Below are 244380 nucleotides of genomic sequence, written 5' to 3' on the forward strand. Positions count from 1 at the left end.
ATGCGCTGGCCGCATGGTGGAGGGGATGAACACATGGAACAGGCAGGACAGATTTGAGAATATCATGTGGCCAGCACCAGTGTCAGCTGTATCCAGTCTCAGGTCACCTGTACTAACTAGGCAGCAATCTTACCAGAGGCATATATTTTTAGTGTTACTGGTCACTGACCCCACTGTCAAGGTCTAGGTAGAAAACCAAAATCCATGCCAAGTAGTTGGACCAATTAGGTGCTACGTACACTGAAAGAACAGCTGGGGGAAAAAAATGATAACCCACCCCCATCCCACTATCCCACTTCCACCAGGCACAGAGGTCCACACCTGTAATATCAATGACTCTAGAGGCTGAAGCAGCAGGATTACAAGTTTGAGGCTAGAATCAGCAATTTAGGAAGACCCTCAACAACTTAGTGAGACCCTCTCTTAAAATTAAAAATTAAAAGGACTGGGGATATAGTTCAGTGGTAAATCCCTGGTTCAATCTACAGTACAAAAAAAAAAAAAAAAGAATCAGAGGACAAACAGGCTGAGGACCAGCCCCCTTAATCATTTTCCTATTTACCAGGGACTTCCTAAGTGCCTGCTATGAGCCAAGATTGTGTGAAAAGTCGGGAGCACAGGATGGAACAGCACAGAACTCTTTTTGTAGCAGGATAGAGGTGATTTGGTGCAGCGGGGGGTATCACCATCTCCGGGAAACCCAGTTTCAGGTCACCTGCACAGTTCATCTCAGGGCTATGTCAGGTCCATACCACAGTTTTGTGCAAATTAGAAAAAGCTGGTCCTCCAGGAAGGCAGAGCCTCTCAGATCCCAGCAGCAGATCCAACAAGCTGGATATTCCTGGGCAAGATCCTATTTATATTTCTGCAACCATGTTGGAGAGTCTGGCTTGTCTCTGGCAAGGGACTTTACCTGAGGACCACAGACTCCCAAAGCAGGAGTTCCTAAGTGCACATCATTCATTCATTTAACAATAATTATTGAGCAACTACTGTGCTCCTGGCAGTCTTCTGGATTCTATGGAGACAGCCGTGGGGGAAAAAAATAAATAAAAAAAACCTCTCTGCTTTCAAGTATGGCAAAATGTCAGTTATGGTGGCACACACCTGTAATACCAGCTACTTGATATTACAGCAACTTAGCAAGACTCTGTCTCAAAACTAAAAAGAGCTGGGAGCCCAGCAGCTTTGGAGGCTGAGGCAGGAGGATCAAGAGTTCAAAGTCAGCCTCAGCAACTTAGTGAGGCCCTAAGCAACTCAGTGAGACCCTAAGCAACTCAGTGAGACCCTGTCTCTAAATAAAATATTAAAAAAGGGCTGGGGATGTGGCTCAGTGGTTAAGGCCCTTGGGTTCAATCACCAGCAACTAAATAAATAAATAAATAGGCTGGGTGTAGCTCAGTGGTTAGAGTCCCTAGATTCAATGCCTTGGGCGGGCGGGGGGGGGGGGGAGGTAAAAGCCAGTAACTGTTGAATATAGGCAGATGTTATAGCAGGTGTTCATTGTAGTTATGTTTTTCTGTGTTTGAAATTTTTCATTGAAAACAAAAGTGGGAAGAATAAAACCTTAGTCTTCAGAGACAAACAGTAATGTGTGGAGGCGCCTGCGCCAAGCGCTAACAGAACACAAAACAGGGATGAGCTTTGACAAGTACATGTGGAGATTCCAATTTTAAACAGGGTGCTTGTTCCAGGAACTTCTCGGTGAGGGGGTGACGTTTGAATACAACCCTGAAGGAGAGGAAGGAGCGATCCATGCTGCTCTCTAGAGGAAGAGATGTCCTGGCAGTGGGCAAAGAAGAGGTAAAGACCCTGAGGCCGGAACGTGCCCAGCACTTTCCAGGAACAGTCAAGAAGCAAGTGTGGGGCTGGGGCAGAGACTGGGTGCAAGGAGCAGAGCAAAGTGGCCAAGAGGGCAGGGGAGGGGCTGGGCAGGTCACCCGGGGTCTTGAAGGTCACCGTAAGGGCTTTTCCCCCCATACTGTCGGGTGAGAGCAGAGGAGGGACTATGCAATACAAATGCACTGTCCAGGGCTGGGGGTCCCAGAGCTTCCCACAGACGCTTGAAGCGGTGCAGACCGCACCCCCACCCCCGCCCCCATGAGACTAAGAACCAGCGCGGGTTGGTTTGCCCTTCAAAATTTCCCGCTACCGGGTCTCAGCAGGAAGGGGCGGAAACTGATTGTTTTGCTGCGAGCGTCTCGTTGCCATAGCGACCCCTGCAGCTCCACCACCTGCGGGGACTAAAGTTGCAAGCTGATGGTGAGGCGGCGGGAAGTTGCGAGGGACCGCAGGTGAATGCAGGTGAGCGTAAGTGGACTGGGGCTCCAGCTAACCCCCAGCGGCCTGGGCACCGCCCCCTCCACCTTCTTCTGTGGTCCTCATTATTATTTAGGATCAAAACAGCCTGGACAGGCTTGCAAGCCTTTCTTTTCCTATCAATAGCTATTGTTTTACAACTTGCAACCTTCCCCGGAGTAGACCTAAGTTCCGGAAGTGTGGATGGGAGATGGACTTTATGTGGCACTAATGAAGCAGTAAATAACACCAGTGACATCATAAGAAAGTTATTACTTGTGCTAGGGGCGTAGCTCAGTGGTAGAGGACTTGACTGGCATGTGCAAGGCCCTGGGTTCATCCCAAGCAAAACGAAATGAAAAGGACAGTTATTAGAGTCTGTGGTTTGTTATGTTTCTGAGTAAGCCAAGGAGAAAGTGTCAATATGGGGCTAACATGGCATTAACACTTGTTTTAGTTTTTGCTTATCTTTCATTTTAGCAGAGACCTTGGAACTCAGCCAGCTGTAAGCCACAAAACCTAGCTAAGATTTAAATTGGTTATTTTGGGTACTTTTAAAAAATATTTATTTATGTATCTTTAGTTGTTTTTTTTTTTTTAAATGTGGTGCCAAGGATTGAACTCAGTGCCTCATGCATGCTAGGCAAGCACTCTACCACTGAGCCACCACCCCAGCCCCATTTTGGGTACTTTTATTTTTAGTTCTCTTCACCCTAGAGTACCTGGTTCCAGTTTTCTACTTTTGGTAAGGGTGTGTAAAGTCTACTTGTTTGGATAAAGGTATCAATTTTTAAAGTGAATTAACATAAAGATTATTCATTCGCAGACACACCTGTGATCCTAGTTATTTGGGAGACTGAGGCAGGAGAATCCCAAGTTCAAGGCCAGCCTCAGTAATTTAATGATACCCTCAGCAACTTAGGTCCACCCTGTATCACAATTAAAAAGTAAAAAGGACGGGGGATGTAGCTCAGTACTAAAATACTTTGGAAGTCAATCCCCAGTATAAAAGATAAAATAAGGGGCTGGAGTTGTGGCTCAGTGGTAGAGTGCTTGCCTAGCAGGCTTGAGGCACTGGGTACAATCCCTGGCGCAAGTGCGTGCTCTCTCTCTCTCTCTCTCTCTCTCTCTCTCTCCATATATATATATATATATATATATATATATATATATATATATATATATAACACAAATAAAACAAAGGTATTGTGTCCATCTACAACGTAAAAATATTTTTTAATTTTTTTTTGTAGTTGTAGATGGACAGCATGCCTTTATTTTATTTGTGTATTTATTTATGTGGTGCCGAGGATTGAACCCAGTGCCTCCCACGTCCAAGGTAAGAGCTCTGCCACTGAGCTACGGCCCCAGCCCCCAAAAAAAGTATTTTTAAAAAAAGATAAAATAAAATCCTGGAGGTCCTACTCTGGGGAGACAGTCTTTCAATCCAGAGCAAGAGGCTATGACTTCCCCCTGCCCCACATCTAGTTTAAAAAGAAAAAAATGGGAGAGGGAGGAAAGGAGGAGCGTACCCTCAGAGCCCATTTAACTCTTCTTAGCTAAAAGTATACTTTCCCACAAGGACAAGTGGGAAAAAAGAAAGACACAGTCCTGGTGGTCCCAAGGAGACCCTTTTCTTTGGGGTGGAGGGCATAGTAGTGAGGGATTCCAGCCTCAGGCACGCTCAGAGATGGTGCAATTTAGATTGATGCTGAAGAACATATAAGAATGCTAAAAACTGGCAATGGTGGTGCATGCCTGTGATCCCAGCAATTCAGAAGGCCAAGGCAGAAGGTTTGCAAGTTTGAGGCCAGCCTCAGCAATTTAGCAAGACCCTGACAAAATAAAAGGGCAGAGGGGACTGAGGATGTAGTTCAGCAGTAAAGTGCTCCTGGATTCAATCCCCAGAATGGGGGCGGGGTAGGGGGACTGCAAATGCAGATGGGCAACACCAACATTCAGCCAGCAGCCAAATCTGTTCATACTAGCCAGGCTCCCTCTTCCTATCTGAGGCCCCCCGAGAGCTCCAGCTACCACACAATACAGCAACTGAAGAGTATGTACAAGACCAAGACTATCTAAAGAGGACACGGATACACAGTGCAAAATGTAAACTCAGGGGCCTTTGCTCCGAAAGTATAAGAATTTTGAAATGGTAATAGAAGAACAGTAAACCAAAGATGTAGCTCAGGGCTTGTAAGGAGGACCTGCTATGCAGCTGCACAGGGGGCACATGCCCAGCAGGCTGGCCCCATGGATGGTTGCTGGGACACCATGATCTCTTGGAATCTGCTGTCTCTGAGGCCATTCTAATTGGTCAGTATCTGAGTATGTCAGTACCTGGGAGTGCTTATGTGTAGCCCCGGAAACCATGCAGCTGCTGAGGGAAGACAAGGGTCCCCAGGATTTGGAGAAGGCCATTTTTATCACCCATGAACAAGACAAACGAAGACAGACAGCTGGCCATGAATGTCTGTGTTGGAGATTCTGGGGACACAAGGAATAGAAACACAGGCTCCCAGACCCTGAAGGGAAGACCTACATTCCCCACCACAAAGTCCCTCTGCGACTAAACTAAGCAGAGCTGGGTCCAGTGGAAAAAAACCTAACAAGGCAGTGGGATGGAAGTTAAGGGTCACACATGGAAGGGTGACAGTCCTGGTGTGCCTGGGACTGTCCCATATTTTAGCACCAAAAATCTGAGGTGCCAGGAAACCCTTCAGCCCCACGAAACCTGCTCACTTGGTCACCACCCGCCCTTCCCCCCACAGTCTCTTTAATTGTCAAACTCAGCCCCTGGGATTTGCCACCATCCTGTCAGCTAGATAGATGAGGCAGGACCATGGGGAACCACAGTACAATGCTTGGCCCTGGGGGGCAGGCGGTTCCTGCAAGCTATGCAAAAGCCAGCTGTCTGCCAGATACCCCCTTGCTCCCACCACCTGGCCCTTTCCCCTGGGTTCCTCCAGCCACAGGACCAGGACCTACTCTGATTGATCATTCTAGTCATCAAATATGTGACTGTCATTCCTCCAAGCGGCAGCTTCTCTCTGATGCCATCATAAACCCTGGGTTCCTAATGGTCTCCCTGGATTCCCAAGCAATTGTTCCATCAGATCCCCATGGAGGGGGCCCTAGGGGAAGGCAAGGGAGGGAATAGCTAAGGGTCAGCCCAGCACAAAAGGACCCCCTTCCATAGGCTGCTCATCTGCCCTGGGGACTCAGAATACACATGAATCATCCCACCTGCACTCAGGTGCCTCCCTGGGAAACCCTAGGATCCCAGCCTGTAAACAAGGCACACTAAACCCCTCATGTCCCTGTCCCTTTTCCAGCACCTTCTGGCCCCACAGAAGCAACCAACATGCCAGTCTTCAAATGCCCCCCAAAGTCGGAGCCCCTATGGAAGGGGTGGGACCAGAAGGCCCAGAAGAACGGACTGAGACACCAAGTGTATGCTGTGAATGGTGATCAATACGTGGGCGAGTGGAAGGACAACACAAAACATGGTGAGCGGGGGACCCTCAGGTAGCCAGTGTGAGGTCAGAGCTGTGGTGGGCAGGCAACAGGCACAAGAAAACTGTGCAGAATTCATTAGGGACATAAGAGGTGACCCTAAGGCTCTCCAAGTAGGGTGGTGACCTGGACCAGAAAGGACCTCCCCGTGCTGGGGATCTGGAACCTACTTCAGCCCTGACCTCAGCTGCGTGAGGGTCTTGGGACCAGCAGGGGACAAAGGGGCCTCCAGAAGCCAGCCTGCCGCTGGGGCTCTGGGGATTGAGCGAGGTCCCTGCTCTCTGAGATATGGGTTAAGCTTGGGACTGGTTGGCAAGAGGAAAAGGCAGCCTTTTTATTCAAAAACCTGACCAGGCTTCTTCACTTTTGCCAGTTCTCAATCCTTGCCCTCTACTGCCTTCCTGTCCTGGGGATTAGACCCAGAGCCGCATGCATGCTAGGCGAGAGCTCTACCACTGAGCCACACCCCAAGACCGATTTGTAAAGCTAAGAGATGGCATCCATCAATCTTGTAGCCCAGGACTCATGCAATAGGGGAACTTCTGTCAAATGTGTCTCAGACCCTGGAGGAGAACACCCAGAGTAGAGGAGCCTGGGGCTGTTGGTGAATTCTGGGAATGCAGAATCCAGACCCCTGCTCTTTGGGACACATTTGACTAAGTTGAAGTGAATATGGACAGATTAGTAGCAGTCACAAGAGCGAGTGCTGGGGCTGGGATAGAGCACTCACCTAGCATGCATGAGGCCCTGGGTTCAATCTAGCACTGCAAAAAAAAGAAAGAAAGAAAGATCATGAGGGGCCGGGATTGCAGGATTGGGTATCTCAGAGGTTTCTTAAGACTGCTCACTTCAAAAATACTTACTGAACTGCCCATCCATGCCAGACCCAGTGCTGGGCAACTGACACAATTCCAATCCTCAGGGATCCTCTGGTCTTGCCGAGAACCTGCACAATAAGGTAACATCAAATCTCACAAATGGGCCGGGCGCAGTGGCACATGCCTATAATCCCAGCAGCTCTGGAGGCTGAGACAGGAGGATCTCAAGTTGAAAGCCAGCCTCAGCAACTGCAAGGCACAGAGCAACTCAGTGAGACCCTGTCTCTAAATAAAGTACAAAATAGGACTGGGGATGTGGCTCAGTGGTCAAGTGCCCCTGAGTTCAATCCCCAGTACCAGAAAAAAAAAAAATCTCACAAATGGGGTAACTGGGATTCACAGACAGGAAGTAACTACCCAAGATGGAGCAGCTAAAAGTGGTGGCATCAGGATGAGAAGGGGACCAGAGAGGAGAGCTAAGGGGCCCTGAGAGACAGATAGTCAGGGGTAGCAGTGATATTTGAGTGGGGCCCAAGGATGAGAATGTGTCTCAGACCCTGGAGGGCAGAGCAGCATGCCTTCTAGAAAGTGGAACCAGAGGGGAGGGATGGTCTGAAATATTAAGAGGGTGTGTGGCTGCATCCAGGGACACACTAGAAGTCAGTGTGACTGAAGCACAGTGAAAGAAGGAGAGCAGGATGGTTAGTAGAGCCAACTACATAGGGCTTCAAAGGCCATGGTGAGTTGTGCTTTTTTTAATAATATGGCCAGGGGCTGGGGATGTGGCTTAAGCGGTAGCGCGCTCGCCTGGCATGCATGTGGCCCGGGTTCGATCCTCAGCACCACATACAAAGATGTTATGTCTTCCGAAAACTAAAAAATAATAACTGAAAGGGTTTTTTGTTTCGTTTTGGTTTTGGTTCCAGGGATTGAACCCAGGGGCACTTTACCACTGAGCAACATCCAAGCCCTTTCTTTAAAATTTTGAGACAAGCTCTCACTGAGTTGCTTAGGGCCTTGCTAAATTGTTGAGGCTAGCCTCAAACTTTCAATCCTCCTGCCTCAGCTTCCTGAGTCACAGGGATTATAGGTGTGCACATAGAGCCGGGCTTTGTAATTGAAACTTTATACCCTTTGGCCAACATCTTCCCATTTCCCTCATACCCAGCTCCTGGTAACTATCATTCTACTCTGTTTCTACGAGTTTGACGTTTTTATATTCCACATATAAGTGACATCATGTGATATTTATCTTTCTGTGTCTGGCTTATTTTACTATCGAGATAATGTGCTCCAGCTGGGTGCAGTGGCTCATGCCTATAATCCCAGCAACTTGGGAGGCCATAGCAGGAAATTCTCAAATTCAAAGCCAGACTGGGTAACTTAGTGAGACCCTGTCTCAAAATAAAAGATAAAAAGGGCTAGGATGTGGCTCAGTGGTTAAGCACCCCTGAGTTCAATCCATTACCAAAAAAAAAAAAAAAGCAATAAAAAAGATAAGGTGCTCTAGGTTTTTCCATATTTATCCATGTTGCCCCAAATGGCAGGATTTCCTTTTTTTTTTTTTGATACCTGGGTTTGAACTCAGGGGCACTGGACCACTGAGCCACAGCCACAGCCTTATTTTACATTTTATTTATAGACAGGGTCTCACTGAGTTGCTTAGCGCCTCACTTTTGCTGAGGCTGGCTTTGAATTCACGATCCTCCTGACTCAGCTTCCCAAGCCACTGGGATTACAGGTGTGCACCACCATGCCTAGCTGAATCTCCTTTTCTTTAAGAATGAATAATATTCCTTTCTTTCCCACTTCATATATATACACAGATACATATACACATATATATCCTTCCTTTTTTTTTTTTTTAAGTATTGTGGATTGAACCACCCAGGAACACTGCAGCACTGAACTACATCCCCTGCCCACTTTATATTTTTATTTTTAAAATTTTGATACAGAGTCTTTCTAAGGTGTCCTAAATTGACCTCGAACTTGCAATCCTGCCTCAGCCTCCCAAGTACCTGAGATTATAGGCATGTGCCACCACCATGCCCAGCTCTACATTTTCTTTCTTCATTCACCCATGTATAGATAGTTAGGTTGTCCCATGAGACAATCTCATCTCTATTTTATAGATGAGGCATCTGAGACCTAGACAGGTCCAAAGAGTTACTTCCCTGAGGTCACAAAGCTCATAGGGGCAATGTTGGGTTTGTTCCCAGGCTATCAAAGACCAAGCATGGGGCTGGGGTTGTGGCTCACCAGTAGAGCACTTGCCTAGCATGTGCAAGGCCCTCAGTTCAATTCTAAGCACCACATAAAAATAAATAAATAAAATAAAGGTATTGTGTCCAACTACAACTAAAAAATAAAACATTAAAAAAATATTAAAAAGAACAAGCCATGAATTGGCTTGTATTTTATTCATTCCTTTGTTCAATAAATATTGGTTGTGTATGTCAGACACTGTTCTTTGGCATGATGAACAAAACATATCCACAGTGCATACTCTCGTAGAGCTTGCATCCTCCTGGAAGAGACAGACAACACACAAAAGAAAAGAATTATCTACTGTGTCAGGAGCTGATAAGGGACATGGAAAGAAACAGAGCCGGGTAAGGGTGTGGGAGAGGCTTTGTAATTTGGGTCAGGATGGTCAGGGGAGACCTCATTAAGGAAATAAGGCTTCAGCCAAGCCTTGCTGGAAGTAGGGAATGAGTATCTGGAGAAGAGTGTTCTAGATAAAGGACAAGCAAGTGTAAAGGCCCTGAGGCAGGAACATGGCTGGTATGAAAACCATAGTGATTGGATTGTAATCTGGAAGGTGGGAGTGGTGGTGGGGCTGAATTAGTAGGAGATAGGTCTCCTTGTGTGTTTAGAACTGTTTTCTAGGCATGTTCTAGAAAACCTGGCCACTAATGGTCATGTAGTGTTATTAAGAGGTAAGACTGAGGGGGCTGAGTTGTGGCTCAGTGGTAGAGTGCTTGCCTAGCATGTGTGAGGCACTGGGTTTGATCCTCAGCACCACATAAAAAAATAAATAAAATAAAGGTACTGTGTCCATCTATAACTTAAAAAATATTTTAAAATAAATCAATAAGTAAGATGGGCAGAGTGGCGCACGCCTGTAATCCCAGTGGCTCAGAGGCTGAGACAGTAGGATCGCGAGTTCAAAGCCAGCCTCAGCAACTCAGCGAGGCCCTAAGCAAATCAGTGAGATCCTGTCTCTAAATAAAATACAAAATAAGGCTGGGGATGTGGCTCAGTGGTCAAGTGTCCCTGAGTTCAATCCCTGGTACCAAAAATAAATAAATAAATAAGTAAAATTAGGGTGTTGGGTCCATCTACAACATACACACATATATATGTGTACACACACATACACACACACATATATGTATATATTTAAGAGATGAGGCTGAAACACTGAAGGGGTAGATTTCTCCTTGGGGTTTGCTATATCAGTTGGGCTTTAGGGCAAAAGGCTGTCAGAGAACAGCTCTTTGCAGAAATGGAGCTTTCCTGGGGTTCTCCTGGGCTCTGGCAGTCTAGAGAGGAGGTGCAGGCCCTGTCCTAGGCCTGGAGAATTGCCAGTGTAGGGGTCCCTGAGGCCTGTCCGGGCACACAGCCTCCAGCCCCAGGGTGGCCATGTCTGCAGTGTTGACCCATCTATGTGTCACCAGGGAAGGGAACACAGGTCTGGAAGAAGAATGGAGCCATCTATGAAGGGGACTGGAAGTTTGGGAAGCGAGATGGCTATGGCACCCTCAGCCTTCCTGAAAAAGGAAGTAGAAAGTACCAGAGAGTCTACTCCGGCTGGTGGAAAGAGGATAAGAAATCTGTGAGTGTGGTTCCCAGCATGCCCTGGGTGGAGGTGGGTCTGATACCTGCTGAGTGTGAGAGAGCCAGTGTGTAAGAGTCTGGAGCCCAGGGAGTGTGACCTACATTGGGAAAGACCCCCTGGAGAAGAGTGTTCTAGACAAAGGACACACAAGTGTAAAGGCCCTGAGGCAGGAACATGGCTGGTATGAAAACCATATTGATTGGATTGTAATCTGGAAGGTGGGAGTGGTGGTGTGGCTGGATTAGTAGGAGATAGGTCTCCTTGTGTGTTTAGAACTGTTTTCTAGGCATGTTCTAGAAAACCTGGCCACTAATGGTCATGTAGTTGTTAAGAGATAAGACTGGGGGGGCTGGGTTGTGGCTCAGTGGTAGAGTGCTTGCCTAGCAAGGGTCAAAGCATTTCAGAACAAAACCCAGGAAACAGGAAGCAAGAGGAGCGGGCCCAGGGAGGAGCCCATGAAACCCTGGGGCTCCAAGGAGACCACAGGCCTGTCAGGCCAGGCTGAGGTCTCCTCCACCCTCCTCCTCGTCATTTCCTGCCTTTCTTTTCCCTGGGCATCTCTTCTGAGAATTCCCCTTTTGGGGGATACTGGGCCTGGATAAAAGGGGAGGGTAGGAAACTGGGAACAAAATGTAGAGCCACACCCTTGGCCATGGCACAAGAAAGGAAGAAGGGGATAGAAGCCAGTCAGAAGAGCCATGAACTCCCAAACAGGGACAGGTTCCCTCAAGTTATTTTCACAGACTTGGAGGAATCTTCATTTTAAGCCACATGGAGACAGTATGGCAAGGGAGACTTGGTGGCTGGACACCTGCAGTCCTACTGATTCAGGAAGCTGAGGCAGAAGGATCACAAGTTCGAGGGCAGTCTGGGCAACTTAACAAGATTCTGTCTCAAAAAAAAAAAAAAAAAATTAAAAGGGCCAAGGATGTAACTCAGTGGTAGAGCACCCCTGGGTTCCAACCCCAGCAGTACAGTGGGGTGGGGGAAGGGTGCCCTGGCTGCTGAAGGACGGTAGACGAGGATGGAAGGGGATCTGAAGGGAGGGAGAGGGGATGGTGGGCTGCGTGCAGGGGTAGCAGAGGGACAGAGAGAAGTGGACAGTCTGAGGTCTTTCAAGGTGTGGCCCTCCCTCCGCTTGGATAGAGAGCTGAGCGAGGACAGAGCTCAGGTGGGTGGCTTGGTGCCTGGGAAGGTGATGCGCTTCTCTTGTGGTGGGGGCTCTGTGAACAGAAACATTTTTGTGCTTTCAGGGCTATGGGGTCCAGTTTTTCGGACCCAAGGAGTTTTACGAGGGCGAGTGGTGTAGCAACCAGCGCTGCGGGTGGGGCCGAATGTACTACAGCAACGGAGACATCTATGAGGGCCAGTGGTGGAAGGACAAGCCGGACGGGGAGGGCATGCTGCGCCTGAGTGAGTGCTCCGCCCCTGCCGGGCCCGCCCCAAAGCTGGGCCCGCCCCACCTTCTGACCACGCCCCAACGCTGGCTCCGCCTCACCCCAGCAAGCCACGCCCAATGCCCTGTGGCCACGCCCCTGACGCCCTGATGGCCGCTGGCCGCGCCCCTTAGCGGGATAAGGGCTTAAGGTGCCTGGATCCTTCTCTCTGTTGGATCCTATGCTCTAATAAGGGAGCATAACTATAAGCAGATAAATAACACAATTTTTTATTGCCATAGTAATCATAGCACGGAGTTCATTTAATCCTCACAACAATCCTGTGAATTGGAAGCTCTAATCACAGAAGTTACAGAGAAGCAAAGTCCTTTGCTCAAGGTCATACAGGCTTTTAGTTATGGGTCAAAGGTCCTAAGGAATTCTTAAAAAACAGGAAGGTGTGTTGGGAAATGGCAAAGAACTTGGGTCAGGCAATGCCTCCAAGAGTCGGTGATATTGAACATTCGGAAGGCCAACCTGAGGAAGAGGGAGAGCCAGAGTTGCAGTGAGCTTGAGAAGGGCACGTCAAGCAATAATTAATTTTCACTAATTACTAGTGAAAAACACAGTGGGCCAGGACTTAATCTTCAGTCTTGTCTATGCATAGGAACCAGAACGAGGTTTTTTTGTTTGTTTAAGTATTGGGGTGGAACCCAGGGGCACTCTACTACTGAGCTGCATTCCACTCTTTTTTGTTTTTTATTTTTTGAGACTGGGTCTCGCTAAATTGCACAGGCCAGCCTGGAACTTTCAATCCTTCTGCCTGGGCCTCTGGAGTTACTGGGATTACCCATGTGCACCACCATGCCTGACGATTTGAGCTTTTAAAGGCATAAATTGGATCTCATCTGTTTTAAAATCTATCATAGCTCTCTGTTGCTATGAACTCAAACTGAGTTCAAGTTCCTTTGTGTGGTTTTTGCCCTCACACCCCTCTAGTTTCACCTGCATGCCCCACCATGCCCGGCTCCCATACTGGGACCTTGCGCTAGTCTGGAATGCTTTCCCTTAGATGTTTGCAGTATCTCCCCCTTTGTGAGGTTCTTCTCATTATTCTCAATACCTGCTTCCTTTCTTTCTAGCACTAGGTGTATCAGCTTGGGCAAGTGACTTCACCTCTCTGTGCCTCAGTTTCCTCATCTGTAAAATAGGGATAATAGCAGTATCCATTTCATAGAGTTGTGTAGGGGGAAGATGAGTCAGTCATCAGTCTTTGTAAAGTTCTAAGAACTTTACAAAAAGTCCTTTTTTTTTCTTGGTACTGGGCATTGAACCCAGGAATACTTTACCACTAAGATAAGTCCCCACACCTTTTTATTTTTGTTTATTTATTTGGTGGTGCTGGGGATTGAACCCAGGGCTTTGTGCATGCAAGGCAAGAACTCTACCAACTGAGCTATATTCCCCATGTTGTTTTTTTTTTAAAGAGAGAGAGAGAGATAGAGAGAGAGAGAGAATTTCAATATTTATTTTCAGTTTCCGGAGGACACAACATCTTTGTTTGTATGTGGTGCTGAGGATCGAACCTGGCATGCATGCCAGGCAAGCGCGCTATCGCTTGAGCCACATCCCCAGCCCCACAAGATTCTAATTTCCAGTGAGAGTCAGCCAAGCTGAGGCATCAGGGCCACTGGGAAGGTTAGGTGGGCCATTTTTTCTGTCTTTCTAGTCTTCCCCACACCCCAGCTGTGAGCCTAAACACCCTCTGTGAATAACCTGCTGTGGCCTGCCAGTGTGAGTGTATCCTTAAGTGTATCCTTCCTTCCTTTTTTTTTTTTTTTTTTGAGTGCTGGGAGTTGGGCTGGGGATGTGGCTCAAGCGGTAGCGTGCTCGACTGGCATGCGTGCGGCCCGGGTTCGATCCTCAGCACCACATACAAACAAAGATGTTGTGTCCGCCGAGAACTAAAAAAATAAATAAATAAATAAATAAAGATTCTCTCGCTCTCTCTCTTTCTATATATATATATAAATTGAGTGCTGGGAGTTGATCCCTTGGCCTGACATGCTAGGCAGATGCTTTATCACTGAGCTATATCCTGGTCTTTTGTCTCACTAAATTGCCCAGGCTGACCTTGAACTTGTAGTCCTCTTGCCTTAGCCTCTCAAATAGCTGAAATTACAGGCCTTTGCCACCATGCCCAGCTAAGTGGTTCATTCCCTTGGCCTGGACTCTGGGACAACCTGCCTGGTTTGAGAACTTGTCCTGAGCTTGTACAAGTGCTAGGACCTCAGGTGATTTGCTTGAACTGTGCTTTGATTTCCTTGTCCATAACTTGTAGATAAAAATTAAAATCATTCTAGGGTTATAGCTCAGTGGCAGAGTGCATGCTTAGCATGTACAAGGCCCTGAGTTTGATCCTTACCATCAAAATAAAATAAAATAAAACTTTCTGGGATTATTGTGAAGGTCAAATGAGATGTATGTTTGTAAAATGCCTTAGCGTGGAGGCTGAAACCTATTAGTAAGTGCTGAATTTTTTAAATTTTAAACTTGGGATTGAATTCAGCTGCCCTATACTACTCAGCTACAGCCCGGTTCTTTTTATTCTTGTTTTGACACAGGGTCTCACTAAGTAGCTGAGGGTCTTGCTGAATTGCTGAGGCTAGCCTTGAACTTAAAATCCTCCTGCCTTAGGCAGAAGTGTACGGGAGGGTTGAACCCAGGGTGCTTAACCACTGAGCCACATCCCCAGCCCCTTTTAAATATTTTATTTAGAGACAGGATCTCACTGAGTAGTTTAGAGCCTTGCTAAGTTGCTGAGGTCAGCTTTGAACTTGTGATCCTTCTGCCTCAGCCTCCTGAGTGGCTGGGATTACAGGATGCACAACCACGCCGGGCTCAGGCTGGTTTGATATTCCCAGCATCCTCACCTCCCTATCATTTCCCCAGAGAATGGGAACCGCTATGAGGGTTTCTGGGAGAGAGGCATGAAGAATGGACAAGGGCGTTTCTTCTACCTGGACCATGGTCAGCTGTTTGAAGGTTTCTGGGTGGACGATGTGGCCAAGTGTGGCACCATGATCGACTTTGGCCGTGATGAAGTCCCTGAGCCAACTCGGTTCCCTATTCCTGAGGTGAGTCGCTTCCCAGGGACCTGCAGCCACACCCAGAGAGAAAGAAAGGAGCCCCTGACCCCGCTCAGCCAGGGAACTGATGAGGTTCTGTTTTCAGGCAGGGAGGGCATCCCCAGCAAGGCGACTCCCATGCTCCCCAAACCAAACCCTGGCTGCTTCCCTCCAGGTCAAACTTCTAGACCCTGATGGTGTGCTGAAGGAAGCCTTGGCCATGTTCCAGAAGACAGAAAAAGAAGGAGATTGATGCCAGGTGAGGAGGTGGCCACACTTGACACCTTTGAAGAGGTTGAGGCAGCTCCAGGGACCAGAAGGATGCACAGGTCTTTTAGGGTCTCCAAAGGGCTGCGGGGCAAGACCAGAGAAGGCAGGTTTCCTGCCTCCTGTGGTCCAGGTGGTCCTTTTTGGTTCCTCCCCTTCAAAACCCATGTCCCTGGAGACCAGTGCATTCCAGTCCTGCCTGAATCTTCCCTCTTGCATGCTGGGCTTTGCTGGGGTGGGCACTGGGCTGGAGTTAGGTGGTTCCCTCACTCCTAAATGCCCTTGAGGTGAGGAGAGTGGGTCCCAAGCCTCCATTTGCACATCTGTGTGATGGGGCCTTGTCCAGGGGTAGCTCCTCCTGGAGTGGGTGTAAGTGAGGCTTGAGGAAAGGGCATTATGTTTTTCAAATGCCAGCTCCATGTCTCCCCCACCCCTGCAGAGAGAGTGTCAAGGCTCAGGAGAAACTCAAGCCATGTCACCCAACTGCTCAGACTGGTGCGGCTCCTGCTGGAGGAGCAAGCAGCGACTCTGGGCATGCCCTTGGCACCCTCAGAGGGCACTCCTCCCAGCATTAGGTCATTCTTTGCTGATAGGGGGGACCAGCTGACTTTTGGGACTTTCATTCAGTCTTTCATCCTATGACCTCATCTTTGAGTGCATGAGAATAAAGAACCTGGTGGCCTTAGCCCAGGGTCTGTGGTATGAGGAAGGGGTGGGAAAGCTCAGAAAGATGTCAGACGGAGGAGGGCAAGACTGCCTCATCGTTGCATGAATTTCTGGGTAGAGAAAATCACAGGATTCCTGGTCTCTGACCTCTCAGACAGTCCAGAGAGGAGGATGAACCTGCATTCTACCACACTGGCCACCAAGATTTGGTATTAAAGCCTGACCCACCTTCTCAATGTCACACAGAAGCTCTCAATCTTGGAATCCATGGAAACGTTAAAAGCTATGGACAGCCTGGTGCAGTGGCACACACCTATAATACAGCAACTTGGGAGGCTGAGGCAGGAGGATCTCAAGTTTGAGGCCAGCCTCAGCAACTTAACAAGACCCTCAAAAAAAAAAAAAGGACTGGGAGTGTAGCTCAGTGGTGAAGCACCCTGGGTTCCCTTCCCAGTACCTAAATAAATTACCTAATAAATAAAAGCTGTGGGTGCCCAGGTCCCATTGCCAGGGAGTCCCATCTAGGATGAGGCCTAGGCATTCAAAGAGTTCCCCAAGGGTTTCTGATGTGGAGCTGAAGACAAGAACCCCTGATCTTCTGGCCATGGATCCCTAAGCTAGTGGCCTTAGTTTTGCTCTATCTGTAAAATCAAATTTAGAAACTTCACAGGAGTGTTTGGAGGCCTTGATGCAATAGCATGTATTGAGGTTAACTGTGGACCATGTGCCCAGGAAGAGTTCTGCAGAATTCTAAGGTAGGCAGCATTCCTGAGCGATAAGAGGGAATCTTGCTTAATGCACCCTAGAGCTAGCCTGCCTGGGCGTGAATTGTGTCTTCTTGGGAGTATCACCCAAACTCTGTTTTCTGGGCTTCCTCACCTGTAACCTGGGTCAGAACAAGACTTAGCTGCCAGGGTTACTGTGGTTCGTTACTACAAGGATGGAACCAAGCAGTGGTTTTAAGATCAGGTGAGATTTTTTTTTATCCCCAGCACCTCAGACATTTGATAATGTCTGGAGACATTTCGAGCTGTCATGATTAGTGAAGCATGCTACTGGGGTCTGGCGGGTAGAGACTAGGGATGCTGCTCAATACGCTACAATGTAAGAATGCTACCGGAGAGCTGTTCATCCCAGGTCAACAGTGTCGAGGTGGAGAAGCACTGAAATCCAGTGATGCTTGTAAAGCCCTCAGGATGTGCTAGGTATATAGTAAAAAGCTCAGTAAAGATGCTCCCTGCCCCCTGCATCCTAAGTGGCTTGACCCAGGGTGTGGTTCTGTCTGTAATAGACATCAGAATCAAGGCTGGCCATCACAGGATATAGAATCAACTACCAGATACAGAGTGTTTATCCTATGCCCAGGCCTGTGTCAACAACTTCCTGTGCCTACTCTCCAAGTGACTTTACCCAGACTTGTGAGTTGTCCTGCTATTATTAATTCCATTTTAGAGGAGGAAACTGAGGGAGGTTCATATGTCATCAAGCTAGTACTGTGCCTAAACTTTAATCTATCTGCTTTCAAGGCATGGGAGAGTATGTATAGAAGGTTACCATTTTGTTTTAGAAAAAGCTGGAGGAGGGAAGGTGTGTTTATGTATAAAATAGTGCTAGGCAGGAGCCAAAACTGGCAATAATGGTCATCTCTGGGGAGAACAGAGGATCTGGGAACAGGGGTGAGAGCAACTTTTCACTGTTATATTTGGAACCCTGTGAATGTATTATCTGCTGTTTTCAAAATATAAATAAAATTGTAACTAAAGGACTGTGATCTTATTAATTTACTTGGATGCTGGGGATGGAACCCAGGGCCTCACAGATGCTAAGCAGGTGCTCTACCACTGAGCTACACCCAGCTCCAGACTGCTCTTAACTATGAATCTTGCCCAAGTTGCCTGGGTGTGAGACACCTGGGGTGCTTATTAGAAATAGTTCCAGAGACACACCCAAACCAACTTGAATCAGAATCTCCTGGGGGTGGGGACTTGGAAATCTGCATCCTGCAAGCTAGTCCAGGGATTCTTGAGTCCAGGCAAGTTTAGGAAAGCGAATCTAAGACTATAGGATCACAGCAGAAATGACTACCGCCAAATCCTGGGTCTCTGCAGAAGTAGTGAAGTAGAGATCTTAGGGTGCAGGGTGAATGTGAAGTCATAGGAGGGAGATGAGTATTAGGCTTACCAATGCCCCACCCAACTTTTATTTCAGCCAGAGCACCCCCCCGCCTTTTTTTCTTGGTATCAGGGTTAAAAGGAGGGACACTTAACTACTAAGCCACATCCCCAGCCTTTAAAAAAAAATTTTTTTTTAACACTTATTTTTTTGTTTTGTTTTGTTTTAGGTGGACACAATATCTTTATTTTACATTTATGTGGTCCTGGGGATTGAACCCAGTGCCTCATGCATGCTAGGCAAGCACTCTACCACTGAGCCACAACCCCAGCCCCCCTTTTTAAAATTTTGAGACAGGGTCTCACTAAGTTGCTTAGGGCCTTGCTAAATTACTGAGGCTGCCCTTGAATTTGTGATCCTCCTGCCTCAGCCTCTGGAGCCGCCACTGGGATTATAGGGATGCACCATCATGCCTGACTAGCCAAGCACTTTCTAAAACCACTTTACATACTGAGTTTCTGAAATCTCAAACTCAGGGCCTATTGGGGCCAGGCAAGTAACAAGTGAACCTGGCCTGGTGTGGGACAAGAGGGAGAGGTGGAGGGGCTGGGGTTGTGGCTCAGTTTAAGAGTATTTGCCTCAGTGGTAGAGTGTGTGAGGCACTGGGTTCGATTCTCAGCACCACATAAAAATAAATAAATAAAATAACGCTATGTGTCTATCTACAACTAAAATATTAAAAAAAAGAAAGAATGAAATAAAAAGAGGTGGAGACTGTGATAAAAATAGGCCCTGGAGAGAGAGGGTGGTGGCAACTCAGCTCCTGCTGCTTCTCTGCAAGGTAAGCCCAGTGCTCCTGCATCTTCCCATTCTTCAAGCAAAACCAGAATAAGCCCAGGTAGGACTTTTGCGCAGACCCAGTTTCTGAGCAAGACTTTTCCTAGTCTGAACCTGCCTGGTGTCTGGTAAGGATGCTCAGGATTAAATGAGTTGATGGATATATCAGTGAATGGTGAACTAACATTTTTGCTTGTTTGTTTTAAAAGGGTCCTGACACCATCTCACTTATACACTATTTCTGCCAAAACACACACCCTGATTGTAATTTAAAAAATAATGAGAAAATATTAGAGAAACCAAACTGATAAGGACATTCTACATAAAACCACAGGCTTGGACTCTGAAAATGTTAATATTACAGAAGACAAGAAAGGCTGAGAACCTGTTCCAAACTAAAGGAGGTTAAGACAGGATGATTCATTGCTATGCATGGTTCAGGATTGGAAAAAGCATCATCAGAAAGGGCATTCATTCCTGGGATAAGTGGGAAACCGAACATGAATGTTAAACAACTAAAGGATATGACATGGGGTTGGGGGATTTATGCAGTCCAGCCTCATTTGTGGTCTCAGTATTTGTGAACTTGCCTACCTGCTGAGGTCTAACAAGAAGAAAAATACTGCCTAACACTGCCTTGTTCTAGTTTCTGCTTCTACCGAAAACAAGCGTCTTTTTATTCTTCTTCTTCTTCGCAGTATTAGGGATGTAACCCAGGTACGCTACCAGGGTACATCCCCAGCTCTTTTTCCATTTCATTTTGAGACAGGGTCTTGCTAAGTCACCCAGGCTGGCCTGGAACTTGAGATCCTCTTCCCTCAGTCTCTTAAGTAGCTGGGATTACAAGTGTATACCACTGTGTCCAGCGTCACAGTTTAATATTTAGTGTTACATTTTGATCCTGCTATTTAAAATGGTCCCCAGTGGGCTGAGGATATAGTAGTTCAGTGGTAGAGGAGTGAGGCTAAGGCCCTGGTTCAATCCCCAGCACAAAAAGAAAAGATTCCCAAATACAGTATTAGAAATCTGTCTAGCATTCCTAAACACAAGGTGATAATGTCTCTTACAGAGACAACATGTGTGTTAAATAAGCTTTGTTTAGGCATGACTTAATGCTGCTGTTGGCTGTAAGTTCAGTGGTAATGAATCAACAATAAAAATATGTCTTTAAATAGAATTATACCTAAAACAAGGTAATGTTTTCATTAAATGACAAAAATATCATACCAGAGGCTGGCAGGCAACCAACCCTGGATTTTCCCTAGGAGCAATGGCTCAGTACTGCTCACCTGAAGTTCATGGTGATTTATAGAATGCAACTACCTCAAATAAAAAGAAATGACTATACATATTTTAGTTACTATTTATACAGGTTTTCTGCAGGTTCCAAAGAGTTCTAGGGGAAAAAAAAAAAAAAAAAAAAGTAGAGGCTGGGCGCCTGTAATCCCAGCGGCTCAGGAGTTGGAGGCAGGAGGATTGTGAGTTCAAAGCCAGCCTCAGCAATTTAGTGAGGTGCTAAGCAACTCAGTGAGATCCTGTCTCTAAATAAAATATAAAAAAGGACTGGGGATGTGGCTCAGTAATTGAGTGCCCCTAGTTCAATCCCCAGTACCTCCTCAAAATAAATAAATAAAGAGATAGATAGATAGACCCTAGGTTCCATCCCCAGTACCACACATACGTATAGACACAGACACAAAAAACTTAAAAACTTACTTTATATTTTTCTCTGGTGCTAGGGATCAAACCCTGGGTCTCACAAATGCTAGGTAAGCACTCTGCCATTGAGCTACGTTCCAACCCCTCCAAAATATTTTAAAAACTGTTTAGAGGCTTGCCTGACTTCGGAACCAGGACACAACAAATACAGACACAAGGAAGAGGTGTCCCTTATGAGTATATTTATGTGCTAACACACATGCACACATTTGACACTCAATGGGGAGGGAGGATGAGACGGAGAGGACAGGAAGCATCCGGCTGGCACTGGCACAGTGATGGAATAGGGACAAAGAGAGCATCTGTCCCCACTCTGGCCTCCACTGCCTCTTACCAGGAGGTGGCCCCGGAGCTGGAAGAACAGGAAGTGCTTGCTCTCTTAGAGGAAAGTCTCAAAGTGCAGTAATTTCTTGTTTAAAAAGCCCCTTCCCTCTACTCTGTGCCCTGACCAAGCCCGGCCTCCTGCAGGCTGTCCTCAAAGCTGGGGCAGGACAAGGTCATGGGGAAGGGCATAAGGCCAAAGCTCTGAAGGGCCCAGCAGGAGGGCTTAGGCATAGTGGCTGCCAGGCGTCAGGGGGTGGTCCCCTCTGTGGTCCAGCTGGTCCTGTAAGCGGGCAAACTCAGCCAGCTCGTTGAGCTCCTGGAACTGTCGGTCCGTCTTATGGCTGACCAGGGAGCGGTAGAAATGGACAGCAAAGACGATAAAGACCAGGCCAAAGGGGACCATGATAGTGGTAGAGGCGATAGCTGCTGCCTGACCCGGGGTGATGCCACTGCTTACGTTGGTGGCCACACCGCTGGGTGAGGGCTTGCTGGTGGGGCGCGGCTGGCCTGGCTGTTTCTTGAGGGGCAAGAACTTGACCCAGCAGAGCAGCACCACCTCAGCCAGGAACAGCAGCGTGCCAATGACAGTGGAGAAGGCCCAGGCTAGCTCGATGTGGCGATGCATGCGCTCGTGGGGTGACTCCTTGACGGAATTGAGGTTGTGCACGTTGCTCACGGCCTCAATGTTGGGCAGGATGCAGGTGCTGATCATGAGTGCGAACAGGTGCACGGCCACCAGCACTGTGGTGCAAGCACTGAAGGCAATGAGCAGCCCTGGCGGGTAGTCGTGGTCAGCATCCAGCTGCACCTCCACCATGGCCACCTGGGGGAGAGAGACAGCAGGGTGAGTGGCAGGACTGAATGAACCACACGCACATCTGGCCTCCCCAAAGCCAGGCATGGTGGTGAACACTTGTCGTCCCAGGTACCCGGACACTGAGGCGGAGAGCCATCTGAAAACAGCCTGGGCAGCTCAGTGAGACCCAATCAAACAAAAAAAAAAAGAAAAGAAAAAGGAAGAAAGAAAAAAAATCAATTAAAAATAAAAATAAGTTGGGCTGGGGTTGTAGCTTAGCAGTAGAGGCACTCGCCTTGCACGTGCGAGACCCTGGGTTTGATCCTCAGCACCACATACAAATAAATAAATAAAATAAAGGTATTGTGTCCAACCCCAACTAAAAAAAATAAAAATAAGTAATCCTGCCTCTCCTCTCATCAGGCTATGGGACCCTGGGCCAGTCACTTGCCTCTCTGAGCTTGTTTCCATATGTATATAATGGGGATAATGAAGCCTACCCACTTGGTTTTGAGGTAGCAGAAAGAGGGGCTGGAGACATAGCTCAGTTGGTAGAGTGCTGGCCTCGCATGCATAAGGTCCTGGGTTCAATCTTCAGCACCACAAATAAGTAGCAAAAAGAACTGGTGAAGAAAGCAAGCCTGGAGCTCATCAGCTGTGTGTCCCTTGGCAAGTCACTTAACCTGTCAGAGCCTCAACTTTATTACCTATAAATAGGGCTATCATATTAATGCAAAGAATTACTTTAACAATTAAGTGAGAGTACCTGGTACATGATAAACACCTCTCAAATGACATTACCAACCAATCACCATGAATGGACAAAATGGTTAAGTTTTAGATTGTGCATATTTTACCATGATCAAAAAAAATATATAGGGGCTGGTGCTAGGGCTCAGTGGTAGAATGCTTGCCTAGCATGGTCGAGGCTGTGGGTTCAATCCCCAGCATACCACCAAAAAAAAAAAGAGAGGTAACCATCACCATCTCTGTTGGCATCAACTCTCACATCAAGCAAGGCTTCTCCTTTACACCCTGCTCTTGGGACAAGGAACAGGTTGGGGGATGGAGAGGTGAAGGCCCTCCCTCCTCAGGCCCCTTCTGAGAACACAGTGCACAGACCAACAAGGAACCAAGAGGTTCCCAGAAGAGAGACACTCAACCCTGGTGTCCCAAGGCCTTCTCCTGCCCAGCTCCAGGGCAATGCACTGGTTGCCCTCCAGTTCTTGGAGACCTGTGGATCTGGGGTCACCAAGGGCATGCTCCAGGCCTGCTACTTGCTCTTCTCACCTGGGCTTTGCCAATCACCCCTATGTGAAGGAGCCAGTTCATCAGATCTGGGCCAGAGGCAGCGGGCAGCAGGCAGGCTGCCAGGGTCTGCCTGCTCAGCGGGAAGGACGGGAGCAGCAGGCACCAGTGACAATAACATCAGAGGAAGCGTCTTTTTTTCGTGGTACTGGGGATTTAATCCAGGGGTGCTCTACTAATGAACCATGCCCCCAACCCCTTTTGTAATATTTGAGAGGGTCTGGCTACATTGTTGAAAGTCTCACCAAGTTGTGGAGGCTGGCTTTGAACTTGCAATTCTTCTACCTCAGCTTCCAGAGTGGCTGGGATGACAGCAGCGCACCACCAGGCCCAGTTAAAGACAGGGCTCTTTACAAAGCGACTGTGTGTGTCGCAGGCTCAAAGAGGGGGTGTATGATGCTGAAGCATACCCCAAAAATATATAGGCCCAATTCTGCCCCTCACTCTGGACCTTACCTGCCCCATGTGAGGTAGCCAGGTCGCCCAACCCTGGCACAAGGAGAATGTGTACCTTGTACCATTAGCCTCACAGTGGCCTGCCCCACACACTGAGTTCCGTGCACCTCTAGGTAGCGGGGTGGGCTCCTTCCTCCTCACCAGTCTCCTCTGTCAGGCTGCCTGGCTTTGAACCCTGATTCCTCTCCCTTAATTAGGCTGTGTGACTCTGGCAGTTTCCTTCAACTTTCTATGCCTTAGTTTCCACTTCTGTGAAATGGGAATAATAGCACAGGCCTCAGAGGGTTGTCAGGAGGACTGAATTAATCCATGTGACCTACTTAGTACCAGGCACACAATAGAATGGCACAAAAAGTGAGTTCAGTTTGAAAACTTCACCCTAAAAACCCACTGTCTCTTCCTGAAATCCCCCTCTAACCCCCGGCGGGGTCTCTAGCCTCCAGATGGAGGAGCAGGATTAGCCAGAGAGCAGCAAGGCCAGTCAGCACACCTGGCTCCTGCTTCTACCTGGCGCACTGGTAAAGACTCTGCCCTGTCTGTAAGGGAGGGAAGCAGCAGGATTAAGGTCAGTCTAGAGCTGACCTTTGAGGATGGTGAAAAGGGATGGACGACTTCAAAACACCCAGTTTATATCCTCAAGGACCTTTTCAATGGGATTCACAGACTTGTGCCTGAGAATTCCCATATCTGACAGGGATATATACTTTTCAGCCAGCGAGTTTACAAAACAGTTCAAACTCATGTAAATTTGGGGCAGTGCCATCAGGATTTTGACTGTTTTTCTTTTAAGATCATTGGTGGCCTAAAGCCAACGCTGAGCACTCCTAATCCATGCGGGTGAGGGTGTTAGGCATCTCAGCCCATGCGGGTGAGGGACTGAGGCAGCAAGGCAGGCCACCAGGGCAAGCAGATCAAGGGCCATATTCCAAGGCTCCTTGCTCTACCCCCAGGCTGCCCACACCTGGAAAAGTGGGGGCACCCTCTGCAGCCAGGCCTCCTGCCACCTCCCCACACTTCCTCTTCCTGTTTTGGCCTGTTGTCCTGAAACCTGAAACCTCAGAAAGGACAAATAGGGGACCTGCAGCTGGTTTGCCCCAGGTCCACTAGTTACTGATCTACTCAATGGGAATGTCTAGCGTCCTCAGGTAGGTCAGGCCCTAAGCCAGGCACTGGGGTGTCTCTGGCGGAAGGGATGAGTACAGTTAACTCTCAATCTGCTCCCCACCTGGTACCTCCCCTGCATCCCAGCCACCTCCAGGTCATGTATCTCCCCCTCTAGAGAATCCTTCAGCACCCAGACCCACAGCTGGGTGTGAAACTGGCACCTTCATTTACAAAGCTGGTGACCTTAGACAAGTATTTCAACCTCTGTGTGACCCAGTTTCTGCATCTATAAAATAGGGGCCCACTCCTTATGGTCACTCTAAAGTTAATGAAGAGAGCCATTTGAACGAGACCTGGCATGTAATAAACTTAAATGTTGACGATTCTTAGTAATACCATTATTCTTCCTGTACAAATGAGGAAACTGAGGCTCCGAGAAGTGAGATCAGCTGTCCCCAAGAGCTCCCTGGCTGCTGTATGGGGGATCCCAACTCCAAGCCTCTTGGAAGCCTGTGAGCAACGGGAATCACAGAGTGCGGCTGCCGAGGAGGTTAAATGAGGTTTTGACGTCTAAATGTTTAGCATAGGACCAGCCACAGGAGAAGCTCAATAAATCTTAGTTAAAAAGAAAAAACAGCTTGAAGCGGAAGAGAAATAGCTCCCGGACACTCTGGCCTGGGGCCGGAGGGGGCTGAGCCCACATGCCCCAATTCCGCCCCTCACTCTGGACCTTACCTGCCCCATGTGAGGTAGCCAGGTCGCCCAACCCTGGCACAAGGAGAATGTGTACCTTGTACCACACCTGGCCAGATGGCCACCTCTGCAGGACAGAGCCCACTCCACACCATTTGTCATACCCATGGCCTCCACCGCCAGAAAACTAAGTTTTCTGCAGCTGCTGGGACACACCCAGCCTGGAAATGCCAAAACTAGCCAGCCCTCCTCAGGCCTTAGGCTGAGGAGAGGCTGGGCCCTCTGAGGAAGAGGAAGGGGCCTCTTCCTGTGTTCCGGAAGAAACCCCATTACCTCACTGGACTCTACCGTTCCTAGAACTCCGGCTGCACAGGTAGGCTGAATGTACCACTGTCACATTTGGAACCAAGTTCAATGCCATGGGGCTGCCTACAACAAAGGACTCAGAGTTGAGAAGAAAGAACAGTTGGCGTCAATCATAGACCTCGATGGAAACTATTCACAGGCATAAAAGTGGTTGCTTTTTCCAGAAAGCTTCCTGCTTGGGAAATGTCCCCATGGGTGGGGAGAGTAAAGTCAGGGGGACCTCACAGAATCTGGCAGCTGACTGTCAGGGCCCCAGAGGAGTCCCAGAGACACCAGATCAGATCAGATTGCATGCAGCTTCACAAGGTAAATATAGCCCGAGAGCTGGGCCCATAAACCCAAAATAAACAGCTCCCAGCCAGCCAGTCATGAGCCTCTTTGAACCTGGACACACCGGGCTTCCTTGGGATAGGAACGGGGAAAGACCACCAGCCCCACCTCACTCTGGTCCAGGGATCCCTGCTGGAGATGCCAAGCCTTAAATGAGGCCCCTAAAGGATTACATGACCCTGCAGAGGGCAGGGCCTGACTGACATGACTTGGCCAGGAGTTTGCCCACCCCACCTGAATGCCAGCCACCCCTCCTCATTCCTGCTGGGCTCTATGGAGACCTGGGGCACCTGGTGGTCCAGGTCCCTCTGAGGCAATCCTTCTCTCATAACTGGCCTAATCCCAGCACCCACAGATGGGGGGGAAATGACTTTTCTCTCCCTAGCTAGGCCTTCTCTTGTTAACCTTTTAGGAGGGTGGGCAGCTACAGCCCAAGACCTCAGTCAGTGGTCTATAAACTCTTTTTTTTTTTCTTTCTTTCTTTGGTGCTGGGGATTAAACCCAGGGCCTCACGCATGCTAGGCAAGTGCTGTACCACTGAGCTACATCCCCAGCTCTACAAACTCTTTTGACTAACACAGCCTACTAGTCCCAAATGTTTCTATAAATACACACACTTTTATAATAGAAATGAAAGTTCTACCAAACACCGCTTATCCTTGAAGCATGCCAATAGCCTGTTCTTACAAGACACGGGCGCACGCTGCTGCTGTTTCATTTAATTCTTGCTTCATTTGAAAAAACTGAATTTGCAGCCAGGCGTGGTGGTGCATGCCTGTGATCCCAGTGGCTCAGGAGGCTGAGTCAAGAGGATCCCGAGTTCAAAACCAGCAACTTAGTGAGGCCCTAAGCAACTCAGCGAGATCCTGTCTCTAAATTAAAAAAAAAAAAAAAAAAAAAATATATATATATATATATATATATATATATATATATAAAGGACTGGGCATGTGGCTCAATTGAGCACCCCTGGGTTCAATCACTGACCAAAAAAAAAAAGAATGTGTGGATATTATCTTCCAAGTCTCCAAGTCACAGCTGTCCCTGGACCCCAGGTGAGGAGGACCAGGGCCATTTGTTCATTCAGGGAAAATAGTTACCTGTCTAAAAAACTATGTACCTGGGTTGGGGATGTGGCTCAAGCGGTAACGCGCTCGCCTGGCATGCGTGCAGCCCGGGTTCGATCCTCAGCACCACATACAAAAGAACATGTTGTATCTGCCGAAAACTAAAAGTAATTAAATAAATATTTAAAAAAAAAAGAAAAAAAAAAAAAAAAAAACTATGTACCTCTGCTAGAGAGGAATTAGAGAATAGACAGCAAGATCCCTACCTAGTAGTGAGGATATTAGGATGACAGGCACTAAACACTTAAATATTTCCAGACGTGTGAAGTGCCTTCAATCAATGCTATCCCTTTGCCACATTTACCAACTATGTCCTAAAAATGGAATTAGTTCAGTGTGCTGTCACACGCCTCTAATTCCAGCTACTTCAGAGGCTGAGACAGGAGGATCACAAGCTCCAGGCCAATCTCAGCAACTTAGATGTGGCTTCAAAATAAAATGTAAAAAAGGGGGTATAGCTAAGTGGTAGAGCACTTGCCCAGCACATGTGAGGCCCTGGGTTCATCCCCAGTATAGGGCAAAAAAAAAAAAAAAAAAAGTCTTGCTCCCTCTACTTTCCACTATAGGTCTCAATAAAAGGAGGCTGAAGGAATATAAACACGAAGGCCTGACTTTAACCATTTCAGCCCAGGGTCTCCAAAGTGTCTGGAGGACAATCACAGGTGATCCCCTGGGAAACAGAACATCCTATTAGACCTTCTATGACACTTACTGATTATTTACCTTGTCCTTTCCACATTTATTCTGTATTCTTATACTTACATATTACAGCACATATATCATTTATTTCCTTATAAATTGGTGAGGCTAAGTGCTAAAGTTCTTTGTTAGGAATATATGCTCAAAAATTTGGAGACTGGGGCTGAAGGTGTAGCTCAGTGGTAGAACACCTGCCTAGTATGGTTGAGGCCCTGGGTTTGAATACCAGCACCAAAAAAAAAAAAAAAAAAAAGTCTGGAGACCACAGCATAAGTAAAATTTTATTGGCATAAGCCACGTCTATAATTTACATATAGCCTCTGGCCAATGGCAATGTTGAGTGGTTACCCCTGAGAGCTAGTGAACTGCCCTTTGCAGACAGGCTGGCCATCCCTGGGTTAGCTCCATGCTCCCTGAAGGCAACTAACTGTCCAATCACAGTCCCACAAGACTCTACCCATCTGATCAGTCTGACATTTCGGTGAGTACATTAAAGGGCATTTAAAAGTTCCATCAGAGGGAAATCTGCTGACTTATGTTTAAATTTTACATTCGGTTTCCTTCCTCCAAGGAACTCTACCCCCACCTCTGCCGTCAATGCCCTCTTTCCCAGCCAGGGACCCAGCAGCCGCAGGGCTCTCTATACTGCTCCTCACTGAGAACTCCAGAAACAGGCCACAGGGGCATTTGTGAAGTTTTACAAAAGGTTTCTCTGCTGGGTGGAGGACACCTTCCTCTTGAGGCATTCAGCAAAATTCCATCTACACACAGCCCAGAGTATAAATCTAGCATGCAGAACTGAGAATCTGGAAGATTCCAAGGACCCAGGTCTCAATCCGCTGAGCAGCGTGAGGCAAGAGGATGGGAAAGGAGAGAAGACTACAATCAGACCAGCGCTTCAGTCCTCCTAGCTAGTGATCTCAACCTCCTGTCTACAGAACACATTTTGAAGACCTATTGTGAGGATTAAACAAGAATGAAAGGAAAGGGTTGGGACTCATGCCTGGCACAACAGGGATTTGGTAAATAGTAACCACCTTCGTTGTTAGTATCACAGAATTCACGCAACTCCTTGAAAACCTTTGATGGCTCCCCACTGCCTGCAAAGAGTTTAAGCTTCTTCAACAGCCAACCAAAGGTCCTTCATCATAGTACACACCCACAACCTCAGCCATATCCCTGCTTCTCCCTGAGACTGTAACTTCTCAATTCTGTAACGGTTCCTGCCATTGCCTGGCTAGAGGGCTCTTCTCCAAGCCCTAACTCTGCCATCCTCAAGGTACAGCTGCAATCCCATTTTTCCAACTCAATTTTTAGGAGCAGCCCTGACACCATGAGTACAAGGATAAGCAAGTCCTGGATAACAAGTCAGGTACTGTATGGAAGTGCCTTGCATACACTAACTCAGTGAATCCTCACCCCGATGAGGTTGGCACTATTTATTCCTGCTTTTTTGGTGGAAGATGGGAAAGAACCTAGCAGGGCCTTTGTACATGCAGGCCTTGTACCATTGAGCTTTATCCCCAGCACTTTTTATTGGTGATACTGGGGAATCAAATGAGGAGGAACTTTACCACCTCCAGCCCTTTTTATTTTGAGACAGGGTTTTGTGAAATTGTCCAGATTGGCTTTGAACTTGAGATCCTCCTGCCTCAGCCTTCCCATTACCTGGGATTACAAGTGTGAGGAAACTTAGGCCCAGAGAGTTTAAGTGATTTCTCTAGGGTCTCACAGTCATAAGAGACAGACCTGGGACTTGAACCCAAGTTGCCTGGCTAGAGTCAACGTTTCCGCTTTCCTCTACTACATAGCTTCTCAGCTCTGTCTTCCTACAACTCTTGGATGTTTCCTCTCTTCCTCTATCATAATCCCAAGGCTCTGTGGCTTCCCAGTCAGGTGACCTCAGGCAAATGATTCATCTGGGATGACCACCAACCTTTAGCAGGCTATAGAAAGCTAGATGATACACTTGGAGCATCTGGCACTATCTAGCTGAGTGCAAGAGCCCAGTCAACCACAGCAGTAACCATTACTCCCGGGGATTAGGACTGAGTGGAAATAGTCATTTCTTGCTCATCTCCATGCCCTCTGAACGCCAATCATGTCCTGGAGGCTCACTAACATCTCGTGATTTGAGTGCTTCCTTCCAGCTTATTTTCACAGGAATCCCAACTTCTGAACCTGCTTTGGAACCTGGGAACAAAGGGTGCTGGCAGGCAGAGAATTTGAGGAGGCAGATAATCCAAAGATAATTGATCCCAGGTCGTGGAAAGCATTTTGTTTACGGCAGCAGGGCGACCTTCCCAATTATGGTCTGCTTAGGCTAACGTTACAGCCTGCCCTCCCCAGTGGACTGGATCACCACGCCTGCTTACCACACTCCTGCAGGGGACAGGGACAAGCTGGGACTGGTTTACCTGTGGCTGAGAGGTGACTGACACACAGAGGCATGAAGCAACGTCCCCAAGGATACCCTCAGATCCAGGGCCCCTCTTTTTTGGGGGAGAGGGCGGTACCTGAGCTTGAACTCAGGGGTACTAGGCCACTGAGCCACATCCCCAGCCCTATTTTGTATTTTATTTGGAAACAGGGTCTCACTGAGTTGCTTAGCACCTTGCTTTTGCTAAAGCTGGCTTTGAACTTGTGATCCTCCTGCCTCAGCCTCCCAAACTGCTGGGATTACAGGTATGCGCCACCACACCTGGCCCAGGGGCCCTTGTTTTGTATTAGCAGAGCCCAGGTACATTTCTATGAACAGGTGGTTGCTTGTAGAAATGCTGTCGGGAGCCGGAACCCTGTCTACCAACCAGACAGCGTCCAACCAAAGTGTACATCATCAGATGCTGAAAGTCTTCAATGCTTCAAGGGCCCAGTCTGGCCTTAAAATGAATCCTTATGGTAGTCGAGAGGAGACTCTTTCCACTTTTGTATACATGAGAAAACTGGCTTCAAAGCAGTAAAGCATCTTGCCCTGGGTCCCCAGGCCTATCCCCAACACTTTTGGGCACTGGGCCAGGCCTCTCCCCTGAATAGGGAATCATTGAATTCTTGCCAGGCTTTTTGGAAGATCCCCCCTCAACCTCACCTGGTGAGCAGGTAAATTTGGCATTCTAGGAAACTCTCCTGCCTCCTAGAGTTCAAAGGTCATGTTAGCTCCTAGATTTTCCGGGTCTGTAGGAAGGAAGCCCTCTGGGGGCAGGAAGCTGGTTGTGCTGACTCATAGGCCAAGGGAGAGTAATCCAGGAAACTTGTCATTCTGTTGCCATGGTGTCGGGACTGCCAGGCACCCCTTCTTCTCTGAGGCTCACTCAAGGACCGGGTGGTATTGGTGAGGGTGGGGAACGGTCAGACCACCCACCCTGCACCCAGATCTCTCCCATAGAATTCGGGCTGCGGGGTAAACACAGTTACCCTTTGGTAACTGCTGCCCCAGAATGGAGGCTGTCCCAGAGTTCAGCCCTTCCCTGCCTGCAGAACTTGGGGGGTTCCTTCAGCAGCGCTAGGAAGCCTTCTCCACACAGGCTGAGGAAAATAAAGGTCCTAAGAGACAGTGTGGGTGAGTCAAGGCCCACCCAAGGATCACTGTTGCCTGCCTCTCGACTTCCCCTGTACTTGTTTTTTAGCAAGAGGAAGAAGGCCTGTTTTCGTCAGGAGGAAGAGAATTTGAGAAGCCAGAAAGTATTACCCATCGGGTCCTCACCTGTACTGGGGTGAGAAGGTGTCTGGGGCAACTATGATTTATAACCCCAAGGAAAAGGGAACAGGCATCCCACCATCTCAAACCCAGAGCGGTGCAGGGAAAAGCTGACAACTGGTGGCTCCCTCCCCATAAGTTGAAAAAAACTTTCTTTGGTTTCAAAGAAACTGTTTTGCTCTTTCTTTTCCCTAAGCCTGGTCCTACCATGTCACTAGCTGGACACTGATCAGAGCTTTGTGCACCAGCAGACCTGGGTTCAAATCCAGCTCCACCACACTAGCTGTGTGGCCTTGGGAAAGTCTCTTGACAAAAATCAAGAGATTGGGCTGGGGATGTGGCTCAAGTGGTAGCGTGCTCGCCTGGCATGCGTGCGGCCCTGGGTTCGATCCTCAGCACCACATACAAATAAAGATGTTGTGTCTTAAAAAAAAAAAAAATCAAGAGATTGCTGAGGAGTGAGGTTAGGGGGGAGGGAACCTGCACACAGTGAGTGTTCTGTAAAGTCAACTATTCTTTTTTTTTTTTATATTTATTTTTTAGTTGTAGTTGGACACAATACCTTTATTTCACTTATTTATTTTTATGTGGTGCTGAGGATCGAACCCAGGGTCCCACACGTGCGAGGCAAGCGCTCCGCTGCTGAGCCATAATCCCAGCCCTGAAAAGTCAACTATTTTTAAGAGATTTTTTTTTTTTTTGGTGCTGGGGGTTGAACCCAGGGCCTTGTTCAGAGTTCAGCCCTTGTGAGACAAGCACTTTACCAACTGAGTTATACCCCCAGCCCCTCTTAAGAGATTCTTTAGGCACAAGACAAACTGGTCACTTAGAATTTGAGACTGATAGAACAGAATTCCATCATTTTGTCCTAAACAAAAAAATTCGAGATCTCCCCCTTTACTCTCCTCTCTCAGATCTCCTCTTAAGGGATCCCTCAATTTCATTCTCAATTGGGAAGAGAAATCTTTTTATCATTTCAGAAATCAAGATCCAGGGGCTTGGTAGAGTGCTTGCCTCACATGTACAAGGCTCTGGGTTCAATCCCCAGCACCACAAAAAAAGAAAAAAGAAATCAAGATTCAGGGCTGGGGTGGTAGTCAGGAAGATCACGACTTAAACTGACCCTGTCTCAAAATAAAAATTATAAAGGGGGTTGGGGGGGCTGGGGTTGTGGCTCACTGGTAGAGCACTTGCCTAGCACCTGTGAAGCACTTGGTTCAATCCTCAGCATTGCATATAAATAAATTAAATAAAATAAATATATTGTATCCATCTACAACTAAAAATATTTTTTAAAAAATTAGGGCTGTGATTGTGGCTCGGCATGATAGTGCTTGCCTAGCAGGTTTGAGGCCCTGGGTTTGATCCTCAGCCCCACATAAAAATAAATAAATAAAATAAAGATTTTTTTTTTTTTTTTAATTAAAAAGGGCTGGGAATGTAGCTCAGTGGTAAAGTGCTCACTTAGCATGTACAAGGCCCTAGGTTCAATTCCCAGTGCTAAAAAAGATAATAAATAAATAATGTCTAGAGGGGATAGTGGTTTGCCTGAAGTCACACAGGCAGCAAGTGGCAAAGCTGAAGAGCTGCTTCCTGACCCCTAATCTCCTGGCCTTTCCACTGTGGCCCAGTGTACTCTGGGCTCTGCTGCACTGACCCACTTGTTTGTAGAGCACAAGGAGAGACCCAGCCACACACTCCCTTCCCAAGAAAACATCAGGGTGCAGCCACTCCCATCCTCAAGGCCAAGGGCTTAGCTCATCATAGGGGAGGCAGGAGTGCTGGGGTGGGGGGTTAGGCTCCATTAATGCAGGCTGATGTCACTGAAAGCAATAATGATGTAGTGGTTATGCAGTATCCTGTCCCAGAGAAATGCCAAGATCCCAGGCCTGAAGGTATCCCCAGAGCCACTTCTGGGGCCAAATCTGCAGCCTTCCCCACCCCACACAGAGGCTTCTCACTTCAGCCCCTTGGGATCAAAGGAGAGGAAAACATGCCTGCAATCAAAGAAGAGCCTGTTCAAGGGGAACATGTCCCACCTCGTCCCCCACACCCAGTGACTCAGTGGCTAGTTTCAGGAGAAGAAACTGAGGGTGGAAAGTGGTTGTCAAACTCCCAGGCTGAGGCTCTCGGAAAGTGGGGCGGAAAAAAAGGGTGTCAGGAAATCCCCTCTACTAGTTGATAAAAGAATATAGCCAACACCTTCCGGCCTCAGCTGTTGGGGCACAAGACAGCTCCGGGGTCTCCCTATCCTCACCTCCGGATATCTGCCCCCAAATAGGTCGGACGCTCTAAGTTCCTCCTTTTTCCCTGACTCATCACGCGGGGTGGTATTCTTACAGACCTAACTTTGGGGACGCATCATTCGTGCTATGTCCCTTTCCCATTTGCTGCACCCTACTTGCTCTGGTTAAGGCACCTGTATCCCTGAACACCTGCACGACTTGTCACCACCCCACATCGGGTGTCCCTTGTCGCCCACCTCTCCTCACGTCCAGCGCCTCTGGCCCCCCTCTCGCGTCCACGACGGCTTCTCCCAGCTCTTCCCCTCACCGCGGCCCGCCCAGCCTGCTCCCCAGTGGGCCCCGTCGGGGCTGCGGGCGGGAGCGGCCGGAGCAGGAGGGGGGAGGGCAGGGCGGCCCGAGCTCACCATGGCGAAGCCGGAGAGCAGAGCCGAGGTCCGGCTGGAGGCTTTGAGCTTGGCGCGGCTCAAATAGAGCTTACGCCAGGACAGCGCCTGCATCGAGTGCTCGTTGAGGCTCATCACCTCGGAGTAACTCTGGCCGATCCAGTCCGGATAGCTGACGGCGGACGGCGGCGGTGGGGCACCCGGGGGCTCCCCGTCCCCGCTGCGGCGGCGGCTCCGGCGGCTGCCGCTGGTGGTGCTGCCGCCGCTGAGGGGAAGCTCCGGGTTGCTGCTGCTCGGGGGCGGGGCGGGCTCCGGATGCATGGAGCACGCTGCAAAGGCGCGGGCCGGCCCGGGCGCCTGCGAAGGCAGCGGTCGCGGCCCCCGCCGCACCGCCGCCTGCCCCCCACGCGGGCCCGGCCTCTCCCGGCCCGCCGCACAGGACAAGGAGGAGGTGTAGTAAGCAGCTGCAGCTCCAGCTCTCAGGCCTGTCGCGCCGCTCGCCAAAGCCCCAGGCGGTCGCGACCCGAGCCTGCGCGCGGGCCAGCGTCCCGTCCCGGTCCGGACCCTCGGCGCGTACAGCGATTGGCCGCCGCCCCGGCGTTATTTGCATGCGTCCCTCCCACTGGGCCCCCGCCCACCACTGGGTGGGCGTCGCCTTCGCGGGTCATGTGACCCACCGCCTCTGATGGCACCGCCCACAGCCGCGGGCGCGCAGCTGCTCGTGTCCGCGCCTCTTCCTGGAAGCGCCACAAGTCCGTAGGCTTTGCTGCGCTCCTGCTCTTGGCGTGTCCCTTCGCAGCTGTGCTATGGCCCTGCTCCCAGAGCTCAGACTCCTGGGTCGAGCCGTCTAAGGTCACCTTTGAGCGCCTTCTGAGGCACGTTTCCCCCTTGGAACAAGGTGGCGCAAAGTCTGTTGGAAAAACAGCAAGCTGAGGTCTGAAGTTGTTTCGGTGTTTATTGAATGCCTACTGGGTGCCAACACTGTTCCTGGCGCTAAGGACAGGTAGGCTGGTGAACAAGAGACAAAAATCCCTTGCTCTCTTGGAGCTCACATTCTAGCGGCAGAGACACACAAACACTGATAAGTACATTTCAATACTTTAGAAGGTTGTAAATGTGTGGGAAAATATAAAATAGGGTAAGGAGGGGTAGTACCAGGGATGCCGTTTAAATTTTAGAATGTTAGGAGCTTTTAATTTATTTTGGCTTACACTTTCAAGCATCTGACACGCATTGGGCCTGGCAGTACCCCATTAATAAGTTTCCTAACAGTGAACTCTCAAACCCATTCAATAGGTGTCTTCTGAGTACACATTAAGAAAAGTGTGAAGCTGAGGGATTCCAAGAAAATGATAACCTTCGTGGAATTTTATATTTGGGGGCCAGACAATAAGTACACACCTTTTTGACTAGGTCACATTTGAGCTGATACCTGAGCCAGCAATGCAGAGCCAGGGCCTAGCACTCCAGGGGGAAGGGAACTGCAAAAGAAACACTCTGAAGTTGAGCTCTCTGGCTGTTGGAGCGTTAGAAAGCCAATTTTCCTTGGTGGGGAGTGGGGAAGAGGTGAGCAGAGGCAGAGTACTGGGCTTAAGAATTGCCAGCTAGGATATCAGTTCCAGGGCAGAAACCTATTGACTTCACAGCTTCTAGCCCTAGCATTTGAGAAGACCCCTTGGCACATACTCAGCACTCAGGAAATATTTGTTGAGTGAATAAATGTGAGAGAAACAAGACTGAATTAGCCTGACAGAATTAGCCCATAAAGTCACCGGCATGTGGCATTCCAGGTCTGCAAATGTGACATTTTACTATTGTTACCACTAGAGGGCGGCCCTCAACCCAACCGCATTATGGGATAAGACTGAAGGCCCCCCTCTTCCCAAGTTTCTGGGATTGCTCCAGACTCGGCCCTCCGTGTTTTTATGAAGATTGGAAACTTGGGATTTGAAGTCTCACCCCTCTGGGCTTGTTTCTCTGGGAGTCTTTGTACTTGTTACTCCTTCCCTTTGTCTCAGTTCAGATATCACCTGTAGAGACTTTCCCTAACCAAGCAGCCCATTGGTTGTTCACTCTGATGTTTTCCCTTCATACCTCTGATCACCACAGTATCTGAAGTCACCTAGCTTGCTTATTTGTTGCCCTGTTTGTCCCTGTTCCCCACTGGCAGAAGACCTTCCTGAGAGTGGAGTTTATGCTTCCCAAAAGAAAGCAGTTCAATGAATAAAATAATGAATGTCCCTTATTACAGAGAAACCCCATCTGGGGATACACAATATCCAGAGGTGGATGGGGTCTGAGGTCTGGAGGGGGAAGAGACTGAAAGCCAAGAGCAGAGATTTGCTGACTGAGGAGGAACAAAAGAACCTGGGAGTGGTGATTCAGAAAGGGAGTGAGGATGGTTTTCTTTTCAAGTTCCTACATCATTCCCTTCCCCCTCTTCTAAGTTTCTAGTTTTGAATCTCATCATTTGCACAAATCAGAAATAATAAAAAGGGCCAGGATATAGCTTTGGGATAGAGCATGTGTGAGGACCTAGGTTCAACCCCATGGGGAGGGTCTGGGAGGGTCTGCCTCCTGTCTCAGAGTGCTCAAGGGCCAGTTTGTAATAACTTGACCTTGTTAGAGCCAGATGCACCAAACCCATATTTAACAAATGGAGAAACTGAGACCTCAGACAGAGAGAGGGGGAGAGCACCTTGCCAAAGGACACAAAATCTAGACTTCCAATTCCTGCAATGCCTTCATCACGCATGGCTCCCCCTTATGGCTTGGAGGTGTGCTCTTGTCCTTTGGGGGCTTACATCTGAAAAAGCCAAATAAAATATTTTCAACCAACTATGCACAAGGTTATAGAAATCCAACTGAAAGGACTGTGGCTATCTGGCCCATGCTGACCAATGGCCACAGTCCAGGGCTGATCAAAGGTGTCATGAGCTGCCTTGGGAGGTAGCAAGTTCTCCTTCACGTGGGGTAAAAAAGTAGTTATCACTAAACTAGTGCTTCCTAATGACAGGCACTATTCTAAGCACTGTAACATATTAAATATGTAAGATTATGTTATCTAATACCAAATTATTTAGTTTATTATTTTACTAAATATGTTACATTAAACTTGGGAATTCTTCACAATAATCCCATGGTGTTAATGTCACCATTTTACAGATGAGAAAAATGAGGCCCAGAAGAAGTAGTAGGATAGGTCTTTTAACCCAGTTGATGGGTTTCCAGAATCCGGAACTTCACAGCAACCTTGATCATCCCTGTCCCCAACATCAGAGTTTCCAAAGGTATGTTTGTTAAAATGCAAGTAATGAAAACCCATCCAAGCAGTTTAACTTTAGCAACTTTTTCAGTCAAAGTCTGAGAACCACTGAACTAGATGGTATTTAGGGTTCAAGTATTTTGAGTCTTTTATGGTGCTGAAGGTTGTGTGTCCCATTGGCTGCTCAGTTGCAATGTGACCTTGGACAAATTACCCAACCTCTCTGAGCCCTGATTCTCTAAGCAAAGATGAGATATTACAGATATCTACTCGTGGACCCCAAAGTTGGACGCCCAAGCCTTCACTCAGATATTCAGCAGAGGTCAATCTGATATCCAGCTCTGGAGAAACCCTCTGGCTCCTCTTTTTTTTTTTTTTAATTTTTTAATATTTATTTTTCAGTTTTCGGCCGACACAACATCTTTGTTTCTATGTGGTACTGAGGATCGAACCCGGGCCGCACGCATGCCAGGCGAGCGCGCTACCACTTGAGCCACATCCCCAGCCCCCCTCTGGCTCCTCTTGCCCAACAAGTTCTCAAAGAAATGTCCACTTACATTTTGTTCAAAAGGCATGCTTTCTTGGAGCCATTATGATGGCTTGACTCTTCTCACTGCTCTAAAGCTAGAACCCCTCCCCCCCAATTAGTAATAATAAAAGAGCCACCATTTCTTGATCTTCTACTCTTGCAGAATAGTACTTGTATACCTGAGGTGATGGGAAGCTCACTCATTCTGAAAGCCATCATGTGTGTATCAGTTGTTTCTAATGGTTCAAGACTTGTCCTGTGGAGCTGATATCAGCCTCCCTGTCAGCAAGTCCCTATATGTGTCACATAGAATGTGTGAAATCCTTCTGCCACCCTACCCCGGTGCCAGCTTCACATTGGAAGGCAGTTCTGAATGAGCCAGATTTTCATAGTCAATGAATTGGGGTTAAAAGGCTAGAAAAAAATTTAGAGCCTGGCACGGTGGCACATGCCTGTGATCCTAGCAGCTAAGGAGGCTGAGATAGGAGGATCACAAGTTCAAAGCCAGCCTCAGCAAAAGCAAGGCAATAAGCAACTCAGTGAGACCCTGTCTCTAAATAAAATGCAAAATAGAGCTGGGGATGTGTCTCAGTGGTAAGTGCTGTGGAGTTCAATTCCTGGTACCAAAAAAAAGAAAAAAAGGACTGAGGTTGTGGCTCAGTGATAGAGCACTTGCCTAGCATATATGAGGCCCTGGGTTTGATCCTCAGCACCACATAAAGATAAATAAATAAAATAAAAGTATTGTATCCATTTACAACTACAAAAAAAGATATTTAAAAATAAAATTTAGAGACTATCAAGGGACTAGTGCAAAATTCATAATTAGGTTTTGTGTCTGTGTTGATCTCAAAAGGATTCTCTGGACTGGGAGTTTAGAGACCATTCTGTGGGGAACGTATGCTTTGCCTCCTGCTCCCCAGTTCTTCAACTGGTAGGGCTCAGTCCAGACCCATACCCCAGCCCCTATCAGAAAAATGTCTGGGTTCATGGGTTTGTACCTATACCTTTTTTTTTGGTGTGTGGGGAGAAGTACTAGGGATTGAACCAGGGCCTGATGCATGCTAGGTGGGTGCTCTACTACTGAGCTGCATCCCCAATCTTTTTTCTTTTTTCTTTTTTTTAATAAATATTTTTGTAGTTGTAGATGGACACAATACCTTTATTTTATTTGTTTATTTTTATGTGGTTCCTGGGATCAAACCCAGTATCTCATGCATGCTAGGCAAGTGCTCTACCACTGATCCACAACCCTGGCCCATCCCCAGTCTTTTAAGACAAGATCTCACTAAGTTGACCAGGCTGGCCTCAAACTTGTGATCCTCTGTCTCGTCTTCCCAATCAAACTGATTTTTTTTTTTTTTTTTTGTACAGGGATTGGACCTAGAGGTGCTTCACAACTGAGCCACATCTCAAGCCCTATTTTTATTTTTTATTTAGAGACAGAGTCTCACGAAGTTGCTTAGAGCTTTGAACCTGTGATCCTCCTGCCTCAGCCTTCCAAGCCACTGAGATTATAGGTATGCACCACTGTGCCTGGCAAAATTAAAAAAAAAAAAAATTTAATTAAATAAATCTTGAAGTAGAGGTAAGTCTTTCAATTTTGTTCTTTTTCAAAATTAGCAGTGTTAAATCCTTTATATATGTTTTGTAGTAAAATATTGGAATAAATTTTATCAGTGAATATTTTGGTGATATTGAGGAATATCAGGTATCCTTTAAAGGGGTGGGACATCAGCAGGATTAAATGTCTTCCTAGAAGCTGGGCACAGTGGTGCAGGCCTGTAATCCCAGCAACTCAGGAGGCTGAGGCAGGAGGATTCCAAGTTCAAGACCAGCCTCAGCAATTTAACAAGACCCTGTCCCAGAATAAAAAATATAAAGGGCTGAGAATGTAACTTAGTGGTAAAGTGCCCCTGAGTTCTAACACCAGTACAGAAAACAAAGAAACAACAACAACAAAACAATAGGCAGACACACCCAGAGGAAGGCGATGTGAGGAGACAGACATTGGATAAGAGAGCTGTCTATAAGACAAGGAACACTGGAGGCTACCAGAAGCTGGGAGAAAAGCCTGAACAGGTAGATCTTCTCCTTAACCCCTCAGAGCATGAGGTCCTGCTGATACACTGATTTTGGGCAAGATCGTGCAACTTCACTGGTATGGCTATAGATATCAGCTGATTTCAGACTTCTGGTCTCCAGAACTAGGGGACAATAAATTTCTGTAGTTCAAAGCCCCTAGGTTGTGACATGAAGGGCTGTTATAGCAGCATTTAGAGATTTCTGTAAGTAAGTGAGCTGGGTGGGGCCTTAGTCAGCCAAGGAAGTGGAATCTTAGCGTGTTTGTGGGCCGGGGCTGCCAGTGTGTTCAGAATATCAAGAGAGATTAGAAAACCACAGACTTTGGATCAAGGCTCACCTGGATTTGAACCCCTGATTTGACAGTTTATAATTGTGCCACAGTTTATAACTGTGCAAGCAACCCAACCTCTCAAAGCCCCATCTGTCAACTGGCAACAGGGATTGAGTATTCCACGAAAGAACATTTGTCTGGCATTCAGTACAGCGCTCAATAAGTGGTAGCTACTCTTTTCCCTCTTGCGGGATATACTGTGCTCAGAGAAGGAGGACTGCCTCATTCCAAACCCAATGAATTGGCTTATCTGATTTTACCAAAGGCCATATATTCTTGAGACTCCAACTAGGAAAAAGAGGTACCAGAAGAGAGGAATTAATACAGAGCTGCCCCACAGGCTGTGGAAGGCCTGTGGAGGGGGGCAAACCAGAGGGGAAGCCCCTACAAATTAGCAAGAGCAGGGGGTCTACCATCACTCCGACTGCTAGAAGGATGGAGACAGGAGGCGGCGTTTCTGGACCCAGGAGGGATTGGAGACACCAGGTAGGCTCAGTAAGTCTCCTGATTTGGCCGCTCCAAGGGTTGGCCTTCCTGTGGTCCAGAGGACAGCAGAGGAAAGGCAAGGAATGCATTTGAGGTCAAAGAAACCCAGCCCCAGCCCTAGGGAGTAAGGTTCAATTTACTCTATCGAGCCTCAGATTTCCCATCTAGAATCAAGCATACTAATAGCACCTACTCACACAGATCAGTTGTGTACATAAAAGGAGAGAATGCACATTAATGGTTTGGCTCAGTGCCTGGCACATGGTAGGCAGTGTGGATGCTGAGGAATGACCGATGGTGTGAACTGTTTTCCACTCAGGAAGCAAGCAAGGAGGGGCCTGGGAATAAATTCAAGGTACAGACACAGTGCAAGCGTGGGTGATATTTTTATCCTAGAGATGCATTCATCTGTCCTATGTCCATTCTAAGCTGGTGAGTTTATCAGACTCTTTTTAGAAGTCCTGACTCAGGGTAGGCCACTCCAGGTTCTGGGTAGTTGGAAGTTTGGGCTCCTTGCTCCCTCTCAAAAGGATTTTAAATCCACTCAATTTTTAGTTGGTGCCTCTGCCTCCAACTGCGGTTGCCAAACTTCACTTGCCTCCCCCAGCCTGGGGCTGAGCCATTCCCAGGATCTCTCTTTGTATAATTAAAAAGAAAAATAGAACAGCTGATGTTGCCAAACATGTATTTAAAGTGACACCCTGAGTTCAGGGAGTGAAAAATAAAAACGTTTAAGGTTTAGATTAAAAGTCTCGGTGCTCGGCCGTCTCCTGACCCTGGGATTTCTCCACAGCCTGGCCGCCTTTAATCCCCTGCCCTGGCTCATAAAAGCCTTTTAGACCGAGGGCATTTATTTCCCGGAGAGCTGTTCCAGGATAATCACATAAAAACGCTGGGCGTCCAGGGAACAGCCTGTCGAGCACAGGGTGGCTGTGTGAGGCCCCAGGGAAAGAGGGGAAATTGGAGTGCTCATTACCAGAGACACCCTGTTCCTTCACTGTGCCCTTTCCCACCACATCCAACCACCAGAAGATCTAGCCAGCTTAGGCACTTAACACCTTAAAATCTGAGCTCCTTCCTCCAGCTTCTTCCTTCTCATCCAGGCTGCCATTGCTGCTCATCCACATATCTGCTGTCACCTGCCCCCAGACTCTGGTTACTCTTGATCCTCCTAAAGCCAATTCTGTAACAGCAGCCAGAAAAATCAATAACCTACACATCATCACGTCCCTTCTCTGGTTGTATTAGTTTCCTATTGCTGCTGTAACAACTGATCACAAATGTAATGGCTCAACACAACACCAATTTATTCCCTTAAGCCTTCTGGAAGTCAGAAGTCCAACATGAATTGGCAAGGGCTAAAATTAAGGTGATGGCAGGGCTGGCTCCTTCTGGAGGCTCTAAAAGGAAAACTCAGTTCCTTACCTTTCTCACCTTCTAGCGGATGCCAGTGGTCCTTGGCTTGTGGCGCCTTCCTGTATCTTCAAAGCACACCACTCCGGTCTCTGTTTCCATCATCCCACCTCCCTTTCTGTCTACCTCTTGCATGGACACTTGTGATGACATTAAGCCCAGGATAATCTCCACATCTTGAGATCCTTCACAGCTGCAAAGCCCTTTTTCCATATAATATCACGTAGTCACAGATTCTAGGGAATAGGACATGGATAGCACAAGACCATCATTTAGCCTGCTATATTTTGGAAGCCCCACCCAAGCTCCTTACCTGGGAAGATCTGTCTGATCTAAGCCTTTTACTATGTCCCCAAACCATAGTCTCCTTCCTCTCTCCCTCTCTTACGCAGGTGCCCTCATTGCCCTCATTTTTCTTTCCACAGGTCAAGTTCATTATTATCTCAAGGCCTTGATGTGTATGATTCCCTGTGCCTGTAATGTTCTTTCCCCAGATTGTTACAGAATACACTGGATGTTTATGTTTATGGTCCCCCTAAAACTCATATGTTGAAGCCTAATTCCGAAAGGCAGATTATTAGTAGGTAAGGCCCTTGGGTGGTGAATAGGTCATGAGGGTGGAACCTCATGAGGGAGATTTAGATCCTTATAAAAGAGGCCCCAGGAACCCTCATCCCTTCCACCACATAAGCATCTAGCAAGAAGGTACCCCTGTGAATCAGGAAGCAGGTCCTCACCTGCTGCATCTTGGACTTAAAAACTGGAGCTGGGTGCAGAGCACATACCTGTAATCCCAGTGGCTCTGGAGGCTGAGACAGGAGGATCACAGGTTCAAAGCCAGCCTCAGCAACAGCGAGGTGCTAAGCAACTCAGTGAGACCTTATCTCTAAATAAAACACAAAATAGGGCTGAGGATGTGGTTCGGTGGTCAAGTGCCCCTGAGTTCAATCCCTTGTACCCCGCCTCAAAACAACAACAACAACAAACAGTTGGCTTCTTCCCTTCTAGAGGTTGGCTCAGCAGTCACCCTCTCAGACAGGCCTTTCCCTGGTGAATCCATCTTGCTGACCCTCCCTCTGGCCTCCTCTCTCTCATCACCTCAGTTTACTTAGTGTCAACATAAGTCCTTTTTGTTACATGCCTTTAACATTTTTGTTTATCAGGATGTGAACATGAGAGAAAAACTCTCCCTTGCCTTGTTCATTACTGTCTCCCCAGTGACTGGTACGCTGGTCTCTTGATCAGTGCTCAGTGGGTGGATGGAAGGAAGGGTAGATGTATGGGTTTATGTGTGCGTGAGTAGATGAATGGAAGGATGGACAAGTGGCAGGGAGGGTGGATGGATGGATGAGTGAGCAGGTGGATGGATGGCAGTATGTGTGTATGTACATGTGGGTGAACAGCCGGCCGGCTGGCTTGGACTTCCAATTTGGTCTCTGAGTTCAAGTGTCTGGGACTCAGAATCAGGATGAAGTAGGACAGAAATGCAGGATCATGCAACAGTTGAGAGCTTATTGCATGTCAGGCCTCCTGTAATTAATTCCTACATGCAATTCATCATATATTTATTTTATTTTATTTCTTTCTATTTATTTATTTATTTATTTTGAGAGAGAGAGAATTTTTTTAACATTTATATTTTTAGTTTTTCGGCGGACATAACATCTTTTGTTTTTTTTTTTGTATGTGGTGCTGAGGATCGAACCCGGGCCGCACGCATGCCAGGCGAGCGCACTACTGCTTGAGCCACATCCCCAGCCCTAAATGTTTATTTTTTAGTTGTACACAATACCTTTATTTTTTGTTTATTTATTTTTTTATGTGGTGCTGAGGATCAAACCCAGGGCCTCGCACATGCTAGGCAAGAACTCTAGGGCTGGGGATGTGGCTCAAGCGGTAGCATGCTCGCCTGGCATGCGTGCGGCCCAGGTTCGATCCTCAGCACCACATACAAACAAAGATGTTGTGTCTGCCGAGAACTAAAAAATAAATATTAAAAAATTCTCTCTCTCTCTCTCTCTCTCTCTCCCACTCTCTCTTTAAAAAAAAAAAAAAAAAAAACAACAACTCTAATGCTGAGCCACAACCCCAGCCCATTAATTTGATTTTTTTTTTTTTTGAAGTACTGGAAATCCAACCCAGGGCCCTTATGCACAATAGACACCCAACTATACCCCCATCCCTCTGTAAAAAAATTCCAGGGTTTTAAATTCCAAGATCTAGACTGGCCTCAAACTTGGGAGGCTGTCTCAGTCTCCTGAGTAGCTGGGGTTACAGGTGTGTACTGCTATTCCCAGTCAATTCAAATTTATTAAATGCCCACTGTGCCAAGCCTGATAGAAGTGATTGATTCACGTATTACTTATTCAATCTGAGCAGCATGTATCAAATGACTGTTGAATGATGAGTGTGAACTTATTCAATGCAATGTACATTTTATCAAGCATCTACTGGATGTCACTGTCCCCAATCAATGCCTGGGTATATAGTAGCTCAGTAAATGTCTGAATGAATGAGTGCCCCTGAGGAGTCCCTGGTCTTCCTGCTGAAATGCCTGTAAATAAATAACTCTCACATACAAAGATAAAGGCTATAATGTGGGTGTGTTCAGAGTACAGAGGGCCCCTTATCACCTTGTACTGCCAGGTACCTTTCTCAGAAACTTATCTTTTCTCCTGGAAACAGCTCTTTGAAGGTGAGGTCCTACCAGTCCCTTTCATTTGCTTGGCCATCCCCTGGCACCTCTGCCTGTGTAGCTCAATCTCCATCAAGGTCTGGGCTCTGAGTACTGCACTTTCCTCTCACTTGGCGAGAGGGCAGCAGCTGAGGTCTATACTGATGCTGCTGGTGGTAAGGCTGCAGCCCAGTAGGCTGCCCACCCTCTATTTGGCCTGACTTTTCCAGGTATCAAATAAAGAATTTGAGGCAAGCATACTCAGGGACCTGAAGTATGAAGATTGAGACCCTGTTTGTGAGACCCTGTTTCAAAAGGACTAGGGATATAGCTCAGTGGATGTAGCTCATGCATTTGCCTAGCATGTGCAAGGCCCTGGGTTTGAGCCCCAGTGCTGGGGATTGGTGGGGAATGGATTTTTTACTCTTCTTTCTTGTTTAAACCACTTGCCTGGATTTTATAATAGGAAATTAATTCTTTTTTAAAGTATAGAGGTAGTGAGCCAGGTGTGGTGGTGCATGCCTGTAATCCTAGCAGCTCAAGAGGCTGAGGCAGGAGGATCACAAATTCAAAATTCAAAGCCAGCCTCAGCAACTTAGTGAAGCTCTAAGCAACTCAGGGAGACCCTGTCTTTACATAAAATACAAAAAGGGCTGGAGGGGCTGAGGATGTGGCTCAAGCGGTAGTGCGCTCGCCTGGCATGCGTGCGGCCCGGGTTCGATCCTCAACACCACATACAAACGAAGATGTTGTGTCCGCCAAAAACCAAAAAATAAATATTAAAAAAAAAAAAAACAACAAAAAGGGCTGGAGATGTGGCTCAGTGGTTAAGTGCCCCTGGGCACAAAGCTTTGGGGGGGGCGGGGCCATACTTCCCTCCCCTCTGATGGCCTCCTATAGATATGCTAGGCCAAGTATTTTACCACTGACCTACACCCTCAGCCCTTTTGTCTTCTTTTTTCTTTTATTTTGTGCCCTGGGGATTGAATCTAGATCTGGTGCCAGGGTCAAAGCTGACCTTTTGGGGTTTTTGTTTTCCATAGCTGGAGTTGGAACCAAGGGTCTTGTGCCTGGCAGGAAGCTCCTAGGCCACTCTCCCCCATCCTTAGCCCCTTTTTGATTGTTTTGGTGGTGCTGGGGACTGAACCCAGGGCCTTGTGCATGCTAGGCAAGACTCCACCAACTGACTGAGCTACCTCTCCAGTCCCCTTTTTGTTCTTTTTACAGGAGACTTCATTACATAGGCATGATGGATCAAATCCCTGGCCCTTGGTGATCAACTTAACCTTCAGCCCCTCATCCCTCTCTCCTTCCAGGTTATGGGAGTAGGGCTGAAAGTCCCCACCCTGTAAGCCTTCCTGGGTCTTTTCTTAACCAGCCCCCTTCCTGAAGCTACTTAGGAATGGTCAGCCTCTAGCCAACTCATCAGCATATAAAAAGACAACCACTTTGGAGATTCCAAGGATTTAAGAAGTCTTATGCCAGGAAACTGTGATGAAGAACATATATTTAAAACATCACAAGCACTAAGCTTAAACATTAGGATATAAACATATGTATGGTTTAAAAAAATAATAATTCACTGTGATCACCACCAGCTTAAGAGAACTTTGCGGGCTGGGGATGTGGCTCAAGCGTTAGCACGCTCGCCTGGCATGCCCGGGTTCGATCCTCAGCACCACATACAAATGAAAAGATGTTGTATCTGCCAAAAACTAAATAAATAAATAAATAAAAAATTCTCCCTCTTTCTCTCAAAAAAAAAAAAAAACAGAGAGAGAGAGAGAACATTGCCAGTTTCATAGCAGTGTTTTTCACAACAGCTGCAAAGGTGGAAATAGCCCAAATTCCTCAATGGATGGATGAAAAAATAACTTGGGGTCCATCTTTACAATGGAATATTTAGCCTCAAAAAGGAAATCCTGACACATGCTACCATATGGATAAACCCTGAAGACATGCTAAGTGAGATAAGCCAGACAGGAAGGACAAATATGATTCCAGTTATGTGAAATCCCTAGAGCTTTGTAGAGACAGAAAGTAGAATTGTGGGAACCTGAGACTGGGGAGGAGGAATCTTGGACAGTCAAATGTTTAATGTGGACAGAATTTCTGTTTGGAAAGATGAAAAGGTTTTATTTATTTACTGGTGTGTGCTGGGGATTGAACCCAGGGCCTTGTGCATGTGAGGCAAGTACTCTACCAACTGAGCTATATCTCTAGCCCCCTAAGATGAAAAAGTTCTGCAGATTGATGTGAAGGTTGTAGGACAATGCAAATATACTTAATGCCACCAAAAAGCACATTTAAAAATGGTTAAAATAGGGCTGGGGATGTGGCTCAAGTGGTAGCGCGCTCGCCTGGCATGCGTGCGGGTGCGGCCCGGGTTCCATCCTCAGCACCACATACAAAGATGTTGTGTCCGCCCGCCGAAAACTAAAAAATAAATATTAAAATTCTCTCTCTCCCTCTTGAAACTTGCAAAACAATGAACCCAAATAAACCTTTAATAAATGGTTAAAATAGTAAATTTGTTAAATATATTTTGTCACACACACAAACAACAGTGGTCCCTTTAGTAGCACAAATACTAAAATTGGAATGACACAAACAAGAGAGCAGGGCCCTTGAGAAAGGACTATGGGCAAATTTGTGGAGCATTCCTTATTAAGCCACCCCTTTCAAAGCCCCTTGCCCCTGGGAACCCAATCTTTAACACTGAGCTACACCCCCAGCACCACTGTAGCAGTACCAGCATCTTTCTTTGAAATTGTCCATGGCCCCACCCTAGTCTCCTCTTGCTAACCCCTGGAAACAGCTGCCATGCTGAGTTTTGTTATTTACCTCTTATTGATTGTCCCCTTGTTTTTGTTTGGTGCTGCAGATGCAACCCAGGAGCTTGTGCATGCTAAGTATGTGCTCTAATACAGGGCCACACCCCTAGCACTTGCTTTTTCATAGTTTATTTTGTCCATTTGCTTGTTCTTTTTAAATTTTGTTCATTTATTTCTTTTTTTGTGGTGCCAGGGATGAAACACATGCTAGGCGAGCTCTCTGCCACTGAGCCACAACCTCAGCCCAAGCCCTATTTCTTATTTGGTAAAATTGTGTATATTCCAGTGTGTGCAATGTACATATATATTGTGTACTGATTACTCTGGTCTCATGGATGAACACATCTATCACCCCCAATAGTTACCATTTTACACTGGGCTGTTTTTGAACTGCTACGAAACTGGCAATGTTCTCTTAAGCTGTTGGTGATCACAATGAATTATTAATTTTTAAACCATACATACCATTACAGTGTGAATGTGATATTAGACCAAAATCCTATGTCAGAATACAATATCCAATGTGATAATATTCGGACATTTAGGAAGTGATTAAATCATGAGGATTTTGTCCTCATGAAGGGGGTTGGTGCCTTTATAAAGAGGCTGGGTAGCTGGGCATGGTGGTGCATGCCTATAATCTAGGGGCTTGGAAGGCTGAGGCAGGAGGATCCAGACTTCAAACCCAGCCTCAGCAATGGCAAAGCACTAAGCAATTCAGTAAGACCCTGTCTCTAAATAAAATACAAAAAAGGGCTGGGGATGTGGCTCAGTGGTCAAGGGCCCCTGAGTTCAATTCCTGGTACCAAAAACAAAATAAAATAGTTTGGGTGAGGGAGGACTAACTAGACCACTTCCAACATGAAGACATAGCAACAGGGTGCCATCTGAGTCAACACCAAAGACCCAAGCTGATGATGCATTCATCCTGGACATCCCAGCCCCCAGAACTGAGAGAGAGAAATTTCTGTCATGTATGATTCAGTTCCAAATGGACTTCTGCAACCTGACCTCCCCACCACCCCATTATTAGGGATTGAACCCAGAGGTGCTTAACCACTAAACTACAATGCCTGCACTTTTTATTTATATTTTTTGTGGTGCTGGGGATTGAACCCAGAGCCTTGTGCATGCAAGACAAGCACTCTACCTGAGCTATATCCCCAGATGTATTTTTTTTTTGAGACAGGGTCTCACTAATTTGCTGAGGCTGGCTTTGAACTATCACTCCTCCTACCTCAGCCTCCAGAGATGCACCACCTTGCTCAGCTGCAACTTGACTTTTTGTTCAAGATTTTTGGTCAAGTCACCCATGTGGATGCCTTCGCACCAGTTGCAGTTTCTGCTCATACCTCCCCTTCTTCAGGTGAGCTCTCCTGGCCACTTGTTCCAGGACCCTGGGAAGGTGACCAGTTCTATGGACTTTGGCCAACCTGCCACAGTCAGTGTTAAATGCCTCTTAACTATGGCTGGGGCTCCTCTGCTGGCTGAAGTGTGAAGTGCTAAGGGGCCTAGCAGATTTACCCAGTGAATCCTGAAGTAGGAGGCAGTTCACACATCATGGAGTAAACCTTTGACCAGGAACCAATGGATAAATTCTCCCCCTTTTCCTCCTTAGGTGCCACCATAGGTATGGCCTGTCCTCAGTACCTTCCTGTTGCTTTACTCTCCTTCCCTGGCACTGCACTCCGGACACTTTTGACTGGGACTATTTTCTGAGGAGGATTCCATGCTTAAGAAATACTCTACAATTTGTGCACTCTGCTGTTTACAAGCATTTAAGCTGGTTCTTTTTTTTTTTTTTTTTTTTTACACAATGCCTTTATTTTATTTATTTTTATGTGTTTGCTGAGGATCGAACCCAGTGCCTGGTTCATGTTTTTGATATTTGCAAAGGATGCTACTAGGACCAGCCTCCTTGTCCATGTTTCCCAGTGACTTGCGTCTCCTCTAGAGTGTTCTTAGCAGACTAACTGCTAGATCCTAGGTGACACGCATCTTCAGCTTTACTGGATATGGCCCAGGTAGTTCCCAAAGTGCCTACTTGTTTTTCTAGTCTCACTCTTGACCCCTCCCTCAGCTCACTGTACTCTGGTTACATGGGCAACCAATCACAAGGCCTCTGCATTTGTTATTTGTCTCTGCTAAGGGCATTTTCCCAGCAGCAGTCTAGCTAAACTCTTCTCTTCTCTCTTAGCCAGGTCTCCTTGAACAGTTTTCCCTAACTTCCCCGCCAGCTGCAGACCACATAACCTCCTCTTATATTATGGACCTCAAAGTACCATATATTGCCGGGGATGGTAGTACATACCTGTAATCCCAGACCTTTGGGAAGCTGAGGCAGAATTGCAAGTTTGAGACTAGCCTGGGTAACTTAGCAAGGCCCTGTCTCAAAATAAAAAATAAAAAGGGATGGGGAATAGTTCAGTGGTAAAGCGCCCCTGGGTTCAATCACCAGTGCCAAAGAAAAAAAAAAATGGAAAAGAAAAAGTATCAAAAAAGTATCACCTACTACTTCTGCTGGGGATGTAGCTCAGTGGTACAGAACTCACCTAGCATACAGGAGGTCTTGGGTTTGATACCTAGTACCATGCCCCCCCAAAATCCATGTATATTACTCCGTTGTGATACTTAGCAGTTGCAATGTTCCATCTATCTGTGCAACTGTTGGAACAATGTCTCTCTTCTCCACCAAATTGTATTCCCTAAAAGCAGTGGCTTCTATGTTTGCTTCAGCTCACTGCTCAGTCTGCAGCACCCAACACTGTGCCTGGCATGCATAGTGGGCAAGACATGAGTCTACTAGCTGTTCTGTTCACTCTTCCTTGAATTCATTATGTAACTTTTCCAGCATTTTGTGGGTATTTATTTACTTTTTGATGCATTATATGTAATAGTGGGATTCATTATGCCCATATTTGAACATACACAGAACGATCTGTCAAATATTCCAGGATTTTTTTTTTTTTTTTGTATCAGGGATTGAACTCAGGGACACTCAACCACTGAGCTACATCCCCAGCCCTATTCTGTATTTTATTAAAGACAGGGTCTCACTGAGTTGCTTAGCGCCTCACCATTGCCGAAACTGGCTTTGAACTCGGGATTATACTGTCTCAGCCTCCCAAGCTACTGGGATTACAGGCCTGTGCCACTGTGCCCGGCTCCTCCCAGATACTTAGTATCTACTGGGGCCAAGATGTTCTCTCTCTTGTGGGCTTACAGATTCACATCAATAAACACTGAGCTTGCTAGAGCATAGCATATTTTTTTTTTGAATTTTTTAATATTTATTTTTTAGTATTTGGCGGACACAACATCTTTGTTTGTATGTGGTGCTGAGGATCGAACCCGGGCCGCACGCATGCCAGGCGAGCGCGCTACCGCTTGAGCCACATCTCCAGCCCCGAGCATAGCATATTTAAGTGCTTAGCAACTGTTTAACTCAGAGGTCCCCTCTAGACTATTACTATAATAACAATGGTGTGTTTGTTGAGCACTTATTATATGTCAGGAACCCTGCTAAATGCTTTACATTTGCCCTCTCACACATTCTCATATCCTACCTAGGAAGTTCTCTTGTTACCTCCATTTCACAGGTAAGAAAACTAAGCCTCAAGAAGGTGAGGTCTGTCATTCCAGGCTGCACAGAGGAAGTAAATGGTACAGACAGGCCTTCTCAGCCAGAGCTCCTGATTTGTACCGCTTATTTTATTATGCTACATTTCTTCTGTCCCAATTATACTAATTTCAGTTAATCCAGAGACTAAAGATTCTAAAGGTTATTGTTGTTGTTATTATTTATTTATTTATTTATTTGCAATACTGGGGATTGAACTCAGGGCTCCTCACGTGTGAGGTAAGTGCTCTACCACTGAGCTGCACCCCCAGCCCTATGTTTTGGACACAGGGTCTTGATAAGTTGCCCACGTTGACCTCACACTTGTAATCCTCCTGTCTCAGCCTCCTGAATAGCTAGAACTAAAGGCATGTGCCACTGCGCCTAGTGATACTGAGTTCTTTATTAAAAAATATATATATATATATTTTTAGTTATAAGTGAACACAATATCTTTACTTTATTTTTATGTGGTGCTGAGGATTGAACCCAGTGCCTCATGTGTGCTAGACGAGTGCTCTGCCACTGAGCTACAACCTCAGCCCCTGATACTGAGTTCTTAATCATAATATTGTCATAGATAATCAACGATGTCTATCATTACTGGGCACTTATCAACTCTATTCATTTTATTCCAAAAATATTTACTGACAACCTATAATGTTCCAAGCTCTGGTTTGGGGGCTGGGAATTAGAGATACACAAAACAATAAAGTTCCTGCTTTGTGGAGTTGACATCCTAGTAGAAAAAGAATTAAAAAAAGTAAAATACATAAATGACTGATGGCGATGGGCACAGTGTGCACACCTGTAATCCCAGCTCTTTGGGAGCGAGGCAGGAAGATTGTAGGTTTGAGGCCAGCCTGGGCAATTTAGGGAGAACTTGTCCCAAAATAAAAAAGTCAGAAAAAAAAATTAGGGCTGGAGATGTAGGCCAGTAGTACAATCCCCAGGACCAAAAAAAAACAAAAGAGAATATGACCACTGCTTCAGGGAAAAGGAGGGCAGGAAAAGGAACCAAGGTGCATGACAACTACAGTTTCCAGAGTCGAATTCTCCCTGCAGCAAGGCCCCCAGTCTGCCCTAGCTGGCCCTGCTTCTTGCTCCTTTAGCCCTCTGTCTGTAGCCCTCAGGCCACAGGTAGGGAGACCCCAGGGGTCCAGTGATTAATTCCAGGCCTGGCCCTAGGGATGCCTTTGCCATATGGCAATAGTGTGGCCTCTCCTCTCCCACTCAGTACTTGTAGGTTGGGGGTCCTGGTGGAGGATGCAGGGTGCAAGTGTACAGGTTTCAACTGGAGGTGAGGATAGTTGGTCCTCTGCCTCCAGGTGACCTTGTAGCTCAATTTCTGCCCAACTGATCTCATGATCCATGGAGGCAGTGTGTGGAACATCCTGGGCTGTGGAGCTAGATAGGTGTATAGCATCATTCCTCTTCCCTACTCTACACACTAACATTAGTCTTTTGTACTTCAAGAGTGCCTCCAAGAACATTTGTATCTTCTTCAAAGAGGTACACTTTAAGGTTTAGTTGAAAAGAAATACAGTTTGGCATTAGAGGAATTTACTCATTCATTCAATAATTTTTTTTTTTTTTTAGTAGTTTCAGGAGGCAGGTCCTAAGGGCTGAAGACAGTAATAAGATGGAGGAGGTCAATATTCTCAGGGACTTTGCCTTTTAACGACAGATGTTAGGTGGTGAACACAGGTTCCTTCCCAGAGAGAAGTTTACTGTGAGGAGAATCTGCAAGAACTTGCCAGCTCTCCATTTATTTGCAGGAGGTGGTGTCAGAGATTTCTTGGGGCTAGAGAGAAGAGCCAGGGTCCTCATTCAAGACATTTCATCCTCACCGGGGAGGGGAAGCCCTTATTTCTGCCAGGAAGAGGTGCTGCCAGGTGAAGAGGAGGGGTTTCCTACTAAGGCTGCTCTGTGTATGAATCAAGGTCACGCTTCATGTAGAACTGGCTAATTAACGTCATTGAGAGAAGGGTTAAAGAGCCACTGACATCATCTGCAAAGGGCATTATAATATGGTTAAGCCATGAAAAAGAAAATCTTCAACACTGTGACTTTTAGATTTGTGCAAGGGTGAGCAGTTTGGTGGAGGAGCTATCCCGCGGGGTGCTGGGCCACCATTCAACAAGGGTTTTTAGAGTAAGTACACAGTGATGCTATGTGAGGTAGAAGATGCAAAGAAAGGGAAGGTGGAGTCCCTGCCCTCCCAGAGATCCCTGTTTAGTGAGAACACAGACGAGAATATACGTCTGTATATATGGTCAGCTTTCCCTATATGCAGGTTCAGCATCTGAGGATGGAATTTTTTTTTTTTTTTAGTGGTTCTGGGGATGGAACCCAGGACCCCCAACACCCTCCACCACTGTCCTTTATCCCCATCCCTAGAAAACATCACAAAAATCTCCATCTGGGGCTGGAGTTGTGGTTCAGTGGTAGAGTGCCTGCCTAGCACATGTGAGGCACTGGGTTCCATCCCCAGTGCTACATTAAAATAAATAAATAAATAAATAAGCAGCAAAATAAAGGTATTGTATCCATCTACAACTAAAAATAGTTATTAAAAAAAAAAAAACTTCATCTGGAGACTTCTGCAGTTTTCTTTCCTTTCCCTACTCTCCCCCTTTGTCATTATTCCCTAAACAATGCAAGTGTTAACAACTATTTACATAGTGTTTAGTTATTAAGTATTCAAGATGATTTAAAGGCTAGGAGAGGATGGGATGATGTGGGTAGGTTATGTTAACGATGTGCCATTTTATTTATTTTTAAGGGGTACCAGAGATTGAACTCAGGGGGCACTCACTCAGCCACTGAGCCACATCCCAGCCCTTTTTTATATTTTATTTAGAGACAGAGTCTCACTGAGTTGCTTAGCGCCTCACTGTTGATGATCCTCCTGTCTCAGCCTAGCCGCTGGGATCACAGGTGTGCTCCACAGAGCCTGGCTCTATGCTATGCCATTTTATAAAACAGATATGAGCATCCTTGGGTTTGGGAATCCGCAGGGGGTCCTGGAATTGCCTCCCCCTCACCCCCAAGGATATCTAGCAAAGCCAGTAATGTGATCAGTGATAGGAGGGGGAAGGAAAAGAGGCTCTATCTAAGCAGATTCCAGGAGAAGCCATTGGTTTGGAGGGTAGGACAGAGTGGGGGACAGGATTAGCATGTGCAAAGGCCTAAAGGCGGAAAAAGGAGCACATTTTTCCAAATCCATAGCACAGCATGGTCAGGTTTGGAAGGAGCCCTGCTGGGGAATCAGGGCTCTGCCATCCCTCTCAGGCAGTCTTCCCCCTCAGCCTTCAACTTGGGGACAGCTAACCTGTTAGGGGAAGCTCCTTGTCAGGGTCATGGAAGCCAGGTGGTCCTCTTCATGTGAATGAAGACAATCCCCAAGCCATTGCATTATCACCACCCTGATTTCACAGACAGGAAACTGAGACTCAGTTTAAGCATTTTTGTTCAAAGTCTGGTAGCTCACTGTTGGGGAATTTAGAATGTTTTCTTTATGCAAATGCTTTTGTTTTAGCAATGCCTCTTACATGGGGGTAATGTACTCAAAGCTTTTTTTAACAGAACCGTCTAAACCTGAGGCATGATTAGTTCTGCTGGACTCCTGGTTCCATCGGTTCATCCTGCAGCACTCAGGGAGCCCAGGAAAGGGCAGTAATTAAAGCCAAAAGGTCCAATGGCCTCTCAAAATTCCCCATGTCTGTTCCGGTTCTCTCTTTGGGGCACCTCCAGATATTATCTTCTGCCAGATAGAGAGTTTGCTTCTCAGAAGTCTCAAGATGTGGGCGGTTAAAAAAATCAGCAGCATCAACAACGACCAAAACCCCTGAGCAGCTCCAACACAAAGGGCTTGAATTTTGAACAAAGGGCAGGGTGAGACCCGAAAGTAGATGCTGACACATCCTCTCTCCAGCTGTGAGCTGGGGGTCTGAGGGCTGCTGCAAAGGTCATCTGTCTCTACATCTTTGGGCAGGAAATGCAATTCAATCCTCTCAGTGACTGATCACTTTGCAAGATTAATGGAATCGTCTCCAACCTAGGTCTCTGTTCTGACAGCACAAAAGGTGCATCAAACTTCTCTCCTCCCCTCTCCTCCCACTCGGCAAGGTCAGCTCATTTCTCCATTTTAAAAGTTCAAAACTTTTTTTTCTCCAGAAAATTTGTCCCTGAGTATTTCTTTGCTAGGTAAAGTCTGCCTTCTGAGGTTAGATCCAAACTTGGCACTTGAGGATCTGAGGACTCTTCTAGACTTTTCTTCTGTCCCTGCTTCATCTTTGAAATTAAAATGAATGCAGAGGGCAAGCTCCACCCTGAAAGGGTTAACTGCCAGCCCTCTGGTCCATCTCTCAGGGATTGTCAGCCAATGACAATTGAGCACGATGAAGTAATGCCTGGATTTTTATTTCTATTGGCTCACACACTTGTTCATCAATCCAAAGATGTAAGTTTATAAAAGAATCTTTGAACTTTTATGACTCGCTTCCTGGCATTAACCCTTTAATTAACTCACCTGTTATTTCCAAGGTTCTTTCCAATCCTCACATAGGAAGAGAGAGAATATGAAATGCTGAATTTTAAATAGAAAATCAAGCTTCCCAAAATAGTTAAGGCCTGAAGATTGGTCTCTGTATATTATTTTTTTTTTCTTTTTCTTTTTTTTTTTTTTTTTAGTTGTAGATGGACACAGTACCTTTATTTATTTTTATGCGGTGCTGAGGATGGAACCCAGTGCCTCACACATGCTAGGCAAGTGCTCTACCACTAAACCACAATCCCAGCCCCTAATTTGTTCTTTCTTACTTTTCCACTTTAATACAAAAGGAACAAATTAAAAAGAAAAGAAAAAAAATAGAAAGCAACCAACCCAACAACAAACAAACAAAAAAGTTATTTGAGAACAATCACTTTAACAGAAATGTCACCATCTGTTGTCTCCCCAGGATAAAGTTAATAAAAGTCTTATAAAATGGGACAAAACTCTTTTAAGATTTGGTAATGCTTTTTATTTTCTACATCTTTCTTTTTCCTTTTTATTGAGATGCTGGGATTGAACCCAGGGCCTTATGCATTCTAGGCAAGTGCTTTACCTCTAAGCTATTCCTAGAATTCATTTTTGAGTAGGCAACACTTAAAAAAAAAATATGAAATTCAAAAGGCACTATAACATGTAAAATGAAATTAACTCAGGCAGGTGTGATGGCACACCCTATAATTTGAGGGAGCCAAGGCAGAAGAATTGAAAATTCCAAGCCTGGGTAATTTAGCTAGACCTTCAGCAACTGAGAGACCCTGTCTCAAAATAAAAAATAAAGGGGGGGGGGGGGGGCGTGCTGGGGTTGTGGCTCAGTGGTGGAGTGCTTGCCTAGAACATGTGAGGCACTGGATTTGATCCTTACCACCACATAAAAATGAATAAAGGTACTGTGTCTATCTACAACTAAAATAAATAAAATAAAAGGGACTGGGTCGGGGTTTAGCTCAGTGGCAGAATGCCCTTGGGGGATTCATTGCCCCATTAAACTGCCCCCCACAAAGAAAAAAAAAAGAAGTAGTGAAAGGGCTGGGCAAGGTGGCATACACCTGCATCTCAGGATGCTGACGCAGAAGATCTTAAGTTCCAGATCAGCCTCGGCAACTTATCCAAACCCTGTCTCAAAGATTAAAAAAAAAAAAAATGAAAATGGAGGTAGTTCAGTGGTGGGGTGCCCCTGGCTTCAATCCCCAGTACTGGTGAAAAAAATAACACTTGAATTTGTATGGTTCAAAATCAGGCAACAGCCATATATACATGTGGTAAAATCTGACATTCTACTAAAGAATAGTTCCTTTTAATTTTTCTCCAGTTCTACCCGGCACCCCGCAACCTTTTTTGGTCTTTCCAAAGGAAATTCTACACATATAATAGTTATCTTGCTGATTATTATTATTATTGTTATTTTAGTGATGGGAATAGAGCCCTGGGCACACTAGGTATGTGCTCTACTACTGAGCTACATTCCAAGCCCTACCTTCTTTTTTTTTTTTTTTTGAGATGGAGTCTCACTAAGTTATAGAGGCTGGCCTAGAATGTGTGATCCCCCTGCCTCAGCCTCTGAGCAGCTGGGATTATAGGTGTGAGTCACCAGGCCTGGTCTGTCCCTGGAATGTATGTCTGGAAGTGGCTACCCAGGTCTTAGGATTCCTGCTTCATCACCAATTATTTGTCCTTGAGAGATTTGGGCAGGTGGGCCAGTCTAATATCCACTTGTATCTTCAGGCTCCCATACAGTACCATGTTCCTGGCAGGCTCTCAGAGTAAGTGGTTTAAAGGCTAACATTATAGACACTCACATTGTACCAGATGTCCTCTTCCAGGGGTTACTGATATTAGTAACTTCTTTCCCGTATGGACCTTTCACTCATTCCACAAATGTTTCCCGGAAGCCAAATCAGACCTTGATGTGTATATATAGCTTAGTAAGCACATTAAGACAAATGTTGGAAAACACTCTGGGGCAGTTTTAATTTTTTAATTAAAAATTGGACTGCAGGTGTAGATCAATGGTGGAGCAGCGATCAGCATGCCTGAGGCCCTGGGTTCAACCCTCAGAACATGCACACATCACATACACATGCACAATTTAAAATTCAATTCCTTGACAGGTTCAGTGGTACAAGCAAATAATCCCAGTGACTAGGGAGGCTGGCCTCAGCAACTTAGTGAGACTCCATCGCAAAATAAAAATGAAAAAGGGTTGGGGATGTAGCTTAGTGATAAAGTGCTCCTTTGTTAAATTCCCAGTACCAAAAATAAATAAATATTTTAATTCTTTAAGCCCAGTATCCATATTTCAGGGGCTCAATAGCAAGATGTGGCTAGAGAAAACAATTGCAAATGTACAATATTTCCATTATCTGGTTGTATGGCACAGCCCTGCAAGGGGCTTACAGAGTGGTCAGTCCTTGGGCCCTGGATTCCTACAAGGTCTGGGTTCAAATCCTGTTACGGTTATTTCACAGCTGTCAAATTTGGCCAAGTAATTGACAATTCTTTGAGCCTCAGCTATAGAAGTAAGGAATTATACCATTGCTCCTCCTTAAGAGGAGCAAGGGGGCTGGGATGTGGCTCAAGCGGTAGCGCGCTTGCCTGGCATGCGTGCGGCCCGGGTTCGATCCTCAGCACCACATACAAAGATGTTGTGTCCGCCGATAACTAAAAAATACATATTAAAATTCTTTCTCTCTCTCTCTCCCTCTCTCTTTAAAAAAAAGAAAAAAAAAAAAAAGAGTTTTGGCAAGCATTCAAAGAGATAGCAAATGTGAGGGACTTTGCTTGAAGGCATATTAAATTCTCAAAAGTCAGGAGCTTCAGTGTCTTAATAGCCCCAAATCCTGGATTCTGATTTCTGAGGGCTCCATCCAGAGTCAGCCTCTTCCTTGGGAAGTTGTTAGTCCTTCTCCAGCCCCTGCCTGGAGTATGCCTGGAAGTTTAGCTGTTTCTTCTTTTGTCTTTCCTGTCTTCTCAGTCTTTGGGCACAGAGCTGCACCATCAACCTTTGAGGATGGAAGAAATGAATGAATGGGGATAATAGGCAGGATTTGACTACTGTTGCAAGAACACTCCCGGAGAGTCCAGGAAAGTCATTATTATTTAATTTCCAATGCAATTGGCCTGGTGTTTTCCTACAAAAAAAGTTCATCTTTTAAATAAGCACCTTCAGCTTCTGTGCCCTCCCTCACCTACTCTCAGCTCCTCAGGGACAATCAGCCAAGCTGGAGCTCAAGGGTCTTGGCCCTTCCCCCTTTGGCCCAAAATAACCTCCTCCCCCACTTTCAGCAAATGCTTGGAATTCTTTCAACAGGAGGACAAAGCCTTTCATCTGCCAATTACTGATAAAGAGAAAATGCAAATATGCTGGGGAAGGTGATCCATCAAGGGCCCAACATTTATGGAGTGACCACTTAGGGCCCAGCAGCAGGATAGGCATTCTGGGGGAGTCAAAGGGGAACAAGCCCCTGGCTGGCCCATTCTTCTCTGGGGTTTGCGGTTTCCTCGAGGTTTGTAAAGGGAGGGGATTAAATTAGGTGACTAGTCAACCCCTTCCTGCTCTGACAGGCCAGGAACTCCCCATAGAGGTGATATATAGGCTTAACTGTTTTCACACTAAGGTGGCTGCCCCCCCCCCCCCATCATTTTCCTAGTGCCAGCTTTTGGAGGGACACCAGGAAGCCACATGAGGAGAGAGGAATCCCAGGGAAAAAAGGTGAAGGACGAAGATCCTGCATCCTACTTGCCAATTTTGTTTTATTTCACTTAATTCACTTCTCACCACCCTCCAGCCCGGAAGCCCTCCTTTGAGTGTTTTGGTTTTGTTTTTTCATTATGTGGGAGCAGTGACCCTGGTTAATATCAGAAAAGGCATGTGATAGACAAGCCAGGTTCCAATTGGAACCCCAATAGCCCACAGGAAAACTGTATGATCTTGGGTAAAAGTGGCTTTGCCTTCCTGAGTCCCAGTTTCATCATTTGCAAAATAGGGAATTTCAAGATGGTTTCCCTGAAAGGGTTCTCTCTTTCTCAAGACAGAAGCAAATAAAATAGTCCCACTTCTTGATAGAGGGCTAAAGAGCCCGCCACATACAAAGGGCTGTCGATTGGATGTAGCAGAACCAACATAGGCCATTTCAGTTTGGAGACAAAAGTTTGGTGTTTGCTAGCTTAATACCTACTTTAAAAGATTTTTACAGCTAGTGAACACAGAGTAAAACAAACTTTAAAGATTAGTCTTTGGGGTCACATGAAAAAAACAAAACAAAACAAAAACTACAAGAATGAAATGACAGTGAATTAAGGTGAGTGAGGGACGCATCCCCAGGTCTAATGGCCTGTTACATGGGAATGACTGAAGGCTGAGTAGTCATCCAGTTTCATAATTTCTCTGAGCCTCAGTTTCCCAATTTGCAAAATGATCTGCTTCAACTAGCCCACAGGATTAGGGGCAGAAATAAAATAGCAAGTGGACACCAGCTGTGAGCACCTACTATGTCCCTTATTGTAGTCCAGGTGCTATGTCATCTTATCAGGAGATTTAACCCCTAAGACCAGGCCTTGCAGGACACAAGAGTTGGTCTGGAGTAAAGCGTTTCTCCGTGTTCATGATGAATTACAGGACAACTCTGGAGGTTGTCACAAGCATTGGGAAGGGGGACATGGGAGAACTCCCGGACCTAATGACATTCTATATATGCTTAGAGGGTGGCCACATCTCCGCTAAAGTCATATAGAATCAGTCCAGGTGCGCTTAAGGTTTTCGTATCCCATCCCAAGAGCCACATGCCTTTCCACAACTCTTCTCCTGTCAACAACCAACCAGGGCTTACCTTTCGCTTGTTTGCGAGCTGCGTTAGGAGACGCTAGATCCGATTCTCTGAGTATTTCCTTCCAGAGCATCAATTTTCTCCACTGGGCGGGCGCAAGGACCTTAAAAAAAAAAAAAAAAAAAAAAAGTCCAACTTCTCTTTCAGGGATCGTAGGCTAGTGAAGAACTCCACGGAGGCGAGCAGAATGAATGAATGAAAGGCAACGTCTTCCGGTCACCTGCGGTCTGAAAAGGCTCCGATCTGGCTGTATTTCCTGTACCTGTGTGTGTGTGTTCTTATCTTTCAGTCCGAGAGTTTAAAAGTATTGAGTCCATGCAGATATGGAGCTGTACTAATTTTATTTCTGAGCCCATCAAATGCGTCCTCCATTTGGCGGGTTCGCAAATGGGGGTCTAAACAGGGTTGTCCCTCCTCCCCAAAAAGACTTGCAGTTACATAGCAAAAAAAAAAAAAAAAAAAAAAAAAAAATATATATATATATATATATATATATATATATATATATACCCCAAATGCTTTGAATTTGGGTCGCCAACGCAAGTTGTGGGGTAGGGTGGATGAAGGAAAAGGAAGAAGGGCAGCCGTGGGCAGTGGGGGCAGGGACTGAGGTGGGGGGTCGTTTTGGGGGTGCCAGGGCCCGGGGGCTTTCACGCCAGCTTGCTCGGCTTGCATTTCCGCGCCTCCCGCTGAGGCCAGCCGTGCAAATCTGCACCTCCCTCCCCACCCCCTCCTCCTTCCCTCCCTCCCTGCCCCGCCATCTCCGGGATGCGCCAGTCGCCTGCAACTCAGCCCTCCAAAAGTCAGCTCTGCACACAACTCCCGGGCGGCGGCGGCGCCTGCGTGCAGAGGCGCACTCGTGACCCAACAACAAAACAGCGATGCCAGGGCGCTAACGGCGCCCGGTGCCTCGCGGGCTCCCTCCCAGTCCCACACCTCCTCGGGCCGCTGCCCCCGCCCCCCCATCCCGGGCCGAGTGCCCCCCCAACTAGCCCGGCCGCGGGCTCAGAGCGCGATCGGCAACAATGTTTACGTTCCGGGGATTATGACGTCGACGCCTCCCCCCCCCACAACTGCTGAAAATGGTTTCCTAGGACTTTGCAAACGGATCTGCCTAAGTGTTGGTGCAAAACTTTGTAGATCTCGGCTCTGGCTTGCTTTATTTATTTATTTTTTGGTTTGTTTTCTTTGGTCTTCCCTCCTTCCCCCCTCCGCCAAAATGCAGGGGGCAGGAGTGTTGACAATTAATTGGTGAACTCTCCTAAAAAAATGGAGGCAGAGAAAGACTCTGGAAGAAGATTGGTGTGTAGCTTTTTTTTTTTTTTTTCCAAATCTGTATCTGGTATATGATAGCTCTATTTTTTTTTCGGTTGTTTCTTGCTGCCTTTTCTTTCCTTTTCTGTATTTTACAAGAGGACCGGAAAAAAATAATAAATTGCATGCAAAAGGAAGCAAGCAGCTTACTCCTCCAGTCCCTTGTGAGGCTCAGAGTCTCAGACACTTAAGTGGGGAGATGGTAGCTTGGAAAGGTGTAGGGGGTGGTAAGCGGGCTGGGGGTTCGCCCGGAATCTGGGGGGCTGCCGCGCCGGGCGCTGGGCGGTGGAGGGAGGAGGTAGGGGGATGCGGGGAGTGGTGGGGGAGTCTCCTTAGGAAGTGAGTGTGCGCGCGCGCTCGTGGGGAGATGAGGCAGCTGCTGGTGCGTTTTGGGGTCTCCGATGGGAGCTTTGTGGCGGGCCGTCTGCCTCTCCCCCTCCCAAGCCCCTCACCTCCTCCCCTCACCTCCTCTTCTCGTACTGGCGGGCGATCGGCGGGGGCGGCTGGGGTCTCAGCCCTTCCATTTCAGCTTTTCAGCTTCCCCGGTAGCTCGGGAGCGGCTCCAGCCTTAGAAACGCCGCCGGCCCCGGTTCCGGCTTCCCGGCTCTGCCTCCACGGCGGCCGGGGCGGCTGTTACCGCCGAGCCCGGAGCTGCAGCGGCTCCTCCCGGGGCCTACATCTGCCCCGCCAGCTCGTGTCCGGAGCCCCCTTTGCGGGTTACATAACCAGGCTCCCGGCTGAGTGGGCAAAGCTCAACACATCACGGGGATGGGGGACGTGGGAGAGTCCCTAGATACCCTTTCCATGGCTTCCAAAGATGCAGGAGGAGAGTGCTTCGTCGTGTAGGGCGCAGTAGGACCCTGGGGGTGTGGGCCCCTCTCCTTTTCCTGCTTTTCAGCATCTTTGGCATTTGCGCAAAGTTGCTCAGATTGCAATGGTGGGGTACAGGGGGCGTGCACTCCTGCACCTGTTCGTGTTGGCCCGGGGTAAGAGGCGATCCCCCAGTTCCTACAATAATATCGCGGGCTCTCTGGTTGGATCCTCGCAGCGCCCGATTGATCGCCAGAGATACGACGAGAACGAAGACTTGTCGGACGTGGAGGAGATTGTCAGCGTCCGCGGATTCAGCCTGGAAGAGAAGCTGCGCAGCCAGCTGTACCAGGGGGACTTCGTGCACGCCATGGAGGGCAAAGGTGAGGCGCCCCCTCCCCTGGCCGTCCTCCGCACCGCGGGCCGCGCGCACGTGGGGAGGGAGCTGCCGGTGGCTGGGTTCGTATTTCGCGCCCGCGTCCCCCATTCCAGGGGATCCGGTGACGAAACGAGGCCGAGCACTGGGGGGGGTGGGGTGGGGTGGCGAGGGAGGAGGGCAGGCGGGAAGGGGGCCGGGCGCAGGCCTAGGCCTGGCTTCTGCCCACCACCAGCACCACGGTGGACAGAACCAGAGGGCTGATGGACTGAGGGACCTGGGAACAGACAGTCGGACCGAAGGAGGGCGTGAGCGCCGCGTCCTCCACCTCCTCAGCCGGTTGTGCTCTGCCCAAGGTGCAGTCGCCTGACTGGAGGAGCCTCATTCTGGGGTCCTCCTGAGACATCGGGGTGAGGCCCCCCAGACTCGAAGCCTCCTAAACCACTGTTTTCTCGGGCTCTGTTAGTTAGGAGCTGGTGATGGAACGTCTTGAGTTATTGGGGTTACACCTCCTCAGGCTTGGGGTCTCTGGAGTGCATCTCGCATCCCGTTATAGGCCTGGGGAGGTGCGCTCAGGGTTGTTGGTCTGAATTGCCACCTAAGCTTGAGGCCTGCAGCGTTGACAGTTTGAAGCTGGAGTAGGGGATATGGGTGACTTCCCCTCAGGCTTAAGGCTGAGAGATTCCTGTTCCCTGGTAAAGTCTTGGGGCACTTCTAGGGGAAATAGGGTCTCTTCCCATGCCTGAGGCTTGTCTGTCTCCTGTGAACCCTCCCCAGTTGGAGCAGAAGTTGGGGAAGCTCAGGGTGCCAGAGTACAGCCTAGCCTGAGATCTAGCAAGGCCTGCCTTTCTCCCTGACCTTCCTAGTAAGAGTGTCTCAGGGTGTCCTCCAGACAGATTTGGGGTGTTGCTTCTGCTTGGGTCTGAGGCTTTTGGAGCCATGACCCACCCAACCCTGCAGCCTGGATTTCCACAGGGCCTGTGGGGTGAGGGTTTTGGAGATGCCCTTTCTCACCCCAGGCCTTCCTGGGGTATGGTATTCATTTTTTTTTTTTTTTTCTTCTCCTCTCAGCTGTTTGGGTGTCCTTTCAGTTACTCAGTTTCTATTTTGTATTTCCCCACCTTCTTGGAAACCCTTCCCTCTCCAGGAGCTGACAGCCGGAAGGTGCTTCCCTGTGGGTTCTGGATGAGTGGCTAGGCCTTGAGTTGGCCTGGAGGAGAGATCTTTCTGGCTTTGCATTTTTGAATTTTCTCTTTTGTGCTTGTTGCCCCCCTGGGCTCTGGTGGTGTTGGGGAGAAATGTGGGGAGGGAAGAAGATATTTTTTCTAGCCTGTTTGGTCCTAGAGCAGGGTGCCAGTCCTAACTGCATGTAAATTTTCTGCACATAAATGGGATTTTAATTTCTCTCCTTTCTTCCCCCCATTTTATAGAGTCATTTGGCAGAGTCTATGAGAAAACAGTATGTAAACTTTTCCTAGTCATTTGTCAGGAATCCTCAGCCTAGGATTTCAGCACTTTTTCTCAGGCTCATTTGAGGAAGTTGAAGCTGGGGGTGGGGTAGTGCAGGGCTTTGGGTGTGTTGGCAGGGAAGGTTACCAGCCAGGGGCTCTAAATGGCATCCTTAAATTTGCTGTCCTGGATCCTTTCAAAGGACCGGGCCTTAGGGTTTCACTAGTTAATTCAGATCTGGTCCCAAAAGTTGAGGGAGGAGCTGAGAAACAGAAGGAGCCCTTCGCCTGGATTCAAAAATAGAAGCTTCTTAAACTTCCCTTCCTTTAAATCCTTAGGAATCCCCATTCACTGTGAGCCCCTGGGGATCTGAGCCACTGAGGTCAGGGCTTTCCCTGCCATGGTTTTGTTCTCTTTTCTGAGCCAGTAGCTTTGGCCTCCTCCCCCAAGGCCCTAGTGAACTGTTCGCCAGGGGCCGCAGCCTTCAGTGGCCCCGGGACTCTTCTCTCACTTCAGACCAGTCAGAGAGGCCCTGTAGCCTTGTGGGATACTTTAGTCACCTGAGGTCTTGGGGGACGTGATTTGGACTTTGGGGGGGTTTGATATCAGCTCCCCTCACCTCCATATTTAGGGCTGTGTTTGGGTCAGATTCATTGATTTTTGGGGAGAATTGAGGAAGGAAAGAAATTAATCAAAGGCCCCCTTCATTCTCCAGGGCTTTGGATAAAGATTTGGGGGTCTCTACCAGACAAATCCCAGTTAGGAAATTACCCAGTGGATTTTTCTTGGGCCTTGCTGTGCCTGCTCTGTGCAGCCTACCTGGAGAGCATCCTTCTTGGTGATCCAGTGGAAGCAAGCGGTGTGATGGCTCCGACAGAATTTCACTATGAAGACAACAAAGCTGTGCCCAGTTCCCTAGTTATTTTGGCACCAAATACACAGTTTCCAGGGAAACCGGCTTCCCCCCCTCCCCTTCACGATGCAGGATATTACAATAAGATTTTCACTGATGCTCAGCTACAATGAGAGCCCTCCTCCCAGCCTCCTCTCTGGGGCTTCAGATCCTCCCAGGTGGCATTCTTCAGTTCTGCAGTCCCTTTACTCTCTGAGCTCAGCCAGGGATGCGTTTTCCTGTCTGTCCCCCTTTCTCAGCACTAGCTGGGTCTCTTTCAGTGTGGGACTCTTTATAAGTCTCCTCCCCAACCCTGGCTAGTCTTGGGCTGTTCATTGACAAGTTCGGACCCGTGGGGCATGCAGAGAATGACTGAGTAGGCAAAGGAGCGATCGCTGGCATGGCTTCTCTCGGACTAGGCCCTGCCATTTCCCTGTCATTTTCCAGGGAGCTTCTGCCACTGAGGTCAGGCCTCCCTCTAGCACCCCCTCACTCCCTTCCTTTGCCATTTTTTCTTCCCCTCACCAATGGCTCGTGGTTCATTTGCTCCTGAATAACTTAACCAACTTGTTTTAATTCAAATATCCAAACAGATTTCAACTATGAGTACGTACAGAGAGAAGCTCTCAGGGTTCCCCTGATATTTCGAGAAAAGGACGGACTAGGAATTAAGTAAGTTGCTGACACTAATTGCCTCTCCCCTGTCTTCCTCCCTAACTCAATTTCTAGCTTGGGTGGATTTCTTCTACCTTCTTCCTGCCGCTCATCATCAAGGGAACTTTTTTTTCATGATCTGGGAATAGCGGCTCCTTGTTCAAGCCCTGACCAAGGGGAAAGCTCTCTAAAGATTGGTCTTTTTTAGGAATTTGGGCAGAGAGGACTTAGGGTACTTGAACAGTGATGACTTCTGCCCTGATCCATCTGGCTTCACATTGCAACCTCTTACCAAGAATCGTACCTGTCCTGCTCCTCAACTCTGAACCAAGAAACTGGCAGACCCTGAGCTATGTTAGCTAGTGTATGGGAAATGGCTCCCTTCCATGGAGGGTATATTTCCCTGGGCACCAGCGTTTCCCCTTTCTTTGCCTGCCACTGTGTCTGGTTTATATTCTGGCTGAGATCTACCAGAGCTCCAGGTGGGGGAGAGATCAGAGCCAGGCTGGAAGAACAGGTTTCTGCCCCTTGGGCAGGGACAGAGGAGGAGGCTCAGGGTGTCATCCTAGGCCATCTCCTTTCCAGCCTCTGAAGCTGGACTTGCTCACCAGTCATGCTCCTAGGAGTGGAAAGTAAACCTTCAGCATCTCTGTTAGTTAATAGTTCCCATAATCATTGTAGCAGGGTTATCAAATTCCTGGAAATGGTCTAATGTCTGTCTTCTTTTCCCTCTGAACTTAAAGAGGTTCTTTCCACTTTCCATACAACTGTGGAGAGTATTTTTTTTAGAGGGAGAAAGAGACACAGAGAGGGCTGTCCCTAGAAAGAAAGCCGGTGTTTGGCCCTTGACACCACACTTGAGTCTTTCCCGCAGAAGTGAGGGTGGGGTGGTAGGTAGATGTCCGATTCTCTGCTGAGGTTCAGAGTTTTTTTTTTTGTTGTTATGTTTTTGTTTTTTGATACTAGGGATTGAATCTAGGGGTGCTTAGCCACTGAGCAAAATTACTATCCCTTTTTTATTTTGAGGCAGAGTCTCACTAAGTGGTTTAAGGTCTCGCTAATTTGTTGAGCCTTGCTTTGAACTGTGATCTTCCTGCCTCAGCCTCCTAAGTCACTGGAATTATAGGCAGGCACAGTACCGGCTGAGATTTAGGTGTGATGTACCTCTAGGGGTGGGGAAGGGGCACCATGGTTCTGGGTGACCCTCCCTTGAGGTACTACCTGATCCACTGCCCTCTATCCAGGTTATCTCATTTTGGATTCCAAACAGAGAGCAAGGACCCCACTTGGAAAAATGGCTTCACCCTGGGCAGGGTAGAGTCTGGCTCTGTTGTTTCTGGCTTCTCACCAGTGTCTGTGCTTCTTTTTCTAGGATGCCTGATCCTGATTTCACAGTCCGAGATGTCAAACTCCTAGTGGGTAAGTTGCTGGCTGTGTGTGTGATTCAGAGATGCTGAGGAACCAGGAACAGGAGAAGGGAAAAGGGAGAGGCTTTCACTATCACCTGCCCATTTAGACTTTTAACTGCCTCTAAAAAGAAAGTCCCCTTGGGAAGGGGCAGGGGCAGGTGTGAGCTGCAACCGTCTCATTGTGGAGAACAGGTCAGATTGCAAAGTCCTGAGAAGGCCTGGATCAGAGTGTGTTTGCCATTACATGCTTTTATGAGGCTGATTTGGACCCTAGCCTCCAGCTTGGGTGTCAGCAATGCAATCTTAGATCTCTGCTGTGTGTTTGTTTGTGAGTTGCTGGGTAAACACTGGGCGTTTTGTGACCCCTAAAGGCTTTCAGGCTTTCTGGGGGAGGGATTAGTCCTCCTGCTTCTTCAGGGTTCTAGACAAGCCTTGGGTGGGGCTTGGCACTCTGTGCTCAGCAAATGCCTGTTAACTCCCTGGGCACCTGCAGAGTGTGGCTGAGGACTTGGTGCTCTGAACTCTGGATTGGGCAGCAGGTGGCATTTCAGATCTTAAAGGAAGTCTTCCATTAAATCCATTATTTCCAGAAAATCTTTTCTTGCCGACATGGTGGTCTTGAATATGACAGATATGGTTCCTGCCCTTTTGGTTATAGCAACCAGCAATAAAGAAGTAAACTACATATATTTTCTAATAGTGATCAGAACTGTTGCCACCCTTAATGTGGGGCATTATTTTAGGCAGGGTGGTCAGGGCGGTCCTCTCAGTGTCTGGGGAGGGCATTTGAACAAGACCTGATTGGCAAGAATCAGCCATGGGAAAGAACATTCTAAAGCACTTTTTTTTTTTTCCCTGCAGGGGTGGGGGAGTCAGGTCTAGTCATCAAACCCAGGGCCTCCTGAATGCTAGGCAAGCACTCTACCACTGAGCCACATCCCCAGGTCTTTTCTTTTTTTGGTAGTTCTGGGGATTTATCCCAGGGTCTCCCACTTGGTAGGCAAGCGCTCTACCACCAGCTCCCTGAAAGAACATTCTAATACATTATAGGTTGAGAGATGAGCAAGTGCAAATGCTAAGAGGTGAGGATAAGCTCGGTGTGTGGAGGACCTGAATGAGTGAGGGGGCAAGCAATGGAAGAGGTGGTGGAAGTTGCAGGGCTAAGTCATTAGGTCCTTGTAGGCCCCGGCAGGGAATTTGAATTTGACTCTTAGTGTGATGGGAAGCCCCTAGGGAGATTAAAAGTAGGGCACAGGGGGTAACATGTGATTTGAATAACAATGGCTTAACCCTAAATTCTCACACTATGAAATTCACCATTTAGCCATCTCCAAGGGTACATTTCACTTTAGTATATTCACAATATTGTACAAACATCACCACTATTTCCAAACCACTTTCATCATCTTAAAAATAAACCCTGCACCTCCCAGTTCGCTTCTCCCTCCATCCCTTGGTGGCTCCTAATCTCATGATTTTTTTGTATGGATTTGCCTTGACATTGATTTTTTTGCAGAGCTGGGGATGGAACCCAGGACTGCTGTCTGCTAAGCTATATCCCTAACCCTTTTTATTTTTTCATTTTGAGATAGTCTTGCTAAGTTGCCCAGACTGGCCTAGAACTTGTGCTCCTCCTGCCTCAGCCTCCAGAGTGACTGGGATTATGGGCTGGAATCAAATAATGCAGACCTTTTGTGACTGGGTGCTTTCACTCAACATGTATGCAAGGCTCATCCATGTGGCAGCATGAATCAGTGCTTCATTCCTTTTTTTGGTAGTAGGGATGGAACCCAGAACCTTTTGCATCCTATGCATGCATTCTTAACTTATCTAACACATTTGGGGTTGTATCCCCAACCCTTTTTTTTTTTTTTTAAAATATTTTATTTTATATTTATGTGGTGCTGAGGATCAAACCCAGTGCCTCATGCATGCTAGGCGAGCATGCTACTACTGAGATACAATCCCAGCCTGCATCCCCAACCCTTAATGGCTGAATGATATTCCATTGTATGGATTGACCATGTTTTGTTTATTCATTCATGCATTAATACACATTTTGGTTGTTTCCATTTTTGGCAGTTATGAATAATGCAAGGAATATTCACATACAAGGTTTTGTATAAACATACATTTTCATTTCTCTTGATTCTCTGTAGTACTGAGGAGTGGAATTGCTGAGTCATGTGGTGGTTTAGTCCATTTTCTGTTGCTATAACAGAATACCTGAGACTGGATAATTTACAAAGAAGAGAGGTTTATTTTGATTCATGGTTCTGGAGGCTGGGAAGTTCAAGAGCATGATGTTGGCATCTGCTTGGCTTCTGGTGAGAGCATCATAGCGTTTAACCTCTATCATGGTAACTAATCCAGTGCCATGAGGAAAGCATTAATCTAACCATGAGGACTTCGTTCCCATGACCCAAACACTTTCCACTAGTTTCCACCTCCCAATACTGCTGCATCGGAGAACTTCTGCAGGACATATAAACCACAGCATACGGTGACGGTGTTAAACTTCTGAGGAACTATTAGCCTGGCTTCCTGCAGCAGCTATGCCATTGTACACTCTCATAAGCTATGTATGAGGGTTCTCATTTCTCCTTATCCTCACCAACACTTATTATTTTCTGCTTCTCCCCCACCCCAAAGTACTGGGGATTTAATCTAGGGATGCTCTACCACTGGGCTATATCCCCAGTCCCTTTAAAAAAAAATTTTTTTTGAGCTGGGTGCAGTAGTATATGCCTATAATCTCAACAGCTCCAGAGGCTAGAGGGTCGAAAATTCAACCTCAGCAATTAGCAAGTCCCTCAGCAACTTAGTGAAGATCCTCCTCAAAGTAAAAAATAAAAAGGGTTGGGGATGTGGCTCAGTGGTTAAGCATCCCTGGGTTTAATAAGTAATAAGTAAAATAATAAATTTTTGAGACAAGTATCTTGCTAAGTTGCTGAGACTGCCCTCAAGCTTGAAATCCTCCTGCCTCAGTCTCCCAAGTCACTAGGATTACAAGTGTGTGCCACTGTGCCTGGCAATTTTTATTTTTTTTAAAGCTGGATTACTAAATATGTTAAAGAAGTGAATATCAGAGCTGAAGGGGAAAAACTATTCCATCAAGGGCAGAAGATGGGACAGTGCACCTTTTAAATCAACTCTATGCACAGGAACTTGGCCTGGTGCTTCCAACTCAGCCAAGCCTTTGTTATTTGACAACCTTGCTTTGAAGTTACCTTTGCTACTTAACTGAGTGATTTGGGGCAAGGTAACTTGACTAGGTCTCAATTTCTTTATCTGATAATGAAGCTAATTATCAGAGTGTGTCTTGAAGAAGGATTATAAGAAAATGAATGAATGAATGCATAGCTTTATGCCAGATGAGGCCCTATTTTTATTTATTATAATGTCTATGAGCAAATACGAAAGCCAAGTTCTCAAACCTGGGGTTGAAGCAACATGACAACCTTAATAAATGCAGCTTGCTTCCCCCTTCCTGCCCCTATTCCCCATATTAGGGATTGAATCCAGGATTGCTCTTGCACTGATCAACCTCCCCAGCCCTTTTTTATTTTGAAACAGGGTCTTGTTAAATTGCCCAGACTAGCCTTGAACTTGTGAACCTTCGGCCTCCCTTGTCATTGGGATTGCAGGTGTGCACCGCTGCTTTCTTTCTTTCTTTTTTTTTTTTTTTAAGATAGAGGAGAGAGAGAGAGAATTTTTTTTTTAATATATACATATTTTTTAAGTTTTTGGCAGACACAACATCTTTGTTTGTATGTGGTGCTGAGGATCAAACCCGGGCCGCACGCATGCCAGGCGAGCGCGCTACCGCTTGAGCCACATCCCCAGCCCAGCAAGCTTTCTTAAATAACATTGCCTGCCTGGCCCTTTTGAACAGCTTCTCAAGCCTTTTGAGGTTTTGTTTCGCTCTGGATGTGCCCAGGCAGTCTCTTCCCTTGAGCCTCGTTCTTCTCACGGAGGATACAGAAGGGTCTAGTAAGATGGTCCCAACATCCTTGCCAGTGCTAGAATTTTCTAGGAAGGTACAGAAAGCATGAACAGTAAGCCAGCCCCATGTCTCTTGGTGCTTTGGGAAGGTATGGTGCACTTGACGCTGTGAGGGGTGTGAGTGGCTGTAGCCAATTTGGGGTATTAAAAATGTCCATTTTTATCTCTGAGTGTGCACAGGCTTTTGGAGAGTGGTGATAGGCACATTTGATGGGGGTGACAAATGTCATTCAAGCTGGCCTAAGCAAAACGAAACTTACTGATTTACATACATCTGGGGCGTAATCCGCAGGCACATCTAGGCTTAGGTGCTCCAAGATGATCCCAGGAGGTTGCCTGCTTTTTGTGTCCTGATTTGCTTCCTCTGTCTCTTTGGTTTTCAGGAAGGTTCTCTCCATGTAAAGAGCTACAGCCAGCGGCTCAAGGTTCACATCCTACCAGCTCAGGGTCCTCCTTCCTCGACCCACAGACTTCCACGCAGCGTCTCTGGCTTGGCTCTGATAGACCTAGCACAACCCCAGAGTAGAATGGGGGCCCAGGTCAACGACTGAGTTGGGGAAGCAACAGTTCTCCAGGGTTGCTGGGTGACAGAAGTGTCCCTAACATAAACCAAGAGTTTTGCTCGAGAGGGCAGTATGGGGAGGCTGGCCCAACCAGGTGACTGTTTTAGAAAGGTGCATGGCTAGCTTTAGGGGCCACAGTGTGGGTCTTAGACTCTTCTCAGGCTTTTCTTTTTTTAAAAAAATTATTTTTTAGTTATAGGTGGACACAATATCTTTTTTTTTAATGTTCTTTTTTTTTAGTTTTCGGTGGACACAGCATCTTTATTTTATTTTATTTTTTATGTGGTGTTGAGGATTGAACCCAGCGCCCAGCACGTGCCAGGCAAGCGCGTTACCGCTTGAGCCACATCCCCAGCCCTGGACACAATATCTTTATTTTATTTTTATGTGGTGCTGGGGATCAAACCCAGTGCCTCACGTTTGGTAGAGGAGTGCTGTACCTCTGAGCCACAACCCCACCCCCTCAGGCTTTCTTTATAAGCCATCAGCTTGTAGCTCCCTGTCTTTTATTTCTATAAACAGGATCTTGCTATGTTGCTCAAGTTGGGCTTGAGATACTGGGCTCAGATGATCCTCCCGCTTCAGTCTCCTGAGTGGAACTGCAAAGGCACACTGTCACGCACTGTGACTCAAGCCTGTGATCCAGTGCTTTGGGAGCTGAGGCAGGAGGAGAAGCCAGCCTGGGCAATTTATTGAGACCTTGTCTCAATGAAATTTAAAAAGGGGCTGGAGATATAGTTAAGTATGAGGCCCTGAGTTCAATCTCCAATAACACAAGGGGGAAAAAAAACCCAAAAAACACTTTCCGTTTCTATAATACTACATTAAAAAAAAAAAAAAAAAAAACCACTTTTTAAAAAAAATATTTTATTTTTTAGTTGTAGTTGGACACAATACCTTTATTTCACTTATTTATTTTTATGTGGTGCTGAGGATCGAACCCAGGGTCTCGCACGTGCAAGGTGAGTGCTGTACCGCTGAGCCACAACCCCAGCCAAACGCTTTTTAGTTTTTTAAATTTTTTATTTGTAGATGGACACAATAGCTTTGTTTTGTTTATTTATTCATTTTTATTTGGTGCCAGGATCGAACTCAGGGCCTCACATGTGCTGGGCAAGTGTTCCACCACTGAGCTACAACCCCAGCCCCCCAAAACAATACTTTTTAATTTAAGCAAAATGTATGTATAGATAGGTGCACATACAGTAACTGTATCCATTATTTTTTTTTTTTTTCCACTGTCAAGGATTGAACCCAGGGCTTTGCCCACAGTAAGCAAGTGCTCCACCAATGAGCTACATCCCCAACCCTTGAAAAAAAGCTTTTTTTTTTTTGAGACAGGGTCTTGTTAAGTTGCTCAGGCTGGACTCAAACATTTTAGCCACCTGAGCAGCTGGGACCATAGGCGGGCACCACCATGCCTGGCCACTTGAGTCATTTTAACTAAACAAACAGCCAGGGAACCAGTACACCAGAATCCTCTTGTGCTTTAATCTGGCCCCTCCCCTCCTGTCACCCTGATGGCAGGAATGAGTTCTGTTGTTTTCCTACTTTATGTCAGTGGAATCACACTGAATGTCCTCTTTTCTTTTGACTTCTTGTCACTCAACTTTGTCCACATTTTCCTTTTTTCTTTTTCTTTTTGGTAACAGGGATTGAACCCAAGGGTGCTTAGCTACTGAGCCACATCCCTAGCCCTGTTTGTTTATTTATTTTGGGGGTACTCGGGATTGAACTCAGGGGTACTCAACTACTGAGCCACATCCCCAGCCTTTTTTTGAATTTTATTTAGAGACAGTATCTTACTGAGTTGCTTAGTGCCTCACTGTTGCCGAGGCTGGCTTTGAACTCATGGTACTCCTGTCTCAGCCTCCCGAGCCTCTGGGATTACAGGTGTGCACCACCATGCGTGGCAATCAACCTTGTTTTTATGAGATTCATCTACATTTGTTGTGTCTATTTATTTCTGTGTAGTTTTCCATTATGCGAATATTTTACAATTTATTCGTTCTACAGTTGATGGGTACCTGGGTACCAGTCAGTTTAAGGCTATATCTAGAGTGTTCCTGAGAACATTATAGAACATGATTTTTGGTAAATATATGCATGAACTATCATTGGGCATAGAGTATATATGTATATTCAGTTTTAGTTGATGCTGTCAAATAATTGTCCTAAGGAATTAGTGTCATTATTCTTATTTTAGCTGCACTCCCCTGTTGGTGGGTATGGAGTTGTGTCTCACTGTGTTTTTTTTTTTTTTTAATATATACCTTTATTTTATTTATTTATTTTTATGTGGTGCTGAGGATCGAACCCAGGGCCTTGCACTGCTAGGCGAGTGCTCTACCGCTGAACCACAACCCCAGTCCCTCACTGTGATTTTTGGTGTTTCATTAATGACTGATGTAATTGAACTCCATGTCAGAGCTTAATGACTATTTTGATATGCTCTTTTTTAATTTTTTATTTTTTGGCACTGGGGATTGAGCTCAGGGATATTTAACCACTAAGCTACATCTCCAGCACCCCTCTGCCTTTTTAAAAATATATTTATTTATTTATTTATTTATTTATTTATTTATTTATTAGGTACCAGGGATTGAACTCAGGAGCACTCAACATAGCCACATCCCCAGCCCTATATTTTTGTATTTTATTTAGAGACAGGGTCTCACTGAGTTGGTTACGCCTTGCTGTTGCTGAGGCTGGCTTTGAACTTGCGATCCTCCTGTCTCAGCCACTGGGATTACAGGCATGAACCATCTTGCCTGGCCTTGGATATGCTCTTTTGTGAGATATTTGATCAAGCCTTTTCCCCATTACTTTAAATAGATACTATGTTTTTTTTAGTTGTCAATGGACCTTTAATTTATTTGTTTATATGTGGTGCTGCAAACCAAACCCAGTGCCTCACACATGCAGGCAAGCACTCTACCAGTAAGCCACAACCCCAGCCCTATTTTTATATTTTATATTTCATTACTATTTTTTGGTAATTTTATGTTTCATTACTATTTTTTTTTTTTTTTTTTTTGGGTAATTTTTTGGAATTGATCTCAGCCTCAGGTATGCTCGGCGAGTGCTGTTCACTGAACTACACCACAGCCCCTTTTATTTAATATAGGGTCTCCCTGAATTGCACAGGCTGGCCTTGAATTTGAGTAACTGGGATTACAGGTGTGTGCCCCCCATGCTTGGAACAGGTGCTTATTGATTGGAGAGTATATTAATTTGCTAGAGTTGCTCTAACAATGTACCATAGACTGGGGGGCCTTCAATAATAGAAATTCATTTTCTCACAGTTTTGGAAGCTGGAAGTCTGGTTTCTTTCAAGTCTCTCTCCTTGGCCTGTTGTCTATTTTGTCCCTGATTCACATAGTTTTCCCTCTACATGTATCTTTGTCTTAGTCTCCTCTTCTTAGAGTACCAATAGTTTTTGGATGAGGGCCTGCCCTAAAGACTTCATTTTCACTTAATTACCTATTTAATGACCCTATTCCCAAACAAAGTTACATTCGTGGGTTCCCCTGGGTAATTTGGGACTACAGGTGTGTGCCTGGCATAAGTTTTTTTTGGTACCAGGGATCGAACCCAGGGTTGCTTAACCACTGAGCCACATCCCCAGCCTGTTCAGCCCTTTTTAGTTTTTATTTTGAGTGGGTCTTGCTAAGTTGTTTAGGATCTCACTAAGTTGCTGAGGCTGGTTTTGAGCTTGTGATTCTCCTGCTTCAGCCTCCCAAGAGGCTTGTATTACAGGCCTCTGCCTGGCCCTGGCCCGAATTCTTTATTTTAATTTTTAAGAGAGACAATGTATCTTTTCTTGATTTTTTTTTTTTTCTTTTGCAGTTCTGGGGATTGACCCCTTTATTCTACTTTTGAGCTACATTCCTATACCTTTTCATTTTTATTTAGAGACAGGGTCTTACTCAATTGCTGATCCTGGCCTTGGACTCGGGATATTCCTGCCTCAGCCCTGTTCCCCCCATGAGTTGCAGGGATGACAGGCAGGTACCACTGCACTCAGCAAATCCATTCAGATTTTTTGAAATTTTTTTTTTTTTTTTTTTTTGGTGGTGCTGGGGATTGAACTCAGGGCCTTGTGCATGACAGGAAAGCACTCTACGGTCTGAGCTATATCCCCAGCCCCCGATTTTTTGTGTCTTGTTCAAGAAATTTTTTGCCTACTTCTGACTCCCTTAGGTTAGCACTTCAATATATGAATTTGGGGGGAAGACAAGATTTAGCCTTTTACATAAGGATTTTTATGTATTCTGGATATGAGTTCTTTATTGGATATCTGTCTTTAAGAATCTTCTCTAACTTTATGGATTGTCTTTTAATAATCTTTTTTCTTTCTTTTCTTTTTTTGCTGGGGATTAAACCCAGGGGCTACACCCATACCCACAGACCTGTTTATTTTTTGTTTTGAGACAGGTTCTCAGTAAGTGGCTGAGGGTCTTATAGAAGCTGGCTTTGAATGTGGAATCTCCTGCTTCAGGCTTCTTAATTGCTGGGATTATAGGCGTGTGCTATCATACATGGCTGCTATCTATTATTTGTTATTTTTGTGGTGCTGGTGATTGAGCCCAGGGCCTCACCCATGCTTGGCAAGCACTCTACCACTGAACCATACCCCATCCCCCTAAAAAATCTTTTTTTTTTTTTTGATACTGGGGATTGAACACAGGGGTGCTTAACCACTGAGCCACATCCCCAGCCCCCCCCCCTTTAATAATTTTTTTAAATTGTCAGTGAACCTTTCTTTATTTCATTTATTTATATGTGGTGCTGAGAATTGAACCCACTGCTTCACCCATGCTTAGGCAAGTGCTCTACCACTGAGCCACATCCCCAACCCTTTTTGTATTTTATTTAGAGACAGAGTCTTGCTGAGTTGCTAAGTGCCTCACTAAGTTGCCCAGACTGGCTTTGAACTTTCGATCTCCTGCTTTAGCCTCCTGAGTCGCTGGAAAATTTTCTTTTTTGAGACAGGATTTTGCTATGTTGCCCAGACTGACCTTGGGCTCCTGGGCTCAAGTAATCCTCCTGCCTCAGTCTCCCAAGTAAATTGGGATTACAGGAGCATGCCACTATACCCAGCAGAAGTTCTTGAAGGGGTATTAGAGTCGTAGGAATTTAACCCAGTGGTGCTTTACCACCAGCAACATCTCCAGTCCTTTTTATATTTTATTCTGAGACAGGGTCTCAGTAAGTTGATTTGGGTCTCGCTAAGTTGCTAAGGCTGGCTTTGAACTTTTGATCCTCCTGTCTCAGCCTCCTGAGTCTCTGGGATAATAGGGTACACCACTGTGCCTAGCTCAAAGTTCTTAATTTTAACAGATACTACTTAGCTTTGCTCGATTCTTTAGTTTTTCTTGTGTCTTGTAAAAATGTTTGCTTATTCCAAGGTCACAAAGATGTTCACATTTTTTTTTTCAAAAAGCTTTATTGTTTGAGACTTTTTTTTTTCCTGTGGTGCTGGGATTGAACCCAGGGCCTCACGCATGCTAGGCAAGTGCTCTATTACTGAGCTACATCCCAGCCCTGAACCCTTACATTTAAATGTGTAGTTCATCTGGAATTGATTTTCATGTTTGGTAGGAGATAGGGGTCAAAATTCTTTTATCTCTCCATATGGATATCCAGTTGACCCAGCACCATTACTGAAAAGGATCCCCTGTCCTCGTGGCCCTGGAGTGCTCTTTTCTCATGTATCAGGTGGCCGCATTGGTGGGGGCTGTTTCTGGATGCTCTAATTTGCTCCATTTGTCCATCTGCCTATCCTGAAGCCAATGCCACACACCCCCCGACTTTTTTTTTTTTTTTTTTTTCCCCTTAGTACTAGGGATTGAAACCTCAGGGGTGCTTTCCATTTAGCTACATCCTCAACCTTTTTCATTTTGACACAGGGTCTCATTTAGTTGCTGAGGCTGGCCTTGAACTTGTGATCCTTCTGCCGTAGTCTTGTTTTTTTCCAATGGTGCTGGGGATTGAACCTAGGGCAAGCTCTCTACCATTGAGCTATGCCCCGTTTCCATTCCCATTTTATTTATTTAAATTTAATTTTATTTTTTGTACTGGGGATTGAACATCAGGGGCACTTGACCACTGAGCCACATCCCCAGCCCTGTTTTGTATTTTATTTAGAGACAGGGACTCACTGAGTTGCTTAGCGCCTCGCTGTTGCTGAGGCTGGCTTTGAACTCATGATCCTCCTGCCTTAGCCTCTCGAGCTGCTGGGATTACAGGCATGCACCACAGCACCTGGCCCCACTCCCATTTTATAGATGTCAAAAACAAGGCTTAAGGGGCTGAGGTTGTGGCTCAGTGGTGGAGCACTTGCCTGTTACGTGTGAGGTGCTAGGTTCAATCATCAGCACCACATAAAATAAACAAATAAATAAAGGTATTATGTCCATCTACAACTAAAAAATATTTAAAAAACCACACTGAGGCTTAGGGCTAGGGGATATAGCTTGGTGGTGGAGTGCTTGCCTGGCATGCATGAGTCCCTGGGCTTTGGTGCCCATCACCATAAAAGCACCAAAAACAAACCCTGAGGCTCACAGTTTCTTGTCCACGATCGTGTAGGTAGTGAGTGGAAGAACAGTTTGTTCCCGGGTCTGACTGACGGCAGCTTCTACTGTCTCAACTTCCGCACAGCCCTGCAGCTGGGTCTCAGCCTCGAATCATCCAGGTTTCCCTTGTTGTCTTGGGTAACTTGGTGGATGTCCTTGCTTGGTTGGGTTTAGCCAAGATTTGTCAGTCTATGTTTGTGTCCCCTTAGGCCACCCATGAGGGTCAGGGTTTTGCAGCACAGACAGCAGTCCTGGGGTCATTTGAAAAGGTGCCCAAGATGCTGGTCATGATGGCACATCCTTAATAGTCTCAGCTACACAGGAGGCTGAGTGAGGCAGGAGGATTGCAAGTTCGAGGCCAGCAACTTAGTGAGACTTTGTCTCAAATAAAATATAAGTAAAAAGGGCTCAGTGGTATAGAGCCCTAGATCTAATTCCATGTTCTGTAAAAGAACAAAAACAACAACAAAAGCAAATAGGTGCTGAGATGAGGAGCCTGAAGGCATTGGGGCCTGGGGAACATCTGGGCACGGTGACACCCATCCTCTCCTTTCATAATGAGGAAACTGAGGACTCAGCTTGAGGAGGCTTGTTCTTTTTGTGCAGTGACTCCTGGCCTCAATGCTTTTTCTTTCCAGTGCATTTAAGCCCTCAGTTTGGGACCATATCCTCAAGAGATCCCCTGCTATCAAGTTTACCAAGTGCTTTCCATGATAGTGCCAGGATTTTATCTCCATTTTACAGATGAGGAAACTGAGGCCCAGAGGGGTTCAGGGTCATACCCAAGGCCTCACTGCTAGAAACAGTAGGGTGGAGAGGGATTTGAACCTGGGGCCGGTGACCTCCCTAACACATGCTGCTAGTGTTAGATTGGTGAGGAGCTACTCCCAAGGAGCAGGATGTAAACCCAGACCAGAAGCCTGGGATGACAGCATGCCAGGACTGTGAAGGGGAACAGCTCTGTGACCTTTCTCAAGAGCGGGTCTGAGGGGGAGTTTGGTGTCAGTGCTTGTGTGTGCTTCCTGTTAGCCTTCAAGGTGACTTTGAGCAGCGTCCTCTGGCTCCAAGTCCTTGGCTCTTGGAGCTGACTGATGGAGCCTTCAAAGCAAGGGCCACAGGGCCATGGATCAGTTCCTGTAGCTGGTCTGTTGGATGTATGCACAGCCTGGGAAACTCAGAGGGAGATGAGCGGGAAACTGCTGGCCTACTTAGGAACTCCAGGATTTGCTTGGAGGTGGAATGCTTCCCCAGGAACACAGTGATTTCAGGGCCTAAGAGTTCCAGTTATATGGATTCTTTACTGGTTCCAATGGGCAGCTTTTCCCTGTCACCTGCTCCAGGGGTGACTTTTCCCATCCCAATAATCTGTCCCTTTGGGGCACTTACCTCCTCCCCCAGTGCTGAGCCTCTTGCTCAAACACCTGGCCCTTTGTGAAGGTGGACCAGACAGAAGGGCTGGTGGGCTCCATTGGCTGTCGTGGTCTCTCAGGCAAGCCTCCAGGTCTTCCCCAAATTCCCTCTAGTCAACCCTGATGAGAAATGAAATGAGTATTCAGGAACTAGACTAAAAGTCAGTTTGTCAGCCTAGAGAAAGGACCTAAAAATGACCTAATCCAGTGATTTTCAAAGGGAAGTCCCGGGAATCTGGTCCAATTCTGAAGTCCCTACCTCCTGTTCCAGCCTGAGCTGCTTGTTTTTATTTATGAATTTGAATTTTGTCAAAGCTTCTGTTGGAAGAAACAGTTCTCTTGCAAAGGGTGGGGGTGGTGTATAAAGGTCGCTTCTTCCTGCTTTATCCAGGGGGCAACTGAGGCCTAGGAAAGGGTCTGTGGGTTGTTGGGACTAGAACTCAGACCAGGGCTCTTGGCACTGGCCTGGGTGCTCTTCCTGGAGGAACCCTTGGTGCATTCCGTGGCCTCCTGTGGGCCTTGATTATGGGAAGAGGTCAGGCACCCATGCCTCTACCCTGGCTGCCAGTAAGTTCATGTACAGGGGAGAAAGAGCTCCTCTTTCCCTTTGGGTCTACCTGTGACACTCATCTGTTTTCAGAGCTTCCCGGTTCTTTCCATAGACCCAGACAGGATAGGTGGCTAAGTATATTACAGACCCTAATATATGCCAGTTTTTTTCTTTCTCCTCCTCCTCCTCCTCTTCCTTCTCCTCCTCCTCCTTCTCCTTCTTTTTGACAGTCATATGAATCAGAATATTAGTAAGCTCACTACTCTGATTGGTTGAGAAGTCTCTGGTACCTCCTGGGTTCTCCTGATGGCATCCCGGAGAGTTGTTTAACATGCCCTATTTTCTGATGTTCCTGTGAATTGATAGTTGCATGTGATGGTTGCAGATTCAAGGTGTCCCTCTTGAGGGGTAGCTCAGGTAGAACATTACCTTGCATGCTCAATGCCTTGTACCGCCAAAAAAAAAAAAAGGAGGAAAAGAAAAGCCCAGTTCAAGTGTGTCTTTCTCTTTCTCTCATTCACTCCTGTCTGGCAGGACTGCTTCATGGTTGGTGTTCTGCTCTCCTTCAGGAGGCAGGAAATGTCAGGTCTCGTTCTCCCTCTGATGTTAGCAGTCTTTGATGCTCAGCACCAGTTCCTCAGCATCATCACAGTGGTGACGATCTAATTTTGTCACTCCTTTGTCATTCATTGGCTGGGATCTGTCTGTGGAGAGAAACTCCCCCATATCTGCCTTTTGGTCTAGAATTGGCCCTTACCCCAGATGAGACTCCGAAATCCATGGTTGCTTCTACCCAAATCACCTGCCTCCGCAGGCAGCTGCCGTCTTGCCTGCGTTTCCTGCTGCCTGCCAGGGCTGGAACCTGCCCGCTGCTCTAGCTGTTTACTGGTGCATTCCTTTCCCTGGGGGCCTGGGTGGTCCATGGAGCCCAGAGCACCACAGAAGCTACTTCTTTCTCTTTCTCACCCTGACCCCTCCCAAGGACTGTGACTTCTAGGTCACCTGGGGAGCTGAATGGACCGCTCAGCACACTAGTAAGCTATTCTTAGAACAAAGTGTCCCAGCCTTCTGCTCCCAGTGCTGTCATTCTGTCCCAGCTGCTGCTCCCCACCACCCTTCCCTGGTCTGAAGAGGAATGTGACTGAGTTCAGCCACTCCAAGTCCTGATTCCTCTGTCATCAGTGAGTAGGGCAGGCTGAGAGGTGAGGTCAGCTGGGGACCTTGGCTGGCTGGGGAGGAGTCTTCCAGCTTTGGTTCCCAGTGGCCTCTGTGACTGTGGAAAGCTACAGAGGAGCAGAGGGCAGGGAGAGGGCAAGGGAGACCAGGGATTGCAATGGGGGGTCTGGGGGCCTGCTTAGTGCCCCCAAGAGTAAAATGGTGTCTGTCTTTCTATGTTTAGTCTACTGGTTCCAGGGCTGGGGCTCCTGGGTGCTCAGGACCGCTGGGTATTTTCTCAGCAGTAGTGATGGGGTTGTCTTCCTTGCCCAGGCGGGGCTATGCACACCCACCCACAGGTCCTCAGGCCATTTCCTCAGGTCATCTGTAATTTACATGTGAAGTCATGTGGGATACACTAGGCGGGACATAAGAGTCAATAAAAAGAATGCATTGATTCATTAATCAGAGATTTACTGAGATCCAATCTGGAAATCTGGAATAGAGGAATGAGCTAGACAGATCCAACTCCACAGTGCTTACAGAATGGTAGGAGAGAGAGACAAGAAACAAGAGACAAAAAACTTGTATTGAATAACTGGGTGAAGGTGTGCATGCCTGTAATACCAACAGCTCAGGAGGGAGGCTGAGGCAGGAGCATCACAAGTTCGAGGCCAGGTTGGACAACTTAGTGAGAGATGTGTTCAAAATAAAAAGTGCTGTGGCTATAGCTCAGTGATGCTATGCCTCTGGATTCAATTTTGAAAAGACAGAGAGCGAGGGAACACGCATACTGGGGATGTGGCTCAATTGTAGAGTTTTACCTAGCATGTGTGAGGCCCTGAGTTCAACCCCCAGCTCCACAAAACAACAGAAAACACATGTTGAGGGCCAAATGTTATCATGTCATCTATGTGATCTCATTTTTCTCTTTGTGAAGCTACTATTCACAAAGTTTTCATATATGGCATGTCTGCCCCATTCCAGTTTGTGCTAGGCTCCTGGGGGAGCCTGAATACTTGACATTTATGAGGCTTGTAGACTTTTCCAGTAATCCCTTCATCAGCCCTTTTATTGGTTTCCTAGGCTGCCAAACAGTACATACTGGGTGGCTTAAGACCACATAAGTTTGCTGGGCCCCCTGGCACACGCCTGTAATCGCAGCAGTTTAGGAGGCTGAGGCAGGAGGATTGTAAGTTCAAAGCCAGCCCCAGCAATTTAGCAAGACCCTAAGCAACTCACTGAGACCCTGTCTGGAAGTAAAAAAAAAAAGGGCTGGGGATGTCACTCAGTGGTAAAGTGTCCCTGGATTCAATCCCCAGTACCAAAAACAAACAACAACAAAAACAATAACAAAAGACCACAGAAGTGTTGGTGCTGTAGCTCAGTGGCAGAGCACTCGTCTTGCACGGGTGAGGCACTGGGTTCAATCATCAGCACCACATAAAAATAAACAAATAAAATAAAGGTATGCTGTCCATCTACAACTATGAAAAAACAAAACAAAACAAAAACCGTAGAAGTTTATCTTCTCATAGTCTGAAATACAGGTGTTCTGAGGAGGACCTGCCTCCTCCAGCTGCTGGTGACTATTGGCTACTCCCAGGTCCCTTGGCTGGTGGCTGCATCTCACCAGTCTCGGCCTCCTCCTCACGTGGCTCACATGGCTGTCTTCCTTCTGTGTGTCTGCGTACAAAGTTCCCTTGTTTTCTCACAGGGCCACCAGTCACTTGTTTGGGGCCTACTCCAATCCAGAGTGACTTCATTTTGGTTTTCTGACTTCTGTAATGATCCTGTTTTCAAACAAGGTCACACTCACAGGTGTCAGAGGTTTGGACTTGAATGTGTCACTTTGGGGCATGGGCATTCTACTCCTAAGACCTTTGGAGGTGCAGAAGTCACCAAAGACACATTAGCAGACCAGAGGAAACCCGGTTGGCCTGGGAAGGGGGAGCCGATTCCCCCTTCTGTGTGTTCAACACTTATTTATCAAGTACATTAAATTAATTAATTATTTTTTTTGTGCCAGGGATTGAAACATCTAGCATTTTATATGGGTCATCTCAGTCAGTTTCACAACTAGCATTGTGAAATAGTTTTTCTTTCTAATTTTAGTTTTGGCTTTTGTTTTGTTTTTGTTATTACTGAAGCATTTATTTATTTTTTTTGAAACCTTGACACAAAAAATAAATAACATTTTGAGGGTGGTGATGTACAATTTTGTAAATGACTATCTCCTTGTAACTAAATGATACCACTAAACCTTTTATTTATTTATTTTTCATGGTGCTAGGGATGGAACTCAGGGCTCATGTGTGCCAGGCAAGTGCTGTACTACTGAGCCATAGCCCTAACCCCAAACTGTTTCCCTTTTTCTTTTTTTTTATTAGAAACTTTTTAAAATTGATTGTGTTTTATTTTTAAAATACACGACAGCAGAATGCATTACAATTCCTATTACACATATAGAGCACAATTTTTCATATCTTTGTATATCAAGTATTTTCACACCAATTCATGTCTTTATTCATGTACTTTTTTTTTGCATTATAATTCCTATTACACATATATACCACAATTTTTCATATCTCTGTTTGTATATAAAGTAGGTTGACACCCAATTCCTGTCTTCATACATGTACTTTGGATAATGACGTCCATCACATTCCACCATCCTTGCTAATCCCCTGCCTCCTCCCTTTCCCTCCCTCTCCTCTTGCCTATCTAGAATTCATCTATTCCTCCCATGTTCCCCCTCCCTACCCCACTATGAGTCAGCCTCCTTATATCAAAGAAAACATTCAGCATTTGTTTTTTTGGTATTGGCTAACTGTACTTAGCATTATCTTCTACAATGCCTTCCATTTACCTGCAAATGCCATGATTTAAAAAAAATATATATTTATTTTTTAGTTTTAGGTGAACACAGTATCTTTATTTTATTTTTATATGGTGGTGAGGATTGAACCCAGTGCCCCACGCATGCTAGGTGAGCGCGCAACCACTCGAGCCACATCCCCAGCCCAGATGCCGTGAATTTGTTCTCTGAGTAAAATTCCATTGTTTATATATACCATATATATATATTTTTTATCCATTCATCCACTGAAGGGCATCTAAGTTGGTTCCACAGTTTGGCTATTGTGAATTGTGCTGCTATAAACATTGATATGGCTGTGTCCCTATAGTATGCTATTTTTAAGTCCTTTGGGTGTAGTCCAAGGAGAGGGATAGCTGCTTCAAATGGTGGTTCCATTCCCAGATTTCTAAGGAATCTTCATGCTGCTTTCCATATTGACTGCACCAATTTGCAGTCCCACCAGCAATGTACGCGTGTACCTTTTCCCCCTGCATCCTCGCCAACACTTCTTGTTGTTGTTTCCCTTTTTCACAAAATATGATTTATCATTTATTCTTGGATTTATCGGATATTTGAGTGCCTGATGAATCTTGAATACTTTTTTGGTTCACATTTGGACAAAGATTGAAAATAATAACTTGTGGATTAATATTTGTGAGTTTGTGGAAGGGAATATACCTGGGACATCATCACAGATACACAAGGTATACATTTATTTGAAAGCACATTTTATTAGGGCTGGGGATGTGGCTCAAGCGGTAGCGCGCTCGCCTGGCATGCGTGTGACCCGGGTTCGATCCTCAGCACCACATACAAACAAAGATGTTGTGTACGCCAAAAACTGAAAAATAAATATTGAAATTCTCCAGGGCCTTGAGCGTGCTAAGCCTTCGCTCTACCCTTGAGCCACACCTCAGCCCCATAGATGTTTTAAGATATCAGTAATTTGTACATTGCTTTGTGTTAATCATAAAAAACTAGATATATGACATTTAACTCTGAATGTATGTATATATAACAAATATTAATACTTGCATATATGATATATTTATATATTCATATATACTTGTTACATGTATTATATAATCACATGAGTGTGTATATATATCTATGAGATATATATATATATATATATATATATATATATATATATATATATATAAAATACAGTAGTAAAATTGATAAATTTACATTGCTTTTAGAAGATTATTTTAGAACTAGATTTGGGCTGCCTCAGCCTTTCAAGTATTTGGGATCAAGTGTGTGCCACTGTGTCTGGCCTATTTTTTGAAATCTTTATTGTAGTTATCTTTGATTTGGGTTGTATATAAATTGGCATTATATATAATCCTAACTTGAGAAAAACATTGAAGGGAATGACCTATCTTTTCAGGATGGTCAAAATTTTATATTTACCGGGCATTGGTTTTCTTAATTATATTTATTTGTGCAACTTTGGGAACCAGGCTGGTGAATCATAATTGTCCTGGAAGTGAAGGGAGGGGTCCGTGCAATCTTGTTTTGGCTTGGTAGAGACAGAAAGGCATGTTCTGTGTACAGATCTGTAACTTCTGTGCAGCAAGATGCTATTTGGTGCTCTGAAAGGCCTTTCATTTGATTCCAGCAGTAACATTCTGAATATATATTACTTTTTAAATCATAATATTTTTTATAACTTTTTTTTTTTTTTTAGGAAGGTGTTCTTTTTTTTGGTGGTGGTGCTGGGGATTGAACCCAGGGCCTTGTGCAGGCTGGGCAAGTGCTCTACCAACTGAGCTATCCTCCCAGCCCCAGGAAGGTGTTCTTATCTGCATGTTGCAGATAAGGAAACTGAAGCGCCTTGTCTAAAGATCTTATCCTGTGGCCTGTGGAACCTAAAATAGCTGAAGTTTGACTCCTTCACTGTTTCTAGGGTGTGAATCTCCCATTCTCAGGGGTGTATGACACTCTGGGGTCTGTAGAATGCAAAATTGATGACATATATTGAAGACTTTGAAGAAAAATACTAAAATAATACCTGCCATCCAAGTTAAGAAATCTTAACATTCCTTGGACATTGCCATGAGGTCCTCCTTGTTCTAGAGGTGGCTGCTGTCCTTGTATTCTCTTCCTTGGACTGCCATAACAGGGCCACGTACTGGTGGGGCAGGGGGCCTCAAACAACAGAATTTTATTCTTGCTTAGTTTTTGGAGACTACAAGTCCAGAGCAAGATGCTGGCAGTTTTGGTTCCCTCTGATGGCTTTTAGCAACCGTCTTTTCCCCTTCTAGCTTTTGATGACTCCAGGATTTCTTGGCACAGGGACACATCATTCCAATCTCCGTCTGTCTTCACATGGCCTTCCTATAATGGACACTAGTCATTGGGTTTAGGGCCTCCCCTGAATCTGACATGATCTCATCTGAGATCCTTTCCTCAGTTATATCTGCATGGACCCTTTTTCCAAATAGGGTGCTATTTTAGGCTCTGGGTGGACATATATTTAGGGGCCACTGCTAGATTCTTCCATTCCTTGATTATGTTTCTCATTTCCTGGCCTAGCACTTGCCACCGGAATGTGTTCCCAAGCTGCAGGTTCAAGTTGTGAAGAATGGAACCCAAACACATGCCTGGGGTTGGGGGTGAAGTTTCTTTGGAGAGATGATTTGGGACAGTCAGTGGCTACCCAAGTTCTTGAGCCCTGCGGAGAGGAGAGATCCACACCCCAGAAACAATTAAGGAAAAATACAGAGACTAGGAGACATGAAGTTCTTGCTCTTGTTGTAGCTGAAGCTTTGACTCCTTAACTGTTGAGTGGAGGGATTTTATGGGATTTAAAATTAATGTTTGAAATTTCTCTATTTAAAAATAACTTATGGAACTCACATGAGATAAAAATTAACCATTTTAAACTGAACAATTCAGTGGCATCCAGTACATTACAGTGTTGTGCAGCCACCACCATCACCCCAAAAGGAGACCTCGGATCTATTAAGCAACCACCTTCCTCCACTCCCATCCCTGTTCTTTTTATCTTTCTTTCTTTTTTTTTTTGGTACTGGGGATTGAACCCAGAGGTGCTTAACTACTGAGCCACATCCCCAGCTCTTTTTTATATTTTGTTTAAAGACTGGATCTCACTGAGTTGCCTAGGACCTTGCTAAGTTGCTGAGGCTGGCTTTGAACTTGTGTTCCTCCTGCCTCAGCCTACAGAGCTTTGGGCTTCTGGGATTACAGGCGTGAGCCACCACCCCCGGCTCCCATCCACTTTTTATCTCTATGGATTTCCCTGTTCGGGACATTTTACATAAATGGTGTCATGCAGCATGTGGCTTTTCGTGTTTGGCTTCTTTGACTGTGCATAATGTTTTTGAGGCTTGCCTATGTTGTAGCCTGTGTCCGTACTTAATTTATTTTCTTTGTGTAGTACTAGGGCTTTGTGCCCGCTAAATAAATCCTCTATCACTGATCTACATCCCCAGCCCTTTTTATTTTTTATTTTGAGACAAGATCTCACTAAGTTGCTTAGGGCCTCTCTCAGTGGCTGAGACTAGCTTTGAGACATTTTTTTTTTTTTTTAGAGAGAGAGAGAATTTTTTTTAATATTTATTTTTTAGTTTTTGGCGGACACAACATCTTTTTTGTATGTGGTGCTGAGGATTGAACCCGGGCCGCACGCATGCCAGGCAAGCGTGCTACCGTTTGAGCCACATCCCCAGCCCTTTGAGACATTTTTAATTTTTAAATAATGGAACCATATTTTAAATAATCATCGTACCATGTATTCATAAGTATTCCTACAGTTTAGTAATAAATCTTTTTTTTTGGTATCAGAATTGAACACAGGGACACACTACCATTCCCAGCCCTTTTTTATATTTTTTATTTTGAGATAGGGTGTCTCTAAGTTGCTCAGGCTGGCCTCAAACTTGTAATTCTCAGCTTCCCAAGTTATTGGGATGAGACCCTGTCTCAAAAAAACAAAGAGGGCTGGGGATTTTTGTCAGTGGTAAAGTGCCCCTGGGTTAAACCCCCAGTACCAAAAACAACAACAAAAAACTGCCATTTATTAGCTATCATGGTTGTTTTAGGATCCTAAGTGGTCAGTCCAGTGAGACTGGAGGGCACAGATTTCACTGGTTTTGATGTTAGGCAGCTGTGTAAGCTTCATATCACCCCAATTTCTCCACCTGTGTAGTTAGTTGACCCTTGTTACCTGTGGGTTCTTCATCTGCAGATTGAACCCAACATGGATTAAATATGCTAGAAAAAAATGGGGTCCATATTGAACATGTACAGAATTTCTTTGGTCATTTTTCGGGGGCCACCCTGAATAGGAAGGAGTTTTACACACAGCTTGAAGTCCTGAGCCAGGAGGTACTGGACTGGCATTGCACCCCCTGTAATGCCTGTCGACTTAACCTCTGCTGGCATAGAAAGGTGCAGCCCTGAGGGTGGGCATCCCCTGATGGGTTGAGTTACACCCACCTGTGTGTTATAATCCTACCCCTGCCACTTTTTTGGACAGAATGTTCCATCGAGTAGCTCTCCCCAATAAAAGCCAAGCTTCAGGACGTGCCCTCTCTCTCTCTCTCTCTCTCTCTCTCTCTCTTCAGCCTCCCCTGTTTTTCTTTGCCCACCTTGTGGGAGCTTGAGGCTGGAGGTGGGCCATGAAAAAGGTATTTTGTGTGTCTGTGTGGTGATTTCATGTCACCCCGGTGACCTGAGTGACCCTGGTTTGGTAGCCCACGCTGGACAGGGGCTAAGTCATTATTCCCTAAATAGTGTGGTATATGGATGATGTGCACAGTATTTACATTGTATTAGGTATTATAAGAATATGATTTAGGGCTGGGGCTGTAACTCCGTGGCAGAGCACTTGCCTAGCCTGTATGAGATTCGATCCTTAGCGCCACATAAAAATAAATAAATAAATAAAGGCATTCTTTCCATCTACAACTATAAAAAATTTTAAGTATAAAGAATATGATTTAATGTATATGGGAGGATGGGCATACCTTAAATGTAAATACAGTGTCACTTTATATAGGGACTTTAGCATTCTTGGATTTTGGTGTCTTTGTGGGGGGATTCCTGAAACTCTCAGATACTCTCTCAGATACTAGGGGATAACTAATTATAAATGAAATTGACTGATTAGGTAATACTACCTTCCCTGCAGGCACTGCTTGTATTTAATGTATTAAATCATTTCATCTCAGGACAACCCCTGGGTTGGCTACTATTTTTGTTCCTGTATTATAGGCAGGGAAACTTACACTAAGAGATGCTAAGTGATCCAAGGCATAGTTGGAAGTCCAGCTGGAATTTGGATTCATGCATCTTAGTGTGGTGCTGGCCTGGGCAGCTGAATTCTGGCCTTCCATACTGACTCTGGGGTTATGATTTTATTTCATTTTATTTTATTTTTTGGTACTGGGATTGAACCCCGAGTTGCTTAACCACTGAGCCACATTCTTAGTACTTTTACTTTTATTGTGAGAAAGGGTCTCACTAATTCGCTAAGGGCCTCACTAAGTAGCTGAGGCTACTTGTGATCCTTCAGCCTCCCCAGTTGCTGGAATTATAGGTGTGCACCACCACACCCAGTTGGGGCTGTGATTTTATTTTATTTTATTTTGAGAGAAAGAGAGAGAGAGAAAAAGAGAGAGAGAGAGAGAGAGAGAATTTTTCAATATTTATTTTTTAGTTCTCGGTGGACACAACATCTTTATTTTATTTTTATGTGGTGCTGAGGATCAAACCCAGCACCCCATGCATGCCAGGCAAGTGCACTACTGCTTGAGCCACATCCCTAGCCCCGGGGCTGTGATTTTAGGATCTTTATCTTAATCTTATCTCTGACCTCCCCAGCAACCTTCTTGAACTTGACCTTGAGCAAGGTTAGGGCTGAGAGGTGGGCAGAAATGGTAGACTGTCCAGAGAAGGGGGAGGCCTTGGGGGCTCAAGCAGCAGATTCTCTGTCAGGTAGGCCTCCCAGAAAACCTGAATGGAGCCCACCTATTTCAGTTACTCTGGTTTAAGGAAGGACCAGTGCTGCCAAGATAGTAGCCAGGATTTCCAGCAAAGACCAGGGATGCCCCCTGGTGGATCCACACCCTCCAGATGCAGAGCTGTCTTTTGGATCAGCTTCCCAGGATGTCTAGGCTGGGAAGCCTGACCACTGAAGTCTGGGGTTCTTTCTGTTTTGTTGTGTTTTAGCATGTAATCAGAGTGCACAGTGTTTATTCCAGGATGTAGGATAAGAGCCCAGGCTCTGGTATTTGATAGGATTGGCTTCACATGTCAGCTGTCACTCACGAACTGGACATTCTACATCGAGATAGTTGTCTGGGCTTCAATTTCTCATCTATCAAATAAGTGTCACTGAAGTTCCACCTCGTAGAGCTGGGGCCATGAGAGCTCTGTAGAGGGTGGGATCATGCTCAGTGAGTGTGCATGGTTGTCTTCCGTGGAATGGAATCAGTTACTCTGTGGGCCTTGGTTTCCCCCTTTGTAAGACAAGAACAAATTGTGAAATTTGGTTGTGAAAATTAGACCTTGAACGCAAACTTAGAACACCTACGTTCTGCTACACGCGTAAGAGGTTAATTTTATGATTTAGTTCCTACTGTGTGAATGGCACTGTGTTTATTTATTCAACAAATATTGACCAAAGGCCTGTTCTAGGGCAAGTTCTGAGACCAGAGCTGGGCATGTAGCAGTGAACAGGATGAGATTGGCTTTTTTTTTTTTGAGGAGAGATGAGACTGTCAACCCATATCAGCATCCATGTTAATTCAAAGTTTCGTCTTATTTCAAGGACCGGCACACTTTTCTCTGTAAAGAGCCAAAGAGTAAACATTTCAGGCTTTGCAAGCCATGTGCTTTTTGTCTCAACTATTCAGCTCCACCCTTGGAACATGCTAGTGGCCCTAGACAATATGGAAGCCAAGGAGCATGGCTGGGTACCAAGCAAATTTTATATGTTCCCTTGAGAATTTGAATTTCATATAGTTTTCACATCAAGAAATAATACTTTTTTTATTTTCACCATTGCATTTAAAAATGTAAAAAACATTCTTAGCTTGTGAGCTGTCCTAGGCAATGGGCCGGATTGGCCCTGGGACTGTCATTTGCTGACCCCTAGTGAGGGTACCCATAAAGTTTTGCAGCAGCTGTGAATAAGGGGTCACTTGTTTCATTCCCCCTCCCCCATCCCCGTACTGAGGATTGAACCCAGGACCACTCTTTCGAGAGTCTTGCTGAGTTGCCGGGGTGACCTTGAACTTGTGATTCTTCTGCCTTATCCTCCCATGTTGCTGAGATTACAGTATAGGCATGTGCCGTTGTACCCAGCCCACTTTTATTTCTTTTAGTTGTAGATGAACACAATATCTTCATTTTTATCTATTTTCATGTGGTGCTGAGGATCGAACCCAGGGCCTCACGCATGCGAGGCAAGCGATCTGCCACTGAGCCACAACTCCAGCCCTTGTTTTGTTTTGTTCAGTATTTCTGAGTCTCCATGGACCATGCATTTGCCACTGAGCTGCTGGGGAGTTGGGGGTCTTTCCAGATAAGATAAGATAAGAGCCGTAATGCTCCTTGTGCCTGTGACACGCAGGAGGTGCCAGCCTCCTTAGTAAGTCATCTTGAACTCGGCAGTCTGTGTTGTGTGTGTTTTCTCCCCTTTCCCAGTACTTCTCTCCCCTCTCTCATTCTTCCCTGTGTGGCTGAAGTTCTAGAGACAGTTTGTTCCCATGTCACAAAGAAACAAAATGAGTCTCAGAAGGGGTGGAGAGTGCCTCAAGAGTTCGTCAGCGCAGCAGGTGGTGCTCAGTGGGAGGGTTGGTCTGCAGGTCCTTTAGGAAGCCATTGAGGACACCTTAGGAAGCAGTCATGGGATGCCACTCTGGTGGAGGGAGGCAGACAGGGTGGAGAGAGGTCGGGTCAGGAAAAGGGCATTAAGCAGACATGGAGCAGAGCTTAGGAGAATGGGACCCCTGGAGGAGGAGCAGGTGTTGTTTTGTGGGGGGCTTCCAAGAAGGTCCTGTGCAGACAGGAGTGACCAGCATGTGGATTGTGTCCCCAGGGAGCCGGCGGCTGGTAGATGTGATGGACGTGAACACCCAGAAAGGCACGGAGATGAGCATGTCCCAATTCGTGCGCTACTATGAGACGCCTGAGGCACAGCGGGACAAACTGTACAACGTCATCAGCCTGGAGTTCAGCCACACCAAGCTGGAGCACCTGGTCAAGCGCCCCACTGTAGTAAGTCTGGCTGTGGCTGTCCCGGCACCTGCCATGGTCCCCTTCCTTCCCGCCCTGCTCCTAAGTTGGGAATGGCTGGCATGGGTGTGGCCAAGGCTGGTCCCCTGGGTGCCAGGGAGGAGATGTTGGGAGCAGGGTTTTGCCTTCTGTGCAGACTGAGGCAGGAGGATGGGATGGAGTGGATGGGGGCAGCAGCTCAAGGCAACCAGAGCCGTCCCTGGAGCAGAGGGGGCATTTACTTCTGACCTGGTAGTGGGGCCAGGAACACTGAGTGGCCTGGGTTTCAGGTGGACCTGGTGGACTGGGTGGACAATATGTGGCCCCAGCACCTGAAGGAGAAGCAGACGGAAGCCACCAACGCCATCGCAGAGATGAAGTACCCGAAAGTAAAGAAGTAAGACGGCCTGGTTGGTGGGGAAAAGAAGGGGTAGCCCCCAGCTTGGGGAGGCCAGCAGGGGGATGCCTGGCTGTCCACATGAATTTGAGTGTCACTTTGCAACTGACCTCCTTCAGAGCTGAAGGGCCTGGGCTGGGCCACAGTTGGGACAAGAAGGGAAGATTCCATGTACACCTATGTGTGTGTGTGTGTGTGCGTGCGCGCGCGCGCACGCACATTTGTGCAAAGCTTGGTCTACTCCCTCCATGTGACAGCGTGTCCTCGAATGGGCGTTTTAAGGGGGACCTGTCCACAGTGGACACTGTTTGAGGCCAGAGCAGGGGAGGGGGGTCTAGTGTTTCTCTTTTCCTTGGCGTTGAGACCTGGGATCTCTGACCCAGAAGAACCTTTCCTGAGCAGAAATTGGAGTCATCTTATTCACCAGAAGTATCTTAGAGGGTGCCCTCCTAGCAGGGGGTTGGTGCAGGTCAGGGAAGGTGACCCTGGTCAATAGCAGAGACCTTGCTAGACACAGCATGACCAGCGGCATAGCCTGTGATTGATGTTCAACCCCAGCAGCCGCACCTCTGGGCCTCTCCATGTACAGGGACTTGATAAATGGATCTCTGGGCAGAAGAAGTCACCTTTGGGATTTCCACCAGCTCAGGCCCTCTGTTTCCATCCCTTAAAGGGGAAGGATTTGCTGGCTGTCGCAGCCAGAGCTGGGCTTCCTAGAAGAGCTGCTGCAATACCCTCAGAGCTTACAGGCTGTGAACTTTCCATCCCTCCGCCTTCCATTCAGTGCTGTGTCTTGAATGCAGAGTGCGTGCCAGGCTTCCTAGGGGAGGCCAATTGGTCCTGGGCTTCTAAAGGTTTTGCTTTCAGCAACCCCCCTCCACCCCCTTCTCTAATTGCTTCCTAGACATTTCTCCTCCCCCTTCAGGCTGAAGCTCCATACATCACTTGGACAGAGTTGCATCCATAAGAGAGACCTGGCTCGAGGCGGGGAGGAAGAGTAGCAGAGTTTGTTTCCAATTCTGTTTTTTTCTGACTGCAGCCAGAGCCCCTGGGAGGGGAAATAGAGGAAAAAAAGACTAAGGGCCCCACCCTGTGGAGAAAGTGCCCTGCAGCACCAGGCTACTACCCTGTGGCTCTGATCCTGGGCCCCGGGAAGCAGATTCTTGGGAGGAGGACAGGGAAGGAGGAATCTGGGCTGAAGTCCTCAGGAGGAGAGGCTAACCTGGGCTTTAGGGGATGGTGGCAGTGGGAGGAGGGGGAGGGATGGAGGAAGGGAAGAGAGGAAGGGAATCAATCATTTGATTGATTCATTCAGCAACCACGTACTGAGCCCCTGACTGGTGCTGGGCACTGGGGACACTGTGTGTGGGTGGGGGGCTGATGAGGCCTCTGCCCACATGAAGTGTAGTTTATGGGGAGACAGGTGTTAATCCTGTAACGAGAGACAACACTTGGATGCTTGCATTTGGGATGAAGCCACCAGGCAAAGTACCACTTTGGCACTGGCACCAGGGGACTACCTGGTCAGGGAGGTCAGGCAAGGAATTCTGCACTGGGTTCTAAAGGGTTTAGGGGGCTCCTTAGATGATGAGGACTGAGGGGTTTTCTGGCTGGGTACAGAGGAGCTAGGATGGTTTGGGAGGGACAAGGGGACAGCTGTGGATATGGGAGCAGGGTTTTGGGAGTATTTGCAACCTTGGGAGACAAAGGGTTTGTAAAGAGCCAGACTGAATAGAGCCTGATGCCCCAATTTCCCCCCAAAAGACTCAGAAACCTCTGAGGTTCTAAGTGGGCAGGATGTGTTCAGGGTTTTATTCTGCAAATTCTCCTCTATGTAGATTGAAGTGGGCGGGGCCAAGCAGATGGGGGGAGGCCACTGTCTGGCCTAGATAGACAAGGATCGGGCAGGGAGAGAAGAAAGGAGAGGACACTTGGACATGTATTTAGGAAGTAAAATAGGTAGCACTGGGGGATGTAGATATCAGTTAAGGTCTGCCTTATCTTCCTGAGATTCCTTTAAATAGCAAGCTCTATAAACAATTTCGAATCCTCTCTAAGGACCAAAAAATCCTTCTCTAAGGACCAAAAAAAAACCGGGCTCACAGTTTGCTAGGACCACACGTCTTTGAGGCATGGTGTAGCAAATAGATTTCCAAACTCTGTCAGCAGCCACCGAAACTTGTTACAGGATTTGAACCTTGTTAGGAAGGAAATTGTCACCTTGGAAATAATCCATTTGTTTGGCTGAAAAGAATGCTGATTTCAGATGTTCATAAGCAAGGTAAAAATCCTACCACGATAAAGTCCTCTGGGACCGTGTGGAATGGTTTTGTGGAATTTAATTAAAATGACATTGTTTCTGGAAATCGCAGAGCTTCCTTGCTGGAGGCGCCCGCGGAGCAGAGACAGCTGCTGGTCCTCCCGAATCAAAGGTTTGCGGGGCGCGGAGGGGGAGTGCGAGGCACTGCTGCTTGCGCCCTAGCTCCAGGATTTATGCTGTTCACTTGTGGTCTGGGGGTGCTTTAGGAATTTCAGCGGGTTTTGGGAGTACTTGCAACCTTGGGAGACAAAGGGTTTGTAAAGAGTATGCTGATGTATGTTATGGTGCCAGACACTTCTCTAAGTGGTTGATAGATCACAATGAATAGAGTCAAGTCCCGTTCTCACGGAGGGTGTTCAGAGAGTTCGGAGCTGGGGAATAATTTGTTGCTAAGTGTCTCAAAGAGACATAAAGCAGGCAGGGCAGGCGGGCGCACACCTGTACTAGCTATTTAGAAGTCTGAGGCAAGAGAATCACAAGTTCAAGTTCAGCTTGGGCAATTAGTGAGGCCCTAAGCAACTTAGTGAGACCCTGTCTCAAAATAAAAAAAAATTAAAAGGGCTAGGGATGTGGCTCAGTGGTAAAGTACCCCTGGATTCATTCCACAGTGCAACAAACAAACAAACAAACAAGAACAAAAACATAAAGCAGGATGAAGGGGAAAGAGAATGATGGGTGGTGATCCAATTGATCTGCATCTTGGCATTTCCTCTATCTCCATCTGTACCCTATAGAAATTCTTTAAATTGTTTGTCTTGAAATTCCTTTTATGTCTAAGCAATTGATAATTATTTGGTACTATCCTTGCATTATTTTTGTTTGTTTTGGTGGTATTGGGGATTGAATTTAGGGACACTTAATCACTGAGCCACATCCCCAGCCCTTTTTATCTTTTATTTTGAGATAGGGTCTCATTAAGTTGCCCAGGCTGGCCTGGAGCCTGTAATCCTTCTGCCTCCTAGTGTCTGGGATTACAGGCATGAGCCACGGTGCTCAGCTGCTTTAGCTCTTTATTGATACATAACCATGACCCTAAAACTTCACAGCTAAAAAAAAATTTAGCAGCTTAAAACAATTGTAGATCAGAAATCTGAAAATAACTTAGTAGGATAAATTTGGCCCAGGGTCTCTTATGATCTGTGTCAAGACTTAGGTCTGATGGGCATAGTGGAGCACCCTGTAATCCCAGCTATTCTGGAGGCTGAGGCAGGAGGATCACAATTTTGAGGCCAGCCTTAGCAATTTAGCAAGACTCTGTCTCAAAATTCAAAGAGCTGGGCATGGCTCAGTGATAGAACTCCACTAGATTCAATTGCCCAGTACTGCAAAAACAAAAACAAAGTCTTATGCCTGGGTTGCATTTATTTAAAGGTTTAATGGGGAGATTGAAGGATTCACTTCCAAGATGAGCATTTACATGACTATTGGCAGGAGACCTCAGTTTTTTGCTACATGGATCTCTGCACAGGTTCACTTGAACATCCTTGTGACTGACAGCTATTTCCCCAGAATGAGTGGTTCAAGAAAGACCAAGGAGGGGGATACAGTGCTTTTCATGACCTAATTTTGAAAGTCACATCCTGTTTGCTTGTGCTGTCTTCTGTTAATTAGTCTGGCCCATACTCAAGGGGGTAGGAATTTAGTTCTACCTCTTGAAGAGAGGAGCCTCGAAGAATGTGTGGACACATTTCAAAGCCTTCACAATCCCTTATGACATAGGTGTACCTTTTTCACTAAGAAGGACTGGGCATTGTAATGCATTCCAGAAAGGTATTAAGGAGTCTCCTCCCTTCTCTGCTGCTCCCATAACACCAGGGTTTGCAGAAATGAGGTTTGCTGGTGAAATGAAGATATGCTGTGGGCCAAGAAGCAGCGAAGGAACTCAGAATCCCAGCCGAAAGGGGACTTCACGTAAAGCATATGTTTGGCGCATATGTTTGAGAGTTAAATGCAAACCTCTCCTTTTTTCCTTATTTTATGGGACTGGTAGGAAAAACTGGGGGGAACTATATGGGTGAGAAGCTGAAAGGATGAAAATGGGCATTGGGTTGAGCAACTTGCAGGGGCTGTTTCTGCCATTCTCTGGTCTGGGATTACAGGCATGAGCCATTCTGCTTCAGCCATTCTCCGGACCCTGCAAATCTTTCATCTTTTATTTGGAGACTCAGTTTTACCTTCTGCAAAGTGGGGGTTCTGTCATCCCTATCCTGCCTCCCTGCCTTGGTGTGGGAGTGGATGTGAAGTGTGGAGTGCCGTCCCCACGTGGGACAGAATGTTTGCCCCTGTGGCCTATTGGACCCTGGCATCCTCTGCTGTTAGTCTGCCCTCCCTCATGTCGGTATAGAGCTTTTCTCCACAACCACATTCACTTTTTAACTCCAAGACTGCCTCTCATCATCTGCATTTGCTGGCTTCACCCCTGTGTCCCATCAGGCAGGGAAACTGGCTTAAGAGGCTGCCAGTGTCAAATAGGGAGGAAGTTGTGGGCCACACCCCAGGCCTTTGGATTCCTGATTTCTTTTTCCTACCTCTCTACCATTCTCTGTCCAGATAGGTGTGCACCAACATTCTGTGTTAGATACTGGTGTGACTATCTCAGCAATCCTGTTGGCAGATGTAGTATCCTTATTTTGCAGATAAAGAAACTGAAGTTCATAATGGTTCAGTGCAGATAACATAGCAGGTGAGTGTAAGACAATAGAGACTGGTGGGGCTTGTGGATAACTAGAGAGGCAGGCCTTTAGAAATTCTTTTTTTGCAAAAGCATTGCTCACCAAAGCTAATACATCCTGGTGTGACCCTTGAGGCCACCAGTTAGAGGCTCTTGACTAGTTCTACAGATGGGGATGCCAAGTTTCTGAAAGGGGAAGGCTGTCTGAGGTTGCACAGCTGATTAGAATAACGATAGGGTTGTTGCTGGGTGCTGCACTTACACAGAGGAACCAGATATGGTCCCTGTCAGCAAGGAGCTGAGGCTTTTGTGACTCTAAAAGATAAATCTTTCACGTGGACAGCATGGTCCAGCTGTTAGGGTGGTCTCCTCTGTTGACTTATTTAACCCCACATCCGTTTCATAAGTGTGACAAAATTCTTGCTGAAGGATACCTCCCAGTGATTGTTGCCCAAATCTAAGATGGAGACCATTTCTCAGAGTTGTTAATTTTTCTTTTAAATAGGCAAAACATATACCTGCTAAGAAAATCCAACCAGTTACAGAGAGTTGATAGTCTAATCTCATGGGCAGAGCACACTGTCATGTATTAAAAGTGGAATTGGCCATTAACATCACCAGGAAGCAGCTCCCTGCCCAGGTCATTGACCACTTTGAAATGGCTTCAGTATTTGCATCCCCAAAATGAAATGAGATCATGTGTGTTAATAGTTGCGTTATTATTACCGATTATATAACTGGAGCCTATTAATATTGCTGGGGAGCCCCAGTGAATGGTGTTTGGCCAAAGAAGCTTGGTTCCTGCCCCTGCAGAAGACTGTCTCCTGCCTCCTTGTGGTTCAGGGGAAGGGTGTGGGGACAGGGTGGGAGGGCGGTGACCCTGGTGACCTGTAGGGTGGGACTTGTGATTTGAGTTGGATCACCTCCTTCAGCCCGAAGCCAGTGGTTGAGGTTCGACTGCATCTTCTACACTGTAAGTTAGAATTGGGATTTGCCAGGCAGAAGGCGTGACAGACCCCAACACCGGTGACAGGTAAGCCTTACCACCTAACAGTCTCGGTGACCAAGATGAGAAACTACCAGTTATCCTCTGCTTCTGAAAGATGGGGGCCCTGGAAATGACCTCATACAGTTGTTGTGAAGTTTGGATTAAATAATCTAAGTATCACCGTTCTGGTTAATGGGTATTTGTCACAATTTGCATAATTCTGTAGAGTTACAAGCTAAGAGGTCAGGTAAGGGGAGTCTCATAGAATGCACAGTTGAACTTCATTCAGGTCACCTCGTTCCATGTTAGAAGGATCAGGAAATGGCTCAGAGAAGGAAAGTAAGCTGCTCTAGGTCACACAGCTCTTAGCCTCTTAGGGTCTCTTATTCTCTTAAGGGTCAGAGCCTCATCCTTCCTTTCTTGGCTGCTGCTCTGGATCTGACACTCCTTGATCCCGTAGAACTGCTTCCTTCATCTGTGCCTGGAGGTGTACATTTAAATAAGGTTGCTTTGCTGGTCGTCACCCCAGCAGCAGGGTGGCGTCTACACTCCGGGAAAACCCAGGCCAAGCGGCTGCCGGGAGAGCTAACCTCGTGCCGCCGCCCAGCCCGGGCCAGGGGGCGGCCGTGGGCGGCGGCGGCGTCCCCTGGCGCTGGCCGGGTGCGCTTCCCCGTCGCCGCCGCGGCCTCCCTCCGCCTCCCTGGCGGCGGCCGCGCCGCGCGGGTGTTCAGTTTCAGCGCGGGGATGAGCGCAGGCTGCGCCCGGCTCCCCGAGGAAGGAAGGCGGCGCGCGAGGGCCCCAGCGTCCTCGGCCGGGGCCTGGCAGCGCCGTGGAGGGGGCTCGGCTCCCGTCGCCGCCGGGGCCGGGCGCGCGTCGAGCCTCCGCCGCCGAAGGGGACGCCCGGGAGCCGCGCCGCCGCCGCCGAGGGTAACCGCGGGCGGGCCGGGCGGGCGTCCCTGCGCTGCGCCCGCTCCTTTGTGGCGCTCCGGGCGGGGTGTGGGTGGCCTCCAGCCCGCAGGCTGCGCGGCCGGCGTCGCGGAGCTGCTCTTTGTGTCTCCCGGGGCGGGTGCAAGTGTGGAGTGTATGTGTTCGCGCCCGCGCGGCGCCTCCAGCCCGCCACCCGGTGACAGCTTTCCAGGGCCCTCCCCGCCAGACCTTTGCCCGAGGGGACAGCGGCTGGGCCACCCAGGGGGAGTTTCTTTAAGTTGGAGGGGAAAGGGCTGGGTGAGGCGGCCCGCCCGCGCAGCCCCAGGCAGCGCACCCCGAAGTTGCTGCTGCAGGTGCAGCGCCCCCTCCTTCCCCGCCACCTCGGGCCTTGGAGGGCGGGAACCCCTCAAGGGCTCAGCTGGAGGGGGGCTCCCGATTTTCAGTCGCCAACTTGGGTGCCCTCCTGCACGGAAGCCACCTGGGCAGGGGCGTTCGGGTGGGAGGTTGTCCGGGCAGGGGGCCCCCGAGACTGTTGCGGAAGCCGGGCGGGCGGGCGGCGGGGAGAGCTCAGCGGCCGTGGCACCAAGCCGGGGTGCCCATGTGACTGCGGTGTGCTTGGGAAGAGGAAGCTGTAGAGGTCAGTGCAAAGGCGTCACGCCAGAGCGAGCAGGAGCGAGTGGGGAGCCCCAAGTCGGTGCAGGCTGGAGTCTGGGGTGGCCTGTAGGGGCCAGGGCAAAACCACCCTGTCACAGCCACCCTGGCTGTTCTAAGGCTCGCAATCACAGGGTGGGAGGGGCAGCCCAGGGCTGGCTGCCAGGAAATGAGGGACATCAGGAGGAGGGGCCACTTCAGGAGAGGCTGGTCTGGAAGTGGCCTCCCTTGGCCCCAAGGGGCCTCCGCTGATGCTGGAGGGTGACCCTGAAAGCAGATCAGACACAGACTCAACTTGGATAACTTTCCCTGCACACAGCAGTCAGGAATCCCCATTTTCCACGTGCTGTGGAGGTTAGGGCTGGGGGCTGAGGTTGAGCTGAGTCTGGGTGAGGATTTTGGGCCAGGCAGTCATGGGGCACGGAGCTGGGGAGCCAAACACCCTTCCTGTCCTCTGCTGTGGGCACCCTTGGTGGGTTCTAGCTGCAGTCTGAAGGCAGCTCGCAGGTTCCCCGGCTCCACCCTGCACTCACTTAAATTGTTTTCTCTAAACTGTTCAGCTGAGGCCTGGAGGGGGTGGAAACCAAGGTTAGATTAAAAAAAGAAAAGGAAAAACCAAACCTAGATGAAGAGGTGGTTTTAGGGAAATGAGGACTAATATTTTGAAGTGGTGCTTAGAAGAGGCCGGTGGTGTCCGTGGGGGTGGGGTGAGTGAGGGCTTCAGGACCCCCCCATTCCTTGGAGAGAAGAGGCTCTCAGAGGCCTTCAGTCTGGGGATGCGCCTGGCCCAGGGCGGATAGGCAGGAGGGCGTGGAACCCAGAGTGAGGACTTCAGCAGCCCTAGTGCCAGCTTCGTGACAGCCTGCGTCCTGGGCTGTCAACTACACCCCTCCGATGGGGTTGCTAGGCAGCGGGGCTCTGATGTACGGGAAGGCCTTCTGATTTGTCAGCCTCCTGCAGACACATGGTTAAGGCTCCTTCCAGCCTATCCGGAGGAGGGACGCGGGGCACGCTGCCTGCATACTGCCGAGCCCCAGGTCCACCTGAACGCAAGGTGCACAAGGCAGCCAGCAGGAGGGGCCCAGCCCTGCCGCCTGCTAACCAGCCCAGCCCCATGCCCCCATTCTCTCCACTCTGGCTTGCTGCTGGCTCCTCCCAGCCCGTCCCCGCCCCATTCCTCCCCTCGTCCCCAAACCATGAAAAGCAAAGTGCAGCAGGGAAAAGAGGTCAGTGGGGTAAGCGTGTGCGCGGGCCTCTGGAGGTGCCAAGGTGCATGGGCGTGAGCAGAGGGGAGGCTGCCCCCATCTGTGCCATCCAGGGCTCTTGTGGGAAGGGGTGAGTGGTGGTGGGGGGCCCTGGCATTGTTGTCCTCCAGGCCTGGACTTGGAAGCCTGCTCTGTGCCCCCTCCTCAAGCTCTGCCCACCCCTAGGAAGGCAGCAGAGGAGAGGGACTGGTGTGATCCTGTCAGGAAGGGTGGACTCTGGCTCTCCCTGGGGCTCGGGAGGGAGGGAAGCCTCTGGCGGTCCTTCTTCCCCCCAGCATATGCCCTCCACCCCAGCCTGGAGGTCCAGCTCCTCTCCCCCTCCCTGCCTAGCCAACACCCCCAGGGCTTCTGTTAAATCTCTTCACTTTCTTTTTTTTCTAAACGGCTTTATTGAGATAAAATTCCCATACCATTCACCCGTGAAAAGTGTGCTGTCCAGTGGTTTCAGTGTGTTCACAGAGTTGTGCAACCACAATCAATTTTAGAACCAGTGTGAACCCCTGCACTCATTAGCGTTGTTCCCCATTCCGCCCACCCCAGCCCCTGGCCCCCACCCATCTATCTGCTGCCTCTGTGGATTTGCCTTCTTAGGACATTTCATAGGTGGTATCACACTGTGTGGGCCTTCATGGCCTGTCCCTCTTGGCTTCTAGCTGCGTCGCTTACTTGGAGTTGCAGATCCTCTTGCCACGTCGCTGTCCCTGTCTGTGCCTTGCTCCATCCACAGGGTCTTATGCATTCTTGTTCATTTCTCTCAGTGCCCTGTCTCACTGGGGGCTGGCCCACTGGTCGAGTGAGTGAGATGAATGGGAACTAGTAATTGGCAAGCTATGCAGGTGGTTTACAACTGAATTCCAGGGGGCCCAGCTGCTATAGGGGGGGCTGGCAGATTGGGAGAACTGTGGGTATCAGAGCTGTGAAAGAGCAGAGAGAAAGCCTCTTAGTTGGTTGGGGGTGGGGCAGAGGTGGACACTGACAATGAAGGAGTCTGTGGGTAGCCACCACTCTCAGAAACCTGACAACAAAAATGTCATCCCCAGCTGGGTGCCATGGCGCACGCCTGTAATTCCAGCAGCTCGGGAAGCTGAGGCAGGAGGATCATGAATTCAAATCCAGCTTCAGCAACAGCTAGGTGCTAAGCAACTCAGTGAGACCCTGTCTCTAAGTAAAATTACAAGAAAGTGCTAGGGATGTGGCTCAGTGGTTGAGTGCCCCTGAGTTCAATCCCCAGTACCACCCCCCCTTAAAAAAAATAATGCCATCCCCAGTCTTGGGGGTTTGGTGGCCTATGATTGAGGTTTGTCACCTGATCACAGGGGCATCCCCTCTGGGGGAACTCCCATGTAGATTTGAATTTTAAAAAAAGGAAAGGAAATTTCCCAGCATCAGCATGTATAAAAGGCACCAGGTCAGACAGCTCTGAAGGGTTGCCCACCTCCTGCGACTGCATTAAATTCCTGTCCCCTCCCCTCTTCTGTGCTGCAGGTATTGTCTGATGAGCGTGAAGGGCTGTTTCACTGATTTCCACATCGACTTTGGAGGCACTTCCGTGTGGTACCATGTTTTCCGGGGTGGGAAGGTGAGTTCCGATGATTCTCCAATTGTCTGTGTGTCTCTCACTCTTTGAGCACAGAGGGCTCACTTACCTGTCCCCTTCCTTTTGCACCTTTCCTCTAGCCAGCCCTGCCCCGTGAGTACTTTCAGGGCCACTCCATCTCCTAGGACCATCTGTGGACTCTCTGCCTCCTTCTGGAGGGCAAGGTCAATGCTACCAGTTGTTTGGCATAATGTCGGGTTATCCATTCCCTCCCACTTGCCCAGTTCAGTGTCCTGAGCACCTTCAGCCAGTTTGGAGCTGAGCTTGACTTCCAATAAGCTCCAGCCCAGGGATCTTTCAACTTCAGAGTCTAGTGCCAGCAGCACCTGCCTCAAAAATGCTTTATACCACCTGAGCCGGGAGGGGGGGGTGTGCGTTCAGGGTGCTCCCAATGGGTCTCTTCTGTGTGTGTGTCCAAGTGCGGATATAGGTGTCCATGTGCGGATGTAGGTGTCCCTGCACGGATGTGGGTGCCTCTGGAGAATGTCCGTGTGCCTCCCTGCTTGTCTGGGTCAGCATGTGCATTTGTTTTGAGAGAACATGTTGGAAGAGAGTCTGGGAGGAAGTCAACCCACTTGATTCCAGATGTTTTTTTCTCCTTCTCCAAAGTGAGAGCAAGCTGGGTTTATTTATTGGGCCATTTTATCATACAACTTAGGAAATTCCCTTCCTCTCCTTCCCCCACCTCCCATTCTCTGTGGCTCAAGAGGATGTGCCCCTACGCCCTCAGCACAGACAGTATTCCTCTCCTGGCATTTCAGCGGGAATGGAGATGCCCTAAAGCTGATCTGAGTCCTCCCTGCTTCCTCAGAGGCCCTTTAGACCTGATCTTGGAGGGGACCCAGGGGCTTGGGGGATGAAGCCTCTCCCCTCCTTGCTCCCCCCCCCCCCCCCAGGCAGGTGAGGCTGCCTGGATTGTGTCAGGGCCTGGAAGAAATCGGAGACTGGCTGATGACATCTTTTCCTCCCAAGATCTTTTGGCTGATCCCACCAACCCTGCACAACTTGGCGCTGTATGAGGAGTGGGTGCTGTCAGGCAAACAGAGCGACATCTTCCTGGGAGACCGTGTGGAACGATGCCAAAGAATTGAGCTGAAGCAGGGCTACACGTTTTTCATCCCTTCCGGTAGGTTCTGGCGTGGCTGGCCCTGGGCTCTGGTCTGCCACTGGCTCCCCCAGCTTTCAGAGCCACGTTCTGCAGCCCAGTGGCCTCAACAGGGTTTGAGGCCGAGGGAGGGCCTGGCGGGTTTGATTGGCTATGTAGCGTGTAGTTCCCGAGGGTAGTGGGCTTCAGGTGCTGGGAAAGATGTAACCTACATGTCTGTGCCTATGGGCTAGAATGTCTATCCTTGAGAAGGCCTCAGGCCCTGCCTTGGGGGAACTCTTCATGTCTTCCCTGGGACTTCCTCAGGAGATTTCTGTGTGAGATGATGACAGCGACCCATTAGGTGCCGTGGTGGGTGCACCCCATATATTTGGGATGCAAGTTCTGGGGAAGTGCAGTGAATAGTGTCAGTTGAAATTGTGGCTGTGTTGCTCATGAGCTGTGACTGCCTCTCTATGCCTCTGCTCCCATCTGTGGAATGGGAGTAGGGCTTCAGGGTGGTTGTGAGGACTGAGTAAGCTGAGATCTACCTGCCTGCCGTTCTTTGGAGATGGACTGAAGGCTTTTGGCTGGTTATAGGCTGAGTCACTAGTGGATGTGGCTGAAGACCTAGGAGTCATGTTCTAGGTCTTGGGCTGCATTAACACAAGCATTCTATCCAGGTTGAGATAGGTTACAGTCCAACCATGCATAGAGTGAAGGAGTCAGGCCACATGTGGGAGGTTGTGTACCTCTTGGTCATTATACTTTGGAGGGGAGGTTAATATTAAGAGAAAGGAATCTAGAAACCACATCAGGTAACCTGAGAAACAGATGTGTGGTAACTATAGTTAGCCAGGTGAAGGATTGTCTCCTGGAAGAAGGTATAGCTGAGTGGTGCTGGGATGACTTGCTCTGTGTGTAGGTAGTGAGGTCTCCGCCACTGAAGATATACAAGTAGAAAGTAGCTATCGGTGTCTCAAGGAGATTAGGGGAACTGCCACTGGGTGGAAGTGTGTACCAGAGGATAAGGGTATCCTTGAGACCACGGAGATCCATTGCATGGACTGGCTACACTTAGGTTGCTGCACATTGACCTTGGGTCTGGCCGTGGAGCAGGAGGGCTGTGGTTGTGGCAGTAGTTCTCACAGTGGAGGAAGGGCCTGCACATCAGAGCTCTTCTAGCAGATTGGGCAGAAGGTGGAGACTGCCCTATTAGGAAAATGTGGGAATTGGGGGTGGCAGGGTTCAGCGGGGGTGACTCTGTTACCGTGGCCCCAGGCCCCTGCTTGAGACAGAAGGGATAGCACTTGGTGGGCAGCAGGTATGTGGACCCTGCAGAGTGGCGTGGAGCCTTGGGCAGGAGGTGGGTCCTGGAGTGTGCTCCAGCCCATGCAGGTGTTGTGGGGTGTGGGGGGGACACACACAGCCCTGGTCACTCTCTGTGACCTTCCTATCTCTGTGCCTCAACTATTGCATCTCTACAGAGGGAGTGGTGTCCTGGGACTGAACTCTGGGACCCTTGAGATCCCTCCCATCCCTGTTCCCTCAGCTCCTGCCCTGTGCAGAACTGGGAGGGGGCTGGTCATTCTGTTGACTGGTGACTTCCACTCGTTGGGGAAGGTCCTGGGAAGCATCACAGCCACAGAAGGTATATAACTGTCTTGAGGGCTGGAAGAGATGTGGATTTGAACCCCAGCAAGCAAGGGTTAGACCCCAGTAAAAACATAGCAAGGCCCTAAGCAATTTAGTGAGATTTTGTCTCAGAAATAAAAAAAATAAATAAAAAGAGCTGAGGATGTAGTTCATTGGTTAAGCACCCTTGAGTTCAATCTCTGGTACAAGGAAAAAAAAAAAAAAAAGAAGAAAGAAAGAAAGTTAGAGAAAGAGAAGATAAGAGACCATTGGAATTTACCACCTGCCTCCTGGTGGTGGTGTGGGAGGGGTGGTAACAAAATAAATCGGTGGTCCCCAGGCATCATTTGTTGGACCAATGAATTAAAAAAAAAAAAGTTGGGATCTGATATAGAATTACAATTTTGCTAAAGATGGACATGAATTAAAAACACGAGGGCTGTATCTCCGTGGTAGAGCACCTGTCTAGAGCGCACAATCCCCAGCACTGCAAAACCCAACAAAACCAAGAGCAAAAAACCTACTCATGTAATCCTGCTGTTTCATGACCATTCCTGCAGTAAAGCAGGTGACATGCAGCCCCACCTTGACATCCCTGGTGGTTGGTTCTAGTACCCTCGGTGGATACCAAACTCTGTCTCCAGATGACTGACGGTACCCAGAGCAGGGTCAACGCTGTGCCAACAGTTGCTATGCGGTATTGTTTAAGGGATAATGACAAGGAAAGCCTTGTCTGTGTATGTTCAGTACAGATGCAATTTGTTTGGATAGTTTTGATCTGCAGTTGGTTGAAAGTGTAGATGCAGAAGGTGCGGATGAGCACAGACGACAGGAAGAAACTAGAGAATAAGGGATGGTACTTTAATTCTGGTAGTTTCATGTGTATGAAAATCTATGCCATCTTTAGTTTTCTCATTCTATTGCCAACCAGTGAAAATCAAAAGACCCACAGGACATAGACAAATGTTTTGGCTCCTCTGGGGACTTCAGATTTTCTCTTGTGTCCACACCCTGTGAGCCATGACACACCCACATCTGAGATTTGGGGTAGTTGGTTGTGGCTTCGGGTGGAGAGGGAGCCTTGGGGATTCCAGGAAGGGTTGGCAGCCTCCTGAGACGAGCTTTTCCTTACTGGAGAATCTAATTTGGGCATTTCCTGCTTCTGACCTGGGTGTTCTGTCCCCTGGTGTGACTTTAGGTGCTTGTCTCACCTCATGCTACCCTCAATCCCCGCCCCCCCCCCCCCCAATCTGTCCTTGAGTAAGTTCTCTTCAGTTCTCTGAAAGCCCATGGGACACTGATGAGTTAGGAAGATTTTAAATGGTGCAGTATTTTTTGTGAGATGTGATTGAACTTTTTGGCTTGTGTCTGAGGGGCTGTGGTCAGGGCTGTTCATTCTTCAAGCCTCATTCCTGGACAGTCCTGGAGAGCTGCCTGGGAGAGGAAGACTGTTGATAGGTGACTGAGAAGCCGTTCGACCCCTTGTGTCATGAAATTTCTTCATTTTGTAACATGAGTTGAATCAAACTAAACATGTCCCTGGATCTGATACAGTCCGTGGTGTGCCAGTTTGGGTTACTGCTACCAGCTACAAGGTCCTCACTTCATGTTGGCAGCCCCAGGGCCCACCCAGGGCCTGACCCTACACAGGATGCTCATAAGTGCTCAGGAGTGAAGCCAGGGCCCCGGTGGGTCATGGGCCTCTGTAGGTCATGGGCCTCTGTGGGTCATGAACCTCTGTGTGAAGCACCTCCACTGGAGGAGGCAGCTGTACGGAGGGGGCTTTTGATTCTGAATCCTGAATATCCGTTGTGGGTAAGACTCCTTATGCCTTCACTGCCCTTCTTGGCCCCCTCAGGTCCTAGAGATCAGCCTGGCGGTGGGTTTTGTGGATTGCTGCTCTCCTTCCATGAGTGCATCTGTCCCTTGTCACTTGGCCTGAATAGCCTCTGTTTATTGCCATCATATTGCTGATGGCTCTGGACTGAAAACCGATGGCAGATGCCAGCCTCCCCTGTCCAGCCACCAGCCCGGGACACCTGCTCTCAGATTTCCTGGAGCATTGTTACGAGCGGGCTGCCGTTGGGAGGGTAGGCAAGGATGGGGCTCATGACGGCTGTGGTTTCTCCTCCTGGGTTCTTCCTGAGGCCAGCATTTGGGCAGTGAGGCAGATGTGAGCAGGCGGGGGAGGGATTCAGCAGCCACTGTAATCCAGGGCAGGCCACCTGACCTACCAGGGAGCCCTGGGGTCAGAAGAAGCTTCCAGAATCCCTCAAATGTTGGGGTGTGCAGATTCCCTTCCTGCAGTGGCAACTCCCGTCTGTTTCCCTCTTTGCTCACACATTGGGCTCATGGATATAAGCCAGGTGCGTCTGCGGCTCCACCTGCCAGGAGAATAGGGAGAGTCCGAGGCTGATTAATACGGATTTCCATGTGTGCCAGCCTTTCCCAGACCCTCGTGATTGGCAAGAACATCACAATCAGTGACACATTCCCTACACAGTGAGTTCTCCACCAGGAAGGGAGTGCTCTCCTTCTTGTCAGGCAGGACACTGAGGCCAGGGGAGGGGGCAGTCGCATGCTCCTGTCACACGGTGATCAGGGATGGGGGCAGCCTGGAACACCAGCCACTGGGTTGGGCTTTGTGGAGGGAGGGAGGTGGGCACGGGAGGAAGTGTGAGACCAGGAAGAGCAGCCGGCAGGCAGCAGAGGCTGGAGATTGAAGAACTATAGGGGCCGAGGCCTTTCAGAGGCGCAGCCTTTGTCTTTCTGCACAGAGGGTATGAGGGCCCAGGTGGCTTGCAGTGGCACACCTGGCCCACGGAGTAGCTGCATTTGATGGCCAAGCCGGAGCCTGGGAGTGAAAGGCAGAGCCGGGCTGGTAAAGGGAAGCCTCTGTTCCTATGCCTGGGGGTGGCTGCCTCCTACACCATCTTTCCCTTGCTCTCCCCTGAGGACCGCCAGGTCTGCCCTGGTAGGAAGGGCCAGCAGCCGAGTGTCCAGCTGAGGTCTCAGCCTCCCTATGCTCTTCCCAGGTGGCGGCTCTGCTCCTAGCAGCGGTGGCCGCCTATGACTCAGGGCTGGCGTGTCACAGCTCACAGGGGAGCGACTCAACTGCTTGGGCTTGTGGGGAGAGGCAGATTGGGTCTCTCCCTGTCATTTTCCTTTGAGTAAAAGACTTAGGCACATAGGGTTTGGGGGTGCAGTTCAGTGGTACAGCGCTTGCCTAGCAAGTGCGAGGCCCTAGGTTTGATTCCCAGCGCTGCAAAAGCAAACAAACTGAACAAAACCAAAAAAGAAACAGAATTAGGCACACAGATGGACGGGAGAAGAGTCTTGGGTGGCTGCTGCCCTTGCCCACTTGCCCCCTCCCCTCCGACTGACCTCCCTCTGTCTCCCACTGGGGCTTGTTCTGCTTCTGTCTGCCCTTGTCTCTGCCTCTGTCTCTTATTTCTCACCGTGTTTCTCCTTTTGCCTCTCCTGTGTGTTTCCATGCCTGTCCCCTGGGACTTCCCAGCTAAAAAGGGAGCTGCTTCTCTTGTCAGCTGCGACTTTGCTCAGCGAGTGGCTGGCCTCCTCTGAGCCTCAGTTTCAGCATCTGTGAATTGGACTCGATGCAAAGCTCTCTAGCCCCTCACTTTGCCTCTATCTGGCAACCTGGAGCCATGTCGGTCTCTCAGGCGCTTGGCAGGATGGCCAGCCTGAACTGAGGGGTGGCTGTTGGATGAATTCTGCATCTTTCTTTGTCCCTAGCGGGATCAAGCAGAGGCTGACTGCCTGGGTTCAAAATCCCCACGGTGACTTGACTTTTCTGTGCCTTGGTTTCTTCGTGTATTCGGGTTGAATACATGTCTTTGAGAGGGCTTCTGGGAGAATTAATGAGCCGAGGAAAGGTCTGGAAAGCCTTGAGGCTGTGCCTGGCACAAGTGAGTATTTCAGTATCCTTACTGTGGTGACTGTGGGGCTGTGGCCTGGGATCCCAGGGAGATGAACAGCCAGGGCCCATGCTGTTGAAGCTGCAGTCTGCAGGAAAGAGGCCTGTCAGGCCGCTCAGCATCGGGGGCCGAGTGGAAGCAGAGCTGAGATGGGGCGCAGGCATCGTGTGGCGAAGGAGGCCACCTGGAAATGTGCCTGGAGGATTCAGTGACAAGTTGTACTCTGCAGAGGAAAGTGTCTGGGTCCTGCCTCTCTGGCAAGATATCACTCCTTTGTTGTGGCTCTGAGCTGTCCTGGTGCTTGTGGCAATGATGAGAAAAAGGCTCGGGACAGATGTGCAGCCTGGGAGGGGTGTTTCCAGCTGCCTAGCCAGCGTGGAAGCTGGGAACAGGGCCTGACTCTCTATTGGCTGCCATAGCGGGGTCCCAGGAGAAAGACTTGGCCCTCAAGGTCCTCGAGGTCGGGCTTGGTCTGCAGCTTCTACCACCTGACTAGAAGTAGCCAGGGGCCACTGTGGCTGCCAGCCCAGTTCCTCTAAGCTAACCAGGAGTCTTGGCTTTCTACACCAACTATCTCTCTGTGTTGGAATTCTCCCAGCCCTAGGCACACACTCGTGGCACCCCCAGGCCCTCCTGAGTGCCATCTTTCCCTCCCTCAGGCCTTGGGTGGAGAGGAGTCGCCAGGGGACTGGAGGCTCATCTTCCTTTACCCTCTGCACCCCAGGTTGGATCCACGCAGTCTACACCCCCGTAGACTCCCTGGTGTTCGGTGGGAACATCCTGCATAGCTTCAACGTGCCCATGCAGCTGCGGATCTACGAGATCGAGGACAGAACCCGGGTAAGGAGGCTTCCTTCTCTCCTGGGGGTGGTGGTGGTGGTGCCAACCATTATGAAGTCCTCTGCAGTCCCCCTTTCCCTCTTACTCCCTGTCTTGAGCCAGGCCTGGATTGTAGTCTTACAGGGTGGAGGGGAGGGTATCCCCAAAGAGTCCCTCAAGTTTTTTGATCATCTCCAGACAAAAGGCAGCCAAGCCTCCTTGTGGAAGAGGAAGTATCTCTTGAGAAAACAGCATAAGATATCAGGAACTTAGCCCTTTTCTTCTCCTGTGAGGAAGGGGGTGTGAGGGGCTGGGGGATCTTATTGTTGCTGATGTTTGGAGGTCTTGGAAAGAGGGTCTACCCTGGTCCAAATTCAGGAATTATTGGCTATGCCTTCTCCCTGGGGACCTGAAATCTGATGGAGAGGAAGCCTGAATTCCCCCAGGTCCCCTCTCCGAGCTAGTCTCAGTGCCTACTGGGGACATTTCAAGGTCTTTGAGGCCAAGGCTTTCCTCTGCCTTTGACAGTGACAATTTCTCTTATATCGGGTTTCCCCAACCCATGCCCCAGGACCAAGGGTCTATGTGTGTCCTGTGTTCCTTGAGTTTCCCCTACAGAGCTCAGGTGGCTGGGAACTTACCACCCGCTTTCCCCATTCTGGGGCTTGAGCAAGCGTCCCCAGGTATCTGAGACAAGACCAAGGGTTGGAAACTGGATCCCTGGGGCAAAGAGGGGCCATTTCTTTCTCTCTTTCTCTCTCTCTCTCTTTCTCTCTCTCTCTCTCTCTTTTTAACATGGCTATTTCAATGTTTCTTTTGAGATATAATTCATATAACCATAAAATCTACATTCAAAGTGCACAAATCGGGGTTTTTAGTATCTTCACAACATTGTGTAACCATCGCCGCTAGTTCCAGAACATTTCATCGCCCTAAAAAGAAACCTCGTACCCATCAGCTGTCACTCCCTATCCCACCCATTCTGCTCCAACAGCCCCCAATCAACTCTCTGTATGGATTTGCCTATTCTGGACATTGGCTATAAATGGAATTGGACAATATGTGTTCTTTTGTGTCTGGCTCTCACTTTACATGGTGTTTTCAAGGTCACCCTACACTGCCATGTGTATCAATGCATCGTTCCTTCTTAGGGCTCAGCACCCTCCATTGTGGGGGTAGATGGTACCCTTTCTTCTTGGGATTTGCCTTGGAGTTACCTCTTTTTGGCCTCAGAGAGGCATTGATGTGCCTGGACCCTAAAGAAGCATCTCACAAAAGAGCAGCTCTGGGCCAAGTCCATCTTCCTGATCTTTTTTTCAGGCCCAGGTCTTCTTCATGGAATCACATCCTTGAGTCAAAGTCTTAGCCACTATGTGAACCGGACCCCTTCAATAGTCCTGATGTGGAGGGGCCTGGTCCAGAGGTTCTCTGGAGACGACCCAAAGCCCTGGTGGGCAGTCATGCATACTCCAAGGGCATGTGGACATTTGTAGCTGGTGTATTTGCTGCCTGTGATGCCCAGGTCTTCAGACACTGGGTTCTGTGACTCTGTGCAAACCCCTTGTTTGTGGGCTTTCTCCCCTCTGTCACCCACCCTACCCTCCTGTCCTGGTCTGGAAAGACCAGCCCAGCCCTGATCTGGAGTGTGCTACTCTGGGCTGTCCAGGGGAAGGCACAGTTGAGGCCCAAGTGGTGTTTCACAGTCTGGGTCAGTGCTGTCTGGGGCTCAGGCCAACTGTTCTTTGGCCCTGAAGAGCAGGCCAATTTGTGAGCATACCAGCAGGTGTGGATAGAAACAGAACAATCTAGAGCGGGAGGTCAAGCTTAGGACTTTCCAGGCAATTCCTGAAAGCCAGAGTCAGGCTGGGATTTCTAAAGACTTTGGCAACTTGCTGGGCAGCCGTCCCCTCCCCTGGGAATCTGAGTATGTATCTCAGAGGATCTGGGCCCCATCATTCCCAGAGAAGCCAGCTCCCTCCCCCACTGGCGGTGCTCAAGGCAGGAGGCAGGCTTCACGCTTAGCTCTTGTGGAATATTGTGTCCATATTGAGATGTGTGGCAGGGCCCCTCCCCCAAGACCCCCTGTCCCTGTCCTCTGAGTGGGCACCCCATCTGGTTTCCTTGGAGCAGGTTGCCAGATGGGGGGATGGGGACAGGCTGACGGGCAGGCTGGGCTGGAACCAGCGGCAGGCTTTTTAATCTGCTTTGATTTCTGGTCTTTGGAGAGGGGCTTGGCTACAAGGCTCAATTGTTTATGTCTTAGGAGCCAAGGCAGACAAAAGGCACTGCAGAGAGAGTCCTGGAAGCCAGATAAAATGCCAGGGCTCCTTGTCAGCTCGCTACAGCTTAATTCTTTGCATCCCCCTGAGCTCCCTTAAGAAGGTTATCATCATTTAAAAATAGTTTTTCCCGGGCTGGGGATATAGCTCAGTGGTGGAGCACTTGCCTAGCATGTATAAGGCCCTGGGTTCAATCCCCAGCACCGCAAAGGAATGAATAAATAAAAAGTAGTTTTTCCAAAAGTCCTTAAACCTGGCTTTGCTTGTGGAAACCACATGCAGGAGGTGGGCCGGAGGACTCTCAGACTAAAAGGCCCGTGATGTAGGTTTATGTTAGAAAAGGAATTTGCCTTTGTGGCTGAAGATGGGGGACCCTCATCCCGACTGGAAAGCCCTGAGATTCTCCAGGAGGTCATGTCTTGCTCTCACTGTTGTAATTTTTCTGGGCTGGATGGTAGGTGACCTCACCTGGCAGTGTCACTGCCAGTAAGGTGGCAGGTCAGGTACAGCCTTAGTGCCTGGTGGATTTCCACTCCCTCCCCACTCTGAAGATAAGAAAGATGGACGAAGTGTCCTGGTATGGATGCGATATGCTGGTCTTCTAAGATAATGTCATGATCACGATGCGCTTTTAAATCCGGTTAGGTTAATAAGGGACAGGGATGGTCCAAATGATCACTCATCAAACTGCTGCGTCTCTTATACTTATCTTTTTTTTCCCCCTGCTAATGGCTTTAGTGAAAGCAGCCTTCCCAGAAAAGGTAATGCCGACATATCCATTCCCTCGCAGCCAGCAAATCTGTTTGGAAATTGCAAATAATTTACCCTTCCTCTCCCCCTCCCTACCCCCCCACCATTGGATTTTTTCCCCCCATTGATTTTTTTTTCCAGGAGAAAAACAAATTTTAAGGCACTTCCACCCACCCTTGTGTTTGACTTGTGCAACTCCTTGAGACCTGGGAGTTCTAGATGCACTGAGACACCTCGGCTGTCATCTCCAAAGGCCGTTCAGATCTCAGATGACTGAGGCCTCCAAAGTGGGGCTCAGGCCAGGTGCCCCTCGAATGGGCCTTTGGAACTCAAATTGAACCTTGCGATCACCCCGCAGTGCATGCCTTTTCTGACTGCCTTGCCCTGCATTTTGGACTGAGGTCAGTTAACAACTCAGTTTGGTGAGGCTCCGAGTTTGTCACCAAATAATATTGAGCAATCGTGTGTTTAATGTTCCCAGGCATGTGGCTGAAACCTTTTGAAGGCGAAGGGTGGAAGGCGACAATCCGTTTGTAAGTCAACTCTTTGCAAATTTTGTTCTGCTCAGTCTCCTCTCTTGGAAAAAAAAATTAAAAATAAAAACAAAAAACAAAAAAACCCCTCAAATTCCTTCATCAGCATTTATTTTCACCCAGCTGGTTTCCCTTGGGTTCAGCAACAAAGAGGGGAGATTTATCTTCCCCTCCTGAAATACAGCCCCTCCATGTTTTTGTTTTTTTTTTCCTAATCTAGGAAGATTCTCAGGCATCATAGTGCTCATCCATTGGCACAGTGGCTTGGATGATGTCCAAAAAAATTTGAAAAGTCAAAATGAACTCAGAGTTTTACCAGTCAAGTAAAGATATACCAGTGAGAGCCTGTCTCCTCAGCTTGCATTTGAGGGATTGGTGATTTGTTTCAAAATTCCAATGGGGGGGAGGAGCTGAAGACCCCCAAACCCTTTGTCACAGGTGGTCAAGGTCTGCTTCATGCTGAAGAGCCCCTCTCTTTTGTAATCTCCAGGGGACATGGATCCAGTAACTGTGCAAAAAGATTAATACCACAGCAATAAAACTGGGCTTCTCAGAAAGTAGCTGGAGCCAAGGAAAACGCTAGGTTATGATCCCACCTCCATGCATCTCCCCAAGGAGCTGGAAAGCATGCGACGGCCATGACCTCATTCCAAAGCATACCACCCACCAGAGGCAGGGAGTGCAAATGGACCCAATGGGAGGCCTCAGAAACTAAGCTAGCAGGCAAGGGCAAGGAGCAGAGGGCAGGTGGGAGCTTTTCCAGGTGGGTGCCTGGAGAACAGCAGGTGTGCTTGTATCTGTCTCCATCCCAGAGGTAGAGCGCTGCGCTTGTATTGTCAGCAGACAGGGGAGCTGGGCTGGCAGAGCGTGTTTGCTTAACCTCCAACTCCCTGAGTTCCTGGTGGGTGAAAGAGGTGAGGGGGTTTCTGACTGGCACAGACAGACCCTTGGCAAGAGAGCTAGAGAGCAGGCCAGGGGCGAGCACGGTCAAGCAAGACCCCCGTGTAGTGTCTGGAGAAGAGGGCCCTGCCGTGAGAGATGGGGACCACCCTCAACATCCTTGCTCTTTCCTCACCCACTCAGGATGCAGTTTCCAGAAGGCTTCTCTGTGCCAGGGTATTGCTTCCTTCCCATCTTCTGCTGCTATTTCCACTGTGCAGATCCCGCACTGCCACCCATCGGAATTCCCCCCACCCCTGGGGAGCCAAACCTTTTAGATTCCATCCACTCTCTCACCTTTACTTCCCCCCATAAGAAACATCCAAGGGGGCCCTCCATGTGGACTTCCAGGTGTGTGCGCCCTGGTGTCAGGATGTCTGCGTCATGCCAGGGACTTGTGCCCTAGGGAGCCCTTGGTAGCAATACAGGCTGGGGCAGTACAGGTGGTGTGGGGAGGAGCAGGAGGTGGACACCTGAGGCCCCCGCCCCTGGAGGTAGGTGAGGCCATACCCCATCATCATTGGTTCTCCCCACAGCCTCCCTCCCAGAGTGCAGGAGGAAGGTGTTCCATAGCCTGTCTGCCGATGGGTAAGGCTTGGGGTGGGTTTCTCCCTTTAAATGGGGAGGGAGAGACAGCAGAGTCTGTGCAAGAACATTCTAGAACAAGGAGCCCATGTATGTTGTAAGCTGGGGTCAGGCTGGGCTCCCACCTACAGATTCCCATAGCCACTGTCAGCAGGGCAGGGGACAGCTCTGTTTGCCTGCATCTCACAGAAGCACAAAGTCAAGCCCTCCACCTTCCCGGGTGTGCAGCCTGGGGACCTCTGAAGCGTTGCCCTCACCCAGGCTTCTTCCTCTGCCTCATCGGTGCATGCTGCTGGCATCCTCCCTTCCAGCGCCTGCCTCCCTCCTCCCCTCCAGTGACACCCCCCATTTTTCCCTGCCGCCATTAGTGCTCTTGCTAAGATGATAAGAGTGACCCCAACCTATGGAACCTGCCCCTGCTTCTCTCCCTCCTGTCCCCGTGGCCCTCGGAAACTGACCTGTGCCCACCTGGTCTCTGCTTCTAGGTGCAGCCCAAGTTCCGTTACCCCTTCTACTATGAGATGTGCTGGTATGTGTTGGAGAGATATGTGTACTGTGTGACTCAGCGCTCCTACCTCACTCAGGAATACCAGAGAGAGTCCATGCTCGTTGGTGAGTGACCCCCAGAGCCCTCGGACAGCCCTCATGGCTGGGGCAAGAGTTGTCTCTTCATTGGGGACTGGGGACAGTCTGGGATTCAGGGGATTCTTTTGAGCCAGAGTGTTGGGCAGAATCCTAGACGTCCCTCAGGGGAAGGCAACCTTGCCAGGTTCTCAACTGGAATACAGAAGCCAAGAAAAAGAACCCATGACCCCCAAGGAGTCACTTTGTCACCTCCAACTCACGGCTATGCAGATGGGGGGAGTAGCAGGTCACCAGCAGGTTACAGAAGCAGGACCGTCCCACAGAGCAAAGAATCCTGGTTCTTTTTCTTCCCCTGTGGTCACCAGCTGACACCCCCATACAGACACTCCCTGGGGGTTGGGTTTTGCTCTAACTGAGCAGACCCGTGCGCAGGCCTTCCACACAATCCAGGCTGCCTTTGTGCTGCAGCAGTGGTGGCGAAGCTAGCTTGGAGGTACAGTGGAGTGTTCAGAACTGCAGCTGCTGTGCCCTGCATGGCCACTGGTACTTAAAGGGACATCATCCCTGCTGCATGGCTGTTTTTTAATCTTTTTTTTTTTTTTTTTTTTGGTATTGGGGATTGAATTCAGGGTACTTTACCATTGAGCTACATTCCCAGCCCTTTTTATTTTTTTGACACAAGGATCTCCCTAAGTTGCTAAGATTAGCCTCGAACCTGTAGTCCTCCTGCCTCTCTGCCTCCCAAATGGCTAGATTAAGGCGTGCGCCACCACACCCAGGTTATCCTTGAGTCTTGACTCATAGATGCCAGCTCTGGAGTTGTGTCTAGCAGTGACAGTGAGCCGTGACCTGCAATATGTAGGAACAGCACAATTCTTCCCATCTGTGTTGCTGAGCTGCTAGTGCTGAGGGGTTTTCCTGGATGTCATATATCCCATCTCAGATGTGAGATTGGTTCGTCTCTCCTAAGGTCTCGTGATTTCTCCTGCAATCTCCGATGTGTAGCACATTCACGCGCCCCCATAAGCTTTCTTCCTCTGCTTCTTTGGCTCCCATCCTTGCTGACTTGTGGGGGTTCAGGCTGGGCATGGAATGGCAACGAATGTTCCTGCTGGGATCATTACAGGGTAGCATTCATTTGCCACCTGGGATGTCAGCTTTGTCTGTGGGAACTGTTGAGAGTCTTGTTCACGTCAGGTGATGGCAATATCAGGTGTGTTGGAAAATCCTGAAGCCTCACAACTTTCTCTTCTGGGGGCTTCCAGCTGCGCAGGAGAGATGGGAAATAACCCAGAAATAGCAGGATGTCCGCAGTGACTGCAGCAGCTACCTGCTCCTGTGGGGTCCAGAGGCTGGGGAGAGTGGAAGGACTTCTGATTTTGTGGCAGTTCCCAAACCTGGAAACAGAGGGTCTGTTCTCTTGCTTTTGGATATTTAGGGTAATAGAAGAACATTTCTCGTTCTGTTAGCAGAAACAGAGGACTCCCGAGGCTGTTTGGGTAATCAGTGCCCACTTTTGGTTTACATTTTCTTGCCACTGTTTTGCCCCTGGCCCTTCTGGCGCCTCTGCCAAAGAGAGGGAGAGGAGTTAGGGAGGCATCTGGTTTATCGTCTGACACTTGCATGCTGGAGCTGGCTCGGTGCTGCTTGATTAATCCTCAACCTTCGCCTTGTATTTAGTTTCCTCTGTGCGGTACTGGGACTGAGGATCAAATCCATGGTGCTCTGCCACTGCATCCCTAGCTATTTATTTTGAAACAGGGTCTTGCTAATTGCTAGGCTGGCCTGGAACTTTCAGTTCTTCTGTCTCGGTCTCCCAAGTAGCTGGGATTGCAGGTGTGGGCCACAGAGCCCAGCTGCCTTCCCCCCCCCCTCTTCCTGTGGGGCTGGGGATCAAACCCAGGACTGGGTGCATGATGGCAAGCACAGCAGCACTGTGCTACACCCTCAGTCCACACCTTGCAGTTTTTTGTATGTGTGGTGCTGGGGATTGAACCCAGGGCCTTATGCATTCTAGGCAAGCACTCTACCAAGTGAGCTACATCCCCAGCCCATACACCTTGTGTTTTTAAAACAGCTCTATTGGGATGAGGTTCACATATCATATGATTTACCCATTTAACGTGTGTAGTTCAGTGGATTTTAGTAGATTCACACGTGTGTGAACAACTGTCACCACAATTAGTTTTACAACATTTTCATCACCCAAAAAGAAAGCAGTGCCATTTAGCTTTCATCTCCTTATCTCTCCTTCTATACCCCAGCCCTAGGCAACTACTAATCTACTATATTATTATAATTTTTTCCTTCTTCGTTTCTGCAGTGCTGGGGATTAAACCCAGGGCCCCATGCATGCTGGTTAAGCAGTCTACCACTGAGCTACACCCCCAGACCATTTTAAATTTTTTTTTGAGACAGGATCTTGCTGTTATGATCCTTACTTGTGATCCTCCTGCCTCAGCCTGTCGAGTTACTGGGATAACAGATGTGTGCCATTGCACCAAGAACTAATCTACTTTCTTGTCTGTAGAGATTTATACATTAGGGACTCTGGATTAAACCCAGAGGCACTTAACCACTGAGCCACATCCCCAGCCATTTTTTGTATTTTTAAAAAAATTTATTTAGTTTAAGATGAACACACAGTATCTTTATTTATTTTTATGTGGTGCTGAAGATTGAGCCGAGTGCCTCCATGCGAGGCAAGCACTTTACCACTGAGCTACAGCCTCTGCACCCACTTTTTTGTATTTATTTAAAGACAGGGTCTCACTGAGTTGCTTAGGGCCTCTTCAAGTGGCTGAGGCTGGCCTTAAACTTGCAGTCCTATCTCAGCCTCCCAGGTGGCTGGGACTATAGGTGTGTGCCACTGTGCCAGGATCATTAGGGACTTTTCATACCATTGGCATCAGATGACACATGGTCTTTTTTATACACTCAATAAATTGCCAGTTATGATGAGAGGGGTGAAACAACCTCTCTCAACACATAGCCAGGAAGAAGCAGAGTTGGGATGTGAACCTACGTCCAGCTAACCACAGTCTTTCTGGAGGTCGGGAGGTGGAGGTCCTCAGGATCTTCAGAGAAGGCTGATTTCTACAGTGGGGGCGGGGGGTGTAGAGAAAGGAGTTCCAGAACTTCCACAGGGGTTGGTGATCATTGTCTGTCTTACCCCTGCAGATGCCCCAAGAAAGGCCAGCATAGACGGCTTCTCATCTGATTCCTGGTTGGACATGGAGGAAGAGTCCTGTGAGCAGCAGCCCCAGGAGGAGGAGAAGGAGGAGGAGGGGGATGGGGCAGATAAGGTGCCCAAGCTGCCAGCGGATGGCCCTGCCTCCCCCACCAGCACCCCCTCTGAGGAGCAGGAGAACCTTGGCAAGAAGCCTAAAGCACCTGCCATGCAGTTCCTCAAAAGGACTTTGTCCAATGAGTCAGAGGACAGCGTGAAGTCTACCACGATGCCCATAGACTACCCCAAGACACCCAGCGGCTCTCCTGCCACCGAGGTCTCCACCAAATGGACCCACCTCACCGAATTTGAACTGAAGGGCCTGAAAGCCCTGGTGGAGAAACTTGAGTCCCTCCCAGAGAACAAGAAGTGTGTCCCCGAGGGCATCGAGGACCCCCAGGCCCTCCTGGAGGGCGTGAAGGTGGGCAGGGGTCATGGCTGGGGAGATGGGCAGGTTCTTTCCATTGTGACAGCAGGCAGCTTGGCTCAGGATGGCTTAGTGCACATGTTCAGAGGATCACCCAAGTGCAAGGAGGGCCTCTGTCCAGGCAGGACTGCCTAGGGCACCTGAGCAGGGGTCACCATTAATGGCTGCAGAGGGACTTCCTGGTAGCAGCTGGCTCTGTGGTTGGCAGCAGATTCTTTCATTGTACTTGTTGGAAGGCTGAGGTCTTGCTGGCTGAGGGGTTGAGTGTGGCAGTAATTTGGTTTCTCCCTCCTGGTCAAAAGGACTTGCCACTGTGGCTGGTTCCCTGGAGTGTGTATCTGTGTCATGTGAATAGGTTGTATATCCCAGTGGTCTTCTTCCAGCTAATGTGGTTACCACATGATGGCCTGAGGTTCAGAGGTCTTTGTTTTCATCTTCATTTAACCAATGAGGGTATAGGCTCAGAGAGGTTAAGGGAAGTCTCAGATATGAGGATGCAGGAGAGAGTATCCAACCACACAGAACTGCCTCCTGTCTCAGTGTGGCTAAGGCTCTGGTGTAAGGCTGCAGAGACATTTGGGCTTCCTCCTACAATGTCTGATGCCCAGGGAAAGCCACCTGCCTTCTGGGGCTGCAAACTGAACTTGCCTCTTCTTTAGGAATTGGTCGTACATTTGTTCTTTCAGGAAACATTGTGTTGGGCCCTGGGGTACAGAACTATTAGTACTGTTCCTGCCATCGAGGGGCTCACTGACCAAGGACTGAACTTTGGGGGTCAAAGACCTGGGATCTGCATCAGGTAGCCTGGCAGGTGCTATCAGTAGAGGGTGCTGGTGTACAAAACCCCTAACTCCAACCTTGTTTTATTTTTTGCGGTGCTGGGGATTGAACCCAAGGCCTCCTGCATACCAAGCAGGTGCTCTAAGAGTAAGCCACATGCATGGAAATCTATTTCAGTTCATGATCCCTGCCCCACTTTCCTCTTATCCTCCCCTGCGCCCACCCCTCCCAGCAGATCTTTACTTGTGAATGGGTCTTTTTCATTAACTTTATGAGTTTTGGAGGTTGCTGACCTCTTTTTTTTTTTTAATATTTATTTTTTAGTATTTGGCGGACACAACATCTTTGTCTGTATGTGGTGCTGAGGATCGAACCCGGGCCGCACGCATGCCAGGCAAGCGCGCTACCGCTTGAGCCACATCCCAAGCCCGGTTGCTGACCTCTTAAGAGTTTTATGAAAATAAAACTCTCCACCCTCCAAAAATTTATAAAATTTTCCATGCAACATTAAGAGATCTTGGACTCAGGCTAGGGTTGTGGCTCAGTGGTAGAGCGCTTGTCTCGCTTGCGTGAGGCACTGGGTTCGATCCTCAGCACCATATAAATAAATAAAGGTATTGTGCCCATCTACAACTTAAAAAAAAAGTCTTAAAAAAAAATGGCAAGACTTGATTTAAAAAAAATAAAAATAAAGAGAGAGAGAGACAGACAGAGAGATATCTTGGGCTCCTAAGCCCATTCCTGGAGTGAAAGATCTTGGGCTCCTAAGCCCATTTCCTAATCTTGCTGTGTGTCGTCTATGCCCTCTCCCAACCCTTCACCCAGTAGCTCTACCACTGAATTACACCCCCATTCCTAACTGTGCTTTTTTAAAAATTCATTTGTGGTAGTGGGGATCAAAGTTGGGGCCTAATGTATGCTTGGCAGGCACTATCCGCTGAGCTATATCCCCAGTCCTTTTTAAATTTTATTTTGAGACATGCTCTAAGTTGCTGAAGCTGTTCTTGAACTTGAAATCTTCCTATCTCAGCCCCTGAGATGCTGGGATTACAGGCATGTGCCATGGTATCTGGCTCTAAATGTGCTTTTTTAAAAAATTTTTTATTAGTTATTGATGGACCTTTATTTATTTATTTGTTTATATGTTTATATGTTGTGCTGAGAATCGAACCCAGTGCCTCACACATGCTAGGCAGGCACTCTACCACTGAGCCACAACCCCAGCCTTTTTTTTTTTTAATATTTATTTTTCAGTTTTAGGTGGACACAATATCTTTATTTTACATTTATGTGGTGTTGAGGATCGAACTCAATGCCTTGTGAATGCTAGGTGGGCACTCTACCACTTAGCCACATCCCCAGCCCTATTTAATGTTAGATTTCCTAAAGGAAACCTTAGGATTCTTTCATGTGGCTACTTTTTTTTCCTTCTGAGATCCCTTAAAATGAAAACAAAGGTATTTTCATCAATCATAAAATAATGAATGGCATTGGGTTCTGGAAATATTGCAAATGGTTTAAAAACTGATTCATCTGAAGAAGAAATGGTCTGTACTTTTGGAAAAACCCCCTTTTTAATTTTTATTATTATTATAAAATACCTCATGTGTCCTATCCTAGTAGCTGAGTGGTCAGATTTCTTTCTGGAGATGAGACTTGGCCCCGCCTCTGGCCCTCACCTGTACCTCCAGATGTATCTCTAAGGCTGGATCCAGCCTAGACCTCTTGATGCTGTGGAGGAAGCCTGGGGCAGGCAGGGGCTTAGACAAAATGCAAAGAGCCCAGTGCCCTGCCCTGAGGTTCAGTGGCAGCTCATGATTGTGTGTGTGATTCTATCAGTGACTGCATGTAGTGCAGGTGTTTCTGTGTGTAAACTAGCAACCCTAGGTGGTACTTTTTTTTCTTAAAGATTATTTAAAGGGCTGGAATTGTGGCTCAGCAGTAGAGCTCATGCCTAGCATGAGCAGGACCTGGGTTCGATTCTCAGCACCACATAAAAATAAAGGCATTATGTTGTATCCATCTACAAAAAAAAAAAAAAAAAAGATGATTTAAAAAAATTTTTTTTTAGTTGTAAATGGACAATAATACTCTTTATTTTTATATGGTGCCAAAGATCAAACCCAGTCGTGCCAAAGATCAAACCCAGTCCTTCACACATGCTAGGCAAGTGCTCTACCACTGAGCTACTTTTATTATCTTCATCTTACAGATGAGACAATTGAGGAACAAGAGAGATTATAAGTAACTGGCCTAGGCTACACTTGCTGTTCAATGGGTCGGGGAGGGGGGGCGTGTGCCCGCTGTTGCCATACTGTTTTGTTTTAGTGGATATACAGAAAGAGATTTTCTCACTTCTCAAGAGGTCACCAACATTCAGGGAGATACCGAGGTGGCTGCTTGGTCTTCTCTACAGAACAAGCAACAGATTTGGTCCAAGAATATAAGTTGTATATCGGCAGCTCCTGGGGTCAAATCTAGACTCCAGGCATTGCATTTGGCCTACAGAGTATGAAACATAGTTTGTAAATAGCTGCCAACATTAAGAAATATGGAGCTGGGTGCCAATGGTGCAGGCCTGTAATACCAGTATCTCTGGAGGCTGAGGCAGGAGGATCACCAGTTCAAAGCCAGCCTCAGCAACTTAGCGAGGCCCTAAGCAACTTAGTGAGACCCAGTCTCTAAATAAAATGTAAAAAAGGACTAGGGATGTGGCTTAGTGGTTAAGTACCCTTGGGCTCAATTCCTGGTGCCAGAAAAAGAAAGAAAAAAAGATGGGGAGTTATATAAGTTTCCTGGTCCACGTTCCTCGTTGACTGCAATCACAGGAGGGTAGCAGTTGACCCTGTGTGTCCCAGTCCCCACCACTCCCTACTGTTTCCCTGAGTGTCACTTGCTGCTTACCATTAGTTTTGCGAAGTCTCTTTTTCACACACCCTAGCCGCTTAGCTCATTTATTGAACTTAACTGTCTCTAGAGATATTTATATTCCTGAGCATTGTCTGAGCGGCTCTTTCAGGCTAAAGAGCTTGTAAACTGGGTGCACTACCCTCCTTAGGGCCCCAGGAAAACAGAAGTTCCCCTAATGTCTCAATGCTCTGTGGTCAGGTGCCTGCGAGGGGAAGGCGAGTCTAGTCGTCTTCAAGAGCGGAGAGTTCCTGGTTGTCTGGACAGGCCATTTGCTCTTCACTATCCCACAAACCCTGACAAGGTTCTGAACCTGGGACTCACCTTGGGAACTGTTGTCACAGAAAGTGGGCAGCCCCTTCTTCCCAGTTGTGTGCTCTCGTCTCTTTAGTTTTCTCTTAGATGGTGGGGATTCTTTGGCCTTGGTTGAGGTGGGGTGGGGGGGAAGACACACAGCTCAGGAATTGGATTGGAGACAGAAGTCACTGCTGATGCCCACGTCCACTGCTGTTGTTGAATGATTCCTGCTTCTGGTCAGAGGTGGTTCTCCCTGGTGATTGACTAGTTTCGATCTTTGGCTTGTGTTCCAGAAAATAGTCCCTGTCCTCTGTCTTCCTCTGGAATCTCAGAGGTACTGCTCACGGTGGCTCATAGTGACTAGAGTCCCTGGGATTGGAGGGGCTCTTTCTGACTCTGGTTCAGTTCCTTGATGGCTAGTTTTGGCTTTTACCACCCCCCCCCCCCCCCCCCGCCTCTTTTTGTTGGTTTTGTTTTGTTTCATTTGTAATTTTTTTTTTAATTGTAGGAAAATACAGCAAGCACAAGTTTTACCATTTTAAGTGTCCAGCTCAGCGGTGTTAAGTACATTCACAATATAGTGGAACTGTCACCTCTGTCTAGTTCCAGAACCTTTTCAGCACCTCAAACAGAATCCCATGCCCATTAGAGATCACTTCCCACCTCCAACCTCAACCAGCTTTCTGTCCGGGTTTACCTATTCTGGATATTTTATTGTGACTCAGTTCTAAATTATGACATTTGCTTCTAAAAATTATTTCTGTGGCCTGGTACGGGTGGGACATGCCTGTGATCCCAGCAGCTTGGGAGGCTGAGGCAGGAGAATGGAGAATTCAAAGCCAGCCTCAGCAACTCTCGGCAACTTAGCAAGGCCCTTTGTACCTCCCCTCCCCAATATTTTTGTCAAGTTGTAAGCATGACAGTATTACATGATCCAAATAAAAGATTTAACATATAATTAGCATCTGAGGATAGAAAATATCCCCCTTTTCTCACATCCGGCAGGTAACTAACCATCAAAAGGATGACTTCTAGAGTTTTCTTCTCACCGCCACGTATTTAAACACATTCAGCGTCCATTGCAATCCCTGGGAGGTTGGTTCCAGGCCCCCACAGACACCAGATCCACGGATGCTCTAGCTCCTTGTATGAATGGCAGAGAATTTGCAAATAACCTAGAAACACTCTCTCTCTCTCTCTTTTTTTTTAAAGAGAGAGAATTTTAATATTTATTTTTTAGTTATTGGCGGACATAACATCTTTGTTTGTATGTGGTGCTGAGGATCGAACCCAAGCCGCACGTATGCCAGGCGAGCGCGCTACCGCTTGAGCCACATCCCCAGCCCTTATTTTTAAAATTTTTAAGAACATTTAGTTGTAGGTGGACATAATACCTTTATTTAATTTTTTATGTGGTACTGAGGATTGATTCGAGTGCCTCACACGTGCCAGGCAAACACTACCACTGAGCCACAACCCCAGCCTCAAGTGTTTTTTTTTTTTTTCTTTCTTAACACCCAAATTGAGATTGGTTGTACTGTTCTTATATCAAACTCCAAACATAATATGAAAATAATCCTAAATTAAGAGTACGTTATTGGCCTGGGAATATGGGTCAGTAGTAGAGAGCTCACCTAGCATGTGTGAGGCTCTGGGTTTGATCCTCAGCACCACATAAAAATAAATAAATAAAATAAAGGTATTGTGTCCAACTACAACTAGAAAAAATATTAAAAAAAAAAAAAAGTTCTGGAGGGAGGTGGAATTCCCTGTGCCATCCATCCTGAGCTGGGTGCCCTTGGGGAGCACACAGGAATACCTGCGTCAGGGTTGACAGGTGTAAAGCCTTCACGCTGGGCCAAATGTGCAGTAAACTAGAATTGATGTTGTTTGTATCATTATTTCACCATGGAATGAAAACAGGCTGGCCTAGAGTCACGTGGAAGAGCCTGTGACAAAACTCAGGACCATAGAGAACAGACGTGCTTAGCTTTTTCTCTTGGGACCATCGAGTCCTGATTCTGGAACATACCTTCTCGCTTAAGCTGTCCCTCTCAGATCCTGCTGATTTACAAAACAATGAGGCACAGAGCCCAGACATCCATTTCTGGATTCTTTATTTTTTTATTTTTTTATTTTCTTGTTCTGCTTGGGGACTGAGCCCCGGGCCTCGTACCTGCTAAGCACAGGCTCTACCACTGAGCTGCAGCCCCAGCCCCCTGTTGCCTTAACCACTTCAGAGAAACCAAAAGGCCCGGAACCAGTGGTAGGGGACTGGCTTCCAGTTTGATTACAGAACAAGCCATGAAATCTCAGGAGAACAAAGGAGAGAAGACAGGGACCCAGGGCTCAGATTCAGATACCTAGGCAAACTCCACACCTGATTCATAGGTAGCCATTCCATTTGCAAAGAAAGATACTTTTTCCAAGTAAGCTTGCATTCACTTTTGTCTTTTGGACAGGGGGCACAATTCAACCCACTACAGATGGTTTTTAGGGGCAGGCACAAGATGGTTAGGCTGGAACAGAGGGAGGTGCCCAGAGAGCCAAGGTACATTAATGCCTGGCACTGGCTCTTGCTGGCAGGGGGGCGGGTACCCCTGAGGCAGCTGGGTTCCCAGCTGCTCTCTCTTTTACCAGCCGGGTTGGTGCTGCTTTCCTGCGGCCTGCCTCTGCCTTGTTATCACAGTGGTGGTATTTTTAGTCACTGCATAGATGGAGTTTCTAATTATTAACACCCCACCCTGGGGAGCAGCGGGCCGAATCCATTTTTAACTAATTAAGCTCTTTGAGAGAAGTTGGCATAAGGGGGAGCCAAAGCCCAGCCATCCATGGTCTGTGGTTCTCTTCCATGGGTCAAACATGGGGCAGTTTCCAGCAGAGAGGGCCAGCCCTGGGCTTTTCCCAGCCTGAGGCTTGAAGGCTTAGGAGACTGAGCTGCAGGCAACCTGCCTGCTTGTACCATGCTTCCAAGAGCCCCAGGGAATGTATAAATTCAGGCAGAGCCTAGGGAAGCCAGTGGCATGATTCCCTCCACAACAGTCTATTTCTCAAAGATAAAATCTCCTATTAGGATACCCATCCCACATGTCACCTACAAAAGAAAATACTTCCTTGAGGGAAGAGCCAAGAGCACCCCCTGGTGGCCACACAGGCCCACATGTGGAGAGAGGACTGTCTCCCTGAAGTACTTAGAGAGAATTCTACTCCAGGAGGAAGTTTAAAAAAAAAAAAATTATATATTTTATATATATACACACACACACACATGCACACATATGCATACATATATACACACAAATATGTATATACATAAAAATAAATTATTATTGATCATTATTTATTAGTTATTATCCATACTTAATTCAGTAATAACTTTTTGTAACCAGTCTTCCCTCTGCCTCTGTGCTTGTGAGTTACTGACTTCATCTCTGACACTGAAATCACAAGAAATCTTGAGACAATTCAGAGGGAAACGCAAAGAATACAAGGCGAGTCGGCATTGTTTTCAGCCATACACTCGACTTACACTGGTTGATTTTTTTTTTTTTTTTTTTTAAATTAAATTTCAACCGGCTGGGCTTGTGGCTCAGTGGTAGAGCGCCTGCCTAGCATATGTGAGGTACTGGGTTTGATCCTCAGCAACACATAAAAATGAATAAGCATAATAAAGATATTGTGTCCATCTACTAAAATAGAAATATTTTTTAAATTTTTCAACATTTTAAAATACAGAGATTTCAAGTAAAACTCTAGATCTTTGTTTTCTTTGGAAAAAAATCAGAGATCCGGTGGGGCTTTCCTATCCATGGGAAGTGAGTAGGCTGGAATTGAGTAGACTGTGACTTTCTTTATTTTTAATTTCTTGGTAGTTGTGGGTGGGCAGAAGGCCTTTATTGTATTTATTTATTTTTACGTAGAGCTAAGGATTGAACCCCTGCCTCACTATGTGTTAGGCAAGCGCTCTGCTGGGGAATACAGCCCCAGCCCAGCCAGTGACTCCTTTAAATGGGGCACGTGGTCTCCAGTTTGGACAGGCTTCACCACTCTTTTTGTCTTAGTCCATGTACATTTTTCGCCTTACTGCCTGGATCCCGGAGGCCTTTGAGGTTTTCATCCTTAAAAGATTTTGCAGGGAAGCGGGTGCTGTGGATTGAATTTAGGGCCTCCTGCATGTGAGGCAAACACTCTACCACTGAGCCACATCTCCATCCGTTTTTAAAACTATTGAGACATGGCCTCTTAAGTTGCCCAACTTGGCCTTTGTAATCCTCCCAACTTGGCCTCCCAAGTTTTAGTGATTTGGGTTTTTTTGTTTTGTTTTGTTCCTTTGTTTTAGTTGATAACTCCAAGTTCTACCACCTCCTAGCTATGTGACCGTGGGCAAGTCACTTAACCTCTCTTGAAGTGGGGAGAATCATTCTTTTTTTTTTTTTTTAAAGAGAGAATTTTAATATTTATTTTTTAGTTTTCAGCGGACACAACATCTTTGTTTGTATGTGGTGCTGAGGATCGAACCCGGGCCGCATGCATGCCAGGCAAGCGCCACCGCTTGAGCCACATCCCCAGCCGGAGAATCAGTCTTGCCTCACAGATAGGATTACATTGTTATGCAGAGCAGGGATTTGAACAGCTCCTAAGAATGGTAACGAAATTATGGGTGGCTTCACAGTTGATGTCAGTGTTCTATCCCTGATGAGACTGTAGGAAGCATAAATTGCAGAACTTGACCCCAGGTCTTCAGAGAAGACCATTCCCCACCCCCACCCCCCAGATATTATAGTAACAATTCAACTAGGGAAGTATCATGTCCCTACCCTGTGCTTTCTAGAACTTCTGAGTCCATGGCTTAGAATCCTTACTGCCCTCACCACTTTGTAAAAATTGTAGTAAGAACCATAATATTAAATTGGCCATCCTGACACAGTCAGGTGGCAGCTCCGTGGCCTTAAGTATGTTCCCTTTTTGTACAACTGAAATTGAAACTCTGTATGCATGAAACATTAAGGCCTTACTCTGCATCTCCCCGGCCCCTGGCAACATTCTGTACATTTGCCTGTTCCAGGTCTTGCATGTAAGTAGAATCATAAAGCCTTGGTCCTTTTTTGTCTGTCCTCATGGTTCATCTAGGTTGAAGCACGGGTTAGAATTTTCCTTTTTTAGGCTGAATAATATTCTGTTGTATGGATAGACGACATTTCATGTATCTATTCATCCACCACTGTAACCCCTTCTTTTTGGCTATTACGAATAGCCCTGCTCTGAACATGGGCTTCTCCCTACTCTTTTTTTTTTTTTTTAATTTTATGTAAGCTAATATAGGCTAAATGATATCACCATTTGTGTGTGGGGGGGTGGGGGGGTACTGGGGATGAGCCCAGGGCCTCACGCATGCCAGGCAAATGCCCTAGAACTGAGCTACACGCCCCCATGCTTTTCTCCATCAGGATTCAGCCATGTTCCACCTCTTACTAGCTCTGTGGTCATGGACAGTTGTCTTCATCTATCTAAATCTCTCAGTTTCCTCATATGTGACTTGGAAATGACAGTCCCTGTCCTAGAGTGGTCACAGGTGTCAAATGAGAGTGACATGAGACAGTTTTTATAGTCGTCTGAATAGAGAACATACTCAGAACTTCTTACTGTCATCATTCAGCAAAAGGTGCAGCCCTGTACCCGCAAGGCTCTCCCTGCACCCCTCTCACCTGGCAACACTTTTTATATGGGAGTTGAACATTCATGGATTTTTCAAATTCATAGATTTTGGTATCCATGGGACATCTTGGAACCAGTCCTCATGGATACCAAGGAGCAACTGTGTGTGGTCCTGGGGACTGAACCCAGAGAATCTTAACCTCTACGCCACATCCCCAGCCCATTTTATTTTTTAATTTTATAAGTTGCTGAGGGTCTTGCTTAGTTGCCCAGGCTGACTGAACTTGCGATCTTCCTACCTCAGCCTCCTGAGTCACTGGGAGTACAGGTGTACCACCGTGCCTGGCACATATCCTCAGTTTTTACCTAATGTCCTTTTTTCTGTCCCAGGATCCCACTTGGGATACCATCTTGAATTTAGTCTCCTTAGGCTTTTCTGAACTGTGATAGTTTCTCAGCCTTTCCTTGTTTTTGAAGACCTGGACTGTTTTGAGGAATACTGGTCAGTTTTTTTCTTTTGAGATTTGTGGCTTGCTTTCTTTTAAATTTCACTTCCTGAAAGCTTACTGCAGTCATTGTGCTGGGCCTTGGGTTCATACCAGTGAATCAAGCTTTCATGTCATTGATGTTGACCAAGGGGCTTCAAGAAAGCTGCATGTGCCTGCGCTGGAATCTGAACTTAGACATCCAGACCTAGAGCCAGCTCCCTCCACCAACGTGCTGGTGCTGTCACGGCCTCCTATGGGAAGTGGAGGGAGTTCTTTGTGCGGGTCTGAGATGTTATTAAGCACATCTTGAAAAATGAGGAAACCAAATGACAATCGAGAAAATAGGACAGTAAATAAAGTAAATCAGAACTGAATTGGAGTCATTTCTGGTGAAGTGGATTAGAGAAAGTGAGTTAAAATGATCTTTGTCTGCATTTATCTTGGGTTCCTCTGTTATTCCTGTTAAGTGCTCATGTGTGATTTATTCTGTTCTTAAATGTCCTAGTAGCACAATCTAGAATTCATGGCCTGTAACAACAGGCCAGTGTCCTTACACATGTTTTATCAGGTGTGCTGTGGATTCTGCCAAACATATCCACATTTCATGGGGCAGAAAGTCGGGTACCAGAAGGCAGGGTTCGGGGCCCTGCCCTTCCTTGCCTGAGGTGGCATCCAAGTCTTTTGAGCTTTTCTGAGTCTTGGTCATCTCAGCTGCAAGTTAGGGCTACCCAGTAGAATGGCATCTTACACCTGAAAGAGGTTCTAAAGTCAGTTGCACATAAGGCCAAAATCTGGTAGAATCAGTTACCTGTGCAGAACCTTAAAATTGCTAACAAAGGAATGGACACAGTGCACTACATTGGAGACCCCTCCTGGTGTGTCCAACACAGCCCACTTCTCTGCCAGCATTTGTCTGGGGGATTCCATCCTCATTCTTTTTTTTTTTTTTTGGTACCAGAGGTAGGGGCACATAACCAGTGAGCCACTTCCCCAGCCCTTTTTAATTTTTTATTTTGAGATGGTCTCACTAAGTTGCTGAGGCTGACTTCGAACATGGGATCCTCCTGCCTCAGCCTCCTGAGCCACTGGAATTACAGGTGTGTACCACTGAACCCAGAGGATATTGTGTATTTTGTGGACCCCAGGGAACCCTGGTGACTTGGTTATTGCACAGTGGATGGTGGTAGATAGGCACTGATGTGTGTGTGTGTGTGTGTGTATAGAGTTTTCAGTCTTCTGCTGGGTTAGGTCCAGCCTTCAGCCCCTTTCAAACACCGCCCCTCACCCTGGGCTAATATGGTTTCTTTGTTTGGCCACAGAATGTCCTGAAGGAACATGCAGATGACGACCCTAATCTGGCCATCACTGGTGTCCCTGTAGTCAGTTGGCCAAAGAAGACTCCAAAGGTAAGACGCAAACTGCTCACATTGGGGAGAACATTGTCCACTGCCTTTGACACCTTCTGTGAATGTTGGCATCTTTTTCAGGGGGCTCTTGGGAGAGAGCACCCCAATTATCATGAATTGAATGATCTCAGTGATATGTTTGTTCATCGCAAGTTTTTGTTTTCTGAAAGGGCTTTTTTACCTAGCTGTGAAAGCTGCAAGCAGTGCCCCCTGGTGGTCACCCAGATAATTGCGGGGAAGCAATGTCTCACTTTGTCTTTAAGTGGATTTTAATCTCATTCACTCTCCTTTACCTCTTTCTTTCCATCATCCCTTTTCGTCCAGCTGCTCCATGGACTGTTTTCCCTTCTTTTGAACATAATTTTTTTTATCTTCATTTAACTGATCAGTGCTGCACATAAAAATGTCTAATCAAACAGGAAAGGATGAAGAGACTAGGAAGAATGATAACATTTACATCAATGAAACTTATTAGGAGCAAGTTGCTGCTGTCTACTCCTCTGCATTCTTTGTTTTATCTGGACTTCAGCAGGTCAGGGGGCTAGATCATAGTGACTTTCATTTTACAGAAAAGGGAACTGAGGTTTAAAAAGGTAAAGTCACTTATTGGAATAAGTCAGTGCTTGATGGTCGGTGGATGTCCGTCTCAAAATCCACCCTTCAGAGAAGCCAATGATATATTGCTGTCCATCCCTCCAAAGGCCATGTGGGGTGGGTTGTGCACGGATGATTCCATCTACCATCCATCCAAATACACTCAGTTTGCCATTTTCTTGGGCAAGTTACATAAGCTTCCTGAACCTGACTTTCCTCATGTGTAAGAAGAAGTTTAGGCTTAAATTGTAATCCCAGCTACTTGGGAGGCTGGGGCAGGAGCATAGCCTGGGCAACTTAGTAAAGACCCTGTCTCAAATAGAAAAAGAATTAGAATAGGTTGGGGATGTAGCTCAATGTTAAGGTGCTTGTGGGTTCAATCCCCAGTGCCAACAAATAAAAGTAAATAAGTGTGAATTTTATTTTTATTTTAAAATATTTTTTTAGTTGTAGATGGACACAAAATCTTTATTTTATTTATTTATTTTTTTATGTGGTGCTGAGGGTCGAACCCAGTGCCTCATGCATGCAAGGCAAGCGTTCAACCCTTGAGCTACAACCCCAAGCCCAAGTGTGGATTTTAGATAAACAAATAAGATAAAAATTTTTTTTTAGTATAAGTATATCCCAAATGTTGCATGGGATATAACTATCTTCAAAACTCATTTACCTGGAATGTCATGACGTACACACTGTATTTTTAGTTGCTGGATCTGGTAACCCTAGTTGAAAAGGCAATATTTCTGATATATTGGTTCAACAAAAAAAAATGATTCATTTCTTCTGTTTCTTTTTATCTTTTTAAAACGTGGCTAAAAAAGTTGAGAAGTACATATGTGGCTCACCTTATTTGTATCTCTTTTGGATAGTGCTATTCTAGATGATTCACTTTTGTTTGATTATCTCCTTAGAGGATGTATTTCTGGGTGTGGAATTGCCTGGAAAGGAGCCCATTACTTGTGGGTGTGAGTTCTCTCTGAAGCTCAGTGGGACCCCATGTGGAGGTAGGAGTGGAAAGGGCTTCCCCTCTTACCAGCTTGTGGAGGTGCGCAGGGTTACAAACTCGCCTTCCCCTGTGTGTGCAATAGCATATGCCGTTTATCAGACCACAAACAGCTTGCAGCACAGCATCTTGAAACCAATGGGCTGGGCCATAGGTGTGTTGAGTCTAAAGAGGTAAGCAAGGCTTTGCCTGTCCCCCACACCCGGGTCCCTCCTAGCTGGCAGTTGCTCCAGGAGGGGCACTAGAGTGTGGAACAAAAGATTTTGAAAGGACAAACCCACCTTCATCCACTGTCAGAATTAATAAAGGGGCCCCAGTGGACCCCTGAATCACTTCAGGCAGACAACTGGCCCTGTCTGGAGCTGAGACCCTAACCCCACCCTCCAAGGGCTTTATAGGCAGGAAAAACACAAACAAACCTCTTTTCCCTTTTCTCCAAAAGCTTAGGTCAGGAAGATGGCTTCTGGTGGCACAGACCTTCTCTGGGATTCCTGGGGAGGGTGGGTTCCCAAACACTCAGTGGGCACAGTTCAGCCTGGCTGGTTGGTCAACGCTGCAGGGAGGATCAAGGGCTAGGTGGGGAAGAAGTGGTGGGAGGGAGGAGGGAGGACAGGGGGTGTCCAACAGCACTTTTTTTGTAGTGTAATAAAACAGTGTTTTCTTGGCACATTCAAAGATTTGTATGACCATCGCCATGATCTATGGTCATGTTTATACCCCCAAAAGAAACCTCATCAGTTGGGGCTGGGGATGTAGCTCAGTGGCAGAGAGCCCTTGCCTGGGGTGTGTGAGGCCCCAAGTTCCACCCTCAGCACCACAAAGGAAAAGGGAACCTCATCATTGCTCAGCCCCTCCCCCGTGGTCTCCTTCTACCTCTGATCTACTTTCTATTTTCATTCATGGGTTTGCCTGTGGTGCCCATTTCTTATAAGTGAACTTATGCAGGAGGTGACCTGTTGTATCTGACTGTTTTCATTTTGCCTAATGTTTTCGAGGTCTACCGTGATGAAGCATGGATTAGTCCTCCTCCTTCTATGGCCAAATAATATCCCATTGTATGGATAGACCATTTTGTTTTGTTTCTCTCTCTTTCTTTAATTTTTTAGTTGTACATGGACATAATACCTTTATTTAGTTTTTGTTTCCTTTTTTTTTTTAATGTGATGCTGAGGATCGAACCCAGTGCCTCACATGTGCTAGGCAAGTGATCTGCCACTGAGCCACAACCCCAGCCCTTTTTTTCTTTTTTTGTCTTTCTTTGGAACCAGATGGAACCAGAGCCTCACCCATGCTAGGCAAGGCTTTACTACTGAGCTACACCTCCAACCCTGCATCAAGTTTTAGATGCAGTTTTTTAGATTTTCTTTATCTTTACAATGAGGGCAGGAGGTGGATAGTCTCAGCTGCGCAGTCCAGTCAAGGAAACCAAGGGGCTCAGAGAGGTTTAGGAGTATGCCTCAAGCCACACGGCTTGTAAGTAGTGAGGTGTTTGTCCCCATCTGCCTGCTGTGAGAACCTAATGAAAGGTGGCGGAGGCGTGGGGAGGGGAAGGCATTATGTTTCTGCACTTCCTGGCTGGTGGGGTTAAAAAGTTAACAGGAAAGGAAGAAGTAACTGAACGACTGGCTGCCTGGGCCGCCCGGGGTCTCTGGGTTCCCAGGGTTGCAGTCTGCTTCCTCCCAATTTGATGCAGGTTGGGTTGAAAGATCAAGGGTGCTCCATGAGGCTTCCCAGAATGGGTTCTGCTCTCGGGTCGGGTTTCTTAACAAGTAATTAATGCCCAATGGTGATTAGCAAGAAATGCTTTGATCTCCCACCTTGCCCCCAGGAGAACGAAGCCCTTTTCTGGAACTGATTAGGCTCTGAGGTCATTTCTGATGCGATGTCCTTCAAATCTGAGATGCCATCGAGTCACCATCCATCACCATTCACCCGATTGGCTGTTTTCACGAGTGGCGTTGGATTTGTTTTGATCTGTCTACACTCTAGCCGCTTCCTTTTATGACCAGGTGGCAGGATTTTCGGGGCCCTGTCTGTGACCCCAGAGGCAAAGGAAGGGAGCTGGGCTTATTTGAAGCCCGGCCTCTGACCTTGGCCTTATTAGCAAGCTGAACTGCTTCAGCCGGTCGCTTCTCCTGGATCTTGCTGGATCTTTCCCAGAGGAGTAGACTGGGGAAGGAGAGGAGCTGGGCCAGGGCTGTGCTGGCAGGTGAGCCTATGGAGGCAGCTGGTTCTTAATCCGTCGTCACCAGTGGCCAAAGCAGGTGCCACTTGAATTTAAATTATTGGCAGTTTTTCTGGAGCAAAGGAGCAGAGGGGTTGGGGTGTGTAGGACAAGTGCTCTGGCAGGGGATGTGGGGACAGCCCTCTTCAGTAGTTACTGGATCAGCTTTCTTATGGGGACATTGCAGGCTACAGGAGGAAGCGACACACCACCTGCTGCCCTGCCACCCATGGTTTTGGTATGTTTCTCTTCCCCTTCCTCAACAGTGGGGCAGGGAGATCTGGGAGGCCTGATCCAGCTGGGGTCTCTCAGATGTGACACGTGGCCTGTCCCAGAAGAGGAGGCACATCATTCAGTGTGAGGCCCCGTGTACTTCCTGTCTCACACGTGTCCTCCTCTCAATTCCTGTCACAGAGTCATTAAGTTGACAATGTACAGTTGATGATGAGGAGGGGCAACTGTGGCAGTGGCTGCCCTTTCACGTCCCCTACTCAGGGTTCATCATTTCCTAGGAAGGCGTGTGGTCTAATGATGACCAGTCCTTAGACTGGTGGCATCCCCTTCATCTGGGGACCTTGTTTTAAAAATATAACTTCCTGCCAGACATGGTGGTGCATGCCTGTTATCCCAGTGGCTCAAGAGGATGAGACAGGAGGATTGCAAGTTCAAAGTCAGCCTCAGTAACAGCAAGGTGCTAAGCAACTCCATGAGACCCTTTCTCTAAATAAAAATACAAAATAGGGCTAAGGATGTGACTCAGTGGTCCAGTGCCCTTGAGTTCAATCTCCAGTACCTCCCCCAACAAAAAAATTAAAAATATAATTTCCTGGGATCTGCCCCGGACATTGTGATCCAGTAGATTTGAAGTGAGGCCTGGGAATCTAGACTTTCTAAAAGCTTCCAGGTCATTCTCATGTATAACCTGGATGTGCTTTGGGGTCAGATGCACCTGAGGATTGATTAATTATTCTAAAGGATAAGTCTCAGCCCCAGTTTATTCATCTGTTAAAGGGGCTCATTGAGTGGTCCTGGCAGGATCCCTGTGAGATGCTGCCTGTGAGATGCTTCTGTAGTATCAGCCTACCATTGTAAAAAATTATACTGGTAGCTATTGTAATTTTTTAGAATTATGATTTATATGTAATCGGTAACCCTGAATCGGCCCCCCTCCAGCTCCTGACGGAAATAGAGAAAACCAAAGGGAGGGGGAAGGGTGCAGAGACAGATTGCATCCCTAGACTACAAATTGCCTGTACAAAACTTAATCTCAAGTGGGTACTTTGATGGCTTAATTTCTTTGAAATAGTTGTAGTTTTGCTGAAGTGGATTGATGTTTCCTGGGAGGAGGGGACTGGTTTAAAAAAGCCATTTCTCCTTCATCCCTGCCACATTGGCCCAGCCCGAGAAGCCCCAGGCCCTTTAGCTTGTGCTTTAGCTTCTGCCCCTGGGGCTTGAGGTGGCCAAGGCCACACGCTCTGCTGTGGGGTCCAGGTAGGAGGAATGGATGTGAAGGACCAGGGGTTTCAGGTGCCCTGTCCCTGCAGCCTCCAGGGAGCTGGACAGGCCTTGTGAAAGTCTGTTAGGAGAGTGACCTCTGAGAAAGACAGTGTAGTTCAACATGCAAGGAAGAGGTGACAGAAGTAGCTGGGCCAGAACAGAGGAGCCCAAGAGGGCTAAGAAAGGCAGGCAAAGCAAGCCGACCCAGGCAGGGTGTGGTGAGGGGCTCCTGATCTGCGACCTGTAGGACTTTCACATATGAACATCAACTACAGAAAAACCCAGTTGAGAAGAAGTTGTCGGTGGTAAAGGGAAACCCCATGTGTCAACTTCCGTGAGGGTAACAGATACCTAGACTGTTGACTTAAAAAGAGGGAGAGTTTATTTGGCTCACAGTATTGGAGTTCCCAGGCCATGATCACTTGTCCCCATTGCTTTGGGCCCATGCTGAGGTAGTGCATCCTGGCCCAGGTGGAGCAAAGCTGTTCCCCTCGTGGCTGAAGTGGGAGAGAGAGAGGAAGGGGCCAGGTCTTAACATCCCCCTCAAGGGCACAGCCCCAGAGACCAGAAGACTGCCCACTAAACCCCACTTCTTTAAGTTTCCATCACCTTCTCAGAACGCCACGCAGGGGACCAAGCCTCTAACCCATGGGCCATTAGGGGACATCCCTGAACCATGCTGTAGCATCCAAGTTCCTCAAGAGCTGAGACTCAGGCCTCCGGCAGTTGATTTCGACTCCAGGTCCAGATTTGCTAGTGAGAAACCATAGTATTTTGTACCTGCTGGCAAGTCTGCTGACCAGGGTCCCATCAATGCCCTCTTCAGGCCCTTCTAAGGGGGGTGATCTGAAGCCAGAAAGTGGAAGTCTCTGGAGTCTCACAACATGTGTGAGACAGACGGAGGCAGAACGGGCGGTAGTTTTACCTGCCGACTCTCTGCAAGTGAGATTTCCAGCCTTGGGATCAGCAAGGTTGGGGCGTACTTTCAAGTACAGTCAAGGCTCATCATTTATGGATTTTATATTTGTGAACTCACCTATTCCATAAAATTCATCTGTTGCCCCCAAACCAATATTTGGAGTGCTTTTGTGATCACTTGCAGACATGCACATGAGCCAGATGACAGGTGCATTGCAGCGGGGCTGAGCAGGCAGTGCTCTGCCTTCTGTTTGTAGGTCTCATACTGTAAAGAAGTATCCTTTTCCAGGTGTCCCATTTTTCAAAATTTTAGGGTTTTTTTTTTTTTTTTTTTGGTTGGTGATTTCACTGTTCAAAATGCCCCCCGAGCTGTGGCGGTTGGTGTCTGTTGTTACCAAGTGCAAGGAGGTTCTGCAGTGCAGAGAAGCTAGGTGTTCGATGAGCCTCCTTCAGGCAAGGGTTGTGGCGCTGTTGGTCCCAAGTTCAATGTAATGGATCAGCAATATATATTTAAAAGGCGCCTTCAAAGAGAAACACAAAAAACAAGGTGATACATTGATTGAGGAAAATGTTGGGACCAGAGACTGGAAGGCACCTAATTCTGTATCTTCCCTTGGAGTGACAGCCTGGTGTTCACTAATGCAGTGTTTGGAGTGATTTTATAGAATGCAGCAGCCACGAGTTCAGAGAATCAGCTGTGATTCTTCATTGCTTGCCTTCCCAAATGGATGAGTGACTAGCCTTTACCTCTGTACAGTCCTGGGTTAGGTATTGGATGAAGAAGATTTCCTTGTCCTCATAGAACTTAGAGTTTTTATGTCAGGCACACAAATAAGTACATAATTAGAAGGATTATACTCTGAAGAGATGAATTTTTATGAATTGTGATAAAGTATATGTTGCATAAAAGTTCCGTTTTAAGCATTGTCAAGTGTACGCTTAGCTGGTGTTGACATTCACCATGCTGCGCAGCTGTAACCACCAATGATGCACCGGATTCAAACGCTGGACCATTTCACACTTACTCCTGCTTCTTCCCTCCCCTGGGAGGGAAACTGAAACTTCTTAAAAACTAGCATAGAAAGGGCTGTAGCCCAGTGGGGGAGCACTCCTGAGTGGGGAAGATTGAGAACAGTTTGAAGTTGGGGCACCTGGGAGCAGTTGGCCAGTTAGGAGACTGTGGCTACAGGTCTGGACTGGTTTAGGGTGGTGGCAAGTGGTGATCAAGAGAATGGGTGCTGGCATATTGGGGGTGGATGGACAGGACCAGAGTTGATTTATTTTGCTCTTGGGGTAGGGGGAAGTGTTCCATGGCTCCCCCGTGTTCCATTTACTGAGACAGGAGGTACTTGGGGTTAGTGTCCTCGTTTCTACCTGGAAACTCGAACATGGGATGATTTTCAACATCCTTAAGATGGAATGGCAGCTTTGCTTCCAGTCTCCTATCTCCCAGCTTTCTGTCTAAACTTCCCAAGTTTAGATCTGATCACACCCTTGTTAGTTAGCCAGGGCCACTGTAGCAGAGAACCATAGACCATGTGGCTTAAATGACAGCAGTTCTAGGTGTCGACAGGGCTGGTTCCTGCTGAGGGCTGGGAGGGAAGATCTCCAGGCCGGTCCTTGCTTGGTCTGTGTTTGACCCTCACCTTCCTATGTGTCTGCATCAGCTCCCCTCTGGATGCATCTTGGTCCTAATTTCCTCATCATATAAGGACTCCTGTCGTTGGGTTCTGATCACCCTGACGGAGGGTGATCATTTCAACTTAGTCAGATCTGTGGAGTTGTCTGAGCACAGTCATCTTAAGCAGTTCCAGGGATTAGAATACACCATGGGAGTTTCTGAGGCTAACACAGTCATCCCTTGTTATTGAATCTCCATCTTCTTTAAAATCACATTTTGAGTCCCGGGCCTATCCTGGGGTGCCCACGTCACCAGCTGGAGCTCTACTTCAGGTGCTCAGGATTGCCTCTTCTTGTCTTCCCTCCCATGCAGCAGAACCAGATTCTCCACAGTTTCCTTTTCCTTGCCCGCCAACTATTCCTCTTCTCAAAAACATCCTCCTCCTTTCCTCATGAACAGATCCTTCCACTCCAGGCCCAGCCAAATTCCTCCTTCACCTGCTCTGTGGGCTACAGCAAAGGGCTTCCCTGCCTTTGGCTTCTGGCTGAGTACAGCTAGTGGGCCGGAGGCACTACCAGGAGAGAGAAGGTAGGAGGAGATGGAGGGAAGTGTCCATTTTCCCAGCCTCCTTCCTATAGGATCATTGCAGGTGGACTGTTTCCTACTGTGGAAGACCACAGCTTCTACCATGTGACCTGCTCAACTCTTCTGTTAACAGTTGCGCTCTCTTTCTCATTGGGTAATGGCTCATCATTGTCCCTTGGCTTAGGGTGCATCTCCAGCTTCTTCTTTTTTTTTTTTTTTTTTAATATTTATTGTTTAGTTTTCGGCGGACACAACATCTTTATTTGTATGTGGTGCTGAGGATCGAACCCGGGCCGCACGCATGCCAGGCGAGTGCGCTACCGCTTGAGCCACATCCCCAGCCCCATCTCCAGCTTCTGTTACACTCTCTTCCATGAGCATTAACCCTCTAATTCCTGCCAAGATCCTGATGGATAGATTTCCCCCATTTCTTTTCCCTTTCAATTTCCACATTCTCCTCTGTATGTTCACTGTCAACATAACCTGTCCTCGGTGTCCCCTAGCTTTTGAGGTTAGAGCTCTTCTTATGTATTTTTTTCCTTGTCCATTTTATATCCTATTAATGCAAGATTTCTTGCAATGTAGCAAGGCCTGGGAGATATTTAAATGAATGAATGAACTCGATAGCACAATTCTCCTAAAGTTTTTAAAAGATGAAGTCAAACTCAGCCTCATCTCTGTTCTTTTTCTTTTTTCCCCCTGAGTGCTGGGAATCGAACTTAGGGCCTTGTTGTGTGCAAGGCAAGCCCTCTACCAACTGACCTATAGCTCCACCCCTCATCTCTGTTCTTGTTTCCACTGCTTCTGGATGCTTCTGTATTCTCTTTGGTGACTTAACTTACTCCATCCATACTTGAACTTTTGTGTCCTACTCCCAACCAGCTGCTAAAAAAACATTAATTGGAAGAGAAGTAAGAAGACACCTCTAACTTCCTAGCCCCTCTTGTCTCTCAAATTGAGGCATTTCCCTTTATCTTACTGGACTTGGAAAGATCTTATCGCGCCTGGGATTTTTTTCAGCCAACATTATTTGTATCTTTTAGTACCATGTTATTGGAACTTCAAGATGGAGTTCAGCTGAAATAACCTATAATTAAAGTCTGTAGACATGGGTTTCTTTTTTCTTTCTGATAACCTGCTCAGCTGTCTGTGTTAATAATGCCAGGGACAGATTCTCGGAGAGCCACTGAGATACTGAATGTTTCTGCCTTTGATGGAGTTATTAGAAAGCCTGCTGGCACTAGAGGTGATTATTTGCCATTACAAAGACAAGCCCTTTAAACTTTGGGGATGAGTCATCAAATGCCATCTATATTGCAAATAAGTTGTCATGAAGATGGGTATGTGTTTGGTCTCCTGATACCTTTAGATAATCCTCCCAATTTATGTGATGTAAAGACAAAAAGGGTAAGATTGGGTGAAGACAGGGGAGATTCATATATTTGTTTTACGGTGCTGGGGCTGGAACCCCGGGCCTTGAGTGTGGTAAGCATGAGCATGCCATTTCTGTGCTCTGCCGCTGAACTGCACCCCCAGCCCCCAAAGTCTCACCTGATTTGGCTTCATTTATCAAAGGTGGGGAAGATGAATGCGTTTGATGCAAGGAAGGAAGTGGGTGAGGAGTTATAGTGACCGTCAAACCTGCTGGAAATCGCTGAAAATATCAATGCAAATAACTCAGCAGCAAAGCATTAAGGAAGTTTCTGGGGAATCTCGTGCATAAAAGGAAGTTTTATTTTATTATTCATTTCTTTGCCATGTAGCTTCTTTTTTCTTTCATTTAGTTGATCAGACAGGTGACAGAGCAGGTCTGGGAAGGAGCATGGGTATTCTTAACTCATTTTCTGGCAGGGGTACTATTATTTCTTTTTTATCACATTTTTGTAAATTGTGATGAAATACACATAATATAACCATCTTTAGGTGCACAGTTCAGCCTCATTAAGTACATTGACATTGAACATTGACAGGTTCCATCTCCCAAACAGAACCTCTGTCCCTATCACACCCTATTCCCCCACCCCATTCCCTGTCCACCATTCCACTTTCTGACCCTAAGTGTTTGACAGCTCTGGTGACCGCGTATAGGTGGACTCCTACAGCCATCTCCACTTCTCCTGGCTTATTTCATTCCCAAGGTTCCTCTACTTTGTAGCCTGTGACAGAGTTTCTGTTTTCAAGGCCGAATTCCACGGTTTGAATGCCTTGCGTGTGTGTAAGTACCGCATTTTGTTGATCAGTTCGTCTGTCCGTGGACACTTGAGTCTCTTCTACCACAAACATCTTTTTGAGTTCTTGTTTCTATTCTCTTGGTATATGCCCACAGGTGTAATTGTCAGGTCACATGATAATTCTGTGTTTAACTTAAAGGACTGTCTGACCATTCCGTAATGGCTACACTATTTTCCATTCCTGCCAAAGTGCACAAGGGTTCCAATTTTTCCACATCCTCACCAATACTCTTTATATTCTTTCTTTTTTTTCTTCCTGACAATTGCCATTTTAATGGGTGTGAAAGGGTGGTTACTTTTGGTGTTACTTTTGTTGGGGGGGTTACTGGGAATTGAACCCAGAAGCACTTAACCACTGAACCACATTCCCAGTCCTTCTTTTTTTTTTTTTTTCTATTCTGAGACAGCCTCACTAAGTTGCTGAGGCTGTTGAATTTGTAATCTTAGAGACAGGGTCTCACTGAGTTGCTTAGCGCCTCGCTTTTGTTGAGGCTGGCTTTGAACTCCCAAACCTCCTGTCTCAGCCTCCTGAGCTGCTGGGATTACAGGTGTGCGCCACCTTGCCCAGCAAAAAAGGGGAAAGATTTTCTATATAGCCAAAATAACATTATGACACCTAACACAATTTATAATTCCTTGGTACTGCCTAATGCCTAGTCATACTCAGACCTTCCAGATAATCTTTTACAACTGCTTTTTTCACATCAGAATCCAATCTAGGACAACACATTGAATCAGTTCTTGATTCTCTCTTTTCATCTAGACTTTTCTCAGCATGGCAGTTTGCAGAAGACACAAAGCCACATGTCTTCTAGACCATCCCACTTTTTGCATTTGTTTGTGTGACCTCATGGTGTCATTTAACTCACTTATCTCTCAATTTCTGCAAGCTGGAAATTTGATCAAAAGTCTTGTTTAAAGTAAATATTATAGTTAAGACAATGGCAGTATGAGCCTTCATTATTTAGTGAATGTTCTTCTCTTCCAGAGAATCTGGATGGGGTTTCATTGGGCTCCTGCTACCCTTCCTCTTTCCCCTACTGCCAACCATTCATTGCTGGCTTCAGTACTTCTTTTAGGCAGGGAGATTCTGGGAATTGAAATCAGTCAGTGCTTTACCACCAACCCACATTCCATCCAGCCTTTCTTTTTTTAAATTTTTTTTAGTTGTGGATAATACATTTAATTTTATTTATTTGTTTTTATTTGGTGCTGAGAACTGAACCCAGTGCCTCACACACATGCTAGGCAAGTGCTGTACCACCGAGCCACAACCCCAGCCCCTCCAGCCTTTTTTTAAATACAGGACCTTGCTAAATTGCTGGGGCTAGGCTTGAACTTCAGACCCTCCTGCCTTCGCATCTCAAGCCATTACAGGTGTACACCTCCGCTCCCAGCGCTGGCTTCAATATTTCTTGATCATTATTTCTTTTTTTTTTTTTAAAGAGAGAGAGAGGAGAGAGAGAATTTTTTTTTTTTAATATTCATTTCTTAGTTCTTGGCGGACACAACATCTTTGTTTGTATGTGGTGCTGAGGATCGAACCCGGGCCGCACGCACGCCAGGCGAGCGTGCTACCGCCCGAGCCACATCCCCAGCCCTTGATCATTATTTCTTCTATCAATTATTTTATCAGGAGATGAAAATGATTTTTGAAGCGTACCATTTTTGCCTATGAATCAGGGGACATTCTTTTGCAGAGCGTTCCTTCATTGATCAGGGTTACCCTAAAATACATTCCTCCTGGAAAGGCAGTAGGCATGTTTGATTATTTTTTTCCTCCTTTTTTTTTTTTTTTTTTTTTTTAAGTTTTCAGCAGACACAATATCTTTGTTTGTATGTGGTGCTGAGGATCGAACCCCGGGCCTCACGCATGCCAGGCAAGTGCGCTACCGCTTGAGCCACATCCCCAGCCCCTATTTTTTTCTTCTTTAAATGCCAATTTTCAAAGGTTTTGTTTAGTTTAGTGGCTGCTTCATATAGTGACAGTTGAGATTGGTGAAGCTCTTTCTGTTTTGATGACTGTCATCATAAATTCATGGATTTTCATAGATGAGGCAGATTGGCCTATTGGAGCCATTTTTAAAGACAAAGCATAATAATGGTAAACAAAGAAAGGCCCATAACAGGAAAGAGAGAGAGAGAAAGAGAGAGAGAGAGAGAGAGGGAGAGAGAGGGAGAGGGAGGAGGGAGATACAGTGCTTGTGTGAGGATGTGTTCTCCTATCCTGGCTCCTAGCTGTAGTGACCTGTGTGTATTTGAGACCTGCAAGTGTAGTCTGAGCCCTTCCGGCTCCCCACAGTGACTGTTAGCAGCTCTTTAAGAGGTGATTCAGCTATGCTTTGGTATGGTTGTAAAGCTTACCTTCTTAGCTGGGTTCCTTTCAGGAATGGGAATAGGAATAGGAATGGGAATGGTGTTGTTAGAGCCCTAGGGAGATGGCCCCCACCTTTGGAAAACAAAGGAAGTTCATTCAAAGACCTTGGGGTGGAGGAGGCCCTCAGTGGTGATCAGAACTAATCCTCATTCCTAAGTTTTTTTGCCTCCATTTTGGCCAGTTTAGCTAATAAGCTAGGAAAACGTGGATACTGAAGAAAGAATGTATATATGGATATGTATATATTGTGTATGCATATACATGGACAATATGCCTGTTTTGGAAGGAAAATTTACTTAACATGAAATTAACCATTTCAAAGTGAACAATTTGGTACATTTAGTACATTTTCAATGTCACATGACCATTTCTATCTAAATCCAGATATTTTCATCATCCTTTAAAGGAAACCCTGGACCCATCATCTGTCCATCCTACTCCCCCTTCCCCTGTCCCCTGGCACCCACTAGTCTGCTTTCTGCCTCTGTGGATTTGCCTTCTGTGGACAGTTCATAAACACAGGATCACACAGTACATGGTCTTCTGTGCTGGGCTTCTTTCGCTCAGGATCACAGTCTCAAGGCTCATGGCGTTGTAGCACCCCTCAGTGCAGCCTTGCTGGTTAGAGTTGAATCGTGCTCCTCTGTAGGGCCAGGCCAAGCTTTGTTCATCCATTTATCAGCTGATGAGCATTTGAGAGGTGTCCAGCTTTGGGCTGTAAGTGATCAACATATTTTACTTACAGTTCTGCTCCTTTTCTGTTTCCTGTACCATCCTATTTGGAGTGATCTTTGGAGTCCCAAGTTCCATAGAACTTTAGATCCTGTTTCTTCAAGGTCTTTTTTTTTTTTTTTTTTTTTCCCCAGGGGTTGGCAGGGAGACAGTGTGATGGGCATTCCAGTTAACAGGGAAACCAAGGGGGAGCTATGGTCTGTAAATAAATAAATGAACACACACACACACACACATAAAAAATCTTGTATACCTATATATTTTTTTCTTCTTTCTTTATAGTTTTGGGTTAGAACTGAGGCCTCATACTCTGCCCTCAGTTATACCCCCAGCACCTGGAGGGGGACGTAAAATGAACTCATTAGTTTCATTCAAATTGTGTGAGCATTCATCCTTGGTGTGGAGTTTGGTGGGAAATGAATAAAGAAGGAAAGTAACTTTCTAAGGTTAGAGAAGGCATCGAAAATGAGGTAGATGGTAGAGAAACGTTTCTCAGATCAATTCCAGTCGCCTGTTAAATGACCTGATTTTTAAAACATCCTGTGCATGCTCACACATCTTCCAGTGCAAGTGAATATTTATTGGTTGATTTTGTGATGAAGGAGACATGATTAGGAGAGGAACCCCCACTAAACAGAAAGCTCAGTTGTGTAGAGGGACCCATATGACAAGTTTTTAAATGCTCATGGAATGACTCCCCAAGGGGAATATAAAAAGCAATTAAATAGTGTTAGTAATTTCCTTAATAGAATTCACCGCAATCCCTGGTCTGTCAAAGCACACAGGTGAACCAATCCAAGTAACCCTACCGTCCTAACTTCTTACAAGATGAAATTTTAAAATTCCTCTTCCTCCTGTTAGCTTTGAAGAATAACTCCCCAAAAGACCTTTTGCTTTTGCTAATAAGACAGAGGAAAACCTATTGAAAAACAGAGAGACAAATGCTAAAGTACAGTAAAATAACTGGAGTGCATTCTCTACTGCTTGCTAAGCATGAATTTTGATTTGTGTCATGAAGTGGTCTTCTGCAGGCATGCTCTGTCATTTCTGTCCCCTCCTAAGGGACTCGTTTGCAAACGGTGTTCATTGGCTCAGGAGGGTAGTCATTGGACTTGACACAAAGAGAATTGATTCTCTTTCCCTGTCCTGAATCTCTGGAAAATAATTTCACAAGCTTTGGCTGTGGCTAAGATGAAAAGAAAGAAGATACCATTCTTTGGGACGTGGATACAAGGAAAGGGGACACAAACTGGAGAGACCCTCCAGCTTTGGTAAGCCCAGATCCAGGCTTTGACTAGTCTGCCTGTCCCCTGTCCATTCTAGGGGTTAGGAGAGGATGGGGATTAAGAGGGATCACTAAAGGTGCTGTGTTATCAGGGCGGGGGGGAATACTTGTCCTTGGGATGATGGTGATCTTTTCTTTCTTTTATTTATTTGTTTTTTTTTTTTTTTGGGGGGGGTACAAGGGGTTGAACCCAGGGGCACCTAACCACTGAGCCACATCCCCAGCCCTTCTTATGTTTTATTTATTTAGATACAGTTTCTCACTATGTTGCTTAGGGCCTCACTAAGTTACTGAGGCTAACTTTGAACTTGCAATCTTCCTGCCTCAGCCACCCAAGCCACTGGGATCACAGGTGTGCACCACCGCACTGGCCTTTCCTCCCTTTTTTTATGGGAAAAATAAAGGAGAATATGAATAAACCTTCATACTGGCTTATTACTTTAACATTAAAAAGAATTCGTGAATATCTGAATTATTTTTTTTTAAAGAGAGAGAGAGATTTTTTTTAATATTTATTTTTCAGTTTTCAGCAGACACAACATCTTTGTTTGTATGTGGTGCTGAGGATTGAATTCGGGCCACACGCATGCCAGGCGAGCGCGCTACTGCTTGAGCCACATTCCCAGCCCAGTATCTGAATTATTAAGAGTAATGAAACATTGCATATAGACCAAAATCCTCCTGTACCGTCTCTCCCAGTTCTGACCTTATCCTCACTCATTACCCTAATTCTTTCTTCATTGTAATTAATTTGGAATTGATGTTTCCAGGTGTTTTACTGTAAATTAACATACATATACCAAATATGAATCAACAGAATATATAGTATCATATTTATAGATGCATATTTAATATAAAGTGATACATTTTGTGCATACTTTTCTGTAACTTCTTCTTTTTGTGGGGAGGGGGGATACCAGGGATTGAACTCAGGGGCACTCAACCATTGAGCCACATCCCCAGCCCAATTTTTGTATTTTTTTTTAAAAGATTCATTCCTTAGATTTTTATTGATTTATTCAGTTACATATGCGCTGAGAATTGAACCCAGTGCCTCACATACGCTAGGTAAATGCTCTACCACTAAGCCACAACCCCAGTTGCCAATTTTTGTATTTTATTAGAGACAGCTTCTCACTGAGTTACTTAACGCCTTACCCTTACCGAGGCTGGCTTTGAACTTGAGATCCTCCTGTCTCAGCTCCTGAGCTGCTGGGATTAGAGGCTGGGCATAGAGGCTGCTGCATCATACTCCATATCATGGCTATACTACCATGTACATACAGCCCTCCCTGCTTTGGGTATTATACTACTTCTCTCTTTTCATCTTAGCATATTGTCTGTCCCTGTCCTTGGGACAAGGGTGTCTGGGCAGAACCTCTGGGCAACCAGGGGCCATTCCTGAGGTCTCATGATCTGATAGGCAGTCCAGAAAATTAAGTGACATCCAGAGAAAGCAGGAAAGTGGGTGGCAGGTGTGACCAAGGAGGACTTGGCATCTGTCCTTGTTTATTTCCTTACCACATGTTGAAAGTTCTGGATCCTCCTGGCTCAGGGCAAGTACAACTGGGTGGCATCCGCTTTGGGGAGCTCTTTCTAAGAACATCAGGAAGTTTTGGCTTTGTGAGCAGGGAGAGCTTTCAGTCCTTAGGGTCAAATCCTTGTTGAGATCAAGAGGGTTTCACAAAGGACCAGCTGAAGGCTCAGCATAAACAAGGCATTTTAAGGTGGCAATTGTGCCAGGCAGGGGGTAGCATAATTTGCATTTTACATACAGTCCAAAACATTATCAATACAAAACAGATGTTGGATAATTGTACAGACCAGATAACTAAAGGAAACTTGGTTGAGACAGATAGAGGAGGGAAGAAGCTTTTGGCCAGTGTCAGAGAAAATTTGTGGGAGGTGTTAGGATAGTGGCTAGCAGGCACCTTCTCAATGTTTAGAGAGGACCCATCACATTGTCAAGTCCTAATCATATCTTCCTGGTTCCACCATTGATCCTGGCAGATCAGACAGCAGGCTCGCCATCCAAGCCATACCTGCCCACCTTGGAATTGGATTTAAACCAAGAATACAGAATTTCCTAAGTCTTGAGTGTGTCACTTCAGTTATGACACTGATCTTATTTGGCATCCTCTACTCTTGACTCTGGCATGAGACAGTGGAGTGGCATGGTGAACAGCCCAGGCAGGGGTGGCCCACAGGGTCAGATTCAGGTCCTTTCACTTATCTGGACAACTATCCACAGCTCACAGGGTGGTTTAAACCATACCTGCCTGTAATCTCAATGAGATCATGACCGTTGCACAGTGCCAGGTCTAGCCCTTAAGCCTGCTTAGTTACTATTAGCTGTTATTATTGCCTGCACTCTAGGAGGGGTGCTGTCTCTGATGGTGTTACATAAGGGACCCTGGGCTTGAGAGCTGTTTCATAATTTGGGGCCTTCCATTTCCTTATCCATGAAGTTGGGGGGGGCAGTCTGGTAAGGTAGCTCTGAAATGCTATAGAGAAGGGTGTTTGTATTCTGTGCAGCTTCTGTTTGTCCACACTTTTTCTCTTCTTTGAACCATGATCATCGAACTGTGCCAGTGCCATTTTACTGCCTTAAATACAGGAGTGAGCTTTTGAGAGTCCTCAAAGGACAATTCTATTAAATAATTTGCATTCCTGATTCGTAACGGGAGAGACCTGTGAAATAAATTCCTGCTTCCAGACTTTTGTCATGATGTATCATATCATCTGGATGTCTCTGTCCCCTTGCAGGTTGGACCAATTATAATGAAGGGAAAGTATGGTTAGTTGTTTTTTTGTTTGTTGTAGTGCTGGGAATTGAACCCAGGGGCTTGAGCTTGCTAGCTCTCTGCCCCCCAGCCCAATGATTAACATTTTATCAGACCCTTCCAATTTCTTCAGAAGGCTTCTTCCTAGATGGAGTGGTCCCTAAGAGCTCAGAGATAGACTTCAGCCCAGACAAAATAGCTTTTAAAAAGTTGGTTACCTTTCGGGAAAGGGTAGTATTCTTTTGCTGCTGTTCTCATTGTAACTTTGAGTGGACTGTGAAAAATAAAAGAGGTTAGGAAGGAAACTGAGAAGAGAGATGTTTCAGTAAAGAGCAAGTGTGCTGGGTTTTTTTCCCTAGTGTCATTAGGTGTATAAATTTCAGACTTTAAAATCCACTCAGTAAAACTGACATCCCTGCTTGCTTATTCACTCCTGCCGACTCTGTTAGAAGCCTTCCAAGTTTTATTTATAAGGTCTCCACACACATTCTTCCTTTTTAAAAGCCCAGGCCATGACCAGCTTACAGGCCCTTCTGTTCTCTGAATTTCTTGACCAGTGGCCTAGGCATGAGTAACAGTTGGATGATCATTGCAGAGTTGATCACTAGATTTCACAGCTAATAGGTTTATTCTTGGAATAGCCTCTGATCTCTTACAGAGGCTACCCATCTCTCCATAAATCCTTCCCATTTCATAGGTGGAGCAACTGAGGTGCAGGTGTGCACATCACATAGATGGATGGATGATATGTGTGCCATCTGTCCAGCTAAGTCATCCTGCTCCATAGGTGATGTTTAACTACGGTTTTGACCTAACATCATTAGCCATTCAGGGTGTCATGAACTCTTTCACAGTAAGGATTGCTGGCATAAGTGCTGGATAGACTTCCTTTGCAATGAATATCAATCTGGATTTCTAGTGACAATTTTCTGCAGGAGTGGGCTGCTTTTGAAGTAGGCACAGGGAACCTTCAGGGTTTAAGATTTAGAAACCCACACCTTCCAGGCCAGCCTAGGGACCTGCCAGTTTCCTAGGAGCACTGGGCTCTAGTCTGCAGCGCCCTCAACCCCCCTGAGGTCGACTCCTAAGCTTAGGAGGAAAGTATCCAGGTTCCTGTCCAAGAGGGTGGGGCGCCCACCTCAGGGCAGAGTCCGGGCCGTTCTGACAGCTCCGAAGTCTGAGAGCTGCAGGTTGCACCACTCCATGTTTGATGTTGAATCTCCTCCATGAAACGCAAACCTGAGGCAGAAGGGTAGCGTCCAGAGGGCCGCTTAGCCCAACCACCCGCGTCCTGGGAAACCAGGTCCTCGGATTTTATCCAGGCAGGCCCGCCCGCAGGCTCTGGGTAGAGGACGCTCAGACTCAGGCATCAGGTTCTGATCCCGGAGCGTCTGCAAATCCGGTAGCCCGTGTGCCCGCTGCAGGGGGCGTAGAGACCCGCGCCTGGCATCGCGCGCGGGGCCGCCCCCCGGTGGCCCGTGCGCCCGGGGCTCCAGTGCAACGCCCCGCAGGACTACACAAAAGACCCCACCCCAGGCCGGGCGTGCATTTCCTGTTGCAGCGGCGGCGGCGTGCAGCCACCCATGTGCATCCCGCGGCGCACGGGGCACGCCCCCACGCAGCCCCAGTCCCCGCGCGCCGGCCGCGAGGGGCCGCCCTCGGCGGGCCCGCCCCCGTGTCACCGCAGGCCGGTCTCCCTTTGTGTGCGGCCCGAGCGCCGCAGCCGCGCCATTGGCCCGCCCGCCCGGGGGGCCAGCCCCTTCCTGGCTCGCCTCATGCATATGCATGAGCACCCCGGCCCTCCCCGCGCCGGCCCCTCCCGCCCCCTCCCGCGCGGGCGTGCGAGGCGCGCGGCGGCTCCCTCCTCGCGGCAGCGGGAGCCCGAGCCCGAGCCCGAGCCCGAGCCAGGGCGAGCCGAGCCTGCTCCCGGCGGGCGGCGGCGGCGGCGCCGCTCCAGCCATGTCAGCGCGCGCGAGCCTGGGCCCACCATGAGCCATGGCCATGTCCGTGAGCGCCGAGGACGACGACTATGAATCGGAGCCGGACCAGGTCGGCGGCCCGGGGTGGGGCTGAGGGAGGGACCCGCCGCCAGACCTCCCGACCGCCTGCCTGACGCGCCGAGGCGGCCGCGACGCCGCCGCTGCGGCGATGAGGAGAAAGTTTTGCAGCCGCCGGCGGCGGAGCCGCCAGGGCCCGGCCGGAGCGGGGCGTGGAGGAACGCGGCGGGCGGGCCCCGCAGCCGGCCCGGGCAGGGGGCGTGTGCGGGCGAGCGTGCGCGCGGGTGGCCGCCGGGCGCCGCGGGGACAATGTGGGCCGCCGGGCCTCGCCGTCGGGCCGGCCTGCGGGGCGCGGGCCACGGCCCGCGGGCAAGTTGCGGGCGGCCGCGGGTTGCGCCGCGCCCTCCCTGGCGCCCTCTCCCGCGGCCCACGCGCGTGCCGGCGCCCCGGGCGCACCCGGACCTGCGGGCGCCGGTGCCTCCTTCTTCCCCGTTGGCAAAGTTGCGCCGGGACCCTCGGCCTCTGCCTGGAGGACGCCCGCGGCCCGTGGGCCCGACGGCCCGAGCTTTTGTCTGGGCGCCGCGCGCTCGCCGCCCGCCCGCCGTGGGCAGCGGAGACAGGAAGGGGTGCGAGCCGCGGCCGGCGCGGGCCATCCGGAACCCGGCGAGTGCGCCCGGGAGGCGGCAGCGGAGGAAGCCCTGACCCCAGATGGCAGGCTTCGGCCTCGGTGGGGTTTGGAAGGAAAGGGACATCTCTCGGGACCAGGACGAGAAATCTATGTGTAAAACAAAGCCCTGGGTGTGTTTACGGCGTGGATTTACTCCGGGAAGGTTCGTGTTTAGGATGTGGGGGAAGAAAGTTGTGGTTTTACCAAGTATAATGTGCAAAATAATAGTTGTAACAAGACGCAGGCCAGGTAGACTTGTGCAAGGAATTAACAGGATGGGTTATCTTTCGGGCATTGGACAGACTGGGTGAATAAGATGCTTGTTTATAATCCTGATGCATTTCCTTAGTGAAATAAAGATGTTTTGGAATGTTTAATAAAATATGTGGGAACTCTTCTTTCCTAACATTAGGCGTCATTGAGGAAGTACCACATAGGCTGCACTTAAATCGTATCATGCATATTGTTAAGTGGTTTTATTTAACAAAGTTAATTTTTTTTCTTTTGGTTTCTTGGCTGTGCTGTACATTTTTCAGCGTGTGTACCTTCTGAGTGTTCCTGAATTTCACTGGTCTTTTGGCTGGATTAACCCAGGGGCATTCAAGTGATTTTTGACTTGGAACTTCTGTTGCTTCAGTAGCACGGTGTGTGAATGGCTCTCAGATTCTTGTTACGTCCTTCACACCTCAGTACTTGGTTTGAACATTTGCAGTATGATTTGAGTCCACCTCACCTGCCAACAGTTGACCTTTCCTGTGGCATCTGGTCATTCATAGGATGTTGGTGTTCAGTGTCCATTAGGATTTGGTGTGTCAAGACTGAGCTTCCTTTTACCTATTTTTGTTTTGTTTTGTTTTTGTGGTACTTGTGATTGAATCCAGGAATGCTCTACCACTTGAGCTACACCCCCAGCCCCCCCCCCCTTTTTTTTTTTTTTTTTAATATTTTAAGACATGGTTTTACTACCTTGCCCAGGCTGGCCTTGAGCTATCCTGCCTCAGCCTCCCAAGTAGCTGGGATTGCAAGTGTGCACCACTGTGCATGGCTTCTTACCTGTTTATTAAAATTTGATCCCACCCTCTGGTCTGTGGTAGATAAAATTTTTAACACTGCACAGGATAAGACTTACATGTCTGGGCTTTAAAAAATGTTTTTAAATTCTGATGCTTCCAAGCAAGACTGCCATTAGGAGGGTACCTGGACTCCTGTAGCCAGGTAGTTTTCCTCCTGTTCCCATGGGTCTGCCAGGTTGGGAACATCCATGGTGTTTAGCAACAGAAATACTCCCTGGATTTTGATATTCAGTTTAAGATGATTTTTTTTCCACTTAGGTTAATTGAGGAAGATGACGTCCAAGCCCAGCAAGTGAGCAGCAGTTTTTCTCAGTCTCAGAGATTTTGTCTGCTTAAGTACCCTACACATGGGGACACTCCAGGCTGTGGCTCAGTACCCTTTGCTTCCCCCACTTTCCACTGCAGTTTTTCCCACTTGAGAGATTTGGGGCCTGAAAAGAGGTGCTTCCCCTGAGAATCTCAAAGGCATTTGCAACTTTCTGCATCATAGGCCCTAGACATGGCTCTTCTCTGAGTCTCTCTGTCTGCCAGCCTCACCCTATGCTCTTGATGGGTTTGGCACCAAAGGAAAAGGCACTTTATGAGGAAGTGGTGCAAGTCCTGGATGTGGAAGTACATGAGTATCAGCCACCTGCTGAACCACAGGCCCTCCAGGGGAGTTGGTATTGCTCTGGCCATCCTGCTACTGGTGAAGCTCTGGTGCCCATTCCTCATCAGAGTTCTGGCTGTGCCACCACGAAAGTCTGCTCTTCTCTCATCCCCACCTGAGACTAGTGTTCAGTCCTGGGCAGTATCGGGCCTGCCCTGCTGGGCTGGACTCTACCCCATGCCCTCCCTTAGCATCCTGGGTTCTCCCAAGGGTCACAGCCTATAGAATAGCAGGGGATAATGGCCACTGAGCCACGTTGGTAGGGGGTTCCTTGCCTACTCTGCTGGTGTGCACCTGTGGTACAGAATGTGTTGGAAAATTCTTAAGCTCTGCTTTCCATGTTGGGGAGGTGAAAGTTGCACCGGGACCCACCCCCACCCCCACCTTAAAGAAGCTCTGTTGGTAAGAATTTTTGTTCTATCTTGGAGTATGTGTTTTTTAACCCTGAAGTGAAAATTGCTTTCTTTTTTCCCCCTCAATAAAAATGACTGCAACTTGTCATTGAAAATAGTAAGAATTGGTGAATTATGGAGAAGAGAATCCCTCAGAAATTTATGTGGTGATACTACTGCGTTACCCACCATAGCTTCTTAAATAGTAAAATTTTAAAGTAGAGGTCCCTGAACCTTCCCAAAAATGTGTGTAAAAATTTGGTGAATTTGGTGCCCATCTGCATTTTTCTGGGGAAGAAGTCCTTATCTTTCCTCAGATTCTCCTGAGGTCCCCGTCCCCTGGGTGTTTTGGTAATTCTTGTGTTTTTATTCTCTTCCTCCCTACAGTCAGTACATAAATAAACCAGAGCCTTCCCTGGAATCTGGCAGGTGTGTTCAGGGCCTGCGACTCTGGTCAAATCCAGGCTTTTCTGGGATGTCCATTATGTGGGAGGATTTGAAGACAGACAGTGTTGAAGTAATTCCGTGCAGCAGGAAGCAACATTAGTATGTTCAGAGAAACCCTAGGGCTAAAGGTGTGTTGTCCTTAGGGGTAGTTGGGTGAGAAACTTAAAACTGTCTTAACTGTAAAAGCATTCAGTTAAGTTTTATTGTTTTCCTCATTCTCTCGAAGTAGAAACTCCTGACTACTCCCTTCTGGAGACTCTTCCCAAGCCCTTGTCATAGCACCACCTCCTGCTGCTTCTCTGCCCTTTGGGCAGCCTTTCCTGCCTTCATCTTGAATATTTTCAGTCTTGAGGGGTTCCATGAGTCTCTTAACTCTGCCCATTTCCCCAAACAGCCTCATGAGTCTAACCACCTATGTGATGTTGATTCCCAGATGTGTATCTTAGCTTGGCTCCCCACCCTCCTTGGGTGTCCCTTGTGTCCTTTAGAGTCCACAGGTCCACTCCAGAGTCACTGTTTCCCTCCTTTCCTGAGCCCCCATGCTCCTGCAGCTAAAAATCTCAGTCTTCCAAGATTTATCTTGTCTGCATTCCCACATTCCCTCAAGTTACTTGAGTCTAAAACTAGGTCGTCTTTAAAATATTTCCTGTTTGTTTGTTTTGTTTTTATGGTGTTAGGGGTTGAACTCAGGGCCTTGCAGAAGCTTGGCAAGCGCTCTGCCACTGAGCCCTAAGATGTCTCCTGAATCATGCTCCCCTGTCGCCCTGTCTGTTGCTTCTGTTCATACCTTCATAATCTTCAGCTGATCTGCCTTTCGTTCACTACCCAAAAAATATACATTTCCCACACTGCTTGCCAGAACACAGTCCTATTGCTCTTGTGCATTAGGCCTTGTCACATAGTTGTACAGGGTGCATTTCCCTAGTGTGGCATATGAGGCCCTGCAGGTTAGGTTCCTGCTGCCTCAGAGCTGTTTTCCAGCAGCTCTGTTGAGCTGTATGCAGTTCCTTGACTGTGTCATGTAGTTTCACATCTCTGTCTTACTCTTCCCTCTGACCAGAATATCCATTCTAACCCCACCCCCAGCCTTGGCCTGTTCTCCCTCTGAGGTCTACCTAATCACCAACTCCTGTGGTCTGGGGTACTTTTCCCAACCTGCCTTCCCTCTGAGCTGGGGTCATATCTACCTCCATATCTCATATCTGCCTGGGCTCATATTTCAACTTCTTCATTTATTGGCAGTGTGACATTGGGCAGATGCCTCAGTTTCCTCATTTATAAATGGAGATAATAGTAATTCCTACCTCATTGGTTGTTGATACGAATATTGAAGACTGACTAGTACTTCAATCAGCATTAGCTTGTAATCTCATAGTCACACTGCATTGTATTTATGTGGTCACATGTCTTTCAGGCCTTTAAGAGTAGGGAACGCATTTTACTCATCTCTGTAGTCCCAGCATTTAGCATTGAATCTGGCATATAATTCACAGCCAGAAAGCATTTGAGTGGGTGGGTAGGTGGGTGAATGTGTGAATGAGGGGGTTAATGAATGAATCCCAAGTGCAGATTGCACACTCTATTGGCTAGTGGTGTTAAGTGTCTTTTCATGTACTTATTGGCTGTTTGTATATCTTTGGGAGAAATAGCTATTTCAATCCTTGGCCCATTTTTAAGTTGGCATTTTTGTCTTTTTATTGCTGAGTTGTTAGAGTTCTTTTTATATTGTGGATTCAAGCCCTTTACTAGATAGATGATTTGCAAATATGTTCTCCCATTTGATGGGCTCTTTAATCATGTAGTGTCCTTTGGTAAAATCTAATTTACTTTTTTTTTTTTTGCTACTGGTGCTTTTGGTGTCGTATCCAAGACAATTTGAAGTCATGAAGATTTTTATCTATTTTGATACAGGGTCTCACTGAGTTTCTTGGCACCTCATTTTTGCTGAGGCTGGCTTTGAACTCATGATCTTCCTGTCTCAGTCTCCTGAGCCACTGGGATTACAGGCATGTGCTACCATGTCTGGCTTTGATCCATTTTTTAGGTAATTTTTGTACATGGTGTGAGGTAGGGTTCTACCTTCATTCTTTTGCATGTGGATGTCCATTTATCTCAGCACCATATGTTGAAAAGGTCATTCTTTCCCCCACTGAATTATTTTGGCACCCATCCCTTATTGAAAATCAGTTGGTCAAAAAAGTGAGTTTATTTCTGGACTCGGATCTATCTCCATCAATCTGTTTGTATTTGTGTCTTACTGTCTGGTTTACTGGACCTTTGTAATAAATTGTGAAATCGGGAAGTTTGAGTCCTCTGCTTTTTTCCTTTTGTGTATGTATTTTTATGTGTTCAGGGAATTGAACCCAGAACCTTTCCAATGCTTCGTGTGTGCTCCAACACTGAGCCACATCCCCAAACCTTTTTATCTTTTTATTTTGAGACAGTCTCACTAAGTTGCTGAGGAGGGCTTTGACCTTCCGATTCTCTTGCCTTAGCATCCTGAGTCACTGGGATTACAGGTGTGTACCATGGCACAGTACTTTTGAGATGAGGGATTGAGGAGGTTATACCCATAAGTTTTCTAGAGGACACTATCTGGGAGGGACACAAGTTTTGATTGAATGAGTGAATGACCTTGATAATTTTTCCTTTAATGGAGATGCTTTTGAGTTGCCATGGAGAGAAATGATGTTGGAATACTAAAGTGTATGTTCCAGAATTTTCCTTTTTTTTTTTGTGTGTGTGTGTGTGTGTGGTGCTGGGGATCGAACCCAGGGCCTTGTGCATGTAAGGCAAGCACTCTACCAACTGAGCTATATCCCTAGCCCAGAATTTTCCAATTTTTGAGTTGGGAAAGTGGCCTTGGGTTGAGCTGCATGTTTGTGAGTGAATGTCTGGTTGCCATCCTTTCTTTTACTGGGCCAAGTTAGGTGTTTGAAATTTTGGGTAGCACACCAAAGTTATTAGGATAAAAGCTTCATGACAGAATGAGATGACTTTGACCAATTCACCTTCCTTTTTATTCTTTGGGTGTCACTATTATCTATTATTCTACCTTCTCCAGATTTCCTGGATGGTTCTTAATGGACTTTTTAATGGAGACCCTCTAATGGCTTTCTCACCTGTTGATTTTTTTCCATTTTTGTTTTGTATATTTTTATGTGGTGCCGGGGAATCAATCCCGTGCCTCACTCGCGCTAGGCAAGTGCTCTACCACTGAGCTACAACCCTGGCCCCTTTCATTGGTTTTTATTAGCTCCTATACTTCACCATTGCTCAGTTTCTTCCTGACAACTGGTGACCACAGAGGAAGCTTTTCTAGCTTGATTTGGCGGGCACAGTAGCGACCTTTGGAAACAGGATTTCTTTCAAAGCATTGCCTGTCATCTGCTTTGTCGTTTTCCAGAATGTCTCAGCTGCCAGTGAAGTCCAGGCAGATTTGTTTTCCATAGGTTGGAAATGTTCTTCTTTGGATGGGAATGTGCTTTGGGAAGCAAGGGAAGGTGAGCCCCTTTGGCCTCCCTGGCCCTTGATACCAGACATTCCTTTGGACTTCTGGAATTTCTTCAGTTTTTCACCAAGGCAGCTAGTCTTTGCCTTCTCCTGCTCTAAAGTTCTAAGTTTGAGCCCTTTCCTTCAGGTTTTGTCCTTAGATCTGGACTGTGCTCTACCTTCTATGTGCTCTACCTATTTGAGGCTCTCAAAAAGCTAAGGTCATTTCCTAGGTTTCAATGTTTTGAGGACTGAGTTGATAACAGGGCTTTGTTAGGGGGAAAAGAGAGCATGGTTGGCTGCATGGAGAGGGGGAGACTCCTGGGGCTTCTGCTTTGGAGTAGCCATATTGTCTGTGCCTCTCGTTGCACCTTTCATACTAATGGCATTGCCTCTGACCCCAGGGGATTTATTTTGACTCTGGGGATTTGTTTGTGTTATGGGACGGGGTTTCTGGAAGGAAGACCCTTTTCACTGGTACAGGGTACAGTTACAACTCTCTGGAGTTTTAACAGAAGGATTGGGGTTCCCCCTCCAAGTATGATAAACAATGAAAGTTGAAAGGATAGCACCATACTGAAGGGGGGGGGTTAGTTGACTAAAACAGGCTTTAGCATTGGATGCCAATTAGAGGGTTTCGATGTAAATGCAGCGTGTGCCATACAGAGGACTGTGTCCCAGCAAAGTTGTGTTCTTGAGAAGGATGCTTCAGACAGGACTAACTCTCCCACCTCATATCCTTGGTGGATAGTGTCCTAGCAGTTCCACCATGCTTCCTGAGTTTGCAGGAGGCTCGGGGGCTGGGGTCAGCATGTGGGAACTGGAGGCAGGAACTACAGCTCTCTTTCATTGTTAAGAATTTAACTCCATTTTCTGTGACCTGTTCTATTTTCCCATTTAGGGAGGGTCTCAGTACTTAGGGGCCCTTCAGGTTCCTGTTTTCCCAGGGGTTGGGGTGACAGGCCGTCTCATAGAAATATAGCAGTGTTTGAGCTCCCTCCCGTGCCCCACCTCAGAGGGAAGACCAGCTGGAGGCAGATGCTTACCAGTCATGAGTGCTGTGACAGGGCCCATGGCAGGGGCACCGAATGCAGCACAGGTGGGCGGGGGGGGGGGCTTCCAAAAGAAAGTAGTGTATGAGCTGGTCCTGCAGAATGTGTAGATTAACCAGGTACTATGGGGAGGGGACTGGTGTTCCTGGCACAGGGAACAGAGGACAACTTCTGGCCCCATGCAGCCTTTCTGGGGAAGCACAGCCTGGCTGCAGATAGAGGGAAGCTAGAGGGGTGTGTGGGGCCCTGTCCTGAGTGTGGGACCTGAAAGGTCTTGAGGCAGAGTGCGCTGCCAGCAGAGGTGTGTGTGTGGGGGGTCCCTGTAAGTTTCCTAGAGCTGTCCTAACAGACCTAAGCTCTCAGTTCTGGAGGCCAGAAGCCTGAATTCAAGGTATTGGCTGGCAGGGACAAGCTTGCTCTAAAGGCTCTAGTGAAGGAACCTTCCTTGTTTCTCCAACTTCTGGTTTTGGCCCACAATACTTGGTGTCTCTTGGCTTATAGACAAGACTGCAGTCACATGGCCACTTCTCCTTATGTCTTCACATGTGTTCCCACCGGGTGTGTCTGCCTGTGTCCAGATTTCTCCCTTTTCAGAAGGACACCAGTCATACAGGGTTAGGATTCACCTTCATGATTTTCTTGAGCCTAATTACCTCTCTAGGGCCCCTTTCTCTAAATAAGATCACGTTCTGAGGTCCCCAGGGCTTAGGGCTTCAGCATCTCTTTCTGGGAGATACAGCTCATACTCTCTCCTAGGGGACCGGCCACCCTGGTAGCCTCCCATTTCATCCATCCTGTCTGTTCTCCTGCAGAACCGGGCGGTGGGTCGGCCCAAGGGCAAGCTGGGCCCAGCCTCCGCGGTGAAATTGGCCGCCAACAGGACCACAGCAGGAGCTCGCAGGCGCCGGACGCGATGCCGCAAGTGCGAGGCCTGCCTGCGGACCGAGTGCGGAGAGTGCCACTTCTGCAAGGACATGAAGAAGTTCGGGGGCCCAGGGCGGATGAAGCAGAGCTGCATCATGCGGCAGTGCATCGCGGTGAGTGCCGCTCTTAGCTGCGGGTCCTGGGTTGCCCCGCTGCCTCAGCCCTTTATGACTCTCTGCTCATTGGCCTGTCCATCCAAGAGGTGTTTTCGGTGGGCAGGAGGGGGCTCAAGCCAGGGCTCCTTTCAGACCCCCCATTGCTGAACACACGTCAGGCTCTTGTGTCTTCATAGTCTGGTGGTCTTGTAACTCCTCCCTTTCTGAGGTAGCCAGGAACCTCAAAGTCCCTCCCATTGAAGTTGTCTGGATAGCCTGTCCTATCTCTGACCCTGTAGCCAACATTTATGGTCCAGTTCTTAAAGGTTCTGGGCCTGTTCTTCTTCCTATCCTTCCCTCAGAGACAGAAGTCTATGTAGAAGGTTAGTGTCCCTCCTGAGGGAGTTGTCCCAAAGAGGAGTGATATGGAGCCCCCGGAGCTAGGACCCTACAGACTGCCTTGCCACTTCTTCCAGTGTGGCCCAGGGCTACTGGCCTTACCTGGATCAGGCGGTGGATGCAGCCTTTGGCACCTTGGTGTGGACTGGCAAGGGATTTGCTCTCAATTCCCTCCTCTGCATGCCCACACACTTTGCCTTCCCTGGAGCACTGCTCCCTGAGGCCCAGTGGTCCTCCCTGTGGGAGTGATCATCCCCCTGCTCCCTGAAAAGCCAGCTCAGCTGGAGAGGCAGGATTCCTTAGCCTTGGTGAGCTCATCTGTAGGCCCAGCCTGACAAAGGATGAGCCCTTTCTCCCTAAGTACTGATGTCCCTCCAAACCCAGCCGCATTTTCCCTTCACCCTGCATACATAACTCTGCTTGTGTTTTTGTGGTCAAAAAACGTATATCATAAGATTTACCGCCTTAACATGTCTAAGTACAAGGTGGCGGTAACCATATATGCACATTATTGTGTAGCTGATCTCTAAAACTTTTTTTTTTGGGGGGGGGGATACTGGGATTGAACCCAGGGATACTTTTCCAGAGCTACATCTCCAGCTAAGTTGCCCAGTTGCCTCAACTTAGATCCTCCTGGCTCAGCCTTCTGAGTTGCTGGGATTATAGATGTGCACCGCCATGCCTGGATAGACCATTTTCATCTTTTAAAACCAAAACCCTGCAGCCATTGAACAACTACTGCCCTTTTCCCTCTGCATAGCCCCCAGCAACCACAATTCTATTTTCAGATGCTAAGAGTTTAACTAATCTAGATGCCTCATTTTAGCAGGACCATGCAGTGTTTGTCTTTTGTGACTGGCCTGTTTCACTTAGTATAATATCCTCAAGGTTCTTCTCTGTTGTAACTTCTGACAGAATTTTGGTAGGGGAGAGGGATCATAGGAGATTGAACTCAGGGCCTCGTACATCCTAGGCAAGCACTATATCCCAACCCTTTCAGTTTTTATTTTGAGACAGGGTCTTGCTGAGTTGCCCAGACTAGCCTCCAGCTTGTGATTCTCATGCCTCAGCCTCTGATAGCTTGGGTTACAGGTGTGTGCCACCCCTTGAACCTTTTCATGTACTTCTTGGCTGTTTTTGTATCCTCTTTGGAGAAATGCTATTTAAAGTCCTTTGCCCCTTTTTTAGTAGGATTTTTTGGTATTCTGTTGATGAGCTATACAAGTCTTTTATTTATTCTGAGTATTAATCCCCTAGATTAAATACAGATTTTTGTCTGTGTATATGTGCATTTTTCTGGAGAAGAGGGTTCAGGTGACCCATTGGATTCTGTCAGGATTTTAAGGGGTTTGCCTATAGAGACTGTTAGCTTTGAGGACGGTATCACCTAAAACTTAGCCTATTGGCAGTGAAGACATGATTATCTTTTCTCTTCCCCTTGCCCTGGACCTAGTTGTCACAGGAGACCTGTGCTGTATGCCACCTTATCTTTGCAGCCAGGAGGCCCGGCCTGTTTGATCATGTTGGTAGAGAGTACCCCGACTCTGCTTGTCTCTTGTTCGGCTACTTCTGGCTTCTCAAGCCCTTCTGACAGTTCTTTCAGTCTTTCTGCCTTTCAGTATCCCACGTTTTGCCCACATGTGACCTATCTGCCTCCGACCCCTTCTGTGGTCCTTCTCTCTTGATGTGCCAGCCTCCCTGCTTTGGTTCCCTGTCCCCAGTGGCTTCCTTCAGGGCCTTGCTCTCCCTGCCTTGGGTGGGCTCCCTTATGAATTTCTACAGTAGTTTCCCCTTTGGTGCTTCCTCTCACCCATCTCAAGTCAGTCCCCTGTCTCAGACTCTCTTCTTACATCATAGGTGTTCTTCACCCTAACTACAATTTCTATGGGGGTCTATTTTCTGACCTGCTCCCCATGCTGAAGTTTTCTTGCACAGCCTTCTCTGGCCTTGTTCACCTTGAGGTTCCTTCTGCCTTTCTTGTCCTGCAGAAGTAAGCCTCTGCTGCTTCAGGTAGCCCTTGAATATAACTTTTCCATGTTCCTTTGAATTTCAGTGAGTTATGTCTTTGTCTTCCCAGGTGTCTGCAGGGGAGCAGCTGTCTGCTAGTTCTTGTGCCCCTTGGGTACCTTGGATCAGGCTGTAGCAGGTGTTCCCTAAGTATTTGTTGAACAATTGATGATGCTCTTGTCTTTTGTGTTCTATTTGAGTTCAAGTATTCATGCCATTTTGTAGACATTTTGGGCTGGGGGTGTGACTCAGTGGTAGAGCGCTTGCCTATCCTACATAAGGCCCTGGCTGGGTTCATCCCCAGCACACTTATTGGTGGAGTATATCCAAGCTTATTTGAAGTAGTTTAATAAAAACTGTGTGGTTTTGCTACATTGCAGGTACTAATGGGTGTAGGAGGCCAGGCAAGAACATAAAGGAGAGTAGGTCTAAGCTGGCCCCTCTCCTTAGGGAGGGGTACATAGCGCTCAAACTTTGTGGACTTAAAAATTACAAAGACCCCAAAGAGCTCTTGTTTTCATGTGAAGTATTTACTTACTGACATTTGCTATTTTAAAAATTAAAACTGATTCATGAATATACAACTAGTGAAGCTGCACATCATGTATAAACACAAGAATGGGATCCTAATTAGATGTTATACTCCGTGTATGTTTAATATGTCAAAATACACTGTGCTGTCATGTGTACCTAAAAATACCCCCCCCCCCAAAAAAAAAAAAAGGGAAAAAAAATCACTACAGGTTTGGGAGCTACTGTGGGGCTAGCCTAAGAGGTGGTAGGCATGGAACTCTTTACCTCAGCCTGTGACTTGGTGGAAATCATTTCAAGCCTTCACTTCAAATGAGTCTGTCATAGATGGGTAACATTTTCCACTTCTTGAATAGAAACTTTTGAGGAGTCACAATTTTGAAGGAACTTGTTTCTTGGATTAAAAATAAAGATAAATCTCGTGTTACCTAAAAAAATAATAAAATTAAAACAGAAAATTTTAAAAATGTTTTAAGTTCATTTTAAAAATAAAAACCCATTATATAGTAACCAAAATAACATTTTTTGAAGACCAATTACATTTTCTAAAACTAAAATAACTAGAGGAAGAAGACATTGTTTATTAATCTTTTAAGTGTAGTTCATTAGAAAGTACCTGGATTTTCATGTTTGCTTGTATATTTCATCTGTTGGGATGTGTTATTTTAGAAGGAGAATGAGGGAAATCCAGCTTTATACAAATAAGTAGTTGGATAAGGGAGGGGTATATTAAAAGCCTTCATTTCATAATCATGGATACTCTTATACTCCACCAAAATGGGTGGCAGTTACTTAAAGGTTAGTTGCAATGTGGAGTCTGAAACTGTATCAAGGACTTTTCATACTGTTACATTACAAGTCATTATTCTTGCCCTTTGAGTAGCTCATCTTGCTCATGCAGTATGTTGTAACATTATTCATTGGTCACTTGGAAAATATTGATTCACTGAGGCAGATTTCCCAAAATATTGGCACATGCCATTATATTATTTATCTATAGATATATAGATGTGTGACATTTGGTAATACCACTCCTAATCTCATCAGAAAAGCCTTTCAGTGTTGGGAAGCCTTCCAGTTCACGATGGCTCATGTAAGTTTTCCAAACGTCTCATTTTCCCTCAAATACTTGAATTTTGTTGTTTGTACCAAGTGCTGCATTTTTTTTTTCCCTCCTCCTCCCCTGGAAACAACAGATTTTTACTTCTTTTGTCTTCAAGAAAATGCACCAGTATCCAGTGGTTTATTCAGTCTTTATTTCAAGTAAAAAAAATGACGTTCTTTGGAGAAAGTGGTCAGTTGAGCTCACAAGATAAGCCACATGAATATGTCCTTCAGTAAGGTCCCTCAGTGTGCAGAAGTGCTGTGTGTGTCCTTCCTGTGTGAGAAGGTGTATGCTCAAGGGTTGAAGTTTTCATAAAATCACAGAAAGTCCTAAATGGAGCTGGTGATCTTTTCGTTGTGCACTTGGCCCCAAGTCCTCAGCAACTCCCGGGACAGCTGGACCTGCCTGCCTGCTGGTGCTGAGGAGCCAGCAGCTTCATCCACCAGTGCTTTTGCACCATCCGTGCAAAAATCAACACATTGCAGAGGGAAAAGTATTTTTAACTTTTGTTCTAAAGACAATTTTGACCTCACAGCCTTTCCCTGTAAAGGTCTTAGGGACCTCCATACTGTGGACTGAGCTCTGATACCTGCTGGTGAGGCAAGCCTCAGCCCTCTGGGCATCTGGACTAGGCTCACACCCCACCTCCTTCAGTCTTTTCCAAATGGGAGACTTCCACATTTAAAATCAGTCCCCCTTCTATTTTTCCCCTGGTTTTCCCTGGTATTTCTTGTTCCATCTAACGTACTCCATTATTCTTCATTCTGTGGGCCTTCCTTACCTGAGAGCTCAGGATGGCAGAGAGATTGATCTGTCTTGTTCATTGCTATGTTCCTAGCTCTTACAGAGTGACTGGCATGTAGAGGTAACAATCTGGTAAGTGTATGGATGAATGAATGTGCCTGGGCCAGCTTTCTGGAGTCTCCTGGCAGGCACAGGAGAGTAGCTCAGTGCCCTTGACTTGGTCCTCAGGAGGGTCTTTCTTCCCTTCCTGCTGACTTGTGTGTCTCCCGGCTCCTCAGCCAGTGCTGCCCCACACTGCTGTGTGTCTTGTGTGTGGCGAGGCGGGGAAGGAGGACACAGTGGAAGAGGAAGAGAGCAAGTTTAACCTCATGCTCATGGAGTGCTCCATCTGCAATGAGATCATCCATCCTGGATGCCTTAAGGTAAGTGACCCTGTGGGCACTGGGCATGCATCTCCTCACCCCACCCTGGGGTGTCTGGTGGTGATGGCATGGTGGGGTGGGATTAGATTTCCTTCCTGGAGAGCACTGGTGACGTGGTGGGATGCAGGTAGCATGTTGAATTCCTAGAGGACCCTGAATCTGGGGGATTCTGTATCAAGTGATGAGCCCAGGGCAAGAAGAGTCAGGAGCAGTTTCCTAGGGGAAAGAACCCATCACCACAACACCTTCTAGTACCTCAGACTCACAGAGGGATCCCAGCATTTTAGCAGACAGAAGACATGGGCTACTTGTTTGCACCTTGGCCAGAGGCAGAAACCTGAGGTGGCTGCTCCCTGGAGTCCTGGCTCCTGGCTTTTGGGAGAACCATGCCTGGGCCAGGGAGGGTGGATCCTGAATGACAGATGGCTGCCTTTTTGTGCCTCTGCACCAGGAACCGGTTCCCTTGGTGTGTCGAGGGCAGGACTACCTTCTGGGTGACCTCTGTGCCTGCCTGATTCAGGAAGCAGGTTCTATCTTGGAAAGGAAGAGCCCACTCTGGGCTGTGCCCTCTGTGCCAAGACAATACAGTGTCAGAACCCGTGGCGGGGCGGGGTCTGCCGAGGACAGTCCTTCAGCTCTGTGTCAGTCTCCTACCTCACTTGCCTTTCTCTCCTTCTGTCACACATACCCCTCTTGGCAGGGGTGCTGTGAGTTCTAAGGCTTTGGAAGTTAGCCCTTCCTGTTAAATGCCTGGTCATTTCTCTTCTGCCTCAGCTCATACACAGGATTCAACCTGCACAAAGTCCCGTGTATCAGACCCTGAGCTGTTCTACCCTCATTGAATTTTCTCAAATCCCAGTGAGAAGGGCACTCAAACTCCATCTCATGGTCCAGGGAACTGGGCCACAGAAATGAGGTGCTTGGCTCAGGATGGCTGAGCCATTCAGAGGCAGAAGGGTGAGCATCTGAACCTAGAACTACCCATCTCAACCAGCTCTGTACCGCTGTATTTTCTTTTGGCTATATAAATGGGACGAACATGGCTTTTGGGAGGGGTTGAAGACACAGCGACCCTGTGTCTCAAGGCCCCATCTCAGCAACCTTCTCTGCCTGCTGAGTCCTGGCCTGTCCTTCCAGATTAAGGAGTCAGAGGGTGTGGTCAACGACGAACTTCCAAACTGCTGGGAGTGTCCCAAGTGTAACCATGCCGGCAAGACCGGGAAAGTGAGTGCGGGCACCAAGTCGTGATCTTCGGAGAGGGGCGGGCGGGCGGGGCCAGGCTGGGCCTTGTCAGGACCAGCCTGTCCCTGGGTGGTCAGGCAGGTGGGGTGCGGCAGCCTGGGGAGGAGGAAGAGCAAGTCCAAAGATATACAGTGGGGTTGTTTCTTCTCTCTTTTTGGCCTACAAGCAAAAGCGTGGCCCTGGCTTTAAATATGCCTCCAACCTGCCTGGCTCCCTGCTCAAGGAGCAGAAGATGAACCGGGATAACAAGGAAGGACCAGAGCCTGTCAAGCGGAGGAGTGAGTGTGAAGAGGCTCCCCGGCGTAGGTCAGACGAGCACCCCAAGAAGGTGCCCCCTGATGGCATCCTGCGCCGAAAATCTGATGATGTACACCTAAGGAGGAAGAGGAAATATGAGAAGCCCCAAGAGCTGAGTGGACGCAAACGAGTACGAATGGGCAGGCCCTGGGCAGTGGAGGGTTGGCCTGGCTGTCCTGGGTGCAGGGTGGAGGGTGGGGGAAGGGATGGGCAATGGGTAGAACTCGGGATCCTGGCCTCTTGTTGCCCTGAGCAGGTCACCCAAGTCCTGAGAGCCCATCCCAAAAGAAGGGAGAAAAAAACAGCAAGTCACTCCTCTTCCCACCCCCTTTAGGCCTCGACGCTTCAAACGTCCCCCGGTTCCTCCTCTCACCTCTCGCCGAGGCCCCCTCTAGGCAGCAGCCTCAGCCCTTGGTGGAGATCCAGTCTCACTTACTTCCAGCAGCAGGTGCTCCCATGCCCCTCCCCACCCCAGGCCATGGGGACTTGCGAGTCCTGGGCTGTCCCCCACCTTGTCCCTTGGTCCCAAGGTCTAGCCCCAAGGTCTATGGGAGCTCTCTGAGGAGAGCCTTGGTTGGTTGGGATCAAAGCTGAAGGCGCGGCTGCCCAGGAAACCCTGAAATCTCCGGAACCTCTGAGGATCCTGGTGGCCCTGCTCCACCCACTGGCCTTGCCTTCACTGGCCACAAGGTGGCACATGGAACCTCCTGGCTCCAGCCCACTGTGAGATATTCGTAGGCCTGCGCTCCTGGAGCCGAGGCTAACGTGATGGGTGACTACATTCTCTGGGTCTCTCTGGGTTGGGATGTCAGCTGGGTGGGAACAGCTGGCCTTACTCTACTTCCAGCTTCCTCCTTGAAAGCAGCAGTCAAGGTCCACTGAAAGTCAGATGGGAAGGAGGAAATGGCATTTGTGGGAAAGGCATCCCTCCAGCCCCTGCTCTGGAGTCTGGGCTTGTGGTGGGGCTGGATGTAGAGGGGACTGGCTTCCTCTAACCCATGAGCAAACTGCATCCTTTCTTCCTCATGACAGCTAAAACCTGGCAAAGAAGATAAACTTTTCAGGAAAAAGGTACCATCTCCCCTTCCTCCCTGTGCTCCCAGCCCATTCCCAGCTGTCAGAGGTATAGGCAGCACCTTGGTGGTTCATGAGTCCCGTGGCAAAGGGTTGGGAGTTTCTGGGGTGGGCACCACACAGAACCGTATGGGTTGACCACTGGCCCTTGGCTCCTCTCTTCCGTAGCGGAGATCCTGGAAAAACTCAGAAGACCGGATGGCCAATAAGCCCCTCAGGCGCTTCAAGCAGGAACCAGAGGATGATCTGCCTGAGGCGCCCCCCAAGACCAGGGAGAGTGACCACTCACGCTCCAGCTCGCCCACGGCTGGGCCTAGCAATGAGGGGGCTGAGGGCCCAGAGGAGAAGAAAAAGGTGAAGATGCGCCGGAAACGGCGGCTTCCCAACAAGGAGCTGAGCAAGGAGCTGAGCAAGGAGCTCAACCATGAGATCCAAAAGACAGAGAGCAGCCTGGCCCATGAGAACCACCAGCCCATCAAGTCAGAACCTGAGAGTGAGAACGAGGAACCCAAGCGGCCCCTGGGCCTCTGTGAGCGCCCCCACCGCTTCAGCAAGGGGCTCAATGGCACCCCACGGGAATTGAGGCACCCATTGGGGCCCAGCCTGCGCAGCCCACCCCGAGTCATCTCCCGGCCCCCACCCTCCGTGTCCCCGCCCAAGTGCATCCAGATGGAGCGCCACGTGATCCGGCCACCCCCTATCAGCCCCCCACCCGACTCGCTGCCCCTGGATGATGGGGCAGCCCATGTCATGCACAGGGAGGTGTGGATGGCCGTCTTCAGCTACCTCAGCCACCAAGACCTGTGTGTCTGCATGCGGGTCTGCAGGACCTGGAACCGCTGGTGAGGGGCTTCCCTGTGTTAGGCTCTTGGTTAAGGCTTGGCTCAGCCTGGAATGGCCCGTTTGGGCGTGTATCCCACTCTAGTCACTTATGGTACTCTCTCCTGCCGAGCCCTGATAGAGCTTAATTGTTGTCCACCAAGGACTTCCTGTCAGCCTGTTCTTTCCTGATTTAACTCTCTGCAGCTCAGTAAAGACCAAGTGGAGTCCTTGTCCCTAGAGTTAGCCTAGGTTAAGAGCAAGGGGTGCCAGTACCAGCTTTAGACCCAGCTTGACATTTATCAACTTTGTAGCCTTGGCCAAGTTCTCACCCTCATGTATGAATAGGCATGATACCTGCTTCACAGGGTGGTTTAGAGAATGTAGTAAGGCCTGCAGGAAATACTTGGAGAGTGGATGCCAGCTACTTCCACTGACGGCCTGTGGCCATCAGAGCAGAGGTGTCCACGTGTGGACAAGATGAGTGCTAAACAGAAAGGTGCAGAGAAGAGATTCCTGTTTGGGTTTGGTGGCCATGCAGGGGCTCCCCAAATGAGCCCCCATCTCTGATGCTGTCCTTCCTGCTGGGCCCTCAGGTGCTGCGATAAGCGGTTATGGACCCGCATCGACTTGAACCACTGCAAGTCCATCACGCCCCTGATGCTGAGCGGCATCATCCGGCGACAGCCTGTCTCCCTCGACCTCAGCTGGACCAATATCTCCAAGAAGCAGCTGAGCTGGCTCATCAACCGGTTGCCTGGTGAGCCCTGGGCCAGGGACCCGAGTGGGAAGCCAGGGGTGCTGGAGTGTATCACCTGGCCCATGACTCCTTTCCTGTCCCTCCAGGGCTCCGAGACTTGGTGCTGTCGGGCTGCTCGTGGATCGCAGTCTCAGCCCTCTGTAGCTCCAGTTGTCCATTGCTCCGGACTCTGGATGTCCAGTGGGTAGAAGGACTAAAGGATGCCCAGATGCGGGATCTCCTGTCTCCACCTACAGATAACAGGCCAGGTAAGTTCCAGTCCAGAACTGTGCCAGGGGGTCCTGTGGATGGGGTGACTTGTGCCATTGGATCCTGTGATGTGTCCTGAAGCCTCCTCTAGCGTCAGCCCTTCTCTAGAGGACACAGGGAAGAGTCCCTGCTGCTGTGTTCTCAGTCAGCATTGGGCACAGAGGGGATCCAGGAGAAGGCAGAGGCTCCTTTGCATGTGCCAAGACTCTGCACCTGGGGCTCAGCACACTCTGGCTACTTCCATATTAACTTGCCTCTTGCTGGCTTGACCTCTTTGAGCCTCCGGGTCAGGTGGTTGGAGAAGAGCTTGTAGCACAGCCCACTCCCAGTTCACTGTCTGGATCATTGACTCTCACAGCTTACATGGTGCCCAAGGTACTGGGGGCAGCGATGCTGGGCCACCTTGTTTCATTTGGCTGATTGCCGCTGAGTGAAATGTTGGTTCAGGTTTCTAGATCTTCTGCTTTTTCTAGAAAATCTGGAAATTAACTCTTTAATCTGGAAATTGACTCTTTATGTAGACTCCTGACTTTTAAATGTTAGAATTCTGGTTTTAGGAGGAAGCACTTTGTGGCTAAATGAAATTTAACTGTTATATCTGTCTGTAGGCCTTTTAAAGTCATGTCAGTATGACCTGATCTCCTGTCAGGTTGACAGGTTGCCCCTTTCCTTCCTGCCCCACCAGGTCAGATGGACAATCGGAGTAAGCTCCGGAACATCGTGGAGCTGCGCCTGGCAGGGCTGGACATCACAGATGTCTCCCTGCGGCTCATCATCCGCCACATGCCCCTGCTCTCCAAACTCCACCTTAGTTATTGTAACCACGTCACCGACCAGTCCATCAACTTGCTTACCGCTGTTGGCACCACCACCCGAGACTCTCTAACCGAGATCAACCTGTCAGGTGAGGTTCCCCCTCCTCACAAGTCTACAGAACACAGTGGGAGTTTCATGTTTGTTGAAAATGGTGTGCCCACTCTTATCAGCGTTAGGTGCTAGGGCACACCAGGGAGTGAGACAGCCTGGTCTAGGGGAGACTCATACGTAAGTCCCTGCTGGAATTGCAGTAACAGCTACCAAAAAAAATAGTATTGATAGCAGTAAGAGCATATGGCAGTGGCTTCTAACCCAACATACAGGCTAGGGATAACTTCCTGAAGGTGGTACAACTGAGTTGATGCCTTCCAGCCAGGGTAGGGGGACAGCAGTAGGCATGGGGCAAGGACCACAGTGACAGGGCTTCTATCTAGAGACCAGTGGCCAGGCGGAAGCAGTGGAACAGTCTCTGCCTTTGTTGTTGTTGTGTGTACTCCTCATGGCCCTGCTATCTAGGGCCTGTTGTTGGAGAGAAAAAAAAACTTCAGTTAGTTCCATTGTTGTTCCTTGTCTGACTGTCACACCATGGAATCCTCACTCCTTCACTTACTAATGGGGCGGGAGTTGGTTCTGAAGGACTGGGAGCTTGGCTGTATGTATGGTGCAGTAGCCAAGAGGTGGTGCTGCCTGTCCTTACTCATCTAATGCAGTGTTGGTTTGATAGCTTAGGATGGCTTGGGTTGGGGTGTCACATTTGGATGAGATTTAAAGAAAAAGAAAGAAATAGAAACTTAAATCTTTATTTTTTTTCTCCCGTGAAATTATTAAATATTAAAGCATACCCTCACTTCATTTAAGTTCCATTTTGACATGACTCCATTTGGGGTTTTGCTTCTTCAGGGTTCACTGTTTGTCTGTCTTTACATCCTGGTTCATGCCAGATGAACACCCCCTACCATCCATGCTGCACACCAGGCCTGCCTGCCGGGTGAGATCCCACTGTACCTAGGATACCATTCCTTTCCTCATGAAATTTTGGTGACAGGGATTGTCCCACTCCTAGAGGCAAAGAAAAGAGCTGTGCTGAAAAGAGGTTTCTCCTTAGAGGCACCGGATTGAAGCTCCATTCATTGGCCTGGACTGGTGTTGGACCTGCCTTTTGGAGAAGGGCTAGAAGGTGTCTTGTTCTCAGTGCTTGATGTGACTCTTCGTGTTCTGGCTTAGTTACTGTGGGTGTGTAGCAAAGATCTCCATCTAAATCCCCTCCCCTAAATAGTGTAGTTCAGGAAGTATAGGGGGTGGGGGTATGTGTGTATAAATCATCTCTGGGTATTTTATCTTTCCACCATAATACATTGAAGTCACCTTTTCATCTCACTACACACAGATGGAGCTCTGCATTCTTGTTATTAGCCAAGAAGTATATTAAGGTATATTTCTGTAGTCTCTTCTGGTGTTTTTTTCCCCCCTCTCCCACCATTATAACTAGTTAATTATAAAATAAGTCTCTGCCACAAAATAGATTGCAGTTGACATGTTCATGATCCACAAATATGGTTGGAGGATCTGATCTCATGATAAATGACACTGAAATTCTAGCTGCTCTCACCTGGGCCATATTTCAACCTGGAAGTTTTTTTTTGAATGCTCAAGGCAGTTCTTTGCTTCTGCCCCACCTCCCATTTTCCCTCTGAGGCAATCCTTTAGCTCGAGTTCTCTATTCCAGTATTTACCCCCATATTCCAGAGTGAGCCCCTCTACTGCCATTTCCATTTAGACATTAGTCTTTATTAACTGGCTATTACAGAACATGAAGATTTACTGCTGTTGCATCCTCTTAGCACCCCACCACCACCCTTTTTTTCTTTTCTTTCTAGTTTTTGGTTAAGTTACTATTATTTATTATGACCATGCGAGTATTGGTCACTGTTGAGCCACATAGTGGATTGTGAGTAAACTTCCTTTCCTGTATCAATTGTTTTTGGGTTTCCTAGAGTTAAATGTTTCATTTTTATTTGGTTGGTTTCTAAGCAAACTAAACAACAGAACAGAATAATCTTTTACCCCACACAAACTCATCAATCCCACAACCAGACCTCCCCTCTGGCCACCATTTTATCCTCCCTTTCTTTTTTCCTGTTTGGATTCCTGCTTCCACCGGGACTGGCTACCTCTGCTGTACCGCTGTCATCCTGGGTCTTTTACCATCATCCCCTCGGGTTTCTGCCTTTGTTGGACGCCCTCCTTCCTTGATCCCATATCATCTTTTGTGGTTGACTCTCATTGGGTAGAGGACACATGTCCTTATTAGACCTTACATTTTGTTGGTAATTCAGCTAGGTCTAGAGCTCTAGCTTGGGAGCCATGTTGCTTCAGCGAGTGAGCAGCATTGTTCTACTGTCCTCCAGATCCACATGCCTGATCCAAAACTATTTGGTTCTTCATCCATCAGTGAATCTCTTTTCTCTCATGGGAAGATTATAGAAGTTGTCTTTGTCTCATAATTTTTGATGATGAGCCTTGGCTTGAGTCTGATTTATCACACTAAACACTCATCAGCCCTTTCGATCTAGAAACATATGTTCTTCAATTCTAGAAAAATTTCTTGAATTTCTTCTTATTGTTTTCCCCTTCTGTTTCTTTCTGTCCTACTCCTGATATCATCCATTTTTCTTCTTATTTTCCACCTCTGTATCTATTTGCTGTTTTCTAGCAGTTTTCTTCTCTTTTGTCATATAATTTATACAGTGAGTTTTCCATTTCTACTGTCATGTAGATTGAGCCATGTGAAATTTCTGTTTATATTGATCAAACACAAATGGTGGCCATATTTTTAATTTCACAAGCTATATTCATAAGAGGCTGTCCTGAGATTGAGAGTTGACACTCAGTTGCTTGTCTAGTCAAGGGTGACCAGACACTCTGGGCAGATGATTGGAGTTCACCTGCTATGGACAGCCGTTAAAGGGTCATCTTCATTGGTGGTTTCTTTGTAGAAACCCAGACACCAGATTTTGTCTTCCTCTAAAGTTGATCAGGGTCACCAGAGACTCCTTGATCTCCAAACTGGAGGGTGTAGGCTGAGCTACCAGTGTTCTTGGGCTGGGCATGGGGAAGGAGGTTGGGGTTATCACCAGTGACTAGGTAAATTTTTGCTTAGTTCCCATTTTTGAGTAGGTAGCCCTATATCTGTGCATGGTGGCCTGTCTTCTGCTGAGGAGGAAATCTGGGCATCTTATTGTTCCTTAAACAGATTCTCAGCCAGTCATCCTGCTTCTAATCCCATGTTTACCTCCTCTTCTGATATATGTGTTGACTCTGTTAAAACAGTGCTTTCTAAGAAATTAGTACCAAATCCCTTGGAGGTGTTTCCCTGCTTTCTTCTCAGACATTTAGGAATAAGTTTAGGATTAGGAGTAGGGTTCAGCTTTTTTAAACCTGCTAAGTTTTTATGTATTGTAGCTAGCTTTCAAAATAATTTTATTGTAATATGTAAATAAATTGATCCTTTTAACCATGTTTAGGTATACAGTTCAGTGACATGAAATACATTCAGTTTTTTAACCATCACCACGATCCATTTTCAGAATTTTTTCATCACTCAGTCAAAAAGGCTATGCTGGGTTTGTAGCTCAGTGGCAGAACGCTTGCCTAGCACATGTAAGGCACTGGGTTCAATCCTCAGCACCACATAGAAATAAGAACAAATAAAATAAAGGCATGCTGTCCAACTACAAGAAAAAAAAAAAAAAACATAAAATTTTTTTAAAAAAGCATACCCATTGGGCAGAACCCCAGTCCCCCTAAACACTCCATTCCACTCCTATACATACCCCATAGAAGTGGAATCATCCAGTCCTTCTTATGGCTGACTGGTTTATTTCACTTGGTATAATGCTTTCAGGGTTCATTTTTTTTTAATCAGGTTGTCTAGTTCTTTATGTATTCTGAATATTAACCTCTTATCAGATGGTAATGATTTGCAAATATTTCCTCCCATTCTTTGGGTGGTTTTGTCACTCTTATAACAGTGTCATTTACATAGAATAGTTTTAAATTTTGATGAAGGCCAATTTTTTCCTCCTTTTCCCAAATCTTTTTCCAAATCTTATGAAGATTTTCTGTTTTAGAAGAGTTTTACAGCTTTACGTTTTATGTTTAGGTCATTTTGAGTTAAATTTTTGTATATGGTGTATGGTAGAGTCTAGCTTCATGCTTTTGCATATGGATATTCAGTTTTCTTAGTATCGTTTATTGGAAAGACTGTCTGTTCCCTTGTTGAACGGTGTTGACACCCTTGTCAAAAATCATTTGACTCTACAGTCAAGAGTTTGTTTTTGAGTTCTCGATTATGGTATCCTTATACCAGTACCAAGTGTTTTGATTGCTTTAGCTTTGCAGCTAAGTTTCAAAATGGGAGCAAGAGTCTCCTAAACTAGTTTTTTCAAGAGTTTTGGGCAATTTCAAGTCCATTGCATTGCACATCAATTTGGGGATGGATTTTTCTATTTCTGCAAAAAACACATTGGGGATTTTATAGCAATTTCATTGCATTTATAGATCTCTCTGATATCTTCACAGTATTAAGTCTTCTAATCCATGAACAGTCCATGAAGATGGAATATTTTTATTTATGTATCTTTAATTTCAGCACTGCTCTATGGTTTTCAATGTACAAGTCTTTCACTTCCTTGTTTAAATTTATTTCTAAGTTTTGCTTCTTTTTTTTAATATTTATTTTTTAGTTTTAGGTGGATACAATATCTTTGTTTTTATGTGGTGCTGAGAATTGAACCCAGTGCCTCACGCATGCTAGGCAAGTGCGCTACCACATGAGCCACATCCCCAGCCCCTTTTTGCTTCTTTTTGATGCTATTGTGAATGTTTGTTTTCTTAATTTCCTTTCATAATTGTTCATTGGTGTTAGTTTTTGTGTGGTTTTTGTATCCTGCAACTTTGTTGAATTTTAGTTTATTAGAAAAAAAAAAAAAAAGATCTCTCCCCCACACCTCTTGGGTAGAATCATTAGTTTTCTTTTCTTTGTGTAAGATCATGTCATCTGCAAACAGATCATTTTTATTTATTACTTTTTACACTTAATGTTTTGTCTAGAATTTTGTTATCATGTAGGAACGCTTCTTTATTATAGACTGTACTACTGGAGGTTTGTATCTCTTAATTTCAGCTTACTTTCATTGGACTCTTCTACTTTTCACATTAAAAAAGTTGAGGAAAAACATCTTTCTTCACCTATCCATAGAGTTCCTCACACCACCAGTTCTGTATTTTGAACACGTCCAAACATACTGGAAAATGGTACAATTGAAACATTTCCTTCCAGCTAGATGCAGCAGTTGTAGATATTGTGTCACACGTGCTTTTTCTACATATTTTTTCTTTTTAGTTGTTTGAAGGTTTACAAACATCATTTCACCCCTAAACATCTTTAAATACTTCTGTGTATATTTGCTAAGATTAAAGACTACAACAATAGTCCCACACCTAAAAAGATTAAAAATCACCAAATGTAGCCTTTTCTTCAGTGAGACTGAAGACAGGAAAACTGTCAAAAAGGAGATGCACCAAAAATATTCTTCAAGTAACCTCTAACTTTTTTAAAGGCATTGCTTACTCTTCTAATTAATCCCTCAAACATACCAAGATGGCTGACTCTGCAAGTCAAATGAAGAAAAGTGTAAATATGAGAGGGATTTTGCCTATTTGATAAAATATGCTTATTTCCATATATTTTTGTTTTCCACTATTCATGGTGAAGGGCCCCCATATTCAACAGGCCTCTTCCTGTTTTCAGTTAGCTATCCTTAGATAAGGAACGTGGGGTGGGGGTCTGGCTCAGTGATAACACTTGCCAGCATGCATGACACCCTGGGTTCTATCTCCAGCCCTTTAAAAAAAAAATCATTATCTGGGCTGGGGATGTGGCTCAAGTGGTAGCGTGCTCGCCTAGCATGTGTGAGGCCCTGGATTTGATTCTCAGCACCAAATAAAAATGAAAAAATATATTGTGTCTGAAAAAAAAATTAAAAATTAAATTAAAAAAAATATTGTGTCCGCCTAAAAAACTAAAAAATAAATATTTTTTTAAAAAATCATTATCAAAACAGCTGCTTAGGGCTGGGGTTGTGGCTCAGTGGTAGAGTGCTTGCCTAGCACAGGTGAGGCACTGGGTTCAATCTTCAGCACCACATAAAAATAAAACAAAGGTATTGTGTTCATCTACAACAACTAAAAATATTTTTTTAAAAAAACTACTTTTGAAGGGTTGGGGTTGTGGCTCAGTGGTAGAGCACTTACCTCACATGTGCAAGGTACTGGGTTTGATTCTAAGCACTGCATATAAATAAATGAATAAAAGCCATCAAAAAAAAAATTAAAAAGCCTTACAGTCCCCCTAGTCTTTATACGGTTTTCTTAGAAGAATGTGCACATTCAGAATTTGTTGACTTTGTGGTATTTAGCTTGTTGTATTTTCATTTTTCCTGTGAACTGTAGACTTGCTTAAATTCAATGTGGATATTTTTGACAAGAAAACATCACAGGTGATAATCGTATACTGTGTTCTTTAGGGTGAGTTCCCAGCCTTGGAACTGCTGGTCAGAGTCCATTACACCAGAGAATGGCCCCACCTGCTGTAGGCAGTCCCTTCTCCTAGCTGCCATTGTTGACACACTCAGGCACCTTTTTTAGACCCCTCCCTTGAGTCCTCCTGAGAATCTTCCAGACTCACCCACCTTCCTCCTGAAGGGGGTCCTTCCAGAGCTGTCCAGTTGTACCCCCACCCCAACTGCCATCACCACTCATCCCATGAAATGGTCCCCTAGCTAGAGAGGCCTGCTGGACAAGTCCTGCAGCTGTCGAGTGGCCTCAGTTGTGTCTTGATGCTTACCTTTCTGTTGTGCTTATCTGGCTCCTGCAGACAGCCTTCACACCTCCTTGGAGGATCATATGGCAGCCAGCATGCTCCTTGGCTCTTGGGTTTTTTTGGGAGGTGTTTTGTTTTTTTAAATATTTTTTAGTTATAGATGGACACAACATATTTATCTTTATGTGGAGCTGAGGATTGAACCCAGGGCCTCACACGTGCGAGGCAAGCTCCCTACCACAACCCCAGCCCCCTTGGTTTAAAAAAAAAAAATCCCTGAAGCTGAAGCCCAAAGGCTTCAGAAAGCTGAATAGAAAGGACTCTTGTGGGGAGGTTCTTTTTGTGTATTAGACTTCCTCCAGATTCGTTTCTCAGACTTCCACAGACAGGTGCACCCTACCAGCTGACACTAGAGCCCCTGGTTAGCTGGTCATCCATGGAGTTTGCTCATATTGTCCGGGTTAGGTGAACACCCGTAAGCAACTCTTGCCATCTAAGGATAACTGGATCTCAGGGAAAAAGACCTGTTCAATATAGGGCCTCATGTCAAATTTTGAGTAGCAAAAACAAGCATATTTTATCACTGCTAAAATCCTTATCTTTACACTTAAAATGAATCAAGTATTGTTTTGAGGGCATCTTTTTCTGAAGGAATAATATGTTAGCATATATAATATCCTTCCTTTGACTTTTGTACAAGATTATAAAGTGATCAGGGCACCTGTAATCCCAGTGGCTGGGGAGGCTGAGGCAGGAGGAACGCAAGTTCAAAGCCAGCCTCAGCAAAAGGTGAGGCGCTGAGCAACTCTGTGAGACCCTGTCTATAAAGAAAATACAAAATAGGACTGGGGATATGGCTCTCTTGGGGGAACATTTTTGAAGGATTAGTTAGATTAAGGGATTGCCCTAGAGAAAATATCTTTTTGCCAGGGTCCTTGTCAGTTCTCCCACCTTCACTAATTGCCCAACTTTCATTGTCAGTGTCTCTGCAGGTGGTGTAGACAGCCTCTCAGCACCACCTATTCCCCATTCATGAATTCCCACTGCCTTTATGAGTTCTCTTTACATGTCCCAGCATCCCAGGGATCATTTGCCCTATGTTCTCTTTATAGGACAGCTTATATGTATAAAAGATAGCACATTGTCCCCATGTTCTGTTTATGGTTTCCAACTTATTTTAATGCGCCTGTATCAATTTTGTTGAAGTATTTGCAGAATTGAAAGCTTGGCTTGACACCATTTAGAGGAAGGTAGGAATCATTATCTCCTCCATTTAATTTGCCCCAAAAGAAATCATTCCTTTTGCTATATGGTGAATCTCAGATGTTGACTGACATTTAAGGCAATTGACTGTGGATTCAGTTTTCAAGGAAAATAGAAAGTATAAATTGATGGACATATGTAGCTGAAGGGGGGTGCCTTATGTGGTTTAGGGTTATACATTCTGATTTATTCTCTGGACAGAACCTCTCCATCCCCTTCCAGCATATTGGGCATATCCTTCTTCACAGGTAGACATTCAGAATTAAAAAAAAAAAAAAACAGGGGAAATGAACCAGGAGGCAAAGGAGGATCCCAAGATGACCTTACAGAATATTCTCTCTGATCCAGCAATGTCCCCCTGAGCATTATCTGAAAGGGAACAGGCAGATGAGTATACAATAATGCACATAGAAAAGTACTCAACAGTATATTAGATGGAAAAAAGCTTCTTGACAGCATAGATAGATTTACTTGAGTGTACATGAAGAGGCAGCTCTGTGGTCTAAGTGGTTTTTACTTGATATACTGTTTTTTTTTTTTTCCCCCAGTGGTACTGGGGATGGAACCTAAGGGCCTTGTACATTCTAGGCAAATGCTCTACATCCCCAGCCCAGTCCGAATGAACCCTTTATAGTTGGTGGATGAAACCATTGCCCATTTGAAGAAGAAAAATTTTAAGCAAATACATTTTGTTTTAGGGCATCAGAGGCTGCATGTGAGAGAGCTGTGCCTGGATCCACTGTAGAGTGCCAGGAGCAGCCTTTGTACAATGCACCTTTTCCCCCACCTCACATTTTCTTTTTTAACATAATTTTGTCTTCCCTGTAGACTGCAATAAGGTCACTGATCAGTGCCTGTCCTTCTTCAAACGCTGTGGAAATATCTGTCATATTGACCTGAGGTACTGCAAGCAAGTCACCAAGGAAGGCTGTGAGCAGTTCATAGCTGAAATGTCTGTGAGTGTCCAGTTTGGGCAAGTGGAAGAAAAACTCCTGCAAAAACTGAGTTAGTCCAAGGACAAGTATGTAAATATGGGGTAGGTGGGGGTGGGCGCAGCCAGGGAGGGGAAAGACTTCACAAAACACGAGGGCTTTTATTTCTCATGGAACTTGGAACAACAGACCATAGAACGATTCCATTTTGCAAGTCTTGCCAAGGGAGAAGCCACCCATTTGGGGATGTGTGAGCCAGACTCTTCCCTCTGGTCTTTCTGCATTGTAACTGCACTGCTTTCTGGACCACAGTTAAGCGGCCTTTACAAGAAGACATTCCCGTTGCAGGAAGATGGGCTTTGGAGGAATTTTCTTTGAAGCATGAGCTTTAGGGGTTCTCCCTACCCCACCCCCTGTGGTGTTTTTGATTTGGACACCTTGTTCCTTGAAATGCTGAGGTTTTTGGTGTCAATATAAAGTGGACCACACACCACATCTGCTGCCGTCTTGACACATTTTGTTTGGTTGGTTTTGTTACATCTTACATTATGCAGAACTATTTTTGTACAAATTGTTTAAAAGTTATTTATGCAAGGTTTGAATGCATACCAGTGTTTTTATTGTTTCGAGATTGCCAACTTTCCTGGTTTCCTTCAGGTAGGAGAGAACTTAACCTGTACTTCATCAACACAAAGAACTCATCTACAAATGTGCCCAGATCTGACAGAGTGGGCCAAGACCTTCCACTTAAAAGCATGTTTAACTGGAAGTGGAGCCTGCTTGGTATGTCAAGAAGTTACAAGAGCATGATGTGGACAGATGTAAATTACAGTCGAAGTAAGACACTCTGCCCAGTTTCCTCTGTAGAGAATTCACCTTTTTCTGAAATTTTACAAATCAGACTTCAGCCTTTGCACTCAGGAGGGTTTTGCTCCAGCATGAGCTCTTGTACTCTACATAGATCTAATTTATACCGTGAAACAAGAAGTAGAATAAATGCGCCCACACAGCCTCTTTTCCTTTTTTCCTCTCCTTTGAAGTGTGAGTTGAGTTCTCATTTAGGTTCGTAACCTGGCTGTTTCCTAGTTGTAATGTTCTGCATTCAGAAGTGCCATTGTCGTATGGTGGTGTTTCCTAGACTTTCCCTGACGCGATTTTACCTTTGTTGAATTTGTATAAATAGTTGTAAAAAAAAAAAAAATCTGTGTGTTCGGGGGTTTTTGTTTGAGGAGAGGACTAGGAATTTTAATTGGAAAGCCCAGGGTCTGTAGATCAATATAATTTCTCTTTAATTTGAAAAGTATAGCAGCCTCAGAGTACATGATTTTTTTTTCCTTCAGCTGTTTCTGGACTATAAAGTAATATGGCCAAATATAAAAATTAAGGAAAAGACTTTCCCTAAGGGGCAGGGCAGCTCACCTGTGTGGAGGCCTCTTGCCATATCTGTACAACAACTTCCATGGCTGCTTACCTATCCGTAGAAGTTTCCAAGATTTGTGGGGGTTGGGCATCATCTCCTCAAATCTCCCACAGGAGACACGGGGCTGGGGTTGTGGCTCAGTGGTAGAGAGCTCGCCTAGTATGCACGAGATACTGGTTTCGATCCTCAGCACCACATAAATGTAAAATAAAGATATTGTGTCCACCTAAAACTTAAAAATAAATATTAAAAAAAAAATCTCCCACAGGAGACAACTCAAGGAGAGGTTCCCCTCCTGCAAAGTAGCTAGAGAGGACACTTGGGGTTTTTTTCTTAATTTTGGTAAAGGATTGAACACAGTGCTTCTTAACCACTGAGCCCCAATGTTTATATTTCATTTTGAGACAGGGTCTAAGTTGCTGAGGCTGGCCTTGAATTTGTAATACCCCTACCTCAGCCTCCCAATTGCCAGGATTATAAGTGTGCACCACCACACTTGGCTTCTTAGAAATAATTTTAGATCACTTAATTTTTTTTAAGTAGGGTCTTGTAACCTCATAATCATGTACAGAAATAACTGCTGTGGAGAATCTGAAGATGGGGAGGATAACCAACTTCTTTTCTCAATAGTCAAGAACATAAAACCTTGTCCCCCTTAGACAAGCCCTTCCTGCTAATAGTCCAGTTTTGCAATACTGGGGATGAGACCCAGGGTACTTTACCACTGAGCTATGTCCCCATCCCTTTTTGAGACAGGGTAGCCTTGAACTTGTTATCCTCTTGCCTCAGCCTCCCCTGCCTCACGCCTCACAGGTGTGTGCCACCATGCCCAGCAACAGTCCAATTTTTTATTTACCCTCCTTTACCTTATTATGCCATTGTGGCAAAATGACACTGAAGCCATTGCACCCTATAACTCGGTGGTCCACTTAACAGAATTAAGATTGGTAAACACTCTGGTTTATTTATAAAAGTGTAATTTATCTTTGCTCGTCCTGATGGTTCATGATGGAGAGACACAGGTTCTGTTTCTTAGTAGCCTTAGTTCTCTGAACTTGCAAATAATAGTTTCCTTGCTACTTGGGTTATTCTCTTCCTTGGGAAATAGCTTTAAGAGTAATAGTGGTTTTCAGAGGTCCTTGTATTCATTTGTTAGCAGCCAACATTGAGGCTCAGGGCTGCAGCTGTGACTGCTTAAAATATAGCAGAGTTCCATGTTAGAAGGCAGTACCTCTCCCATAAGGACTCTCGAAGCACACAGGTCTACGAGGCGCACCTGTGGCAGGATTGCCACTTGCTAGGGATCCACGCCATCATAGGGACACACAGCAATGTCCTGACATATTCTAGGCATGCAAGACAGGCCATAGGTGAGCTTGCCACAAGAGTACTAAACAGCCTGGTGAGATTCACCCCAATGCAAATCCAAGGTCTCTGTACAGACCTTTTAAAAATAAGCTTAGGGTGGGATGGAGATGTGGCTTAAGCGGTAGCGTGCTCGCCTGGTGTGCATGCGGCCTGGGTTCAATCCTCAGCATCACATACAAATAAAGATGTTGTGTCCACCGAAAACTAAAAAATAAATAATTCTCTCTCTCTCTAAAAATAAATCTTTCCATTAAAAAAAAAAATAAACTTAGGGTGAAGCCAGCCTAAGCTACCTGCTGCCAACAGCTGTAGGCCCACACAGGGCAGATGAAATAGTGAAAGAGTCACATGCTTGACTGCACTCGCTGTACTAAACCATAGCTTCCCACATCAGGGGAGAGGTCCTATCTCTAGGGAACTTGATGCTGATGAAGGAAAGTACAGTGGAGCTTCAAATGACTACCCTCTTCACTGTGAAGGATAAGGGGGATGGGGTTGTGGCTCAGTGTTAGCGAGCTTGCCTAGCATGCGTGAGGCACTAGGTTTGATTCTCAGCATCACATAAAAATAAATAAAATAGAGGTCATCAACAACTAAAAAATATTTTTTTTAAAAAAAGGAGGATAAGGGCACTTCACTATATTCCAGTGTGGACCTGCAGAATTTTATCCATGTGACATTACCTAATCAAAGAATTAATGTAAAGATGCATGGTATGCCAGTTAAACCATGCAACTTGCAGGGGAAATGACTGGCCTTCTGCCACACAAGTTAGCAGCCATCCCTTGGTGTCTGCAGTGGCTCAAGTTCCTTAGTAAATGGTGCACCGTGTGCACATAACTTGCACACATCCTCCTATATATTCCAAGTCACTAGGGATGGCTTATAATACCTAATGCAATGTAAATGCTACATAATAGTTGTTAACGTGTAACAACTAATTGTTTTGGAACTAATGACAAGGAAAAAGTAGTCTGTACATCTGTACATGTTTAGTATAATATTTCAAATATTTTTACTCCTCAGTTGAATCCACAGATACAAAAGGGCTGTCTGTTCTTTGTCAAGCCTGTTGCACTAAACATCTCTGTCAGTTTGTCACTAAACCAAGTGATCTCAGCACTACCTTAAAAAAATAATAATAATAAATCCACCATTTGGGCTGGGGTTATGGCTCAGTGGTAGAGCGCTCACCTAGCACATGCAGAGCCCGGGTTCAATCCTCAGCACCACATAAAAATAAATAAAACAGATGTATTGTGTCCAACTATATAAATCCAAAAGTGAAGAATAAGAAGCATGTTTTAAGCTAACATGTAACTAAATCTGAATTTGTGTACCATCATTTGCTGGCCTGAATTTAAAGGCTTCCCACCACCAAGTTAGAGATTTGCAGGGCCGGGGGGTGGGGATGATATTAAATTTCAAGAGTTCACTCTTGAAATGTAGACCAGGTGCCAGTGCCCCTGCAGCTGTGGCAGGGAATGGGCAACAAAGCTATAGCATACATAGATACATAGCCTGGGTTCAGCATTTGAAAATACCCTCAGGGCCTTGATAAGGGGGGAAAAAAGGGCAGAAAGGCATGTTTTTCTTCACTTAGCCAAATTTTCAGCCCTAAGTTCAAAGCTATTTTCAGGTCTACTAGTAGATCCCCCAGTACATGAGGGCATGAGTTACCAGCTTCATAGTCAAAAAAAAAAAAAAAAAAAAAAACCTGGAGATTTTTTTAAGTTGGCCATTTCTAAAAACATCTGCCCCCTACCAATAGGAAGAATCCACAGCTGGGATCAACCAAAAACACACCCTGATTCAAACCGGACCTAAGGAAAGAAACATAATTATCTGAAGTTTCTTATTTGCTGTGTGGTATTGAAAAGGTTAAAAGAAACTGACATCCAAGCTAGGTTCGAATTATTCTGACATAACCGTCTTTTTTCCCCCCTCATAGTATCAGATGGAGCCCAGGCCTTGTGCATGCTTACAGGGTGCTCTACCACTAAACAACACCCCAGATCCTGATACAGCCACCTTTTTTTTTGGGGGGGGGGGTACCAGGGATTGAACTCAGGGGCACTCAACCACTGGGCCACATCTTCAGCCCTGTTTTGTATTTTATTTAGACAGTGTCTCGCTAAGCTGCTCCTGTCTCAGCCTCCTGAGCTGCTGGGATTACAGGTGTGTGCCACCATACCCAGCTACAGCCACATTTTAACTGAGATTCTGTACAGTCCTTTAACTTCTCGGGCGCTATCTATCCAGTCTGATACTGAGAACTGCTGGAAACTACACAGCATCTAGCATAACACCCGATTTTAACAAACAGCTAAACAGTACTTGACCTTTCTGGTAAGTAAGCAGCAAAGATAAGCATTGCAATTTGTTATGACATCTTTGAAGGTGCACTCATTTATTCTGAAGAGGATGCTAGACCAGGTTGCAGATACCATTCAGACTGTATGCAAATGAATCAGGAACCGACTTGAGACGATGTAAACAAAAACATTTCCTTTAAATCTAATTTTATTCTTAATGTTGAAATTAGCTAGCAGGTAGCACTAAAAATACACCTTCACTATACAAAACAGTGTAAACTGATTACACATTAAGAAAAAAATCAAGCACACACACTCCTAATGTAAGAAGCTAGGCACAGCATAAAAAGCTGCACCTAAACAAAAATGGACATGTTTCATCTAAGGCCCTGACAGGTGACCAGAATGTCAGTTGTTCCCAATTATGTTTAAACCCAGAAATGGCAATAATGTGGAAACTTACATTCATCAAATATTAGCATTTAAAATATACATGACTAATAAACTGAACATTCAAAGGGGCCGCTGCTTAGCACGTTCCACATGAGCCACTGTGGACAGTGAGCTCACCTCACCCAAAGAGAACAGAAGTTTCCAACATAGGATCAAAAGGAAACAAGAATGGGGTAAGTATTCACCAGAGAGCAGGAGCTGATGCCCACGTGTCAACAGTCTGACTTCAACAACTAGCGCTCACGAGGGAAATGTGACAGAACCCCGTAAAACCTAGGAAGCTCGTGATCGCAGGCAGGCTCATGGCGCGGACCAATGTTTCTTCAACTTAGGATGAAACTTTATGCCCCCAATAAGTAGTGAAAATAATTTTTAAAAATAGCTTCTGCCTTTGAACAGTAAGTTTCCAGTCCCTTCTGTGCATTGAAATGTTTGGGATGGAGTTTGGGGGTGCGTGTCCCACTGGGGAGAACCTTGGTTTCAGGACTTGAACACGTGCACAGCTCGCACCACGTACTGGCGGCAGATGGGACACTCACTCATGCGCTTGCCGCACTTGGTGCAGGTGACCATGTGCCCACATTCCAGTAGGACACAATCGATGACAGCATCCATGCAGATGCGGCACAGACTGTCGTCTTCCTCGTCCTGCAGCTGCAGCCGCTCACCATCTGAAAGGCAACAGAGCTGGAGATGTGGACCAGGCCTCCTGCCCTGCTGCACTGCCCACCTGCTGAGTGACCATCGCAGGCCCGATACCAGCACAGTGCTGTACAAGAAACCATCCCTGACTTCTGTGTACTTTGGTTCTTTTCATTAGAAATCGCAGTGTCTACATCTCAAGGTTTTGTGTTTAGGGCCAGGTAAGATGCACAACGAATGTCAGCTACTTATTTCTATTTTATATCTTGGTGTAATTTAAGGTGTTTTCATAAGGACATATTGACTCTATACTTAGAAAAAAGAAACTTAAACCCCAGCCTGGCCTTCTATATGTGGCCCACCGGAGTCAGGCCACAATGGGTTTTCCCCCCTTTTTTGGTAGTACTGGCGATTAAGCCCAAAGCACTCTACCACCTGCTTCATCCCCAGTCCTTTATTTATTATTTTTTTAGTGGGTGGGGTGCTAGGGCCTTATGCATGTAAGGCAAGCACTCTACCAACTGAGCTATATTCCTCAGCCCCCCTTTTTATTTGTTAATACTTTATCTTACTTAATAGGGTCTAAGTTCCTCAGGCTGGCCTGAAACTCGCAGTCCTCCTGCCTCAGCCTCTCCAGTTGCTGAGATGACAGATATGCAACACCATGCACTTGACTAGGCGTCAGGCCACTTTGAAATTTCATCTCAGTAGAAAAAAAGAGCCTCTTTCCCCCGACTTCCCTTTATTTTCTTTTTAGTATTGGGGATTAAACCCAGGAATGCTTTACCAGTAAGCTACATCTCCTGTCTTGGCCTTAGAAATACTTTTTAAAAGTTTTTTTAGAATTTAACTTTTATTTTTACTTGTTTTTTATGTGGTACTGAGGATCAAACCCTGTGCCTCACCCATGTTAGGCAAGTGCTCTACCACTGAGCCACAACCCTAGAAATACTTTTGCCATTTTATTCTTGGGAGTCCATCTACCTAAAACAAGATGGACCTTTCTGGCTCCATGACCCATACTCAGGTTTTGAGAAAATCCAGGCTCTGAGTAAGAAAGGCAATGAATGAGTTTTAAAAAGTTAACCTCAGCTGAGATTTGACCCTACAGCTAGAAGTTTGGAGGCTTCCCTTTCTACAGGTCAGAGAGGCGAGGAATGGGAAACATGGTTAGAACAGAACCAGAATTCAAGCTTGAAGGACTGAAATATTTTGATTTAAGACAAATAAACTTCACAGCCTGCAATGTCAAGAGATCTTGTAATGTGGGGTCTTAGTTCATGGTCCATGACTGGTGTGGACCTACAGAGAAGATGTATAGCGTAAAATGGCAGATGAGCAGGCATCTGAGGACTCAGGTAAGATTGGAATCTGGGCCTTGGCCCCCTCTCCTGGGTAGGAAGGTTCCTTCCAACTCTTTACAACTTATGGGCCCAAGAAAGGAAATAGTCCAGCAGCAGGTTATGAGTACAGACTGTTTGGGTCAATCTTGGCATAAGTGGCGTCAAGACAGTCAAGCTAGGAAAGTCCCAGCTGTGCTCAAAACAAAATACGTGTCCACCAAACAGACTGACCTAGGGTTAAATTAAACAGTTAACCAAAAAAGACTCTTCAGCCACATGTCATGGTTTCCTACACCAAAAACTTGAGGGTGGGGCTTCCGCGCATGTCTACCAAGCACCGTGCAGGGATTTACACTGCCAGGATGCCATTCCTCAGCCAGCGGCCTCCAACCTCTAAAGCTTCTGTGGACTGGTTCCTGAGCCTGCCACTGTGGCACTGCCCTGGAAGTAGATGTGCCTAAAGACTTCCTGCCTATTCTGTACATAAACGTCAATGGATGCCATATCACAGCCAGGATTTAAGATTAACACTAAGATGACAAGAGTGATGAAAGGACCTTTCAAGTCAACAAATAATTTCTTGAACACACTTGGTAAGGGTGGTCTCAGAGCAACATCACATGATGAGCTTACTAACAATTCTATAAACAGGCTCATATAATTAATTCAGATTCAATAAAAAGTAAATAGTTTTCCCAAAACTAAATCTGACACAACCCCATTTTTTAAAGCCTAAGGAAAGATACTATAGGGGAAAAAAAAGAAAAAATAAACCTACATGACTTTTGGTTTTCTTCATTCTCTTTGTATAACCGGTTAACTTTCTCTACCAGTTCCCATTTTTCACAACAGCCAGAATAGTTGACAAAATTCCGAGCCAGGATTTCCTTCAGCTGGCGCACACTCATCCCCTCCACCTCTTCAAGGCTTGACAGGTCAGACAGCGAAGCTCTCACTCGCTTCTTGGAGAGCCCAAGGGTCTGAAATCAGAGTGTCCCATTACCTCTGTTCCCACGAGTCCAGACCCCTTTTACCAGACAATCCCCACTGGGGATTCCTAGACTTCTCAGAAGTCCTTGAAGGGTTTTAATGTACTGTCTTACATTCAAACCAGTGCTATCCTAGAGAAGTCTATATGGGCACCTGCCCTTCCTGCTGGCTCACAAATATTAGGAAAGCAATTTTTTTTTGGGGGGGGGGGGTTGTGCTGGATATCAAACCTAGGGCCTCAGGCATGCTAGGCAAGCAATGTACTATAACTATGTCCCCAGCCCTTGGGGAAAATTTTTTTGTTATTGTAGATGGACACAATATCTTTAATTGTACTTACTTATCGTTTTTAATGTGGTGCTGAGTGTTGAACCCAGGGCCTCACACATGTAAAGCAAGTGCTTTACCACTGAGCTACCACCATAGCCCCCAGGGAAAAATTTTATAAGTGGTCTCACCCGATCCTGCAAATTATTTTCTTCTTCTTCTTCCTCATCATCCTCGTCATCGTCATCATCATCATCATCGTCTTCTGTGTTTGCTGAAGCTATTTCACTTTGTACCTATACACATGATGCATCTGATTAGGTCAGGAATCATGTTTTCCTAACATTATCAACCCATATTTATCACTAGAGAAAAGCTTTCCACTGATCATCCTCAAGAATGATTCAAAATGGGCCTGGGCCTGGGCCTGATGGGGGCACTCCTGTAATGCTAGTGTTTCAGGGGCCTGAGGCAGGAGGATCACAAGTTCCAGGCCAGCCTCCATAATCTAGCAAGGAGGCCCAACGCAACTTAGACCCTATCTCACAATAAAAACAATACAGTACCCCTGGATTCCATCCTCAGTACTGAGGGGGGAAAAAAAAAAGGATGACCCAAATACCTTGCACACTCCACATCTTCTCTGGATCCTCAATGCTGCTGCCCCTCCCACAGAGTTGGGCCCCACATGACTAAAGAATTTACTTTCCAGGTTGGGGCTGGGGCTCAGTGGTAGAGAGCTTGCCTAGCATGTGTAAGACACTGGGTTCAATCCTCAGCACCACATAAAAATAATAAAATAAAGGTATTGTGTCCAAGTACAACTAAAAAATATTAAGAAGAATTTATATTCCATCAAGTTATGTGGAAACAAATTCGTGGGGAGGGGGGAGGGAGGGGGAGAATTTGTAATAAAACCAAAGGACTAATTCCCTGAGAAACATCCCATCATGGAATGCCAAAGCCACCAAGGATAAGGGGTAGCACTACAAGATGCAAAAGGCTAGTTTAACTGAACAAAGAAAGCTAATTTGACCAGGATCCGCCCCAATGTCATAAGCATCCAATTTGAAAGGTCTCAATCCTACTAAGTCACACTTCTAATTCCAAAGAAGGCTTTCTAATATGCTTCAGAGTGTTTGTGCTGGTTCTAGTTTTTAAAAATCCTCAACAATCAGTCTGCTTTAAGGAAAACAGAAATCCCTTTAATTTTGATCATATGCCTTTCAAAACTTTTTTGTTTTTTGTTTGTTTAGAGTAGATGGATACAATACCTTTAATTACTTACTTTTATGTGGTGCCAAGGATTGTACCCAGTGCCTCACATGTGCTAGGCAAGCGCTCTGCCACTGAGCCCCAGCCCTATTCTTGAACACTGAGGTTCGACCACTAAGCTATACCTTCAGGCCTTTTTTTTTTTTTTTAAAGACAGGGTGTCTCACTAAGTTACTGAGGCTGACCTGGATCTTGCCATTGTCTTCCTCCTGCATCAGTCCTCCAGGCTACTGGGATTACAGGCACGTGCCACTACACATTGCACATCTTTTCTCTCAATATATTTCGACCACAGTTCTACAATAGTCTAGGTCAATTCCCAATTGACTGACTCATAGGTACTATACTGTAGCATCCAACCACCCACATCTCCCAAATGGCATCTTATTCCCAAAAAGGATACAAAAGTCTTATTATGCCAGTTCTTATTTGAGAAAATAATAAAATCTCTCAGCTTGGACTTATTTTTGAGTAAAATACAGATGAAAAAATCTACTTTTAATAACCCCTTTCTTGCTGGGTGTGGTGTCACACACCTGTAATCCCAGCAGCTCAGGAAGCTGAGGCAGGAAGATCACAAATTCAAAGCCAGACTCAGCAAAAGCAAAGTGCTAAGCAACTCAGTGAGACCCTGTCACTGGGGATGTGGCTCAGTGGTAGCGCACTTGCCTCGCATGCATGAGGTCCTGGGTTCGATACTCAGCACCACATAAAATAAATAAATAAAACAAATATTGTGTCCATCTACAACAGGGGATATAGCTCAGTTGGTAGAGTGCTTGACTCACATGCACTCACATGTACAGGTCCTGGGTTCAATCCTCAGCACAAAAACAACAAAAAAGGTTAAAAAAAAAATAGGTCTGGGGATACGTCTCAGTGATCAAGTACCCGAGTACAATCACCAGTACCCCTCACCCCCCCAAAAAAAACAAAACAAAAACCCCTTTCTTCAGGGATGAAAATTAAATGTGGAAAAAAATCATTTTATTTTCGGAGATTTTTGAAAAATGTCTTCATAAGTTGCCCAGGCTAGCCTCTAGCCTCAACCTCCCAATCATCCTGCCTCAGTCTCCCAAGTAGCAGAATTATAGGTGAATGTTACTATGCCGGGCTTAATTCAACATTTTATAATCACTCACACACCAGGGAATATCCACTACAAGTCTTTACATGTTATTCAACCAGGATGTTCAAGAATCTCATTGGGATAATATTCAAATTAAAATTAGCAAATAACTACATTTTTCTACTTAGATGGCTCTTTCAGTATCTAAACTAGGAACAATTTCACTAATGTCAAGAGAGGGGGCATCAGATTAATTTACTGTACTGATTATTTCTATGGTTACTGACACTTATACAAATAGTCATGCAAATATGTACATGCTGCTTTTTCAGTCATCACTTGTGTGTGTGTGTGTGTGTGTCTGGCATTGGGGATTGAACACTGGGCATTCTACCACTTAGCTACACCCCCAGCCCTTTTTTATTTTATATTTTGAGATAAGGTGCCCAGGTTGGTCTAAATTTGCAATCCTCCTGCCTTGGCCTCCAGTGTAGCTGGAATGACCTAGGTATGCCGCCATGCCCAGCTTCTGTCAGTACTATTTAGTGCTGAAGTAAGGTCAAGAAATCCACGAGCTATTTTTGGACTCTCCAGGCAGTGGACCCTGGGGCCACCCTGTATCTACACAAAAGACCACATGCAGCGGGAGAGGCTGCAAGTGCCAATTCAGCTGGGTGCGGAAACACTGCTCCAAATCCTAACTTCCGGTTTATCTGAAGTCATCAGGCACTAAAGGCCACCAAATATGGCCAAGAGTAAGCATGCAGGGACCCCAGCAATCTATCACCCTCTCGTACCTGTGCCAGTGCTCCAGATCTGGAGGTGCCGTCTCCATCCATAAGCTCCCCCTGAAAGGAAGACACGGTAGCAGAGGGGGCGGTGTAGTTTGAAAAAAATGACTGTGTAAAAAAGCTAGAAGTCTGGGACTGTGAAGAATTCAGACTGCTTGTGTCCAGGTCATCCTCAGAGCCTAGTCCATGGTGGCACAGTACTAGATCTACCAAGTCTTCCTTCTCTCGACAAGTATCTATTGGTATGTTTCTAAGAATGAGATACTGCCGAAGATCCTTCACTTTTAGTCGCATCAACTGAGGGCGCTGGAAGGCCGTCTCTTGTAATAAGTGACAAGTAGAACATCTACGGTGATTTTCTTGCGGGACTGAACAAACGGAGCAAAAATCCTTCTTGCAGTCACAACACACATGCTGAAGAGACAGAAGGGAAGCATTTAATGATAGCAAGATACAAGCTATTATGAAAACCATGCCTTATTCTTGCCTTTATTAAAATTTAAATTTTAGTTCTTATGAAATCCCCTGTGGCACCATTTTCACAGGAATTTTAATGTTCCAAAAGCCACAAAAATCAACACGGTCGATGCCAAGGCAGTCTAGATTCAGTGAAGTTCAAATACTGCACTTTAAGGAAAACAGACACTCTTGTGTTAATGAATTAAAACCTTCCCGCCCCTTGGTGCAAACATGTAATTAGCAGAACACAGCTGACTTGAACCACATGGAGTGCACAGCCACACACTCTGCCTGGTCTCCCATGTGAAGGACTTCCTCACTTCAAGATGAGGAAAAAAGAATCCCACAGAGAATGAAGAGAAAGGCAACCAATCTTTCCAAGTCAATTCAAGAGAGGACCCACTAATCCAGGAACCTGTCACCTACGTGGCCTTAATCACAACCCACACCAATGCCCTAGAGAACTTCACAGACTCAGCTGTAGCCACTTCTGCCTGGTGCACTGTTCTCATAAGCTAACAGTTTTTTGTCTGCATATTCAAAAGATTGAAATGAAGATCAAAGAAAAGTGAAAAGAGCTGAATTTAAGCCCATTTTATGTTTAGCCTCTAAACAGCACTTAGCTTATTACACTCATTTCTTCGTGTGAGTTAAGAGCATGGTTAGAGACAAATTTTTTGAAACTTGAGATCGGAATTACAGTAAATCATCTCTGAATGAAACTGCAGATTAATTAAATCTCTTGCTTCAAAAAAATAAGTGTCATCAGGAAGAATGAAATGGTACAAACAGGTCAAAGTTCAGACAAAAGGATGCCTGACAATGTGACACATAACAATGTCTATGTAGAACACTCGACAGAAATATAATCCCTGACTGCATACCTCTCTAAATGGGAAAAAAAAAAAAAAAAATCAATGGGACCAAGTTTTCATATTTTTATAAGAAAAAAAATTCATTACCTATTCAAAATAAACTATGATTAATAATTCTTATCCCATATGTCTTGTATGTAACAAGTCATCCAACTCACCTTCTTTCTAAAGACTGAAAATGAAAGTCCACAGGCTTTGCAAACTATATTAGGCCCTTCCGGAGTTGCTGGTGGGTAGGTGGAAAAATCAGAGTTTGGTGTAAATCTGAAAGGACCAGTGCCTCCTGCAAATCCTGACTGCTGGCCCCTGACAGCTCCGGTTCCCATGACTTCATTCAGCAGCCCACAGCACGAAGCCCACATAGATGTGGCACCCGCCTGAAAAGGAACACAAGTGCCACAGTTTAAAGCTAAGTGGAACCTGGGCTGTCTGGGATCCCCAGGGAATGCCACTCTGGTGGGGTAACTAACACAGTTCTCACATCTAGAGATGAGCATCTCTAATCTGAAATTTTGAAATCACCAACGTGATGCTCAAGAAGTTTCAGATTTTGAATTTTCTAATAAGAGATGCTCATAGGATTTTTGAATAGGAGACACTTAACAGGTGAAGCCTCCAGAGACAACACCAAAATCTGAAAGACTTTCAATCCCAAGCATTTTGGATAAGAGAAGCTCAACCTGCATTCCTCTAGGCACCAAAATTTCAAGCTATTTGGAAAGATAATCTTCTGGTATTACCAAAGAATATTTGGCATTGAAAACACTCAGATCTTGTTAAATAAAAAGAAAATAGGGAGCTACAGTCATGGCTGAGAGGTAGAGTGCTTGCCTAGCATGTGTGAAGCTCTGTCTGTGTTTGATCCTCAACACCACATAAAAATAAAGGTATTGTGTCCAATACCTTTATTTTAAAAAATATTTTAAAAAATAATAAAAGAAAAAAGTAAGCCCTGTTAAAACTATTGAAAACATATTGTTTTTAAAAAATTCAAATTGCACATAATTTTGGGAGAAAGGAGGGAATACACCTGCAGAACTGCCACTGGGCAAATTTCACTTCATTATAGAAGTCAAAAGAAGCAAAGTCTTCAGGAAGCTTTAGCCTCCTGCTAATATAGCTACTGATGAGCTAGGAGGCCTATTTGCTTTTATCCCCCTTCTCATTCCCCTATGATGTTTCCTTGACCACAACCTTCTTTCTCCCAAGGACTCTAGTTCCATATGGCTGACACCTGTGCAAAAGGTTTCTTTGTATTCCCTCTTTACAGGCAATGTAACATTATTTAAATTTTGCACACTATTAAGTGGTTCAAATTGTTTTCTTGTAAAGAACAATTAAGGTAAAAGAGATCATGATTTAACAGGTGAAAACCTCAATGAAACTCCCTTTTAAAGGCAGTACTTCTAAAAAGTCATACTTCACCCTTTCTACCAGAGACAATCTTACAAGTTAAGGAAGGATATAATGTTCAAACTATGTTAATGAGAATGATCATCAAAATTCTTCAGGCTAGGGCTGGGGATGCGGCTCAAGCGGTAGCACGCTTGCCTGGCATGCATGCTGCCCAGGTTCGATCCTCAGCACCACATACAAAAACAAAGATGTTGTGTCCGCCAAAAAACTAAAATATATATATATATATATATATATATATATATATATATATATATATATATATATATATATATATATAAATTCTCTCTGTCTCAAAAAAAAAATTCTTCAGGCTAAAAACGTTTTTTTTATCTACACAGATCTAGTGAAGGGAACAGAGAATTTATTTGGGGAAAACAGGTGGAATCTCTGTGTAGAGGTCAGTATTAGAAGGTAACAATGTTGTCCCATTCCTCATATTTCTACAAGAATATGGGAATTTCCTCTACATCCCCAAAAAGAAAATAACAAAAAAGAATACTTTTAACTCCCCTCAGCCATCTCCAGATTTAAAAACAAAAAAGCCCAAGACAACCTCCAGAATATCCCAGGCAGGAGTATGTTGCTCTAACCCAATACTCAGTGCAGTGTAGATGTACTTTACTGCTGTTAGCCAAAGACATCACAGAATAAAAGAAGAAGCTGGGCACAGTGTGGAATCCCAGCAGCTTGGAAGGCTGAGGCAGGAGGATTGCTAGTTCAAAGCCAGCCTCAGTAAAAGCAAGGTGCTGAGGAATTCAGTGAGACGCTCTCTCTAAATAAAATACAAAATAGGGCTGGGGATGCGGCTCAGTGGTTGAGTGCCCCCCAAGTTCAATCCCTGGTACAAAAGGGGGTCGGGGAGAAGGAGAAAAAACAACACTGGAAAATATAGGTTGCAGCCTCATTAGGATCTGTGAATTTAAATTTGGACAAAATAGACCAATAATAAGTCATACATTAAGAGCATACTCTTAGGGCTGGAGTTGTGGCTCAAGCGGTAGCGCGCTCGCCTGGCATGCATGCGGCCCAGGTTCGATCCTCAGCACCACATACAAACAAAGATGTTGTGTCTGCCGAAAACTAAAAAATAAATATTAAAAATTATCTCTTAAAAAAAATTAAAAATTGAAAAAAAAAAGAGCATACTCTTAGAATACTGAAAGGTATCCATGTATGCACGGCTCTCATCTTCAAAGTAGCATTTGCAACACTCCAACCTTCTTGATAGTTCAGAAATTTGAAACGGAGGCCCCAATCACCAGTTTTATGTGAAATACCTTTCTTTACCGTTAAGTGTGTTTGAAAAACTTATTTCCACTTCCCTATTAAACCCCATTTTACTGGCATCCTGGTGTGGTAATGGAAGTAATTTCATTAGTGATTTGACCTCCCCAACTCTGGAGTAGTTTTAGTCCTGTACCTCAGGGACTGGTCACTGCCTCTTGGTAAGAACTGCCTAAGGCTATGAAACTGCCCTAAGACAGGGAGAGGTTTTCCATCTTGGCTGCATGGACTCATCAAGGGATCCTTTAAAAAATCCTGATGCCTGGGTCTCAGTCCTAGAGACTGATTTTGCTGGTCTGAGGTTCATCCTGGGCCAAAAAAAAAAAACCTAAGCAGGTGATTTTGATATACAGCCAAAGTTAAAAGGTCAAAAGCTGGGACTGGGGCACGGTGGTACAGCGCTTGCCTCACATGTGTGAAACACAGGGTTTGATCCTCAGCACCACATAAAAATAAATAAAGGTATTATATCAATCTACAACTAAAAAAAAAAAAATTAAAGTCAAGGATATTCAGTCTAAAGATTTCTCCTTCCTGCTTATACTATTTCCACTGGAAAATCACCATCCACAGACTACTGAACAAAAGGGGCCACAGGTACTTCTGAAGCCTGTGCCTCTACCTTTCTGAGACAAATACCTCAGCCATGCCTGCAGTCCAGTTTCCCCCCGTCCATGCAGAAATGCTCAGCTTTTTTAACTTAATCTGATTAAGTTAGTTCCTTTCCCCTCTTACTTTTGCTGAAAATTGGTGATTTTCTTCATTTAACTCACTCTTTACCCAAGCTTTTGTTTCCTAACACTCATGCATGTTTTGGCGTATGAAATCTGCACTATAGAGAGAAAGTGTGACTTTCAGGGTGTGTCAAAAGCAGCCATTGGCAGGCATGGTGATGCTTTCCTACAATTCCAGCTACTCAGGAAGCTAAGGCAGAAGGATCACATCCTGGGCAACTCAACAAGACCCTGTGGTAAAAATAAAAAAGGGCAAAAGATATAGCTTGGTAGTAAAGCAGCCCTGAGCACAATCCTACTGTTTAAACTATTTTTTGTCCTTCATCGTTAAGTAGTTAAGAATCCACCCAAAAGAAAAATATTCCCAGGCTTGAACTCATCTACCTGGCTCCCCTTTAAATGTTTCATTTTTCCAGGCACAGTGATGCACACTTGTAATCACAGCAACTCCGGAGGCTAAGACAAGAAGATTGCAAGTTCAAGGACAGCCTCAGGAACTGAGTTCCTGTTTCAAAATAAAACAAAATGAGCCGGGCGCAGGCACATGTCTATAATCCCAGTAACTTGGGAGGCTGAAGCAGGAGGATGGCAAATTCAATACAGCGAGACCCTAAATAACTTAGCAAGACCCTGTCTTAAAATAAAATATATTTTTTAAAAGGGCTGATGATAAGGGGCTGGGGATGTGGCTCAAGCCGTAGCGCACTCGCCTGGCATGCGCGCGGCCCGGGTTCCATCCTCAGCACCACATACAAACAAAGATGTTGTGTCCGCCGAAAACTGAAAAATAAATATTAAAAAAAAAAAAGGGCTGATGATGGGGGCTCAGTGGTTAAGTGCCTCTGGGTTCAATCCCTGGCACCAACAAATAAACAAAAAAGGGTAAGGGTTGTGGCTCAGTGGTAGAGCACTCTGAGTTCAATTCTCACTACAAAAAAAAAAAAAAAAAATTACTATTCTATTTGTGAAGCCAAAGTCGGGGTTGGGCAGGGGGTTGGGGGAGAATGAAGGAATTTTGGATTTGGAAGGGGGGAGTGAGGTGAGGGGTGGGGCAGTAAGGATGGGAAGGACAGTAGAATGAGACAGACATTATTACCCTATCTACACCAACCCATAAATACTGTGTGTGACTCAGCACCATGCACAGACATGGAAGTCATGCTCCATTTGTGTACAATGTGTCAAATGCATTGTACTGTCCTATATAACTAATTAGAACAAATAAAAATAATAATAATTTTAAAAGAGTATTAAAAAAAACCAAAATCAGGATCACTAGAAATTAAGTCTTGATTGGGACTCACATGCCCTACTCAGGGCCATGGTTGACAGCAGGGCTATATAGGCTACATCACGAGTCCAAGATGTTAGAACAGCAATCTACAGAGATGCTAAATTCCCTCCCTTGACTATGAATGTAGTTTGAAACATAATATTTTATGCCTGGCACAAAATCCCAACCTCAGGGAATTTAGCTGTGTTTGCAGCTTATTTCCTATCTAAACCATTTGACCAAAATTGGTCCTGATAGATCAGTCATGAGACCATGGTTTCCTGTCTTGTGCATCAGTTAAGAACCAGACATCATTTAAAAACTTACATAGTTTGTAGTAAGAAATTCTAAAACCCACCTGAAGTGCCCCTAACAATTAGTTTTCTTTATGTTATTCTAGCATCCAATGACATTTCTGGCCTTTTTTTTTTTTTTCCAAAGCCCAGGCACCAAGATTTTAAAGCAGCTCATACCCATAACTCCCAATGTGAACAAAGAAACAAATGGAAATTAAAATGTTTGCTTTTGTACTGAAAACACCAATTGGAGAACATGACTTCAGCTGTGCAGCCAACTAACTGGTCTTAATATGCCTTTTAGCCACTGGCATAATTAATCAAGGGCAGCTTAACACCTAGCTAGCTGATGGAAACCAAAATGTCATCTTCTCTCAGAGGGCAGATGTGAGCTCATCCTGAATGTACTGAGCCAAGCATACTTAGTCCTTCACTCAAATTCACCAACATCAAAGTTCCTCTATATTCTCCAGGTAGCAGGAAGGCTAAAAGTGTTCACAAACTGTCCTACCCCTCTGCAGGAGCAAAAGGAAGGTACTACCTACAAGCCCATATAATTTGGATGAAGGTGACAGTTGCCAGCACTGTGGTTTCCACAACAATAGACCACCAATGTTATAAGTACTCTCTCAGGTTCATTAGACTCAAACAATACAAACTCATTCTGAATCATTATTTCAGTCAACTAAACCAAGAGGAAATATGTTCTGTTTGTTTATAAGAGCAATAGCCCAGCCCTCTTTGTGGCAGAGTGCCAGTTTTCAAATGGCCTCAGGTTCTGCAGTTTTTGATTGTGTGCATGATCTAATGTCCTTTTAGAATCCATGTAAAAATATTTCAAAATAATCTAAAGAATTAACTGAAGTTTACTACAAATTTTGGATCCTATTCTCAATTGCATTAGCATAGGAGCCCTTTTAATGATTCCATCAAATGTAATACTAACCACCCAGACTATTTAGAATAAAGAATTAGAAAAAAGATGGTAGGTTCCATGAAGACTGACACTGGAGGGAGGACACATGCACAGAGGGCAGGGAAAGTTAGGTATAAAAACAAAATAATCTAAGTCATTTGTTTTTGATTAAGTAAACAACAGTAATAATGTACTACTTTGCTTACGAAAATTCTAAATCTAAATGCAGTAATATTTTTACAGTTATCTTAAAAATGAACATAAAAGTTTCATATTCAGGAATATTAATTTTCTCAGCTATTATTAAGAACTCATTAACTATGGGTTCTGTTTTAAATTCTGGACAACTTTTAATTTTCTAAAGTTCAGTGAATGCACTTGTGTTAAAAAATAAGAAAAAGATGTTTCAAATCTTTGAACCAGTGATATAAAAGAACACATTTTATAGTTTAAATTTCAGGACAGTTAAACCTACCTAGAGAAGTTAAAAAGAAACAGAAAAAAAGTAGTTGAGATAAACAAAATCTTTACCCTATTTAGAGCCACTTGAGAAACATAGTCCTTAGAATGTAAAAGGACTTCTTACTCAAATTGCTGCTTCAAATGAAATACAACACATAGGAACTCCGCCTTTTTAACAATAAAATATCCAACCCTATACCACAAAAAAAAAAAAAATGCTATATCCTAAAACAGATGTTGGCCTTTAAAATGTAATATTTGTAGGCAAGATATTGGTCAAGTTGATAGATTTTTTTTAATGGTAAAGCATGTATAAACCATAAATGTTGCCTTCCTCATGTTGGGTTTTTGTCTTTTAAAACAGTACACTTGACCCTTAGCACCACTCCCCCTCCTTTCAGAGAAAAAAAAAAAAAAAAAAACAGGAAATTACAGTTAGTAGATTACTTTATCCTTGACAACTCATTTTGAGCTAGGAATAATGAATGTGATTAGCACAATTAAGGATGAGATCAATATAAACTTGGAAACACAGAAAGGAGAAGCAAAATCAAATTAACATATGACACCAATTTAGATTTTTAAAACAATCCATTGTGGGGAGGTAAGCAGATGAATTCTAGAGTTAAACAGTTACTTACATGTAAGAAGTAAACTGATGCCAAAACATCAGTTTCTAAACAAATCAAAAAAATAAAAGAATACATGCATTCCACATATTCCTGGGATTGAATGAAGATGTATTTATCTAGTCACTTAGCTTTTGAAGTAACTTTAATCCTAACTCAAATTATGTGCTTACATGTGGGGGGGGCTGGGGTTGTGGCTCAGCGGTAGAGCGCTCGCCTAGCACATGCCAGGCTGTGGTTCAATCCTCAGCACCACATATAAATAAATAAATTAACTAAATAAAGATATTGTGTCCAACTACAACTAAAAAAATAAATAAATACAAAGTATTTGCTTACATGAATATTCATGTTACCATTCCATGACATCAGGAGTCACTGGTCTTTCCCAGAAATCTACAGATAATAATATCCACAATTACACAGTTTCAATAATTTAAGGAAAAAAAAAAAAGTCCAATCCTAAATTTTGTAAATCCAGTTTCACAAAACAAAAAATGAAAGCTAGATTCCTATCATCTTGCATAGATATATAACTACCCAAGTTTGCAATGTGCTTCAGAAAATATCTTTTCTACGTTTCCAAATGCCATTTAACTGATTCTAAAAATTTCCACCTAGCAGTATCTTCCACTTAAGTTCAAAAACACTTGTTTTTAAAGAACATACTTAAAAATTTCAACACTGGGCCTATTCCTAATTCTCCTTCCATATCTATCTAGTTCCTTGAGAGGGCACAAACTTAACATTAGGTGGGCTGGTGTTGTAGCTCACTGGTAGAGCACTTGCCTAGTATGTGTGAGAAACTGGGTTGGATTCTCAGCACCACATATCAAATAAAATAAACATCAACAACTAAAAAAATATTAAAAATAAAAACTTTACATTAACAAGTCAATGATATTTTTGAGGTATATGTATGAGACCCCTGATTTATTATTGTCTTTTTTCCCTGCTTTGATTTTAAATCTTAACAGTAAGATAATGATTTTCAGGAAATAAAATATATCTAGATATTTTAATAGGTATCTGAAGTTGAAATATTTTATAACTAAAATGGGAATTATAAATACTCTTATAATATCTTCATACCTCAAGGCACAGTTCAAAAGTTACCTATTCCAAAAATCTTGTTTCCTGCAGTCAGAGGTATCTTTTCCTGCCTCTGAGTTGAGTTTTGTTTTGTTTTGGCGGGGGGGGGGGGGGGGGGGGGGGGGGGGGGGGAGATAACTTAGATCATTCTGCCTTGAAATGTAATTAGCTGCCAAGCGAATGTCTTTTCCCTTTCGATTGGCAAAATCCTTCTTTACTAAGGATGAGACTGTATTTTGAAATATTCCTATTCACCATATCTTCCTCTTGGCCAAAACAGAGAGTGTTCAACAAAATATTTACTGAATGTCCCTACCCACTTGTCCCTATCCCTTTTCAATCTTCCACAGTAAAACTTCGAGGCTTTATGAAGGTAGTTAACCTAACAAACAGCTCACTGTTATTTTCTTTACCCACATCAAGCACAGTTCATTGAGATTAATGAAACCGTCCATGTCTGGAAGCGTATCACCACCTTATGACTCATCCCACTTCATCTGAGTTCGTTAAATAAATCAATACCTGAATTGATCGCTATATGGAGAAGCCCTTTAGAACTCTCAGCGACCAAGTTGAGAGAATCGTCTCTGAAAAGTAGGCCAGAATTTCCCCTCTGCCCCCTTTTCTTAAACTTCTCATCAGTGATGCTCCCACGCTCTCACTCCCACCTGGGAGAAAAGCTGTCAAATTACTTGCTGCGTACCTAGTGGCAATGCAGCCACATCTACCTTGCTGGCGCTCCAGGTCACCGTCCCAACGTTAAGCCTACCAAGAACTCCTTGAGGGTGGGATCCCCTACCCCAGGCATTTCTAGCCTGTAAGCCTGGCCCCAGCCTCCTCACTCCCGGCACTCTTTTTCCTTTTGGTCCCGTGAGGTTCCCGACATTTGGGTTAGTTCAAGGACTCGGGGAGGGAGAGGGCATGCAGTGGGCAAAGCCACGGAGGGCTGAAGCGAGCACTACTGGTCCTGCCTCCTGCCCCCAAAGAAAGCCCTTCTCTGCGCTGGGCCCACACGGCCTCTCCCGGCTCCTTAAGGCTCGCTCATGCGAGCTCGAGGGTCCGGGAGACCAGGCTCCAACCCAGGGCCCCAGTCGCCGGCCGGCGACCACCCTCCGCAGAGGTCTCCAAGGAGCCGGTGGGGTACCCGCTAAAGCAGAAAGTAAGGAGGCCCTCCTCTCGTACAGGAGGGGCGAGGAGGGCCTGCCCAGCTCCACCAACCGCTCACCTTCATGGCAGCGAACGCCTCGGCTCGGTCGGCGCTCCCGGGGAACTCAACACCATAGCAGCTCCTCGAAGAGCCGACCTCCTTCCTCCTAGGCGGTGATTACGCCGCCTCCCGAGGCGACCTAGCGTCCGAACGTAAGGGGCGTGGTCACGCTCGCCGCACGCCCCGGGAAGAAAGCTGAGCGGCGGCCTTGTTGACCAATAGAAAGCCAAAGCTAGGGGGGCCGGTCAACAGAGCCAATGAAGGGTCAGGGAGGGGTGGGGCCTCCAGCGCAGGCGGGCGGACCCAGGAGGACTCTGCTCCGTCCTAAGCCCAGATGGGCGAGTGTGGGCGTGGCGGAAGGGGTTTTCCATACCCTCCTTCTTAGGAGACTGAAATGGAAGTTAACGTCACCTGAGGGCCCTGCTTTTGCAGAGTGGGCTTTCTGGAGTGGGTGGGTCAAGTTTACGGGGCGCGGAGGGCTGAAAGGGCTGTGGTGAATATGAAAACGCCTAAGGTTGGAAGGCTTTTGTTAAAACCTCAGAGCAAGGCCTCAGGTCTTCCTCCCACTCCTCCTGCCTGACCTGCTGAGGCAGGAATTGGGCGGATCAAGGAGGCCAATTTGAGTTGGGGAAGTTGGGGGAGACTGTACTCTGAGGGATTGAAATGTTAATTCCTTCTGTGCTCTTCCTCCACCCTTATCAAGAACCTGCCCCTGCTCCTACCTGTTACTAAGGTAACCAGTCCCAGGAATGGCCCCTCCCTACAGAGAGTGATAAAAGTTGTTAATTAATGTGTCCTGGGCTGCTCCACCCTGTCCTTCCCACTTGTTTCACACCTTTTGGCCATCTCACGGAGCATTTGCTGGGCCTAGTTATGTACACCGAAGGAAAAAGATAAGGGGAAGAGAGCAGGAGAACAAAGGAAGCCTAAGACACATACCAAGGGCAGAACACTTCGGTTCTGGGGATACCAGCTATGGCCCTCTTCTCCCTCCCAGGAGAGGTGTTTGTTACCCCTTTTTAAATAAACCCTGATTTATGTGCTTGCCTGGGGTACTTCTCTATTGTTCTCAAATTTCAACACCTGAGGGAGCAGAACTGTCACTGATAACTGGTGGTAACACTGCCTTGTTGTTACCGCTGTTTACCAATCCTTACTTCCCAAATGCTCAAGTATAATATGAGAGAAGCACTGGAGGCAAGTGTAGAGTGGAAAGTGGAAGGCTTTATTAAAGGGTAGCAGAAAAGACCGCCCCCCCGCCCCAGGAAGAAGGGGACCGGAAAGGAGGAATTCATGGAAAGAGGAGATCCTCCCTTTTTTATATGTAAGGTCTTCTTTTAGTCCCCCCACATTCCTGTCCTTTGTTTTCCTGCAGTGATAGAATGCAGGTGAGAAGGCCAAAAGGTGGGAAATTGGTGGAACAACTGGGCACAGAGGAGTAATCTGGGCAGGGAGGGCCTGGGGTGGTTTGATTAGCACGTCCCTGTTTGCTGAGAGCTACTTCATTGACAGTTCTTTAAGATGGGCCCTAAGCCTTGGAGACATTAACATTTCAATTTCCCCAGGTGTTGTTCTGGTTTCCTGGGCTCACATAGGACTCTATCTTCTTTTTGGACTCCAGTCTCAATATGGTTTCCATATTCTTTATCGTACTGGATATTAGACTGCATTTACCCAACTACACTAACGACCTGTCTTTAAATCTGGGTTCACTGTGCCCACTGGATGATAATGACCTAGGGTCTCCTCTAGCAGCCAAACTGCAAGTAGTAGGCTAAGCCTTTAAGAACAAGACTTATTGAAAACACTTGGACAACCAAGGGCTCTCAAATCCCAGGTGCCATTTTAAATTGATGTTCTGAGAAACTGATGTGACTCCAGTTTTGAAAAAACAGCCTATACCTCAGAGCAGGGCCTGTCCAAAGGAGGGGGGATGACCCTTGACCTTGCAAGTTTAGCATTATACACTCTTGCAACCCCTCTTGGCCCAAACCAATCAGTTCAAATGTATCCACCATTTGAACTAACCAATCACCCTTACCTGACTGGTCCCTGCCAATGAATGTGCTAATCAATGTAAGAGTTGTTGTTTGACTTCCTATGGTGTGAAATGATTTGCTGTGTGATGTTGTGACGCATAGAGTATCCCCCCAAAAAAACTATAAATCCTCACTGAACTAAGAATCAGGACTCACTCCTTGGCACCGCTGCATTGCAGACGGTTGTGAGTCCAGGCTCCAGTTGCAATAAAGACTCTTGTATGATTGGATCGGATACGGCTCCTGGAGGTCTATTGGGGTCTCACGAATCTGGCATTACACCACTATGCCCAACTTTTACCCCAACCCTTTTTCAAGTTTTTTAGACAGTCTTATTAAGTTGCCCTGTAATGCCAGATTTACCTATCTATACTGACTGCCTGTCTAATTCTGGCTTCACCAGCCATGAACTTTGAATCTTCCAGCTTTAGCCTCCCAAGTAGTTGAGATTACAGGCATGCACTACTGGCTAGCTCACATTTCTTTTTGGATGAGGAAAATGTTCTAAAATTGGCTGTGGGAATGGTTGCCAAACTCTGTGAATATAGTAAAAATTGGATTGTGAAATCTAAATAAGTGAATTCTATGCTATGTGAATTATACATCAATAAAGTAGTTACAATAATAATTGTAAGGCCCTTGCTTAGCATCTGGATGGCCATCTTTAAGTGACAGCTGCCATCTTAAGAAAAAGTTTTGCTTTCCCACCCAAGGATCTTTCAGAGAAAGGTCCACCATTCCCTCATACCGAAACCACCCTTAACGGCCCACATTGGGGCCCATCCAGCTCTAATCCCTGAGCCCCCCCTCCCATAAAAGTCTCAAACCCCAAGCCTGTGTTGCCTCTCTACATCTATGGAGAGATGGCTTTTACTTGTCAGCTGTGACAAACTATGTGTATCTCTGCCTGGTCTCTGTGTTTCATCTCTTGCTCGCCCGTCTCCCGGTTCCTTGCTTTCCTTTCAATAATATCATTATGGGGCTGAGGTTGTGGCTCAGTGGTAGAGCATTTGCCTAGCATGTGGGAGACCCTGGGTTTGATCCTCAGCACCACATAAAAATAAAAGGTATGATGTAATGCCAGATTCCTGGGACCCCAATAGACCTCCAGAAGCCGAATCCGATGCAATCACATAAGAGTCTTTATTGCAAGCTCAAGCCTGGACTCACAACAGTTTCTGACCCTTAGTTCAGTAAGGATTTATAGGTTTTTCAGGGATACTCTATGCGTCACAACATCACACAGCAAATCATTTCACACTGTAGGAAAATCAAACAACAACTCTTAACATTGATTAGCACATTCAGTGGCGGGAACAAGTTGGGTAAGGGTGATTGGTTAGTTCAAGTGGTACATACATTTGAACTGATTGGTTTGGGCCACCATGAGGGGTTGCCAGAGTGTATATGCTAAACTTTCAGGGTTGCCTAATCATGTTATCAATCACCAGAACTACTGGGAGGGCTACTTGATATTTCACGTATTATCCCTGTCTCACTCTGGTTGTTGCTATGGTCTGAAATTAGGCCTCAGGCATTCTTTTGGTCTTTTCAGGAACTTGCATTTGCTGAGTCAAGGACATCTGGTACATACAAATGACCCAGCAGGGTAACTTATGTACCTAGAAATAGGTTTTTCAAGGACAAGGGTCACCCCACACACACTTTGGACAGGCCCTGCTCTGAGGTACAGGCTGGTTTTTCAAAAATGGAGTCACATCAGTTTCTCAATGGCATCCAACTACAACTAAAAAATATTTTTAAAAGATAATAATATCAAAAAACAACATGAAATTTGTTTCATTTTGTTTTGATGCTGGGGATTGAACTCAGGGGCTTGGGCATGCTAGGCACACTACCATTGATTTACACCAATATAAAAATTTAATGCAGCTGAAGAATGGCCACAGAAAAACTACTAAAACAACGAAGGCAAGGAGTATTGGGGGACAGTTTAAAACAATGCAATTCTTGGGAAAATTTTGTATTATCTTTGTCCCCAATATTGGCATCAGATGAATATTGGCATTAGGTCCGCCATTTTAGGCAGGAGCCATTTTTTCTAGGGACTCCTCTAAGTTTCTGTTTAGGAGCATTTTTTAAAAAAATACTTTTTTAGTTGCTGATAGGCCTTTATTTCATTTATTTACTTATGTATGGTGCTGAGAATTGAACCCAATGCCTCTCACATTCTAGTCAAGTGTTCCACCACTGAGCCACAAACCCAGCCCTAGGAGCCATTTTATCTAGAGATTCTGAGGACTGTGCTTAGCCTCCCATAAGAACATGTGTCTGCTAAAGGGTGGACCCCACTCCAGCCCATAATGTAACCCCTTAGCGTGGTTGTGAAATTTAAAGCTGTTCTGTGAGTGCCGATAGGCTGCTTGCTATGCTCGGATGGACAGCCTTGTCAATTTGCTCCATGCTTCTGACAATAAATCTCTTGCTTGGGATTCTGGTGTGTGGTGTGGTCCTTGAACTTTGCTAGTGTCCTTTCACCCAACACATAGATCTGTGCCTAGCATAAAACAAGATCTCAGTAACTGTCTGAATGAATTATTTTTTTTCTGGAAGATTAGAAAAAAATATGATAATTATTTGAAAGTCATAAGGAAATTAATAGGGTACACATTAGTTCAAAATTCTTAACTACTGGCTGGGGCTGGGGCTGGGGCTCAGTGGTAGAGCGCTAGCCTCACACATGTGAGGCCCTGAGTTCGATCCTCAGCACCACATAAAAATAAATAAACAAAATAAAGATAAAAAAAACTGCCAAACTCTTAGACTATCAACAAATAAAAGTATTTTAAAAATATATTCTTATTGAATGGTTAAATCACCTGGAAAACTTAAAAAAAAAAAATTCTTAACTATTTGGAGTGGAGACCTGAAGATTGACAAATATTTTTGCTTTTAAACATCACACAATTTCAATAAAAGTAATGCATTTGCGAAGTTGGTTAACAACTTGCTGCACTAAACTCTTAGTTTGGAAAATTTCAAATATATATGAAGTAGATAGATTATAATGAAACCCCCATGTACCCATCTCCCAGTTTTAACAGTTCTCTATATTCTGCCATTCTTGTCTCATCTCCAGAACTTGTGTCTCTCTACCCACTCCCCACCCACCCCTCATCTGAGTTTAATTGCATCATTAGATGGGTGCATGACTCTGGTTGCCTAGATATGAGCCAAATGAAAGTATTTGAGAATTGAAGCTAGTTCACTGTGTTCTATTTGTCCTTGGTCACTTTCACAAATATAACTATTTAACCTAGTCATGGTGATTCATCTTTGTAGCCATTGCTTAACTATCATGATTTAAAAGACCAACATAGTTTAGCCTAAATTTGCAAATGGCAAGGTTGTGGACAAGTCATAAAAAGTGTATTCATTGGTAGAATGAAAATGTATCTCTTCAATCATGTCTCATCTGAATCCTGGCTGGGTTGTTGGATCAAATTCCACTACGTTAAAAATGGTTTCAACAACACTTATTGCACTTTAGAAAACCATCTCTGCAGTTCTAGAGAATCATTTTGGTCTGGGCTCATGGAATCTTTTTGGAATTCTGCCAGTGAATTACTTTGTTGCCTTTTTTTTTTTTAAGAGAGAGAGAGAGAGTTTTTTAATATTTATTTTTTAGTTTTCGGCGGACACAACATCTTTGTTTGTATGTGGTGCTGAGGATTGAACCTGGGCCGCATGCATGCCAGGCGAGCGCGCTACCGCTTGAGCCACATCCCCAGCCCACTTTGTTGCCTTGAACATGTAATTTTCTACCTTAAATTTTTCCATCTGAAAAATGGAGTTAAGGATTATTAACTGGGAACCTATGTCTTCAACTTTGCTGAATGTTTGAAGATTACTGAAAATGAAACAGAAACAGAATTTTAAAGTGGTTTCCAGAGAGTAAAAAAAAAAAATAAGGTAGAGACAATTTTCATGCTCCCCCTCCATAATCCTTCTTAGTAGGGAGAACAGGATAGTTTTCTTTTTTTCATATCTTGGGAAATTGAACCACCACTGAACTGTCTTCACAGTGAGCAGTGAACAATGATGAAAGTTAGAATAGCTGCCAACTCTCTTATCCCCAGTCCAATGTCAGGTTCACTTGTACTTCTATTCTTCTAATAAAGAGATCTTGCATAACAAGTTCATTCTTGTACAGTAAATCTGAATTCACAATCTCTTAATGGTGATTGTAAACACTGAAGAGTATTGAGAAACAATTCACCTCCATGAAATAAATGCAGGGTCAGAATACTTTCCCTGTGTAATTAAGATTTTTTTTTTTTTGTACTGAGGATTGAATTCGGTGTGCTTTATCACTGAAACACATCCCCTTTTATTTTTTATTTTGAGTTAGTGTCTCACTAAGTTGCTTAGAGCCTTGCTAAGTTGCTGAAGCCAACCTCAGAATTGTCATTCTCTGGCCTTGGCCCCCCCAATTGCTAGAATTACAGGTGTATATCTAGCTAAGTGTTTGTTTTTTAAGGTGCTTTCAATAGTACCTGACATATAACAGATTGTTAGCTACTATAAAGCAAAATAATAAGGTTCTGAATAATGCTGCACACAGCATTATACTAAGTAAGGAAAATATGAACTTTTCACCAGGATTTCTCAATCTTGGCAATACTAATACTTTGTTGAGAAGGGAGGGGCCATCCTGTGAATTCTAGGATATTAAGCACCATCCCTACCTCTAAAAACTAGATTCCAGTAGCACACCCGCCCCGCTGCCTGTTGTGATAATTTTAAATGTCCACAGACATTGCCAAATGTGCCCTAAAAGGCAAAGTCACTCCAGTTGAGAATTACTGATGCAAACAATCATCAAATATGCAAACAATGACTCTCCTCCCTTGTATATTTTTGTCATCTACTCTTTTGTCTCTCTGTCTCTCTCTCTCTCTCTCTCTGCCATTTTCTTCTCGATCTCCTCCATCCACCCTTTGAATTGTGGTCTTCATACAAATTCTTTGGGCCTTTCTACTTCTCACTCTACAGATTCTCCCTGGAGGACCTCATCCAGCGGGCCCTGACGCTCCAGACACTGTAATCATTCTCAGGAAGTCCAAGTCCAAGTCTAGATCTGGGTATTTTGTTTTGATTAGATTTGTTTTTTTGTTTTGTTTTGTTAGTACTGGGGATCAAACCCAGGACTCACACATGCTAGGCAAATGTTCTGCCACTGAGCCACACCTCCAGCCCCCAAGTCTAGACCTATCAACAATGTCCTATGCCCTAACCATCCACATCTTCAGCTGCCCATCAAATCCACCCTCTCATTGCCCCACCTCCCTCCTACTCTGCTGCTTTTTCTGAGTGCCTTATCTTGGTATATGGAATCCATACCAAGGATCTGGGAGTCATCTTTCACTTTCTCCATAAATCCCATATCCAGGCAACTCTATCCCGTATGTGCCACTCACATTGAGCCACTTCTCCATTCCCTTGGCCCCTGAACTTTGCTCAGGCCACACCTCTTGCAAGGGCGCCTGTCTCCTGCCTCCCTCCGTTAGTCTAGCTCTCTGCCAATCCATTTCCCACCTTGTGGACAAATTAACTTCCTATACCATACATTGGACTTTGTCTCTTCCTGTTTTAACCCTTTGGTTTCTTTTTCCTTTCTTTTTTTTTTTTTTTTTTTTTGGTGGGGGTGGGGATGTGGAAAGAAGCTAGGGTTGTAATTTAGGGATAGAGTGCTTGTCTAGCATGCAAAAAAACTCTGGTTCCAATCAAGAATAACCATAATCAGGGGCTGGGGTTGTGGCTCAGCGGTAGAGCACTTGCCTGCATGTGTGAGGTACTGAGTTCAAATCCCAGCACTATATATCAATAAGATAAAGGTCCATCAACAAAAAATAATTATAAAAAACCAAGAATAACCATAATCATATTAATAAATATTTTTTAAATGTCAGGGTAAGTATTCTATTTCCAATAACAATTGGTAAAAGTCAAAATAAGTTTTGTAATTCTCTATTTAAAAGCTATCACTTTGAATAACACAACTTTTGAGTTTCATATGAAGTGAATCAAAATTTAAAACATTCAAGTTTCTAAATAAATATATATATATATATATATATATATATATATATATATATATATATCACATCAAACAGCTACAGAAGAGTGAAAATATAAAACTTCAGGCATTTACCAATAGACATCACTGTAGATCTCAGTTATCCTATTTAATATAAGTTTCCAGGGATCACAATGTATTAAAAGTACATCAAGTCAACTTTCCCCACACTCTTAGAAGTGCTGGCAGGATCAAGAAGATAATAAATGGGACTAAGCATCATTCTAAAGATCAAAATCAACACCCTTATTAAATCCATAATTGTGTGCCCTGCTGTGTCATAGTAAATGATTCACAGAGAAAATTAGCTAAACCTTGCCTCTCCCCCCCAGCAGTTTACAATCCAAGGCAGACAGGCTGACGCTCTTGCCCATTTATAGCCAAATTGGACAAATACATTGAAATACAAACATTAAATAAACTGATAAAGGAACAAGGCAAACATTATTAAAAACATTATTTTTAAGGCAACTCTACTTATTAGGTCGTAATAAGTAGAGTTGCCTTAAAAATTCCAGTTTCAGGTTGTACAACATAAAAAAAAAAATTAGTACTCTTCTCCATCATCACATTCATTTACAGTCATACAAGAATATATACATGCCTCACAATTGCTCCCCAAAATGTCAAGCTTTTATCCAGCCTCATTCTGAAACCCTTATGCCTTCTAGGGACACAATACTTGCAGCAATTTTATATACCATGATTATAAACCATGAATTTGAATGATATTTCCAAATATCATATTCACATCTGACTATGTCTGTGCTAAAATAAAATAGCTTTTTTCTTCCAAGCACTGTTGGTAAGATTTCCAACATATAGCTCTTCGAGCCTTACATTGAAGATGTTTTTGTTTTAACTGCCTCAATTCTATTGAGTTAGTTCTTTAGAATGGCCTCTTTTATTTGAACGGCTAATTATCCCACCATTTGACACTTGGAAAAAATACTGAAGTAGGATGAGTTCTACGTTAAGCCTATTTTAAATTTATTTTTGTTGCTGAGAATGAACCCAGGTTAGGTTGCTTGTAACAGTGCATAAGAATAGACTCAAGGGGCTGGAGTTGTGGTTCAGCGGTAGACCACTCGCCTAGCTATGTGAGGTGCTAGGTCTGGTCCTCAGCACCATATAAAAATAAATAAAATAAAGGTATTGTGTCCAACTACAATTAAAGAAAAAAAAATAAAAAAAGAGAGAGAAGAATGTTAAGATTATTTATAATACAGCTTACTGTTCAAAGAACCACAGGTGGAGAAATACGTACATTATCAATGTAAGGAAAGAGTTCTATTTGATTTTAAATTATCAAGTGTAGGGTCTGGGTTTGTAGCTCAGTGGTAGAGCGCTCCCCTCGCATGCGTGGGGCATGGAGTTCGATCCTCAGCACCACATAAAGCAAAATAAAGATATTGTGTTCACTTATAACTAAAAAATAAATATTTGAAAAAATATTATCCAGTGTAGTTTCATTATAATTAATTATAATTAATTATGAATTTTGTACACTCTTTCCTTCTATGTCAGTTAGAATTGTTTAGTTTTAAGTGACCGATACAAATTATGAATCAAAGATGCTTGCACCAAAAACAGGGGGTGAAGAACTGCCTAAACAGGCCAATTCAGCAACACTCGTTTAGGCCAAGCTTAATCTTGCGCTTTCACACTGCAACCAGGACTCGATTTATTTCTCAGATTCGCAGTTCCAAGTAGGTTTTCCCAAGCAAGAGTCTAGAGGAGAGGTCCCCGCTCCGAAGCCACAACCGTACCCAGTCTCCTTTAATGGGAAAGAATGTATAAAGAACCCACAGAACTGAATCTGGTTGCTTCTGATTGGTCCAACAAGGGTCAATCACTGTGGACCAATCACTGTGGCTGAGAAATAGGAGCTGTTTCATTGGCTGAAAATGTTGCCAGTCTCACCCAACTAAAAGGCTGGGAAATTTGGGGCTTTCACACCATACCCAACGATGGTTAAATAGAGGAACCTTTCTGTGAACGGTTTCTTTTTAACTACATGCATTGGAAGTGAAAACCAAAGAAAAGTTCTTGGAATTTTCTCTTGACACTTTTATTTCTGGGTGTGAACTTGAAAGTCTCAAAACTGAAACTCCAATACTTAGATTCAGAAAAATCCACGTTTCAAGTCACTCTGAAAAAAATATCTTTCAATTGACCTTAAATGCCTGACTGAGTCATATAGAGTCACTAGAATAGGTAAAAAGGGCGTCGAAATGATATAATCCAACTCTCTTGCTTTTTGTTTTTTCTGTAAATGATGACTCATCATTGAGTTTTTTAGTTCCTAGTACTTAATGGGAGGTAGGGAGAGGAATGTCCAGATCTGTCATAATCCCTGAGTTTCTAAAATTCTTGACAAGCCTCTAAAGGAGTGCTCTGAACGTTTTATTTTATGTCTAAGAATAAAAATATAAATATTGTGGAGAAGCTGGGCATGATGGCTCATGCCTGTAATCCCCCTGCTCAGGAGGTTGAGACAGGAGGATCTCAAGCTCAAGGCCAGCCTGGGCAACTCAAAGAGACTCTGCCTCAAAATAAAAATAAAAAGAGCTGGAGATGTAGTTTAGTAGCAGAGCATCCCTGGGTTCAATCTGCATTCCTGTGTGTGTGTGTGTGTGTGTGTGTGTGTGTAGAACTGACTTAATAGAAGTATTTTTCCATTGGCTGTTTGCATCTACTCTTTCCTGAAGAGAGACTAGCAAAGACCAGAATGACGTTCCAAAAATATTCAAACTTTATGGTATCTGCTATGGAATTACTCTCCCAAGAAAGTGGGATTTATCCTGAACAGAATTATATTGATTGAAAAGATGGCTATAAAGTCTTATATGGCTATAAAGTCTTAATGTTTTTCTTTTAATGCTTTCTTTATTTTTTTCTGATTATGAAATTAAAATGTTAATTGTGAAAACTACTGAAAAGCATGCAAAAGAAAATTAAAAATCACTCACAAGTCCACCACTTAAAGATAACTTCTGTTAGCATGTTGATGTACATCCTTCCACAACTACAATAGCAATAGTTAACATTTACTAAATTTACTGAGTGGTTCACACCTGTAGTTCCAGCTGCTCAGGAGGCTGAGGCAGTAATATCATTTGAGCCCTAAGTCTGAGACCAGGCTGAGCAACAGAGTGAGACTCTGTCTGTAATATCTTTATGTATGTATGTATGTATGTCTCTCTCTCTCTCTCTCTCTCTCTCTCTCTCTCTCTCTCTCTCTATATATATATATATATATATATATATATATATATAAATTAATTACTGAGTTCTTTAAATAACCTAAGCACTATATGAAGCATTAGAACTTGGATATTTTTATTTTATTCTTGTAATCTTTACATGAGATGCATATTATTATTTCCATATTCTAGAGCAGGGAAGCTGACTTTTTTCTATGCATAGATCTATTTGGAAAATTTTAGTATTGTAGTGTACATATTATTTTCTCTTTAAAAATATATCATGAAACAGACATTATTCCAAGTCATTACATATTGCCTACAAAATAATTTGGCTTCACCATATTCCTTCATGTGAATGAACCATAATTCATGTCACTAAATCTCTATTTATAGATTCTAGATAGCTTCCAATTTTTCATTTTAATGAACACTTCAATGAATGATGAATTCATAAATTATCATAAATATTCATGATTTTTCTCTTAAATTAAATCCCAGAAAGGATAATAGGCTCAAAGAATATAAACCTTTCTTAGGGATTTGATAAGCACTGTAGATTTTGTCCAGGGAAAGTTTGTATCAATTTGCATTCCTGTCAACCTATCAATTTTACAAAGAAAGGAATCAATTCTTTCTTTTTTTAAATTTAATGCTGGGGCTTGAACCCAGGAATACTCCACCACTGAGCTACATCCCCAGCTGTTTTTATTTTTTATTTTGAGACAGGGTCTTGCTACTTTGTCTAGGCTGGCTTTGAATTTAGGATCCTCCTGTCTTAGCTTCCTGAGTCACTGGGATTCCAGGTGTGCACTCTTTTTGAATTTTATTTTGAGACTAGATCTCCCTAAATTGCCCAGGCTCCTTCAAACTTAAGATCCTCTTGCCTCAGCCTTCCGAGTAGCTAGGATTAGAAGCTTGCACCCAGCAGACATGATTCTTGTGCCATGATTATCACTTATTTATCAGTTTATTTAAATCTTGGCTAATATTGCATCTAACTAATACCATCTTTCCTCTTTTGGTTTGTGTCTCCTTTATCTTGGGTAGAGCTGATTATTTTTTCTTTTACGTTTTCCCCATCTTTATTAGAGTATAATGGACAAATAAATTGTATATACTCAAGGTGTACAATGTGATGTTTTGATATACATTGTATAATGATCATCACAATCAAGCTATTTAACATGTCCATCATCTCTTTGAATTACTTTCCTGTGTGTATGTATGTATGTATGTGGTAAGAACACTTAGAATCTACTTTCTTAGCAAATTTCATATTTATAATTTATTATTATTAAGTAGAGTTACCATGTTTGATGTCCAAAACTTATTCCTCTTGTAACTGAAACTTTGTGTCATTGATCCCCCCCCTATTTTTCCTACCCCCATCTCCTGTCAATCAACTTTCTGCTCTCTGTTCTAGGAGTTCAATTTCTTTAGATTCTGTATGTAATGAAATTATGCATTATTTGTCTTGAATTGAACCTTTTTTTTTTTACCAAGCTAAATTTGTTATTGTCTGCATATATAAGAGTGGCTAGTCATGTTGTAATAAATAAACATGCTTTCAACAGTGACTGGTTTGGAACTGATTCTTTTTTTATTTTATTTTTTTTAAACTTGTTATATATGACAACAGAAGGCATTACAATTCTTATTGCACATATGGAGCACAATTTTTCATAGCTGTATTTGTACACAAAGTAGAGTCACACCATTTGTGTCTTCATACATGTACTTAGAGTAATGATGTCCATCTCATTCTACCCCCATGCCCCCTCCCTTCCCCTCCCTTCTCTTTGCCCCATCTAGAGTTCATCTAATCCACCCCTGTCCCCCCACCCCATGGAACTGATTCTTGAATATGAAAAGGTAGCTCCTTGGGCTGGGGATATAGCTCAGTTGGTAGAGTGCTTGCCTTGAATGTACAAGGTCCTGGGTTCAATCCCCAGCAACACACACACACACACACACACACACACACACACAGCTCCTATGACTGTCAAAACTTAACAAGTGGCTGTGAGTGTTAGTTCATGCCTGTAAATCCAGCAACTTGGGAGGCTGAAGCAGGAGGATCACAAGTTCATAAGACAGCCTTGGCAATTTAGCAAAGCCCTAAGCAGGTTAGCAAGACCCTGTCTCAAAATAAAAAAATAGGACTAGGGATATAGTTCAGTGGTTAAATGCCCCTGGGTTCAATCCCTGATACCCCAAACAACAACAACAACTTAACAACTACATTTTCAAACATAGTTTTATTTATTTATATTTAGACAGTGTCTTACTAAATTTCCCAGGCTGAGATTACAGGTGAGCTTTACCACATTCAGTTCGAATATATTCTTAAATATATTGTATGCATGGGGCTGGGGTTATGGCTCAGCAATAGAGTGCTCGTCTAGCACATGCAAGGTTCTGGGTTTGATCCTCAGCACCACATAATAATAAATAAAATAAAGGCATCGTGTCCAACTACAACTTAAAAAAATCTCTAAAAAACATGTATATTGCATGTAGATCTCTTGAGAATTTTTTTTTACTGTCTGATGAATATGTCAGACTGTAGCTGTTGATGTACAAAATCGCTCTACCCTGCTAAAAAAATTTGCTTCTGTCAAAAAAAAAAAAATCATTCATCAAGCAGCTTAGGCCTAGGCTATGCTGTATTCTAAGAGTAATAGGAAATTTTTAAAGAATTACCAATTCCATTCCTAGATATATACCCCCAAAATTGAAAACAGCTACTCAAGTCCTTGTTTGTAAAAATTCTTTGCAGCACTAAAAATAATAGCCAAAAAGATAAATGTAACACAAGTGTCCATCACTTGATGAATGAAATAAAAAGTTGTTGTAGATACATTATGGAATACTATGCAGCCATAAAAAGAATGAAGTACAGATACACGTTTCAACATGAATTGTGGGAGGCCATCCTTGCACGTGATTTGAGTTACCTCCCTGGCTGTGTGAGAGGCGCTTAGACACAGCTGTGTCAGAGCTTTCCCCACCCTTCTCCAGGTCCGAGGGCTTGTCTGTGCAGAGGCGTGTCTGGCCACTACTTGGAAGACCCAATCGTCATCCCTGACCTTGGGATGCTGCCCCCCCTTAATCTTCATTGGATGTGATTTTCCCCAGAATTTTTTGTTCCCCAATAAAAGTCCACTCCCTGGTGTGTTCTCTCTCTCTCTCTGGCCTCCTCAGTAAACCTGGCTACCCCAGTAGGTGGCTGGAGGCTAGAGCTAGGAGGAGCCCCCCTGGAGCTGGTTTAAAGGTAATTAGAGTCTTGTCTCTTTAATTTAAAACTCCCTAGTGTTTTCTCACAGCTCAAATCTTCTTTCATGAAGCCAGCGAGGGTCTCAGGCTAAAATGAATGACATAGGAAACATGTTAAGTCAAAGAAGCCAGATACAAAAAGTCACACATAATGATCTACTGTATGAATCCATTTGTCTCAATTATCCAGAATAGGTAGATCCACAGAGACAGAAAGCCAACTGTTGGATGGCAAGTTTATGCCAGCCTGGACAACTTATAGAGAACCTGTTTCAAAATTAAAAATAAAAAGGGTGGGGATATAGCTCAGTGGAGAAATGGGTTTAATGGGTCTGGGGTTTCATTTTTTGGTGATAGAAATATTTTGGAATAAGTATATAGATGGTAGTTGTACAAATGGTGAATATATTAAATATCACTGAATTGATCACTTTAAAATGGTTAATTTCATATTATGTGAATTTCATCTCAAATTTTTTAAAAATTACAAAATAAAGGATTAGTGTTTCAGCTGGGTGCAGTGGCGCACCCCTATAATCCCAGCAGCTGGGGAGGCTGAGTTGGGAGGATCAGGAGTTCAAAGCCAACTTCAGCAATGATGAGGCCCTATCTCTAAATAAATTACAAAATAGGGCTGGGGATGTGGCTCAGTGGTTGAATGCCCCTGACTTCAATCCCTAGTACCAAAAAAAAAAAAAATTAGTCTTTCATTTTGGTCTTATGAGAAGTTTGACAAACTCTTCAATATAGTGTGGTCATAATATTCATACTTTCCCTAACATGTTTATGTTTTCAATGCTTATTTAATCACTAATGTTTATATAGAAAATTATTGACAGGATTTTTTTGAGAGCCAGATTCTATTTTTTTTTAATTTATTTTTTAGTTTTAGGTGGACACAATATCCTTATATTTATTTGGTGTTGAGGATTGAACCCAGTGCCTCAAGTATGCTAGGTGTACACTCTACCACTGAGCCACAACCCCAGCCCTGACAGGATGTTTTCCAAATTAATTTCCTCCTCAGTCTTTTATCTGGGAAAAAAAAAAGTAGTAAAGTCCTGTAATTGAAATTCACAGGATAATTTGTATTTGGAAAGGAAGAATCAAATTCAAAAGATTACCATCTTTTTCCTACTGCTCAAGGGTGACTGTAGGGGAATTAAGAGATTAGCTAAATGTTTACTTCCATTATCAATGGAGACAATCATGAGATGCTCAGTTACCTCTTCACAGCTGATGCTTGGCACCTGTTTGCCATATACATTTTTATCTTCAATTTTATATTGACATTTTTAAAAATTTTTGCATGAAGAAGGAATAGTTATTGTTTGTGTGAGACATATTAGCAATCAGCTACATAATTTTGAAGGTGTCTGAAATCTGTCAGGGGGAAAATCCCCGGGGGGCTCTTCCATTACTCTTCATCTCTTCCTTTTCCTCCCTACTCACTGTAGAACCCCACATCTGGTCTATTCACTCCCTACCCTGAGTGATACTGAACAAAGGATGTTCATAAACTATTTCAGAATGAATGGATAAATAAAAGATGTGCCAAATGAGAGGCAAGGACTGATATTCCATTAATTCCAAAGAGGAAGAAATCATCCTAGCTGGGGTGGTCAGGGCTGGTTTGACCTGAGTATAGACTTCCTGGGGGAATTCTGAGATAACCTGACCATCCAGTGTCCCAAGCCTTGTTTTATGATTGCCTTCATGGCTTCTCTTGCAGGCACTTGAGACCTCATCCTACTTCAGGTGAGACAGAGAAACTCACCACCCTATCCTTCAAATTAGAACCCCTTTCTGACTTGTGCATTTATAAGGCTCCCTATTCCTATGTTTAACTTAGGGAAGTAATTTCACATTCTTTTGGATCAGCAACTCCTTTGAGTACCTCTAGGAGTACCCCCTTTCCTTTCATTTCAGTCTTTTATAGCTCAGTGGTAGAGTATTTGCCTAGCAATGCTTGAGGCTAGGGATTCAAAGGCTAGCACTGCAACAAACAAACAAACAAATACTCATATCAAAAAAGTAATGAATGCTCTTCACAGAAACTTGGAAAATGCTGCTGAGTATGGCGGAGCACACCTATAATCATGGCTTGGGTGGCCAAGGTAGGAGAATGGCAAGTTCAAGCCAGCCTGGACAACTTATAGAGAACCTGTTTCAAAATTAAAAATAAAAAAGGTGGGGATATAGCTCAGTGGTAAAACCCCCTTGGGTTCAATTCCCAGTACCTACCCCCACCACACACAAAAAAAAATTTCAGAAAATACTGTGAACAGAACGGTGTCCTTTAAGAAGTAATTAAGGCCAAATGAGGTCATAAGGGGACAGCCCTGATCTAATAGGACAGATGAAGATTGATATCCCTAGAAGAGAAGGAAAAAGCAACCTCTCTCCACTATGTAAGGACATAGTGAGGAGACAGGAAGCCAGGAAGAGAGTCCTCAGGAGAAACTGCACTGACGAGCACTTTGGCCTTGACCTTCATAGCCTGGGAGAAAGTACATTTCTTTTGTTTAAGTCACCCAGGCTATGTGCTACATGACTAATCGCAACATGTAAGAAGAAAATGGATATTCTTCCAGAATCTTTGAACAGATAAGACAATTGCTGCCAACTTTTTTTTTCTCACCCTACTATCTTTCTAGTCTTGGTTCTCTTATGCTTCCCTACCTTTTCCCAAATTACAGATCTTTTTTTTTTTTTTTTAAGAGAGCGCAAGAGAGATAGAGATATATAGAGAGAATTTTTAATATTTATTTTTTAGTTTTCGGCGGACACAACATCTTTGTTTGTATGTGATGCTGAGGATCGAACCCGGGCCGCACGCATGCCAGGCGAGCGCGCTACCGCTTGAGCCACATCCCCAGCCCCAAATTACAGATCTTTTACTTAAAATATTTTTCCTGATCAAATTCACCTAGTCCACCAACCTTCCTCACCCCCAGGCATTGAACCCAGGGGCACTTAACCACTGAGCCACATAATCAGCCCATTATTTGTTTATTTATTTTTAGTACCAGGGATTGAACCCAGGGACACTCGATCACTGAGCCACATCACCAGCCCTATTTTGTATTTTATTTAGAGACAGGGTCTCACTGAGTTGCTTAGCACCTTGCTTTTCTGAGGCTGGCTTTGAACTTGTGATCCTTCTGCTTCAGCCTCCCCAGCTGCTGGCATTACAGACGTGTACCACCACCCATACTATACCACGTTTTCTTTATTCATTCATCTGTTGATGGACTTTTACACTGGTTCCATAGTTTGACTATTGTGAACTGTGTTGCTATAAACATGGGTATGCAGGTGTCTGTAACATGATGACTTTAATTCTTCAGGATAAATACCAAGAAGTGATATACCTGGATCACGTGGTGGTTCCATGCCTAATCTTTTGAGGAAACTCCATGCTGATTTCCGCAGGGGTTGTACTAATTTACAATCCCACCAACAGTGTAAAAGTGTTTCTTTTTCTTCACGTCCTCTCCAGCACTTATTATTGTTTTTACTCTTGATAGCTACCATTCTGGTTGGAGATGAAATCTCAGTGTAGTTTTGATTTGCATTTCCCTAATTGCTCATGATTTTGAACATTTTTTCATATATTTGTTGGCTATTTGATTTCCTCTTTTGAGAAATGACTTTTTGGTTCATTTGTCTGTTTATTAATAGGGGTATTTGTTTTTATTTTGGGGGATAATTTTTGTTGTTAAGTTTTTTAAAGTTTTTTAATAGTTGGATATTAATCCTCGGTCTGAAGAGTAGGTAGCAGATTTTCTCCCATTCTGTAAGGTCTTTTTTCATATTCTTGTTTCTTTTGACATATAGAAGCTTTTTAATTTGATGTCATCCCATTTATGAGGTGTTTCTCTCTCTTCCTTTCTTTCTTTTTTTCTGTCTAGGTTCCTTTAACCTGATTTTGAAAGAGACTTTAAAAATCTTGCTCAAGAGCCGGAGGAGCAGTGGCACACGCCTATAATCCCAGCTGCTCCGGAGGCTGAGGCAGGAGAATTACAAATTCAAAGCCAGACTCTGCAAAAGCAAGGAACTAAGCAACTCAGTGAGGCCCTGTCTCTAAATAAAACACAAAATAGGGCTGGGGATGTGGCTCAGTGATCTAGTGCCCCTGAGTTCAATCCCTGGTACCAAAAAAGAAATCTTGTTCAAATCCCTGGAAGAGAAAAAAATGCACATTATTTTTTGTTTGTTTGTTTTGTTTTTTGCTACTGGGGATTGAACCCAAGGGCACTTAACGGCTGAAGTACATCCCCAGTCTTTATTTTTTTATTCTGAGGCAGGGTCTCACTATGTTGCCAAAGCGGGCCTCCAACTTTAGCACTCAAGTCACTGGGATTACAGGCATGTACCACTAGCCTAGCAACACACTAGTTTCTTTTGACATCAAATAAAATCTCAATAATTTGTGCTGTTTCAGAAAATGTCTATCTGAATTATTGAAAAGTCTGAATCATGATATATTGAAAGGGATGTGATTTTCAGCATGTGCAATAACTCTGAGATATTCATGTACAGAGGGATAAGAAGTTGCCCAAGTCCCACATAGTTGGAAGGCCACATTCAAACCCAGGCAGTCCAATTACATGGACCTCACTTCAAAGTACATTAGAACTAGCAAGTTCACCATTGATTTCAGAATAGAGATGTTGCATTTTGAATAGGTTAACAAAGTGCCTATCTGGCCTGATTTGCATGGTTCAGTTTTTTTTCTTTTTATTTATTTTTTAGTTTTCGGCAGACACAACATCTTTGTATGTGGTGCTGAGGATTGAACCCGGGCTGCACGCATGCCAGGCGAGCACACTACCGCTTGAGCCACATCCCCAGCCCAACATGGTTCATTTTTTAAAATCGCTTTCCATGCAGGGAAGAAAGAATCCTCAAAGCTGTATGTAGAGAGTTCCCGGACTGTATGCTAATGTTTACCTGTTTTCATTTTGCACATATTATTATTTTTTATCTGGTGATAGGTTGTTTGCTCTCATGTGACAATTTTGTTTCTCCAATTAGACTGCAAACCTTGAGGAGCAGATCTTGATCTTTGATTTCTTTGCCATAGAGTGTCATATCAAAAATGGCTTGTTGGCCGGCGTGGTGGCCCACTCCTGTGATCCCATCGCTGAGGAGGCTGAGACAGGAGGATCACGAGTTCAAAGCCAGCCTCAGCAATTTAGTGAGGCACTAAGCAACTCAGTGAGCTCTTGTCTCTAAATGAAATTTTAAAAAGGGCTGGGGATGCGACTTGGTAGTTGAGTGCCCCTGAGTTCAATCTCCGGTACCAAGAAAATAATAAGTAAAAATGGGTTGTTGCCTTATTGGCTGAAAACAAGTAGGCTCAGGGGATAAGCAGTCTAGGTTTCCTCATCATGTAGGCCTCGAATAGTTTCTTAAAATCACCAGAGGGGCTGGGGTGGTGGCTCAGCAGTAGAGTGTTTCGTAGCATGTGTGAGGCACGGGGTTTGATCCTCAGCACCACATAAAAGAACAAAATAAAGGGAAGCTGTCCATCTACATACAAAAAAAAAAATCACTAAAAAGAGGCTTTAGCTAGAATGTGCAGATGTCTATATTTTCTTGCTGTGGTAAAATCACATAGCATAATATAGTTCATCATTTTAACCAGATGGAGTATGCAATTTAGTGGCATTTAGAATCTTCACAGTGTATGTAACCATTACCTCTACCTTTATATGTAAAGTTTTAGAACATTTTCATCTGAATATAGAATACTGTATCCAGAATAGTAAATCCATAGAGATAGGAAGCAGATGTTTTGGAATAAGATAGAAGTCATGGTTGCACCCCGTTGTAAACATACTGAAGGCTCTTTTTTTTTTCTTTTGTGACACTGGGGTACTCTACTACTAAGCTTTATCCCTAGCCCTATTTATTTATTTATTTAGAGATAGGGTCTGTCTAAAATGATGAGGTTGGCCTTAAACTCATGATCCTCCTGCCTCAGCCTCCTGAGTAGCTAGGATTACAGGTGTGCACCACCACATTTGGCTGAATTGTTCATTTTTACATGGTTTATTTGGTCTGAGGGTGTAGCTCCCTGACAGAGCCCATGCCTAGCACCTGCAAGGCCCTGGGTTTGATGCAGTACCATTAAAAATGAAATGAGTTAATTTCATGTTATGAAAATTTCACCTCAATTAAGAAGAGATGAAGAAAGAGAAAATAATGATTGTGGCTTTGTCTATTTATTGGCACTTCAAAAATAGACAGAGATGGGGCTGGGTTGTGATTCAGCTGTAGAGCACTCATCTAGCCTGTGTGAGACCCTAGGTTCGATCTTCAGTACCACATATAAATAAAATAAACATTAAAAATAAAATAGACAGAGATGATTTAGATCAGATAAAGAGATAACTCCATATGAAACCCAGCCAAATACCTCTGTTAAATCTATAGCACAGAACCCTGAGATCTTATTTATTTATTCATTGCCCTGGGGTTTTAATAGTAGACACCTATTTTGCTATTCTTCAGCATTGCCTGATGGTACCTTACTTCTCAAAGTTGGTCAGAGAACCAGCAACCTCAACATCACCTGGGGACTTGCTAGTCATCCCCAGCCTGTCTCAGACCAACTAAATCAGAATCTGTATTTTAACATTTTCTTTTCATTTTTTTTTTTTAGTTTTATTGATTTTTTTTTTTAGAAAGAGGGAGGGAGAGAGAGAGTTTTAATATTTATTTTCCAGTATTTGGCAGACACAACATCTTTGTTTGTATGTGGTGCTGAGGATCGAACCCGGGCCGCACGTATGCTAGGCTAGCACGCTACCACTTGAGCCACATCCCCAGCCCCAGTTTTATTGATTTTTGTCTTATTTTTTTTAAATACACGGCAGTGGAATGCATTACAATTCTTATTACACATATAGAGTACTGCTGAGGTCCAGCCCCGGCGGGAGGAGTGAGGGTCCAGGGTGGTCCCGAAGGAGGAGTGGCATCAGCGAAAGAAGAAGAGTCAGGATGACAGGTTGCAAGTTATGAGCAACCTTCAGAAGACATCTCATCTTGCCTCTGGGGGGATCTTTATTTTTATACTTTTTTTTACAGGTGTTTTTTCAGGTAGTTAATGGATAGCTTCAAAGCCTGAAACTTTTTTGATTTACATGATTTTCAATAGTTACAATATTTTCTGACATACATTGATTACCTAAGATATTGAGTACATTGTTCAAAATATTTTTCTGTAACCTTAGACAATCATGATTAAGCTTTCACATTTTCACCTCAATCACTAGGTGTTAGGCGACACAACTAGACTACATGACTCCTGACCTATTATTCACTTCTAACTTTAAAGCATACTTATAATTATTTCATTAACCTTTAACTTTAAAGTATACTTATGATTATTGGTAAGCTTTCTTACTTCTAAACTAAAATCCCAGTAAAACACACTTAAAGTAGTGAAAGTCTACTGAAGTGCCTCTAAAATATATCTATGTTAATTTTACATTATTCTATTTTTAATTTCCAAGGTAATTTCCTTTTTTCCTATGACCTATTCAACTGCTTTCTTAAAGAACTTCCTTTATCCTTGGTCAAAGCACACCAATTCTTATGTCTTTGTAATCTTTAACTTAAAGGGCAGGCTTTACACCTCAACTCATCTGTCATTTATATTAACTATGTGTTTTCCATTTTCATCATAAGTTTCTGCGTAAAGCAAAGGAGGGTCTATTGGTTGGGGAAAGTATTTTTATTAGCCTCTTGCCCTCTAGGGGGATACCATAAGCTACATATGGTGGTCTTTGTACTGTTGGAACAGCAATTGTTTTTCTGTAACTAGGCTATTGTACAGATTGTGGCTTTAAGATGGGGGTGGGGTGGGTAGTGTAAATTGTTAACCATGGGATAAATATTTCTCCTTGCTCAGGCTTGAGGAATAACACCATTGTTTGTATCCTGAGAGACATTGAAACACACCTCATGGCTTGTCTCCATTGTATCCTTAATCTCATTCTGGGAATTTTCCTGCAATCTCAGGCAATACGAATTTTTATTATTGATTGACGTATGCCCTGTTATCCATATCATGAGTATCACAAACAAAACACTTAACATTCCTAATGGTTCCACGCTGTAACCCTGTCAGACAGCGGGTATAGGAACTCCTTCACCAGAGCACAATTTTTCATATCTTTGTGTATAAAGTATGTTCATGCCAATTCATTCCTTTATACATGTACATTTTTTGCATTACAATTATTTTTTTTTAATTTTTTAGTTGTAGTTGGACACAATACCTTTATTTATTTATTTTTATGTGGTGCTGAGGATTGAACCCAGAGCCTCGCACGTGCTAGGCAAGCGCTCTACCTCTGAGCCACATCCTCATGCATTACAATTCTTATTTCACATATATACCACAATTTTTCATATCTCTGTTTATATATAAAGTATGTTGACACCCAACTCCAGTCTTCATACATATACTTTGGATAATGATGTTCATCACATTCCGCCATCCTTGCTAATCCCCTGCCTCCTCCCTTTCCCTCCCTCCCCTCTTCCTATCTAGAATTCATCTATTCCTCCCATGCTCCCCCTCCCTACCCCAATATGAGTCAGCCTCCTTTTATAAGAGAAAACATTCGGCATTTGTTTTTTGGGATTGGCTAACTTCACTTAGCATTATCTTCTCCGGTGCCATTCATTTACCTGCAAATGCCATGATTTTATTCTCTTTTAATGCTGAGTAAAATTCCATTGTGTATATAAGCCACATTTTTTAAGAGAGAGAGAGAGAGAAAGAGAGAGAGAGAGAGAGAGAGAGAGAGAGAGAGAGAGAGAGAGAATTTTTTAATATTTATCTTCAGTTTTTCCGTGGACACAACATCTTTTTTATTTTTTTAAATTTTTATGTGGTGCTGAGGATTGAACCCGGGTCCCGCCCGTGCTAGTTGGGCACTCTACCACTGAGCCACAGTCCCAGCCCCAACATTTTTTTTAACCCATTCATCCACTTAAGGGCATCTAGGTAGGCTCCACAGTTTAGCTATTGAGGATTGTACTGCTATAAACATTGAGAATTAAAACCAAGAATCGATAAATGGGATGGAATCAAACTAAAAAGTTTCTTCTCAGCAAAAGAAACAATCTGTGAGGTGAACAGAGAGCCTACATCCTGGGAGCAAATTTTTACTCCTCACACATCAGATAGAGCACTAATCTCTAGGATATATAAAGATCTCAAAAAGCTAAGCACCAAAAACCTCCAAATAACCCAATCAACAAATGGGTGGAGGACCTGAACAGACACTTCTCAGAAGAGAATATACAATCAATCAACAAATATATGAAAAAATGCTCATCATCTCTAGCTCGCCTACCATTCGCGGGGGCCCTGGGTTCAATCCTCAGCACCACATAAAAATAAATGAATGGAATAAAGGTATTGTGTCTAACTACAACTAAAAAAAATAAATATTAAAAAAATTTCAGGCTTCTACAAAAAAAATTGTGTTGCCTCACAATTACCTGCTTAACAACTTCTTGTCAGTCATAATTTGTGATCTCCTTCAGGCACTGGAAAATTTATTCACCATCAAAGGACTTGTTCATTATTCTCAAGGAACTCAGCTTTCAAATAGAATAAGAGTCTTGACGGGCTGGGCTGTGGCTCAGTGGTAGCACAATTGCCTGGCATGTGTGAGGCACTGGATTCAATTCTAAGCACCACATATAAATAAATGAATAAAAATAAGGGTCTATCAATATTTAAAAAAAATTTTAAAAAGGGTCTTGACAATCTATACCATGCTCCAGAGGCCAGAAAAAAGTTCATGTAGCTTCCAAATCTTGGGCTTCTCTATAATACTTCCTCAGTCCCACAAAATTGAAAACTAAAAGATACAGGGTTAACACAATTATTACCTATATTCTAACTGCTTTTTCTGGCAGGCGTGGGGACATACCAGGGCATTTGACCACTGAGCCACATCCCCAGCCCTATTTTGTATTTTATTTAGAGACAGGGTCTCACTGAGTTGCTTAGAGCCTCACTAAATTGCTGAGGCTGGCTTTAAATTCATGATCCTCCTGTCTCAGCCTCCCAAATTGCCGGGATTACAGGTGTGGGCCACTGCGCATGAGTTCTAACTGCTCTTAAGGTAGAATTAGCTTGGTTTAGCTTTCTCTCAATAGGGATCCAATCCAATAACTGGGATATTTAACAAGTAATTATTACAAGCCAACTGCATGCTAGATGTTGTTCTAAGTGTGGATGTGGAACAATGAGCAGAGGTAAAGGAAATATCAGAATGACATGGAATTTATCACTGGGTCGAGGAATGACAGTCAATTTTACTATTTCTGCTTAATCCTTTCCTGTATTTAAAAAAATTTTAGTTGCAGGTGGACACAATGCCTTTATTTTACTTATTTATTTTTATGTGGTGCTGAGGATCGAAACTAGTGCCTCACCCATGCTAGGCAAGTGCTCTACCACTGAGCCACAAACCCAGCCCTTTTCCTATATTTTTTAAAGTTTTATACTACAACCTTGTATTGATTTGTTGTTATTTGTGGTACTGGGGTTTGAACCCAGGGCCTTGCACATGCTAAACAAGCACTCTATCACTGAACTATATCTCTAGCTCCTAGCTCTATATTACTTTTTTTTTTTTTTTTTTGATAGCAGGTATTGAACCCAGGGCTGCTTAACAACTGAGCGATACCCACAGCCTTTTTAAATATTTTATTTAATGATTCTAAAACTTTTTTTTTTCAGAACTGGGGGTTGAATCCAGAAACACCCTGACACTGAACTACATCCCTAGTCCTTTATTATAAAACTCTAAAATTTTCTTTTGCTGATTAAAATTTATCTCTTTTTCCCTGAGATACCATTTGGGTTGAAGAATAGCTTTCCTGAATGTCTATTTTCAGGATTATTCTTCTCTAGACATGTGGATGGTGGAAAGCCAGGCTGGAAAGATTTCATAAATATGAGTCCATTTTTTTTTTTAATTTTTTATTGTGGGTTGTTCAAAACATTACAAATTTCTTGACATATCATATTCCACACTTTGATTCAAGTGGGTTATGAACTCCCACCTTCACCCCATACACAGATTGCAGAATCACATCAGTTACACATCCATTGATTTACAAATTGCCATACTAGTGTCTGTTGTGCTCCACTGCCTTTCCCATCCTCCACCCTCCCCCCTCCCCACCTCTCCCCTCCCCTCCCCTCCTCTCTCTCTACCTCCTCCACTGTATAACCCTGAGGGTCTCCTTCCATTACCATGCAATTTTCCTTCTCTCTCCCTTTCCCTCCCACCTCTCATCCCTGTTAAATGTTAATCTTCTTCTCCTGTTCTTCGTCCCTACACTGTTCTTAGTTACTCTCCTTATATCAAAGAAGACATTTGGCATTTGTTTTTTAGGGATTGGCTAGCTTCACTTAGAATAATCTGCTCTAATGCCATCCATTTCCCTGTAAATTCTATGATTTTGTCATTTTTTAATGCAGAGTAATACTCCATTGTGTATAAATGCCACATTTTTTTTATCCATTCGTCTATTGAAGGGCATCTAGGTTGGTTCCACAGTCTTGCTATTGTGAACTGTGCTGCTATGAACATCGATGTAGCAGTGTCCCTGTAGCATGCTCTTTTTAGGTCTTTAGGGAATAGACCAAGAAGGGGAATAGCTGGGTCAAATGGTGGCTCCATTCCCAGCTTTCCAAGAAATCTCCATACTGCTTTCCAAATTGGCTGCACCAATCTGCAGTCCCACCAGCAATGTACAAGTGTACCCTTTTCCCCACATCCTCGCCAGCACTTGTTGTTGTTTGACTTCCTAATGGCTGCCAATCTTACTGGAGTGAGATGGTATCTTAGGGTGGTTTTGATTTGCATTTCTCTGACAGCTAGAGATGGTGAGCATTTTTTCATGTACTTGTTGATTGACTGTATGTCCTCCTCTGAGAAGTGTCTGTTCAGGTCCTTGGCCCATTTGTTGATTGGGTTGTTTGTTTTCTTATTGTCTAATTTTTTGAGTTCTTTGTATACTCTGGATATTAGGGCTCTATCTGAAGTGTGAGGAGTAAAGATTTGTTCCCAGGGTGTAGGCTCCCTATTTACCTCTCTTATTGTTTCTTTTGCTGAGAAAAAACTTTTTAGTTTGAGTAAGTCCCATTTGTTGATTCTAGTTATTAACTTTTGTGCTATGGGTGTCCTATTGAGGAATTTGGAGCCCGACCCCACCGACTGTAGATCGTAGCCAACTTTTTCTTCTATCAGACGGCGCGTCTCTGATTTGATATCAAGCTCCTTGATCCATTTTGAATTCACTTTTGTGCATGGCGAGAGAAAGGGATTCAGTTTCATTTTGTTGCATATGGATTTCCAGTTTTCCCAGCACCATTTGTTGAAGATGCTATCCTTCCTCCATTGCATGCTTTTAGCCCCTTTATCAAATATAAGATAGTTGTAGTTTTGTGGATTGGTTTCTGTGTCCTCTATTCTGTACCATTGGTCCACCCGCCTGTTTTGGTACCAGTACCATGCTGTTTTTGTTACTATTGCTCTGTAGTATAGTTTGAAGTCTGGTATCGCTATACCGCCTGATTCACACTTCCTGCTTAGCATTGTTTTTGCTATTCTGGGTCTTTTATTTTTCCATATGAATTTCATGATTGCTTTCTCTATTTCTACAAGAAATGCCGTTGGGATTTTGATTGGCATTGCATTAAACCTATAGAGAACTTCTGGTAATATCGCCATTTTGATGATGTTAGTTCTGCCTATCCATGAACAGGGTATATTTTTCCATCTTCTAAGATCTTCTTCTATTTCTCTCTTTAGGGTTCTGTAGTTTTCATTGTATAAGTCTTTCACCTCTTTTGTTAGGTTGATTCCCAAGTATTTTATTTTTTTTGAAGATATTTTGAATGGAGTGGTTGTCCTCATTTCCATCTCAGAGGATTTGTCGCTGATATACAGGAATGCCTTTGATTTATGCGTGTTGATTTTATATCCTGCCACTTTGCTGAATTCATTTATTAGCTCTAATAGTTTCTTTGTAGAGCCTTTTGGGTCTGCTAGGTATAGAATCATATCATCTGCAAATAGTGATAATTTAAGTTCTTCTTTTCCTATTTTTATGCCTTTAATTTCTTTCGTCTGTCTAATTGCTCTGGCCAGTGTTTCGAGAACTATGTTGAACAGAAGTGGAGAGAGAGGGCATCCCTGTCTAGTTCCAGATTTTAGAGGGAATGCCTTCAGTTTTTCTCCATTCAGAATGATGCTAGCCTGAGGCTTAGCATAGATTGCTTTTACAATATTGAGGTATGTTCCTGTTATCCCTAGTTTTTCTAGAGTTTTGAACATAAAGGGATGCAGTACTTTGTCAAATGCTTTTTCCGCATCTATCGAGATGATCATATGGTTCTTATTTTTAAGTCTATTGATGTGGTGAATAACATTTATTGATTTCCGTATATTGAACCAGCCTTGCATCCCTGGGATGAATCCTACTTGATCATGGTGTACAATTTTTTTGATATGTTTTTGTATCCGATTCGCCAGAATTTTATTGAGGATTTTTGCATCTAGGTTCATTAGAGATATTGGTCTGTAGTTTTCTTTCTTTGAAGTGTCTTTGTCTGGTTTAGGTATCAGGGTGATGTTGGCCTCATAGAATGAATTTGGAAGTTCTCCCTCCTTTTCTATTTCCTGAAGTAGCTTGAAAAGTATTGGTATTAGTTCTTCTTTAAAGGTTTTGTAAAATTCTGCTGTATACCCATCTGGACCTGGGCTTTTCTTAGTTGGTAGTCTTTTTATGGTTTCTTCTATTTCCTCAATTGATATTGGTCTGTTTAGGTTTTCTATATCCTCCTGACTCAATCTGGGCAGATCATATGACTTAAGAAATTTATCTATGCCTTCACTATCTTCTAATTTGTTGGAGTATAAGGATTCAAAATAGTTTTTGATTATCTTCTGTATTTCTGAAGTGTCTGTTGTGATATTGCCTTTTTCATCCCGTATGCTAGTAATTTGAGTTCTCTCTCTTCTTCTCTTCGCTAGCATCGCTAAGGGTCTGTTGATTTTGTTTATTTTTTCAAAGAACCAACTTTTAGTTTTGTCAATTTTTTCAATTGTTTCTTTTGTTTCGATTTCATTAATTTCAGCTCTGATTTTAATTATTTCTTGCCTTCTACTTCTTTTGCTGTTGTTTTGCTCTTCTTTTTCAAGGATTTTGAGATGAAGTATGAGATCATTTATTTGTTGGTTTTTTCTTTTTTTAAGGAATGAACTCCAAGCAATGAATTTTCCTCTTAGAACTGCTTTCAATGTGTCCCATAGATTCCGATATGTTGTGTCTGTGTTTTCATTTATCTCTAAGAATTTTTTAATTTCCTTCTTGATGTCTTCTATAACCCATTGATCATTCAGTAACCTATTGTTCATTCTCCAAGTGATGTATGCTTTTTCCTTCCTTCTTTTATCGTTGATTTTCAGTTTCATTCCATTATGATCAGATAAGATGCATGGTATTATCTCTACTCCTTTATATTGTCTAAGAGTTGCCCTGTGACATAATATATGATCTATTTTTGAGAAGGATCCATGTGCTGCTGAGAAAAAAGTGTAACTGCTTGATGTTGGGTGGTATATTCTATATATGTCAATTAGGTCTAGGTTATTAATAGTGTTATTGAGTTCTATAGTTTCCTTATTCAACTTTTGTTTGGAAGATCTGTCCAGTGGCGAGAGAGGTGTGTTGAAGTCTCCCATGATTATGGTATGGTGATCTATTAGACTCTTGAACTTGAGAAGAGTTTGTTTGACGAACATAGCTGCACCATTGTTTGGGGCATAAATATTGATGATTGTTATGTCTTGTTGGTGTATGGTTCCCTTAATCAGTATGTAGTGTCCCTCTTTATCTCTTTTGATTAACTTTGGCTTGAAATCTATTTTATTTGATATGAGTATGGACACTCCTGCTTGTTTCCGAAGTCCATATGAGTGATATGATTTTTCCCAACCTTTCACCTTCAGCCTATGTATGTCTTTTCCTGTCAAATGCGTCTCCTGTAGGCAGCATATTGTTGGGTCTTGTTTTGTGATCCATTCTACTAGTCTGTGTCTCTTAATTGGTGAGTTTAAGCCATTAACATTTAGGGTTATTATTGAGATATGGGTTGTTCTTCCAGCCATATTTGTTTATTTCTGTTACTAAACATGGTTTGTTTTCCTCTTTGATTATTCCCCCCCCCTTTACTGTCCTACCTCCCACTGTTGGTTTTCATTGTTATTTTCCATTTCCTCTTCCTGTAATGCTTTGGCGAGGATGTTTTGAAGAGATGGTTTTCTAGCTGCGAATTCTTTAAACTTTTGTTTATCGTGGAAGGTTTTAATTTCATCCTCCATCCTGAAGCTTAATTTCGCTGGATACACAATTCTTGGTTGGAACCCATTTTTTTTCAGTGTTTGAAATATGTTATTCCAGGATCTTCTAGCTTTCAGAGTCTGTGTTGACAGATCAGCTGTTATCCTGATTGGCTTACCCCTAAATGTAATCTGCTTCCTTTCTCTTGTAGCTTTTAAAATTCTCTCCTTATTCTGTATGTTGGGCATCTTCATTATAATGTGTCTAGGTGTGGATCTCTTATGATTTTGCACATTCGGCGTCTTGTAGGCTTCTAGGATTTGGGGTTCTGTCTCATTCTTCAAGTCTGGGAAGTTTTCTTGTATTATTTCATTGAATAGACTTCTCATTCCTTTGGTTTGGAGCTCTGTACCTTCCTGTATCCCAATGACTCTTAAGTTTGGTCTCTTAATGTTATCCCATATTTCTTGGATGTTCTGCTCATGGTTTCTTAACAGTCTTGCTGAGCTGTCTATGTTCTTTTCCAGTTGAAATACTTTGTCTTCATTGTCTGATGTTCTATCTTCTAAGTGTTCTACTCTGCTGGTAGTATTCTCCATTGAGTTTTTAAGTTGGTTTATTGCTTCCTGCATTTCTAGGATTTCTGTTTGTTTGTTTTTTATAACCTCTATCTCCCTGTATAGTTGATCCTTTGCTTCCTGGATTTGTTTGCGTAATTCGTTGTCGAAGTGATCTTTCATTGTCTGATTTTGCTGTTTAATGTCTTCCTTGATACTCCAGATCATCTGAAGCATGTATATCCTGAATTCTTTATCTGACATTCCATCTGCTGCAGCTGTTACCTCTTCTAAAGTTGCGTTGACCTGCATTGCTTGTGGTCCTTTCTTTCCTTGTCTTTTCATACTGCTTGCGTATCTTTCCTGCAGGTGCGGGCGGCGGCTCTGCTCTCTCCTTATTCCAATTGGGGTGTCATGGCTACCATACCGGCAGGTCACTGGGCCTGTTCTGGGAGCTGGCGGCGGCTCTGTTCTGCCCCTACTCCAATTGGGGTGACGAGTGTACCACACCGGCAGGCCACCGGGCCTGATCCGCCGGTCGGTTGCAGGTTTGCCTACCCTGCAGGCGCGGGCGGCGGCTCTACTCTGCCCCTACTGCAAATGGGGTGACGTGTCTGTCGTACCGGCAGGCCACTGGGCCTGTCCTGCTGGTCGGTCGCAGATCTGCCCACCTTTCGGGCACGGGTGGAGGCTCTGCTCTGCCCCTACTCCAATTAGGGTGTCGTGGCTACCCCGCCTGCAGGACGCTGGGCCTGTTCCTGGCACGGGCGGCGACTCTGCTCTGCCACTACTCCAATTAGGGTGGTGTTTGTACCACGCCGGCAGGCTCCTGGGCCTGATCTGCCGGTCTGTTGTAGGTCTGCCTACCTTGGAGGCGCGGGCGGCGGCTCTGCCCTGCCCCTCCTACCACGCCCATGTACCACTGGGTCGCGGGTCTGCCCACCTTGCGGTTGCGGGTGGCGGCTCCGCTCCGCCCCCTCTCCAATTGGGGTCACGCGGTCACCACGCTGGCGAGCCGCTGGGCCTGCTCCGGGCGCTGGCGGCGGCCCGGCTCCTTCCCTCTGGCTCGACGACAAATTGAGGAGACTCGGGTGACTGTGCCTCACCCCCCCTACCAGGAGACCAACTGCTTATGTCACCACTGGTATTGATGAAGTTCCCTCCTCCGCCGCTTTCTGCAGACGTCAGATCTCTGCCATGTTGGTATCCTATGCGAATGGCAGCATTTCGTTCCCCTTGCCGGGCAACCAAAGCACCGGGTGAGTCCTGACCGGCCCTCAGCAGGACCCGGACCGAGAAGCAGTTTCCGCGGGCTCCTAGCCCCGGGCCAGGGAAGTTCCGGGAGCCGGAACTCGGCCGCCCCGCGCTCGGTATTCACTCTGATAAGATCAGGTTCTAAGAAGTACCCAGGCGCTGAGCCCTAGCAATCTGTCTGCAAGCCGCAGGCGAATTGCAGCCTGAAATTACCTGTTCTATGGCTGAATGAGCTGCGGTCAGTCGAAAACAGGGGTGGTGACGTCAGTTTACCAACATGGTGGCTGCTGGCCTCCTCTGTGGTCTGACCGGTGTGGAGAACCGAGATGGACCGCTTCCTTCCCCCGTCTCGAACCCAGAATTCAGCCCTGAGTACGGTGCTTGCGCGGCTGGCAGAAACTGCAGCGCTGTAACCCTGCGTCTCTATCCCAGCGCACGCTGCAGATTCTAGCCGCGGGGTGATTTGCTGAATAAGCAGTGTTACCCTCCGTGCGACAAACCTCTCGCATGAGTCCATTTTTAATGGACAAATTCTTTTCCTCTGAACAAATTCTTTTCCTCTAGGTTAATGAGTTCCTTCTCTGGAGACTTTCTTCCTTTTTAAAAAATGTTAATTCTTTGGCAATTATCAAGAATAAAAGCAACAATAACTGTTGGCGAGGAATGTGGGGGAAAGGTTAACTCATACATTGCTGGTGGGACTGAAAATTGTTGCAACCACTCTGAAAAGCAGTATAGAGATTCCTCAGAAAACTTGGAATGGAACCACCATTTGCCTCAGCTATCCAACTCCTTGGTTTATACCCAAAGGACTTAAAATCAGCATTCTACAGTGACACAGCCACATCAATATATATAGCAGCTCGGGACTGGGGTTGTGGCTCAGTGGTAAAGTGCTTGCCTAGCATGCGTGAGGCACTGGGTTCGATTCTCAGCACCACATACAAATAAATAAAATAAAGGTCCATCAACAACTAAAAAATATTAAAAAAAAATTATAGCAGCTCAATTCACCATAGCTAAACTATGGAACCAACCTAGATGCCCTTTAACAAATGAATGGATAAAGAAAATGTGATACATATGCACAATGGAATATTACTCAGCCTTAAAGAAGAATGAAATTATGGCTTTTGCTGGCAAATGGATGGGGCTGGAGAATATCATGCTAAGCAAAATAAGCCAAATCAAAAAAAAAAAAAAGGCCAAATGTTTTCTCTGACAGAGGATGCTAATCCATAATATGGTGGTGAGGAGAGAATGAAAGAACTTTGGATTGAGCAGAGGGGAGTGAGGAGAGGGGAGGGGAGGTATGGAGGAGAGAAAACAGTGGAATGAGATGGGCATTATTATCCTATACACATTTATGACTACACTACCAGTGTGACTCTGCCCCATGTACAGCCAGAAGAATGAGAAGTTGTGCTCCATTTGTGTATGATGTGTCAAAATGCATTCTACTGTCTTGTATAACTAATTAAAACAATTTTTTTTTAAAAAAAATGTCCATTCTTGGGGCTGGGGTTGTGGCTCAGCGGTAGAGCACTCGTCTAGTATGTGTGAGGCCCTGGGTTCAATCCTCAGCACCACATAAAAATAAAATAAATATATTAAAAAAATGTCAATTCTTGGGGCTAGAGGCTTAACCTAGAGCACTTGCCTAATATGCATGAAGCCCTAGGTTTAATCCATAGCAAAAAGGGGGGGGGGGGCGGTCCATTCTTTTATTAATTAATTGACACAAATTAATTTCCTGAAAAAAAAAAAAGTTCCCATCCTTTCTGCTCTACACACACAATGAATAAAATACCTCTCAAAGAACTTAAAATGAGCAGACTATTTGAAATGTTCTCTGGCAACTTAATTGCTTTTGTGGTTCAAGACCATTAGAAGGAGTGAAACAATCATTCACTTGTATTTTCTTCTCTCTCTCTCTCTCTCTCTGTCTCTCTCTCTTTTTTTTTTTTTTTTTAGTGCTGGGGATGACCTCAGGGGCACTCTACCAGGGACTTATCTTCAGTATGTTGTAATTTTTTTTTTTTCCCAATTCTTCATCTTTCCCTGTATCCGGGCTTTTTGACATGTGACTTGCTGTTCCTATCGCTAAGGAACCCTTGAATCGGGGCTGGCTTATGCTTTAGCTTGCAGAATGTGGCAGAAGTATTGTTGCGTGGCACCACTGAACTGAGGACTTGGGGACTGAGCCACCTTTACCACAAGTACTCTCCCTGGGGAGGCTGGCTGGAGGAAGAGAGCCACCTAACCACATCCATTTTAGATCATCTATCAGCCAGCCTCCAGATCTGTGAGCCAGTCCCTCCCAACAAGAGCAGCAGGGCTCTTTTGCCAGCTGCCCCAACATGTGAGCAAGCAGGCTCATTGTTATACCCCTGTAGTTTGTCACGGTTGTCACACAGCATTATCGTGGGAGTAGAGAACTGATATGTTGCCACTGATGGCACTAGATATTCACCAGACTTCACAGGTCCAGAAACTCTTTCAAAATGAACTGTCTGAAAGTTTTACAAAGCAAGGAATTAACATCCCGTAAATAAGCAAAAACAACAAACAAATAATGTTTTTCCTTCTATTGGACATTGACAGTTACTCTGATATTGAGAATAAGTCAGGATGCCCAGAAACAAAAGAGAAAAGTGAGTGTAAGTGCAGTCATATACTTGTGAAAATTATGAATTATCTTTTGCTCATAATCACCAAAGAGATACAGGAAGTGGGTTCACCTAAGCAAGTGACAAAATTTGATGGTAGAATGTGGGAAGCCATTCTCGCACGTGATTGGGCACCTCCCGGATTGGGTGTGAGGCATTCTGGCCAAACTGTGTCGGAGCTATCCCCACCCTCTCCAGGTGCGAGAGCCTGTCCGTGTGGGGGTGTGACTGACCACTGATCCTGAGACCAATCACTGACCCTGACCTTGGAATGCTGCCCCCCTCAACCTTCATTGGATGGAATTTTCCCCTGAATTTCTTGTTCCCCAATAAAAGGCCACTCCCTGGTGTGCTCTCTCTCTCTCTCCTGCTAGTCCTGAGTAATCCTTGCTGCCCCACCGGGTGGTTCGAGGTGAGAGCCAGAGGGGAGAGCCGTCTTGGACCTGGTCATAGAAAAAGGTAATTGAGTCTGTGTGTTTTATTTTGATCTCACTAGTTAACTTCTATGCCACGAACCTCTTTAATGAAACCAGCGTGCTGGTCACCTGGTGGAGTAGAAATGTAAACCCAACTCTAGGTAATTGATTTGTGCTTTGATCCTTCCAACTGCAGATGGTGATGTCCACTTTGGATGAAATAGGAAGTCCAGAGACAATGAGGAGAATTCCCTTCCCCAGGGATTGGGGTCCATTTAGTTTGAGAAGCTGGGATGTTACTTTGGATCTGGAAATACTTAGTAATACTTGCCAAGCTAGTGATCAAGTTTCCCTAGCATTTCAGTTAATAACCCGGAATCTTCTGTATTGATTGAGACTCTCATTGACTCTCTCAAAATCAGGGCTCATTTTATTCAATAGGAGTTATTTTCTTCCCTTTCAGCTGGATTCTTTTGGATTATCAAAAGGCAGTGCTTCTGTATGCACGCAGGAGGACTGGCTTTCTTACATTTCCCTTGTTTGGAGGAATCAGAGCACTCGCCCATTTCCTCTAACGTGATGTCTTAAAATTGCACAACCACCATGGGTAGAGTCTGTCACTCCCAGAAGTTTTAGATCTGATGAGCAGCAGTTAAGGCATGCTGTTCTGAGATGATGCTGCCTTTGCCATCTGCGGTGGGAGCTGAATATGCCATGTCAGCAACAGGGAAAATGGGCTCTACTTGCCACAGTCCTCACCAGGATATGTAGTGTTCAGAGACACAGAAAATCATGACCCTGAGCATCCATGACTCAGGATGTCTTTAAATCATTGATAACTTTTATTTGTTTTATAATCATGATATTTCTGAATATGATGCACAATTAAATAGCGAGCTAGGTCCTCGGTTAGATGCATAGTCCACCTCGTTCATTGCTGGTGGGTATGTGAAATGGGATGACTAGTTTGGAGTTACCATATGACCCATAAATTCCACTTCTAGATATACAACCAAGAGAATGGAAAACATGTTTGCCGGGCGCGGTGGCACATGCCTCTAATTCCAGTGACTCGGGAGGCTGAGATAGGAGGATCCCCTCAGCAACTTAGCGAGGCACTTGCAACTCAGTGAGACCCTATCTCTAAATAAAATATTTTTGGCTGTGGCTCAAAGGTAAGCAACCCTGAGTTCAAGTCCCAGTACCAAATATATATATATATATATATATATATATATATATATATATATTTTCAGGGGCTGGGAGAAGGGTAGCGGTAGCTCAGTGGTAGATGACTTGCCTGGTAGCACAAGGCCCTGTGTTCAATTCCTGGCAACATCGAAAAACAAAATCAAAACAACCAAAAGGAAGATCACCCAAAAAAGTATACATGAATGCTCAAAACGGCTTTATCCACAATAGTGAAAAGGTAGAAAGAACCCATGAGGGGCTGGGGTTGTCAGTCATAGAGTGCTTGCCTAGCACATGTGAGGAACTGGGTTTGATCCTAGTACCCACACAAATAAAAAAAAAAATGAAAAAATAAATAAATAAAGGTATTGTGCCCATGTACAACTAAAATTATTTTTAAAAAAAGAACCCATGTTCCCATTAACAGATGAATGGGTAAACAAAATGTAGTCTATTCATACATTGGAATGTTACTCAGCCACAAACAGAAATGAAATACTGTCCATGCTACAACATGAATGAACCTCAGAAACATTACGCTACAGGAAAGAAGCTAGACACAAAAGATCACACATTGTATGAACAGACCTATATGAAATGTTCAGAATAGGCAAATATATAGAGACAGAGAGTAGATTATAATTCAACCAATAGGTACTGATTGTTTAGTATGTGCCAAGGGGAGCGTAGTCTAGGGGATATTCAAAAGCTCTTGACCCACACTTGCTGAAATTCAGCCATTCAAATATTATATTTTGTTAAACACTATTTTCTTTGGTGGCCCTTTGAGAAGATTAAATATTTCTGAAATTTGTAAAAGTAGGTTCATAGCATTATGATTCACAAATTTCCATCAACTAATCAGTGCATGAACAGAATGTGGTTTATCCTCACAGTGGAATATTATTCATCTGGGCTGGGGATGTGGCTCAAGCGGTAGCGTGCTCGCCTGGCATGCGTGTGGCCCGGGTTCGATCCTCAGCACCACATACAAACAAAGATGTTGTGTCCGCTGAGAACTAAAAAAAAAAATAAATATTAAAATTCTCTCTCTCACTCTCTCTTTTTTTTTTTTTAAAAAAGGAATATTATTCATCCATTAGAAGTAATGATGGACTGGGTGTGGTAGTGTACTTATCTAATCCCAGCAATTTGGCTGAGGCAGGAGGATAACAATTTGAAGCCAACCTAGGTGAGACCCTGTCTCAAAATAAAATACAAAGGGTTGGGACGTAGCCCTCCTGGGTTCAATCCCCAATGCCTGTCCCTCACATACAAATTAAAAAAAATCAGACTCCAAAGGCCACATGTGTTGGGGATGCAAATCAAGTCAAGATGGTGCCTGGCACTTTGCCAGGAGGAGTGGTTTGTGAAGCAACGCCAGCGAGCCATTAAGGTGATGAGGATTCCTTATTGGCTGACTGCTGTATCTAGATGATGTTAATTGAGTCAAGCTGTGTGTAATTAGTTAAGTATATATACCTCTGCTGTCTGGCAGAGAAGCGGTTCTGCTACCTTAGGAGCCCGCTACTTTGAGTTCTCGCTCAGTTCACTTGCAATGAAGTAGTTCCCGCTTCAACCTTCAAGTTGCTTGTCACCTCCCGGTCATTTGCCCAGCCGGACTGCGGCACACATGTTGTAGGATTCCATTCATACTAAATATCTCAAAGACAAATACTAAATATCCATAGATAAAAAGTGCTCAAAAAAGGAGCTCAGTGGCAGAGTGCTTGCCTAGCATGGGTGAGGCACTGGGCTCGATCCTTAGCACCACATAAAAAAATAAATAAATAAAGGCATTCTGTTTCTACAACTACCAAAAAATAAAAAATAAGTGGCTCAAGGTATCCAGGGACTGGAGAGTGGAGGGTATGGGGAGTTATTCCTAATGTATATGATTTTCCTTTTTTTATTACCTTTGGAGTAATCAAAAATGTTCCAGTACTAAGTAGTAGTAAAGGTTGTACATTATGTGAAGGCTGAATTGTACACTTCAAGTTGTTAAGATGGTAATTTTTATGCTACATGTATTTTTTTCCCATGATAAAAACTTTTTAAAAAATAGAGTAACAAGTCACAGAATTTTAGCACTGCAGAGGACTTCACTTACCATTTATAAATGATAAGCCCAAAACTTTCATTGTTAATGTGTCTAACCCACATTCAAGAGAAGACTAAGTGGTTCCCTGAATCATAGAGCTAGTTTCAAGGCCAATACTTAAGTATTCTGATTTCTAGATGTGCTATTTCATCAATCAAAAATCTAGGTAGGCAAAAAAAAAAAAAAGAATCTATATAGACCTGTAGTCCCAGTGATTTTGGAGACTGAGGCAGGAGGATCGCTAGTTCAAAGCCAGTCTCAGCAAAAGTGAGGCATTAAGCAACTCAATGAGACCTTGTCTCAAAATGAAATGAAAAAATAGGGGTGGGGATGTAGCTCAGTGGTTGAGTATCACTGAGTTCAATCCTTGTTACCTCCTCCCAAAAATTAAAACATTAAAAAAGGGCTGGGGATGTTAAGTTCAGTGGTAAAAGGTTAAATCTGGATTAAATCTCAGTACCAAAAAACAAACAAACAAACAACAACAAAACTACTTGAATTACATTTTCTCTGAGTATCCTTGCTTTGTTTCTCTTTGTGGATTGGCCTTGGTCTCTCTACAGTAGGTCTTTTCCAGGCACCAAAGAATATGGCATCTACATCCCTGTTTAGCAATCTCAGAAGAGAGTGCTTCTTTCTCTAGAGACCGTATAGCAATCCCAGAGAAATATTGGATTGGCTCTGGCAGGGCCACCCACCCCTCCTTATATCCAGAGGGGAATGTTCTGTAACTGTGCAAAGAGGATGGTAGAGCATGGTAGGCAGACAAAACAAAGTCCACTACAAGACCACTACAAGTTCTAAAGTCCACTACAAGTTATAAAGCTTTGTTTCCTTTATTGCCTTGGAGTGCTGCTTTGAAAGGTTAGTGTGAGGGAGGCCAGTCTCCACCTCTAGTAACAGTTCCTCCTTAGGCTCGTGGAGACAGAGACTAGCTCATCAAAGCACTTTTTAAAAAATATATATTTAGTTTTTAGTTTTAGGTGGACACAATATCTTTATTTTATTTTTATGTGGTGCTGGGGATTGAACCCAGTGCCTCATGCATGCTAGGTGAGCGCTCTACTTCTGAGCCACAACCCCAGCCCTCATCAAAGTACTTTAGACTAGTGTCCTATGACACTGTTTTTCCTCTGTAAGGTCAAGTACATAGTTTGTATATGCACTGCTGTTTCCTAGAACTGAACACAATGTTTAGCACATCGTATTTCCTCCAAAATATTTGTTAAGTGAATTTTGAGGATTTGTAGCCCTTCTGATTCAAATGAATCTTGGCAATAATTGAGCATATCATAGATGCAAACAATGAAAAACAAAAGCAAAAACAAGCCCTTGTCCTTGAGGCACTCACAGTCCATCAGAGGAGGTAATTACTTATACCAATAATTTTATAAAATTTTGCACATAATAACTGAAGCGTGGAAAAAATAGTAGAAGGATGCTCAATAATTCTAAGGAAATAGAGTAAATTTCTAGGAGTTAAAATATTTTCAGACTTTTGATAATATTGAACCATATCCTTTTTTATTAAAATACTTTTTTTAGTTGTCAATAGACCTTTTACTTATTTATATGTGGTGCTGAGGATTGAACCCAATGCCTCACACATGCTAGGAGAACACTCTACCACTGAGCCACAACCTAGGCCATTAACCATGTTCTTAAAAAATCAGCTATAATAGTCTCTCCTTATCTGTGGTTTGGCTTTCTGCAGTTTCAATTACCTATGGTCAAACATGGTTTGAAAATATCAAATGGAAAATTCCAGAAATAAACAATTCATAAATTTAAAATTGTGCACTGTACTGGATAGTGTGATAATGTCTCTTACCATCCTACTCCATCCCAATGGAGGCATGAATCATCCTATTGTCCTGGGTATCCACTCTGTATAGGCTACCTTCCTGTTAGTAATATAATAGCTGTCTGTTGCCAGATGAACTGTCAAGGTATCACTGTACTTGTGTATTTTATTTGGCAGTATCTGAAGTTTCAGGCATCTACTGGAGGTCTTGATAAAGGGGGACTACTGTATATACGAATAACAGAGAAGTATAAAACAGGAGTTACCCCAACTCAAAGGTGGCTGATGAAGCTGAGTCAATGGGTAACATAGGGTAAATGTGTGAAGCAAGTTCTTTCTTAAAGAACAATAAAGAGGGGCTGGGGATGTGGCTCAAGCGGTAGCGCGCTTGCCTGGCATGCGTGCGGTCCAGGTTTGATCCTCAGCACCACATACAAACAAAGATGTTGTGTCTGCCGAAAAACTAAAAAATAAATATTAAAAAAAAAATTCTCTCTCTCTCTCTTTTAAAAAAAAAAGAACAATAAAGAATGATGAGGACTGTGACAAGATGGAGATAAGAGCCTTGAATAAAGATTTATTTGACTGATTATGTCCAGTCAATTGTTAACATTTAGGAATAAACCATGTTGCCAAATTTTCTAGTGAAGCTGGACATACAGATTGGAGAGGAAGGAGCTAAAATTTCCAAATTTTAAGTGTTGGAAACATTATGTAAGGCAAATAAAATGTCAAATAGGCCATATTTGGTTCAGAAATCACCAATTTACAATTTCTGGTCTAGAAATTCACCCCTTTTTGGTTCCTAGCACCTAGAATAAAGGTTGAATACAATAGAAATTCAGCACATATTTATTGATTAAATGAATGAATGGCCAGGCCTGGAGGCACATGCTTATAATCCCAGTGCTTGGGAGGCCAAGGCAGGAGGATCACAAGTTCAAAACCAGCCTCAGCAACTTAGGTGAGGTACTAAGCAACTTAGTAAGACTTTGTCTCAAAATAAAAAATAAAACCTAGGGCTGGGGTTGTGGCTCAGTGGTAGAGCACTTGCCTAGCATGTGTGAGGCATTGGGTTTGATTCTCAGCACCACATACAAATAAATTTTTTAAAAAAGGTCCATTAACAACTAAAAAATTTAAAAAAATTAAAAATAAACTGCTGAGGATGTAACTCAGTGCTTAAGAACCTCTGGGTTCAAACCCCAACACCAAAAAAAAAAAAAAAAAAAAAAAAAAAAAAAAGAATGACTTGGAAATCTTACCAAGTAGTAAAATTGTTCAGGATTTTGTAAAATTATTTGGCTCTTTACATTTGTTAAGTGTCTCTATTTGGGATTTTCAGGTTGGACAGATGTTTATTCCGCAAATATCTTTTGTCAAACTTCATTTAATTCTATGTACAAAATGCAAAAAGATCTTGAGAGAGCTGCGAATTTGTAACTCTGCTTTTTTCAT

The 244380-nt window shown here is 45.4% G+C and overlaps 4 protein-coding genes and 2 long non-coding RNA genes across 13 annotated transcripts; 3 read left to right on the forward strand and 3 right to left on the reverse strand.

Annotated features, from left to right (window-relative positions):
* Nucleotides 1-5662: 5662 nt before the first annotated feature.
* Morn3 (MORN repeat containing 3) lies at nucleotides 5663-15233 on the forward strand. The gene is made up of 5 exons (XM_027949217.3): nucleotides 5663-5807; nucleotides 10316-10473; nucleotides 11730-11889; nucleotides 14805-14989; nucleotides 15156-15233. Exons 1-5 carry the CDS (start codon nucleotides 5663-5665, stop codon nucleotides 15231-15233), a joined length of 726 nt encoding a protein of 241 aa, XP_027805018.1.
* A 5509-nt stretch (nucleotides 15234-20742) lies between these two features.
* LOC114103454 (calcium release-activated calcium channel protein 1) lies at nucleotides 20743-34668 on the reverse strand. The gene is made up of 2 exons (XM_027949170.2): nucleotides 34129-34668; nucleotides 20743-21728 (listed from the first exon to the last, which is right to left on the reverse strand). The coding sequence occupies exons 1-2, from the start codon at nucleotides 34426-34428 to the stop codon at nucleotides 21129-21131; spliced, it is 900 nt and encodes a 299-aa protein (XP_027804971.1). The 5' UTR covers nucleotides 34429-34668; the 3' UTR covers nucleotides 20743-21128.
* A 189-nt stretch (nucleotides 34669-34857) lies between these two features.
* Nucleotides 34858-39481, forward strand: LOC114103417 (uncharacterized). Its single transcript, XR_003584669.2, has 3 exons — nucleotides 34858-35110; nucleotides 37273-37397; nucleotides 39276-39481. It is a non-coding gene; the product is annotated as an uncharacterized lncRNA (long non-coding RNA).
* An 18363-nt stretch (nucleotides 39482-57844) lies between these two features.
* Nucleotides 57845-62658, reverse strand: LOC114103427 (uncharacterized). Of its 2 annotated transcripts, none has more exons than XR_003584671.2 (3): nucleotides 62504-62658; nucleotides 60728-60827; nucleotides 57845-58900 (listed from the first exon to the last, which is right to left on the reverse strand). It is a non-coding gene; the product is annotated as an uncharacterized lncRNA (long non-coding RNA). The 2 variants fall into 2 exon arrangements; XR_003584670.2 differs by lacking the exon at nucleotides 62504-62658 and adding an exon at nucleotides 60945-61136.
* Nucleotides 61604-181363, forward strand: Kdm2b (lysine demethylase 2B). 3 transcript variants are annotated; one of them, XM_027949130.2, is made up of 23 exons: nucleotides 61604-62026; nucleotides 63087-63231; nucleotides 66159-66237; nucleotides 67592-67638; nucleotides 92826-93004; nucleotides 93292-93398; nucleotides 103706-103799; nucleotides 104790-104943; nucleotides 111196-111311; nucleotides 116862-116988; nucleotides 120142-120611; nucleotides 132064-132150; nucleotides 160582-160806; nucleotides 165853-165996; nucleotides 167134-167220; nucleotides 167405-167665; nucleotides 167870-167983; nucleotides 168568-168606; nucleotides 168778-169451; nucleotides 170025-170188; nucleotides 170275-170436; nucleotides 171123-171341; nucleotides 180228-181363. In XM_027949130.2, exons 1-23 carry the CDS (start codon nucleotides 61994-61996, stop codon nucleotides 180407-180409), a joined length of 3909 nt encoding a protein of 1302 aa, XP_027804931.2. In that variant the 5' UTR covers nucleotides 61604-61993; the 3' UTR covers nucleotides 180410-181363. The 3 variants fall into 3 exon arrangements, with proteins under 3 accessions (XP_027804931.2, XP_071472732.1, XP_071472735.1); XM_071616631.1 differs by lacking the exon at nucleotides 61604-62026 and adding an exon at nucleotides 62386-62420; XM_071616634.1 differs by lacking the exons at nucleotides 61604-62026; nucleotides 63087-63231; nucleotides 66159-66237; ... (1 more) ...; nucleotides 92826-93004; nucleotides 93292-93398 and adding an exon at nucleotides 100238-100304.
* A 4261-nt stretch (nucleotides 181364-185624) lies between these two features.
* Rnf34 (ring finger protein 34) lies at nucleotides 185625-203042 on the reverse strand. 5 transcript variants are annotated; one of them, XM_027949171.2, is made up of 7 exons: nucleotides 202929-203042; nucleotides 200951-201007; nucleotides 193757-193975; nucleotides 192271-192678; nucleotides 189321-189425; nucleotides 188651-188852; nucleotides 185625-186558 (listed from the first exon to the last, which is right to left on the reverse strand). In XM_027949171.2, exons 2-7 carry the CDS (start codon nucleotides 200978-200980, stop codon nucleotides 186368-186370), a joined length of 1155 nt encoding a protein of 384 aa, XP_027804972.1. In that variant the 5' UTR covers nucleotides 200981-201007; nucleotides 202929-203042; the 3' UTR covers nucleotides 185625-186367. The 5 variants fall into 5 exon arrangements, with proteins under 5 accessions (XP_027804972.1, XP_027804973.1, XP_027804975.1 ...); XM_027949172.2 differs by lacking the exon at nucleotides 200951-201007; XM_027949174.2 differs by lacking the exon at nucleotides 193757-193975 and having other exon boundaries at nucleotides 202929-203041.
* Nucleotides 203043-244380: the final 41338 nt, after the last annotated feature.

This window comes from Marmota flaviventris, chromosome 1, assembly GCF_047511675.1.
Source record: "Marmota flaviventris isolate mMarFla1 chromosome 1, mMarFla1.hap1, whole genome shotgun sequence".
Classification (NCBI taxonomy): domain Eukaryota; kingdom Metazoa; phylum Chordata; class Mammalia; order Rodentia; family Sciuridae; genus Marmota; species Marmota flaviventris.

Bases quoted from the DNA above. Each gene is read 5' to 3' on its own strand.
- Rnf34 (XM_027949171.2), bottom strand. From the start codon at position 200,980: ATGTCATGGAATGGTAACATGAATATTCAT. The intron at 188,853-189,320 runs GTGAGACCACTT...CTCTGATTTCAG, and splicing joins AAAATAATTTGCAGGATCGG to ACCCTTGGGCTCTCCAAGAA. The intron at 186,559-188,650 runs GTAGGTTTATTT...GTTGCCTTTCAG, and splicing joins TGAAGAAAACCAAAAGTCAT to ATGGTGAGCGGCTGCAGCTG.
- Morn3 (XM_027949217.3), top strand. From the start codon at position 5,663: ATGCCAGTCTTCAAATGCCCCCCAAAGTCGGAGCCCCTATGGAAGGGG. The intron at 10,474-11,729 runs GTGAGTGTGGTT...TTGTGCTTTCAG, and splicing joins GGAAAGAGGATAAGAAATCT to GGCTATGGGGTCCAGTTTTT. The intron at 11,890-14,804 runs GTGAGTGCTCCG...TCATTTCCCCAG, and splicing joins GGAGGGCATGCTGCGCCTGA to AGAATGGGAACCGCTATGAG.
- Kdm2b (XM_027949130.2), top strand. From the start codon at position 61,994: ATGGAGGCAGAGAAAGACTCTGGAAGAAGATTG. The intron at 111,312-116,861 runs GTAAGGAGGCTT...CTCTGCTTCTAG, and splicing joins AGATCGAGGACAGAACCCGG to GTGCAGCCCAAGTTCCGTTA. The intron at 165,997-167,133 runs GTAAGTGACCCT...CTGTCCTTCCAG, and splicing joins TCCATCCTGGATGCCTTAAG to ATTAAGGAGTCAGAGGGTGT.
- LOC114103454 (XM_027949170.2), bottom strand. From the start codon at position 34,428: ATGCATCCGGAGCCCGCCCCGCCCCCGAGCAGCAGCAACCCGGAGCTT. The intron at 21,729-34,128 runs GTGAGCTCGGGC...TCTCTCCCCCAG, and splicing joins TGCTCTCCGGCTTCGCCATG to GTGGCCATGGTGGAGGTGCA.